At 37.2% G+C, this 227,718-nt stretch overlaps 9 protein-coding genes, 1 long non-coding RNA gene and 1 pseudogene across 20 annotated transcripts; 3 read left to right on the forward strand and 8 right to left on the reverse strand.

The window, feature by feature from the left end:
- Positions 1-5,895: 5,895 nt before the first annotated feature.
- LOC114149267 (sodium/glucose cotransporter 1-like) lies at positions 5,896-21,827 on the reverse strand. 5 transcript variants are annotated; one of them, XM_028024972.1, is made up of 16 exons: positions 21,170-21,827; positions 20,917-21,058; positions 14,066-14,137; positions 12,772-12,876; positions 12,575-12,634; positions 12,382-12,486; positions 12,188-12,293; positions 11,685-11,765; positions 11,381-11,589; positions 10,266-10,401; positions 10,064-10,171; positions 9,825-9,975; positions 9,570-9,738; positions 8,530-8,745; positions 7,164-7,278; positions 5,896-7,053 (listed from the first exon to the last, which is right to left on the reverse strand). In XM_028024972.1, exons 3-16 carry the CDS (start codon positions 14,132-14,134, stop codon positions 6,836-6,838), a joined length of 1,848 nt encoding a protein of 615 aa, XP_027880773.1. In that variant the 5' UTR covers positions 14,135-14,137; positions 20,917-21,058; positions 21,170-21,827; the 3' UTR covers positions 5,896-6,835. The 5 variants fall into 5 exon arrangements, with proteins under 5 accessions (XP_027880773.1, XP_027880772.1, XP_027880774.1 ...); XM_028024971.1 differs by lacking the exon at positions 20,917-21,058; XM_028024975.1 differs by lacking the exons at positions 20,917-21,058; positions 21,170-21,827 and adding an exon at positions 14,447-14,658 and having other exon boundaries at positions 6,836-7,053.
- Positions 21,828-27,971: 6,144 nt separating this feature from the next.
- On the reverse strand, positions 27,972-44,824 carry LOC114149268 (sodium/glucose cotransporter 1-like). 5 transcript variants are annotated; one of them, XM_028024978.1, is made up of 16 exons: positions 44,192-44,824; positions 43,939-44,080; positions 36,142-36,213; positions 34,848-34,952; positions 34,651-34,710; positions 34,458-34,562; positions 34,264-34,369; positions 33,761-33,841; positions 33,457-33,665; positions 32,342-32,477; positions 32,140-32,247; positions 31,901-32,051; positions 31,646-31,814; positions 30,606-30,821; positions 29,240-29,354; positions 27,972-29,129 (listed from the first exon to the last, which is right to left on the reverse strand). In XM_028024978.1, the coding sequence occupies exons 3-16, from the start codon at positions 36,208-36,210 to the stop codon at positions 28,912-28,914; spliced, it is 1,848 nt and encodes a 615-aa protein (XP_027880779.1). In that variant the 5' UTR covers positions 36,211-36,213; positions 43,939-44,080; positions 44,192-44,824; the 3' UTR covers positions 27,972-28,911. The 5 variants fall into 5 exon arrangements, with proteins under 5 accessions (XP_027880779.1, XP_027880777.1, XP_027880778.1 ...); XM_028024976.1 differs by lacking the exon at positions 43,939-44,080; XM_028024977.1 differs by lacking the exon at positions 44,192-44,824 and having other exon boundaries at positions 43,939-44,165.
- Positions 40,484-43,094, forward strand: LOC114149270 (uncharacterized). The gene is made up of 2 exons (XR_003596472.1): positions 40,484-42,385; positions 42,462-43,094. It is a non-coding gene; the product is annotated as an uncharacterized LOC114149270 (long non-coding RNA).
- Positions 44,825-52,024: 7,200 nt separating the features above from the next.
- On the forward strand, positions 52,025-53,244 carry LOC114150069 (uncharacterized). Its single transcript, XM_028026263.1, has one exon. It carries the CDS (start codon positions 52,142-52,144, stop codon positions 52,958-52,960), a length of 819 nt encoding a protein of 272 aa, XP_027882064.1. The 5' UTR covers positions 52,025-52,141; the 3' UTR covers positions 52,961-53,244.
- Positions 53,245-55,038: 1,794 nt separating this feature from the next.
- On the reverse strand, positions 55,039-63,923 carry LOC114150081 (sodium/glucose cotransporter 1-like). Its single transcript, XM_028026293.1, has 15 exons — positions 63,730-63,923; positions 63,349-63,420; positions 61,903-62,007; positions 61,706-61,765; positions 61,513-61,617; positions 61,319-61,424; positions 60,816-60,896; positions 60,512-60,720; positions 59,322-59,457; positions 59,120-59,227; positions 58,884-59,034; positions 58,629-58,797; positions 57,624-57,839; positions 56,301-56,415; positions 55,039-56,188 (listed from the first exon to the last, which is right to left on the reverse strand). The coding sequence occupies exons 1-15, from the start codon at positions 63,865-63,867 to the stop codon at positions 55,971-55,973; spliced, it is 1,989 nt and encodes a 662-aa protein (XP_027882094.1). The 5' UTR covers positions 63,868-63,923; the 3' UTR covers positions 55,039-55,970.
- A 6,167-nt stretch (positions 63,924-70,090) lies between these two features.
- Positions 70,091-73,908, reverse strand: LOC114149917 (sodium/glucose cotransporter 1-like; annotated as a pseudogene).
- Positions 73,909-75,116: 1,208 nt separating this feature from the next.
- On the reverse strand, positions 75,117-84,164 carry LOC114150082 (sodium/glucose cotransporter 1-like). The gene is made up of 15 exons (XM_028026294.1): positions 83,963-84,164; positions 83,490-83,561; positions 81,822-81,926; positions 81,613-81,672; positions 80,750-80,854; positions 80,556-80,661; positions 80,074-80,154; positions 79,755-79,963; positions 79,122-79,257; positions 78,896-79,003; positions 78,676-78,826; positions 78,419-78,587; positions 77,674-77,889; positions 77,098-77,200; positions 75,117-76,893 (listed from the first exon to the last, which is right to left on the reverse strand). Exons 1-15 carry the CDS (start codon positions 84,110-84,112, stop codon positions 76,679-76,681), a joined length of 1,986 nt encoding a protein of 661 aa, XP_027882095.1. The 5' UTR covers positions 84,113-84,164; the 3' UTR covers positions 75,117-76,678.
- Positions 84,165-97,575: 13,411 nt separating this feature from the next.
- Positions 97,576-142,810, reverse strand: gnaz (guanine nucleotide binding protein (G protein), alpha z polypeptide). 2 transcript variants are annotated; one of them, XM_028025399.1, is made up of 3 exons: positions 142,664-142,810; positions 113,355-114,667; positions 97,576-101,138 (listed from the first exon to the last, which is right to left on the reverse strand). In XM_028025399.1, the coding sequence occupies exons 2-3, from the start codon at positions 114,075-114,077 to the stop codon at positions 100,794-100,796; spliced, it is 1,068 nt and encodes a 355-aa protein (XP_027881200.1). In that variant the 5' UTR covers positions 114,078-114,667; positions 142,664-142,810; the 3' UTR covers positions 97,576-100,793. The 2 variants fall into 2 exon arrangements, with proteins under 2 accessions (XP_027881200.1, XP_027881199.1); XM_028025398.1 differs by lacking the exon at positions 142,664-142,810 and adding an exon at positions 139,555-139,866.
- A 9,183-nt stretch (positions 142,811-151,993) lies between these two features.
- On the forward strand, positions 151,994-180,902 carry sppl3 (signal peptide peptidase 3). Its single transcript, XM_028025522.1, has 11 exons — positions 151,994-152,509; positions 166,392-166,469; positions 168,493-168,584; positions 168,685-168,804; positions 169,019-169,097; positions 170,322-170,434; positions 171,192-171,298; positions 173,160-173,323; positions 175,183-175,373; positions 175,518-175,627; positions 177,334-180,902. The coding sequence occupies exons 1-11, from the start codon at positions 152,484-152,486 to the stop codon at positions 177,403-177,405; spliced, it is 1,152 nt and encodes a 383-aa protein (XP_027881323.1). The 5' UTR covers positions 151,994-152,483; the 3' UTR covers positions 177,406-180,902.
- A 17,706-nt stretch (positions 180,903-198,608) lies between these two features.
- Positions 198,609-207,155, reverse strand: nt5c2l1 (5'-nucleotidase, cytosolic II, like 1). Its single transcript, XM_028026216.1, has 18 exons — positions 206,913-207,155; positions 205,858-205,931; positions 205,652-205,769; positions 205,453-205,548; positions 204,738-204,829; positions 204,570-204,627; positions 203,586-203,679; positions 203,452-203,505; positions 203,289-203,372; positions 203,175-203,210; positions 202,993-203,100; positions 202,846-202,912; positions 201,420-201,590; positions 201,292-201,343; positions 200,458-200,518; positions 199,028-199,204; positions 198,843-198,930; positions 198,609-198,748 (listed from the first exon to the last, which is right to left on the reverse strand). The coding sequence occupies exons 1-17, from the start codon at positions 206,936-206,938 to the stop codon at positions 198,844-198,846; spliced, it is 1,455 nt and encodes a 484-aa protein (XP_027882017.1). The 5' UTR covers positions 206,939-207,155; the 3' UTR covers positions 198,609-198,748; position 198,843.
- Positions 207,156-209,488: 2,333 nt separating this feature from the next.
- Positions 209,489-215,931, reverse strand: slc2a11l (solute carrier family 2 member 11, like). Of its 2 annotated transcripts, none has more exons than XM_028024674.1 (12): positions 214,789-215,931; positions 214,430-214,528; positions 214,038-214,198; positions 213,827-213,951; positions 213,613-213,742; positions 212,482-212,630; positions 212,177-212,364; positions 211,278-211,388; positions 210,939-211,040; positions 210,742-210,817; positions 210,512-210,615; positions 209,489-210,435 (listed from the first exon to the last, which is right to left on the reverse strand). In XM_028024674.1, exons 1-12 carry the CDS (start codon positions 214,810-214,812, stop codon positions 210,226-210,228), a joined length of 1,479 nt encoding a protein of 492 aa, XP_027880475.1. In that variant the 5' UTR covers positions 214,813-215,931; the 3' UTR covers positions 209,489-210,225. The 2 variants fall into 2 exon arrangements, with proteins under 2 accessions (XP_027880475.1, XP_027880474.1); XM_028024673.1 differs by having other exon boundaries at positions 210,512-210,639.
- Between the last annotated feature and the right edge of the window lie 11,787 nt (positions 215,932-227,718).

A 227,718-nucleotide genomic window follows, 5' to 3' on the forward strand; every position in this document is an offset into this window, starting at 1 on the left:
AGGCACACGGAGAGCTTGTGAGGCTTAGATAGGAGACACATAAGCTTACCACCTAATGGGGTTTGTATCAGACTGGACACATTGAAAAACAGACCCAGCATCTCCATCACAGACAGCATTTATCTTTCCTAAAGCCTGAAACAAAATTTCTCAAAAACCTCAAACCAGCACCCTAAGCTCTTCTCACAGATCCAAACATGCAGGGATGTTGCATAACGAGAATTTTGTTACGTTTTGTATCCGCTCAAGAAGCTTTGACACCGACAGAACAAATAATCCCGAGATCAAAGTGCAACAAAAACAAACCAGAATTAAAACATATGAACATCCGTTGCATAATGTCATGAGTGACTGGAAAACTGAGCATCAGTTCAGAGTTTCAGCAGTCAGTACAATGAATTGGTTCTATAAGTTGCTAAGATGTTATGGGGGAAGGGACACAGCACACACTCATCATTGCTGTAGCATGCTGAAGGTTTCTCAAATGATTTTTAGTGAGAATTCTTTTAGTATCACATTTTTTCTGTTTTTAGTAATGTGGTGTCATTATTATGATTATCAGCATCACATCAGATACAGCATTTCTCCTCAGTGTGGGGCAACAGTTAACACTTTTCTTACCCACAAATCTTAATCATTAAATGTTTTGTAGGAAGAAATTTACTGTGCATTGTATTTATAGGATATACTGACCCTGCTTGGATAAATTGCTGTAGTCAGGGCTTTCTGATGGACATTCCTAAACCTTGTGCATTCAACAGACCAAATTCATCCAAGGCTTTAACTTCCTAAATTACATGAGTTGCACAAGTACTACCTGAAGTATAACATCACATTTTGTGTCATCAGGCCACAATATATGTGTCCAGTAAAAAGAACATCACTGCTGAGTGCATTTGTAAAGTGTAATCTGGCTATTTATATTAATTTTGGGAAAATCTGGACTTCCACCCCACATTTTTTTCAGGACTCTTTTAATTATCTGTAAAGACACATTCTCACCAGCTTTGTTACCACATGAAATTGGGCCAAAAACATTCTTCTGCCGGAAAGAATTAGGTCTAGAAGTATTTTATTCAACCAAGAAGTTTGTGGCAAGATGGCAGCCAAGGTTAAAGCTAATCCTGTCTAGGAGTCTAGTGTTGGGTGTAACAGCAGGAAATGTATTTTTATTAGTAATTATTCTTGCACAGCAAAATTATGTCTTCAAATCTACTCAGCTGATAATAGTTTTGTTATCTTGATGTGCCTGAACATATAATCTGTGATGGCCTCAGAAGTTTAAGAATAGCCCCTGAACTGGCACAAAATGATGCTGAATAATGCTGATCAGTGGATGGATGTTACAAAGAGGGCAATATGGATGTCCTGTAGTGAGATTTCGTTACCCGTAGGAGGTGCTAGTGTGTCAGTTCCTTTGTCATGTATTTCTGTACGTGTAATGCAGGGGTGTCCAAACTTTTTGCAAAGAGGGCCAGATTTGATCAAGTGAAGATGCCCGGGGGCCAATAGTTTGTTCGGACATTTTTTAACTACAAAAGTTTCACACACTGTTATAAAACAATTTTCATTGTCACAATTATCTTTATTTTTCAAATGACAAAAAAAAAAAAAAAACAAATATAAGCCACTCAGGCAAATGAGAACAACTCTAAAAACCCAAATTCTGCCTTTCTTTCATATCTGGAGAGTCAGATAACATTGAACAAACTGTATGAAATACCTTAAATTTACATGAATTTAAAAATATCTTTGCCTCAAGAACATTTTAAACAGGAGTTATAAGTAATGCAAAGTTGTCTGTTATTATTAAATCTTAAAACAAGTGAATTTTGCTCGTCATTTACTATATCTACAGGTTCATAACCAAATCTTACTCAAGAGTTTAATAAAAATAAGTGCCATAAATCCAGGTGCATAAATGTTATTTTGGCTTTTCACTGCTGATAGTGACAGACGTTGCCGTTCAAAACACTCAGTTTCATGTCCTCAACTCTCAGTGCCACACTGTTACTGCCAGGCAAACATTTTTCTCAAATTCTTGCTTCTTCTCAGGGCAAAATGTTCTCCACCATTTTCATAACACAGTCTTTGATAAATGTACCTTCAGTAGAAGGTTTGCCATGTTTAGCTATTAACATTAACTTCGTAGCTTGCTTTGGTAGTATTTTCTTTTGACTCACAGGCCCGCGTGAAGAATCGCTGTTGTGATGCCAGTGCAGCTTGGAGCTGCTTCAGTTTTTCAGCACGGTCACTTCCTGTTAGCTTGTTGTATGTGTTAGCATGTTTAGTCTGGTAGTGTCCTTTTACGTTGAAATCCTTAAACAAGGCAACCGTCTCACAAATTAGACAAGCACAATTGCCCTGATTTTCAGTGAAGAAGTGTTATAATTCCCATCTCTCTTGAAAGCGGCGGCCTTCACTGTAAACTTGTTTTCTTTGCAGTGGCCATGGCAGAAATGAGCGGAGAGCGGTTCGCTGCACGGAGGCAGACTGATAGTATTAAAGTGGTGCTGCCACCATTTGGTGAAAGGAGGAATTACAGTTTCAAGTTTTATGATTTATTTATTCTGTTTCACGGTGCAGGCGGGCCATAAATAATACATTATAAAACCGAAGCTGCGGGCCGTATGAAATCTGACCGCGGGCCGTGATTGGCCCCCGGGCCGGACTTTGGACATGCCTGCTGTAATGTAAACCTTTAATTGCTGTAGGCTGTTTATCGACATTTTTACTGTAGCTTCATTCAGGCGTTCAGTGTGCTGTGGCATTTTATAAACAACTGTGAACAATTTAACTAAATGTCCTTGCACATTTATGGCTGTATTTTAAATTGATAAACATTTTAAAGTCTAGCAAATGCTTCATATTCATCAAATGTGCCGAATATGAAAACAAACATAATATAGGCTGCAATACCGGCTACAAATTATGTGGATGTGACAGCATTTTTCTTACAGGAAAAAAATCTATATATATTCGTTCTTTTATGATTGAGTTCCAGAAAGCAAAGCGTTTTTGGTTAATTAATTTAATTAACCATAATAAAAACAGAGTATTACCTGTTGTCAAGAATACTTTTCAAAGCTCACCTTTCTGTTTACCATTTTGAGAGTGCAGTCTGTTCTCTCTATACAGTGATTATAAATTTTAAAAAGTGACTAAATAGTTTGGATTCCTGTTAAGCAAGCATTTCTTAACTTCCTCACAACTCACAAAAGCATTGCGGAACACAAAAAGGTTCCCGTCAAGTTTTAGATCTTCTTCCTTTGAAACTGGGCATAAATAAGTCAAATGGTTAATTGTTGAATTGATAAAAACTTTTGATTTTTTTTTAGCCTCTGGAAATGTAACTATACTAAAAAAGTGACATTAAATAAGATTCTTAGATTCATACTTACCCTGAGCTTTGAAGCGATGTCATTCAGTTAGTTTTGGTTACGGCACCATTTTTATCAACTTCATCTCTTTGCCATACCTGCTCCTGAAAAACCAGTCTGTCATTCTTTGTTTTATTATTGGCCTTTTCTCCTCTTTACACAACGCTTCTTATTTTAGTGGATGATAGTCAAATGACATTAAGTCAAGAGTTCTCTAATTTCAGTCAAAATTGAGGTTGATACTTTGGTTGTGAAATGCATTGCAGGATCTGTAATATAGATTAGTAAAAATACATTTAAAGATAATTTCTGAGTCTCTGTTACAATGTTTTGGAACATATACTGTACATGCTCAGAAATGTTGTTGTGTGCTGAGTAGAGAGAGTTTTTTTAATATTATTTTAAAGGGACAGTATTATGTATTTTCCAGGCATATTTCTATTTCATCGCACATTTCCATTTCATCGGTAACTAGGTTACCTTGAATTGTTATAAAAATGCTGTAATTATTAAACATGACTTAGAAGTAATTTGACTTCATAATATGACACCTGGAAATTGGCCCCTGTTTCTTGAAGAAGCTACTGCTCTTTCTAACGCTGCCTTCATATCATTATGCAGACTCAGCAATGTCTTTCTGTTATGCTGTTTATAACCATAAACTGAATGTTTGCTGATTCCTGCTGCCACTAGTCTGGTGGAGCTGTGTGGGGAAGGGGTGATCTGTGAGGAGGAAGCTCCAAGGTTAAATAAAATCAAAATGTAACCTTGGTCTCTTTATGGCTCATTAGTTATATTTAGAAAATCTCTTGAGCTGATAATTACCATTTGATTTATTGGTAAAAAGACAAAATGTTCTGTCTAATAAATACTAATTACTGGCCTTTGACTTGCTAATTCTTAGATAACACAATCTGATTGATAGTCTTATCAGTTATGCAGTCATGTACAGTTCCTGGATCAGGAGGTGATGACTGAGGAAATCTTATGGAAGAACGTGACCACTGTCAAGGCAATGATAATAAAGCATTTGGTAACAGCATGCTGGTTGCATTGAATAAATGTACAGAGTTAGCTAAAAAAGAACAAGATAATGCTGTAAATTATATTTTAAAGAAAAATGAAACATCATTAAGGCAATTAAAAAGGAGACAAGTAGGCATTTACATTTCTTTGGAGAATAAAAGCATTTGTGGTATGACAGTTGGGCAAAAATTAAATGTGCAAATAGGCCTGTTGCGATAAACGATAAATCAATTAATCGTACGATAAATTAAAACTATCGAAGTCATTTTAATTATCGGCATTATCGTCTCTTCTGACCTTTTTCTCTTTCTGTTGATGACACTGAATGAAAAAAGTCTCAACTCCGGTGCTCTCCATTGACCCTCCCTTCCTCATTTCCTTAGTGTAAAGCCCAGCGCACACGACACGATCTTAGAGCTGCCTGCCCATTTTCAAAACCTGACAGACCACACATTAGCCGACAGAAATCCTAGGTATAACGGTTCAATCGGTTCGGTCCTGCCGTGTGGTGTCCAACAATGGACACAAAATAATGGCTACAAGTCCAGTGAACTAATTTTAAAACCAGGCATTAGTCAATGCTTTACTACAATCTACCTGCAATGCATGTGGCTAGTGTCAGCGTAAAGTCCGACCGAATGAAAATCATTAGAACCTGTTTATAATGAAAAGTTACCGGGTTTATCAACTGCAGTAGCAATTTCGCTCCAACTGCTCCTCTTGTCATTTCTATATTCTTTGCATGTTGAATAAACATTAATGTTGTTTCCACATATCATCTCCAATGTCCTGGACTTCGGGTTGCGCCTTGTCAGCTGTTTGGGATTCCCCTCTGTAATTTCCCCTCAGAAAACGGAGGGGAATCCACCTTTCTGATTGGCTACCTGTCACATTCAACAGGCTGTGTTAAGATCCCAGTCGGGGAAAACCCCTGATTTAGATCGGAGCCGTAATGACGATCTACCGATCTACCGTAACACACCACACAATCTTAGGAAGACCAAGTTCTAAGATTGTCGTAAGGGGAAAAATAGGAGCAAAAAATCATGTAGTGTGAACTATTGCATCAGGTAGTCGATGTGCCCATCTTCTCTATTTAAATCTAATTATTACTGAAGGGCAACATAATATACAGACTTTGTAATCTGCACTCTTTTGGTTAAATGCAGTATTTATTTCCAATTTGGCTTTATATTGTTTAGTTTTTATTCAAGTACATTTTCTATTAATGGAGACTGAGAATCCATTTTGTTTTTGGTTGTTTTGTTTATTTTGTTTATCAGTTCCAGTGTTAAATATTCTTTTGAAAATAAAGTGTATCTATCTTTGGCAGGAAATTGCATGCATTATTATGTCATTTCCATTAAATCAGTGTAAAAAGGTCTTCAAACAATATTATCGTTTATCGCAATAATTTTTGAGACAATTAATCGCTCAGCAAAATTTGCTATTGTGACAAGCCCATGTGCAAAACAGGGAACAGTGAAAATCTATTTTACATTTTTCTTTTACTTACAAATCATTTTTACACCACTAGGTGGAAGCAAAGAGAGTCTGAGTGCTTTCTAATAATTCCTAACTCTCTCTCCCTGAGATGGCTTTATTCATTAACACCTAAAACAACACACACTGTTATTTGTATGGAAGTTAGAAGTGGCAGCACTTGTGGACTTTGAGCACACAATATGAGAAAACCCAACTGAAGTCGATGAATGAGGTAGCAGACATACATTCTGAGGGAATTTACAACCATCTTGTTTGTCTTTTACTTGTTAAATATTACTAACTTCTTCCAGGTACATAGTTTTTGTCATGTTGTCCCTCCTTCATAATGACTTAATGTAGCAGCTGGTGATATAAACAGCAATTATCTGTAAACTTAAGAAAATAAAAGGCGTTTATATTTTCATTCACAAAAGACAGGGAACTGCAGATAAAACAAATTATCGCCTAATGTGTGCAGTATCACAATGAATATTTGCCAAAAAATACATTTTTTAACTTCATGGGAAAATAAAAAGAAGAAAGTTTGAAGGTACTTGTATAAGCTGTTCTCAATTCCAGAGCTTCTCTCTTTGCACCACAACAAAAAGACACCGTCCAGGTCATAACGGTAATATGTACAAATATGATAAGAGGATATGGAAGTCAGAACAAATATGTGAGAATTTGGACATTGTAACAAGTAAGATGCGTTAATATGTTACAACATTATTTACTGGTTCACTCCAGGTTACAAATACCAGGAAAAAGTTAACTGAAAAGGAAGATGCTTTGAGAAAAATACACTTTGTGTCCTTTGTGAGACCAGTTGGCCAATACAGGAAGAATGATAGCACACAGGATCAGCGTTAATGGTTTTGTTATAATTTAAATCCATGCAAAATAAATTACAGTATCCAGGACCACTTAATGTTTATGGGGTTTGACTAACCAAAGTATCCGTGAAAGAACACAGCGACACACAGGAGAATGACGGCATTTGCATTGACAATGTTCCTCCAGAGAGGCTTCTCTGTTGTATCTGTTAGCTGCTTCTTCAGTTCTGCTTCCTCCTCTGGAGTAAGTTTTGGTGCCTTTTTGTTCTCCTCCAGGCCACAGAAGGACATTAGCATTTTCTTGAAGAAATTTGGCTTTTTCTTAGGTTCTGGAATAAAGGCAAAGAGATTTTTGTATCAAAATAAAGTCATGTAAAACATACAGCTATCTTTAAAGCAACTTCAATCTTATGAAGTGTAAACTATGTGTTCTCTATACCTTTTACATCAATTTTACTGTCGTCGTCGTCATCATGATGCCCAATCCAGTCATCCGGATCAATGTCCACTCTTTCCTCTGTACGGTTCCTCAGACTCCAGCACAATCGGTACAGCTGGGAAAATAACACAACATATTATGTGAGACAAACTTTAAAGAGCTCATAAAAATGTCCAACTATTGCAGCACAAATCATGTATGTTGTATAGGTTTAAAGCAGCAGGATGTAACTTTTATAAAACAGTCTGATATTTATTAAAGCAGCAGGATGTAACTTTTATAAATCAGTCTGATTTATACTCTTGCCTGTTGACTGCTAGAGTTAGGCACCATCACCCCTCTTGACCCCACAAGGATAGACATATTGGATAATATGTTTATCCATCATATGTTTAATATCAGAGATGGATGTTTTTTTTAATATTTGTTTTACTTGTTAAAACTATCACTATGTTGTGACAGTATGGTACGAGACACATGATATGTGAAAAAAGAACAAATACTCTGCTTTGTCAGAAGGAACTTAGAGCCAAGAGGAGGGTCTTGGTGCTGTCAATCACCTCGTGTACCCGCCCCTAACACACTCCCCCTTTCTCTCTGATGCACTACAGCTGGTTCACCACAACAAAGACTGCATGAATGCTCAGGCTAGTTAGCATGGCCATCGATGATGGCAGATAAATGGTTTTCATAAAACAGGAAGCTGTTGGACATTGAGCACCATGTACATGAGGATGATTGACGGTGCTTAGATCCTCCTCTTAGCTCTGATTGGTTGTTTCTGACTGGAAGAGGTGAATTTCTGCAGATGGCAAAAGGAAGTTATCTTTTTCACAGATTGCCTGTCTCATATTATACTGTCACAACATGGTGACAGTTTTAACAAATGTAAAAAACATACTTTTATAAAAGTTACATACTGCAGCCTTCAGTGAACAAAGTCAACAAAGTAAGTGAAGTGCATTTTAGCAACTGCAGATTACTGCAATTGACATAAACATGAATTCTTCTGCAAGTGCATTTTGTTTTTTGATTGGTGTAATAAAGTCAAGCTTGAAGCTCATGGAGACTATAAATTAGCAAAAAAAGTCTTAAAAGAACAGTATTCTTAGCTGCTAACGTCTTCACCATGTTGAACTTCACCTAGAAACTGCATACTAAGATTTTATTTTACTCTATTATTTTACTTTAACAAGAATTTGGATATAATGTAATCATAAGCAGAAAAAAATGTAAAAGAGTTTGTGCAGGAAGTTCATATTCCCTTTCTGCTGATTGAGGTTCACAGTGGATAGTCTTCCTGTGAACAATTACTGATTTGGAAAGTTACAGATTAAGCTACTCTTATCACAAAGCTGTCCCGTACATGCTTGTCATCGATGGGCTTGGTCATTAGGGAGATTCCAAGTATGAGGATACAAGAGACAAGGAACAGGATCATCCCAAAGTAGAGGTAGTGCACTCCACAGATGATGGTAGGACAGTCACTCGGGTTAACACAGCTCCCTGTCCCATAGATAAACTCTGTGATCATCCTGGTTAATCCTATTACTAGGCCAATTGTGAGTCCGAAAAAGGCACCCTGTAAAAAGAAGAAAGAAAGAAGGAAAGAAGACACACTATTAAAACAATAATCCACCTACTGATGTCTAGCTTAAATCAATACAACTCTGTAATGTATGCTGCATCAATAAATTTGGCTTCACAACAAAGCTAAAACAGGTAAGACATCTAATTCTGTCAAAAGATAACAAAAATCCTCCTTCACCATAACCCTACCAAATAACGTTACATCATCTTTGGTTGATGTGACAGAAACTAAAAATACCTTTTCTTTATAACAAAACAGATTTTTTGAAGATATAAATTACAGTATCAATAAATCACTTCTGGATGACTGGTGTGGGTGCACAGCCTTAAAACTGAGTAAATAACAAACCCAATAGGACCCATAGTTTGTTACCTGATGGCCACTTTGGAACGAAAACTACCATATCTTCTTATTTTTTTTTTATGAGGAGGCTAAAAAAGTGATTCATTGGTTTTCTCTCTTAAAGACTAGAACCACTATCCAGCTCTGTTACACCACAGCTACAATTCTTCTCACAGCATTAAACAGGCATTTCAACCATTGCAGGTCCATGATGTGCAGAGCCTTTCCAATAAGAAGCTTTTTAACAACCTCAGTCATGGTGACTGACTGTTCTTCTTCATGTCTCAAGAGGCTGCCTTATTTGTCAAGATGACTAAATTCAAGGGATCAATAAAGTGCTTTTTCTATCAAGTGGTAATATCCTCAGTTCAGGTCTGTCTGCCTCTGATGGCCCCTGCATTTGCTATGTATATTACTAAAGACACATTTATCTTGCAACTATAAGATCAACTGTAAACTAAAAGGAAACTCACGGTTTCATTAACTCGTTTACAGAACATGCCCAGCATGAAGACAGCGGCCACAGGTGGAGTGAGATAGCTGGTGATTGACTGCATGTAGTCATAGAGCTGACCACTCTGGGCTGACTGCACTATAGGAATCCAGGCAATGCTTATTCCAATAAGGATCACAATGAACACCCTGAAAGGTAGAATAGACAAAGAGTCATGGCTAAAGTCAAGCATACAAAAAATAATCATATTAGAATAAAGCGAAAACGGTTTTACCTGCCAGCAATCATCAGTTCCCTTTCTTTGGCACGAGGACGGACCTTAGTATAAATGTCCATGGTGAAGAGAGTACTAGCACTGTTAAATATTGAAGTGAGGGAGCTCATTAGAGAGGCCATCATCACTGACAGCATCAAACCCCTCAGACCTGAAGAGAGATACACAAAGGTTAAAGAAGACATAAAGACACAAATGTGTTGATTCAAATTTTAAGACAATGTTATTGATTCGCTCACCATTTGGCATAAGATCCACAACCAGTTTGGGATAGGCAATGTTGGTGCATCCAACTTCAGCTCCACAGTGTTCATTACACTCTTCCGGGATCACACATGCCACCACATCTGAATGTTTTAAGAAATTGTTTAGACTTTATTGTTGTTTTACAACAGATTTTTTCCTCAAGACAACAGAACTTGGAAACATCAAAACACGCACCAGGATACAAGATCCTGCTTATCATTCCAGGAAAAACCATGAGAAACATGGGCAGCAGCTTCAAGTAACCACACAAAATGCAACCTGCTTTCACATGAGAGAGATTCTTGGCTGAGAGGCAACGCTGGACAATCACCTGCACAAAAAGATGGACAAAAAATTTAACATATAGGTGTTAAATACTTAATACTTCTACTGTATCAAGAAAAATATTATAATGTCTTAGCAGAGCTGTCGTTGCTTTATGTCATTTAAATTTCCTCACTCAGAAAATCTCTGAAGTAATTTCAATAAATTGAAAATGGTTGTGGTGGATGTGCCTGAAAATTAAAAACTATTTTGTGCATGCAACTTTAAGTGAGCAGATAAAGCACAAACATATTGGTGATTTCAATTTAAGGCAAATGGGGCTTTTGAGATGAATCATTTTAACTGAGCCATATATTAATAAATGGCAATGTTGGAAAACAAAAGCTAAGTGGAAGTATGACTCATAGTAATATTAGGGTAACGACTATTACATGCAATTACATGCACTGGACATTTCTTATCTTTTGTTAAAAAAAACAACATGGCAGACGTGACTGTTGACAGTCTTTAGATTAGATCATACAGTATGTCCATTTACCTACACTTTAGACACATTTAGCATAGCTTGTCGTGCACATTACATAGCAACAGAACATAAACATCATTCACTATGACTAACATTATTTCAATAACAGCTAACCAACAGTAAAGTAAAAAAAAAGATGCCAGTATTCATTTGTGAACTGAAGAATTTGTGTCTAGGCAACTACAGGTCCAAGAAATCTCAGGACGTTAGCAAAATATTTGTAAAGTAATTGCAATTCAGCTCATAGATCACTCTTTTACTCCAAAGGGCTGTTATATGACATGGCTCTTCACTATCAGCTGGCAACCTTAGACCGCCTCAGTGATTCTGTCCAAAACAGGCGACATAAAAGAGCGTGAATGCGCATACGGTTATGTAAAAATCAACTGGATGAGTTTATGGCCTTAGATTGTTTCTGGTATTCAGTAAAACCTTTTTGCTGAGTCAGTGGAAGTAGAGCATCCACACAGTCAAATGTACTGATTGTATTTTTACTGACCTGATCAGCACACCAGTACCAGGTGGCCTGGATGGTGAGTCCAAACACCATGCCAGGCCAAGGCAGGTCTCCTGTTATTGGATCTCTAAAAAGATGGAAGGCGTCTTTCCGAGGCTCGTAGCACTCTGCACTGATGTTAGTGGTGTTTGTGGGAACTGCGGTCATGTAGAGTGTCTCGAAATTTTCATAGCCCCCCACTTTATTGAAAGCTGAGGGTAAACAGGGAGAGATGGTTAGACTATAAAACAATAAAACAAATCAATAGTGCAAGATAAAATGATAAATAAGGATTATTGCTTATTACCAAAACCCATGAGAATGAAGGATCCAATAACCATGATGATCGTCTGTAAGGCGTCTGTATATATCACTGCAGCCAGTCCACCTAAGATAAAACATGGCGTTAGCAATATGTAACATTTTTTATTCAGAAGCGTAGACAGTAACATGTGCACTAGAGAGAATAGGATTGTCTTGTTTTTATGCAAGTGTTCCTTTCCCGCTTGTTTTGTAAAAGTTATGTGAAGGTATGTGTGGATTATTGCAGAGCAGCAATTATTAGAGGGCTATTTGAGTCTTATTGTAGTCCATGGGCAATTAACCACAAACTCACCACAAATATACAAGCCAGGAAAGGAGGAGTTTTCTTTTTACATGTGTTTTTTGATCTACCCAGTGCATTCAGCCTTGAGAAGACTTTACCCTCACTTAGGGTGTCTTTTACATAGCTAAGACTTTTTGTAGGCTGGATTTATGAGGAAAATGTTGATCTCCAAACAGGAAGTGAATTTCTTCCTGAGGATGCACCTGTGACGGTGTACAGCGCAGTAATCGCCAATAGAGCGATAACAGCAACGTAGATGTTCAGTCCAAGAGCCTGCTGGATGAAAATGCCACCAGAGAACATGTCGGCCTGGGAGGAGGCAGAAAGGATCTTTTACTTTAATTTGTTAAATGCATTGTTGAAAGTTTCAAAGATTAGAAAAAGAAAAAAAACATACAGAGATCTTTGTGAAGACGTAGAGGAAGAGGGAGAGCACAGAGAGATAAATACGAATGCGCTGTCCTCCGAACCTCTTCTTCAGGTACTCAGGCATAGTGATCACCTTGACAAATTTGATGATATTTTGCGTTATCAGGGCACAATGACTGTAATGGGTGCATTTTTCAACAGAAAATACACATGCTCCTTACCCCAGCTTTGATGTAGATCGGCACAAAGAGATATCCCAGAATAACGACAACAATAATAGCCTGGAACAAACAAAACATGGCAAAACATTGAAACTGACTACTAAAATATTAAACATTAAAAGAATTTTTAATTTTAAATTTTTTTGCATCATGAGATCTTGAATTTCCTATTTGGAAAACAGACCACAAATACTGACGTTCCACTCAAATCCACCAACGGCAATTCCAGCAGCTGCAGCAGTACCAGCAATCCCTACAAAGTGGCCGCTGCCAATGTTGCTGGCAAAGAGCGATGCTCCGATCTGTAAAAAAGAAATATCTGTTTAATTTACAAAGGGGTCCCAAAACAATCAATAAATACCAGATGATTTGCTCTGCTGATAAACACATTTGGAACATTTTCTGTCTTTAAGGCCCACACAAGATGATATGACATCTCATTCAGGACAGGTTTAATGCAAGGAATGCAAAAGTTGTAGCTCATGTCCTGGATGAGACTGTGTGTGGAGGCTCTTGAGACTCTAACTCTGACCACAGCCCACATCTTATGAATCTCCGAATAAAAAAGATTGAAAGGGCTCTGCTTGTCAGTCCTGTTGTGGAAAAATCGTTTTCTATGTCACTTTTTCCTTCTAGTCAATTTTCTATTAACCTGTTTGGATACAGTCCTTTGTGAACACTCAGCTTCTTTAGCATTACCTTTTTGTGACTTCCCTGACTGATATTGTGCTAGACATCTGTCAAATCAGCAATCCTCCATAAGATTGTGTAGGCCTTAACTTTGCCAAACCATTTCTTATTGGTGTTATTTCTTTCTTATTTTGTGGGAGGCATGGGTAGTTCATTTATCAGTTCTAAAATCATCATAATGAACCCTATTCACTAACATATAGACATAGTATGCAGTAAGTTTTTTAATTTGATTATTGAATACAATTAACTTTTTGATTATGTTGCAATATTCAACTCCTCTAAACTGTGACAATAAAAAACTTCACCTCATTATGTTTTATAGATGGGAGATCATTGTCTTTCTTATGAGGTTAAAAGTTAACTCGGGAGTAGACAAGATCGACTAAACCACCTCACTTACAGCGTTGTTTAATTTGGTCATGTTTGCAGGAATGTATTCTTTTTTCTGATGTCTTTGGTCTCATCTGTTAGTTTTTACAAAAGTCTCATGGTTCCACTCTTGTTACCACTTGTGGCTTGTGAAGCTACAGATTCAGCTTCATTTCAACAATTTCTAGCCTATTTTCAACAAAACCAAAAAATTGGATTTTTGCTGCTTCTTTCCCATTCAATCCAATCTAACGTGTATGTGACCAACATGTCACCCCTGGTAAGAAGAGTGAACTTCTTTTTAATCATACCTATTTTTCATCACAACTGTAATAGTTCTCAAGGCTGAGAACTAGCAAAGTAAAAAATCAAAAAAAAAAAAATAGCAAAAGAACAAAACATGTTTCTCATTTGTTGTCAGATACCCACTGGCCACCACACCATACTCCTCCCTGCCAGGAAAAAGCCACCCACAGTGGATCGATTGGTGCGGACCATAGCCTGCAACAGGACAAGGAAATACATAAACTTTTGCAAAACAAGCTTATATATTTTAGCTCTAAGTTAGTGTTCTATACACTGAGCAGCTCAGAACACCAGGAGTAGTATACAGTTTAGCCATGACACTCCTTTATGATCCATTATTGTGCAAAAAAAATGTTTAATCTGTTTGTTTTACCTAAAGCAGCAACAAAAAAAGCATTACATTTTTGTAGCAGTTTGCTTAAGTAATTTACAACTCACAGCTACACAATTGTAAATAAATCATGTAAACAGACTTTCAACAAGTTGACAGTTTGCAACACTTACAATAATTCCCACAGCCAAGACAACCAGAAAGTAGATGACAATAACAGAGATGTCAGCTGCATTGTTGATGCGGGTGGTGGGAGATTGACTCCTTTGGTTTTCTAAGGAGCGGGAGAATCCAAAATATTCCCAGGCCATTTTGCTCAGAGTGGAAGTGTTGGATAGGAAAGCTGTAGCAATGAGTCCACTGTGACTGAAGCACACTATCAACACTTAGCTTTATATCTTCTGTTTGTGTGTGGGGCAGAAGGAGGGAGGGGAGAGGGCTGGTTAATAGTGTATGTGGAGAAAGGTGGAAGGAAAGGGGATGTATGTGAAAACAGAGCTTTACTTTCAGGCCGTTTTGTTATAAATATTAATGCAGCAAAAGGTGTAAACCTTTTGGAAATGATAAGGCTAATCACCAATCTTCAAGGGAGGAACAGCCACTGTTGTTCCTCTAACAATGATTCTTGCAGATGTCTGGCTATCAAATCTCTGTTGTTCATCTTTAACATAAAACATATATATAGTATAAGTTTAGTTATATACTATATGAATATACAGCAAATGTTAACTTTAACTTTTCTACGTAAAACAATCAAAAAGGAGCAGGAAGCAGTGATTCCACAAATCTTGTGACTTTCTACTCAGATAGATGCTGATGTAAAATTTTTCACTTTAATAAGATGTTTCTTTATGATTACCGTACATTATTTCTTACAGTGCTGAGTGTAGAGACAGTCTTTTTGGGATTTTCAGCTGATTGTGTAAGTTCTTTTAACAGCCAAAAATTCTCCAGAAAATATATGGAAGGAATCTACTGATGATCTAACTCAATATATAATGTTGCACATTAATACTATTGACATAATTCACTGATTCAATGTAACAATTTTGCATCTGTATACAAAGGTGAATGAAGAAATGTGCCAAAGACCAACTAATATGTTGAAATAAAAATATTTAATAACTCTTATTTATGGTTCAAAGAAAGATTTTGTCCATAATTTAAAAATTCTCAGTTATATAAAATATTTATTACTCCCTGACACCTCTGGGCTCTGCCAAAAAAGATTGTGGATTTTATTGTGGAAATATATAACAAACAAATAGCACCTAGTATCACCTTCAAACCATAGTATGAACATCAAATGTTCTTGATAATCATTTATTTTTATCTGTGTGTTAATAATTAGCTCGTGGAAAAGACGAGATACATAAGATACAAAAAGAAAGAGAAAACCCTTCCAGCCGATATGCATAATGAGATGCTAAATATTACATTTAAAGTATTGAGACTTTTAATACTTTTAATTAAAGTTAAATAGCAATTCAAATATTTGTTTGGTTTTGTGTAATGAGAATTAATTGAATATCACCCTTTAATTTGTTCAATCTGTAAATAATTACAATTTGAAAATTTGCAGTAAATTTGCGGATTCTCATAAACAGACATTATGGTCCTTAAATGGCCATTATGATCCTCATCTTTTTATAGACAATGCTAAAGACAATAAGACATGTAAACCAATTCTATGGGACTGTCTCAAAGCCTTGACATATAAAGTGAAGTGTTTATGCAACTCATGACAAAAGCTTTTAAATCCCTTACTTCTTGTAGGCATCCTCTCTTATAAAACTTTTTTTGCTCCCTCTTTCGCTGAAGTTGTTTTATTGTTTCATTCAAAGAAGTTTTATGATCTGAACTTTAAAAAAATCAAAGGTTATATCAGAACAATCTTATCAACTTCGTCTGTTATTCTTGATGTATTTAATCATCAACTAAAGTGCATTTCAAGCTGCTTTTCAGGTTCTTGTCTAACTTTTTAGCAGTATTTTCTAATAACAGTAAATAATTATTCCAGATTTATTAACCGACTCAAATACTTCACTGTTGACTTTGTAAGATTGTGCTGGATTTTAATTTTGCGAGAAGAACTGAATAAATATGCATGCCACATTTTTCAGATTTTTCTGATCCATGTATGTTTTTCCTTCCACTTTTAGAGATATACATAACTTTGTGTTGGTCCATCACATAAAATCTCAATAAATTACCAGAATATTTGTTGTAATATGTGGGGGACCAGTTGCTGGGGACTTTAGATCAAGGACCCCCCCTCCGACCCCTTCCATTAAAATATGATTCTATTCTCTTTCCTATTAATATTTTGTTTTGTTATTAAAAAGCACTGTGTTTCATTGTCCATGTTAAGCTGAATATTCATATATATATGTTGGTAACTATTCTGGCTGAGAGTGAAATGAGATTAGAAAGGCATCAGTTTTGAACAGGCGCTTAGGGCAGCCTTGGGTCCTAAATCTCTGTGTTGAAGAAGCTCATTAGAACATAGCAGCCATAGTGTGACGCACGTCGGATTTATGAATGTTGTTTGTGTTTTCAGGTAAGCCGAAATAGTGAAAAAGTTACCAATAGGTAACTCTCTCCCTGATTTTAAACACCTGGATCAAATGATGGTTCATTAGAAATCCTACGAAGAACATTGACATGCTGAAAAGGTTGTTGGTAGTACCAGTGAGAGAACTAAGACATGCAGGATGCCGGCCCTCGAAGACCGAGTTTGGTTACCCCTGCCTTAAAGGCCTAACTCAACTTGTCATTGTGATTGCTGGTTATTTATGCAAACTCTGGAATGTGGAACTCTCATAAATATTAGCTATAGCCTATCTCATTAACAAAACAAGACAAGTGTGAAACATAATTCGTTGCCAGATCTTAGTTTAGGCCGTAGGGCTGCTCAGTGGTGCACCTTTTGTTGTCTCTGTGCATTGAAGCAAGAAGGTCCTGGCTTTGAATCCTGACTAGGGTGTTTTTGAATTGAGCTTCCATGTTCCATCCCCGTATTCACTCCGACTTCCTTCCACTGTCCAAAATACGTACGTTAATCTTATTTCCCTTATAAATGAATGTGTGACTGCTTTGATTTAGCTCGCATCTTGCCCAAATAGTTGCAGACTATGGATAGACATTTTCTTTAACTTTAAAATTGTCTTAATAGGTCAACAGGAATCAAGCTGGAGATAAAATTTGCTAAATATACATAAAAATTAATGGTTGCCTGGTTATATCAGGATGTCTCTCCTATAATTTAGGAGATAAATACTAAATTTACTGTTGTTCAGAGGATGTTATCTAGGAAGTAAGGCTTACTTTTAACCCCCATCTCTTCTTTACCATCTTCATTAGCTTATACTTGTGTGCAGATCTCAGATTATGCAAATGTATGAGTAAAATATGCCTGTAAAGACGTTCACCATAAAAGCAAAAAAAAAAGAGAACAATTCTAAAAAAATATCTAGAAATTTGTCATGAAATTATGCAAGAGTGAAAACAAGTAGAGTGAAAACAAAACACATTTTCCTACGATGAAATGTCTACTGACCATCTTAAGCATGTGTATCAAGGCATTGCAATCTTTGTGAAAAAAATGTGATAATTTTACTATTTAATATGACTCTAGGGTAAATTATAAAGCAGTGCTTCACCTTCTGGCTGAAGGAGGTTTCTTGCACAAGACAGACAAAGTTTGTCACATATCTATTAAAGAACTGATGAATGCCTGGCTACCTCATCATACAACCCCACAAATTAACCAGAAAACAAAATCTTTTTATGCTTCAGCTACATATACACAATATTTCTCAGTTTTAGTTTTTTATGGATTTAATAAACTTTTAAATAAATTGGATTGCAGAGCTTTTCTTTCTCTTGAAAACATTTTGGTCTATTAATGTTTTGATTCTTTAGGAACCCATGATGAAAACCATTTATAATTTATTCCAGTAACTAGAGTCATTAACTAGAAATTAAAAAAAACAACATTTTTCTTTTGGGGGGGGCGTTGAGAACAAATTGATAGATTATAATATTATGGTTTAGTCATTTGAAAAATCAGCAGTGCTGTTGTTTGTCAGTACAAATTGTAGCATCCAGGGCTAGACTAAAGAAAATATTAGATATGCGTTTATAATATATGCTCCATTTCATTTGTTTGGATTGAAATACATGGAATAGCAAATGCCAATGTTGTTATTGGCATTTAATAACATTTAAACCATTTTGACATTAAAGACTGGTAAACTCCTTTATGAGGTTTGATTCAATTTGAGACAGAAACCTTTTAAAATTTTGATTAGATTCATAAGTAAGTATCCTGACTTTTAAATAGTTTTTTGCTGTATTACGTCGTATGTATTCTGATAGCTACCATCTTTGTTTTGAGTTGTCATCTTTTATTTGTTTTCATTTTGAACCACTTTGAGATTTTTGACCTTTAAAAGCTGCTGTGTAGAAAAGCAAGTTTACTTACTCACTTAGGAATATCTCCAAGTCTGAAAATAATATCTTCTCTTAATTAGCTTCTTTCATTTCTGTATCTCTTGATTTGATTTCAAAAGACCTCACAAATGCTGCAGTTAGCTATCGTTGAGTTTTCTTAAGTAACTGCGCCAACACTGAAGAGTGTTGTTGGTTATATGAAGCCATCAGTGGCTGGAAGGATATCAGATTTTTGTGTTTTGTTATTATTATTATTATTGAGGTCAGATGGGATCAAATGGTTGCATGTCTATATGTTAAGAAGATGAATACAAACAGTTTGTTAAAATAAATTGATTGTGATTATGCCTAATATTTTGTTAATAAAGTCACCAGACAGCTTGGGAACCCATTGAGTCAGAGAGACGAAGCAGCTAAAATTCCCCAATAATTTGGTTACGGTGGTATGAAAATGACTGATGATTGATGGAGGCAGCTTGCTGATGGGTCCGCTTCAGAGCTGCTTCCTCCTAGTCGATGAAGGATTATATAAAGAGCTCATCTCTGTACATCCTGTAAATGGCTCCCCAGTGTTTTACTGTGTCCACACCATGGTGGGTCATCTTCCAGCAAGAGGAATTATTACTAATGAAATCACTTCAGGCATTTGACCTCGACAAGAAGGAGGAGGAATTGACCACAGAGATGTCGGAGGAGTCACTCTCAGCTGCAGATTCCTTTTACAATTAAAGACACACAGAGTTGCATTCACACACACATGCACACATCCATCCTAGAACATTTTTACCCTCAGACAACTCCATCATGTACAGAGCACCACCCTTTTACATTCCTCCAGAGACAAACAATCTGATAGCAAACTGATGGGAGACGATAAAAAATTAGTATTTTTAAAGGCGCCCAGCATGTGATGGAGCGGAGGAAAAACACCAAGCAGCATTCTTTTTGATAAAGAAAACACCACACATGTTCCCTAGAGACTTTCACACGCATTCACTCACATTCACAGCTCTGCCCCGGTCAGCTCTATCACACAAGACGGAGTCCACCTGTGTGGATGGGAGCCTGTGTCAGGGCACCATGTTCTGAATGAGTCATTGATAGGAGTGTGCATGAGTATGTAGTCTCCCTGTCAATCAATTATCCACAGAAAACTGTTTGTTTGTTGTTGTTTTTTTTATCACAGTGTCATCCTGGATGGAGCGGAGGATATGGGCATTTATGCCCTCGATGCAAGATGACTGCATTATGCCAAGATTGTTAGCTATGAGGACATTTGAATTTGTTGTCAAACAGCTTTCTGGGGAAGACAAAAATGTCAACAAATCTCTTCTCTGACCTATGTGAGCTATAATGCTGCGTGTTGGCATTATGTAACATGTAATGACCTTAGCAGGATAAATCCCGTGATTTACTTCATGTTTTTCCATCACTGGATATAACTAAAGTCCGATGATGAACAGGACTGACTTTATGCTAAAGTTGTATAACCCTTTGCCCTCTTGCCGATTTTTCACACTTCCACTGTATAATGCCGTCCAATATTTATGTTTTTATCTTGCCGAGGTGTTGATTTGAATAACAGTCTGCTGTCATTCATGGCAGCAGACATCGGCCATTTTGCCTCTCAATTCATTAAAGCCAATTGCTCTTTGTTCTCGCCTGTGTTGTTCCCACGCCAACATGGCAGAGCTGCACATGCTGCTAAAAAAATAAAAGCATGAACAACGCATCCCTCTTCCTGACACAGACTTCATTGAAGATTTATGAGGAAAAGTGCCCAGGCTTTTCAATAACGGCCGCGGCTCGATCGATGAGGGCAAATAATTAAGGATGTCTCGTGCAATTTTAAAGTGGACGGCATTTGTGAGACTTTGCAGAGGCAAACTGCTCGGGTCTTTAGGCAACGAAGCAGCTGCTGCCGCACACGGCTTTGCACAAATGGGAGGGGTGCCGTTTGGATGAAGCAGCAGTTATGCAATAGCAGCGTGGTGCACAGGGCGCTCTCACTGCAGCGCCGATGCTTGGCCATTATGGAGATGCATCTGTGCCTGCTGACAAATACAGAAGAGACTATTGCTTCCCCCCCAACTCTGCTATCTGCCTGGGCAGTCATCTGGAAAATGTCACAGTAGCCCACAGGAAACCCTCTACACATTATCTACAACCAAACTCACACATGAGCTACCTCAAGTCATCGTTTCCGTCTGATAGGTTTTTCATCTCTGCCGATAAGAAGCTGTGGCTCGGTGGGCGTGATTGGTTTGTCTTCAGTTTTACATCAGCGTGTGAAGATAATGCCGTCGACCCAGATCGACATGATGAAACATCTGAGCAAAACATGGCAATGAGAAACCAAAACAAAACACAAGCCTCCTTCTTTCCCATGTTTGTACACATCTTCACATTGAAAGAGATGTAAAGCTTTGTCTCATTCTCACCTGTCCGCTTTACGTGGTTGTCATAGTCCAGTCGTTTGCTGCCTCAACAAGCTGTTTGTGTTGGATGACAAACTGCTTTGCCTTCTTTGTTGCTTGGGTGAGGATGCTGTCTTCCTCTCTCCTGTCCGTCTCTGTTCTCAGAGCATCAACAACATGGAGGAAATGTTAAGATGGAGGAAGCTGTTGCAAGGTGGACACGTCAGTCTGCTTTCATCAAGCTCAGCATCATCGGCTCTCTGGTTTCGTTCTCCTTCACTCTTCCGGTCTTTTTCCTTCGAGTTGGAGCTGAAATCTTTCTTCCCGTGTCCTTTTCTCCATCCCAGTTTGTCTGCTTCTATTCACACATCATTTATCTTATTCTGTGCAGAGACCCAAGCTTCTTCTATGTCTCAAATGTCGCCCCAGTATGTCCTCCTTTCTTTTCACTGCCTCCTTCTTCTCCTCTTCAGGTGAGCCTCTGTCTTCTCCTTCTCTCCCTCTCCCCTGCTGTCATCCCTCAGCTGGCGTTCATTACTGCTCTTTCTCCTGCACAGTCCGCTCAGTCACACATGCGCAGTGTTCTCACACATGCATACATGCGCACGCACATACACGCAGACACACACAGTGCTCTGTCTCCTCTGTGCTTCTGGCTCAGTCCTTATTCATGTAGTTTATTCTGCATGCCCGCCCCCTCCTGCCTGCCTCTCGCTTTTTCTCACTGCAGCACTCACTGCAGTGCCTCTGCAGGCGGGATCACGTTTGCTCGTTGCCAGAGAAAATACTTCAGCCAATCAGGATGGTACTCCCCACCCCCATCTAAACACACAAATGCATACACACACACAAACCCTTTCTGAGATGCAAAAAGAAACCAAAAGCAATGAATCATACTTTATATTCTGGCATATGGTAAAGCAGCACCAGCCAGGCACACGGAGAGCTTGTGAGGCTTAGATAGGAGACACATAAGCTTACCACCTAATGGGGTTTGTATCAGACTGGACACATTGAAAAACAGACCCAGCATCTCCATCACAGACAGCATTTATCTTTCCTAAAGCCTGAAACAAAATTTCTCAAAAACCTCAAACCAGCACCCTAAGCTCTTCTCACAGATCCAAACATGCAGGGATGTTGCATAACGAGAATTTTGTTACGTTTTGTATCCGCTCAAGAAGCTTTGACACCGACAGAACAAATAATCCCGAGATCAAAGTGCAACAAAAACAAACCAGAATTAAAACATATGAACATCCGTTGCATAATGTCATGAGTGACTGGAAAACTGAGCATCAGTTCAGAGTTTCAGCAGTCAGTACAATGAATTGGTTCTATAAGTTGCTAAGATGTTATGGGGGAAGGGACACAGCACACACTCATCATTGCTGTAGCATGCTGAAGGTTTCTCAAATGATTTTTAGTGAGAATTCTTTTAGTATCACATTTTTTCTGTTTTTAGTAATGTGGTGTCATTATTATGATTATCAGCATCACATCAGATACAGCATTTCTCCTCAGTGTGGGGCAACAGTTAACACTTTTCTTACCCACAAATCTTAATCATTAAATGTTTTGTAGGAAGAAATTTACTGTGCATTGTATTTATAGGATATACTGACCCTGCTTGGATAAATTGCTGTAGTCAGGGCTTTCTGATGGACATTCCTAAACCTTGTGCATTCAACAGACCAAATTCATCCAAGGCTTTAACTTCCTAAATTACATGAGTTGCACAAGTACTACCTGAAGTATAACATCACATTTTGTGTCATCAGGCCACAATATATGTGTCCAGTAAAAAGAACATCACTGCTGAGTGCATTTGTAAAGTGTAATCTGGCTATTTATATTAATTTTGGGAAAATCTGGACTTCCACCCCACATTTTTTTCAGGACTCTTTTAATTATCTGTAAAGACACATTCTCACCAGCTTTGTTACCACATGAAATTGGGCCAAAAACATTCTTCTGCCGGAAAGAATTAGGTCTAGAAGTATTTTATTCAACCAAGAAGTTTGTGGCAAGATGGCAGCCAAGGTTAAAGCTAATCCTGTCTAGGAGTCTAGTGTTGGGTGTAACAGCAGGAAATGTATTTTTATTAGTAATTATTCTTGCACAGCAAAATTATGTCTTCAAATCTACTCAGCTGATAATAGTTTTGTTATCTTGATGTGCCTGAACATATAATCTGTGATGGCCTCAGAAGTTTAAGAATAGCCCCTGAACTGGCACAAAATGATGCTGAATAATGCTGATCAGTGGATGGATGTTACAAAGAGGGCAATATGGATGTCCTGTAGTGAGATTTCGTTACCCGTAGGAGGTGCTAGTGTGTCAGTTCCTTTGTCATGTATTTCTGTACGTGTAATGCAGGGGTGTCCAAACTTTTTGCAAAGAGGGCCAGATTTGATCAAGTGAAGATGCCCGGGGGCCAATAGTTTGTTCGGACATTTTTTAACTACAAAAGTTTCACACACTGTTATAAAACAATTTTCATTGTCACAATTATCTTTATTTTTCAAATGACAAAAAAAAAAAAAAACAAATATAAGCCACTCAGGCAAATGAGAACAACTCTAAAAACCCAAATTCTGCCTTTCTTTCATATCTGGAGAGTCAGATAACATTGAACAAACTGTATGAAATACCTTAAATTTACATGAATTTAAAAATATCTTTGCCTCAAGAACATTTTAAACAGGAGTTATAAGTAATGCAAAGTTGTCTGTTATTATTAAATCTTAAAACAAGTGAATTTTGCTCGTCATTTACTATATCTACAGGTTCATAACCAAATCTTACTCAAGAGTTTAATAAAAATAAGTGCCATAAATCCAGGTGCATAAATGTTATTTTGGCTTTTCACTGCTGATAGTGACAGACGTTGCCGTTCAAAACACTCAGTTTCATGTCCTCAACTCTCAGTGCCACACTGTTACTGCCAGGCAAACATTTTTCTCAAATTCTTGCTTCTTCTCAGGGCAAAATGTTCTCCACCATTTTCATAACACAGTCTTTGATAAATGTACCTTCAGTAGAAGGTTTGCCATGTTTAGCTATTAACATTAACTTCGTAGCTTGCTTTGGTAGTATTTTCTTTTGACTCACAGGCCCGCGTGAAGAATCGCTGTTGTGATGCCAGTGCAGCTTGGAGCTGCTTCAGTTTTTCAGCACGGTCACTTCCTGTTAGCTTGTTGTATGTGTTAGCATGTTTAGTCTGGTAGTGTCCTTTTACGTTGAAATCCTTAAACAAGGCAACCGTCTCACAAATTAGACAAGCACAATTGCCCTGATTTTCAGTGAAGAAGTGTTATAATTCCCATCTCTCTTGAAAGCGGCGGCCTTCACTGTAAACTTGTTTTCTTTGCAGTGGCCATGGCAGAAATGAGCGGAGAGCGGTTCGCTGCACGGAGGCAGACTGATAGTATTAAAGTGGTGCTGCCACCATTTGGTGAAAGGAGGAATTACAGTTTCAAGTTTTATGATTTATTTATTCTGTTTCACGGTGCAGGCGGGCCATAAATAATACATTATAAAACCGAAGCTGCGGGCCGTATGAAATCTGACCGCGGGCCGTGATTGGCCCCCGGGCCGGACTTTGGACATGCCTGCTGTAATGTAAACCTTTAATTGCTGTAGGCTGTTTATCGACATTTTTACTGTAGCTTCATTCAGGCGTTCAGTGTGCTGTGGCATTTTATAAACAACTGTGAACAATTTAACTAAATGTCCTTGCACATTTATGGCTGTATTTTAAATTGATAAACATTTTAAAGTCTAGCAAATGCTTCATATTCATCAAATGTGCCGAATATGAAAACAAACATAATATAGGCTGCAATACCGGCTACAAATTATGTGGATGTGACAGCATTTTTCTTACAGGAAAAAAATCTATATATATTCGTTCTTTTATGATTGAGTTCCAGAAAGCAAAGCGTTTTTGGTTAATTAATTTAATTAACCATAATAAAAACAGAGTATTACCTGTTGTCAAGAATACTTTTCAAAGCTCACCTTTCTGTTTACCATTTTGAGAGTGCAGTCTGTTCTCTCTATACAGTGATTATAAATTTTAAAAAGTGACTAAATAGTTTGGATTCCTGTTAAGCAAGCATTTCTTAACTTCCTCACAACTCACAAAAGCATTGCGGAACACAAAAAGGTTCCCGTCAAGTTTTAGATCTTCTTCCTTTGAAACTGGGCATAAATAAGTCAAATGGTTAATTGTTGAATTGATAAAAACTTTTGATTTTTTTTTAGCCTCTGGAAATGTAACTATACTAAAAAAGTGACATTAAATAAGATTCTTAGATTCATACTTACCCTGAGCTTTGAAGCGATGTCATTCAGTTAGTTTTGGTTACGGCACCATTTTTATCAACTTCATCTCTTTGCCATACCTGCTCCTGAAAAACCAGTCTGTCATTCTTTGTTTTATTATTGGCCTTTTCTCCTCTTTACACAACGCTTCTTATTTTAGTGGATGATAGTCAAATGACATTAAGTCAAGAGTTCTCTAATTTCAGTCAAAATTGAGGTTGATACTTTGGTTGTGAAATGCATTGCAGGATCTGTAATACAGATTAGTAAAAATACATTTAAAGATAATTTCTGAGTCTCTGTTACAATGTTTTGGAACATATACTGTACATGCTCAGAAATGTTGTTGTGTGCTGAGTAGAGAGAGTTTTTTTAATATTATTTTAAAGGGACAGTATTATGTATTTTCCAGGCATATTTCTATTTCATCGCACATTTCCATTTCATCGGTAACTAGGTTACCTTGAATTGTTATAAAAATGCTGTAATTATTAAACATGACTTAGAAGTAATTTGACTTCATAATATGACACCTGGAAATTGGCCCCTGTTTCTTGAAGAAGCTACTGCTCTTTCTAACGCTGCCTTCATATCATTATGCAGACTCAGCAATGTCTTTCTGTTATGCTGTTTATAACCATAAACTGAATGTTTGCTGATTCCTGCTGCCACTAGTCTGGTGGAGCTGTGTGGGGAAGGGGTGATCTGTGAGGAGGAAGCTCCAAGGTTAAATAAAATCAAAATGTAACCTTGGTCTCTTTATGGCTCATTAGTTATATTTAGAAAATCTCTTGAGCTGATAATTACCATTTGATTTATTGGTAAAAAGACAAAATGTTCTGTCTAATAAATACTAATTACTGGCCTTTGACTTGCTAATTCTTAGATAACACAATCTGATTGATAGTCTTATCAGTTATGCAGTCATGTACAGTTCCTGGATCAGGAGGTGATGACTGAGGAAATCTTATGGAAGAACGTGACCACTGTCAAGGCAATGATAATAAAGCATTTGGTAACAGCATGCTGGTTGCATTGAATAAATGTACAGAGTTAGCTAAAAAAGAACAAGATAATGCTGTAAATTATATTTTAAAGAAAAATGAAACATCATTAAGGCAATTAAAAAGGAGACAAGTAGGCATTTACATTTCTTTGGAGAATAAAAGCATTTGTGGTATGACAGTTGGGCAAAAATTAAATGTGCAAATAGGCCTGTTGCGATAAACGATAAATCAATTAATCGTACGATAAATTAAAACTATCGAAGTCATTTTAATTATCGGCATTATCGTCTCTTCTGACCTTTTTCTCTTTCTGTTGATGACACTGAATGAAAAAAGTCTCAACTCCGGTGCTCTCCATTGACCCTCCCTTCCTCATTTCCTTAGTGTAAAGCCCAGCGCACACGACACGATCTTAGAGCTGCCTGCCCATTTTCAAAACCTGACAGACCACACATTAGCCGACAGAAATCCTAGGTATAACGGTTCAATCGGTTCGGTCCTGCCGTGTGGTGTCCAACAATGGACACAAAATAATGGCTACAAGTCCAGTGAACTAATTTTAAAACCAGGCATTAGTCAATGCTTTACTACAATCTACCTGCAATGCATGTGGCTAGTGTCAGCGTAAAGTCCGACCGAATGAAAATCATTAGAACCTGTTTATAATGAAAAGTTACCGGGTTTATCAACTGCAGTAGCAATTTCGCTCCAACTGCTCCTCTTGTCATTTCTATATTCTTTGCATGTTGAATAAACATTAATGTTGTTTCCACATATCATCTCCAATGTCCTGGACTTCGGGTTGCGCCTTGTCAGCTGTTTGGGATTCCCCTCTGTAATTTCCCCTCAGAAAACGGAGGGGAATCCACCTTTCTGATTGGCTACCTGTCACATTCAACAGGCTGTGTTAAGATCCCAGTCGGGGAAAACCCCTGATTTAGATCGGAGCCGTAATGACGATCTACCGATCTACCGTAACACACCACACAATCTTAGGAAGACCAAGTTCTAAGATTGTCGTAAGGGGAAAAATAGGAGCAAAAAATCATGTAGTGTGAACTATTGCATCAGGTAGTCGATGTGCCCATCTTCTCTATTTAAATCTAATTATTACTGAAGGGCAACATAATATACAGACTTTGTAATCTGCACTCTTTTGGTTAAATGCAGTATTTATTTCCAATTTGGCTTTATATTGTTTAGTTTTTATTCAAGTACATTTTCTATTAATGGAGACTGAGAATCCATTTTGTTTTTGGTTGTTTTGTTTATTTTGTTTATCAGTTCCAGTGTTAAATATTCTTTTGAAAATAAAGTGTATCTATCTTTGGCAGGAAATTGCATGCATTATTATGTCATTTCCATTAAATCAGTGTAAAAAGGTCTTCAAACAATATTATCGTTTATCGCAATAATTTTTGAGACAATTAATCGCTCAGCAAAATTTGCTATTGTGACAAGCCCATGTGCAAAACAGGGAACAGTGAAAATCTATTTTACATTTTTCTTTTACTTACAAATCATTTTTACACCACTAGGTGGAAGCAAAGAGAGTCTGAGTGCTTTCTAATAATTCCTAACTCTCTCTCCCTGAGATGGCTTTATTCATTAACACCTAAAACAACACACACTGTTATTTGTATGGAAGTTAGAAGTGGCAGCACTTGTGGACTTTGAGCACACAATATGAGAAAACCCAACTGAAGTCGATGAATGAGGTAGCAGACATACATTCTGAGGGAATTTACAACCATCTTGTTTGTCTTTTACTTGTTAAATATTACTAACTTCTTCCAGGTACATAGTTTTTGTCATGTTGTCCCTCCTTCATAATGACTTAATGTAGCAGCTGGTGATATAAACAGCAATTATCTGTAAACTTAAGAAAATAAAAGGCGTTTATATTTTCATTCACAAAAGACAGGGAACTGCAGATAAAACAAATTATCGCCTAATGTGTGCAGTATCACAATGAATATTTGCCAAAAAATACATTTTTTAACTTCATGGGAAAATAAAAAGAAGAAAGTTTGAAGGTACTTGTATAAGCTGTTCTCAATTCCAGAGCTTCTCTCTTTGCACCACAACAAAAAGACACCGTCCAGGTCATAACGGTAATATGTACAAATATGATAAGAGGATATGGAAGTCAGAACAAATATGTGAGAATTTGGACATTGTAACAAGTAAGATGCGTTAATATGTTACAACATTATTTACTGGTTCACTCCAGGTTACAAATACCAGGAAAAAGTTAACTGAAAAGGAAGATGCTTTGAGAAAAATACACTTTGTGTCCTTTGTGAGACCAGTTGGCCAATACAGGAAGAATGATAGCACACAGGATCAGCGTTAATGGTTTTGTTATAATTTAAATCCATGCAAAATAAATTACAGTATCCAGGACCACTTAATGTTTATGGGGTTTGACTAACCAAAGTATCCGTGAAAGAACACAGCGACACACAGGAGAATGACGGCATTTGCATTGACAATGTTCCTCCAGAGAGGCTTCTCTGTTGTATCTGTTAGCTGCTTCTTCAGTTCTGCTTCCTCCTCTGGAGTAAGTTTTGGTGCCTTTTTGTTCTCCTCCAGGCCACAGAAGGACATTAGCATTTTCTTGAAGAAATTTGGCTTTTTCTTAGGTTCTGGAATAAAGGCAAAGAGATTTTTGTATCAAAATAAAGTCATGTAAAACATACAGCTATCTTTAAAGCAACTTCAATCTTATGAAGTGTAAACTATGTGTTCTCTATACCTTTTACATCAATTTTACTGTCGTCGTCGTCATCATGATGCCCAATCCAGTCATCCGGATCAATGTCCACTCTTTCCTCTGTACGGTTCCTCAGACTCCAGCACAATCGGTACAGCTGGGAAAATAACACAACATATTATGTGAGACAAACTTTAAAGAGCTCATAAAAATGTCCAACTATTGCAGCACAAATCATGTATGTTGTATAGGTTTAAAGCAGCAGGATGTAACTTTTATAAAACAGTCTGATATTTATTAAAGCAGCAGGATGTAACTTTTATAAATCAGTCTGATTTATACTCTTGCCTGTTGACTGCTAGAGTTAGGCACCATCACCCCTCTTGACCCCACAAGGATAGACATATTGGATAATATGTTTATCCATCATATGTTTAATATCAGAGATGGATGTTTTTTTTAATATTTGTTTTACTTGTTAAAACTATCACTATGTTGTGACAGTATGGTACGAGACACATGATATGTGAAAAAAGAACAAATACTCTGCTTTGTCAGAAGGAACTTAGAGCCAAGAGGAGGGTCTTGGTGCTGTCAATCACCTCGTGTACCCGCCCCTAACACACTCCCCCTTTCTCTCTGATGCACTACAGCTGGTTCACCACAACAAAGACTGCATGAATGCTCAGGCTAGTTAGCATGGCCATCGATGATGGCAGATAAATGGTTTTCATAAAACAGGAAGCTGTTGGACATTGAGCACCATGTACATGAGGATGATTGACGGTGCTTAGATCCTCCTCTTAGCTCTGATTGGTTGTTTCTGACTGGAAGAGGTGAATTTCTGCAGATGGCAAAAGGAAGTTGATCTTTTCACAGATTGCCTGTCTCATATTATACTGTCACAACATGGTGACAGTTTTAACAAATGTAAAAAACATACTTTTATAAAAGCTACATACTGCAGCCTTCAGTGAACAAAGTCAACAAAGTAAGTGAAGTGCATTTTAGCAACTGCAGATTACTGCAATTGACATAAACATGAATTCTTCTGCAAGTGCATTTTGTTTTTTGATTGGTGTAATAAAGTCAAGCTTGAAGCTCATGGAGACTATAAATTAGCAAAAAAAGTCTTAAAAGAACAGTATTCTTAGCTGCTAACGTCTTCACCATGTTGAACTTCACCTAGAAACTGCATACTAAGATTTTATTTTACTCTATTATTTTACTTTAACAAGAATTTGGATATAATGTAATCATAAGCAGAAAAAAATGTAAAAGAGTTTGTGCAGGAAGTTCATATTCCCTTTCTGCTGATTGAGGTTCACAGTGGATAGTCTTCCTGTGAACAATTACTGATTTGGAAAGTTACAGATTAAGCTACTCTTATCACAAAGCTGTCCCGTACATGCTTGTCATCGATGGGCTTGGTCATTAGGGAGATTCCAAGTATGAGGATACAAGAGACAAGGAACAGGATCATCCCAAAGTAGAGGTAGTGCACTCCACAGATGATGGTAGGACAGTCACTCGGGTTAACACAGCTCCCTGTCCCATAGATAAACTCTGTGATCATCCTGGTTAATCCTATTACTAGGCCAATTGTGAGTCCGAAAAAGGCACCCTGTAAAAAGAAGAAAGAAAGAAGGAAAGAAGACACACTATTAAAACAATAATCCACCTACTGATGTCTAGCTTAAATCAATACAACTCTGTAATGTATGCTGCATCAATAAATTTGGCTTCACAACAAAGCTAAAACAGGTAAGACATCTAATTCTGTCAAAAGATAACAAAAATCCTCCTTCAACATAACCCTACCAAATAACGTTACATCATCTTTGGTTGATGTGACAGAAACTAAAAATACCTTTTCTTTATAACAAAACAGATTTTTTGAAGATATAAATTACAGTATCAATAAATCACTTCTGGATGACTGGTGTGGGTGCACAGCCTTAAAACTGAGTAAATAACAAACCCAATAGGACCCATAGTTTGTTACCTGATGGCCACTTTGGAACGAAAACTACCATATCTTCTTATTTTTTTTTTATGAGGAGGCTAAAAAAGTGATTCATTGGTTTTCTCTCTTAAAGACTAGAACCACTATCCAGCTCTGTTACACCACAGCTACAATTCTTCTCACAGCATTAAACAGGCATTTCAACCATTGCAGGTCCATGATGTGCAGAGCCTTTCCAATAAGAAGCTTTTTAACAACCTCAGTCATGGTGACTGACTGTTCTTCTTCATGTCTCAAGAGGCTGCCTTATTTGTCAAGATGACTAAATTCAAGGGATCAATAAAGTGCTTTTTCTATCAAGTGGTAATATCCTCAGTTCAGGTCTGTCTGCCTCTGATGGCCCCTGCATTTGCTATGTATATTACTAAAGACACATTTATCTTGCAACTATAAGATCAACTGTAAACTAAAAGGAAACTCACGGTTTCATTAACTCGTTTACAGAACATGCCCAGCATGAAGACAGCGGCCACAGGTGGAGTGAGATAGCTGGTGATTGACTGCATGTAGTCATAGAGCTGACCACTCTGGGCTGACTGCACTATAGGAATCCAGGCAATGCTTATTCCAATAAGGATCACAATGAACACCCTGAAAGGTAGAATAGACAAAGAGTCATGGCTAAAGTCAAGCATACAAAAAATAATCATATTAGAATAAAGCGAAAACGGTTTTACCTGCCAGCAATCATCAGTTCCCTTTCTTTGGCACGAGGACGGACCTTAGTATAAATGTCCATGGTGAAGAGAGTACTAGCACTGTTAAATATTGAAGTGAGGGAGCTCATTAGAGAGGCCATCATCACTGACAGCATCAAACCCCTCAGACCTGAAGAGAGATACACAAAGGTTAAAGAAGACATAAAGACACAAATGTGTTGATTCAAATTTTAAGACAATGTTATTGATTCGCTCACCATTTGGCATAAGATCCACAACCAGTTTGGGATAGGCAATGTTGGTGCATCCAACTTCAGCTCCACAGTGTTCATTACACTCTTCCGGGATCACACATGCCACCACATCTGAATGTTTTAAGAAATTGTTTAGACTTTATTGTTGTTTTACAACAGATTTTTTCCTCAAGACAACAGAACTTGGAAACATCAAAACACGCACCAGGATACAAGATCCTGCTTATCATTCCAGGAAAAACCATGAGAAACATGGGCAGCAGCTTCAAGTAACCACACAAAATGCAACCTGCTTTCACATGAGAGAGATTCTTGGCTGAGAGGCAACGCTGGACAATCACCTGCACAAAAAGATGGACAAAAAATTTAACATATAGGTGTTAAATACTTAATACTTCTACTGTATCAAGAAAAATATTATAATGTCTTAGCAGAGCTGTCGTTGCTTTATGTCATTTAAATTTCCTCACTCAGAAAATCTCTGAAGTAATTTCAATAAATTGAAAATGGTTGTGGTGGATGTGCCTGAAAATTAAAAACTATTTTGTGCATGCAACTTTAAGTGAGCAGATAAAGCACAAACATATTGGTGATTTCAATTTAAGGCAAATGGGGCTTTTGAGATGAATCATTTTAACTGAGCCATATATTAATAAATGGCAATGTTGGAAAACAAAAGCTAAGTGGAAGTATGACTCATAGTAATATTAGGGTAACGACTATTACATGCAATTACATGCACTGGACATTTCTTATCTTTTGTTAAAAAAAACAACATGGCAGACGTGACTGTTGACAGTCTTTAGATTAGATCATACAGTATGTCCATTTACCTACACTTTAGACACATTTAGCATAGCTTGTCGTGCACATTACATAGCAACAGAACATAAACATCATTCACTATGACTAACATTATTTCAATAACAGCTAACCAACAGTAAAGTAAAAAAAAAGATGCCAGTATTCATTTGTGAACTGAAGAATTTGTGTCTAGGCAACTACAGGTCCAAGAAATCTCAGGACGTTAGCAAAATATTTGTAAAGTAATTGCAATTCAGCTCATAGATCACTCTTTTACTCCAAAGGGCTGTTATATGACATGGCTCTTCACTATCAGCTGGCAACCTTAGACCGCCTCAGTGATTCTGTCCAAAACAGGCGACATAAAAGAGCGTGAATGCGCATACGGTTATGTAAAAATCAACTGGATGAGTTTATGGCCTTAGATTGTTTCTGGTATTCAGTAAAACCTTTTTGCTGAGTCAGTGGAAGTAGAGCATCCACACAGTCAAATGTACTGATTGTATTTTTACTGACCTGATCAGCACACCAGTACCAGGTGGCCTGGATGGTGAGTCCAAACACCATGCCAGGCCAAGGCAGGTCTCCTGTTATTGGATCTCTAAAAAGATGGAAGGCGTCTTTCCGAGGCTCGTAGCACTCTGCACTGATGTTAGTGGTGTTTGTGGGAACTGCGGTCATGTAGAGTGTCTCGAAATTTTCATAGCCCCCCACTTTATTGAAAGCTGAGGGTAAACAGGGAGAGATGGTTAGACTATAAAACAATAAAACAAATCAATAGTGCAAGATAAAATGATAAATAAGGATTATTGCTTATTACCAAAACCCATGAGAATGAAGGATCCAATAACCATGATGATCGTCTGTAAGGCGTCTGTATATATCACTGCAGCCAGTCCACCTAAGATAAAACATGGCGTTAGCAATATGTAACATTTTTTATTCAGAAGCGTAGACAGTAACATGTGCACTAGAGAGAATAGGATTGTCTTGTTTTTATGCAAGTGTTCCTTTCCCGCTTGTTTTGTAAAAGTTATGTGAAGGTATGTGTGGATTATTGCAGAGCAGCAATTATTAGAGGGCTATTTGAGTCTTATTGTAGTCCATGGGCAATTAACCACAAACTCACCACAAATATACAAGCCAGGAAAGGAGGAGTTTTCTTTTTACATGTGTTTTTTGATCTACCCAGTGCATTCAGCCTTGAGAAGACTTTACCCTCACTTAGGGTGTCTTTTACATAGCTAAGACTTTTTGTAGGCTGGATTTATGAGGAAAATGTTGATCTCCAAACAGGAAGTGAATTTCTTCCTGAGGATGCACCTGTGACGGTGTACAGCGCAGTAATCGCCAATAGAGCGATAACAGCAACGTAGATGTTCAGTCCAAGAGCCTGCTGGATGAAAATGCCACCAGAGAACATGTCGGCCTGGGAGGAGGCAGAAAGGATCTTTTACTTTAATTTGTTAAATGCATTGTTGAAAGTTTCAAAGATTAGAAAAAGAAAAAAAACATACAGAGATCTTTGTGAAGACGTAGAGGAAGAGGGAGAGCACAGAGAGATAAATACGAATGCGCTGTCCTCCGAACCTCTTCTTCAGGTACTCAGGCATAGTGATCACCTTGACAAATTTGATGATATTTTGCGTTATCAGGGCACAATGACTGTAATGGGTGCATTTTTCAACAGAAAATACACATGCTCCTTACCCCAGCTTTGATGTAGATCGGCACAAAGAGATATCCCAGAATAACGACAACAATAATAGCCTGGAACAAACAAAACATGGCAAAACATTGAAACTGACTACTAAAATATTAAACATTAAAAGAATTTTTAATTTTAAATTTTTTTGCATCATGAGATCTTGAATTTCCTATTTGGAAAACAGACCACAAATACTGACGTTCCACTCAAATCCACCAACGGCAATTCCAGCAGCTGCAGCAGTACCAGCAATCCCTACAAAGTGGCCGCTGCCAATGTTGCTGGCAAAGAGCGATGCTCCGATCTGTAAAAAAGAAATATCTGTTTAATTTACAAAGGGGTCCCAAAACAATCAATAAATACCAGATGATTTGCTCTGCTGATAAACACATTTGGAACATTTTCTGTCTTTAAGGCCCACACAAGATGATATGACATCTCATTCAGGACAGGTTTAATGCAAGGAATGCAAAAGTTGTAGCTCATGTCCTGGATGAGACTGTGTGTGGAGGCTCTTGAGACTCTAACTCTGACCACAGCCCACATCTTATGAATCTCCGAATAAAAAAGATTGAAAGGGCTCTGCTTGTCAGTCCTGTTGTGGAAAAATCGTTTTCTATGTCACTTTTTCCTTCTAGTCAATTTTCTATTAACCTGTTTGGATACAGTCCTTTGTGAACACTCAGCTTCTTTAGCATTACCTTTTTGTGACTTCCCTGACTGATATTGTGCTAGACATCTGTCAAATCAGCAATCCTCCATAAGATTGTGTAGGCCTTAACTTTGCCAAACCATTTCTTATTGGTGTTATTTCTTTCTTATTTTGTGGGAGGCATGGGTAGTTCATTTATCAGTTCTAAAATCATCATAATGAACCCTATTCACTAACATATAGACATAGTATGCAGTAAGTTTTTTAATTTGATTATTGAATACAATTAACTTTTTGATTATGTTGCAATATTCAACTCCTCTAAACTGTGACAATAAAAAACTTCACCTCATTATGTTTTATAGATGGGAGATCATTGTCTTTCTTATGAGGTTAAAAGTTAACTCGGGAGTAGACAAGATCGACTAAACCACCTCACTTACAGCGTTGTTTAATTTGGTCATGTTTGCAGGAATGTATTCTTTTTTCTGATGTCTTTGGTCTCATCTGTTAGTTTTTACAAAAGTCTCATGGTTCCACTCTTGTTACCACTTGTGGCTTGTGAAGCTACAGATTCAGCTTCATTTCAACAATTTCTAGCCTATTTTCAACAAAACCAAAAAATTGGATTTTTGCTGCTTCTTTCCCATTCAATCCAATCTAACGTGTATGTGACCAACATGTCACCCCTGGTAAGAAGAGTGAACTTCTTTTTAATCATACCTATTTTTCATCACAACTGTAATAGTTCTCAAGGCTGAGAACTAGCAAAGTAAAAAATCAAAAAAAAAAAAATAGCAAAAGAACAAAACATGTTTCTCATTTGTTGTCAGATACCCACTGGCCACCACACCATACTCCTCCCTGCCAGGAAAAAGCCACCCACAGTGGATCGATTGGTGCGGACCATAGCCTGCAACAGGACAAGGAAATACATAAACTTTTGCAAAACAAGCTTATATATTTTAGCTCTAAGTTAGTGTTCTATACACTGAGCAGCTCAGAACACCAGGAGTAGTATACAGTTTAGCCATGACACTCCTTTATGATCCATTATTGTGCAAAAAAAATGTTTAATCTGTTTGTTTTACCTAAAGCAGCAACAAAAAAAGCATTACATTTTTGTAGCAGTTTGCTTAAGTAATTTACAACTCACAGCTACACAATTGTAAATAAATCATGTAAACAGACTTTCAACAAGTTGACAGTTTGCAACACTTACAATAATTCCCACAGCCAAGACAACCAGAAAGTAGATGACAATAACAGAGATGTCAGCTGCATTGTTGATGCGGGTGGTGGGAGATTGACTCCTTTGGTTTTCTAAGGAGCGGGAGAATCCAAAATATTCCCAGGCCATTTTGCTCAGAGTGGAAGTGTTGGATAGGAAAGCTGTAGCAATGAGTCCACTGTGACTGAAGCACACTATCAACACTTAGCTTTATATCTTCTGTTTGTGTGTGGGGCAGAAGGAGGGAGGGGAGAGGGCTGGTTAATAGTGTATGTGGAGAAAGGTGGAAGGAAAGGGGATGTATGTGAAAACAGAGCTTTACTTTCAGGCCGTTTTGTTATAAATATTAATGCAGCAAAAGGTGTAAACCTTTTGGAAATGATAAGGCTAATCACCAATCTTCAAGGGAGGAACAGCCACTGTTGTTCCTCTAACAATGATTCTTGCAGATGTCTGGCTATCAAATCTCTGTTGTTCATCTTTAACATAAAACATATATATAGTATAAGTTTAGTTATATACTATATGAATATACAGCAAATGTTAACTTTAACTTTTCTACGTAAAACAATCAAAAAGGAGCAGGAAGCAGTGATTCCACAAATCTTGTGACTTTCTACTCAGATAGATGCTGATGTAAAATTTTTCACTTTAATAAGATGTTTCTTTATGATTACCGTACATTATTTCTTACAGTGCTGAGTGTAGAGACAGTCTTTTTGGGATTTTCAGCTGATTGTGTAAGTTCTTTTAACAGCCAAAAATTCTCCAGAAAATATATGGAAGGAATCTACTGATGATCTAACTCAATATATAATGTTGCACATTAATACTATTGACATAATTCACTGATTCAATGTAACAATTTTGCATCTGTATACAAAGGTGAATGAAGAAATGTGCCAAAGACCAACTAATATGTTGAAATAAAAATATTTAATAACTCTTATTTATGGTTCAAAGAAAGATTTTGTCCATAATTTAAAAATTCTCAGTTATATAAAATATTTATTACTCCCTGACACCTCTGGGCTCTGCCAAAAAAGATTGTGGATTTTATTGTGGAAATATATAACAAACAAATAGCACCTAGTATCACCTTCAAACCATAGTATGAACATCAAATGTTCTTGATAATCATTTATTTTTATCTGTGTGTTAATAATTAGCTCGTGGAAAAGACGAGATACATAAGATACAAAAAGAAAGAGAAAACCCTTCCAGCCGATATGCATAATGAGATGCTAAATATTACATTTAAAGTATTGAGACTTTTAATACTTTTAATTAAAGTTAAATAGCAATTCAAATATTTGTTTGGTTTTGTGTAATGAGAATTAATTGAATATCACCCTTTAATTTGTTCAATCTGTAAATAATTACAATTTGAAAATTTGCAGTAAATTTGCGGATTCTCATAAACAGACATTATGGTCCTTAAATGGCCATTATGATCCTCATCTTTTTATAGACAATGCTAAAGACAATAAGACATGTAAACCAATTCTATGGGACTGTCTCAAAGCCTTGACATATAAAGTGAAGTGTTTATGCAACTCATGACAAAAGCTTTTAAATCCCTTACTTCTTGTAGGCATCCTCTCTTATAAAACTTTTTTTGCTCCCTCTTTCGCTGAAGTTGTTTTATTGTTTCATTCAAAGAAGTTTTATGATCTGAACTTTAAAAAAATCAAAGGTTATATCAGAACAATCTTATCAACTTCGTCTGTTATTCTTGATGTATTTAATCATCAACTAAAGTGCATTTCAAGCTGCTTTTCAGGTTCTTGTCTAACTTTTTAGCAGTATTTTCTAATAACAGTAAATAATTATTCCAGATTTATTAACCGACTCAAATACTTCACTGTTGACTTTGTAAGATTGTGCTGGATTTTAATTTTGCGAGAAGAACTGAATAAATATGCATGCCACATTTTTCAGATTTTTCTGATCCATGTATGTTTTTCCTTCCACTTTTAGAGATATACATAACTTTGTGTTGGTCCATCACATAAAATCTCAATAAATTACCAGAATATTTGTTGTAATATGTGGGGGACCAGTTGCTGGGGACTTTAGATCAAGGACCCCCCCTCCGACCCCTTCCATTAAAATATGATTCTATTCTCTTTCCTATTAATATTTTGTTTTGTTATTAAAAAGCACTGTGTTTCATTGTCCATGTTAAGCTGAATATTCATATATATATGTTGGTAACTATTCTGGCTGAGAGTGAAATGAGATTAGAAAGGCATCAGTTTTGAACAGGCGCTTAGGGCAGCCTTGGGTCCTAAATCTCTGTGTTGAAGAAGCTCATTAGAACATAGCAGCCATAGTGTGACGCACGTCGGATTTATGAATGTTGTTTGTGTTTTCAGGTAAGCCGAAATAGTGAAAAAGTTACCAATAGGTAACTCTCTCCCTGATTTTAAACACCTGGATCAAATGATGGTTCATTAGAAAGCCTACGAAGAACATTGACATGCTGAAAAGGTTGTTGGTAGTACCAGTGAGAGAACTAAGACATGCAGGATGCCGGCCCTCGAAGACCGAGTTTGGTTACCCCTGCCTTAAAGGCCTAACTCAACTTGTCATTGTGATTGCTGGTTATTTATGCAAACTCTGGAATGTGGAACTCTCATAAATATTAGCTATAGCCTATCTCATTAACAAAACAAGACAAGTGTGAAACATAATTCGTTGCCAGATCTTAGTTTAGGCCGTAGGGCTGCTCAGTGGTGCACCTTTTGTTGTCTCTGTGCATTGAAGCAAGAAGGTCCTGGCTTTGAATCCTGACTAGGGTGTTTTTGAATTGAGCTTCCATGTTCCATCCCCGTATTCACTCCGACTTCCTTCCACTGTCCAAAATACGTACGTTAATCTTATTTCCCTTATAAATGAATGTGTGACTGCTTTGATTTAGCTCGCATCTTGCCCAAATAGTTGCAGACTATGGATAGACATTTTCTTTAACTTTAAAATTGTCTTAATAGGTCAACAGGAATCAAGCTGGAGATAAAATTTGCTAAATATACATAAAAATTAATGGTTGCCTGGTTATATCAGGATGTCTCTCCTATAATTTAGGAGATAAATACTAAATTTACTGTTGTTCAGAGGATGTTATCTAGGAAGTAAGGCTTACTTTTAACCCCCATCTCTTCTTTACCATCTTCATTAGCTTATACTTGTGTGCAGATCTCAGATTATGCAAATGTATGAGTAAAATATGCCTGTAAAGACGTTCACCATAAAAGCAAAAAAAAAAGAGAACAATTCTAAAAAAATATCTAGAAATTTGTCATGAAATTATGCAAGAGTGAAAACAAGTAGAGTGAAAACAAAACACATTTTCCTACGATGAAATGTCTACTGACCATCTTAAGCATGTGTATCAAGGCATTGCAATCTTTGTGAAAAAAATGTGATAATTTTACTATTTAATATGACTCTAGGGTAAATTATAAAGCAGTGCTTCACCTTCTGGCTGAAGGAGGTTTCTTGCACAAGACAGACAAAGTTTGTCACATATCTATTAAAGAACTGATGAATGCCTGGCTACCTCATCATACAACCCCACAAATTAACCAGAAAACAAAATCTTTTTATGCTTCAGCTACATATACACAATATTTCTCAGTTTTAGTTTTTTATGGATTTAATAAACTTTTAAATAAATTGGATTGCAGAGCTTTTCTTTCTCTTGAAAACATTTTGGTCTATTAATGTTTTGATTCTTTAGGAACCCATGATGAAAACCATTTATAATTTATTCCAGTAACTAGAGTCATTAACTAGAAATTAAAAAAAACAACATTTTTCTTTTGGGGGGGGCGTTGAGAACAAATTGATAGATTATAATATTATGGTTTAGTCATTTGAAAAATCAGCAGTGCTGTTGTTTGTCAGTACAAATTGTAGCATCCAGGGCTAGACTAAAGAAAATATTAGATATGCGTTTATAATATGTGCTCCATTTCATTTGTTTGGATTGAAATACATGGAATAGCAAATGCCAATGTTGTTATTGGCATTTAATAACATTTAAACCATTTTGACATTAAAGACTGGTAAACTCCTTTATGAGGTTTGATTCAATTTGAGACAGAAACCTTTTAAAATTTTGATTAGATTCATAAGTAAGTATCCTGACTTTTAAATAGTTTTTTGCTGTATTACGTCGTATGTATTCTGATAGCTACCATCTTTGTTTTGAGTTGTCATCTTTTATTTGTTTTCATTTTGAACCACTTTGAGATTTTTGACCTTTAAAAGCTGCTGTGTAGAAAAGCAAGTTTACTTACTCACTTAGGAATATCTCCAAGTCTGAAAATAATATCTTCTCTTAATTAGCTTCTTTCATTTCTGTATCTCTTGATTTGATTTCAAAAGACCTCACAAATGCTGCAGTTAGCTATCGTTGAGTTTTCTTAAGTAACTGCGCCAACACTGAAGAGTGTTGTTGGTTATATGAAGCCATCAGTGGCTGGAAGGATATCAGATTTTTGTGTTTTGTTATTATTATTATTATTATTGAGGTCAGATGGGATCAAATGGTTGCATGTCTATATGTTAAGAAGATGAATACAAACAGTTTGTTAAAATAAATTGATTGTGATTATGCCTAATATTTTGTTAATAAAGTCACCAGACAGCTTGGGAACCCATTGAGTCAGAGAGACGAAGCAGCTAAAATTCCCCAATAATTTGGTTACGGTGGTATGAAAATGACTGATGATTGATGGAGGCAGCTTGCTGATGGGTCCGCTTCAGAGCTGCTTCCTCCTAGTCGATGAAGGATTATATAAAGAGCTCATCTCTGTACATCCTGTAAATGGCTCCCCAGTGTTTTACTGCGTCCACACCATGGTGGGTCATCTTCCAGCAAGAGGAATTATTACTAATGAAATCACTTCAGGCATTTGACCTGGACAAGAAGGAGAAGGAATTGACCACAGAGATGTCGGAGGAGTCACTCTCAGCTGCAGATTCCTTTTACAATTAAAGACACACAGAGTTGTATTCACACACACATGCACACATCCACCCTAGAACATTCTTACCCTCAGACAACTCCATCATGTACAGAGCACCACCCTTTTACATTCCTCCAGAGACAAACAATCTGATAGCAAACTGATGGGAGACGATAAAAACTGAGTATTTTTAAAGGCGCCCAGCATGTGATGGAGCGGAGGAAAAACACCAAGCAGCATTCTTTTTGATAAAGAAAACACCACACATGTTCCCTAGAGACTTTCACACGCATTCACTCACATTCACAGCTCTGCCCCGGTCAGCTCTATCACACAAGACGGAGTCCACCTGTGTCGATGGGAGCCTGTGTCAGGGCACCATGTTCTGAATGAGTCATTGATGGGAGTGTGCATGAGTATGTAGTCTCCCTGTCAATCAATTATCCACAGAAAACTGTGTGTGTTGTTTTTTTTTATCACAGTGTCATCCTGGATGGAGCGGAGGATATAGGCATTTATGCCCCCGATGCAAGATGCCTGCATTATGCCAAGATTGTTAGCTATGAGGACATTTGAATTTGTTCTCAAACAGTTTTCTGGGGAAGACAAAAATGTCAACAAATCTCTTCTCTGACCTATGTGAGCTATAATGCTGCGTGTTGGCATTATGTAACATGTAATGACCTTAGTGTGGTGGGATGGTGTTCCACCCTCCCAACTATGTGCACCAGGTGTAGCAAGAAGCGCGCAGTTGATTGGTGGGCGGGGCAGATAGCTTTATAGCTGAGCAGGCCGCTGCAAGGTGCATGTATCTTTGTTTCCCCTACTACATGTCGGCTGCCCAAGTGGCTGGTGTGCTTGATCCGCTCATCTGAATCGTAAGTACCATTTGTACCATCTGTGGCTGGGATTGTGGTTAGGTTTTGGTGCTATACCTGCCGTGCGTTTCTGCAGCGTTGCTCGGCTGGCGTTAGCGGCTCCAGCTGGAGGTTGTTGCGGCGTGCGGCTTCCATCTAGCCCTCGCCTGCTGATCCACTCTCTCCCTGGGTCGGCTGTGCTACCACTCCTGGGTAAGCTACCTGTTTAGATTTAAATTTACTTTACCTGAATCCACAGGTTTTCTAATGAGTTTTTTGATTTAGGATTGTCTTGGAGTTGCAGCGCTTGGACGCTCTGCTGTCTTGTTTTGCCGGTATTGGTTTGGGCCGCTCTGAAGGAAACCTGTTGCTGCTCGGACAGGCTGAGCGAGCGGGGCATGACTCCTCTGGCCCCATTCGAAAGGCATTGAAATTGGACAACACAATTTGTTCCGCCGTCTGAAGTACTTGTGTTTTTTTCCTTTTACAGTTTGTTTGCTTATTACTGAAATTACTAATGAGTTTGGTTTCTTTTGTTTTGATTTACTAATTTGTTTTTGTTTGCATTGCATGTTTTGTTTGTTCATTTATTTTTTTGGAATAATTCAAATTGTCCCTTATTTCACATGATCCCTTTCTTTTCAGGGACAGAGTAGTAGGCCCGGAGCCATGTTTTTAAAAAGAAATGTTTTAATGAAATGGTTTAAATAAAATATTGTGGACTATTCCATGTTCTGGTGCATCTTGTTTAAAAAGACCCCCCCTGCTGGTCACATTAGCAGGATAAATCCCATGATTTACTTCATGTTTTTCCATCACTGGATATAATTAAATTCCGATGATGAACAGGACTGACTTTATGCTAAAGTTGTATAACCCTTTGCCCTCTTGCCGATTTTTCACACTTGCACTGTATAATGCCGTCCAATGTTTATGTTTTTATCTTGCCGAGGTGTTGATTTGAATAACAGTCTGCTGTCATTCATGGCAGCAGACATCGGCCATTTTGCCTCTCAATTCATTAAAGCCAATTGCTCTTTGTTCTCGCCTGTGTTGTTCCCACGCCAACATGGCAGAGCTGCACATGCTGCTAAAAAAAATAAAAGCATGAACAACGCATCCCTCTTCCTGACACAGACTTCATTGAAGATTTATGAGGAAAAGTGCCCAGGCTTTTCAATAACGGCCGCGGCTCGATCGATGAGGGCAAATAATTAAGGATGTCTCGTGCAATTTTAAAGTGGACGGCATTTGTGAGACTTTGCAGAGGCAAACTGCTCGGGTCTTTAGGCAACGAAGCAGCTGCTGCCACACACGGCTTTGCACAAATGGGAGGGGTGCAGTTTGGATGAAGCAGCAGTTATGCAATAGCAGCGTGGTGCACAGGGCGCTCTCATTGCAGCGCCGATGCTTGGCCATTATGGAGATGCATCTGTGCCTGCTGACAAATACAGAAGAGACTATTGCTTCCCCCCAATTCTCCTATCTGCCTGGGCAGACATCTGGAAAATGTCACAGTAGCCCACAGGAAATCCTCTACTCATTATCTACAACCAAACTCACACATGAGCTACCTCAAGTCATCGTTTCCGTCTGATAGGTTTTTCTTCTCTGCCGATAAGAAGCTGTGGCTCGGTGGGCGTGATTGGTTTGTCTTCAGTTTTACATCAGCGTGTGAAGATAATGCCTTCGACCCAGATCGACATGATGAAACATCTGAGCAAAACATGGCAATGACAAACCAAAACAAAACACAAGCCTCCTTCTTTCCCATGTTTGTACACATCTTCACATTGAAAGAGATGTAAAGCTTTGTCTCATTCTCACCTGTCCGCTTTACGTGGTTGTCATAGTCCATTCGTTTGCTGCCTCAACAAGCTGTTTGTGTTGGATGACAAACTGCTTTGCCTTCTTTGTTGCTTGGGTGAGGATGCTGTCTTCCTCTCTCCTGTCCATCTCTGTTCTCAGAGTATCAACAACATGGAGGAAATGTTAAGATGGAGGAAGCTGTTGCAAGGTGGACACATCAGCCTGCTTTCATCAAGCTCAGCATCATCGGCTCTGGTTTCGTTCTCCTTCACTCTTCCGGTCTTTTTCCTTCAAGTTGGAGCTGAAATCTCTCCTTTTCTCCATCCCAGTTTGTCTGCTTCTACTCACACATCATTTATCTTATTCTGTGCAGAGACCCAAGCTTCTTCTATGTCTCAATTGTCGCCCCAGTATGTCCTCCTTTCTTTTCACTGCCTCCTTCTTCTCCTCTTCAGGTGAGCCTCTGTCTTCTCCTTCTCTCCCTCTCCCCTGCTGTCATCCCTCAGCTGGCGTTCATTACTGCTCTTTCTCCTGCACAGTCCGCTCAACCACACATGCGCAGTGTTCTCACACATGCATACATGCGCACGCACACACACAGACACACACACAGTGCTCTGTCTCCTCTGTGCTTCTGGCTCAGTCCTTATTCATGTAGTTTATTCTGCCTGCCTGCCCCCTCCTGCCTGCCTCTCTCTTTTTCTCACGGGCCAATCAGGATGGTACTCCCCACCCCCATCTAAACACACAAATGCATACACACACACAAACCCTTTCTGAGATGCAAAAAGAAACCAAAAGCAATGAATCATACTTTATATGCTGGCATATGGTAAAGCAGCACCAGCCAGGCACACGGAGAGCTTGTGAGGCTTAGATAGGAGACACATAAGCTTACCACCTAATGGGGTTTGTATCAGACTGGATACATTGAAAAACAGACCCAGCATCTCCATCACAGACAGCATTTATCTTTCCTAAAGCCTGAAACATAATTTCTCAAAAACCTCAAACCAGCACCCTAAGCTCTTCTCGCAGATCCAAACATGCAGGGATGTTGCATGTCTCAGCCTTTCGTTCCAAAAAAGCCAAAAATTCCAATAAAGGCTGTGAGTGGTAACAAGTGGTTTTGGATTTGTACACACTTCCGAATTGATTCATTCATTGTAAATGTAGAGATAAAATAATTACCAAAAAAGGTCTTGTAACTTAGTCGAATTGAAAAATATTCTCAATTTAATGTTTGAAGGTATAAAAAGGTGTAAACAAGTGGTCAAAAAATCATTTTACAAAACCTCCCGTCCACACCAGACATTTACCAAACAATCCACCTCCACCAAGCACCAGTGTGTTCTTAATTACTCAAATTAATGGGAGGATCTAACAATCAACAACGTAATCTAAACAATTCCAAATATAAAAATTACAAATTTTGATTCTAAATTAACTTAAATATATTCTAACTACCCAAAGAACAAAACAAAATTGGTAGAAATTATAAACTACAAAACTTTAGCATAAATGGCCACAACATTGCATAACGAGAATTTTGATAGGTTTTGTATCCACTCAAGAAGCCTTGACACCGACAGAACAAATAATCCCGAGATCAAAGCGCAACAAAAACAAACCAGAATTAAAACATATGAACATCCGTTGCATAATGTCATGAGCGACTGGAAAACTGAGCATCAGTTCAGAGTTTCAGCAGTCAGTACAATGAATTGGTTCTATAAGTTGCTAAGATGTTATGGGGGAAGGGACACAGCACACACTCATCATTGCTGTAGCATGCTGAAGGTTTCTCAAATGATTTTTAGTGAGAATTTCTTTAGTATCACATTTTTTCTGTTTTTAGTAATGTGGTTGTTCTTATTATTATTATCAGCATCACATCAGATACAGCATTTCTCCTCAGTGTGGGGCAACAGTTAACACTTTTCTTACCCACAAAGAATAATCATTAAATGTTTTGTAGGAAGAAATTTACTGTGCATTGTATTTATAGGATATACTGACCCTGCTTGGATAAATTGCTGTAGTCAGGGCTTTCTGATGGACATTCCTAAACATTGTGCATTTAACAGACCAAATTCATCCAAGGCTTTAACTTCCTAAATTACATGAGTTGCACAAGTACTACCTGAAGTATAACATCACATTTTGTGTCATCAGGTCACAAAATATGTGTCCAGTAAAAAGAACATTACTGCTGAGTGCATTTGTAAAGTGTAATCTGGCTTTCTATATTATTTTTGGGATAATCTGGACTTCTACCCCACATTTCAGGACTCTTTTAAATGTCTGTAAAGACACATTCTCACCAGCTTTGTGCTGACTCCATCATTATGTTTTGTTTGGTTGGTAAATTTTAAGTTAAACTATGGACCCTTACTGACACCTAGTGGACATTGTTTACATATTTAATTCGATCAGTCAAGCAGAACTCGTCCAGCTGTACGGTTGGTGTCTTCGTCTGTCCTTCAGACACGTTTGTTCCTTGGACACTATTTGTCTGTAAGTTCATTTTATTAATCGATATTCCAGCATTGTGTAATATTTTGTAGAAAAGTTTTATGTTTCCCAACCAATATTTAAAGCTACATCGTTAGCTAATTGGAGAGAATTGGGAGTCACATGTTTGCCTAATTGTTTTCTGTACCTGTAGCTGATGTATGCTTTTGTGTTTTGTTACAGTTTTACAAAAAACTAAAATAAAATAAAGGAAAAGAAAAGAAAAACAAACCAGCAAAGAGTTGCAAAATAAAACAAGAAAACTAACAAGGACTGGATTATTTTCAACAACTCAAGTGTTAGCTAGCTGTCTAGCTTTGTAAGAGCAACACATTGTGAGGGCAGCATAGTAAAAAGACAACTACGCAGCGGGTTCAAACACGTCATGAGTCTACGTTCTGGCAAGAGATACAAGAAAGACTACGCCAAGGACACCATGGAGTCACCAAACTCGGCAGAGCAAGAAATAGATGCCAGGCTACAAGCTGAGAGAAAACCACCTCTGCAAGTAAGTGATGTTGCATCGCAGTCATCCAAAAAATCATCTCGTTCTTCACAACGGTCAAGTAGGACGTCAGTATCTACTGCTTCGTCGGCAGTTAAGGCACGGGCCAAAGCTAAAGCTGCTCAGGCTCAACTGGCATATGCGGAAAAGGAAGCTAGTGTAATTAAATAAAAGGCTGACCTTGAAGCGAGTGTGATGAAACAGAAAGCTGACCTTGAAGCCAGTCTCCACATTCTTCAAAGCCAGAGAGTTGCAGCCGCTGCTGCGGCTGAAGCTACGGCTTATGAAGAGGAAGAGACTGAAAGCGGGGAGAAGCTAAAAGAACTGCACACTCCAGAAAAACCACTCACTCCTATTGAGCGGACTAGCAACTATATCAAGCAGCATGCAGAGCTATTTCGTGACACTTCGCCACTGGAACGAGGTCCAGATTCTAGCGAAGCAGTTCTGAAACATGAGGCAGAATCCACCTCACGCCAAGGATACAGTTATCCAAAATTGGAGAAAAGTGAGTTGGAGTTGAAACGTGAAAAACCAAGCATGTGGCATCAACCTCACACATACTTAGACAGAACTCAGCAGCCTCATCAATCTGATAGAGGATTTGGACCAGAGCCACAAGGAGCACATGATCTTGCAAAATACTTGATGAGATGTGAGTTTGTCAGTTCGGGTCTTTTAAAATTTGACGACCGCCCTGAACACTATTGGTCATGGAAAGCATCTTTTCGTGGTGCAACGCAGGACTTGAACCTGTCACCCAGAGAGGAACTGGACTTGATGGTCAAATGGCTTGGGTTAGACTCATCGCAACAAGCAATGAGAATTCGTTCAGTTCATGTTCTTAACCCCGCAGCAGGCCTCAGCATGGTGTGGCAACGTTTAGAGGAATGCTATGGAATGCCAGAAGTTATAGAAAATGCACTGTTCAAGAAAATTGAAAACTTTCCAAAGCTAACAAACCGAGACAACGGCAAGCTACGAGAACTTGGTGACATTCTACTTGAGCTAGAATGTGCAAAAGTAGAAGGATACTTGCTAGGGCCTTACTTATCTGGACACAGCTCGTGGCGTAAATCCCATAGTGGAAAAGTTGCCTCACAACTTACAAGAAAAATGGATAACTCAAGCATCCAAGTACAAAGAGGACTATGAAGTGCCATTTCCTCCATTTTCTTTCTTCTCTCAGTTTGTCAGAAATCAGGCTAAGGTGAGAAATGATCCTAGTTTTGTGTTTACCACCTCAAGCAGCTACATGTTCTCAAAGTCAGATAAGAAGACCAGATATAACAGCAGTCTTTCGGTGTCAACACACAAAACAGAAATTCCTTCAAAGTCTGCAGATCGCACTACTCTTTCATCGAAGAAAATGGTCATAGATCCAGCTCGGGAATGTCCAATTCACAAAAAGCCACATCCACTCCAAAAGTGCAGAACCTTTAGGAACAAACCCATTGGAGAACGCAAAGCTTATCTTAAAGATAACTATATCTGCTACAGGTGTTGTGGATCGACTCAGCACATGGCAAAGGATTGCAAAGCAACCATTAAATGTTTTGAGTGTCAAAGTGAGGCACACATAACAGCTTTACATCCAAATCCTCCTTCAACTACAACGGAGACCTGTGGCCCTGACAAAGAGGAAAGTGGGGAGCCAGGTGAAGATACACCCATCACATCAAAGTGCACAGAGGTTTGTAATAACCTAGACGGTTCACGTTCATGTGCTAAGATTTGTTTAGTTAAAGCATACCCTGTAGGAAGAGAAGACAAAGCAGTTAAAATGTATGCTGTTCTTGATGAGCAGAGCAACAAATCTCTTGCTAAGACAGAGTTTTTTGACTTGTTTGGACTTAAGGCCAACACAGCTCCATACACATTAAAAACCTGTTCTGGAACTACAGAGACGTCCGGCAGAAGAGCTGATAACTTTGTTCTCAAGTCTATGGATGGAAAAGTACAGATACCACTTCCTACCTTAATTGAATGTGACATGGTGCCAGATGACAGACTGGAAATACCTTCACCTGAAGCAGCACAACATCACTCCCATCTAAAGTCAATCACCCATAAGATTCCAGCAGTGGACCCAGATGCTCCTATCCTGCTGCTGCTAGGAAGAGATGTCCTACGAGTGCATAAGATGAGAGAGCAAATAAATGGACCTCATGATGCTCCATATGCACAGCGACTTGACCTGGGTTGGGTTGTAGTAGGTGACGTTTGTGTGGGAAGTTTTCATGGATCTACAAAGGTCAGTGCCTTTAAGGCAAACGTGTTGCAGAGTGGGCACACATCCTTTCTCAGTCCATGTCCGAACAGTATCCGAATAAAGGAGAACTATGGCACCTCACAACATCAGATCCACCCCCTTGTTCGTGAAGACATTATTCAACCTATGTACTCAGAGAATCACGAACATGCAGTATTTGATAGAACCAAGATGATAACAAATCGGGATTGTCTGTAAACGACAAAACCTTTCTGAGCATTATGGATAAAGAAGTCTACCAAAATGAGGATCACAGCTGGGTAGCCCCTTTACCATTTTACTCTCCAAGACAACTTCTTACAAGTAACCGGGAACATGCAATGAAGCGCCTTGACTCACTCAGAAAAACTTTGGAGAAAAAGCCAGACATGAAAGAACACTTCAAGGAGTTCATCCAGAAAATGCTTGATAAAGACCAAGCTGAACTAGCACCCCCTTTAGAAGAAGGTAAAGAGCATTGGTATCTTCCAACATTTGGTGTCTACCACCCGAAAAAACCAGGACAGATCAGGGTGGTGTTTGATTCAAGTGCTGCATATGAAGGAGTGTCTTTAAATGATGTACTTCTGAAGGGGCCAGATTTGAACAACACTCTGATAGGAGTTCTTCTGAGGTTTCGAAGAGAACTGGTAGCTGTGACAGCAGATGTGCAGCAAATGTTCTACTGTTTTCTTGTCAGAGAGGATCATAGAGATTATCTCCGTTTCCTCTGGTATGAAGATAACCTTGACAAGAACATTGCAGAGTACAGAATGAAGTCCACGTGTTTGGAAACACACCATCACCTGCCGTTGCAATATACTGCATGAGACGAGCTGCTATAAAGGGTGAGAATGAACATGGTTATGATGCAAGACAGTTTGTGCAGAGACAGTTCTATGTTGACGACGGACTAATTTCAGTTACCACACCTGATGAAGCAGTGGACCTCCTGAAAAGAACAAAACAGATGCTTGCAGAATCCAATATAAGACTGCACAAGGTAGCATCAAACAGCAACCAAGTAATGGAAGCCTTACCTAAAGAAGACCGAGCAAGTGATTTGAAGGAGTTGGAGCTTGGTGCAGATCCCCTCCCTCTCCAGCGAAGCCTTGGACTTTCTTGGAATTTAGAAACCGACAGCTTCACATTCCAGGTTTCAAGTGAACCAAAACCATTCACCAAGAGAGGCATTCTATCTACAGTAAATAGTCTCTTTGACCCCTTGGGATATGTGGCCCCAATAATAATGCAAGGAAAAGCTCTTCTGCGTGAACTCTCATCACAACAAGATGAGTGGGATTCTCCACTACCTTCTGAGAAAGAAGCAGAATGGAACGCATGGAAAAACTCTCTGACAGTCCTGGAGGATCTACACATTAGGAGAAGTTATTTTCCCATGTCACCCACATCACTGCTAAAGAAAGAGTTATGCATTTTTTCAGATGCATCTACACTCGCAATAGGAGCTGTAGCCTACATGAGAGCAGCTGATGTTGATGGAACATACCACGTTGGCTTTGTTATGGGTAAGTCCAAGCTGGCTCCAAAACCTGCACACACTATTCCACGCCTGGAACTTTGTGCTGCCGTGTTGGCTGTACAGCTGTACGAAGTGATCCAAGAGGAAATAGACATCAGTGTGGATGCAGTTAAATTTTTTACAGACAGCAAGATTGTACTTGGCTACATCCATAATTCTTCAAGAAGATTTTATGTGTATGTGTCCAACAGAGTGGCAAGAATAAGGCAATCCTCTTGTCCAAACCAGTGGCGATATGTTTCCACAAATCAGAACCCTGCAGACCATGCCACCCGGTTTACTGCAGCAGAGTGCTTACAACAGACCAGCTGGTTTACTGGTCCCAGTTTTTTGACATCAGATTCTGCAGAAAAGCCCCCTGAAACCAACAACTTCAGTCTGGTGGAACCTGAAATGGATGTTGAAATTAGACCCATTGTGACAGTTCTGACTACCCACACCTCATCAGGACAGTTAGGTTCACATCGATTTGAGCGATTCTCAGACTGGACAAGACTCTGTAACACCAGACTCATGAGTGTCGCCGTCTCCTTTAAGAAGAATCATGAGGATGCAAAACGTGAAACGGGGAAACGTTTTGCCAAAATACCCAGTACAGTGGAGCTCAGAAAGGCTGAAACTCTAATCATTCATGACATCCAACAAGAGGCTTTCAAAGATGAATTTAAGTGTCTTGAGAAAGGAGCGACATTTCCTAAACAAAGCCCACTTCGGAAACTTAACCCTGTGTAAGACGGTAATGATTTGCTGAGAGTTGGAGGTCGTATTTCATCTGCAGAGATGTCAAACGAAGAGAAACATCCATTGATCATTCCCCGAACATGCCACATTGCCACATTACTTGTGAGATTTTTTCATAAGGAAGTGGCTCACCAAGGTCGCCACATAACAGAAGGAGCTATTCGAGCTGCTGGTTATTGGATTATTGGAGCTAAGCGTCTAGTGTCTTCTGTAATCCATAAATACGTCATCTGCCGCAAGCTACGTGGACATCTACAAAAACAGAAAATGGCAGATCTGCCGACAGACAGACTTACACCTGAACCTCCATTCACAAATGTAGGCCTTGATATCTTTGGACCATGGACCATTAGTACACGTCGCACGAGAGGAGGAAGTGCTAATAGTAAACGGTGGGCAGTCCTTTTCACTTGTATGTCAACCAGAGCTGTGCACATAGAGCTGGTGGAATCCATGTCAACAGATAGCTTTATCAACTCTCTGAGGAGATTTTTTGCTATCCGTGGTCCTGCTAAACTTCTCCGATCTGACAGGGGAACCAACTTTGTGGGTGCATGCAGAGAACTGAACATCATCTCCAAAGAGGCAGTGGTTGAATCCTATCTCCAAAGCAAAGGATGCACATGGATCTTTAACCCACCACATTCATCACACATGGGTGGTTCATGGGAGAGACTTATCGGTGTATCCAGACGCATTCTGGATGCTATGTTACTTCAAACAGGACACACTCATCTCACAGACGAGGTTTTGAGCACTCTCATGGCTGAAGTCATGGTGATTATGAATGCCAGACCTTTGGTGCCTGTGTCTAATGATCCTGAGATGCCAACAATCCTCACTCCAGCCATGTTGCTTACTCAAAAGACAAGCACAGTGTCAGCTCCTTCTGGTGAATTCAAGATGGGTGTTCTCCAAGGTAAACAATGGAAACATGTCCAGTGTCTTGCAGACACTTTCTGGAAGAGATGGAAACAAGAATATTTGTCCACTCTACAAGTGCGCAGGAAATGGACTCAGCAAGAGAAAAACATAAAGATCGGAGATGTTGTTTTGCTTAAAGACAGTCAAGCCCACAGGAACGATTGGCCCATTGGAATTATTGTGAAAACCTTACCAAGCAGTGACAAAATTGTACGCAAAGTAGAAGTGAAGACTACAAAAGGGGGACATGCCAAGATTTTCCACAGACCTGTCTCAGAAATTATTGTTCTGCTTTCTGAAGGCTTTTGAAGATGGACAGAGACAGTTTTCTATTCTTATGGTGTCAAAATAATATTTTGCCAAGCGGGGAGTGTGCTGACTCCATCATTATGTTTTGTTTGGTTGGTAAATTTTAAGTTAAACTATGGACCCTTACTGACACCTAGTGGACATTGTTTACATATTTAATTCGATCAGTCAAGCAGAACTCGTCCAGCTGTACGGTTGGTGTCTTCGTCTGTCCTTCAGACACGTTTGTTCCTTGGACACTATTTGTCTGTAAGTTCATTTTATTAATCGATATTCCAGCATTGTGTAATATTTTGTAGAAAAGTTTTATGTTTCCCAACCAATATTTAAAGCTACATCGTTAGCTAATTGGAGAGAATTGGGAGTCACATGTTTGCCTAATTGTTTTCTGTACCTGTAGCTGATGTATGCTTTTGTGTTTTGTTACAGTTTTACAAAAAACTAAAATAAAATAAAGGAAAAGAAAAGAAAAACAAACCAGCAAAGAGTTGCAAAATAAAACAAGAAAACTAACAAGGACTGGATTATTTTCAACAACTCAAGTGTTAGCTAGCTGTCTAGCTTTGTAAGAGCAACACATTGTGAGGGCAGCATAAGCTTTGTTACCACATGAAATTGGGCCAAAAACATCATCCTTCTGCCAGAAAGAATTAGGTCTAGAAGTATTTTTATTCAACCAAGAAGTTTGTTTCTGTAAAAAACTATCAAACTGACAGCACAGTACCAGATGTTTTGGACGGATACAAATATGTGTACACCCGTTACACCTAAATAGTTGCTTTGTGGTGCCTACAATCAAGATGGCAGCCAAGGTTAAAGCTAATCCTGTCTAGGAGTCTAGTGTTGAGTGTAACAGCAGGAAATGTATTTTTATTAGTAATTATTCTTGCACAGCAAAATTGTTGTCTTCAAATCTACTCAGCTGATAATAGTTTTGTTATCTTGATGTGCCTGAACATATACATAAACTGTACATGCTCAGAAATGTTGTTGTGTGCTGAGTAGAGAGAGTTTTTTAATATTATTTTAAAGGGACAGTATTATGTATTTTCCAGGCACATTTCCATTTCATCGCACATTTCCATTTCATTGGTAACTAGGTTACCTTGAATTGTTATAAAAATGCTATAATTATTAAACATGACTTAAAAGTAATTTGACTTCATAATATGACACCTGGAAATTGGCCCGTTTCTTGAAGAAGCTACTGCTCTTTCTAACGCTGCCTTCATATCATTATGCAGACTCAGCAATGTCTTTCTGTTATGCTGTTTATAACCATAAACTGAATGTTTGCTGATTTCTGCTGCCGCTAGTCTGGTGGAGCTGTGTGGGGAAGGGGTGATCTGTGAGGAGGAAGCTCCAAGGTTAAACAAAATCAAAATGTAACCTTGGTCTCTTTAAGTCTCATTAGTTATATTTAGAAAATCTCTTGAGCTGATAATTACCATTTGATTTATTGGTAAAAGACAAAATGTTCTGTCTAATAAATACTAATTAATGACCTTTGACTTGCTAATTCTTAGACAACACAATCTGATTGATAGTCTTATCAGTTATGCAGTCATGTACAGTTCCTGGATCAGGAGGTGATGACTGAGGAAATCTTATGGAAGAACGTGACCACTGTCAAGGCAATGGTAATAAAGCATTTGGTAACAGCATGCTGGTTGCATTGAATAAATGTACAGAGTTAGCTAAAAAAGAACAAGATAATGCTGTAAATGATATATATATTTTTTTTACCCCTCAAGGGGGCCTTTTGCAGACTCTAGTGTCCCTTATATGAAAGTAAGATGACAGGAAACAGGAGAGGGGGGAAGACATGAAATATCATCGGGTCCGGGAGTCAAACCCGCGACGGCCGTGTCGAGGACTCAAGGCCTCCACATATGGGTCGAGCTATCCCCTACGCCACCACGGCACGTCCGTAAAATATATTTTTAAGAAACATAAAACATCATATATGCAATTAAAAAATAGTCACGTAGGCATGCACATTTCTTTGGTGACTAAAAGCATTTGTGGTATGACAGTTAGGCAAAAAATTAAATATGCAAAACAGACAACAGTGAAAATCTATTTTACATTTTTCTTTTACTTACAAATCATTTTTACACCACTAGGTGGAAGCAAAGAGAGTCTGAGTGCTTTCTAATAATTCCTAACTCTCTCTCCCTGAGATGGCTTTATTCATTAACACCTAAAACAACACACACTGTTATGTGTATGGATGTTAGAAGTGGCAGCACTTGTGGACTTTGAGCACACAATATGAGAAAACCCAACTGAAGTCGATGAATGAGGTAGCAGACATACATTCTGAGGGAATTTACAACCATCTCGTTTGTCCTTTACTGGTTAAATATTACTAACTTCTTCCAGGTACATAGTTTTTGTCACGTTGTCCCTGTTTCATAATGACTTAATGTAGCAGCTGGTGATATAAACAGCAATTATCTGTAAACTTAAGAAAATAAAAGGCGTTTATATTTTCATTCACAAAAGACAGGGAACTGCAGATAAAACAAATTATCGCCTAATGTGTGCAGTATCACAATGAATATTTGCCAAAAAATACATTTTTTAACTTCATGGGAAAATAAAAAGAAAGTTTGAAGGTACTTGTATAAGCTGTTCTCAATTACAGAGCTTCTCTCTTTGCACCACAACAAAAAGACACCGTCCAGGTCATAACGGTAATATGTACAAATATGATAAGAGGATATGGAAGTCAGAATAAATATGTGAGAATTTGGACATCCTAACAAGTTTGATGTGTTAATATGTTACAACATTATTTACTGGTTCACTCCAGGTTACAAATACCAGGAAAAAGTTAACTGAAAAGGAAGATGCTTTGAGAAAAATACACTTTGTGTCCTTTGTGAGACCAGTTGGCCAATACAGGAAGAATGATAGCACACAGGATCAGCGTTAATGGTTTTGTTATAATTTAAATCCATGCAAAATACAGGATCCAGGACCACTTAATGTTTATGGGGTTTGACTAACCAAAGTATCCGTGAAAGAACACAGCGACACACAGGAGAATGACGGCATTTGCATTGACAATGTTCCTCCAGAGAGGCTTCTCTGTTGTATCTGTTAGCTGCTTCTTCAGTTCTGCTTCCTCCTCTGGAGTAAGTTTTGGTGCCTTTTTGTTCTCCTCCAGGCCACAGAAGGACATTAGCATTTTCTTGAAGAAATTTGGCTTTTTCTTAGGTTCTGGAATAAAGGCAAAGAGATTTTTGTATCAAAATAAAGTCATGTGAAAAATACAGCTATCTTTAAAGCAACTTCAATCTTATGAAGTGTAAACTGTACGTGTTCTCTATACCTTCTACATCAATTTTACTGTCGTCGTCGTCATCATGATCCCCAATCCAGTCATCCGGATCAATGTCCACTCTTTCCTCTGTACGGTTCCTCAGACTCCAGCACAATCGGTACAGCTGGGAAAATAACACAACATATTATGTGAGACAAACTTTAAAGAGCTCATAAAAATGTCCAACTATTGCAGCACAAATCATGTATGTTGTATAGGTTTAAAGCAGCAGGATGTAATTTTTATAAAACAGTCTGATTTATACTCTTGCCTGTTGACTGCTAGAGTTAGGCACCATCACCCCTCTTGACCCCACAAGGATAGACATATTGGATAATATGTTTATCCATCATATGTTTAATATCAGAGATGGATGTTTTTTTTTTTGTTTTTTTTACATATTTGTTAAAACTATCACCATGTTGTGACAGTATGGTACGAGACACATGATATGTGAAAAAAGAACAAATACTCTGCTTTGTCAGAAGGAACTTAGAGCCAAGAGGAGGGTCTTGGTGCTGTCAATCACCTTGTGTACCCACCCCTAACACACTCCCCCTTTCTCTCTGATGCACTACAGCTGGTTCACCACAACAAAGACTGCATGAATGCTCAGGCTAGTTAGCATGGCCATCGATGATGGCAGATAAATGGTTTTCATAAAACAGGATGCTGTTGCACATTGAGCACCATGTACATGAGGTGATTGACAGTGCTTAGATCCTCCTCTTAGCTCTGATTGGTTGTTTCTGACTAGAAGAGGTGAATTTCTGCAGATGACAAGAGGAAGTTATCTTTTTCACAGATTGCCTGTCTCATATTATACTGTCACAACATGGTGACAGTTTTAACAAATGTAAAAAACATACTTTTATAAAAGTTACATACTGCAGCCTTCAGTGAACAAAGTCAACAAAGTAAGTGAAGTGCATTTTAGCAACTGCAGATTGCTGCAATTGATATAAACATGAATTCTTCTGTAAATGCATTTTGTCTTTTGATTGGTGTAATAAAGAAAATCTTGAAGTTCATGGAGACTATAAATTAGCAAAAAAGTCTTCAAAGTACAGTATTCTTAGCTGCTAACTTCTTCACCATCTTGAACTTCACCTAGAAACTGCATACTAAGATTTTATTTTACTCTATTATTTTACTTTAACAAGAATTTGGATATAATGTAATCATAAGCAGAAAAAATGTAAAAGAGTTTGTGCAGGAAGTTCATATTCCCTTTCTGCTGATTGAGGTTCACAGTGGATAGTCTTCCTGTGAACAATTACTGATTTGGAAAGTTACAGATTAAGCTACTCTTATCACAAAGCTGTCCCGTACATGCTTGTCATCGATGGGCTTGGTCATTAGGGAGATTCCAAGTATGAGGATACAAGAGACAAGGAACAGGATCATCCCAAAGTAGAGGTAGTGCACTCCACAGATGATGGTAGGACAGTCACTCGGGTTAACACAGCTCCCTGTCCCATAGATAAACTCTGTGATCATCCTGGTTAATCCTATTACTAGGCCAATTGTGAGTCCGAAAAAGGCACCCTGTAAAAAGAAGAAAGAAAGAAGACACACTATTAAAACAATAATCCACCTACTGATGTCTAGCTTAAATCAATACAACTCTGTAATGTATGCTGCATCAATAAATTTGGCTTCACAACAAAGCTAAAACAGGTAAGATATCTAATTCTGTCAAAAAATAACAAAAATCCTCCTTCAACATAACCCTCCCAAATAACGTTACATCATCTTTGGTTGATGTGACAGAAACTAAAAATACCTTTTCTTTATAACAAAACAGAGATTTTTTTGTGGCTATAAATTACAGTATCAATAAAGTATATTTGTGTTGTGTTTCGTTAGGAAATAGTCACTTCTGGATGACTGGTGTGGGTCCACAGCCTTAAAACTGAGTAAATAAGAAACTCATTAGTACCCATAGTTTGTTATCTGATGGCCACTTTGGAACGAAAACTACCATATTTTCTTATTTTTTTTTTATAAGGAGGCTAAAAAAGTGATTCATTGGTTTTCTCTCTTAAAGACTAGAACCACTATCCAGCTCTGTTACACCACAGCTACAATTCTTCTCACAGCATTAAACAGGCATTTCAACCATTGCAGGTCCATGATGTGCAGAGCCTTTCCAATAAGAAGCTTTTTAACAACCTCAGTCATGGTGACTGACTGTTCTTCTTCATGTCTCAAGAGGCTGCCTTATTTGTCCAGATGACTAAATTCAAGGGATCAATAAAGTGCTTTTTCTATCAAGTGGTAATATCCTCAGTTCATGCAACTATAAGATCAACTGTAAACTAAAAGGAAACTCACAGTTTCATTAACTCGTTTACAGAACATGCCCAGCATGAAGACAGCGGCCACAGGTGGAGTGAGATAGCTGGTGATTGACTGGATGTAGTCAAAGAGCTGACCACTCTGGGCTGACTGCACTATAGGAATCCAGGCAATGCTTATTCCAATAAGGATCACAATGAACACCCTGAAAGGTAGAATAGACAAAGAGTCATGGCTAAAGTCAAGCATACAAAAAATAATCATATTAGAATCAAGCGAAAACGGTTTTACCTGCCAGCAATCATCAGTTCCCTTTCTTTGGCACGAGGACGGACCTTAGTATAAATGTCCATGGTGAAGAGAGTACTAGCACTGTTAAATATTGAAGTGAGGGAGCTCATTAGAGAGGCCATCATCACTGACAGCATCAAACCCCTCAGACCTGAAGAGAGATACACAAAGGTTAAAGAAGACATAAAGACACAAATGTGTTGATTCAAATTTTAAGACAATGTTGATTCGCTCACCATTTGGCATAAGATCCACAACCAGTTTGGGATAGGCAATGTTGCTGCATCCAACGCTAGCTCCACAGTATTTATTACATTCTTCTGGGACCACACATGCCACCACATCTGAATGTTTTAAGAAATTGTTTAGACTTTATTGTTGTTTTACAACAGATTTTTTCCTCAAGACAACAGAACTTGGAAACATCAAAACACGCACCAGGATACAAGATCCTGCTTATCATTCCAGGAAAAACCATGAGAAACATGGGCAGCAGCTTCAAGTAACCACACAAAATGCAACCTGCTTTCACATGAGAGAGATTCTTGGCTGAGAGGCAACGCTGGACAATCACCTGCACAAAAAGATGGACAAAAAATTTAACATATAGGTGTTAAATACTTAATACTTCTACTGTATCAAGAAAAATATTAGAATGTCTTAGCAGAGCTGTTGCTGCTTTATGTCATTTAAATTTCCTCACTCAGAAAATCTCTAAAGTAATTTCAATAAATTGAAAATGGTTGTGGTGGATGTGCCTGAAAATTAAAAACTATTTTGTGCATGCAACTTTAAGTGAGCAGATAAAGCACAAACATATTGGTGATTTCAATTTAAGGCAAATGGGGCTTTTGAGATGAATCATTTTAACTGAGCCATATATTAATAAATGGCAATGTTGGAAAACAAAAGCTAAGTAGAAGTATGACTCATAGTAATATTAGGGTAACGACTATTACATGCAATTACATGCACTGGGCATTTCTTATCTTTTGTTAAAAAAAAAACAACATGGCAGACGTGACTGTTGACAGTCTTTAGATTAGATCATACAGTATGTCCATTTACCTACACTTTAGACACATTTAGCATAGCTTGTCGTGCACATTACATAGCAACAGAACATAAACATCATTCACTATGACTAACATTATTTCAATAACAGCTAACCAACAGAGACACACACAAGTACTTTCTCTCATTTGAAAATCGGTCAAATTTGCTCTGTTTTACATTTACTGTTGGTGTTAAAGTAAAAAAAAAAGATGCCAGTATTCATTTGTGAACTGAAGAATTTGTGTCTAGGCAACTACAGGTCCAAGAAATCTCAGGAGGTTAGCAAAATATTTGTAAAGTAATTGCAATTCAGCTCATAGATCACTCTTTTACTCCAAAGGGCTGTTATATGACATGGCTCTTCACTATCAGCTGGCAACCTTAGACCGCCTCAGTGATTCTGTCCAAAACAGGCGAGATAAAAGAGCGTGAATGCGCATACGGTTATGTAAAAATCAACTGGATGAGTTTATGGCCTTAGATTGTTTCTGGTATGCAGTAAAACTGAGTTACTGAGTCAGTGGAAGTAAAGCATCCACACAGTCAAATGTACTGATTGTATTTTTACCAACCTGATCAGTGCACCAGTACCAGGTGGCCTGGATGGTGAGTCCAAACACCAGGCCAGGCCAAGGCAGGTCTCCTTTTACTGGATCTCTAAAAAGATGGAAGGCGTCTTTCCGAGGCTCGTAGCACTCTGCACTGATGTTAGTGGTGTTTGTGGGAACTGCAGTCATGTAGTGTGTCTCGAAATTTTCATAGCCCCCCACTTCATTGAAAGCTGAGGGTAAACAGGGAGAGATGGTTAGACTATAAAACAATAAAACAAATCAATAGTGCAAGATAAAATGATAAATAAGGATTATTGCTTATTACCAAAACCCATGAGAATGAAGGATCCAATAACCATGATGATTGTTTGTAAGGTGTCTGTATATATCACTGCAGCCAGTCCACCTGAGATAAAACATGGCGTTAGCAATATGTAACATTTTTTATTCAGAAGCGTAGACAGTAACATGTGCACTAGAGAGAATAGGATTATCTTGTTTTTATGTAAGTGTTCTTTTTCCGCTTGTGTTGTAAAAGTTATGTGAAGGTATGTGTGGATTATTGCAGAGCAGCAATTATTAGAGGGCTATTTGAGTCTTATTGTAGTCCATGGGCAATTAACCACAAACTCACCACAAATATACAAGCCAGGAAAGGAGGAGTTTTCTTTTTACATGTGTTTTTTGATCTACCCAGTGCATTCAGCCTTGAGAAGACTTTACCCTCACTCAGGGTGTCTTTTACATAGATAAGACTATTTGTAGGCTAGGTTTATGAGGAAAATGTTGATCTCCAAACAGGAAGTGAATTTCTTCCTGAGGATGCACCTGTGACGGTGTACAGCGCAGTAATCGCCAATAGAGCGATAACAGCAACGTAGATGTTCAGTCCAAGAGCCTGCTGGATGAAAATGCCACCAGAGAACATGTCGGCCTGCGAGGAGACAGAAAGGATCTTTTACTTTAATTTGTTAAATGCGTTGTTGAAAGTTTCAAAGATTAGAAAAAGAAAAAAAACATACAGAGATCTTTGTGAAGACGTAGAGGAAGAGGGAGAGCACAGAGAGATAAATACGAATGCGCTGTCCTCCGAACCTCTTCTTCAGGTACTCAGGCATAGTGACCACCTTGACAAATTTGATGATATTTTGCGTTATCAAGGCACAATGACTGTAATGGGTGCATTTTTCAACAGAAAATACACATGCTCCTTACCCCAGCTTTGATGTAGATCGGCACAAAGAGCCATCCCAGAATAACGACAACAATAAGAGCCTGGAACAAACAAAACATGGCAAAACATTGAAACTGACTACTAAAATATTAAACATTAAAAGAATTTTTAATTTTAAATTTTTTTGCATCATGAGATCTTGAATTTCCTATTTGGAAAACAGACCACAAATACTCACGTTCCACTCAAATCCACCAATGGCAATTCCAGCAGCTGCAGCAGTACCAGCAATCCCTACAAAGTGGCCGCTGCCAATGTTGCTGGCAAAGAGCGATGCTCCGATCTGTAAAAAAGAAATATCTGTTTAATTTACAAAGGGGTCCCAAAACAATCAATAAATACCAGATGATTTGCTCTGCTGATAAACACATTTGGAACATTTTCTGTCTTTAAGGCCCACACAAGATGATATGACATCTCATTCAGGACAGGTTTAATGCAAGGAATGCAAAAGTTGTAGCTCATGTCCTGGATGAGACTGTGTGTGGAGGCTCTTGAGACTCTAACTCTGACCACAGCCCACATCTTATGAATCTCCGAATAAAAAAGATTGAAAAGGCTCTGCTTGTCAGTCCTGTTGTGGAAAAATCGTTTTCTATGTCACTTTTTCCTTCTAGTCAATTTGCTATTAACCTGTTTGGATACAGTCCTTTGTGAACACTCAGCTTCTTTAGCATTACCTTTTTGTGACTTTCCTGACTGATATTGTGCTAGACATCTGTCAAATCAGCAATCCTCCATAAGATTGTGTAGGCCTTAACTTTGCCAAACCATTTCTTATTGGTGTTATTTCTTTCTTATTTTGTGGGAGGCATGGGTAGTTCGTTTATCATTTCTAAAATCATCATAATGAACCCTATTCACTAACATATATACATAGTATGCAGTAAGTTTTTTAATTTGATTATTGAATACAATTAACTTTTTGATTATGTTGCAATATTCAACTCCTCTAAACTGTGACAATAAAAAACTTCACCTCATTATGTTTTATAGATGGGAGATCATTGTCTTTCTTATGAGGTTAAAAGTTAACTCGGGAGTAGACAAGATCGACTAAACCACCTCACTTACAGCGTTGTTTAATTTGGTCATGTTTGCAGGAATGTATTCTTTTTTCTGATGTCTTTGGTCTCATCTGTTAGTTTTTACAAAAGTCTCATGGTTCCACTCTTGTTACCACTTTGCAAACCTGGTTTTTCAGTGTTCAGCATTCTCCTGTAAACCTGTCCTAACAAGCCAAGCTTCAGTAGTTGTTTTTTGTTTTTTATATTTTTCCTTTTTTATTATTTCTTCTGACTAATTCTTCTATTTAAGGCCTCAATTCATATTTACCATGCTGGGGCTTGTGAAGCTACAGATTCAGCTTCATTTCAAAAGTTTCCAGCCTATTTTGAACAAAAACAAAAAATTGGATTTTTGCTGCTTCTTTTCCATTCAATCCAATCTAACATGTATGTGACCAACATGTCACCCCTGGTAAGAAGAGTGAACTTCTTTTTAATCATACCTATTTTTCATCACAACTGTAATAGTTCTCAAGGCTGAGAACTAGCAAAATAACAAAACAAAAAAAAATAGCAAAAGAACAAAACATGTTTCTCATTTGTTGTCAGATACCCACTGGCCACCACACCATACTCCTCCCTGCGAGGAAATAGCCACCCACAGTGGATCGATTGGTGCGGACCATAGCCTGCAACAGGACAAGGAAATACATAAACTTTTGCAAAACAAGCTTATATATTTTAGCTCTAAGTTAGTGTTCTATACACTGAGCAGCACAAAACACCAGGAGTAGTATACAGTGTAGCCATGACACTCCTTTATGATCCATTATTGTGCAAAAAAAATGTTTAATCTGTTTGTTTTACCTAAAGCAGCAACAAAAAAAGCATTACATTTTTGTAGCAGTTTGCTTAAGTAATTTACAACTCACAGCTACACAATTGTAAATAAATCATGTAAACAGACTTTCAACAAGTTGACAGTTTGCAACACTTACAATAATTCCCACAGCCAAGACAACCAGAAAGTAGATGACAATAACAGAGATGTCAGCTGCATTGTTGATGCGGGTGGTGGGAGATTGACTCCTTTGGTTTTCTAAGGAGCGGGAGAATCCAAAATATTCCCAGGCCATTTTGCTCAGAGTGGAAGTGTTGGATAGGAAAGCTTTAGCAATGAGTCCACTGTGACTGAAGCACACTATCAACACTTAGCTTTATATCTTCTGTTTGTCTGTGGGGCAGAAAGAGGGAGGGGAGAGGGCTGGTTAATAGTGTACGTGGAGAAAGAGAGAAAGGTGGAAGGAAAGGGGATGTACAGCATGTGAAAACAGAGCTTTACTTTCAGGCTGTTTTGTTATAAACATTATGGTAATGCAGCAAAATGTGTAAACCTTTTGGAAAAGATAAGGTTAATCATCAATAGGCCTGTCGGGATAAACGATAAATCAATTAATCGTACGATAAATTACAACTATCGACGTCATTTTAATTATCGGCATTATTGTCTCTTCCGGTCTTTTTCTCTTTCTGTTAATGACACTAAATGATAAAAAAGGCTTAACTCCGGTGCTCTCTACTGACCCTCCCTTCCTCGTTTCCCTAGTTAAATGCCCAGCGCACACAACAGGATCTTAGAGTTGTCGATTGTCGGCCCATTTTCAAAACCTGAGAGACCACACATTAGCCGCCAGAAATCCTTGGTATAACTGTTCGATCGGTTCGTTCCTGCCATGTGGTGTCCAACAATGGGAACAAAATAATAGCTACAAGTTCAGTGAACTAATTTTAAAACAAGGCATTAGTCAATGCTTTACTACAATCTACCTGTTTTGCATGTGGCTAGTGTCAGTCCTGACTGAATAAAAATCATTATAACCTATTTGTGTCACCTTAAGGAAGAACAGCTGAAAAGTTACAGGGTTTATAGCAATTTCGCTCCAACTGCTCTCCTTGTCATTTCTATATTCTTTGCACAAAATGTTAATGTGGAAACAACATTAATGTTGTTTCCACATATCAATATCTGCTGGACTTGGGGTTGCGCCGTGTCAGCTGTTTGGGATTCCCCTCCGTAATTTCCCCTCAGAAAACACGGAGGAGAATCCGCGCTTTCTGATTGGCTCCCTGTCACATTCAATGGGCTCCCAGTCGGGAAAAACCCCTGATTTAGATCGGAGCGGCAACGACGATCTACTGCAGGGGTGCTCAAACCTTTTGAGACAAAGATCTACTTTTACTCTCACCAGCCGGCTGAGATCTACCTCATGACACGAAGACATAAAAATTGTAAATTAAACTCTATTGACTTATTTTATATGCGAATATACATCAGTTATAGCAGAAATAATAAAGTGATAGAAAACCTAATGCTGTATATTTCTTCCTCTGTGAGATTCTCCTACCGTTTTACTCTCTCTCTCTCTCTCTCTCTCTCTCTGTCGTTAAGCATACCCGTTGCCGTGGCAACCACCTGCTCCCCGCAACAGAGCAGCGACGTTAAATACGTAACATTCAGTCCATTACGATGTCAAGTTTCCAGGCTTGATATTTATTTCTCATTATTGGTTGATTAGCTAATTTAAACTCCTGCTCTGCTAGTCAGCAAGGCGTCTTTGAGTCGCCTTGTTTTTTTTTGTTAATGGAACTGAAACGCACTGAATTGCGCAACACCTTGTTGAAACAATAATTACTGAGAATATAAATTTTAACAGGTTTTGTTGATTTAAAAAAAAAAAAATTCTTTAATGAAGCTACAAACGTTTAGGATCTTAGTGAATATTTTGAGAAGCGCGTCAGTTGAGGAAGTGCTGGTCTCATCAGTTTGTCACCTACTGCCGAGATCAACTCAAAACCTTCCCGCGATCCACGTATTGAGCACCCTGATCTACCGTAACACACCAAACACTACAGGAGGATCGGTTACAAAATCGTAAGGGAAAAATAGGGGCAAAAAAACCGTGTAGTGTGAACTATTGCATCAGGTAGTCGATGTGCCCAAGGGCAATATAGTATACGGACTTCATCATCTGCACTCTTTTGGTTGAATGCAGTATTTATTTCCACTTTGGCTTTATGTTGTTTAGTTTTTTTTTCCAAGTGCATTTTTTGTTAATGGAGACTGAGAATCCATTTTATTTTTGTTTTTGGTTGTTTTGTTTATTTTGTTTATCAGCTCCAGTGCTAAGTGTTCTTTTGAAAATAAAGTGTATCTATCTTTGGCAAGAAATCACATGCATTATGACATCATTTCCATTAAATCAGTGTAAAAAGGGCTTCAAAAAATATTGTTGTTTATTGCAATAATTTTTTGAGACAATTAATCGTTCAGCAAAATTTGTTATGGTGACAGGCCTATTCCCTGATACCTCTGGGCTCTGCCAAAAAAGATTGTGGATTTTACTTTAGAAGTATATCACAAACAAATAGTGCCTAGTATCACCTTCAACCCATCGTATGAACATTAACTGTTCTTGATAATAATGTAATTTTATCTGTGTGTTAATAATTAGCTCGTGGAAAAGACGAGATAGCTAAGATACAAAAAGAAAGAGAAAAACCCTTCCAGCCAGTAATATGTAGCATAATGAGATGCTAAATATTACATTTATATTGCTGTTTTATTTTAATTAATAGTATTGAGACTTTTAATACTTTTAATTAAAGTAAAACAGCAATTAAAATATTTGTTTGATTTTGTATAATGAGAATAAATGGAATATCACCCTTTTATTTGCTCAATCTGTAAATAATTACAATTTGAAAATTTTCTGTTTAAAAAAGCGGATTCTCATAAACAGACATTATGGTCCTTAAATGGCCATTATGATCCTCATCTTTTTATAGACAATGCTAAAGACAATAAGACATGTAAACCAATTCTATGGGACTGTCTCAAAGCCTTGACATATAAAGTGAAGTGTTTATGCAACTCATGACAAAAGCTTTTAAATCCCTTACTTCTTGTAGGCATCCTCTCTTATAAAACTTTTTTGCTCCCTCTTTCTCTGAAGCTATTTTATTGTTTCATTAAATTAATTTTTAAAAATCAAAGGTTATATCAGAACAATCTTATCAACTTCGTCTGTTATTCTTGATGTATTTAATCATCAACTAAAGTGCATTTCAAGCTGCTTTTCAGGTTCTTGTCTAACTTTTTAGCAGTATTTTCTAATAACAGTAAATAATTACTCCAGATTTATTAACCGACTCAAATACTTCACTGTTGACTTTGTAAGATTGTGCTGGATTTTAATTTTGCGAGAAGAACTGAATAAATATGCATGCCACATTTTTCAGATTTTTCTGATCCATGAATGTTTTTCCTTCCACTTTTAGAGATATACATAACTTTGTGTTGGTCCATCACATACAATCTCAATAAATTACCAGAATATTTGTTGTAATATGTGGGGGACCAGTTGCTGGGGACTTTAGATCAAGGACCCCCCCTCCGACCCCTTCCATTAAAATATGATTCTATTCTCTTTCCTATTAATATTTTGTTTTGTTATTAAAAAGCACTGTGTTTCATTGTCCATGTTAAGCTGAATATTCATATATATATGTTGGTAACTATTCTGGCTGAGAGTGAAATGAGATTAGAAAGGCATCAGTTTTGAACAGGCGCTTAGGACAGCCTTGGGTCCTAAATCTCTGTGTTGAAGAAGCTCATTAGAACATAGCAGCCATAGTGTGACGCATGTCGGATTTATGAATGTTGTTTGTGTTTTCAGGTAAGCCGAAATAGTGAAAAAGTTACCAAAAGGTAACTCCCTGATTTTAAACACCTGGATCAAATGATGGTTCATTAGAAAGCCTACGAAGAACATTGACATGCTGAAAAGGTTGTTGGTAGTACCAGTGAGAGAACTAAGACATGCAGGTAGCTGGCCCTCGAAGACCGAGTTTGGTTACCCCTGCCTTAAAGGCCTAACTCAACTTGTCATTGTGATTGCTGGTTATTTATGCAAACTCTGGAATGTGGAACTCTCATAAATATTAGCTATAGCCTATCTCATTAACAAAACAAGACAAGTGTGAAACATAATTCGTTGCCAGATCTTAGTTTAGGCCGTAGGGCTGCTCAGTGGTGCACCTTTTGTTGTCTCTGTGCATTGAAGCAAGAAGGTCCTGGCTTTGAATCCTGACTAGGGTGTTTTTGAATTGAGCTTCCATGTTCCATGCCAGTGTTCACGCCGACTTCCTTCCACTGTCCAAAATACGTACGTTAATCTTATTTCCCTTATAAATGAATGTGTGACTGCTTTGATTTAGCTCGCAACTTGCCCAAATAGTTGCAGACTATGGATAGATATTTTCTTTAACTTTAAAATTGTCTTAGTAGGTCAACAGGAATCAAGCTGGAGATAAAATATGCTAAATATACATAAAGATTAAAGGTTGCCTGGTTATATCAGGATGTCTCTCCTATAATATAGGAGATAAATACTAAATTTACTGTTGTTCAGAGGATGTTATCTAGGAAGTAAGGCTTACTTTTAACCCCCCGTCTCTTCTTTACCATCTTCATTAGCTTATACTTGTGTGCAGATCTCAGATTATGCAAATGTATTAGTAAAATATGCCCTTAAAGCACAGCCGTTCATCATAAAAGTGAAAAAAATATATGTAGAAATTTGTCATGAAATTAAGTTCAATATTGCTTTAAACATTATTTTTATTGTAGTCAGTGTCTTGTTTGTGATATTAGACCTAAAATAATGTCTTTTTATATAATAAAAGGCCAATATTTGCGTGCAGAAATAAATTTCTTATTCAAAGTACTCTTGAGTTATTTTTAGACAAATTAGTGGATATTTGGTGGTCAGATGAGGACTTTAAAAAAACAGCTTTTGAAAAGATGCGATAAAGTGTCAACTATTGACATCTGGTGGTCAAGCTCAAGATGATATCCATTGGTTTGCAAAGTATGAATACATTGGTTAAACATAATCTTGTAGAAAATCATAAATTATAGACTTGAGCAATATCTTTGAAGAATAAAGATAAATACAAAAATATTAATCCCTTGTACGTTGCAAATTTCTACTCAGCCTCCAGTACATTCTGCAGCAAACATGGTCAGCACATCCAGTCCATGTTTATCTATTTTCCTATTCTAGTTTCATCTTAATCACAAAAAAGTGTCAAAGTTAAAAATGTACCAGATTATATATACAATTATTACAGGAATGTTGGGCAAATATACTATCATAATTCCTAATGGTATGAGAATAAAAAAGAAACACTTTGTGCGTCATAACTAGTAAAATTATATTGGCCAGTGGGTAATTTGTACTGCTGTGGAGGGGTTTTGTGTCTCTCTTGTTGGTAAAATTCCTTTGATTCAGCCAAATTGGAGGATTTTTTAATATGCCACTGTATTCCAGTGGGTTATAAACTTGGAGTTTGATTAGGCCACTCCAAAACTGTCTTTTCAGCTTTCATCATTGTTTTTTAATTAACGCTTTAATGTGATTACTTTCAACCAGAAATCCCAAGTATACAATGCAGAAAAACATGTTTATTTGACATTTTCTTTACAAATTAATAAACACCAACATGGAGAACAGTCTAAAGAAAATTAGCCCCCCTTCTCTCCTTTCACCCCCCTCCCCCCAAACAAAACAACAAAAAAACAACCACACCAAACACGTGCATTAAAATGCAAGTATAAGAAGAAATTGTATTCCTGGCCTTTGAACACATCACTGAGAAATCACTGATAAAGAAGAAAGAGGCACATCATAAATAGATTTCCAGTAAATTTATAACCTTTTAAGTTGCTGATAAGCCAAGTTAATCAGTGCAGCTCAACATAATTGCATGTGAAATTATCAAAATTATATTGTACCTTCAGTTGAAAAAATAAATAAATTTGTTTCCTTTAAATTGCAATAAAAAAGAGCCAACTTAGCGTTATATTTGTGAGATGTTTTACTCCGCAGTGCTACTTTCCTTTAAAAAAGACATCAACAAAAGACACAAAGAGAAAATTTCCCATTTCACTTATAACCTTCTACGCACATATAATGTAAGAGGATTCATGCATTGTTTTGACTAGTTAATTTGGTTTTACATTAAAGCTTACGGTACTGATTTATTCCTGGATACAAGCTTTTACGAAACATTTTTTATTTAGCTTGTTTTTATTTTGTTTCTTTTGTGCTTTGTCCTTCTTGGTATGAAGAACCAAATATATAATCATATTTTATAAAAAGAAATACTGAGCACCCTGTTATGAAGAGGCCTTTAGTTGTAAGTTTACTAGCATTTTGAAGATCAGTCATGTACATGTTCCACCTTGTGACTTATTCATAAATTAAGTTATCCAGAAATAATTGATTCTCCATTTGTCTAACCAAAGTATCCGTGTAAGAACACAGCAACGCAAAGGAGAATGACGGCGTTTGTGTTGACAACCTTCTTCCAAAAAGGATCCTCTGTTGTATTAGCGAGCTTCTTCTTCAGCTCTGCTTCCTGCTCTGGAGTAAGTTTCACAGCTTTCTTCTGCTCCAATCCGCAAAAACACGAGTGCTTTCTTACAGAAGTCAGATTCCTCCTTAGGTTCTACAAATCATGGAAGATTTTATTTTAAAACTTTTAATAAAACTTTAAAAACCCTCCTAATTTAAGTACTGTAAATATGTCACTACGAAGTTGCCTTATATATAAATATATATATATATATATATTTCAGTAATGGCAACTTCGTAGTGACATATTTACAGTACTTAAATTAGGAGGGTTTTTGAAGTTTTATTAAAAACTTCAAATATATATGCTTATTACCTTCTACTTCCATTTAATTCTCCTGATTATTAATCCAGTCATCTGTTTCAATTTCCACTCTCTCCTCTGTACTGTTTCTCAAGCTCCAACACAATCTATGCAGCTAGTAAAGAAACACAACATGCTAAAAATGATTGACAATTTAGAAATAAATGTGTGATAATCATAGAACGAAGCCTAAATTTCTATTTTTGAGAACTAAAACAGATCTCTTCATAGCTGTCACTTACATGCATGTCTTTTTACACTTGTGCTCTGTTTTCCTGCTGTGCCTGTATACAACTACATCTCACTTATCCGACAATCAGGTCTTGCACTTTTATCTTATGGGAGTTATGACTCTAACAGCTTGATAGGATGGATCAGAGGTCTATTAGCAATGGGTCAGCTTCAATCACTGAAAACTTTAAGCTGACTGCAAGGCTTACAGCACATTTGTGAGTGATAGATTTAAAGTCTGACCTGAAAGTGGAATTTTATTGAATGTTTCTTTTGGGTAAATATGACTAAATTAAAATTTTAAAATTCCTTTTTGGAATACTACATTGATTATGTACTCTGTTAATTAATGCAGCATGGTCAATGTGGCTATTTCAAGTCTTTTGTGTTACACAACATGCACACTTCGCAGCATGCTTACCATGTGCGTTCAATAACCATAAGTAATAAGTAACCTAGCCTCAATGTGACCTTTTGCTGAGGTTACTATATTTTTGTACCAAAATGATAAAACCAGATTTTTCACCTGTTTTTGTGAGTTTTTTTGTGTTTGTCAGATTGAATTTTGCATAAACAAATATACCAAGCATGAGCTCAAACTGCAGTTTCCCATTTTCCCAGGAACAAAACCATCAAAGTAAAAGAAAAAAAAAAATTAAGTGAAGAATTTGCATGCAAACAACTTTACTATTATTAAATTGGAGATTATTTCCAAGGGAGTTGCATTTCAGATCGATGATTATGATCCTTTAGGGTTCTTATGAAAGTAGTTTAAAAACTGGCAGGCTTAAAGCACAGTTATGTAAAATCAACTAAATGAGTTTATGACTTTTCATTGTTTCTGTTATGTTGTAAAACCTGTTACTGAGTTAGTGGAGGAAGGTCTCCATGCTCAAAGCAGATGATCATGTTTCTTGCCAACCTGATCAGTGCACCAGAATCAGGTGGCCTGGATGGTGAGTCCAAACACCATGCCAGGCCAAGGCAGGTCTCCTGTTACTGGATCTCTGAAAAGATGGAAGGCGTCTGACCGAGGCTGATAGCACTCTGCGCTGATGTTTCCAGTGACTGAGGGGATTGCAGTCCAGTAGAGGTCCTGGAACATCTCATAGCCCCCCACTTCAGCGAAAGCTGAAGGTGTGTTGAAATTTTAACTAGTTTGCACTTTTACTTTTTATCAGAAATGTAGTATTGAAGCCAAGAGCTGCAAGTGAAATGATGAACAAAGAAAACATTATATTACCAAAACATTATATTACCAAAAACCCATGAGAATAAAGGATCCAGTGAGCATTATGACAGTCTATAAAGTGTCACTGCAGCCAGTCCACCTGAGGTACAAAGTGGAAACGAAATCTGATTCAAATTCAAATATTCCCAATAAAGATAACAAGCTGGTGTATTTTTATGTAACTGTTCTTTTATCACTTATCTTGCAAAACGTATATTCAGCTGTGAATTCATGATTGCTGAACATGTTGTGGCTTGTGTACAGCCTTGAAAGGAATACAAACTCTGTTACGGTGTTGTTTACATAGATAAGAACTATTAGATTCTTATTTTATGAGAGAAACATTTATATCAGAGACAGTGTACAGTGCAGTTATCGCCAGTAGACCAATAACAACAACATAGATATTTAGCCAAGAGCCTGCTGGATGAAAATGGCACCAGAGAAAATATCGGCCTGAAATAAACAGAAACAAAATGGTAGGTGAAGAAGTTTTTCCTTTTCTTCAAACTGAAGGTTTTTTGAGGCAGTCACATAATCTTACAGAGATCTGAGTGAAGGCATACAAGAGGGAGAGCACAGAATGATAGATGTGAATGCGCTTTCCTCCAAACCTTTTCTTCAGGTATTCAGGCATGGTAATCACCTAGACAAATATAAAAATGATACTTTGCCTTTTCAAGGCTCAATAATTGATAATTAGTGAGATCTGGTCTCCGTCTTCTTCTTTACCCCGGCCTTGATGTAGATTGGTACAAAGACCCATCCCAGAATTACAACAAGAATAAGTGCCTGAAACACACAAAACAAGTTTCCAGCTTTAATTTTAGCTTCTGCAAACCACATCTACTATTAACTCACAGTTTATTTTTTATGCTAACACACTTAAACAATTACTCACATTCCATTCAAATCCAGCAATAGCTATCCCAAAAGCTGCTGCGGTTCCAGCAAGGCCTACAAAGTGGACGCTGCCGATGTTGCTGGCAAAGAGGGGAGGTTCCAATCTATAGACAGTTTAGAAAAATTTAATATTTTACAATAACTGAAAATTTCATTTAACACCATAGATTGTTATTTAAGGAAACACTGCTGATGAGCAGTACAGTGGAGTAACTTGAGTCACCTTGCTTTTTACAATCTCTTCTCAAAGGAAGTCGAAGGGTTAACTTTTCTTTGCCATCTTGAGTCCTGAGTTTTGCCAATATAAAACATGTTTATTGGTTGTGTTTTACTCTGAACATTGTCTAAAAAGATTGTGTTACAATAGTGTAAAATAGGCAAATAGCTTTTAACCTTTCCTTCACCCTATTATAATGGGATTTAACGCTCTAGATAAACAACTATTTTTAGCTGTCTGTTAATAATTAGTTTCTGGGATGATCGGGGACAGAGAGCAATAAAAGAAATGCAAGTCCTTTTATAGCTTCTAATCCACGTATCTTATGCAGACAGGAGATGCTGGAAAATTTCCACATGTGAGACTAAATCATACGACCAGCAATGCAGATTATAGATTGTTTACAGACATGGACGACTGAGATGAAAAGAAAGGAGCCCATGATACATCGTTTTGTTGTCATAATTGGTAATTGTTGAAAGCCCAAATGCAGGATGGAGGTAGACTGAGGTTTACATGAAACTAATATTGTTTGCACGTTTTTGTAGCATTTCATGGTGCGTCGGCGTAAGAGTAAAATATTTCTAAATAGTAAATGGTAAAGCATATATTTTCATTTAGTAGAATGTACTTTTATATAGTAAAAGTCGTATATAGTATAGATGTACAAATACAGTTGTAAATTGTAAATATAGTTGTAAATTGGTAAATTCCTGTGTAATGTAGTAATGGTTTAGTCCTCAACAGCAGAGATTATTTAAGGCTCCCATTGCACGTTTGTGTGTTCTTGATGCTGTTAGACTTCTCAGGCATTGTCCTAAACTGTGCTAACAGCAAACAAATAACGCTTTCTTGCTTCCACTATACTCTTCCACACCCTTGTCACACTGGTGCAACAACAAACCTCAGTGAAGTACTGAAGTTATGATTCTGGAGAAATTTAGTACATATTGAGGAGGTGATCCAGCCATGTGATTCAGGGACACATCTGAAAGTTGGAGAACACCAACCCTTGAGTGGAGTTGCAGATCCATGGCATATAAAATAAAAATCAAGTTAAGGTGAGTTTATTTGTGTAGCATATTTAAAAAAATAAGACAATTAGGAGTGTTTTACCTGATAGAAACATAAAACAGGAGTATGTAGTAGGTGCATAATAAAATAAAAGAAAGTAAAGATAAGTTGGACTAAACAGACTGTAATCAATGACGTTTCAGATAACGTTATTAATAGAAGAGTCAAAGGCAACTAAATAAATATAAACTTGACTATAAAAAATGAATTTTTTTTCACGTTTGTACACCTCACGTTTATTTCTCTTTTGAATTTATTAGCTTTTTCCAAATGTTTTCTGCAAATCTCGAGATAACTGGAAATGACATATTTTTTCTTAATCTCTAACATGTTCATAATTTGTCATAACACAGATCAGCACAGCAGATAACCATCATATGATCAGTTAAAATAATTTGTAGCTACTAGAGGATTAGGTGTAGATAAATACCTGGAAAAAGTACACATTGGGGCAGTTGTGGATTGTCTATGTTTCAACTGTATATGACCAAATATTGACATTAATTATTTTTTTAAATAATAATTGTTGTAACAGTTCCTTTTTACATTATATAATGTTTTTAAAAAAATTCTCCATTTATAATAAAACATTCATTAATAGTACAGATACTGGTGTCATTCAGTTAATCAGAGATTAAGTTATAGAACCAAGATCACTATGTGAATATGAAAATGAGAAAAAATACAAAGTGTTGAATTTATACTTTAAGTTTAATTTTTCTAATGTCAGTGGAAATATATCTTGCCCTTTTATGATTAGATTTAAACCATTTAAAGTTCCCCACGGACAGCAATTTACTTTTCAGAACACTAGGTGGAAGCAAAGTAAGCGTTTTATTGCTTTGAGTATTTCCTAACCCTTTCTAACTGAATTATTTTTATTTCATAAACATATGCATAGTGCATACAAAAGAAGCGATTGCATTCATGGACTTTGAACAAATAAATCGACAAAACAGCTGGGATTTATTGAGGCAGCACAGCTGTACTTCCTGAGCACATTTCGTTCGTCCTTCACTGGTTAAATATTACAGTTTTTTTCCTGATTTTTTTTTTTGTGTTATGCTGTTTGTATTTTATTAAACCTTCATGCAGCGTCCAGTGTTACATAATCCGATCATATATAACCTTCAGCGTTCTCGACAATAAAAAAGCATTTATATATTCATTGATAAACATCTTGAGCACTTTTTAAAAATAATCACAATTAAGAGTACATGTGCATTTTTTAAACACAATTTTAATCTCAGTGCAATGTTGAACAAAAACGGTGTAAATGTGCTCTCTTTTTAAGAAAATAAACAGGAGCCAACTTGGAGCTCATTATAATTTATGAGCTTTTCTCAAGTACAGTCCAACTCTTTTGAACAAAACCAACAACAAAAACAAACATTAAGATGTGCAGTCATCTGGGAATATCTACAAATTTACAATAATTTTATATAATATGTAAATAGAGAAGGCAATTGAGAAAGACTTTATGCTGGCCTCTATGTGCCTTATGGAGATCAGGACCACACACACACACCGCCAGACTGGGTTGGTCCTATTTTTGTTAAGAAAAAAGTTCCAAGCAATGAGGGGTAACACTTGTCAGTCTTCTGTGAAAGTTTACTGTATGATGTTGGAAAGGACAACATCAGACAACGTCTTCTTTCCAAGGTCCCAACATCCTTTTTGCAGATGATGTGGGACTGTTGGTGTCTTCAAGCCATGGCCTTCATTGTGGACTGGAGTGGTTGTCAGTCGAGTGTTAGGCAGCCTCTTTTCTTAATCTAAGACTGTTGTTTTACACTGGACAGGGTGAACTGAATTTTTAAGGTGAAGAAACCTCAAACACACAATTTCAAACCGTTTGCGGTCGATGATCTAAAGATATGTAGCTTGCTTGAGGTGCTCTCCTGGTTCATACTCAAATGTTCCTCTGGTCTGTCATGCCAAAGAAAGGGCTGAGCCTAAAAAGTTCTTGATTTACCAGTCAGCCTACATTTGAGCCCTCATCTATGACCAACATGTACAAATTATGACAGAAAGAACAACAGAATTTGGGTACCTTAGATTGTCAAAGTCACTCTCTGAAATAAAAAACAAGCTCTGTCTCCAGAGATAATTACTTGTCAAAAGTAGACAACTGAAATTGTTCAACCATCTGATCAAGAGTCTTCCTTGCAGGTCTTTCAAGCACATCAAACAGGAACGGGAAGGATGTTATAACAAATGTTTGAGTATTACAGCTATATTCTTTTAACAAGTTTTATGGGTATGATATAACTTGATTCACTGGTTTACTAAAGATGACAAATACAGTAAAAACGCTATTTTGTCTTGTGTGGCATCAGTACTGACCTTACAATGCAGGCTAAAATATACAGAGTTCAGAGATTTGAAAGTACCCTAGGTTGTATCAGAGAGTTACAGGCAAATTGATATTTTGGTCATATTTTATACCATGCTTACTGCTGTTACTAAAATATATATTATATTTAGGAGTATTTGATGCTGAGTTTGTCTAACCAAAGTATCCATGAAAGAACACAGCCACAGCCAGAAGAATGATGGCGTTTGCATTAACAACGTTCCTCCAGAGAGGTTCTTCTGTTGTATCTGTGAGCTTCCTCTTCATCTCTGCCTTCTCCTCTTCAGTCATTTTTGGTGCTTTTGTCTTCTCCAATCCACAGAAGCACATTACTGCTTTCTTGCAGAATCCTGGTTCCTCCTCAGGTTCTGGAATAAAGGTTGAAACGTTTTTTTTTGTTTTGTTTGTTTGTTTTTTTAAATCAGAAAAGAAAAAAAAAATAAAGGAATAGACTATTTACATTTTTCAAACATGTCTAAACAAAATTCAGGAAAGACATTATTTCCAGAGCTTAAAAACCCTGCGATTTAAAAACCAACAATATTTTAAACATAAATTTAACTTATCATCACCTTCCATTTTCTTTTCATCCTCCTCATCGTTAACCCAGTCATCCTGTTCGAGGTCGACTCTCTCCTCAGTGCTGTCCCTCAGACTCCAACACAGTCTATGCAACTGAAAAAATTAAAAATACATTATATGCAGAAATTTTATAACTGCATACAGTACAGACCAAACGTTTGGACACACCTTCTCATTGAATTCAATGAGAAGGTGTGTCCAAACGTTTGGTCTGTACTGTATACTCCATTTGTTTCCTGTTTTTGATCAGATTGAATAATAACAATGATAGATATGTTATCTGTGTGACATAAGCCAAAATATCAGTATCAACCACAAAACAAAAGCAAAAGACATTGTGAAGATGCTGCTCGAAATTGATGACAAGTCCTATGACAAGACATTACTCCAAAAACAATATAAATATTCAAGGAAATATAATTCCTTGAATTATAATTAGACAGTATATGTCTAAAATTATAATAAATTGTAAATTTTTCATTAAATAATATGGCTATGGGAGTTATTTTTCAAGTCAGCAATCACCGATAGATCAAAACCGGCTTTATCTTGCTTCGGTCACTTACATGCTTATCGTCGATGGGTTTGGTTATGAGAGAAACTCCAACTATAACGATGCAGGTGATAGTAAACAGGATGAGCCCAAAGTACAGGTAGTGCACTCCACATATGATAGCAGGACAATCACTAGGGCTAACACAGTTCCCTGTCCCATAGGCAAACTCAGTGATCATCCTGGTCAGACCTACAATCAGACCAACGATGAGTCCATAAAAGGCACCCTTCCAAGGAAAATAGAGAAAAAATAAAGTTAGGAGGATCACATTTGGAAAATACGACAAGAAATAGTACAAGCTTCTGTTTGAGGTTTGACATGAAAAAATAAATATTGCTGTTGTTTGGGAATGATAAATTGTAGTTGCTCAGTGAATTTCCATAAAATTAAGTTGATTTTATTTGCGTCGAATATTGTTTCATTCAATATTCTGCTAAAAGGTATTGTGAATATCAAACACACTTGGATTAAATAAACTGCTTGTTACCAGCCTATTGCAGAGCTGAATGAAAGTGAGGGAATTCAGACATTTTGGAGCAGAGATGCATCTAAAAGTTGCCGGATGGTAGCCTTTGATGACTGGATTTGGGGACCCCTGGTTTAGATTATTCCATATCTATTTATCATAATGGCATAGAATAGCATTTGTGCTCTGATTTAGCAAAATATTGTAAGCTGGTTCCAAATAAGTCTCAAAATTCCCAAGACAAAGTTTATTATCAACAATAACTTTTCTAAATCAGAAGTAAACTCACAGCTTCATTGACTCTCTTGCAAAAGATGGCGAGAAGGAAGACAGCAGAAATAGGTGGAGCTAGATAGCTGATGATTGATTGGATGTAGTCAAAGAGCTGACCACTCTGGGCTGACTGCACCACTGGGATCCAAGCTATGCTCACACCAATGAGGAACACAATAAACACCCTGCACAGTTGAGAACAAACACACAGTTATCATAGATGTCACAAATACAAACAGTATTCAAATTAAACACAAACTAAAACAGTTTTACCTGCCAGCAATCATCAGTTCCCTCTCTTTGGCACGAGAACGGACCTTAGTGTAAATGTCCATGGTGAAGAGAGTACTAGCACTGTTAAATATTGAAGTGAGGGAGCTCATCAAAGAGGCCAACATCACAGCCAGCATCAAACCCCTCAGACCTGCAACAGAGTCAGTAGGTCATGCAAAAATAAAATTAATAGAGAAAGTAAAAATTTAAATCTGCTCACCGTTTGGCATAAGATCCATGACCAATTTGGGATAAGCAATGTTTGTGCATGCCACACTAGAGCCACAGTATTTCTGACATTCTTCTGGGTCCACACATGCCACCACATCTGGATTAAGTTAAAATTAAAGAGACGTTAGTTAGGTATGTGTACCCTGTAGAGGGCATTTCTGACAGCAGGTTTGCATTATTCCAAACAAGTTAAGAGACTTCAAAACCTCACAGACCTGGATAGAGGATCCTGCTTATCATCCCAGGAAAGACCATGAGAAACATGGGCAACAGCTTCAGGTAACCACACAAAATGCAACCTGCTTTAACATGAGAGAGATTCTTGGCTGAGAGGCAACGCTGGACAATCACCTAGAGAAAAAGATCCAGCTTTTGTCGTAAGTGCAAAAGATTACAAGCATCAAATGCATTTACAATAAATGTCCTTAGTGCTGCAACTAAAGCATCATATCTTATTTCAAATATCTTTGAAATAGGATATCAAAACCCATTTTAAGTAATATATTGTGGCTCTGCGAGGGGACCAACCAACATATTGGTGGTTATAAATCACAATCCCTCACTTTAACTTTTACAATAGTTCAAAGTAAAAATAGGATGCAAAGTTAAGCCAACTTTACATTATCAAATCAAGTTTGCAAAATATGTGTGGAGGATTTTCTTGACTATCAGCTGGCAACCTCTGACCAGCTCAGTAATTCTGTCTTAAAAAGGTAAGATAAAAAGAGTGTGAACAAATGAACTTTCAGATTTTATGGCCTTTTATAGTTTGTGGTATGCAGTAAAACCAGTTACTGAGTCAGAGGAAGTAAAACGTTCATACAGTCAAAGTGGTGATCATTACCAACCTGATCAGTGCACCAGTACCAGATTGTCTGAACGGTGAGTCCAAATATCAGGGCAGGCCAGGGCAGGTCTCCATTTATTGGATCCCTGAAAAGGTGGAAGGCGTCTTCCCGAGGCTGGTAGCACTCTGCGCTGATGTTACCGGTGATTAAGGGAACTGAAGTCATGTACCTGTCCATCATATTTTCATAGCCTCCCACTTCGTTGAAAGCTGAGGATGTGTGAAAGTTAGACTGAGGTTTATACTTCAGGTTCTCAATAATATGACAATAAAATAAATGTGGGGACAAAGTAAAATTTTAAATGATTAGTATTTATTACCAAAACCCATGAGAATGAAGGATCCAATAAGCATGATGATGGTCTGTAAGGTGTCTGTGTACATCACTGCAGCCAGTCCACCTGAGATAAAACATGACGTTAGAAACCTGTAATGTTTTTCAGAGTACTATTTGAGAGATTTTATTTTTATGGAGATGTTCTTTAACCGCTTGTCTTTTAAAAGATAGATTCAGTTGCATTACGTAGTGCAAATCAGCAACTGAGAACCAATTTAGTACTTACTGTAGTCTATTAATGTCTCACAAACACATTTAGAGAGATAAGCATAAACTAGACAGGTAAGACAAGGGAGTTAGGTTAATGTGATTGTTTTTAGATCTCTGCAGTTCATGTAGCCCTGGGAAGACTTTCCCCTCCTTCATGTGCAATTTTGCTTCGATAAGACTTCTTTGTTGGCTACGTTTATGAGAAAGATCATGATGATCCATAAAAAGAAAGTGAATTTCTTCCTTAGGATGCACCTGTGACGGTGTATAGCGCAGTAATTGCCAGTAGAGCGATAACAGCAACGTAGATGTTCAGTCCAAGAGCCAGCTGGATGAAAATGGCACCAGAGAACATGTCGGCCTGGGAGGAGACAGACACAACATTTGACTTTGATTGTATTTCATTGTTGAAAACAGGAAGGTTTTAGTCAACAGCTACACAAACTTACAGAGATCTTAGTGAAAGCGTACAGCAAGAGGGAGAGCACGGAGAGATAAATACGAATACGCTGTCCTCCGAACCTCTTCTTCAAATACTCGGGCATGGTGACCACCTAGATACACAGATAGTGATGATACTTTGCTTCTTAAAGGCTCAAAGTTTGGTAATCATGGCACCTTTAATGTAAATAGAAAATACACTCACATGCCAATGTATTAGGTATGCATCTATGCAACAGTAACTCAAAAAACAACTTGTAGATACAACAGATATATGTAGAGATTCTAGATATAACAATGTATCCAGAATACATTCTTTGAACACACAAAATGTCAGTCCTTGAAGCACATGGGCTACAACAACATTGGAACACCCTGAGCACCACTGCTGACTGCTAATTACTAGAAATTGAGGCTACATTTTACACACAGACACCAAAATATGAAAATAATACTTTGGAAAAATGCTGCCTTGTCGGACTAATCTTGATATTCAACATGAACATTCAGATAGTATGGGTCCCTTATGACTTCTATTGGACTAGCTGTGGAGGATATTTTCTTGGTATACTATTGGTCCCCTTAAATGCCACAGTTTATCTGAGCATTGTGGCCTTTATGACTACAATATAACCGTCTTCTGAAGGCTACTTCCAGCAGGATAGTGCAAAATGTTACACAGCTCAAATGAAGTTAAGCTGGTTTCAGATTCACATAAACTGCATGATGGAACTATATCACTTTAGACCAACATCAAGGAGGAATACTTCAGACAACCTTTTTGATCTATGCCAAAACAAAAATCATGAAGGCAAATGTTGCTCTAACCCATAATTATCAAGGCTTACCAAACAAAGTGTTCATAGCTTACCCCTGCTTTGATGTAGATTGGTACAAACAGCCATCCTAGAATGACCATAAGAACAAGAGCCTGCAACACACAGAAATATAAGAAACATTGAATAAATTAGAATAAGATTTTTTTTACTTTACTTTTACAAATAGAAACCTGTAAACCTTAAGGTCCCCTCTGAGGGTGAACTTCTGTGCTTGTGTTAGTGACAAAGAAGGATTACTCACGTTCCATTCAAATCCACAAATGGCAATGCCAGCGGCAGCAGCAGTACCAGCAATCCCTACAAAGTGGACGCTGCCAATGTTGCTAGCAAAGAGTGAGGCCCCGATCTGTGGAGAACATCAAAGAAAAAATACATTGAAAAACAATGTACTGAAGAGAAAGTGTGAGATAAATTGGAGAGAACAATGTATTATACATCTATAAAAGGAACTCACAATAAATAAATAGACAAACATTTATTTTTAATGCACACAACACAAAAATAAATTACATTTTTAGAATTAGATATTGCATCATGCTGCATCTTATTGTTATCAATGTGCACAGTAGTAGAACTCAAATAGTTTTCTGTACTGACTTTATGAATCATAACAAAGATCTAATTCTTACAGATAGGTGAGAATAGAAGCAGAAGAACAGATTTTAAAAGCACTTTTCTCATTGTAACAGTTAAAAGTAGGTTTGATGATGATATAGTAAGTTTTCAGGATAATCATCCTTCTTACCACTGAGTAAAGAGAGTAAAAACCTTTCTTTGGGAACGGTGGAAACATTAAATCCATTTTAAAATCTGTGTTGGAAATCCGACAAGTGTATGCAGTAGTGGTTTCTGCATGAATGACTCTTGGGTAAGAGACTCATTCTGCTGGTTCACTAACAACTAAAATGCAAGATTTTGGAGCATGATACAAAGTCCCACTGGAAAGAACATAATGAAAGAACATAATTTACTGTTTTAACAGCTTTTAAAGGTATGTTGTCAGGCAACCAGGCTGCATGGGCACAGCCTGGTTGCCTGACAACCAGGCTGTGTTGCCTGACAACAGCCTGGTTGCCTGACAACCAGGCTGTGTATTATATACTGTATATAATATACTATACTATATACTATATATACTAATATATACCAATATATACTAATATATGCCAATATACCATATACTATATATTATATACCAGCCAATATACCAGCCCAATATTCTGAACCAACACAAAGAGGTGGCATTTATCAATTAACTGCATGACAAAATTTTTAGGCAAAACTGATTGATAGGTTATACTTTATTGTCTTGTGCTTGAAGGCCTCTCTTTCTCCTACCTCCCTGTGCAACACAGCCTGGTTGCCTGACAACATACCTTTAAAAGCTGTTAAAACAGTAAATAAACTGATTTACGAGAATGTTGCAATCTGATTGACAAAGAAAATTATTATTCTTCAGTAAAGTTCATGCTGTTTGCACAGAAAAAGTAGGGTTCATCATTTCCCTTTACTCAGTTTGGAAAAAAATATATATCAACATTTACATTCATATTTACCTGTTAAAAAGCTAATTTTGCATCATATCTGTTTTTACCAAACAGTGAAACCACAGACTGAATATTGCCAACGAGAAGATATTCCTATTTTGTATCAGCCTTAACTTTACAAGAACATGGATTCCTTTAGTTTCCTGACTATGTATAAATAATCTGACTGGGATTTTATCCAGTAAGAGTAAACAGAGTGGTTTAGGGAGTTGTTATGTTCATCTCAGGCTGCAGATTACTAAATAAACAACCCAGTAAGGATCAGATACTTACTAACTATACCATTGGCAGGCATAATTTAAAAAAAAGCACTTTGTCTGTACAGATCTAATTTTAATCTTATCATGTGTTAAGATACCCACCGGCCACCACACCATACTCCTCCCTGCAAGGAAGAAGCCACCCACAGTGGATCGATTGGTGCGGACCATAGCCTGCAGCAAGAAAGCAGAATATCTTAGGCAATCCATAAATCTGAGCAAGAGATGCCTAAGCTCCAGTTAAAATCAAATTGCTTCAGAAAACTTTACGTATCTCAAGTTCCTTGCCTCCAGATGAAAGCTTGTAAAAATTCTCTGATCTGACAAACACTTTTACTGTATCAGGATGCTAAGTTAGATTCTGAGTTTACAAAACGTCTGTCCACAGCTTAGAGAGATTTGTTATACTAATCTCTCTAAGATAGATAAAGTAAGTCTGATATGTAACACTCATTAATGTAGTTAAGGTGTAGACAAGAATAACTCTAAAGGTTTCTTTGAACTTAAATAAAATTGTAGAAAAGCCACATAAAATTATAACAAAAACCCAGGCATGAATACTTTACAAAACTCACCCACACTCCCACAGCCAGGACAACCACAAAGTAAGCAACAATAACGGAGATGTCTGCTGCATTATTGAGAGCCGATGCAGGTGATTGATTTTCCGTGTTTCTTATGATGCGGGAAAATCCAAAATAATCCCAAGACATTTTGCTCAGCATGGGTGTGCAATAAAGGAGAGCTACTGGAGTCTGTCCTCAGTGACTGCAACACGTGCACAACACTTACCTTTATATCTTTTGTGTTTGTGTGTGTGACAGAAAGAGGGAGGGATAATTGATAATGGGTTTATGTGTGTATTCTGTTCTGCACAAAGAATGAATGTCATCTAAAAGTGAAGCTCCAGTTTTTCATCTTTTTGCTGTTGAGTCTTTCATAAGTTTGTTTGGTGCAGTTTTAATATAAATATAAGGAAAATACATAAAACATGACATATTCTATGTATTTACTTGGGCTTTTAGATTAAATTCATAACAAGTTAATAACTTTTTATGTTTTTTTATTGTTATTTATCAAACAGATTAATCGATTAAACAGATTTGCATAATGCTCCACTTTCTGGTCTTTCTATGAAAATCAATTGCCCCACTATAGATCCTACAAAATTCAGCTGCAAGAATGTTGACAGGGGCAAGTAAGAAATTTCATATCACTCTGACTATGAAGTTGCTTCACTGACTACTTGTACTCTTTAAATAGATTTTTTTTTTTGTGCTAGTTTTAATACAAACTATTGATCTGATTACTTTACAATCTGTCTGGACTTCTAAGGTCTCCGGAGAAAAGTAATCTATTTGTACATGTGGTGAAAACTAAAACAGATGCTGAGGCATCATTAATTAATTACGACTCTCTCCTTTGTAGTAGTCTGTCTGAGCACCTGAGGGCAGCTTAGAGCGTTGCTGCTTCTGAAAGCAAACTAGAAACCAAAGCTTTGAAGCATGTTTTCTTCTTTTTTATTGATTGAGTTTTTGCAGCTCAGGAATTCAAGTTTTTGTTTTAGTCTAACTCTCTATAAAATTTTAACTCTGTTTTTCTGTACTTGAATAATTATATTGTCATATTGTTTCGGGTCCTTAAATATTATATAACTTTTTTTTAAAGAGTTGGTAGCATTTGTAGACTTTATTTACAAGTAGCTTGACAGGAAGCAGTGCAGAGAAACGATAGCCTCTGTATGAGGTGATCCACCACTGAGACATTTTTTAAATTTATTTTTTTATTTTTATGTGCCTCGTGGTTAACAATTTTCTATTGTATGTAATTTCAGATTTATTCTGTTACTGTTTTGTCATTCACAACTCAGATTCGATTTGCTCAGATTTTCTATGACCTTTTATTCTAGTTGACTTATGGTTATTATTCTATTTCTGTTTTGTTATTGATTCCTGTTTGCATGCTTGTTCTTTTGTGTTACACTTGTAAAGCTCTCTGTGTTGTTGAATGTATAAAATTTTATCTATGAATTTAATTAATCTGTTGATTGATAAGTATATTTTTTTCTGTTAGAAACTAGCTTGGCTGCAGCTATAATGCCCAATCAAAAGCAGTTAAATTACCCGACCTTGATTAAATGTAAATTTTCTTTATATAAAATTATAAGGAGGTATAGTAAATAATTACTTTGATCTTGACAAACCGAGATGGAGAATAAATCTAACAATTTATTGAACTGAGACTTTTACTGTCCATCTCCTAAAACCTTAGAGATAATGTACTGGAAAATGCTTAAAATGTTTTAAACATTTTTGCAGCTTAATTAACACAAAGTTGCATGGTTTCTGTCATTACTCATGTTTCATTATTTTACTTGTTCCAGGATTGTATTTCATTTGTAATGAGATTCTCACAATTTCTCAATCAAAAATAGCCACGTCAAGATTTTTTCTTGATGTCTGTCATGTTTGTGAAATTTGACTTGTTGAATTGCATAACATAACTGAATGACATTCATATTTTAGTTAAAACTGTTTTTAATCTACATGTTTGCCAAAAGAAAACTTAAATTTATCTCAAACTGTTAGACAAACAAAAATCACTTAAATTAATTTTCACTCCGCTACACAAACTGTTTTTGTTCCTAACAATAATGTGTTTCTTATCAGCTTGTTAATAATTACCCTTAGGGAGAATGAGGTAGGGCCAAAAATTGGAATAGCAACCCTCGTCAGCAATAATTCATGTGAATTATGAGACAGTTGGAGACCCTGGAGTATTTCAAGGCAGTTGTTTATTTAACCTTAAAAATCAATTGAAATACATATACGGAATAACATAAAAACAACATTAAATTAAGCAACAAAACAGACTCGTATTTTCTGTTCATGTTAATAAAGCTTACAGCTGTGAGCAGAACTTATAAAACTGTATTTTGTCATGTAAATTTATTTTGTAGATGTTGCATAAAACAGCCACTAGATGTCTCTGCAGTACCACAAACACACTCTGACTCTAAACCAGGCGTGCCCATGTCCAGTCTTTGGGAGGTACTTATCCCTTCTCCATCAAACCTAAAGCAAATCCTCAACCTTTCCTTAATATGTTCTGATACAGCACTTTATGAACAACCAGCTTCCTCAATAATTGGTGGATTACCTTTCCTATGGAGTGACTGCAGTCAGGGTAGCAGTCTTTGTCGGCTGTAAGATGATTTCTGAATTAAAAATATTTTTTTATTGGTTTAAGTGATATGCATTTTTTTTCTTAGACTTATTTGCTTAAAGTCATGATCATCAAAATGACCAAAAATAAACAACTGAAGTATATTAATATAATTTATATAATATCACTTCAGAAATCCTTAACTTCACTGAGATCTACTAAAATTCAAGCAGAAATCGGGTGAAACTAAAGCTATTTCTAAATCAAATTTTAATTGAGAAAAATCTTGCTATATGGTGTAATTTTAAACAAACAACAAATGCTTCAAGTCAAGTAGAGCCAAAGGTTGCTTTTTTATATTTCCAAGGTCTGCAACACCGAAGAAAAACAAAATAAATGCCACAATACATCAGCCAGAGCTATGTGGACAGGAAGACTCAGACTGGGGAGCTATCTGACTGTTCTTGTTACAAATGTTCGCTTAAAATCTCTAAATGGGGACAATCAATATGCAGCTGAATGAGAATCAATCACTGGAATGAGGCCATACTCTTTGAGGATTAGTGCTTGGATGAATTTGTTGGATTTAATCCTGATTTCCAACCAAACAAAATCTTCCAGCGAGTGCTAATGGTAAAATATGCTGCCAATGGTTTGCTTTTGTTTTGTTTTTTGTTTTTTTTTATTTTACTTTGTTAAAGTTTCAAATCCAAGCAAAAGAGGCACAAAAAGCACATCACAGAGCTGATCATTTTCCAGTAGTGGGACACCAAAGATAGCACAAACAAGTCTATTGTTTGGTCCGTTTGGTATTGAAGGAAAAATTTTGGGTATCTTGTGAGCATCTTTCTGTGTCTCATATTTGTAAGATAAAATAAATTGTGCAGAAGACGTGGTACAATGAAAGGAAACAATAGTGGAGTCTTCTAAGACAGACTGACAGGAGGGAGCCATTTTGTGACTATTCAGGTTTATATTGCTTTATCTATACACTTGAGTTGAATGAAAGAAAAACAATTTCCTAATAATATCTAACATAACGTAAAGTCCTACAGATGTCACAAATGCCGAACTTTGGTTTTGTCATTAATTTAAATATAATTTTTTTCAATTAGCATTTTATTTTTAACCTGTTTGATTATATCTAGTATGCTTCCTTAAAGTGTTCACACAGTCCTGCCACTCTCCCTCAATGCCTCATTTAATACCCCCATCAGCTGTTCCATTTTCATGTAATCAGATTCACAATTGTTCTAGTAATCACTCCTCTCTGCATTTATCCTCCTTGTTCTTGATCACTCCTTGTTAAATTTTTCTATTGTTTTCCTTGTAGTGTCCTCCCCTTTGGTCCCCTGCTATATTCATAACAATGAGGGCTGAACAAATCGCTTTGGTCTTGCATATGAGATTACTGCAGAGGTGTACAAAGTTTATTTTTAGAGCTGGAAGCATCTCTGTAAAGAAGAGACTCTCTGCTTTCAAATGATATCTTGCCTGAGGGGTTTGTTCAAAGTGGTGACGTTAGCAGAAGTAGAAAAGTGAACATGCGCTGCTTAAAATGTTTTACTACATATCCATGTGATTACTTTGGTTTTGAGTTGTGTTTAGTTTGGAAGCAAAGGTGTTGTGGAGGCTTTTAGCTCAGTCTTTTGCTGCCATTTTGATATGCTGCATGTTTGGTTTGGTGATTCTTAATATTCACATAGGTCATCTGTACTGCTTGCATATCATGTAGCCCACTGAAGGAAGACAATTGCACTGAAGAGGTCTGGGCAAGTTTGTTTTGTTACTTTTTAGGTTTTTCTGATACTGGTGGACAGTAAACAGGCAGGAAGAAAATATGGGAAGACCTGCAGCAAATGTCTGATCCATGTTATTAACTTTGCTAATAACATTCTAGCATTCTAGCATTGTATTTGTGTCTTTGCAGCAGATGTGCTAAAATGCGATATGTAAGCTAAAATAGCAAGGCTATATCAGATTTATAATAAATTACCAAATGAAAAGAACAGACGTAGACTTTTTGTTGATATTTTGATATTACAATATGATTACCAGTCATCACACCATTTCGGCGAATGTGATATTTACTTCAGTGCGTTGTTGTGAGTTGTTTTCAGAAACAAAGGTCATGACCTTTTGTTTCAGTCACGGCAAACTTAGATATAAAGAAAACACCTAAGTTGATTAATTCAGCGTAACATCCTGCAGGTAGTTTTTTTTAGTTCAGAAAAACAATAACACCTGCTGCTAAAAGCTCAGAAAGAACTTAAAGATGTTTTAAGTTTTTGCGATGTTTTTCTAACATTGTGAGTAAAATATTCCATATTTTGTTCTTCATTATTAAAACTTACTATGCTGTTTCTGAACTCCTGTCTGTGATTTGATTATGCTCAAACCTCACATACACAAACCAAATACTCTAGTAATCTTACAGACAGTGGTTTGATTACTTTTGTTATGGTGGTTGAAAGGAATGCACTTTTAAATTCAAACTACCAGTGACCTCAGTACATCCCCAGATGTTTATATTTCTGTGATTTTTTTTAATGAGAGGTCAGAGACTAATACATTGCAATGCGCAGCTAAAAATGTATCACAGGGGCTCAAACTGCATGATAAAAGAACTTCATAATTATTTAATCTTTCAGTAGCTCTTATATAAATAAATCAAATAGTATCTTCATGTTTACACGGCCTAAGGCTGGACATGAACATTTTCTGAACATAGAAGTCAAGTTTTCATAAATTAAATATATGACTCATACTGGAGTCGGGCTGGGCAAAGAAGAATAGTCTAGCTTTGCAAGACTTTTAATTCTTAAACCTTCTCACTTTATGTCAGATTAAAGTGTGATGGTCTGTCTTTATGTGACAGACCAGCACAAAATTGTACAAATATGTGAAATGTAAAAAAAGGATGTTTTTTTTAACATTCTTAAAATATGCAAAATGTAGGGTGCATGTCAGCCCCATCTTTGTTGACAGGATGATATTAAGAAGAATAACTCTGGAGACTTTTCAATTGAAAACCCCAAGGTGAGAGCTGAGCATCGTGTACCATAGTTGTTATTGTCTGTTTGTTGAAGCACTTTGAGATTTTTATCTTGAAAAGTGTGATATAAATAAAGTTTTACTTACATATTTGAAAGGATTGTTTACATTAGGTCAGTGGTAAAATATTAAAGATGTTTTCTGTCAGGATAACGAATTGTGACAAGATTGCAGAGGGCCAAGAGTTTAAAAGCCTGTGGACTGGAGTTGAATTTTCTTTCTGGATCCATATATTTCTTATGTAATTGAAGAAATTGTGTCAAATGGATATTAAGGAGGAAGGAATCATGTTTTAACTGAAATTAGGGAAGGTTCATAAAGATAAATCTGAGATTATCATCCTGACAAGCCATTGTCAGCAAAGTAACTCTCTATATATGTAGAAATTAAGATAGCTAAATAAGGACTCATACTCTCTTGTAATGATTTGATAACTCATATCTTCAGATTTTAAGTTAGAACTGCAAACTTCAATGTACTTTTCTCTGATTTGATTGATCAACACAGTCATCCAACATTGAGAAGTAGAGAACAAGTAATAAATTATCTTCACATGTTTTTACAAATAAACATTTTAAGTGTTGCTTGCAGCTCTATGCAGCTCATTTTAAGTTTATTTCTCAGTCACTTTTAACTTAACATCATAAATGTCGGTACTACATCAGAATAACAAGATCAGACCTGTGATTTGATTCCTTACAGACGCATACTCATGCCCATTAGTCATGAATATGAATTAGTAGAAAACCATTTATAATCATTTGCTTTGGGTTCTAACTTTGGAAATATTCTGGAAAATGTGCACTGCTCGTTTTTGTCTGTCAGTTATTCTCAGTATATTTTTCAACTGAAGCAGCACGAAAAAGTGGCAGGACACAAATGCAAGTATGCTTACTCAGCCTAATATTCCCAGCAGGCCGTTCTGTCAACCTCTAAGCACCTAAAATGTGTTATGGGATACAGTAATTGCTACAGTCTAGACACAAATTACTTCTCTTATAGACGGCCAAATTAAGAAAAAGGAAACAGACTGCATGTTCCCAAACAGCACTTAGGGTAAGTATTGCAATTCAGTACAGAGTATGTCTTAGGAAACCACGGTGACATGGGACCTTGTAAGTGTTTACCTAAAAAAAACTATGTGGTGGAACAAGTGTGGACATTGCATTTTTTTAAAGTGTGTTTGCAAGTTATAGTAAAATACAACGTTAGAACTTCTCTTCTGATGACACACATTCAAAATCAATTTTCCATATTTGACTTAGGTGGTTATGAATGTTAGTCTTAAGTATTTAATGATATGTGAAATATTTATCTTCAAGAAATGATCATGCAATAGACAACGGCAATGATTGTAAAAAAATAGTTGCTAGGGTTTGAATTTATTGTGGATTAAATGTGTCATCGTCTAGACTTGTGGTTAAAAGAAATGCGCCTCTGTGTTACGTTGTATTTGTGAAGGAAGGCAAGGAGTGGCTGTTAGAAATTACTAACAGGCACTTTTAGAAGGAATCTTTTTGGATTCCTTCAGACTCTAAAAAGTAAGAAAAAAATGTAAAAAGCATGCCTTAGTTCTATTTATGATGAAAATCTGACAGTAGTGAGCGCAGTGTGACATTTAGCATCTTCTCATCTTCTTCCAGGAGACTATCGCTCCAAATCACTCGCCCTTTTGGCTGAGGTCTTCGTTGGCGTGTTATGCTTGACAGCAGAATGCTTTTCCAACAGCAGGGCTAAGATGAAGATTTGTTTTTAAAGTGGTTTCATATCCCACAATGCTCCTGAAGCCCAAGAGCAAAAACTGTCCAGACTCTGCAGGGTTGCTTTAATTTCAGCGACTTAGAATGTAATCACATACTCAGGTAGAATATTAACAACACTTCATGGTGGATCATGGACTTCTTAAAAAAATCTTGAACACAAGAAGTGTCTTTGTGGCACCTTCTGGTTTTCAAAAGATCAACATTCCTCAAGAGGTTGAGTGCTAGCTGAAAGCATACTTCTTGCTTTCTTTTTCCAGAGAAGATTGCTTGAGCAGCATTTGCACTTTGCTGTCTATTACTGCCAAAAACAGCAAAAGCTCTACATATGACTTTTAAATCTACTTACAATATCAAAGGGTGGAAATGCATTTAGATGCAACCTGTGAGACTAGCACTGAGGATATAAAGACAATGAGAAATGCAGCCTGCATTTGTTCCAACCGCTCATATAGAAGTCATAAGCCTGTAAGTTCCTGTAAATTTCAATATTTCAAGAAATTAACAAAATATCTCTCTCACTATTTTGAACATTTAAGAAACATATATAATTTAACTATCCTACCTGACCTATAACAGAAAGAACCTTAGACTGAATTAAAGGTACAATATTATGTAAAATGTTTTTATTCCTCTATCAAAAACATACCTGGATTGTTGCCTTGATTTTTTTCATGCGAATCGGAGCTGCAGTTTCCCAGCTTCCACCTCACAGAGCAGCACCTGCCCCACTCAGCTCCTTCAGACTAGCCAGCAGCAATTAGCAAACACCTGGTGGAACTGTGCACCTGCCGAGTTTGTTATACAAGCTACTTCTTAGTGCAATGACAGAAAAAAAATGTTGTTGAGAGATTAATAGGGGATGACTTCCTGAGTGTCTGAAAAAGCAGGAGTTTTAAGTAGACAGAGGCCCAATTTTAAGGCGTTAATTTACTAAGTCAAATTTCTTATAAGTCATATTTGACATGTAGAAACATAATTTGTATAACAGCTGATTTTAACATAGTTACTTGATTATGCTGTAAAATGGCACTATGTGCCTGGAAAATACAAACTACTGTCTCTTTAATGTGAGAGTAAGGGAAAAATGGTTGTGTCTTTTATAGTGAATGTTTTAACTGTATATCTCTGTATTAAGACTTTTATGCCCTCAGCTTTAAATTTTAAATGCAGGACAGATCCATAATAGTGTGATTGGGTGACTTTTGGCCAGTTCCGTCAATTTGTGAATTTGACTAAAGGATATTTTCATGTTTATTATATTTTCTTTTAACTCAAACCATACTGCTTTCTGAACTTTAGCAATGACCGTTTTCAATTCAAAAAATAACCCTAAAACAAGGCAACAACATTAACATTTCAAAAAATGTTGCCTTTAAAATGTATTTTAACATAACAGCTTAAGTATATGTTTTACCAAAAAAGGATAGAAACTGTATTATGTGTATCTATTCATTTTCTTGAACAACTGCTTGCATGCTACTGTCTTTTTAGACTTTTTTATTTTGAAGTAAGTTAGAGACCTTATTGCTTTATTGCCTAATTGAAACTAATCAAAGTATTAGAATTAGAAAATGTATCTAATGTGAATTCTGTAAAAGTTACTTGTCTTAACTGTGTATGGTACTGCCAGGGGAAGTTTTCTGAACTGGACAAAAAATGGTTTTGAGAGGGAACAGAGACTCTTTCAGATTGAACAGATGGTGTAGAGTCAGATGTCACTGATCTGGAAAAGTATCAAATCGACTGCATTGGTCCCAGACATGGAGTTGGTTCAAGAGGGCAGATCTTAAGTCTTTTCATTTTATTTTCAAAGACGTAATTTAAAAATAGTTCAGGAGCAGATAGTAAGCTCACACTGCAGGGGTCAGTGGAGGGAAAAGCAAGTCAAGTTCAGGCTGAAAGGCCTGGAGGATGAGCCTCGGCCGTCATCACTCTTTCTGTGACGAGAACAGAGGAGGGCAGAGTGGTAAGATCAGTCTCTGTGAGTCAGAAGCAGAAGACTGGATTCATGGGAGATTTGCCAGCAGATAGGAGTAGAGATAGAAAGAGATGAGATACTAAACTGCTTATAAGAAAGCTAGATGTGGAATTTTTATCCAGCAGCCTGAAGGGCCGTCTGTTCGATTCACGTGAAAGTTTTAAATCCAGAGAGCAGGTGGGGGCAAATAGGGGAGAAAATTTGCAGGAGGGAGGGATAAAGAGCACAGAAAGGGATGTGAATGAACAGGATAGAGTTGAGCTGAGGACAGAAGCAAGCGGGGGGAATATGAAGCAGTGGGACAGCTGTCCAGAAAAGGTCTGAAAAAGACTTTTGAGGACTGCTGAGGAAAATGGAAAGAAGCAGGTGACGCTGCAGCAGTAAGGCGTTTAAAAAAAACCCACATTTCTCTGTTTTCTAAAACGAAAAATGTCTGGAACATCCAGGAGGCCTGCACAGGGCTTCCAGGGATTCCAGGTATGCACTGTTTCAAAGCCAAGAACTTCTCTTGGTGCCAGTAGGTTGGACGCTACGATTTCAGAAATACATTCCATTCTTCTCCTGTTTGGATGTCTCAATGTTAATCATACATCCATCTATCCATGAGAGTGACACTCTAACCTTCATCAACAAACCTTTAATTTGTATTTTTAATATCTAACAAGTCCAAAGTTTATGTATTTTAAATTAGATTTTTTAGCTAAAAGTAGCAGAGGAATCTTCTTTCACTTTTCCTCTGTTTTATCTTTTCAGTCACACTTAGATATTTCAGATCCTTAAACAAATTTTAGGATAAGAAAAAATAGAAAAAGTATTTTTTATATCATTATTTTACTAATTATGGAAATAAGTTATCTAAACCAGACTGGCCCAATGCACAAATATAATTGGTGGCAGCAGAACAACAGTCTAATCCTGAGTTGCTGCTTCAGGATCTAAACAACTTACCATAATAGATGGAGCCATAAATTTTGCCCCATACTTAATAAAATCTTGAAGGAGAAAATCCAGCTATCTGCCCTTGACTTGAGCTCAAGGAGACTTGGCTCATGTGCCATGACAGTGATCTAAAACACACTGGCAGGTTCACCTCTGAGTGTGTCGAAAAACAGAGACAAGGCTTTGGGGTGGCCTAGTAAAAGTCTGGATTCAAATCCAATTAAAATCCTATTTAATGTCCTCAAATAGGCCACCTATGCTCAAAAACTCTCCAGTGTGATTTAGTTATTTAATTAAAAATAGTTCTGCAAAGACAGGGAGAAAACTCCCACAGTTTAAAGACTCATTACTGTCAGTTATTAGATTTAGGGAGCAGATACTTTTTCACATAGGGCCAAGTTGATTCTGAGCATTTCCCTTGAATAAATAAAGTCATCCTTTAGAAAATCCACTTTGGTCCCACGGATGTTAAAAATTGATAATCTAGAAAAATAGAAGTGTGACAAAACACAGTTCAAGTTTTTTTTTCACAGGTTTGTATGCTAATTTTTATTCTTTCCAATATTATCTGAGAATTGGTTCAACAATGTGCTGAATGTGCTACAGCTATCCACAAATCAAGAGCTGTGACTATTAGAAGACATTTATTAAGTATTTAATGTAAAACTGTATTCATAAAAACAATATTATAAGCCTTTTCCATCTTAAATATAGCTTGCTGCTCCCACGGGTTGAGCATGGCATATAATAGTGTGATAGAGTGATAAAGCATTATGAGAGGGCAACATTATTAAATTCTTCAGACCACCACAGCTGCCCGGATCGCACACACAGTCTAATAATTCTTCTGATTTACAGCGTTGTAAGAAAAATGTCCCGCCGCCATCAGGAGCAACAAACCTGTACTGGGAAAACATACTGGTCCCAAACGGCTATAAATTCAAATATAAGTAATAAAATCTATTTTTGTGGTACTTTATTTATTTTTTGGCAGATAAAAGGATAAATTTCAGCATACAATTCTTTGTGTTTTTTTCTTCAGAATTGGTCAGGCAGTTGATTATTTTATTATTTGAACAAGGCTTACATTAACCCTGCTGGCGTATCATATAAACACCATGCTGTCTACACAGCAACCTCTTGTGACAGAAAACTGTTGACTATACGCCATTGTTTTGTGGAGTTTACTCCTAATTTCTTTGAACTTATAAATTAAAAACATTATCCTTTGAGCTTCTTTTTTTGCATTCATTTTGTAGCTTTGTGGCTTTTATAGCCGCCCCCGGCCCTGACCACATGATGGTCACAAGGCACAATTTCTGCAGAAAAAAACCCCAAAAACATTCTCGTACTCTTATTTTCTCATCAGCAAGCTATATTTATGCTCACCCCTCAGAAAAATTCCCACTCTCTTGAAAGAACACTTGGGATCGATAGTTGCTCTTGACATACAAAAGTTGAGCAACTTGCCAACAGATAACATCCAAATTAAAGGGATAAGAGAATTTTGTGACGGCTTTCATGATCTGTGCTGTCATCTGTGTGCGTGTCTGCAGTAAACCATGTTTAAGCATGAAAATTGTCACATGGACATTAATGAAGAGCACCAGATTAGTCACGAATGTGAACCATGCTTTGATCAAAGTAGACTATTTACACACACTCTACAATTATTGGACCCCACGGTTAAAAAGGAAAACGGCAAAACGTCTTTAAATAAATGAGTCTTCTTTCATTTTCTCAACATCCTTCATAGAATAAACTTGAAACCTCGCGCTGCATAGCTTGTACCAATTCCAGTTGTTTTAAACTTTATAATTCTTCTTTTGGGGCTGGAAGATAGGGAAGCTGATGGCACCATTACCTTGCATGAAGAAGGAGCTGGGTTAAAATCCTGCTCTCTCTGCATGCGGTGGGTTTCTCATTGGGTATTCCAGTCCAAAAATATGACTAGTAGGTTAGTTAGCCTCTCTTAATTGAAATTAGGTATGCATGTGTGCACTGTAAAACATTTGAACCGCATTTAGTTGTGCCTACTATCTTCTATTCTTTAAGTCAAATAGATTTAACAAGTTTTAGATTTTGAACCTAAATGCATGAGTTTGTGAAAGATAATTGTGTTAACTGTTTGTTAATTTTATCAAACATCCAAGCACTGAATAAACCAGAGTTTTTAGGTCAGCTCTTAAAAACACTGAAAAAAGAAAAAGACCGGTGTGGGAACTATTTCCCAGTGTGCTTAGCAGCATGTTTTTGTATCCTGTGTTGCAACGTGAGTGAGATGGAAATGTGTTACACTGATTTGACTCTTGTGCGTTACTAAGGCAACTGTATATTTTAATGCAACTTGAGATTAAGGTCTTGTTGACACTAAATGTTTTTGAGCAGAATTCATTGCAATGTTTAATACAATCAATCATCAGATCAGAAATCTAAAGATTCTAAAATAAAATAAGTAGTTATTTTAATTTAATAATGTGAGTGAAAATAATACAGAAATGTGTGCTTTTAACAAGGTCAGGGCAGTTTTCTTTTCTTGCACATAATTATTTGGTTTAAATTGCAGCATTAAGTTAAAACTCACAATTCAAGATTAATTAATTTAAAAAACAATGTTTAGACAACTTGTCTTTTGTAGTTAAATCAACTTCACAAACTTTAATTTCTGACTTAAAACCAATACAGTTTTATTGTTGACTTTGATTGCATTTTTAAGGCAGCAGGTGGATTTTCATCTTCAAGTTAAACCACCTTCAAATGTTTTACCGTGTGTGTGTACATGCTTGGTTGTTTGTCCTGTATGTTGACCTGTCCAGGCTGCACCCCGTCGCTTGCCGAAGTACTGCTATAGACAATGTTTCTTGAACCTATTTACTGGTTTCTAAAGATCTTACTTGAATGAGATTTTCTCTTGTCTTTCCCATGTCAAAGAGTGGCTAAGAGAAATGTGTCTCTGTCACACACACAACGTCCATCTTCCAGGGAAGAAGGATGCAATACATAAAATCAATGATTCCTCAATATTATTTTCCTCCACTGAATGAATGTACGCAGATTGAAAGTCGGATTTTTTTAAATTTATTTCCAGTGTAAGATTAACTTACTACCAATTTGCACATTTAGTTCTTCGTTTAATGCAGAGGTTTGTAGATGTTCTAAATAAACTCTAATTTATGTCTTGTGAGGTTTAGAAAAAGAGTGGTCTGTGAACAGGCAGACCTGTTGGGTCAGCGAGAGTTTATACACTAATTAGAGCGGAATCCTGTCATCCCACCACACAGAGGCCAAGTTCATTCAGGAGTAATTTAATTGCATACTTCATACCCAAAGTTTTCTTGCTCCAATGGCTACATTGTACGCAGAGGACCCCCTCGCCACCACCTTTTATACGACGGCCTTGGAGGTTGCAAATTGTTTTTATGCATAATTACAGTGAAACAAGAATACTTAGACAGAAATCACCCAAGAAACACATTCACTACACCATGGAAATTTGCATAAGTTGTTTTATTCATAGTTATTGTCCTTTTATATTTTGTATCTCATTGTTTTTGTTTGTTTTTTTTTTGTTAATTTTTTTTTTTTTTTAGATTTTTATTGAAGTGGACATCCTGTAAAGCCAAGCTCGAAGCCCTTGGCTGAGTTGTTCTCTGAGCTGAAAAGACAGAGGGAAGAGTGGAGAGGGATCTTCCTCTTCTGTCTCTCGCTCTCTCTTTATGTCACTGACAGTATCCCAACTCAACCTTTATTTTCACTTGTTTGAACAAAGAGTGTACCTTACAGTATATTTACATCATAGCCACTGACAATTTCCACTTAGATAACGTAAGGAAGGTTGAACTTTCAAGATTTCTTTTATGATGTTTTAAATTCTTGTTCTTCTTTGATCCACTTTCTCCTCACATAATGACCTTAAAGAGAGTGTTTTCTTGTCATTACATCATTGTAATCTTCTTGGTCATCAACAAAACATTTTTCTTAGCATTTTTATATTCATATATCTCTTTTTCAATAGATTCCTCTCTGAGAACTGTACAATCGTACACAGTGTTTGACTTTTATATATATTTTTTGGGAATATATTATTTAAACCCGAGGAAAAAAAGAAACATAATCCCAAAGAAAATATATATTAGTATCCCAAAGTAACAAAATCATGCATGTTTTAATGTATTTCCCATAAAAACAAAATGAAATAAAAAAAAAGAAAAGTATGGGATCTTGTTTTATTTACAAACTGATCTTGGCACGGTTTTTATTGTCTCTTGCTGGACTCTTGGAATGGTTATAAACACAATTTTTACTTTTCTGAGTGTAACATACCTCAGGTATTTTAAGTCAGTGACCTGCTATAAAAAGCAAGTATGAAAGACATTTTTTTATTTTTAAAGCACATAAATATTGGAGAAAGATGAGGGAGGAAAAAGAAGGACATAAGAGGGTCAATCAGAGGAAAGAACAGAAATAAGGTGCCTTGCAAAATGTGTTTTTACCTCCTGCGTTTCACATTTTTTTCACTTACAGCCACAGTTGTTTGTTTTATTAGGATTTTGTTTGACAAAACAAGACAAAGTAGTGCCTCATAATGTTGGTGGTTCTCAAATTTTACAAACCGACTTCTGAAAAGTGTGATTTGAATTTATATCCACCCCATTTACTCTGACACGACTAAGTAAAATTGGGTGCAAACAATTGCAAAAGTAATTTAACTTCCTAGGCCATTACTTTTAGAACCAGTTTCAGCTGTTGTATTTTAAATCTAAAGTCACTTTCTGATCTTCCCATAATCTTTTTTTTTTTGCCAATTCTTTGCAAAATAACTTAAGCTTCATTTGACAGGATGAAAAGTGTCTCTCAGTTGTCAAGCTGTGGTAGAGAATCTTAATTGGATTTTGGTCTGGACTTTGGGAATTTATGAAAGACAATTATGCTTTGATGTAAGCTGTTGTATTGGAGCTCTATCTCTCGATATTGTTACCAGATTCTTTGCATCCTCTGACAAATGTTCTTTCAGTATTCAGTTTTATTAATTTTCTCCATCAGGTCTGAATAGCATTTTTTGAGACCACCATGTGCCAACCATGCGGAAAGTCTTTTGTTAGGTTTGCCAAACTCTTTGTATGCTAAGAAGACAGACTGAACTCCATAAGATGTTAAAAACCTGAGATATTGTTCTTTCAACTTTGTGCCTAATCTGTCTAATTTGTTCTTTGGTCTTTGTGGTGTCGTTTGTTCACCAATGTTCTTTAATACTAGGTCACACTGTTTCCTATTTTTCTATGCTTGCTTTGTCTTCAAAATTATGGGGGTTACAGTGTAACATCAAATCATGTCACATCTAAAGTATGTGTTGCTTTTGCTGCAGTTGAGTTGTGAATAGTGCATCTATACTGGGATCAATGACGTGTAATTCACAGTGTTCTGCTGGCGTGTTCTATTTTAACTTACGTATAAAATGTTTAATATTTTAGGATCAGCTGATTATGTGAGAATGAAATGTCAGTGGCTGTCTGATCATTATTAGCTGAACTGATTAGTAGAATAAGAAATGTCTGACCAATGGGATTAAATTAAACAACTGTGTAGTGCATTCATTACTTGTATGACTTCTTATCTGACTTTATTTAACTTGGAGGTATCCCAGATAATGGGGTCGAACACATCAAGTTGAAAGCCAAGCATAATTTTTCTTTCAAGTCTCAATTATGCACTGCTTTGTGCTGATCCATCAATCAAAAACATAATAACATACATTTGAATTTGTGGTTACAATGTGACAAAAAAGTTGAAAAGTTCAAGAGGCAGCTGAACTTTTGCAAGGCACTGCTGTGTGCTGAAAACAAGTTTCACCTATTTTTTTTTTTCTTTTAGGTCGTGGCAGTTTCCTTTTTGACAGCAACCCCGTGACATCATATGAACTGACCTTTTCTCCCCTTCAGAAACAGAGATCGAAGGGGAACAGCTCATCAGGTACACTCACTGTATCCTATATGTGAAGACTCCCCTCTCTCCCTCTCAAAAAAACAGCATTGATTTGTCAAGATTATATATCATAACGCAGCATTAATTGACTCAGGCAAATAATAGAAAGGGGGAAAAACTGCCAGTACACACTTGGATCTCATTCTTAGGTTTGACAAGAGTAGTCTTGAATTTTCCAGTGTCACTCTGTCAAAGGAGAGTTGACCCAAATACCTTGTGTGTGAGCAAACCATAAAGATGTATGTGTGTGTTTATGTGTGGTGTCTCTGCATACTTAAATTCAGTGCAAACACATAGGGTAAAAATTCCCACCTCAACCACGGCCCGGCAGCTCTGTTGACTCAACAGCATTGTCCAACCCGACCGACGTAACACAGATTTTTATCTCCAGTTCTTTCCTGCAAATCCTCGAAAGCAGACAGACTAACACATTGCCCACTGGTGGGGGCCAACTGCCTCTGAGCTGCCTGCATTTCCCCCGCTGCAAAAACCCACCTGAACCCACCTCCCATCCAGTGTCAGGTCCTAGCATAGCCCAATATACTTAAGATTGTTCTGGATGATTACGTCCGTGACAGCATCGAACACAAACTGGATGTTGCTGGTGTCGGTGGCACAGGTGAAGTGCGAATAGATCTCCTTGGTCTCCTTGTTGCGGTTGAGGTCCTCGAACTGCCGCTGCACGTAGACGGCAGCCTCTTCGTAGGTGTTCTGGCCTTTGTAGTCTGGGAAGCACACTGTCAAGGGAATGCGTTTAATCTTCTCAGCCAGCAAGTCCTTCTTGTTGAGGAAGAGAATGAGCGACGTGTTGGTGAACCAGTTGTTGTTGCAGATGGAGTCGAACAGACGCAAGCTCTCAGCCATGCGGCTCTGTGTGGGCACAGAAACACAAAACTTAAGAACAAGGAAAAGGCAAGTTTCATAGCTAATGCAAGTTTCTGATCTAATCAACACAGTTTGTAATCTTCAGTGGGTTTTGACCTTCACGTATGAAAATCAGACACAAAAGGTTTCAACAACCTGTCAGGATGAAAACAAAAAGAAAACAGTATTGTACGTCAGAGACATCTGCTTGACCAACCGAATGTACAAATCGTCTGTTGTGTCAACAGAGATTTAAGACTAAGATAAATGAAGACCTCAGTTTGAACTCTCATTCTCTCCTGTTAAACGGTCAATTACATCTTTAACCACTTTCTACATGTCCGGTATTGTGAAATGATCAGCTAAAGAGGACGTGTCATTTACTACTTTTACAACTGATGCTGTGAAGCAGATAACCTGAATGGATTGTGTGAACAAAAGATAAAAAGAGAAACACACATTTATAGCCTATGTGCAGTTTTATTTTTTGCAAAAAATAAGTTTGAATGTACAGTACATGTTCACGACACCTGCTAAAATTACTTAGGAGCTTTAAAATTAACAACAGTGTTTGTTTTTTTTTTATCTAAGGAACTTTAGGTGACCACAGCTCATCTCTGCATTATTAAACAACTTTGTTTTAGGACAAACTAAAAATTACATTGAACGTTTTTGAATTAACTTTTGTTTTCAGTCTAAACTCTATAAGAATGTGGTTGAGCATATAAGTTAAAAAGTAAAACATGCTTTTATTCTGGGTTTACATAAGGACTAAGTTCAGTCATTCTCAAATGGTAGTAAAAAATACCTGATATCACTTCAGATTTTTTGCCATTCTTTGATTTTTTTTTATACCATTATGAGAATTACTGATATAACACTAGTTATAACCAATAGCGGCTTTCTATTTGGGTTTTTACAACCAAGCAGTTCCAGGCATTAACGATGTGCAGCTATAAACTATTATATATATAAAATTAGTAGTTTGTTTTCTTACAGCCAAAGAGACAGCTAAGTATCTCATTATCGTGTTTTACAAGCATCTCACTCTGTAAATATTTGATTCTCCATCTGTTATTCTACATATTTGTGGAGGATCACGATGCAGAGAGCGAAGCATCGCCAAAAGCAAAATACTGTAGTTAAGATGGGCTGTGTGATTGGGTGATTTCCTGCATATAAGGTTGTAATTGGTTCTTTCCCAGTCAACCCCAGCCAAATTCCTCTCCATTTTCAGATCCTCTGCAGCTCTTCCCCATTTGTGATTTGATTGGTAGTAGACTGCATTCGTTGATTAGCCAGTGGATCTTCGTCACTGGATGAGTGAGGACGGTCATTACAAACTCCTCAAACAACAACATCTTAACCACCAAATTGATAATTCCACCGTCAAATCTTGAGATCAAAACCTTTTTATGAATTGTGGCAGAAGAGCGCATACAGCATCAGCTGGATGGAACAACTCACAAAGGTCAAAAATATCAAGAGATTTCTGAGAAACTGGCTGAACAACATGTGCAAAGTGACATCACTGGTGCGTCAACCACCTCCTGAGCACACACATTCCCACATATAGAGAGGAACACACTGCCAATGGAGACACACCCAACTTGACTGGAACACACTAAGTTTTCTGTATCTGTATGCTCTGTGTTTGCTATGTGAGCTATTAGCTCTAAACAACCTTGACGCATTTTCATGTCTCTCTCATTTGATTCAATAACCAACCAAATAGTTTGCAGAGACAGATAGATTCCCACATCTAACGTGGAGTATTTTAACCCTATGATCTGTTGGTTGTGTGGGAGCATGCATATATGCATGCCTTGGGGAGAATCTGTGCACCCTGCACTCATGTGATGTTGAATGTATAAGAGAAAACAGAAGAATAGAAAGTTGATCTGGTCAAGGCAGCTGCTGGCATGTGGCGACTAGCCAGCAGCTTGTGACTGGGAAGATGTCAGATGGAGGACTGCTGTTTTGAAAGGTTACAGAAACAACATGCTCTAAGCAAATCACAAGATCTCCACTGCTTGGAAAAAAAAGTGGAAAAAAAGAGAGATGCTGATTATTCAATGGCGTAAGGGCAATATTTTTGGACTGAAGGAAAATGTTACAGTTTTGAGAAAACAGGTGAGCGAAACATTTACATACATATCAGAAAACTAAATTACAGAAGATGCTGAAGGCTGAGAAGACAAATGTAATGAAAACACAACTTTATAATGGCCTCTCAGAGGATTGGGTTTATCTCACCTGCTACAGGAGTAATTTAATAACTCCTGTAGCATAAATCCAGATTTTTAGCTTTAGAGACTAACAGCTAATGTGATACTGTATATCCCTGTAAAGTGGATATATATGACTTTAAATCAAATCTAGTCTCAAGATGTAGTTGTGGTTTATGCAAATGATTTTCTGAAACCTTAAAGCATTTAAAATAGATACAAGGATGAATCTAGATTGCATACTTTTGCTCATACTGATCACTCAAAATGCTTCCAAGCTAAAGACGTATTCACTAAGCTGCACATACTATAGGTGTCACCTGAAAACTCTAAATATTTGCTTGCCTGTGTAACCCATCTCAGTCTCTTTGTTTCTAACATTGAATCTGTTTCATGTCTACTGAGCAACATGCTGATAGATTGTTGCCAGGAAAGAAAGTGGACGTTTATTACACTGGGAGGATCTTCAACCTAAATATCCAATGATCAGTTGCTTCTTGTGCTTATTAACATCTCAGATGTTTATATTGACATTCTTGCAGTCCACAATGAATATTTTAAAGGCCAGGACAAAAAACTTCATATTCTTCATCTTTGTGTGATACATTTGCTTTTGCACCTATTCAGAAATATATTTTTCCCATGTAAGGAAAATTTTTAATAGCTTGAATTTTTCTAGGATATTTTAGATAATCTTAGTTCAAATGGAAATCAGAGGACAACTAATACTAGACAGCTTGTTGTTAAAGTTGAGACAGGCTGGTCTTCTTTCAAAACTGTGGAAACTGCAGACTGGGCCCTAAACATTGTATTCAGCACACAATGCTGTTGGGCTGTTTGACCTCGCTCTTCCTCTTTCCTGGGTGTCAAAACATGACTGCGACTGCTTTGAGAGTACAGCAGGAGACAGCCAGCTGAGACGAGGCTCTCGTCTCTTCTGCTGGCCACTTCACACTTGTGCTGAAAGATTTCTTAATGGGGAGCGCAAGGAAAAGGTTAGCTGGGGGGAGATAGGAACTCTAATGCATGCAGCTCCTCCTTTCTTTGCTTCAAACACCAACAACTGATGCAGATTGGCTCATGTACAAAAGCATAGACAAAAGCAGTGGCTTAAATTAAGTCTAGGTATTAATTAGAAGGTCCACCACAGTGTCCCTGCTTTGTTTACATAAATAAAAATTCTTTTTTAAATGTGTAGCCACACCTGCAATATTCATCAAGGTTCATTTTCATGCAGCCTTATGAGGCCAGGCCTCTTTGCATTAAGCAGCAAACTCATTGTACCTGAGAGCTGCATTATTTAGGATTTTCCATCGTTGTTCTGCCCCTTTTTTTAAATTAGTAATGTCTCAACATGCGGTAGCCACACTGCAGAACCCAGAGCTGAAATTCCATGCATTTTTAAATCAGAATTATTTTGAAAGTATTTTTATAAAATCTAATCATTTTGTCTGACATTTGCATGTTTATGGTTCCGCTGAGACTTACAGACAATAATCCTCTGAGCCATGCATGTGCCTTACCTTGATTTGGGATTGGATAAGAGGAAGGTCATGCCATCTCCTCTAAAGGACAAACTAATAAAAGATTATGGAGGATGACAGACAAAATGTACTGAGATAGCTTTGTAGGTGAAAGCAATGACATGAAACCTGTAATGCTGTTTTAGCTTCTGTATAACAAATAAACGTCCAGGTGCATTTTATCAATATTTAAGATTCTGAATGAAACCAACTTTTTTGAAGGATTGGCATGAAAAGTTCAAGGCTAGATTCTGGATTGTATTTATTATATTTATTCTTAGTATTTTTTTCTAAATTCAATAGAAGATATTATTACTGATCACTTCTCAGACACGCCTCTAAAGCGCACATGGTGGTGATTTCCTTTTTCTTCAATGAGGATTGAACAAAAAAATCCATTATTTTAACCTGTCATAATGAAAACATCTTAAAAGATCTCATTGTCTAATGTGAAGGAAGAATTGTTAAAATAAGCAAAATATTAGCGATAGAGAATTGATCCTGCAGCCAGGGGTGTCATATTAGCCAAACAGAAAATCACAACCTTCGTTCTTTTATTTTTATTTCACAGACACTAAATTCACAGCAGGTTTGCAGAATCAGCTGTTGCATATAAACCTGCGCTACACATTCATGATACCACACCCATGAAGCCCTTTCATAGATTCATGCTCATACATGCAGTCTTCATCCATGTTTTTTCCCTTTTTCATCCTCCCCTACCTCATCGCAGCTCACTGTCAACAGCGCTAGGATTAGGAGCATTTGACTGGCCTGTTTCTTAGCAACAGTAACCATGGCACCCGATTCATTATGAAGACAGGGATGGGACAGGGAAAATGCATCAGGGAATGAGCTGATGGGTAAATGTACTATAATTATTATGGAGCGTTTTCTTTCTTGTGTGATTTTGTGTGTTTCAACTGAACTGGTGTCGTTTACAGATGAAGGGACGCTATTTTCCGTGTCTCTCCACGCGTCTCCATGTCTCCAGCTTTGAAGGATGTGGCCATTACAATGACTGCTGGCCAAAGCAAGGCATTGATGTTAAATGACAAAAGGTGTTTTTTTTGTTTGTTTTTTTAATCAAAACTGCTCCAGTTCTAGACCAGGGTTGGTTAATAGTAATGGTATGGAAAAAAGCAAAAACAATTGAGAACCAGTTTGATTTTCCAGAGTCAGAGAACCTAGTGGTGATTGGTCTGCAGGGCACAAGTACGTCTCAAGTCTCTCCATCCTAGTCTCAAGTCAAGTGAAGACATGAATGTTCCAAGTGAAGTCCAAAATTAAGGGACACAGTCCAGAGTCAAGTCAAATTAGGAAACTTTGAATTTCAAGTTTTAAGTAAGTCATTTGTCCAAATATGTAATTTAATTACAAAGAAGTAGTGAGCAAAATAAAAAGAAACAAACCTGCTTCTGCAATATTGTATCAAATCTTCAGAATAACAAACTCTGGATATTCAAAAATATCCAGAGTTTGTAAACTAAGTTGTATTTTTTCTTAGTTGTGTTAGATTTGGAGATTATCACAATTATTACAATATTACATATATAAATAATTTTTATGTTTTTTTTGCCTCACCCCAAATTGTTTTTTAGCATATTAGTGTGAATAAACTTCAACTGTAACATTGATAGAACCTCTTGATTTATAAAATTGTAAGAAAACATCTTTCTGTTGGTAACCCACATTTGACATGATGCAAATGTGATAATTTTTAAACTTAATTTAATTACTTAATTTTAACAGAGTGCACTTTATGTTAGAGCGCTGTGCGGTGGGTCCAACAAACACAAGGCCTGCAGATTTTCTGCGGCTCGGGCTTCATGTTCAAATGACCATACAACAGCTACAAGCAACTCACATTACTGTCTACATGCTTGCAATTAAGAATCCGTTCCAATGCACCTGCTACTGTCTGGAATTAAAATGTCAATGAATCTGCCTCTGCATCTCTGTGCAGTTAACTGAGTGATGCAGCTTCTACTCCTCTCTGCCTCCCTTTATTTTCATCCAACTTTGTGTACACCTGTTTGATAGGTCTGGCAGAGCAACTTTCTTCCAGCTAAAATAATTAGAATATTGTGTCAATATTAGAACCTGGGCTTCCATTGTGCCTCAGCAGTGCCATGGGATGTTCATTTCCATCTTACGCCATATTAATGCAGTATTTCATGCGAAATTAAGAGCATAGAAATGAACATGCTTTTCAGTAACTTGACATTTCTTGACATTTAAAGCATCCCTTTTTATCAATTTTATGTAATATTTCCATATTCTTTGACTGGATTTGTGTGTTTCATTATTTTTAAGAGATGATCACCAAAACTACAGCAAATACAGGATGGAAACATTTCACTCTATTATGAATCTATGAGTTTCCCCTTTTTAAGAGTGACAACATGAATTTAACTTATTCACAATATTCACTTTTTTGAGTATGCCTAAGAAAAGCATTCAAGCAACATGCCAGAGATTCATCGTGTATGTTGCAGCAACAGATGGATAAATATTTGCAACTTGCCAGGAGCGTGCAGCGGGATGGTTTATACATTCGGTACAGCTACATTGTAACAGACTTTCTGTTTGGTGTAAGTGTTTTCAAATTAAATGGTCCAAGTCCAAGTGAAGTCATTGGTGTGAATGTTCAAGTCAAGTCCCAAGTCCTTTGTGATTTTACCCAGTTGAATCTAAAGTCTTTAAATCTGACTCAGTTCAAGTGAAATGACTCAATTCACACCTCTTTGAGAACCAGAGTTTTGCCATTTCATCCTGTGACCTAAAATGTCTCTTCCAGTAAATCTTTGATTCTCCCTTTCTTATCACAACCAACATTCTGTAGAGAATCAAAGTGCAAGAAAAAGCTGCACAAATATGATTATTTTTGTGCTATGCCAACAAACAGATGTGTTAATATCACTTATCAGAATTACAAAAACACTTTTAAGCATCAGTAAGTGTTTGTGATCACTTTAACAAAGTAAAAACAGGGATTTCTGATTGCTGACTACTCAAGATGGGCATTAATACTATGATTGGAGCAACAAATCCAGGTTAAAACATGATGCAAAAGACCTATTTGTTCATAGTAGTTCTTAAAATTGGCTTTTGTTAGTGTGGCTTCATTTAGTACAAAAAAATGTGCAAACACAAGAAATAGTCACGTTTGAGGCATTACGGTGGTAAGCCAATAAAGATGATATCTATTATGTTTAATAAGCAACAGTTAAAGGGTGGAATTAATGTGGTTATTTTTTCTATTAGACTCAGCATATCTTCTGTTTTGTTCATAGATATTAACTTCAAAGCATGTTGGGTTCAAAGGCTGATTTAACTTGAAATTTGAAAGAAAGAAGGAAACTAGTCAGCATCATTTCCAGCAAAAGCCGATGAGTCACATCTGATCTGGAATGAGACCTGTGACTTTGATACACATTTGATTTTGTCTTGGTTTTTATGAAAGTTGACTTCACATGAATAAAGGGGGATTTTTCACGAATTGGTGCGAGTTCTTCTTTACATTTTGGGGTGTTATCAAATGCCTGTTTTTTCATAACTATGACTAATGTGTTAAAAATGTGCAAATGTGATCAGATTAAGCCAAGTTGTGTACTTTGAAGTAAATCTTTGTTTTTAGGGAATACTTCAAGTAAGTTTTAACCAAAGTAGAGCAATCTGTGTTTCTTTGGAATATGTGTCAGTATTGACCAGTATTTAATATGCAATGTTTGATCACACCACTACTGCAAATGTACTTCTACTTTTAATTTTGTGTCCATACTTTTAGTGTTGAAAGCCCCTGAAAATGTTATGTTCCCGTTTTTTGTTGCAAAGTAAAGATATTTGATTATGGCTTAAATTTACCATTTTGCATGGTATGGAATAAAAAAAATTACATTTGTTGAAAAGTGTAGAAAATATAATACATCTCTGCTCCACTTTAATAGGTGAGAAGAAGGCAGAGAACCTCAGGCCCCAACATGATGAAACATCCCTCCAAACTTTAGAAAAGACAAATGACTGAAGAAATAATGTTGCATTAATGCATTAGTTGCATTAGTGCCACTAGCCTTGTACATCTGTCTGTCACTGTTTGTGTTAGGTTCAGGTTAATAGCATGTGCAGATTGATTCTTACAAACTTCTAGCACACGCTAATAGCCTTGTATATCTACCCCTAACTGTTTGTACCAGTAATTTGAAAAAAATAAAAATCACAGTATTGTCCTTTCTACATAACTTAAGGATAATCGTTAACCATCTGGTGTCTGCAATTTGATTGTTTTAAACATTAAATATCAAAGAATGAAAAATTGGAGAAAGTTACAGAATTTTGATTTTTTTTCCTAACAGTTATTTTTATTATGCACAAGTTTTGTTTTACTGAAACACCAATTCTTTTTCACTGCATTAAAATATTCAAAAACATTTGAATTTATTAAAATGGTACACTTTTGTGTTATGTAGTTGCTGTTGTGTTTTATTTAAACTCATCTTGCAAACGATTAGAGAAACGGTTGCGGGTGCATCTATGGTCCTTATCAACAAATCTGCTGGGTGTTCATATCTGTCTGTCTCATTCTTAAATGAGCTGAAGGAAAATATGGGTCATCTTTTTCAAAATACGTTTCTGAGGAAAGCATTTTACTTGTCAGCCAACAACAATAACCCTACTTAGTCCCCACTGTATCCATGAAAGTTAACTATCTTTGAAACATAATTAACCAATAAGTAGATTCTCTCTGATAGATCCATTTTTTTCATCAGTAATTGTGTTAATTGACACATTCACCTAACAACAATTGAGCTAGGTGACATACTTAAGCTGATAAACCTGCATAATTTACAAGATGAAGCTTAGCTCTCTCACCAAAATACATCTGATTACTGAGGTGTTGCTTAATGCAGCTGATTCGCCTAAGTGGGTTCTGTAAGAAGTTGTGCTCAACCTGAAAGCAAATGGTAGCATGAATATCAACAAGGCCTCTGCAAACAAATAAGAGACTCTTGGGTTTTAGCTAACAGGCAGTGTAAGAATTGTCCTTGTACTTAGAAGCTCCGTCTTTTTGTCATTCGCCTTTGTGTAAAAGTTGTTTTTTCTCGTCTCGCGCTAGTTAACTCCCGTTGCTACACGCCGCCTGTACAATCTGCTAATTCTCACAGGTACAACCTGACACTTTGTTCTGTGAACTCAATTAACACCATCCTGCATTTTCTCCTCAGACTTTATTTTTAACCTATAAAACTAATTGATTTCATGTTCCAGCCTGGCGCAGCCAGTGCACATTTTACTTTATCTCAGTAACCCGTAAATTATCAGGCCAGTTTGGTATTCAGCAAGGACCACGTTTCAGCTGCACTTCTAGCTATTTCCAGAGTCAACTCGATGGCATCAGGGTAAAACCTAGATATTACAGTTGCTTATAAGGACTGAACTGTAATTGTGACACTGGAAAATGAAAAAGTGGTGTTAGTCTTCAAATTTTACTGGGATGCAATATCTGTCCAACTATTCTTAAACACCCGGATAAGAAGAGTAGAATGGTTATGAATGGGAAATTATTTAGATTCCACAAATGTTTTAAAATAGCATCCACTGCTAAGATAACAAGAAAGTAAAAGCATTTAATAATTTATATGCATTTTACAATCATGGAAAACAGCCCCGATACATTCCTACTAAAAAAAACTTTTGATAAGGACAATAGAGTTGGAAAAAGGTATCTAGGTTGTTTATTGAACTACACCAGGGTGCCTGAATGGAATGTACAGGAGTGTATTTTTAAGGAAAAGAATGAGATGGTTTTGTATATTCTGCAGGTCTGTTTTTGGAAAATGTAAAAACTGCTGTGTGTCTACTGAACTGAAATTAATGTCAAACAGAGTGATGCATTTCATAAATTTGTAAAACCAATTTTTTTGAAAAATCTGCAGTACAAAACTTGCTTTAGTGCCTGAGGCAAGAACATTGTAGTACCAATTAAAAGTTCCTCAATAAGAAAAATAAATCAACCAATCAAATGGTGAGCAACTGAATGCATTTAAGGGTCTAGACATGGTAACGATGATTTGTAGTTCAAAGCTTCAGAATCAGCAGTTTGTGGTACCAAACAAATTAGTCTGAGTATTTCAGAAATTGCCAACTTTCTCAGAGTTTTACACAAAAGCATTCTTGTAGGTAGGTTTACGAAGACAAAGAGGAAATGCCCAGTGAGTGGTAAATGTTTGGATGGAAATGACTTGCTAATGTCTGAGGAGAATGGGCAAATAATCAATTAGCTTAAATATCCAATAATCATTTTTTGGTAACACTTTATTTGACAGGTTGTGAATAAGACTGTCATGACACCATCATAAACATGACATAACATCTGTCATGAACATGAGTAAGTCTTCATGAATATTTATGACTGTTGTCATAAAGTGTCAATTGGTAAATTATGACACTTTTAATACAAAGTTGACATTATGCAAAATGTCTTTGTTATGACAACTTGACATTAACCAAGAAATCATGATCTGACATACATTTGTTATAAAAGTATTACTGATTAAACTTTAAAAATAATGTAGCTTTATGTTATTAAAACTTGGTAAGATTGGTTTGCATTTAACATTAAATTAAATCAATTAAAAAGTGGGTCAAACACTGCATATGATATTTTTTCATAAGATTGAGACATACAGTATGTCACCATATGTACTGCATGGTTCCTTTGACTCATATTGGCAAAATGTTGAATAATTTTAAAGTTAAGTCACAAGTGGATAAATTGTACTTTTTATACCAAACTTCTCTATTAAAAGTTTTTTTGGCTTATTTGTTTACTTCTGTTTCTGTGAGGATTTTTTTGTCAAAAGAACCTTAGAAATAGTTGTTTTTATGGGTTTATTTCTACCATGCCATACCTTTACTGAACTTGTTTAGCATTACTTGTCAAATTCCTCATAAAGATCGGTTGTCTCATCCTAATCCTGTAGCCACAGCTAACATTATTTAGTCTATTTTTGGGTGCCCTGTTTCACAGGGCAGGGAATTTTCTTCTGGGAAATGTGTTGCTGCCTATTGACACTGAGGCACAATGCTCCAAGTGTTTCTCTTCACATGACTGCAGTATATAAAAGAGCTTGACTGTCATGCTTTTATTGTTGCTTTAACTTACATATCCATAATTTACTGAGTTGGATGTACATTTTTAAGTGAATCATTATCATAATACAGAAAACAAACATCTTTGAACACAGAAACTTAGAGATCCATTATGTTTAATGCGATGATTGTTTGCTGTAGCAGTTTAAGCACAAGTAACAAATTGTTAAGGCTTAGCAAATTAATATACTCATTTAGTTGTAAAGAAATTTATGAACTGATTTTTATGTGAAGTTATTACACCTAAAAATTAAACTTAAAGCAAAGATAATCAAATTTTGAACACAATTATCTAAGAGTCAATGAAAAATCTGAAAGTCATTTTGAAAATAAAGCAAATTAGCTTTAAATATGCAATATAACTACTTTAAAAATCCTACAAGAAGCAGAAAATAGCACTGAACAAATAAACAAAGTCTGTGTGTCCCTGTGTATCAACGTGACCACAGCAGGGCTGCTTGTATTGTGAAAGGGGATCTACAGAGAGGAAGTGACAAAGCCAAATGTGTGTGTGCTCTGCTTTCTTCTCAGAAATATGAAATAATTTGTTCCACATATTACTGTAGTTGTTTGCCACTGAGAACTTTTAGTTCTTTTCAAAGTGTAAAATAACAATTTTCTAGTGAGTTTCAGTGATTTAAGGACATTAGAAAAAGTGGAAATTAAATCAAGAGATATAAATTATTTAGTTTTATAATGTGTCACTAGACAAATCCCTTCTAGAGAAAAGAGTCAAGATGGACCTTTTTATTTTAGGAACATTTTATTAAGTCTTGGGCATTTGTAACATCTTGGTTTGAGCTTCTTTTACAACTGGAGATAAAGAGGCATTAGTCAAAGAATATAAAGTTTATAAACTCAACTGCTAGGTGGTTGAAACTTGGAGAGAGAAAAATGTTCCAATAGGAAAAACACATTAAAATTGCTTTTTGAATCTAAAAACCAGGCTAAGATCAAGCTTCTTTGCAAAAACTATAGATTTCTGGACAATGTTCAAATGTCTTGTCTGTGCCAGAGCAACCTGTTTAGATTGATTCTACCAATGTTGCCACAAATGGTGGGCAAAAATCTAACTAATAGGCCCAGAGGCTTATTGATGACTACAAAAACATATAGCTACAGTGTAATGTGCTAAGACACATGTAGCCAAATATTAGTTGGAGTTCATGTATTATGGTTTGAACCTCTATATGTAATTTTGAGCATGTGTGGATTAGAGAAAATCGACAGCAACTTTCAACATGTGAGGCGTGAATGACAAACATCTGACTACGATCTAGTAATTGTAAAAATGGGTCCCAAACAGAAATCTTCCTTACCGTCTGGTTGTCCTCGTAGAGTTTTAGATCATAGCCACTCAGCTCAACACAGAATATGATTGCAGTCACGCCCTCAAAACAGTGAATCCACTTCTTTCTCTCCGAACGCTGTCCACCCACATCCACCATCTTAAAAGTGAGCTCCTTGAAGGTGAACTTGTTCTCTACAATGCCTGTGGTCATGTCACGGGAGCGCAAGATGTCCTCTACAGTGGGGATGTACTCAGGTGCAGAGATGCGGTCCAGGTCGTTTAGGTAGTAGGCGGTGTTGTCCTCTAAGTGGTATTCGTTGGAGCGCTGAAAGCACTCCTGGACCCCTGCGTCTGCCCACAGACGTTTCATCACCCCCAGCAGCTCTGGAGTAATCTCCCCTTTGCTCTCAGCTGGCCCTGTGAGGGCAAAGAGTTGAACGGCGTCATAGGCGCGATCAGGATTGTGAAAGTCAATCTTAAGGGTGGTGAGGGCTCGGATTATGCGGGTGAGAGAGTCGATGGCGTTATAGAGGATGAGAGGCTTGTACTCCTTGCAGGCTTCCAGGTTAAAGCCACCACTGTGAATGATTTTCATCTGCTTAACAATGGTGCTCTTTCCGGAGTTGCTGGTGCCCAGCAGGAGAAGCTTGATCTCACGCCGTTGCCGCTGACTCTCTGAGCGCAGGTGGCGGTCGATCCGCCTCGAGCGCCGAGCTGCTTCCTTCTCCTCCGAGCTCTGACGGCATCCCATGGTCCTCCACCACGTCGTTAGCACAAAGGAACTCGTGCTGCCTCTGGATGGGAAAGCAAATTATGATGAAGAAGTGGATCAATAGGAGGTGGTGGTGGTGGAGGAGCTGCAGACTATTTCTGTAGAGCGCAAGGATTCAGGGAAGGATCCAGACAAGAAATCAGCGATAACACGAGACAGCAAAAAGGACCACACACAGGAGTGACTCAGGAGTATTTCATTCTTTTTCTTCAGGGGCAGTCTGTGAGTTCTGTGTAGGCAGAACCCAGACTTGTGGGATGCCCACACAGTCCCTGGCACTGAGGTTGGACTGCCTGCTGAAGCCAACAGAGCTGGGGTTCATAGCAGGGGCTCCCCCAGAGGACAAGCACTGGTGAAAGGCTGGGGAAAGGTTACTGTGTGTCAGCAGAGAAAAGACTTGGACTTGATGCTTGTGAATATAAAATCCCAGTCACTCTCCTCCCACATGGCTCTTGTGCTGTGTTCTAACCATGCACCTCCGTTCAATATTTAGCCAGTTTTGTTTGATCCAGATGATAAAAACTTTTCCTCCTCTTCTTCTGTTAGATTTCTCCCAGAGGATGGTAAGCCTGTCAACACAGAACATGGAGAAAAAGATTTTATACTTTCAGTTTCAAGCACTTTTCTAATTAGTAAATTAGGCATATAGTCAAACACTTCAGGAAATCTGAGTTTCATCCTAAAACCTGACTAACCATGTGTATCGTACTTTAAAATGCCCTGATTTCAAATTTACATTTGTGAAACTAATACTAAAACATAGAAAGTTTTGACAATCTGCCAAAACAGAAATGTCACAGAATCACATGCAAGGTATTTTCTATTTGCAATTTTATGCTTGTGTTCAGGCATATCTGTTTCATTTTCCTACTTTTTCTTTAGGTTTTAAAAATAAGACACAAAACTGGATGGACTCAATGTGATGTCATTTCCTTCTCTTACAAAAAGACACTTCTGTTGGGGGAAGAGCAGATAATGCAGCTGAATAGGAGCCAATGCAAATAATTGAGTTTTTAGAACAATAAAAGTTTTAAAGTATCAAACAGTTGAGTTTTATAAGTTGTGTTTGAATATGACATAGCTTCAAGTCATTAATTTGCTAAGTAAAACTTTAAATGAATGTGGCTTGTCATAGACGTAGGACATAGTGACTTTACTTCAATGTTTTTAATAGAAAAATCAATAAACAGAAGCAAAATCATAAAAATTTGCAACTTGTCTGTCATGGCATCCAAGTACCTAAAAAAGCCAAAAATTTATTTGTGTCATGTTTTATACTTTTATTGCTCCAAACTCTGTCTGTTTAAACTCTCTGTAGAACACTCTGTCGTAAGGATAAAATTGTTTCTACATTACATACAGTATTAAGCACATATTCAACTTAAGATCACCATTAAAACCATATGCAGTGACGGTGCTATTAGAAAATTCCAAATTGTTATCTCTGTCCCTCCAACACACAAAAAAAATAAGACAGCAGTTGTGAAAGGTTGTATAGCAACAATTCTTCAACCCCCAAAGATCACAAAGCATTAAAAGTAGCTGCTTTTTGGATGTTTTACCTGCACAAGGGAAGCTCTTAAAAATGGTTTTGCCCTCGCTTCATGTAGGAGAAAACACAGAAGAACTCCCTCTCTTCCAACGTCAAATACTAAGTAAAAATTCAGTCAGATGTTTGCACTCTTGGTCTGGTTTGTTTACCTTGTTACTAGCTTGCCAAATTCTTTTAACTCTGAGCATTGTATCTGGTCATGTACTTAAAGCCAACATATAAAATTGTGCTTTTTGTCTGGAACTATTGGAGGAGAGTTTATTTTATACCTTCACAGTAAGAGCCTTATATATATATGTTGTAGCCTGTATTGGCAAGGCCAGGCTATAATACGAAAGGTGATCCATTACTGGATTATTTCTATTCTGATTTACTCTGAAAAAGAGCTGCCTGTAACTTCAGAGAGATTGTGAAGAAAAGGAAAATGTTTGGAATATTAACTAAACGTACCAATTGAAAATAGAATAAACAGAATGAAAAAACCTCCCCGCTTATCTAAAAAACCCACTAGTACTAAACAAACCACAGATTAGTTGTGTCTGGTTGGGATAAGCTGGAGGAAGAATGAAGGCCAATCCTAAAAAAACACAAGATGAAAACCAGGTTGCTAAAGCAAATTATGCCTACTGACGCTAATAGATTTAATCCTTCTGCAACAGCAACAATTACCAGTTGCCTAATTTATTACAAAGTAAAAATGTGGAAACCATGAAACAAATCCTATGGTGTTGTGATTATATTCATTTTATATCGGACCATTAATGCTCTTGAACTCTGTAACATTACCCATTTAAAATCCTTTCCTCTCCCCACTTCTATAGACCCAGAAAATGAATATTTATGCTTAATTTATTCAGTCCATTAAGTTAGATTATTTTGTTGTCATGTTCCAAGATTTAACATTAACAGAAAATCTGAGGAGTTTAAATTGAGGGATAGTAACTAGTAGGAGAGTTACTGATCAGAAAACTTGCCATTCAGTTTGTGGTTTATTCAAAAAACTCCATGACATGAGTACATTTGGCCTCGCTTCCTGTATTGGAAAAACTATGCCAGTACCATGCAAAGTTCCTCCAGTGGAAACACATCTGTGGCTAGAGTTTGTGCTTCACACTACTGACTGGTGATTTTGTCCTCTTACAATAAAAACATTCCGCATGAAACTATAATCCCACTTTCATTTAGTTATCTTTCTTTATTGAAGTCACACATTGTTGCTGGTTTTGCACAGGAGTCAACATGCAACATGTTTCTTAAGCTCTCTTTTCACAATAGATCATTAACATTAATGGCCTCAATTTTTTCAGAGTATTTTATCATGAAAACAGAGAACCTCTACATTGATGTTTCTCATAAAATAATGAATCCAAATTATACTTACACTTAAGAGTCACTGTGCATGAGTATGGTCAGTTAAGACATTATTTTATTTATAGCATGGACAACACAATCAGTTTGTATAATAAAACATTCTGCAAATGTACACAATATGGGTTAATTAATCTGGAACTACTTTTCAGCATATTTAACTATATTGAATAAAAATGTCTTCTTACTACAGGATTTAAGTTAACTGGATATTAAGTTTAATATTACTTTTTGTTGTCCATCCTGTATTGTTGTCTACACTGCTGTGAACTTTGTGCCTTAAATATTAATCAACAACTTGACCTACATATTGAGACATTTTTTTCTCAAAAATGGTTCCTTTTAGAAATGAGTGAGTTGCAATCTGATGTCTGAAACTTATTCTGTGGCCAGATGCTCTGTTTACTGGTGGGTGAAAACTCACCACAGAGGAACATTGGTTGCAAAGCTGGAAATGCATGCCAACCTTTAGGGGTTGTTGCATGCAGCTACTTAGAAACAGTTTTGCAGCCATCAAGTATTAAATACTAACAAGTGCTAGAGGGGTTTAAAAATTTGAATGCCAAGTCTTGCTTTCCTTTTATTTAACTTATAGTTTTACTTTTAAAAGGTTTTTTTTATCAATAACTAACATAATATTTATTTAAATAGCTCAATAATAACAGAATTGTTATAGCAAAGTCTTAAATTAGCAATAATATTGTTGTCAGTCAGATTTATCATGTAAGAGTAAGCATTAGGCCTATACACTTGCACAAAATAAACAAGTGTAGTTATTTTTTCTTGTTAGTTCATTTTGCAAAGGTTATATTAATTTTAGTAAGACTTATCTACTCGGTCTTCAGAAAAAATAGGAAAAACAAACATGCAACCACAACCCAGAAAGCTAACCTTTTCTAAGTAGTAAATGAAACCATTTTGTTGACCAAGTGTGTGTTTATTTTTGTTGTAGTTCTAAAATTATGAAATAATTTCAAGGATGATTTAATTAAATCCAAATAAGCACCATAAAATAAAAAGCTCTTCCTCTAATTGAATGTTAGTGATCAGATTATAAAAGAGGTGCTTACTAGTCAGGTGCTTACTGACTTGTGCTCATTCCCCTAATGCTATTATCTCTTCTGAATTCTTCATCTGATTTACCTGGTCCCTTCAGCTGCAATTCTGCTTTCACATATCTAAACCAGAGAAGAGATTAGCTAACCATGTCGACTCATTCAGTATCAACATACAATCTTATGAAGTCTTGCATGTTTAATCAAGATCAAACATACAAGGCAGGTGGCATGTAAGTGATGCAGTTTGGATAAAGGAAGCATATTTCCTTGCAGCATTCTATAAGTTGGTGTCTCACTCTTTTTTTTTCGTAGACAGCAAAACTGGAATACATTCTCACTATCACCATGGAAAATAACAAGCCAAAGTTGGCAGGTATCGTTTCTGCTTTCATACAGCTTTAAGCCTCTCTCTGCTTGCCCGGACATCTGTTTGTTATCCTACCCTGTAATGCCAAGATGAATAAAAATATTTGTATGAATTTAATTTCAATAAAACGGAATTCTCCCTGCTGCAGATTCCAAGTTATTCAGTAATAAACACACTGATATGATATTATTCAGCAGCCTAAATGAGTTTTTTGTTGTTGTTTTTGTTTTACCAGCAGTGAAGCTCAATTTCCTAATTTCCTGGAAAAAAAAGTGATAGGGGTCTGCTGATAAAAAAAACAAAAAACCTGAGAGGTCAAGTGGAGCAGAACCAAACTATAACCAAGCATCACTACACCAACAAAGCAGGGACATTATTTTGTAGCTTCGGACACTCGACCACCCTTTCAAAATGCCATATCCACCCAAACCAGTTAATGCTCAATATTGATTCAGAGAGCTTTGGAAACACATTGAAGCTCCAAGTATATATAATTTCATGTTTCTAAATTCTGAAGCACTTGTGGTTCTGCTCTGTTTTGACTCTTTACCCTAACCTCAGTAATAGCATTGGAGGTATTTTGCAAGCAGCACTCTGTCAAGATTTTTTAGCATCACAATGAATTTAGATGAATATCTGCATGCTCTGTGTGTGACACAGCAAGCAGGAAAATAACATGATGAAAGATTAGGGGGAAAAAAAGACTGGTCCTTTAATATTTGTAACAAATAATTGAAAGCATGCACTCTTTGGCCACTTAATTTGGTACACTCATTCAGTTTCTTAGACAGATTGTGAATCCATTAATCTGAAGGTAAAATCTCAATGGATTTAGGTCTTTAGACGAGATGAAGGAGTGTTAGTTCACACTGAGCATCACAATGGGAAGGACAGAGCATTTACGTGAAGTTTACAAAAACTGCTAATCTGCTGGCAGTTTCAAGGAGAACCGTCTCCTTGGTTTAAGGTGAATGTTCAGAGAAAGAGAAAATATAACATATTATATATATTAAATATAATAAAACAAGATTTGTTGCTTCAGAGGTCATGGAACGACTGGTAGACTAGTCTGACATGACAGAAGAAATAATCTTACTCTTCACAACCAAGGTATTCAGAATACCATTTCTAAAGACACAGCATGTTCATCCCTATAACAAATGGCCTTCAGCACCAGAAGCCCAAATAAGTACTGTCCATTAGGAACCAGTTTTAGGAAGTCACAGCCTCCCTAAAATCGGAGTTTTCACATTGGATAAACATTTCTTGGTCTAACAATTCTTGATTTCAGCTGCAACATTTGTGAGGTAGGATCAGAATTTTTGCATAGAGACAAAAAAGTCTGGAGCCTTCCTGTTGGTCAGCAAAATAAAACTCCTACTTCTCTTACTTCCTGCAACCAAACTTGTACATAAGCATAAATAATGATGCCCTCCTCTGTTCAAGCTCTATTGTTTGCATTAATCTCTGCATTCATTTGATGATTTGTTGGTTTGTATATGAAATTACTGTTGGGCAACATTTAACATCAGTATTAACTTTCCATTATGCAGCCCACTGTTATTTTAATAGCAAGACAACTATTGAGTAATCCGCAGCTACTTTAGTTAATTAGGGTGGGGTATTATTCCCAGATCTGGGTTCTGACTTCAGATCTAATTAAAACAAAACACATAAATGGAAAACAATAACCTAGTATATTGCCTTGCTTGATGCTTTCACCACTAAACAGTGAAGTTCTAACATAGCAAGTGACAATTTTGAGATTAAATCAAATGGCTTCTCAGTGGTTGTCTAATCTTGACTTGCATTCAGTCACGCCAAATAAAAACTGCATTAATGCTTGATATGTTCATGTGAGGCCAAAGAACATTTTTTTATGAAACAGAGTACATTAAATGCACCATCAACAGATTAATTTTAAAAATATGATGGTGGTTATGAAACATCAGCATTACATTGGTAATGCTTTTTAATTCAGCGGGAGCGGTTACCCAGGATAATTAATCTGGCTACAGAGCCAAATTGTTTAATTAATAGCCAAGGGTTCAGTCATTTAACCTAATACCTCTAGTTTTACACACATCTACATACTGGTAATTACATTAAACCAATGTAATTATCTAATTAACAAAGAGCATTTAATCTAAATTTTGCATGCGAAGACAGTCTTCCCAGAACTACCGAGAATAATCGCGATTTGTCACCAAACTGAGTAAAATATTATTCAATCTTAGTTGGCACAATCTACAGATGCAGATATAAATTTTTATAAAGCATTTGCAAAAAGTATTTGTTTGTTGTTATTACTTAATACCGCAATGGAGAAGTATGTTAGGTTGTTAAGTACCGTTGCAGGATGGTATAAAAGCCTATACAGCACAAAGTTTATATTGAACTGACATCAACATAATGTATTTGAAGAACATTTTGACAGATAACTGGTTTGCAATACGTAATACTTAAAATGGTAATCTGTTTTGGAGTTTGTCTGCTGTCGCATTGATTTTTATCTTGCCATGTTAGCTGGCATATGTCAAAACATATTTTTTGGGGCGTGCTGTGGTGGCGCAGGGGGTTAGCACGCCCCACGTTTGGAGGCCTTAGTCCTCGTCGTGGGTTCCGGTCCCGGCGACCTTTGCTGCATGTCTTCCCCCTCTTTCCTGTCTGTCTACTGTCACAAAAAATACGAGCCACTAGTGCCGAAAAAAATTGAAAAGAAAAAACATATTTTATGTGTCTAAACTTAAAGAAATGGAACATCAAGTCCTGTAACGTCTTAGTTGTTCAAATGTCATTTATGATACATTTCTGTTTTTGGCTAGTACATTTGCATTGAAATGAAAGGAATAAAATTATATGTTCCAGTGCTTAAAGTAAAAATTGTTTATGTCAGGATGTCAAATGATGAATTTTTTAACTTTTCAGTTGTTTCTGATGATCTTGGGCTGAAAATAAAACCCCTTATACACGATCCATATATGTGTAAAAGTCAAGTAATTATGAGCTAAATTAATCAGAACAGAGAATAAGTCAATCTGCCCTCCCAGATAAACTAAGTGTTTGATATGTTGGTGTGAGAGATTATTCATCAGTACGGACAGAGTGTATCGATACCGTAACATAAAAATAAATTCTGTTAATTTAGTGTCATTGTTAAGCATTCCTGTACCACTTATATACATTTCGTGATGGAAGTGCCAGTATAAGATAGTGTTTCTCTAAGATATGACCCTTCTCTCACTGATTGTTTATATTGAATTTTAAAGAGAAATATTTGACAGTTTGAGTTAATGAATATCAAATTATGCACTCAACAGTTTCCCAATGTGTTAACAAATTGATAAAACAGCCATCCTTTTTTTGTTCCCGTATGCCCTGCTAGCTGAATAGAAAAGACAGTCATTGTGTAAGATGGTGCATGCCAGGAAGGAGACAGAGTGACGAGTGAAGACAGAGGAATGGACGACATCAAGCAAGGAGGCATCTCAATCCATTATCGGAGTAGTGGAAATGTGAGAGGCACATGAGGTGGAGGCTGGTAACTTTTATCTTCACACCTCTAGCTCCACACATCCTATCAGCTTTTCTCTCCATCTCTCTCTCGTTCTCTCTCTGGTGCTTACTCGCTGTTATTAATTTACGTGCTGCATATAATTACAATCACACCCTCCTTTAGAACTTAGTAGAAGCAGCGTGCCTGAGTTGTGTAACATCCTCTTCTTTCATGCTGCGGTTGTTTGGTTGCCAGAAGATTTATTAATAATGGGGTCAATCACTTTAGATTGAATGGTAATTTTAATCCATTAGAGGTGAAATGTTATGGCTAAAACACAACACTGTATTGTGAACTGGTAAAATGCACTAGACATTGTCTGCAGAGACCATGCAGCAACTGAAATGATCAGATTTTTATATTTCATAATAATGCAATACATCTATTGTATTTTTTTTGTTTTATTAGTAGCATAATTCTGTTTTTTATTTAGCAGCACTCTTCCACCAAGCTTGAGAAATCTGTTTTATACCTATGAACCTATGATGTATCGCTAAGTACCAAGTACGATTGCCTGTCTTTCCACGAATTCGATGCAATAGATTGCATAATTTGATCTCGAACAAAGACAAGTTTGGAAAATTCTGTCGCACTCTTGCAACAGAGATGCTATATAAGATATAATCGCTGTTTAAGTTATACAAGTGCTATGCAAATGTCTCAACGATAAGCCACAAATTGCCTTTCTTTCTCATGCCGACGCTCTGTCAGCACTGATGAAAATTCAGTTACTAATCTGTTAATCAGAACAGAGAATAAAGTAAGAATTGTTTATGTCAGGATGTCCCATGATGACTTTTTTGCCTTTTTAGGCAAAAACGCCCAAGATTTCTGATGATCTTGGGCTGAAAATAAAACCCCTTATACACGATCCATATATGTGTAAATGTCAGGTAATTATGAGCTAAATTAATCAGAACAGAGAATAAGTCAATCTACCCACCCAGATAAACTAAGAGTTTGATATGTTGGTGTGAGAGATTATTCATCAGTACGGACAGAGTGTATCGATACCGTAACATAAAAATAAATCCTGTTAATTTAGTGTCATTGTTAAGCATTCCTGTACCACTTATATACATTTCGTGATGGAAGTGCCAGTATAAGATAGTGTTTCTCTAAGATATGACCCTTCTCTCACTGATTGTTTTTATTGTATTTTAAAGAGAAATACTTGACAGTTTGAGTTAATGAATATCAAATTATGCACCCAACAGTTTCCCAATGTGTTAACAAATTGATAAAACAGCCATCCTTTTTTTGTTCCCGTATGTCCTGCTAGCTGAATAGAAAAGACAGTCATTGTGTAAGATGGTGCATGCCAGGAAGGAGACAGAGTGACGAGTGACGAGTGAGGAATGGACGACATCAAAACCAAATGGTTTTAGTGGCTGAGATTAGATTCTTTATTAATTAATTCAACTATCTAACCATGTAGGAGTATTTATAGAATGTGTACATAAACATTGAATATTCATGTTTAGTACTTGCTTAAAGGATGACAAAATGAACCTTTATAAAAACACCTAGTGTAAGTTATTAAATATGACTGTGTGTAAAAGACTTCCTAGATGTAACAGAATTTGATATGTCACAAAAACCCTTCATTCATCGTATCTCGGCAGCACAAGGACAATACATTTACAATACAATGCACAATCACCTACTTTGTTCTTATTTATTTTTAGATTACATTTCTGCTGTTATTGCACATCTGTTTTTCTGCACAGTTATACTTTATTGTAAATAATCCATCTTCTTTAATGTTCAATACACATGCACATACATTTTGAAAAATGGGTTTTGACTCAGTTGCACATTTCTTGAATTGAAAGTCTGATTTTTTTCTAATAACTGCACAGTATTTTCTGTTACAATCTTGTACAGTATGTTGTTGTTATTATTATCACTATTATGATTGTTATGTGAAACATTGTTTTTTTAATTTGCTTTGAATACTAAGAACTTCATTTGAGTGTGAACCTTTACACAATACTGCTTTTACACCTGAATTTCCACTTTGATTCTATTTTTACACGAGTGGCAAAAGGAAAAACTGTGAGAAAGCAGCTTTACAATACTCCCCACTGTGTGTGGAGTCATGAGAAATTTGCTCTTCATTCAGCCTTTTGTGTCACAGCTCGAGTAGTTTAAAAGTTGTTAATGATCGCTATAACTGTAGATTGTTCAGAGTTTTTGTGAAAACAGAAAATATTTATTTCATCTTCACAGACAAAAGCCAACCATTCTAAATTTTGGGGGGAAAAAAGCGAGAATTAGTCAATTGTAGTGGAGGTGCAGGTATGTGTGTGAATGTTTTTCCCCATTTTAACCAACCAGTTCGCATTTCAGCAGGATTCAGATGAGGAGCAGAAGGAAAAATAATGGGCTCTGCTGCATCTGCCTGTCAACAACAACTGCTGTCTCATGTGATTGACCAGAATGTAATCACATCTCCCACTTATGAAACACTTAACCAGTATCCATTTACACTGATCGACCATAGCTCTTAGACAGGAAAAGTGACTAATTCTACTTTCCTTTTTTTTTCTGCTGGAGGAACTTTCTGGCAGCTCCCACTAGTCCAAAGATTTTCCAACCAATCTCACACCCTGCATGACAATAGCACTAAATGGTCATTATTTTATGTCTGATGTTCTCTATATTACAAAAACCAAAGGGGGGGGGGGGGGGGGAATGCCTGTTCATTGCAGATAAGCAGACAGGATGTTAAAGTAAGCAGCATGGAGGCTGGCACCTGTGTGGGGGACAAAAAGGACCACCATCATGTTCACTGTTCACATAAAAATTACACTCAAAGGCACCTGTGTGGAAATGTAATCTCTTCAGAACAGCTTGGTGATGAGGAAATGTGAGTCTTTGATAAAAGCAGAGAAGTGAGCCCCTAAGGGTTTTAGCCAGTTTGCCACCATCACTTATTGTTCCTGCTTAGTTGGCCTTGGAGTGTCAAAAACATAATAAATGATGGAAGAGACTGTTTCAGGTCTGTCGTATTGATAGATTTTGCCATTATTTAAGGGAGCATTCAAGCATGTCGAGTCCTTCTAGAAAATTAGGTATACAATATCCGCATACACAAGAAAAAGCTGACCTGCCTTATGATCAACAAACAACTAAAAACAGGATCTTGAAATGCATGGGTACTTCATCTTATCTGGCACAATGATATCAGAAACCCCAGGAGTGAAACAGTAGCTAATCACCAGATCTGCTGTTTGTGAAAAGAGGAAACTGTGATAGAGTGAAACTGTAATCGAGCTTTTTGCCAGTATCATATTTTATATTTCTGGTTGTCATTTATAGTGTTGCATAAATAAATCTGAAAGTGTTTGGAAATCAGCACAAGAGAAGAAGACAGGCTTCTTATAAAAGCTACTATTTCAGAGCTCTAACTTTGAAGAGTTTCAAAGACAATCCTAAAAAATGTTGACTGCTCAACTCACTGCCAAATTTACCAGTTTTACTTATATAATAATTGTATTGGTGGTCAGAATTACTGTAAATTACTTGCATGTCAGATGAAAATAAAATAGTTTTGGTGAACACATTTTCTAACTGTTTAAATGTATTTTAAATACCTAAAAAGAGGCTATATGTACACTACTCAAAAATATTAAAAAATTCTACATTTTTCTCATTTTATTTATTTTTCTTGCATGTTTTTGTTATAAAGGACATGCTTAAATTTATTGCTGAAGTAATTATCATTTTCATCTAAGCCAAGTCCAAGTAACCATAAATTGTGGAATGACTGTAGGCTACTGAAACTGACCTTATGAAATAAAAATTCTTTCTTTCAGGCAAAACCAGGAAAGAATTTGTTTGACGTGACTCAGGCAGTTATATAAACCTTAACTTTACTTTTTTGTTTGTTATTCAGTCAGTTTGTTTGCTGGCATTCATTCCAGCTACATTCCACTAATGTCTAAAGCCCAAGAGCGATGCTGAAGGGAATTTTTAAATCCATTTTCTACCAGAGAGAGTAGTGGCGATTCAACTAGTTTTGTTTTTTAAGACCTTCTGTTAATCCTAATGGAATAATATTGCCATTTGGCAACAAATCACTTGAAGCCCTTCCACACATACAGTGCCTCCAATTTTACTATGTAGTGCATTGAAAGAGAAATGAGACCCTGAGAAAAGCAGTAGCAGTGTTTAAATTTGTCACATATTTTCTGGAGGGAAGTTTGACAGCCTTTTCTACAGACCTCTTCACAGGGAGGGAGTTCACCATTTGACTCCTCAGAAATCATGAAAAAAAGTTTTTTTATGACAATTTTTGACCGGGAAAAAAAATACAATAAATAAATAAGGTAAGTTCACTATTCTGTCATTCATTGTGCTGTATTTGATAATTTAATAATGATAAACTGTTAAAATGTTGATGTTGCCATAAGGCAACACTGTACTGTTAAGGTTGCCATTGTATTGCTAGCCCGGCATATTTATCTTCTAGAGTCTGCTATAATTATGCATTTTGTGAGTCCTTTCCATATTGCATATGACTACATTTGATACTCCCTTCCATTTACATCATTAATGCAACAATGTTTTATAGTTTCTTAGGAAGAAAACCAAACTAGCAGTTCCTTTTTATGGTAATGAAGATGCATTAGGATTTAGTGTTGAAGAAAATGAGCAGCTTGCAACTTTGCAATGAGACACTTAGGATGATGAAGACTATGAGCCAACAATGAGGGTGAACGTGCAATTATTTATTGTGCGTTGTATTAAACTGGCATGTTCATAACGTACTAGGGATATTTATTTGTTTTCTAGGTCCACCTCTTCCACTGGAAGCTGAGAGGAAGTGCTTCATCAGCTTCTGCAGGCAGTAAGGCAAAGACGGCAGGATCAAGACACTCAAATCAAATCAAAACCATTATATCAATGAAATATGCCAATAAATTAAATTGGTTTTAGCTTTCAAATGAGTTTCATTGTTGACTATTATTGCTACTGGAGACTATTTAGATTTAAATGAAGGTTTTTACAATAATAAGCTAAACTCTCTTGTTTTCATTAATTTCCACTATGGTACATTGTTGCCAAATGGCAAAGTCAACAAAAAATAAATGAAAAAATAATATTTTTTTAGAATTTGTCTTAATTATGTTTACTTGGTTTATTTTATGTAAAAAAACAAACAAACATCCCAACAAATTTTTTTCCATTACCCTTATGATTACCATAGAGGGTTGGAAATTCTTAGCAAACAAAAATCTTGACATGTCACACACCTTTTGAAGGCATAAACAAGAATATTTGCACCAAGCCTTATAATCTGCTTCATACTCTTCAATATTAGTTTGCCTCAAAAAGTCACAAGCAAACACAGAGAGTCTAGAATTGACAACTGACCCCTTCCTGTGATAAGCAGAGCCATGTGAATCAAAGTACACGCATGGTAGAAATGGACAAGATAACACAAATCATGAGCATGGATAGGTTCACTGACTTTTGCAATGAAAGAGAAGGAAGTTGTAAATTATAAGGTAGGCAGTCAGCAGGGCGTGATGCAATTTGTAGACCAGATCTTCTAAAGCTGAAACGCTCTGGAATGTGAGGCAAATTGCAGACTGTCAATTTCATGCTGTGAGCATCAGACCAATAGATCAATCTCACCTCAGCGCCAATTAACAGAGGTCTTACACACAGAGCTGCATCATGTGAAACTGCCTGTAAACTTAAACGGATCACATTGATGCTGAAAAATCCCCCTAACCAACCCACTGCTGTTCATATTTGAGTTTAGGAGAGCAAGCTGTCCAAGCCAGAAGGCCGGAGTCTGAGTGATGAGTCAGAGCTTTGTATTCTCTCTACTTTACGTCACAATTTTATGAGATATAGGTCGCAGCAAGAGCGATATTCAGCTCCATTCAGCGGCTTATATTTGGCATTTGATCCAATGAAATATGACTCTGGACCTTCTCTGTTTGCAGTCAAAATAAGTATCAAGTCAGCCCAAATAAAGAATCAATGTAGCCATATGATAAAATCAAGATATCGGCCAGCATTATTACTTGTAAACTTCTAATGGAAATATATGAGGCAGTTTAATTCTAAAAAATAAATATTACAAATAAGTTAGATAAAACGAGATATTTAACTTTAACTGTCCACACCTCTGCAAGTCTTAAAGATCCACTGTGATGGTTTCAGTTAGGCTTTCCATTTTTATCCTGATATTTTAAGGACTGCTCATCCACATAGCCAAAACCACTAACTAAGAGGATCAATAAAAAAGTCCCAACTTATCCAGTTATTTATACCAAGTAGGAAAAGTACGCTAAAACAGAGTAACAAGTCAGACACAAACATCTTGTAAGCGCTGTAAAAATACCTCTAGTAGCTAAATGTTAGTCTCCAATCAAACCTCAAATTGATAATTTTACACAGTGCAGCAATTTTTAAAAAACTGTTAGAGATTTAAGAAACTTTTCTGCATTTGACAAACCCAGTTTTTGACATTTCCGATGCAGAAATCTTTTCAGGAAGTTTTTATTGTCTTCCTTGTATTTTCACAACAGGAACCATTCTTCCCCAAATTTGAAAAATGTGAGCAAAAACATACCACAAATTGGCCCCAGGAGGAAGGGAGGTCTTATTGGATGAATAAGACCAATATTCTTATTGTGGGAGGATGTTAAATTTTTTTTTACCATTTTATTATTTGAAGCACTTTAATTCAATCATTTTTCAGTTTGTACTCATATAAACTGTGAGATGACTCATATTTTCTGTTAACTCTAAGTCAAGAGAGGCAACAGTTCTGCATTTATGTTTGCAAACACAACATGTAAACTCAGCCACCCATGACAATTGTCACAATGTTTTATTATCACATTGATTAAATCTGCCAACCTTAGTGGAAATCTTTAAGTAAAGAAAGTGCAGACATTCTTCCAGGACACCCATGGAGAAGAAAGAAGATAGTAACAGTCTCATCAATACCTTTTTAAGATATTTTAATTGGGAAAATTGAAATATTTTACAGTATTTTTGCTCTGAGACATATTTTATTGGACACATAAAATGCTGATCATTCACAGATTTTGAGCTTGAATGGCACAGACATGGTTACTGATCCTACAAGACATCACTTGCATGTTTTAATTAAAAAAGATCTGTGATTTATTACAAACTTCCTCTGACCTAAAACTGGTCTAAAGTCAGTTTCAGAGCTTATCCATGATAAAACTGTCTTAAATTATCTATTTAGATAAATAATTATAATCTCAAATAGAACTCTTCTTTCCTTTCTGTCATAGTAGAGTCAGGATTGGTACGTATAATAATCATCAAACAGTCAAAGTTTGATCTGTGTTGAGCTGATTCATCTATTTTTTAATGCTTTTGCTGGTGATCTGTGTTCCCAGATTGCAGTAACACTCCTTCAGGAGGAGAAGCTAAACAGAGACAGTGGATATAAACTCAGTATTTCATCATTTGCCATTTGTACATAAAACCTACAGTCCAGGCCCATTAAAATTGTTGTCCAGAGTATATAAATATCTAAAATATATAGAAGCTCTTGACAAGAGGAGGAATATGAACACAAATTTAAGAACAAATACTCAGCAACTGCAACAGGGTGGTTATATTGAAAATATTGCACAGTTAAGAGTATTGCATATTTCCTGAAAGGTGTATCCAGAAATAAAAGCGGCACAGGTAGGTAAAGCAACACTGAGAACTTAATTTCTAATATTCAGGAGTCCACAGTTTAAACACATTAGACGAGCATAAAAACTGTCACTGGCCACTTTATAGTACAAGTAACAGTTTTGGTAGTGTGATGATGTGAGTGAGATTTTCTTGGGGCCCTTTAGAAACAATCAAGAGTCATTTAAACATCACTTTCTACCTGAGCTTTTTTGTTGATCCATCCCTTTACGACCACAGTGTCCCCATCTTCTAATGGCTACTTTCAGCCCAATAATGCACCCTCTCACAAAGGTCAAATCCTTTCAAATTGGTTTCTTGTACTCCAGATGTTGCCAGATAGCAATCTAATAGAGAAAATTGGAATGTGATGGAACAGATTATGGACATGAAATCGGAGCTATACTCCAATCAATTTATTTATCCCAACAATATTGCTAAAATGTTCTATCATCCCGTTCTTCTTAACCCAATATTATGTGTTGTGTTCTACTCATATTGTTGGACAGATAGTTTATTGAATATTTTCTGAGTGTTTTTCTTACATGGTGCCCTGTGTGGGGCCTTTAGAGCAAGATTGCTCTAAAGATTGACTGTACACATGCAAGAACACCACTCTTTCCCTATATGCCAGACAATGACAGGCTGTGTTTTATTCCTTCTACTCCCCCCTAAAAACACTGAGCTGTTTACAGGGTGGGGTCTGGTTGGGGGGTGGAGGGGTTCTCTGTATGCTAGATGCTTTTCATGATAATGCTCCATTTAACGCTCCTGATCTCAATGGCTGTGTACCCTTTTCTACAATCCAGTGGGTCACACTGAGTCACAAGGCCGACCAGTGATGACAATGGCATGCTTGTGTGCAGACTGAGCTACGGGCAGCCCGTCTAATGTGAAGACATGAGATTGTTCATGGTAGACAAGTGAATAAACGTATCTGTTTTCCCACTGCAAACTGCATCATGTAGAACAGAACAGCTCACATTACATGTACCTATTCTTTAGTCAAACTCTCTTCAGTGAGTTATTAATTTGTGTCTTGACAGATAAGATAAATGCTTCCTGCAGCAGAAAGAAACTGTGGTTCCCAGACACTTGCTGATTTCTCCGAACTACAAACTTAGATGTTTTCATGATTTTGATAAATAGAACAGAGAAAAGGACAAACTTCAAACGTTGAGACAGATCCAGTAATATAACTGTCATTAACCCATTCAGTGTAGTAGTCCGATATGTTGAGCTACCTTGAGAATATTTGGCTATCAGTTAAAGGCCTTAAGTTCAGCCATTCTTGGAAAATGCAACAATGCAATGATCCAAGGCACAGTTTGTCAAACTGAAATAGCTAGAAAAAATGACTGTAGAGTGGCCTACTTAAAGTTTAGGTTTCAATCTGATAAGATGTTGCAGCATGATCTGTAAAGAGGCCTTTCATACTCAAAATCTCTCCTTCTACAGCAAACACTTACTTCCATTAAGTACTTGTTTAAAATAGGGCCAAGTTGTTATTTTTTCATAAATGAAATCTTTTGTAAATATTTTTATTAGGTCTAGTTATCCTGATATTAAAATTAGTTTGAGGATTTGAAACATTTGACTGTGAGAGAAAAGTAAAAACTCTAGAATCTAGATTTTTCACAACGCTGAGCATACAGTATATCTCTGTGTTTGTGCAAAGACAGTTTGAGTTGTTAAACATCAAGCTTTTCGGGATTGATATTAACATGATAATGAAGAGAAATAAGAAAATGTTAAAGGGCAGTACTTAAAATTACTTTGTGGTAACAATGATAACGTTGCTAAAACGTACATGGTACAAGTAAATAATACCATATGTACATACCAACTGTAGCCCAACTGAGAGTGTATCTAAAAACACTTGATTCTAAACATTCGTGCATGTATGTGCATGTTGGTTGTGAGCGTGTTTGTCTATATTTGGTTTCTCTATAACAATGTTCAATACCAGGTGTGGGGAACCACAGACCTGCCCTCCAGGACCTGAAGCAGACATGAGAGAGACCAAAGCCACAGACATCCAGAGGGCCCCTGAGCATGAAGCCGTGGGAGCATCATCACAGAGATAACCGCATCCCACCTTCCAGAGCGGAGCAGAGGAGAGCCCTGGAGGAACCCCCCAGCAGCCAAAATGCAGATGCCTCAGGGGCCACAGTGACAAGCCCCCAGGCTCCACTGGCAACCAACTATGCTAGAGAAGATCCATCCATGGGCACAGAGACCCACCACACCCCAGTAGACCGAGAACTCACATACCCAAGCACCAAACCTTGAACACTGAGACTCATGAACACAAGGAGAGGCAACAGCCCCTGCATGGGGGGCAGTGAACCCCATATGTAAAGGGGTGTTTAATATTTAAACACCCAAGATGATCCAGGAAAGGGGGCAGTGTAAGACCCAAACTAATAGATAAACAACCACACTCAAATGCAACAACACATTCCCACCCTCATGTGTACACATTCCCACCCCACGCCCACTCACCCAAAGTAACCCCACACAAATGTGGACCACTTTGATTTTTGTTTAACACCAACCCTTGCCAGTGCACCCCCACAGCTCAGCCTCATCTTCCCCCTCCCTCTCTACCTCCTTGTTGTCATATGACCGCTGTTATGTGTGTGCAATGGAACACAAAGTTTCTCTGTTAGTCCCCTCTGCTCTGTCCTCTCATCACTCAGATTTGAGAGCTGGAAGTAAGGCCGTCTCGCTCCGCAGCTATGGGAAAACAGACAGGCCCCTGTGTGCAAGTACCAGCAATGATTAGAAAGGAGGGCAAAGAGACAGGGAGGGATGAATTGAGCCCATGTTGTTTTTATGTAACACCAAAAGATAACCTAATCCTTGTTTGTTCACACAGATCCCACCCACTGCCAGTCCTAAGATTTAGTTCAATTCAATAGGTGGCCATCCATGTGGATCTTTAGCTGTTGAACTGCCTTGTAAAAGTGTTTATTACTCTTGAACTTTTTAAGAGTTTGTCCAGCATGGGTTTCTATATTCTTAACCAATAAAAGTCTAAATTTTGCTCTCCATTTGTATTCCCTGAGTCAGTGCCTTGTAGAACCTTCTTCCAATGCAATTGCAGTCTTTTGGGGGATGTCTACTAACCTTCAACCTAGGAATATAAATGAAATGATCATACTTCATTGCAAAATAGCCCAAATAAGTCAGTTCAAAATATCATTGGATAGAGCAGAGTTCTTCAAATCCAGTCCTCAGAGACCAATCCTGCAGGTTTTAGATTTGTCCCTTCTTCAACACACCTGAGTTAAATAATTGGGTCATTAGCACAACTTTGGAGAACTTGACTGCTTGCTAAGGATGTAGTTCAGCCATTTAATTCAGGAATGTTGGACCAGGGACACATCTAAAGGTTGAAGGCCTGGATTTGAGGACCACTGACATAGAGACTTCATCTCTAGAATTAACATCAGTTCTCAAGCCAAAATTCTCAAAACAGGATTTTGGCCTAGACTTTGACTGGTTTATTCTAACACATCAATAAGCTTTAATCCAAACTGTTCCATTGTAGTTCTGACAATATGTTTAGGGTTGTTGTTGTCATGCAGAAAGTTTAACATCTGGTTCAGACTGAAATCTTTTGCTGAGTCTATAACTGGTTTTCTTGTTAGCTTTAACCAGCTTTTCTGTCCCTGCATAAGAATCCTATCACCAACTTGCTTTTGCCAATTCCTCATAAGGACGGTGCGTTCAGGATGGCTCTCAGTTTTCAACCAAACATTGCATTTTCCATATAAGTTCCACTTGACCTAAGATCCTTCTTCCACATGTTAGCCCAACATGTAATAGTTTTGTTAACAGATTATCCCACCAGAGCTGAGGATTTCTGGAGATCCTCCAGAGACCAAAGGGCCTCTTGGGTCCTTCTTTAACTAATTTTCTCCATGGCAGTTGAGGTGAACTGCCATGTTTTGGTAGATTTGCTTCTGTGAAAACTTCTTTCCATTTTCAGCTGATGAGTTGAATGGTTCAAATTAAAAATGTTTAAAGGTTGTGTTATTGTTTGTTTGTTTTATTACCTGACCCTGAATTAAGATGGTTAGCAAAATTATCACTTCTTCAACTAGTTGTTTTTTTTGCCGCTGTTCTTCAATAACCTGTCAACCTTCCCAGATTACACCCAGGTGGGCCCTATTTGATACTTAGATGACTTCTGAAGCTGATTGCTTGGATGCACTGGATCTCATTTGAGGTTGTCAGAGTTTTGTGCTGTTTTTTGCTGGTCTAACACACAAAATAACAGTGGAGTATATAAAAGTTTGTAACTTGATTTCATGTTGTTGTAACTTGATAAAATGTGTGATACTGCAAGGGCATGAATACCTTTGTAAGATAAATAAGGTTCAGGTAAGTAGTTTAAAGTCCTATCTCTGTGCTGATGTCCATCTAAAAGAAAAGGCTGCCAAAACAAGTCTTTATGGCGATGACACTTTGTCCCAATACCTGACTGGGATTGAAGACCCAAAACAAACAGAGATGCTGTGCCAGCTAAATCAGAGCAAGGGGCTGTCATTCCACTTTGAATAATAACAAGTTTCTCTGTGGTTTGACACATTTTATATGGTTATAAAAATAAACTTTAACATAGCTCTATTCCTCCAAAATGTCAAAGATTTCTTAGATAATTCTGCTGTTCCCTCTTGAGGAAATGAATGACATCTCAGATTAATCATTTTATTAAGTAGGTAGCAGAGGGAACTAAGCCTGGGCCCCTTGGTACTTTACTGTAATAGAGCTAAGTTTAATTGTCCAAGCTGCTGGTGTGCTCACCTACGAGGTGAAAAAAACCCGGCCTAAAGTGCACTGGTCTGTGACATTAAACTCCTCTGTGCAAGAATTGCTTCCTCAACAAGCCACTGCCTCTTTTAAAAACCCAAGTCTGTCTCTTGCTATTATGTCACACAGTTTAATGGAGGTTGCAAGTAACAAAAGAGGTGAAAGGAGGTCAAGTCAGCATATGGTTTGTCACACCAGAAACTCCTTAAATTGCAGCATGCAGTCTAGCACCAGTTCAGCAAAAAGAACAATAATTTGACTGATTTAGTTGGAGGAATGGTTCATTTATGTGCTGTGCAGGGTTTTCTTGTCTTGGTGGTTAGGCCGGTTGAATCTATGTCAGAGTACTTCTGCTCGCAAAAGTTTTAGATAGAAGCTACCAGGGTGTGGTGACAGGTTTCATGACCCTTGAGAAGCGTAGGCTAGACATGTTGTTGAATGTTGTGATCACTTTAAATCTAGTGTTACTCGGGACTTCTGTGTTATGCTTATTAAAGCAAATAAGGTCATTTTTGTTTGATTGTGTTTTATCATTCCTTTGTTGCAACAATTCTTCTTCTTAGTAAATCATTTACTACTCTGGAGTCTGTTGATTTAGCTTTGAATGGTGCCATATTTTTTAACAAAAATGCAATCTAGTATGAGGACTGCACTAATGAAAAGCTTGCCAAACCCTCTATTTCAACGCCTTACTTTCTCTTGAAAGGTGTTGTTTTGTTTTTTTTTGTTGATAGATTATTCAAATTTGAAAAACAAGACAGGCTGACAATTACAAGCACAAGCCTTAGAAGCATTTGGAAGAACCACGCGGGCCAGACACCTCCTCATCATGCTGGTCACCAGCCAGGTCAAACATTGCTAAAGAGTGGCCTCCCATTTTTCAGCTAGTATTTGTCACAAATTAGGCAACCTGGTTGTGCTGGTCTTTTTAAAAACTGAAAGTTCACATCTTTTCACATGAGGCTCCTTGAAGTTGATATTGTTTATCGTTCACTGGCCTGTAGTAGAAAGATCTGATATGACTGAGTTTGTAGAGGAGTCCAAGGCTGATGATCTTTTACAAAAGATAATTGTCATGTTTGTTGCTGGCGGGGGTTTTGTCCTTCAATGTGCACAAAATTGTGCTGCATTAGACTCTTGACAGCATCATGGGCCTGAATTTACAAATACTTATGAGGACTGTAAATGCACAAGAATGTGTCATATTTGATGCTGTTACACAAGTTACACTATAACATAATTCAGAAGGTTACTTCATTCTTAGTTAAGGAGTAATGGTTAGGTGGGGTAGAGTATGGCAGGGTAGGGTTGGAAATGCCTTAAACTCAAGTGTGATGTAATTTCCAAATCCGATCTCAAACTTCTGTGACAAAGTAAATTCACCATTAAAGCAGACTGACAATTAAGCTGGTCTGTAGTAACACACATATTGTTCTATAAAAAAATAACACAAAGTTGAAGGAATATGCTAACAGTGGAAGGCTAACAACTGTGAGTTTATTTGACTACAAACTCACACAAATATGAAATGTTTATACAGGTAAGGAAACTGTCACTGATAATAAATTAACAGAGACTCACTTCAAATTATCTAAACTATCACTTTAAGATATGTTCTTCTTTGTTCTTCCGTTGAATGTTTACCAACCCATCTCTGAAACAGCATTTGAGCTACATGGAAGCTGAAATACAAAGCAAGATATTCACCAGATAAAAACACCAAGAACACAAAAGGTTGTTTGCATGTTAAACAGCTAATGTTGTGCTACCACTTTGTCTTCCAGCTGCTGCGTTTCAGCCCACAGATTTTGTATGTATTCCAGTAACTGATGTTGCCACAACATATTCACATGATGGCACTCGGAAGGATCTGCTAAATTAATTACACAAATACTTCCAAGAAAGTGCTAACATTATTGCAGTTCATCTCAGTTGTGTATTTTTGGGGGGGGAAATCAATTTATATAACTGTATCCAATATTATATAGTTAAAGAAAAAGCTCTCTTATTGTATTATCTCCTTGTAGCTTAAGCAAACAGAATTGGGCCTTGTCAGGGCACATTTCCTCTATAAAGAGGTAAAAGTAAACAGTTTCTAACAGGCATTAGCTGGTATAACATTCTCATGGTATAATAACTTTGAGTAGAAGCACCATAGGTATCAATACCACAAAGGTTTCAGGCATAGTACAATGCATAGTGGTTCAGTTGTTTGCACTGTTGACTTGGAAGATGAAGGTCACGGGTTCAAATCGCGGTCAGGTCATTTCTGCATGTTCTGCATGCAAAGGTTCTTTATAGAAGTGTTTCCTAACACTGGTCCTCCAGGCACACTGCCCCGCATGTTTTAGGTGTTTGTCTGCCTAAGCACACCTTATTTCAATCTAGAGCTGATTAACAGGCTTTTATTGAACTACAATCATCTGAAACAAGTGTGCAAAAGCAAGGGAACATCTAAAACTTGCACAGCAGTGTGCATGGAGGTCAGAGCCGGGAATCACTGCTCAATAGGAACCTTAACTTCCCATAGTCTCAAATGTTTATGTTCAGTTACATGGTCTTTCTAAATTGCAAATGGGCATGAGGGCATGTGTGTGTGTGTGTGTGTGTGGTTGTTTGCCCTACATGCCTGTGTGTTGCCGTTTCATGCACCAACAAACTGTCCAAGGTGCACCTGCATCCTGTCCAATGACTGCAGGAGATCGGTGTCAACCCTTCCACAAATGGCCTGTACTTGCATAGGCCACTGCACTTCACACTACATTCAGTCATTCACCCATTCACATGCTAATAGTGGAAAGGTACTGGATAGTAGCCACAGTTGCCATGCTCCAGCACCACCAGGCTGTCGGAACACCACCAGCAGACAAGGCGGGTGGAGGACGCAACAACTGAGACATGCAGAGCGGGGACTCAAACTGGCAACCTATTGATTATGGATCGAACTCTTACCACCGCTGACAAAGAATAAGCATTTATGGACAATAAGTGGATAGTCACTCCAAGTGCTTTTATCAAACACAATAAAATCTGTGGGTTACCAAATGAAGTGTTACCTTGGCAAGAATGAAAGGTGTGGCTCTTTTAGTGCTCAATTCTTGATTATCTGTGTTTTAGTGGCTAGAAATATTTCAAAAAAATATTTTTTCTCTGTGAGTAGATAATACTATACTAGGGCCATATGCGATATCAGGAAAACATTTAATTAAGATACTGTTCCTGCATATTGTGACAACATAGATTATAATTAACCCACTTTTTTTTAGAACTTTACTTCTCTTTTCCTTCATCATAAAGATATTCCTCAAGTGTTGGCATCAAGGGCAGTAAAACTACACCCAGCAGGCCCAAAACATTATTTACATGCAGAATGTAGTAGCATGGCATTTATAATATAATATCTACCAGTTGTTGCATTCAAAAAATCATTTTCAGTTGCAATATTGCACACAATGTTATGATGACTTTTGAAATTTGATATATTGTCCGACAGCAGTTAAGAGGCAGGCAGCACTACATTAAAAACTCTAGTCTCTTTGCCACTTTCGTTTGCATCTCATCAATAAAACTGTTGGAACATTGACAGATAATGTTTGCACTTGTGAAACCTTTCATTTATTGCACCTTGAAATACCTTGTCAGTGTCAGTAACTATCCCAAGCCTAGTTTCTAATTAGAGCTACATTACAAATTTAGCCTAGAAGATTAATGTTCCTGTCAAGTCCCAATGTTCCCTAATCACCAATATCCCAGAGGTTCGGTAAAGGTATCCAGTATGTCAGATTTGATGGACTCATTGAAGGAGGTTGTGTTTTCCACTATCTTTGTCTTGATTCATCGATGTCTCAGGGTCTCGGTTGGATGGATCTCTCGCCAACTCATCTAGCGTTCTGTGTCACATGCTCAGCAACGCGCTGCCTTCCCTCCACCGTGAAAGTATCACCACCACCCTCTGCCCCCTCCACCTTTATCCCCCTCTCCACACCCTCCGACCCCGCCTGCTCATCCATCCAATCTGTAGCAAATCTTCCATTCCTTCTTTTCTCCCTCTTGCTCTCTGCTGCATCAACCTCCGCCCCTCTGCCCCATCTGCCTCCCTACTGTTAACCCCCCTCCCTCCAGCCCCTCAACCGCTCCCTTGCACAAGCTTTCTCTTTTTTTCACCCTCTCTCTCTTTCTCTTGAGTGTGTAAGGCAAACACACACACACAGAGTGTACACAAACACACATGTTCTTCTGGTGCCACACAATAAATCCCAACCCCCACTGAAAATAAAATACAGTAAAGCTCTTGTAAATAGGAAAGACTGTGGAGATACAAAATGTCACAACCGTCCTGCTTTTTCTCTCCCACTGGGGTAACGAACATTCGTCGCTCTTCCCTTCTGCCCCCTCCCGTCCTCTTCCCAACATCAAGATTTACAGTAGATCTATGAACAGCTGGACACAAGTAAACCAAATGGATTATGGTTCTAGAAGGAGATTGTTATTAATCGATGTAATTTGGCTCCCTGCAACGGAAAACGGGAAGCTTCACTCGCAAAATCTCACGGTGATTCCAGGGCCTCGATTTTGCCGTCTTATCCAAAACTCCTTGGGATCTGTGCACATTGGCTGTCTGGTAAAGCCCAGTTGTGCTCAGCACCTGATTGTGTGATGGCGGGTTTTTTGCTCCTGTTCCCCTCCCTGTTTGTACAGCTTATGGCCTGGACTGATCACATCCACACACGCGCACACACATGCACACATCTTTGCTGCATCCTCCACTTGTCCTACATATAATATTACATAAACTAAGCGCTGTATTCACATAAAAGCATTCTATAAGAATCAAAGATGCTCTAGGGAGATGATGAGTCAAATTGCAAATGTAAGATAGCAGCGTCCATTGGCACTGAGCTAAGAGGGTGGAGGAGGGGATTGGACAGCCTGACTGGCTGCCTTAGTGCCATCTCTGAACATCTCTTTCCCCATTTTATCACTCTGCTTCAACAGAATGGCCACCATTGTGCAGATAAGAGAAAAAAGGCACAGTAAGAGTGGCTTACCGTGATCTCAAGCCAGCATCCGTTTACAAAAGGATACTGCAGACAAGCCCTTGCAGGGAAAGAGAAGGCTCAGAGCAATCCACCTTCAGTGCCTCTGCTTCATCTTCATGCTGTCCCCATTTTCACTGCACACACAAAGTACGCCTCTCACTCTTTCTCTCTCTCTGTTTGTGTGTGTCTCTTTCAGCGGCCCTCTTCTTCTGTCTTCTAACCGTCTGTGTTCTGTATCCTCTCTTGCTTGCTCCAAGGCAGTTGAGACACTGCAGCGATGGGGGTGGAGGGTGTGTGTTTGAGTGTGTCGGAGACGGAGAGGCAGAGAGAGGGAGTGCAGGACAGAAACAGAGGGAGGAGTCAGTGGAGATAAAGAGAGAGAGAGAGAGAGAGGGAGAAGAGGTAAGGATTAAATCATGAGAGTGACAGAGAAAAGAGGGAAAACACACGTTGATGGTTTCAGCATCTTTGTTTCGATTCTTGTTCTGGCTGTGGGGGGAGGCTGCGCACCCTGACGGCTTTGTTGAAAGCAAATTATCATCTGTTCTTTGAGGGTGTAATATTCTTCATGACAGGGCCAGCAGTAGGTTTGGTTGTGATTTCATTGATGAGTGAAAAAACATGCAGGACAGGGAGAGGAGGGAGGAGGAGGGTACAGGGAGGGAGGACAAACATGACGACAAAGGAATGGGAGGGGGATTGGATGATGGTGTAATGTGCTGTTTCCGTGCCAACTGTTTCTGTGACAGTGAGACCACTTCCTTTATTGCTATTGGCTATACCCAGGAAATGATAGAGGCTCAGGCAAATAGGGCAGCGTGCCACAGGGTGGTTCCCTGTTCAGTGTGCTTTACTGGTGTAGATCTTCTCAAATTAAATAAATCTACCTAAATGACGAAACTGCTGGAACATAGCAAGCAGTTCCTCTTTCCCTTTACATGTGTAAAGAGTCTCCTCCCTTATTTATTTTACACACATGCTCAAACAGACTGTCCAGCAGGAACAAATTCCCAGATTGCTCGGAGTGTGTGGTGTAATGCAATTGCCTGAACACCGACCCTGGTGTCATAAACTATGAGATAATTAATCGGCTAAAGGCCAGAGCAAGTACACATCTAGTGGGGGGTGAACAACTTGCCTCACACTGACCTTTCATCTGGGTCTCTTTTGGATATTTGGCAAGCAGGTGTTGAATTATTTGCTCACTGCTGCATGGTTGCTTTGGGTCTTATTCCTTTTTGTTATTTTCAGTGGGTTAAAATCATCTCACTTCTGCTTTAATAACCATTTAGTACTGCAGAACAACATTTGGTTTCAATGTGAATGAAGCAGGAACATCTGAGAAGACAGTGAGTAACTGAAACTGCAGTGTTTCATGTAGCAAATACAAACCGAACACATCCTCAACTTTAAGAGTGTGAGAACAGTTACTTTAATTATGCTCAGTTCAAAGCGTCCATTCAAACATTATTTGAACATTATTTTATCCAAATAAGATAACATTTGAGTAGCCTTGACCCTGTAAAACTTAGTTTTGTCAACTTAGGGTCTTTAGTTGTTCATATCTCCTTTTGAAATGTCAAACTTTTGATAAGGTGCTTCAAAGACAGGGAAAGAAATCATTAAGTTGGAATTTGCATTAGGGTACAACATGTTGCCTTTCTGTACAATTTCTAACTTGTGACTATGGCATATGTAGTATAACACTGATATGTTTTGCTTTATGTCACTACATGAATGGAGGTATGATCTGCCATTTTATTTAACTAGTTATTAATTCAGTTACCTGTTGAGCTATAAGTAAATAAAAGGAAAAAAGATGTACTTAACAAGCACACGTTAGGCCATGTTTATTTTCTAAAAGGCAGATATCATTGTATTTAAAAAAAAAAGTATCACGAGGATAAATCTCAACCAGAATTTCTATTCTTTTTCAAAGCACATAAGTGATTTTGAAACACACTTTTCTCACACTAAAGGAACAGTTGGAGCCACACTTCTGTAAAACAAAAACTCACTACTCAAAACTCACACTTTGGATTTGGTCTGAAACACCAGAGGAGGCTGCCTATTGCTATAAATAGAAAAATGACAAGGCATATCTATTACTAAATGTAATGGTTGTGTGGCTGTTTAGTGGCAACACAGAAAAGGATGCACCTTGAAGAAGTAAATAATGAGAATGCATTGACAACCAGCTACAGTCTGTATGTTGGAAATGTTTTGCCCCCGGAATATGAAATATATGGTGAGGTGTGAAATACCTCAGCTCTGAGGTAAAGAACAACATGAGGTTGAGGGATGAGAACACAATTTATGCTACAGCTATGACAGACTGTTCAGTCAACTGCTAACCATCAATCTATCAATTTCTCCATCCATCCATTCATTCAGCAATTTTATATATATATTTATATAAATAAACATATATATAATTTCTATATTGTTCTTTTAACAATGTATATATTTTTATGCCATTTTACATATCTTTTGATTTTATACATGGAAATGAGTACAACTATTAGAAGCTACAAGCCGAATACAACCGAAAAGGAAAAGCTGTGAAAATGATGATGTGTGCCCTTTAAGAAACCAGTTTTCCTCTTAAAAAACTGGAAACACCAAACTTTCTCTGGTGTTTGGTAAACAATCTCTGACTTTTATTTTTGACCTCCTTATGTTAAAGGTCACTTATCCACCCTTCACTGAACAACGCCCAAGACTACCAAAAGAGTGTGAGAACCACTCAAACCTTCTGATATACGTGAAATCATTGGAAACAATGGAGTCAAAATACCTTCTTGTTTGGCTCGTCCTTTCCACTGAAAACTGAATCAGCTTGTAAATGAAGAACAAAAATAATCTTATTAAGCTGCTAAACACAGAGTACCTGTGAGTTGTGGAACTTATTTCATTATTAAAGCACAGCAGGGGGTTTCCTCTAGGTATGCGTCAGACTTTAGCAGCAGCGCAGCCTTGTCTGCCGAGTAACCTAAGGATATAATAAGGCACCATTCATTTTGGCCTGAACGTCTGTCTCAAAATGGCCTCTGTGTGTCTCTTTTGACCCCTATGTCCTCCTCAACATCTCCTTATCCCTTCCTAACTCATTCCTTACCTTCACCATCCTCTTTTGTCTCTTCAGGGTTGCTTCTGTGTCTCTCCCAGCATCCCAGCTCCCTAATCCATAATCCTTTAGAAATCGGTCGGGCAGAACGAGCCAGCTTTGATCAGACTCTCAGATCACGCGTGCTAATATTGTCAGCGCACCCGGATCTCACAGACAGAGCCCGGAGCCCAGGGGGAGAGGTTCAAACAGTCGTTTCCTCCCCTGTACTCTGCTTGGGAGCCAGAGGCTAAACAGTTTTTGCCACAACTGATGGCTACAGGCTCTGTCTGGTTGTTTTTCATTCAACAAAGGAAACTATTGTAACCCAACTCTTTTTTTTCCACTGTTAACACCTGTCTTGGTGAACTAAGAAGCCAGAAGTGGGAAATTAGATCAGAAACCTGCAGCTGAGAATAGAGATGTGAAATTACATTTTTGTTTTTTTCCCATAAGATCAACTTCTGGGTCAGTAATTCCTGTTAATCTGAAATCTCATTAAAATTACCTCTTCCCTCTTTTAGGCTTGCCCTTTCAAAGAGTGCCAAAGTCAATAGACATTATTTTAAAGAGCATGTTTTAAAACTACAACACATTAACTTGAAGCAACATGCAGGTTTTACATACATGAAGTTGTTCCTTCTCTCCAGAGCTTGCAAAAACAGTCAAGCCCCTTCACCTTTTTACATTTTGTCATGTTACAACTACAAAATTCAATGTATTTTATTGGGGTCTTATGTGATAGACAAAAATAAAGTTGATTATTATTAGGATGTGGAAGGGAAACATTACATGAGTTTAATTTATTTTACAAATAACAATTCAAAGAGCAGCATGCATTTATTTTTGTTTGGGTAGAACTAGCTTTCATTCCACTTAAAGCTGGAAGTCTTTTGAGGTTTGCCTGTACTGACTCTGCACATGTGATGATCAAAATTTACACCCATTCATATTTTCAGAACAGTCCAAAACCATTTAAATTGAATAAAGACCAACTGCGAACATATTTTTTTGAAATTCTACCACAGACTGGGGTAGATTTAGGTCAGAACTTTGACTGGATCGTTCAAATCCTGTGATCCTGTCATCCCTACTGGAGAAAAAAACGTTCCCAGAGCATGATACTGTCATCACCTTACTTCAGTGGGATTCTAGTATAATGGGAGGTTTTCAGGTACATATAGTGTTAATTTTATGCCAAACAGTGTGGGCCAACCAGTCCTGTACTGGTTTTATCTCTCCTGTATTGCTTGTGGCAGACTTTAAAAAGTGCTTCTTCAGGCTTTCTTTCTATGTTCTTGCTATCTTTTGCCATACTTTGTTTTCCGAGGACAAAACTAGGAAATATTCTGTCAACTGATTCTCCCACTTAAGTTGTGGATATGCATCTCCTCCTGAATTGTGGCTGTTTGATTTCTTAATGCTGTCCTTCTTCTGCCTATCAGTTTTATGATGAGCATGTTTGATGTTAAGCCATTCTGGTCACACTCGGTTTATTAATTCGGTCACTTCTGGAGGTATTTGTTTCCACTTTATTTCATGTTGGTGCCTCAGAGTGGGGTATTCAAAATGCACTCCAGCGTTTTTAGATTTGTATTTACAAAAAGCTGAAAATTGTGTGTTATTTTTTTTCTCCATGGGATATATTGTCTGCTTTGAGTTGATGCACCATGTAAGATAATGTGACATGACAGAATATGAAAATGTTAAAATGGTGTGAATAGTTTTGCAGGGCATGATGTACTTAATTCACAAAACATTTCTGTAGAAGTGTAAGCTGAACTCTTCTCAAAACTACATGGCTAGCAGGTTGAAGCTCTCAGCAGACCCACAACAGTGCTGACAATGTACTCTCACTTCCTGTCTGATCAGTTCAGAAGTGTAAACAGGTGCTTTTTATCAGCCCGTCAAAGGAAGGAAGCAGCCCATATGACCCATCTGCGAGCAGGATGTAGCGTCGCATCTCACTACTGAAACTTGGGCCACCTGTTTCAAAAACTTGCCAGATTGGTTTCTTTTTGTTTTTTGTAAGTCATAATTTTACGGTAATTTATTATGATGGAGCAAGGCACGCAGAAGGGAATGCAAAAGTTATGATAGGATAGAGGAACAAAGTGAACTATTTTCAACGAATATAAATATCTGCAGGCACAGCCCTCTTTGTTCTTTTTGAGTGCAGACTCTAATTAAATCACAGACAATGGTGACCCCTAGTGGCCAAACTGATATAACACACGATGTATTTGCTTCTTGATTAAACAGTATGTTAGTTTTGCACAAGAAAAAAAAAAATCTATATTGCGGGGTAAAATTGTTTAGTAAGAGCTTCTGTTATCATGCAACATTAATTCATTAAGCGTAACATTTAAAAGGGGGAAAAGAGAGACTTGGTTTGGATTTTCTTTATGAAAGTAAACAGAATTATTCACATGAAACACTGGCTAGGTAAGCAGCTTTTTACAACCTGCTGTTAAGTTTTATTGAATCAGTGTTCCCTGTGAGCCATATTAAATACAAGGAAAAACGTGAGGCAATGTTTTAGTGCTACAAAGTCCGTTCAGGGAGGTAGACAGAGGGGATTATTGGGATGAGTTAACAGCGTTGCTATTGGTTCCCATGATCACATTTCTTATCATGACAACGATATAACTCTGAATTTATTGCTATCATATCCCAGTTTTATCCCTGTATAAATTACCTACCTCTTTTCAGGGACTTGCTTTCAAGGATCTGAGAAATTGTAGCCTTTGTTCTTCATTTCAACCAACTCGTTTTGCTTTTCAGGGTAAGATTAGTGTGTCTTCATGCAAACTGAGACATTAAAATTTCTCACTAAGTCCTGGGTTTGCCCTAAGGCCTCTTTCCGGGTGAGATGTGCCCTAAACAAATCCTGGGGGAGATTCCAGGAAGGAATCCAAACCAGATGGTTTAGTCTTCTGCATTTCATCCCAGATAAATGGAAAAAAAAGAAACCTTCAGGGGAAGGTCATCCAAGCAGCAGTTTTATTCTTTCATTTAATGCCCACAGAAGGTGATAATGGATATTAATTGAATCAACATGCTGGATTTGTCTCAACACTGAATCAGCATAACTGTCCTTCTCCTGTAATCTACCTCTTCTCTATATGGGGCACCAATTTACCTAAAACCAAACATTCTTTATGGCTGAAGGTTGGGACTTCAGACAACCTGACAGGATGACTTGATAGTTTTGTCTATGGACTATGGGAGGAGAACCTGGAAAGAATCCCTGCATGCTTGGTGAAAGCATGAAAACTCCACTGGTGCCACTGTGTCAGTGTGCAGCCCTTCTCCTTCCCACAAATAGGAATACAATATTAAGCAAGTAAAAAAGAGACGCCTGGATGGGGGAAAAACAACTATTGAATGAACAGATCATAACAAAGCAGAAGTATTTTCCAAGATCCAAAATAATCTCAAAATGAAGCAAATAACTTTATTTCTTATTTTATTAGTTATCTAATGTTTGGTTTGTTGTGAAGCACTTTGGTCAGCTGAAGCTGTTGTAAATGTGCTGCATAAATAAACTTTGACTTAACTTATTTGAAGAAGAAACTATAATCATCAGAAATAAACAGCTTGACAACATAACTGGGTGTAATCTATAAAATGGGCTTTGTTTAGTGAATTAACTTAAATCAACTTTTGAATATTATTCACATTTATCTTTTCTCATGGATGCTGAAAATTGGATCCTATTAAAAGAGTCAAAATGTGGACATACCATGTCCATTTTAAAAATGGACGTCCAAGGATTTGACTGCTACATCAGACATATTTTTACATAGAATAACATTCTATCTTATGTGGTTGTGATACATGGTGATGACCCAAACCATATTTTTTTTAACTATTGGATTATTGCTGACATTTGCTTGTTGATGGTTTTAAAAATTGCAATCTATTACAGAGCTAAGCAACATAAAGTTGTTCATACATATGTAGAGTTCAAGTCTGAGCAGAGGAAGAACTTTGCGCAAGCTTAAAGAAAGAACGTAAACCCAGGGCTTTCTGGTTTTGCTACTAACATACAGGGCCCTGCAAAACTTTTGAAGTTGCATTTTATTGGGACTTTAATGACACTTTGGAATGTATTGTGTCTTAAATGTAGGTTGACAAAAGGCTGAATAATCTTTCAACATTTGTAACAAACAAAAGTCTGAGTGTCATTGTTTTGGAATGTGTTAGGTGTGTTTGTGTCTCCAGAACTGCATGTCTTCCTCATGGAGGTGTGGCTGCGTCAGAAAGCTGCAGTCAGACCTGAATGCCATCTGCTCGTTTTCCTTGATGTATTTAAGGAACCATCTGGCTAGTGAGATAAGCCTAATCAAATGTTCTTGTGAGTTATTATCTCTTTGCACTTTCCCACAACGGTTCAGTATGAAAACTTACCTGACCAAACCATCTCGAGGGACTGCCTTATGGGCTGCTTCTTCCTCCTTCAAATCAAACTCACACTATACATGGGATCCGCTGGAATCCTCATCGCCCTCCACTGTTGTCACATCCACCTCCAAGCACTCTGCCTCCCATCTCTTACTGGCAAGAAGGTTCTGTGTTTGAATCCGACCCTGGAATCGTCTTTCATAGAGTGTGCATGTTTTCCTATTGTAGCATTCGTTCTTTCTGATACTCCAGTTTCCTTCCAGAAATATAACAAAATGACTGCTAGGTTATTTCAGCTCTTCAAGCTGGCCTTTGGAGCAAGTGGCTGCATGATGGATGCTGTATGGATGATATTTTGGAAATTTGTGGCAAGATTTCTGAACTAATGTTCATAGACATCTTCCATTAAATCTGACTGTTTTAGAGCAATTTTACCATTAAGAGAGGACACAAATATTTGTCTGCATGTGCAAGATCAGTAGAGACATACCCCAAAAGATTTGCAGCTTAAATTGTTTTGAAACTATTTACAGGCCAAAAAAAATCAAAAATAAATTAATAAACACAATTGCGCAATTTTTCCAGCTTAGGTTTTTACATCTGATTTTTTTCTTTTATATTCTCTACTTAAAATTGGTCTTTTGGTTAAATCTGTAATAAGTAGGTACTTGTTCCTAACATCTTACATTTTTTGTTTTACTAAATTAAGACTTCAAAGATTTTAACTTTTAATCTTAAAGACCATCATTTTTCTTAAAGGTTCTACCTCATTTACACATGAACAACAACAGAGTAAGCATAGTAATCATGTGCACCAAATTGCATATGGTCATTTAGGCACTTCTGTCACATCTAAAGTGATTGTGGCAATTATGGGACTCGTGATTACAAAGAACCTCTTGAATATCGCATAACATAAGATCATCTGCTCTGAGTGTTTACAAGCTAGTTGGCATTTCAGTTTAAATTTCTTTTTATGAATTGCTTTCCATCTTTTGATTGGTAAAAAGTACCTTTGGAGTTGATGTTTTTCAAGATGTGTTGACATGTGTATTTTTCTTCAAACTGGCAACCCAAACAATAAATGTTGGTCATTATGTCCAAAAGCAGAAGGTTTAACTCTCCCCAATGTTCAGCAAAACTGTTTTTTTTCCATACTGAAGCTGAGTAAAGGCGAGGCGAAGCTGCAAAAATGATCCAATTTGTCATTGAATTAAATAGGTTCTAAGTTGCTGCAGTGTTAGAGTGCTGAGATGATGGGTCTTCTTTACGGGGAACAGATTGTACATAATCTGCTAGAAAATCAGCTCTTTGCACACTTTGCTAATCCCTACACTCTTTGGCCTGAGGGAATCCCACTGACCTCTTAGTAAACGCTATTGGTCTCTTTGTCTACTATGAAGGCAGCGGTTTAGCAGGCCTCAGCAGAACCTTAAAAGAAACATTCATTTTTGTGAACATCCTTATTCTCCCTGTAGCACATTTTTGAGTCTTTACAGGCTGCTGAAATGTTGGACATTAAAGATATGACTAACTTGGGCCCTTTTTTGTCTTTAAAAAATATACACTGACAATAAAAACCCTGTTGGGTAATAAAGTATAGGCTTTCACTGCAAAGTTTCACAAAATCGTTTCCAAAGCTACAGTTTTTGTTTGTTTTGTTTTTCAGGTGGTTTTGGTGAATTTCTGACCATTAGCATTTTCACAACACTTTGTATATTTCTGTAAACTAGTCATACACACTGCAAAACCTGGTGGTTAACCTGCAAAGTTATAAACTTTAAAAAGATGGGGAACAGTTCTTTCCTCAAAAGCATGTCAATGAAGTGTCAGTGTCAACAAAATAAAAAGTCCTGACACTGTTGTTTATGACAAAAATAGTGAAATAGCTCTGTCATGTTTTCATTATGACATTTCACTCTGCATAGCAGAAATCTACACTTTAGTGAAGAAGAGGAATACCAGACAGTGAATGTTTGTTATACTTTTTTTAATATATATGCTATTTGCACTTTTAATTCTTCAAAGCGTTGTGCAAATGTGAAGTACAACTTGGGAAAAGCTGTGCAAAAATGTAAACGACGTTGCAGTACACATTGGAACTGTTGCAACGAATGCTTCACACACTCCTCAGCAGTGAAAGCTTAGGTTCACCTGAGATAAACTATTTACGGTGTGAGACATTTTCCGGAAACTATGATGAAGAAAGGCGTAAAATTGACATTTTGACAACTAGTTGAACAGATTTGTTCTTCGTGACTCCAGCAATGAAATGGGGACAATTAGTTTTATAGGGACTGACTGTTCAGCATTTAGTTAAGTTTGATTAACATGACATAAGCAAATGACAATGTTATAAAACAGCAGAGCTTTGTGTGGAATCAATTGATGCATATCCACAAACATTTGCAAATGGGTGGAAGAAATGAGAAACTGCTATTTTGATGTGTACAAAGAAGTAAATGTTGTGGAAGATGAACTAAAAGTGTTGAGAATTTTAATGCTGATCAGAGAAATTAGACAAAGTAACTGGGGTGAACTGTAAAAAATGAATTCTGTTTGCTACTTTTTTTTTTTACTAGTTGTAGAGACTTCACTGGGCTCATATGTCTCTCCAGCTGGTGAAAGATTTAGGTGGAAAAAACTGGGAATGCAGCTGTTCACAAGAAAACATCATTGGGACTTGAAAACAGAATTCATCGACAAAACCATTTCTTTTATTTATTTATTTTATTTTTTATAAAATGGCAGAAGATTATGGCAGTTCTAGTCTAGTCTCGTCATGAATTGCTAGAAATTACATGTCCATAAAAACAATTTTTCCCATAAACAGCTCAGAGGTTCTGCTGTAGCCATAGCAGAATATAAGCACACACTGGAAGGATAAAGTTAATTAAAAACATGTAAACAAAAAAAATAAAAAGATATGGTTGGTTGAAGTATGCTTTGTGTGTACAACAAAATGGCAATGTACTTAATTTACTTAATTTCATGTACTTAATTTAATAAATATACTACTTTAATTAACTTTGGTGGAGTTTACAGATAACTGGTTCATACCTTCAAAGTGCCAGGGATGGGAGCTCATTTGAAAATAGTATATTATTGTTTAACAAGATCAAGGAAGCTTCAACATTTTTGTTTTAAAGTTGCAACATTAAGCTACACAATTGGTTGATCATGAAAGTAAGTTACAAATGTTTCCATTCATCATTGAGAATGGCCTCTGTGCAATTCTCAATTGATGATGTACAATGTATAAACCCTTCAAACATTATAGTGCGCAGATCTCTACCTGAATCTCTACTTTGTCATTTTTACATTGTAACATTTTTAACACGAAACGTTTGTGTAGATCAAAACAGGAAACTCCATCAGACGGTTAAAGGATCTGTATCCTCCCTTTGCCTGGTCTAATTACTGATTTAAATTAGCTTAATGTGTTGCATGAATAATTTTTTCTAATGCAAAGGGGGAACATATTCTTATAAAATCAATAGCTTTGATTTTCTTTCTCAATTGCGTTCACCACAAAGCAATAAATTAAGTAATCGGACTATTTAAATTTTTTTCTTCCACACTGAAATGTTGATAAATATGCCCTAGTAATTATTTTTTTTATTGACCACATACCCAATATTCAAAGTGTCTTTTTAGTTATCTTCTGGCATATTTTAATTTTAAACAATTAGCTCAATTTATCACACAATGAAATGAAAAAATAATGATAAGGTTGCCATCAATAGCTATTGAAAATAAAATAAAAATCCCATTAACCTTTTTTCAACACCTTCTCCATGATATCTTAATCTGCTAATTTGGATATTTGATGCAGCACTGACCCTTTTTTTTATCCAAAACCAATAAACTTCATTTTGTTTTATTAAAAAAAGTGGTTAGAATTCCTAAGTAAAGACATAATTTATGTTCATTGATCTATAAAGATAAAATACTTATTGTAAGGGGGAGGAGGAATGTAAAACAAATGGAAAGACATCTCTTATAAGTATCGGAGCTACACACTTTAATTTTCTGGCTGATGAGTTAAAATGTTGCATCAATATTTTCACATAATGTTCTGTTATCATCTTTTGTACCTGCAGCAAAGCACTCCCATATGTTGTGTTTGCCTGATGCTGTTGAGTGTGTGTATAATTGTTTCAGCAGATGATCAGATCATCTTCAAACATCTGGAAACTGTGCCCACGCGAAGAACCAGACTATAAAATCATTCCCAATTTCTATTCTATGTCATAAAAGAACATAAGAACCATGCACAACCAGGACATCATCATCTGGACGTCCCCAAATAGTTTAAGATGTAGTAATCTTAGTGAATCTAAAGTGCTGACTTTAAGGAAAGTAAAACAAATTACAAAACATGTCCTAAAAATAAATCTGTCATTGTTGTGGCATAGGATTCGGGGATAATCTTGGTAATCCTAACTAACCTAAAAAGCATAATTGTATCCTGATTTAATGTCACAAAATTGAGAAATATTAACTATGCTTTGTAGTCTTGTGTTTTTTCATGTTTGTTTTGACCAGGGAAATCCCTGCCTCACTGAACAGAGTGATGAACCCTAATCAACAGGCTATAAAAATAACACTAGTGGTCTGTCTCTCTTCACTGTTGTCACAAAATGGACCAAGTGGATTTAACATTTTAACTTTTAGATGTACATTTTAAAAACATAACCAATTTTTAATAGCCAAATTATGTTTGGTATTTTTGTATACGTCACAATATTTTAGAAAGGAATGATTAATTATTAAATTCATTCATGCATTAATTCATTTTTACTATTGAGGCAATGTTCAGGATTCAGTGGGAGGTGTGCATGACAGGCTGCAATGCTGTCAGATGAAAGGAAATAATTGCAATCGTTACGTTTTCAGTGCATGAGAGCGTTTCAGTGCTCGTCCCACTGGTAAACCTCTACAGCAAGCTGGGCGACAGTGCGCGTTCCCGCGGACTCGCTATAGAAAACAAAGCTGAGCGTCTTCCATATCAGCTCGGGCTGCAGACTCAAGGAATATCCGAATGTATTCTGGATACATCGCGCAGAATATGGATCTACAGTGGGTGTAACATCGTTGCAGACCGAGCCATCTCGGCTGAGGTGACGGCAGGACCCTAGCGAGACCGACGAAAATAACATCTGTGTGTTTTTTTTCCTCGGGGTGCTTTGTCTTGTTCACCTAACGATAGCAAACCATCATTTTCATCTCAATTGCATGAAATTCAGCTAGTAATTACTAGCTGCCGCCGGGATGTATCATCATGTTGTCACCTAAAAGTAACTACTAAGACGTCGGATTGTGAAGGAAAAGCAGAGACCCCTCGCTCCCCGGTCCCAGCGGGCTGACACCGGGACCTGAATCTGTGTTAGCCACAGCCACGGAACCCACTGTTTTCGGCGATATGGCGGAGCAAGGCTACTCATCCTGGTGAGTGCGCACAGGCGCTGCGCTACCGATTAGTAGCGGCTGCCTAACATTAGCTGCTGCTACTGCCAACTCTGACAACACTGTGTCAAAAAGCAAACGAACCAAACACCTGCCATTCTGCATAAATACTTGTTTTGCCACTCCAGCTGTTTTAGTAGCCTTTGTGAAAGCGTAGAAACCAAATTCATACATATATAGACACATTTATCTACATCTGGTTAGCTAGTGGTGGCTAATGCTATGCTAACTCTATTCAGCTGCGGTCAAATCGAGTGATGCTATTGAAAGCGAATGAAGAGCTAGCTATGTTGTATAATGTTAGGGTTTGGTAGTTTTATGTGTGGCTTTTTGTTTCATTACAGAACAAATCGCTGCACGAAAATCGCATTTCCGTTCAATAAATGGAGGCTCTCCAGCGACACAGTTTAGGCTAGCCGTGCCAACATACTAGCATATTAGCTGGGTAGCATTTTGTCGTCGAGCCACAGCTCACAATAACAAAGGTTATGCTAAACTAGCATCGCAGTCGTAACAGAAAAATACCAGTTTCTCTATTATTTCCCACCCCTGCTCATAATAAATAGTCTATTATTCAGCTTTTTAACAAAATACGTCCTCAGTCAGTTGTTTGTTGTAATGACTTCCAATGTTATGGGAAGTGTAGATTTGGTGACTTGAGCAAAAGAGAGCGTTGGTCTCCGTGAATGAAAATGACTGCTTTGTAAAGGCGTAGTCGATTGTCGATTTAATTGTTACAAGGGTTAAGTCTTAGTATCATTCCTTCCAGTAAACAAGGGAGAAAGAGACATGTCTTTACCAGACAGGACTTGTTTTGCTATAGCCTCTCACGGAATGTTGGTATACTTTTCTTGGTGTGACCATCAAATACCGTTAAAAATAGACCAAATTAACAACAATAACTTCCTTACTTTAAAAATACTTGCACACAGACTAGGTGGACTGCATCAGTTGACCCTATGTTTCAGGCCATTCGAAGTAGCAAATAAACCAGGGTTTTAAAAACGTGCTGTTTCTAAATGCACAATGTTCGTCCCCCCTACTGTATTTATGTATGGGTTAACAGTATTTTAAAAACATGCCAGAGAAAGTGTATCTGGCTAGCATAGAGGAATGCTGTAGGAATCCTACCCACTCCTATCTGTAGCTGGAAACTGCCAGTCAGATGGCTGAAAGGGTGCAACACATTTCCTTCACTCACAAAAAATACACATTTAACCAACTTAAAATATTTCTGGCTGCAAAAACCACAGGTGTTGTGGTAACAGGAGTATTACCTATCAGTCATACTTTGGCAATATTGTTTTATAAATACATTTGACATGTATGTTGAGCATCCTGTTACTGATTAGTTGCCCAGTCAGACAGCCTTAATGATCAACTTGTTAGACTCAGTTCCTGGGATTTATTTGCCAATAAATATTGCAAACAGTCCTTTGTGATATCAGTAAAGCACTTACCAAATTTGGGATGATGATATATTTTGAATTATTGTGTAACTCTACAGTTACCTAAGGGAAACGGGATCATATTTTGTACATTAAGCGCTTTAAAAAGTCCCAATTTACAGTGTTTTTTTTGTTTGTTTGTTTTTATTATTTGTCCAAGTATGTGTATCAAAATGGAAATGAATAATAATCAGTATTTTAGGAGCTGTCGGAATAATTGTTGCATTTTGTTGTGAAAGCAGTTAGACTGTGTTATTTGTATTGAACATGTGTATAAATACAGTAAAAAGTTCAAACTTCTAAGTTTGAATGCATGGAATGAACAGAGCCCACACCACTCAGAAAATCCAACTTGCTATTCAGTGTTTGTTCTGCTGATCATCAGTCAAATCTGATTGAGGGATAATTTGTTAATTTGAAGCTAGCTTGATTGAATAACAAATACAACTTCCACTGTTAGCACAGTCCACTGACCTCTCATTTAGTTTGTCTAAAATGCATATTTCCATCAGTACATTGGTCTTCTCATTCAACAAGTTTGTTGAAACTATTTTATTTTATTTTAATGCTTGATCTTCTAGAATGTGTCCTGTTTAAAAAGGAAAGGAACTAAAAAACGTCAATATGATAACAACAAGTTATCTTTTCATGAATGTCTTAACACCTATGCATATCAACATCCTTCTCTTTGGCTTTACATTTTCAAACAGAGGTCTCTAATACAATATTAGCTGTCATCTTCTAATTAGCATCACAGTAACTAGGGCCTGAGATGTGACATAGATGCCAAAACACACGTTTTGATGTGTATTTTGTCGTGCTTTAGATCAGGGTCTGCAACTTTGGGATGCCTCCTGACTCCAACAAACCTAATTTAAAACGCAGAATTATCCCCTTCTCATGTCAGCAAATTTTGCAAAGGCCTTGTCATTAATGATTCATTTGATTCAGGTGTGTTAGAGCAAAGATGCATCCAAAAGTTGCAGGGCAGTGACAGTTGAGGATGAATTTCAGACTGCTGGTTTAGCTATTATGAATAATTTATAGTAGGTCAGCAATATTATGCCATTGTGGTCTTATTTGGAAAGAATTGTTAATTCTAATATACACATTTGCTGCAAGAATACCTATTCACTTCTATTGTTTTGATTCATTGGCCTGGTAAAAAAAAAACAAAAAATGTAAGAAAATCTTAAGCAAAAGCAAATATTCTAATCTAATTCAAATACTTGACAATGATTTTTCTAATAGTATTGACCAAAATCTCCATTTGAGCTGCTGGACTTATTTAACATTGTGAGTTAAGCTTTGAACATAGAAAGAAGTATCTTCTACATCACACAGAAATCTACTGCTAACTCATATGAGTGGGATTGATCTCCATTGCGATACATTCTGCTCTTATCCTCATTGCAGTTGGGCTGTATTCTGAAAATATACATAGTGTCAGATTGATTGTGGCTCCAGGTCAGGATGTGTGTTTTGCTCTACTTTCAGTATTAACTTCTACGTCCCGAGCGCCCCTGGTACTTGTGGGCAGCAGCGTTTCCACCAACAAAACCAATGCAAACACATGTTATACATCGACCAATATTTTCATATTGCATATCCTTGTTATGGGAAGAGGCTCATCTAAATGACAGAAACAACATTTTCAACCTCAACAAGACCTACTTCCAATACTAAGTAGCTAAATGAAAGAAATGCTAATGGGAGCTGCAGACTCATACCCAGAAGAACACACAGACTACTTCTTAAATTAAAGCTCAAACTCTGCTCTTTCTAACGGAATAGGCATCACCACCCTACATAAAAAAAACTCAGTGAATCAGCAGATGAAGAACAGAAAGAAATAGGCTTATTTCACAAAGACAAAAACAAACTCAATCTTTCCTTTGCTATTTTATGATCCTGATCCATGTTGGATAACCGTGTAGAAAACTCTGACTCATTCCGTTGCTTTCCGGAAAATGCGTAACGCCTTGTTGTTATTGTGGAGTTGTCTAGGCTAGGTAATTTTTGGATTCTATTTGCTATGATGGTGGATGGACGTGTCACTCATCCGATTTGACCAGTGGGCTCTGGGAAAAGTTAGATTTCTACTTTTAAAGGATTATTCACATCATAAATTGCCTTTTTTTATAGGTGGAAATGTTTTATACCCCCATTTTTAATTTTGTGACATTTTGATGTGTTGTCATTCATTAACAAAAGTGTCACTTTTTAGACCTCTAGAGTATTCTCTGGAGTTATACATTTTTATTTTATACTAGAACTATTTGAATAAACCTGGAAGCTTCCGAGATTTATTAAATTCATTTTGTAGATGTCATTTTCGAGAAGGTTTCACAAAAAGATGCACAGGGGTCAGAACTGACATACAAATTTGCTAAAACATTATCTGGTTTCAGATAAATAAAACAAAAACTGCACTCAATTCAAATAGCTATTTTTCACCCCTCATTTTCAAAAAATAAATTCTAAATGTTGTTTTATTCTGCAGTGGCTTATGTGCTGTCAGAGGATCATAAACTAATCCATCTGTTGCTTAAATTATAAAAAGAGATTTCCAACAACAAGTTGGAGTGGGTGTAACTATCAGTCTGACAGGATGCTACTTTTATTGCAGTGTCATAAAATCCTTTGTGCATTGTTGTTAAACATCCATCAGCAATTTTATAATAATTCTACAATATAGACAGAATAAAACATTAACCAGTCTCAATCCCTTTGTAGAAAAACAACTCAAAACAATTGTGAATGAATCTGTCAAACCTCTAGTTCCATTTAGTTTTTTAAAAAATTAGCACACCTTTCTTGTTACACATTTTAAAAGTAGTAATAAGTTAACTCAAATAATTTCCAGTATCAGGCCGCTAAGCATTTACTGATATTTCAGCATCACTGATTCAGTTGCTGAACTAAACACCATAAATTTGCTCCAAGCATTTTTATTTTTAAGCCACATGAAAAAATGATTGAGTGTCCAATTGCTTGAAGGAGGTAATTTGTCAGATTAATAGCTGAATAGTCTCAGTTAAATACAATAATGCTTCAAATCCCAATCTGATATTGAGGAAAATAACTTGTATGCAAAATAATCCTTTATAAATGTTCATGTTGGTGACGGATCTATTAGTTGGTCAGTAGGTGGTGTTTTGATTATACATAAATCATCAACTGAATACTTTCCCCCCAATTAAACGGTCTGATGCATTTTTTATTTCAACTCCTGCATTTTCTCTCTTCTCACTTCCTAAAAATGGAGCGGCTAATGTCTGCCTGTGCCAGATATTTGGCTAATAATTGTAACCTTGTGCTTCTGATGTCTTAAAAAAATACTTGTAGATACTTTATGCTGTGGCATGCTTCTTCTTACAGACTGAAGAAAATGTTAATGTTGCGTATTAAATTCTTTAAATTGAGCAGAATGATGGGATGCCATTATTGGTTTGAAAGAACAGAAAGGGATGAATTGCAAAAATTTTTTTACAACTGTGAAATATTTTTATGTTGGAGTTCATTTAGGCTTCCTGGGAATATAGCTGCTATATATGTGAGAAACAGTCAATTTTATTCCCATGTTAAAGAGCTGTACTTAACATTTAAAGCTGTTTCATTCAAAACAAGGTCAGGTACAGTGAATAACTTTCAGCAGCTTTTTATAGCAAAAAGTATAAGACTCCCAAGCCTTTTGCATTACAGCTTTTTGCATTAAACCTCATCTAGTTTCTCTTCCTCTCCTTTGTCTTTGCAGCTGTCAAAACTGCATACTCGGAGAGCTTAGACTTCTTACCCGTCACATTTTAGGTAACATTTAGAGAGTGGCACTTCCTCATGTTATAGATGGTAGACACAAGAGCATGTGAAGGAAAAGCAGATATCTGCACACTTTGTATTTTGCACTTGGTCTGAAAACTCTGTCCAAACTGTTTCTCATATTTTTTAATAGAGTCATTTTCCTGAATCAAGCTCACATTGTATCAATGTGCAAAGAGCACTTTCAGTGATAGAGGAGGTTGTAATATTTTTCCTTGATCAGTTTTGATGCATCTGTGTGAACATGACAAAGAGCAATTTCCATAGAGTTAATTCTGCAACATGCTTCGACGTTAGTATTTATTTACACACTTCAAATTTACTATAAACTATTATAGCTCTGTTTGTGTCTGGTTCTAACAGTTTCTTTGGTTATTTTTTATTTCATATTTTTTAAAGTGCGCTGACATGAACCAACTCACCAGTGAAGATGTAAATATACTTTTGTTCTGGCAAAACTAGTACGAACATTAGTTTATTATTTTTTATCCTTAGCAACTGTACTGTGTTATGTTCAGAAAAATGGCACAAAGCAAATTTCAACAAGTGCAATAAAGTTGGGCCTGGCAATTGTCACCTACTCTGCTCCACTTAATTGGACAATTTTAGCTAAGAAATGGTTTATGACGGCTTTTTTTCTTGACAGTGTATTTAGTTTTTTGATAACCATTAATGTTTTAATTTAAAGCTGCCTCTCATTGTTTGCCAGTTCATAGGGATTGGCTATATGAACTTAAAATCTGATGATATTTTTATTTATATATTTACAGTACTTATTGTGAGAATGATAAAAGTAATGATAAATGGGTATTTACAGCATCTTTTATAGTCTTGGATGGCAATTCACCACAAACACAAATACTGGTCTCAAAACACTTTAAAGTAGGCTTCTTCATAACACTAGTTACATAAAGAAGTGTGATTTCTTTTTTTTATCACTAAACTGCACAAAGCAACTGGATTTAATCACATATTTGAACAAATAATATCTCATGCAGTCAACAGTGGAGAAAACTAAATAGCAATCCTTACAATATTGTCAGTTTATGGGGGTTTTAGACATAAGTTGGAATTTATTGCCATAATAAACAACAATTCACCAGCAGTGCAAGAGACAGTGTCCTCCTTCAGTTTCTTTGTGCTACTTTACTAACTTCTTGGTATCCTACCACCCATTCTAGTAACTGTAACAACGAGAATCAGGTGCCAGGAAATTAATAATGGATGCAAGAGATCCTGAAGAGCAAAGCTCCCCTAGACAGTCCTACTACTGCCGCCATTTTTTATTGTTATTGTGACCTTTTTCTGGAGTAAAAATAACTGGACAAACGCCTTTTTACAAAAGCTTGATTTCTGTTTTTCCAGTCACCAAGATATCTTCCCAAAGGTTTTTTTGGGCTCGTCATAATTTACACAATTGAGTTCTTTGGATGCTGATTACTCCTGAAAAGGTTTAAAATGGTTTAATGTTTTTTCTACTTCAACTTGATAGTTATTTAGATTTTTTTTTAAGACCCTTCCCTAAGTTGGTAGATGCTTCTGACTTTGTGTCACATGTTGTCACCAGTCAGGCTCTTTTTAGGTGATTTCTGGATTTTATAGGATAAAACCTAAATCAATAAAGTTAGTTGAAAATTTTTGATTTAAAAATTGCATTTTGTTTTCACTCAAGTAATGTATCTAATCTTAAGATGAGTTGTGTTTGAAATATTAATATGGACACTATTTTAGTCTTGTATGAATTGTGTTTAGTACTTCTACCAAGGTCTTTCCTGGCCCTTAGCCATTTGCTTAAAAGGGTTTTGACTGATGATGAAGGTGGTGCTCAATGAAATGAAATAAAAAGTTTATGACTTCAGTTTGTTCTGAAAGTATTGCGAAAAAGAATGTGCTCTATTATCTTGTTCTAATAGCACAAAAGGCTGCATTAAAATGTTACAAGAAGTTTGAAAGGTACTCATTTTTTTTAAAGATGACACTGGTTATCTAAAAACGATTAGATAGCTACAGTTTATGCTGTAATAATATATCTTGTATGCAGCAGATCCATGTTTTTTTAAAAACACAATTTATGTTAGTAGAGTGTTACTTTATCCCTCAACATTTTAGCAACAAATTGGCAGAAAAATTGAGACACACAGTGGCACCAAAGACAAGCAGATGAAATAAAATAATTTCACAACTAAATCAGAAGTACATATTTAAAGGTAATTAACTCTTAAAGTTAGTCATGTTTGCTGTTTTGCCAAGCATGGAAGTGACAATTTTAAATGAATTCCCCCTGACTTATTGGCTTTGCCCTAAATAAGGAATTTAAAAATTGTGTCATATTGTTATTAATCATACATTTTACTCTTAACTGAAAACAACATTGCACCTTTAAAAAATGTTGCTCCAGTATAAAAAATTGTGTTGAGTATGGAGTGTTTTTTGATATTTGAATTTTTAGTGTTTTAACAACCCTACTTGTTACTACAACCCGTAGTAACAAGGGTGAAATGGTACTGAATATGTTTTCTATTAATATAGACTATATGTTGGAGCTGAAATAAAAGTTCTAAATATGGTTAAAAAGGGACAGATTTTTAGGTCCTTCTGCAATGAGGAGCTATTTCTGTTTTGTTTTTTTTTTGTGTGTGGGTTCACATGAACAAGGGCAATTTTAAAGAGGAAGCTAGGGTTGCGTCACTAAATATGTCCACTTATCTAGGGTCACCAAGCAAAATTGTTTGATCAGTAGACACTATTGACACTCATCGTTCCAGTACAGGCTACTTCAGAGGTTTGCTTTTGCTAAATTGGCAATAAATTAACATAATTGCAGAAGTTTCCCCAAGAGGACATTTTGAAAGATTCCAGTGTTGCTCAACAGTTTTGGTTTAAAAATGCTTGGAGATGCTGTTTTTGTTTTACTTAAAAAGAAGATTATTCAGTTTCAAATCTTACTTACAAAGCTTACTTACAAGATGGAGTTTTATTTTTCTTCTTCAAAATGTTCCTAATACATTTATAGATTTTGGGGGTGGATGTGTTTCTACTCTACAAGGATTTCATTGCACATATCTTTCATGAGTCTTACAAAAGAGATGCATTCATGTTAGCTCACTAATGTTAATAAGGACATGGTCAATTTTATGGAGGAGCTTTAATTCTTGAGAATGTTTCTGCCCTTCTGCAATAGAGAACACATTGTTTTACCACAAATAATCTAGTTAAATAAACTATAATAAAAAACACAAGTTACACAAGGAGCAACAACAGCCACAGTTGATAATTTTGACATATTTAACTTATTACAAGTTATACATGGATCAGAAAATAAACATATGTCAGTCGTTAAAGGTATGTTTCCACTTCAAGAACCTTTGCTGGGGGTGTTTTTCTACGCCTGTTGTTTCCATTGCAGGGAGCAGAGCCAAAATATGTTACTAAGGTAGAAATCTACCCTAAATAACAACTATGTTTTTTAAGTTTTAAGTAACCAAATAACATTTAAATGTGTTATTTAAATGTAGTTGTTATTTAAACTAGTGAAGTGAAAAGCAGACCTCCATTTTTATCCATTTTTGGACGAATAAACACTCATGTCGAGCCGCTTTTAAGAATTTAAACCATGTTCCAAGACTCAAAAAAAAACAATTATTATCCACTGATAGTTGTGTATCTTTAACTAGTTTTAAAATTGAATGCTGCTGCATTAGTGGAGGATTACCTGGGATGCTCCAAGTAATGGAACCAAAAATAATTGTATTTTTATTAGTTGTTTCAATTGATAGCCAACTTTTGCCAATATTAGTGACTGACCAATGATAGGCCAGGTCATTTAAAATGTTTCTGCTGTTCCCAATCTTGAACGTTAGTATAGTTTATGTCATGTGATTTAAAAAGCAACAGCTGGCACCCGTCACTCTTAACACACAAAATTTGCAATTGCTATTACATTGGCGGATGAGATGCGTTTAAAAAAACACTACAAAAACAGGGGAAGAAGCAAAAGTTGTTATGCATGATGAGAAGAATGAGGTCTAAATATTATGACACTATGTTTAGTTCAAAGCTGCAAGCTTTATTTTAACACCCTGCCATTTATTTTTAGTTTGATCATACTTTCGCTCAGTGGCTGTCTACTGATATGAAGATAGATTTGATTAGTAAATGTATGTCCATGCTTTAAAGTTCAAGATTTCAAAACTAAACCGAAATCTGTTGAATAAAATTCAACTTTTGTTTGTAAGGCTGATCATTTTTCATCCAGAATTTTCTAACTGGATCAGAACAGATCCGAGAATGCCACTTAATCATCTTTGTGGCATGTTGACCTGTGCCTCAGTGCTAAAGAGTAATGCATGCAACTGGTTTGATGAAGGACGGTTTTGGAATTGTTATTGAAAACCTAGTCTGTCAGCGAACAAGGCCGTCTTATGGCACTTTAGGCCGTCGGCCAGCTCTCAACAGTCCCGGATTGTATTTTGTTTTTAAATGTTCCATTCATCTATCTCACTCATGTTCTCCAGGCTTCTGTGCACAGAATTCAGACAAACCAGTTCGGTACCAGAATATGAATGAGGCTTGTGGTGGATTAAACTAGCTGTCTAGCAGCCCGCTGTGTTGACGGGGAGTCTGTGACATAATTAATGTCGGCATGCAGGAGAGCAAGGTCACTTTCTTAATCACTGTTTTAATGCTTGGAAGACATGGAATAGTTTTAGGTAAGAAGACACAAATGATTATGCACATTGGTATGAAAGGATTTTATATATTGTCAGATATTTACCTAAATCTAGTATAAACTGTATTGGACAAATGGATTTGTGATGCTACATTGTTCTGGTGGCTTGTGAACAATTTTATTTTCATATAACCGGTTTTTCAAGCTAGAACTGGTCTGGCTCACCGTCTGACAAGAGAAATACTCCTCGATGAACCAAAACATACATTTGGTGAAAGAATTTATTTAAATCAGATTTATTCTTTTAGCTTTTAGTGCCAATGTCAACTTTGGGAGAAAGTTAGTACTTTTTAAATTAAGACCTACTCTTTTTTTAGCTACTACAAATTACATGGGCAGGAATCTGGCCTAATGAAGTCAAGTTTGCGCCTTGTAGCTAAATGCAAACATGTCAAGGTACCATAGTAAATTTGCCCTAGAAAATGGTACGCATTTTGAGGTTGAGTCAAAGCTTTGATGCAACTAGGGCTGGACAATACAGCTGAAAAACATGTCGCAATAGAAGTGTTTCATATTGGTTGATATTGATAATTATGATTAGTTTTTTTTGTTTCAAATATCTGAAAAACTGCAAGAAAAGTGACATGATCTTTCCTCTCCACACCATTGTTTATTTTTAAGTAGTCATAAATCATGATTGCAAAACCGGAAACTGCCGTTGCGCAAGTTACTCAGCAGGTTGTTGCTAGGTAACCACAGAGCGAGTGAGTTGGTTGATGCCACCAACTTTGCTTAGCTGGTTGTCAGAGGTAGAGCGGCTAAAGTTTTTCCTATGCCTACATTCCCTTGAATGCTGTGCGGTTCTGAATCGGAGTTCCTTGATATTATTAGAAATTATAGTCAGATGCATTATCTATTGAAATTGATCACTTGTCTATCGTGATATATATTTTATTGTCTAGCCTTTGATGCAGCACCAGATAATATATATTGTAGGCTGTATTATGTGCAATATGCAAATTGTGACCTTATGAGGTTGTTTATTTTCCTGAGATGATGTCAGCCTGTATATTTTTTCAATGAAGCAGCATGTTACGGAAGTTATGTTGACACAAGGTAGTGCACAATTGTGAATTATGAGAAAAATGATTAATGGCTTTCAATATTCTTTAGAAATTAAAATCTGGAAAGTCTGGCATTTTGTTGCCCGGTGTTCTTAGCGAAGTAGCTCAAGCTCACTCAGAGCTTGAGCTACTGGAGCGATTCTAACTCCAGTAACAGCAACAATATTGTTGCTATGATCTAAATTATTTGTCAATATTTTTGTGGTACAAACACCTCTTCGATCTTTTGCAGCCTCCAACAGGTTTTATTTCAGAATTGCCCCGTATCTACCACAGTGTTTTGTTTAGCTGATTTGCCTCATATGAGCATAAAACCACTTTTCCTCATGTTTGCTGGGCTCCCTTCATGGTTATAAAATTGCAAAGGGGGCTTCTTGCTTCCTTGTTGCCACACTTCCACATCTGCAATTAGGTTGTTGTATCAACATATCCTGCCATTTGTGCTGTGGATCTCTGTAGCTCCTCCAGTGATACCATAGCCCTCCTGGCTTCTTCTCTGAATAAGCCAGGACATCTGTCCACTCAGTTTGTGTGGACAGATGTCTCATGGCAGGTTTGCTGCTGTATTATACTTCCATTTTCAGATGTCTTGAACAGACCTCCTGTTCAATACATCCAAAGCGTGACGTTTTTTAAGAGTTTTGATAGTTTTATAACTTATTCCTACCTTAAACTTATCCACAGCTTTATCCCTGACCTGTTGCATGTTTGCCTTGGTCTCCATGAGTAGAGGGAACAGATGGTCTGTTTCCCAAGTCTGAGCCACCTAACGCTATTTGCTTGTCCTGGGTTTTCTTTTTCTGTATCGTAAAGGAAAATTGTTAAAATCACTACCTTCCCTTTTCTAATAATGTATTTTTGCCTGATCTATCATAAAATTTCAACTAAAGTTTGTAGTTGTCCGAAGGGGCATGAACACTTTAAGCTCGGGCTTTTTCAAGATTGGTAATCGACGATCGGCCAAAAAACTGCAATCGGTGCAACCTTAATATGTACAATGTCTTAATTTTGTCAGATATATTTGCAAATCACTGAAATACTGTAATTGTCCATTTTAAAACCATTTATTACTAAACCAATTGCGTAAACGAGTGGGCTAACCGCATCATCAAAGGATTTGCAGGCAGACATTTTTAAGTTAATAAATGAATCGTTTAAACCTGATGGAACAAATTCTAATGAACTTCGTGAAATAAATTTTTACAAACTCATCCAGATCTCTTTCTAAGTAGCCTCAGCTTGCCATGATGAAAGTATTTCTCCACTTGTTTCCCAACTGTTGAGTCATTTGCTCCGAGTTGCACTAATGTACAAAATACACATTAAAGCTTGTTGAAGGAAATTTGCAGCCTTTAAAAGCCAAGATGAGTGTCCTCAGATTGTTTTATTGTGTCACATTATATTTCTAAACCTGTTGGATCACATTCTTTTAAGAAAATGCAGACAGGTTTGCGTTTCTATTTTTATCACGTTGTTTTTCACTTGTATCCTGTTGACTCAGTTCTGTATGTTGGATGCAATGATTACTGGAAACCGAAATGTGTTCAGTTTTTGAAATAAACATTTTGAGGAGATTCAAAACTATGCTTTGGTATAAAAACAAATATCTAGCATTTATTTTTGAGTAATAACCCAACCTACTTCCGTAATAAGTCTGTGGTTGCTGACCTGGTTCCATTAAAATGAACAACACAACTGCTGTCTGAAATACTATGCAGCTAGGTTAGTTTACACTTACAGTACTGCATACTGCTAATTCCTGGAAGGACAATCGCCCGCTTACTGTTTTCTGAGAATTTGTTGTTGTTGTTTTTTCCTGGAATTGCCTGAAGGAAAACTGTAATGAAATGAAAATGCAGATTTAATCAAGGAAAACTAATGAATGAAATATGTTTAGAGATGCATTTGTTAAACAACTCAACTCGGCATAAATAATAACCAAGGGTAACTGGGTAAATCACAACTAGGAAGGTTCATTGTTTGGGCGTGCTAGTTGCATTTCAGCTATGAGAACATTTATTGACAGATTTCAGTGCAGCTCAAATGACCCACAAATGAAGTCTGAGCAATAACAAAAGTCAGCAACAAGCTATGCTTGCTGTCTCTGCAGCATGCATGTTGGCACCTATAATTCCCCTATGTGCTCTAACTACACCCATGGTTTTGGGAATAATCTCCTTTATGTAAAAATATTATTTTAGGTTTGTCACGTTTAAGTTGTCTGTTATGTTTCACCACAATACGAGTTCATCTGTTAAACTTTATTTCCGGTTCTTAAATGAATTATTCTTTACTGAGGGGTTTCAGTTGAAGGGTTTAGCAGATAAATTGATTATTTATTTGCTCTTTCCTACAAATTTGTATTCATAGGAATATATAGTTTAAAAACACTGCAGTTTGAGTAAATTTTATTTATAGACTACAACAGACAATTTGAGCCTCATGTCCACTGATGGAGGAAGTAGTTTTGAGTCGAAAAAGTGAGAGGATTACAATATGTCTGTACAAATCTAATAAAGTGCTGTTTGTTGACCCATTTGTTTTTAACATTTATCTGTATTTATAAGGGTAAAAAACAAGCTGTGAGATTGTTAAATATTATCACTTATTAAAACACAGTAATGTCTGTGCTATAATATTGAATTATTGATAATTAAATGCAATATTTTGCGTAAATTGCGTGTATAAAAACTATTCTCAAAAGGTCTTCCAAGCTTTTTTCTTTCCTCTTTTTTACCTTTTTTATACCTACTTGTTTTGCTTAGAATTATAACCCTGTTTTTACGTCTCTCTCTTGTTTTTAGGGCATACTCCCTAGTTGACTCCAGTCAGGTGTCCACCTTTCTGATCTCCATCCTTCTTATCGTTTATGGCAGCTTCAGGTGAGTAAATGATAACTTTAACCACCAGTTGAGCATGAATCTATTCTCAATTTGAAACTTATTTAGACCGATGTTGTCGTTTACCTACAACTTTCGGAGGCAGTTTTCTGTTATCTTGTTACAAGGAGACCGCTGTAGACCGGGTATAAAAAAAAAAAAAAGAGAAGCGTGTACATGTCTGAAAATAAATGTTAATGCATATGCTCCTGATGTACTGAACTAAAACTGTTCTTGAGAGGAAGCATATTACACACTTCCTCTGGCCCACACTTAACTAGTCATAACAAGATAACCAAATGATACTAATACATCTGGCATTGCCTCTGATATCTGAGGTCTTAGAAAGCTGCAACTAAAGGAAAGAGGCAAGATTAATAAAAAACGAAGTGTTAAAAATGCTTAAACTTTGGTCATTTACACAATTCTGGCTGAAATTAGGCTGCTATGACTAGAGTGCCTATCTGTCGAACGCTGCTGTTGAGACGGCTGACAAGATTCCTAAAAGAATATTTTCTGTTGCATCTTCCTTGGACTTTATCTTTGAGGAAACATTTAGAATAGGGTTGCACAGTTGTAGAAAAATGTATCATTGTAACAATATCTAATATATTAATAATGAATTACCATTAACCCCCATTTTCCTCTTTACAGTCTTCCTTTTCATCACCACGATTTCCCCACCATTCTCCCCTAACCTTCTGATCTTGGTTATTAATATTTATATTGTTTGTGGTGCTAAAGAACAGTAAAATATTATCTTGGTGGGCAAATATATTATTGAAAGCAGAGTTTCATTCCATTGCAGAAGTTTGTTGCAGTTGTGATATTGCACACATTGATGTATTCTAGCTTAAAATATGTTCTGCAAACTTCACAATCAAAATTTTTTGCTTCAATCCCAGCTAAATAAAACACTTAGAAATACGGATGCTGCATAACATTTTGAAAAAATTACATATTTTCAATGCAATTTTGATATTTGTGGAAAATGTTTTTTTTTTTTTAAAAAAAAGCACAGTCTTCAAACTAATAAAAAAGACGTCTAAAAAATATTACTTGTCTTTATAACTTCAGTTATATAACTGAAGTTATACAACTTCAGTATTATTATGCTTAAGTTTGAAAAAGAAAAATACAAATCCAAAATCATTAAGAGCCGTCGTGGGAGGTCCAAAGAGTCACTTGCAGCTCTGGAGCCGCAGGTTGCAGATCTGTGGACAGGAATCTGGACGCTCATCTGATTTTATTATCGCCATGTCTGCTCACTGATCTGCAGACTTTATCTGGTCCTCTGTGTCTGTTGCCTCTGGCTGTTTTTAGCACATTCATTTGAGCTAATGAAGATAATATTTTAGGAAACATTTTAAACCAGATTACTCATAAATAAAACATACCTAAAATACTACTAAAGTATTTTTAAACTTTCATTCATACTTTTAAAGGGTTTAAGAGAAATTGATACATTTTCGCCTTTGGAGATGCACTTGTGACTGAAAATAACCCCAATAATATAAGCTTAAAGTTCAAATAAATAGAACAAGAACTCTATTTTACTTCATTTTTTGTGGAATGTTATCTTTTTTTGTGCTTTATTCTTTCTTCATTAAATTGTGTTTGTGATTTGCAATAACCTGTAAACATGTTTGGTTAAACATATTAAACATTTTTAAAAATGTTTGGAGTAAAAGTAATTAAGAGTACTCAGTTTAATTAATTGCTGACTAAATTGGGGCAGAAAAAACAGTTTCTAGTGTGATAAAGCAAGTGTAATAATCTAGGAGTCAACATTTCTGACTTAATTTGCTAGTGTTATAACTGCAAAACTTTAATTGGGATTGTTAAACTACAGAAGATTGCATCGATTTGATATCTTTTTACTTGAATTTTTGGTGTTGTATACACATAATACACTTCATGCTGCCTGAATGAAGTCCTACTCTGACGGCAAGTCTTCAAAGGGAGATGGCTTTTTCATTTTTAGAAAAAATGGAAAAAATCACACGGTTCTCTGCTGCTTTTGCAGGTCATTAAACATGGATTGTGAGAACCAGGAGAAGGATAAAGACGGTAACCCCACAGCAACAGGGTCTTTTAATAACAGCAACACAAACAACAGTAAGTGTCAAAAAGCCAAGGCCTTTACAAGTCCTGCAGTTGTGTGATTGTCTGCTTTGATGTTCGGAAGCTCATGTGTTTCTGATCTGTTGTTTTCCAGGCATTCAGACTATAGACTCGACGCAGGCCCTGTTTCTGCCAATAGGAGCGTCTGTGTCTCTGCTAGTCATGTTCTTCTTTTTCGATTCGGTTCAAGTGGTCTTCACTATCTGCACTGCAGGTAACTATGTGACTCTGGAGGGCAACATAAAAGCACCACACATGTAGAATCATTACAAGGCTTTCCCATCGCTGTTCAGTAGTTACACCCGGGAGAATGTCATGAAACTGAAGACCATTAGCTGCCCCATTTAACACACAGAAATGACTGCTACAAGCTGTCAAGGTGTATTAGGCTGAAGCTCTAACTGCTGTGCTTTTCTTCCTCTCCTCAGTTCTTGCTACAATTGCATTTGCATTCCTGTTGTTACCTATGTGCCAGTATCTGACTAGACCCTGCTCCCCGCAGAACAAGTAAGGAAATCTTGTGGCTTTTTGTGTCTTGAAATCTCCTCCTTGCTGTTTTGCGCCGCTCACAAACTTTCAGAGCGCTCCGTGAATCTGCGTATTACCATATCTTTGTCAAGGCAGATTTGTAGCATCGGCATTTAAATCTTTTCTCCAATTGTAAAACTGGAAGAGGGTCTAAAACCTAATGTAACTGAGGGTATAAAAGAAATTTTGATTTTGTAATTAAACCGATCCTTTCTTTATACTTTGACTGCCTCTTATAGATTTCTTCAATTTTCTGTTGCACTTAAATGCTTCGGATCATCAAACATTTTTTATATTAGATAAAAAAGAACCTGAGAAAAACAAAAGGCAGTGCATAATATATACATAAAGCAAACTGAACAAAAAGCAGCATATTAACATCTGAAACATCATAGGCATTAATTACATTTGTCAAAGATGCAGTTGGTGACTTTTGTAAAAATGCACAGCGTGTACAAGCTCTGCAAATAGAGGAGAAACAACCTAGCGTTACTGGAAAATCGTTTATCCGCTGTCATCTGCAGCCATGTTTACCAGCATGGAGGGCGTGAGCAGCACATACACAAGGCAGCCTGAAGGCAGAATGTCAGCCCATCAATTTTGATCTTTTGTTTATGCAGCAGCCAGTTTTTAAAAAACAAAAGGTTTTGGAGTGGCCTAGTCAAAGTCTGTACTTTGATCCAATTAAGCTGCTGTGGAATAACATCAAACAGGTTATTCATGCTTAAAATCTCTCCAGTGTGGTTGGGTAAAACTATTCTGCAAAGAATGAACCAAAATTGTTTCTTTATGCCAAATGTGTCATAACCAGTTAAGAGATTTGAAGGACAATTTCTTTTCACCCGCTGCTTTTAAAGGATTTGTTCAGTTTGAATAGAGGTCTTCCTCCTGATTCATGAAATCATCATATTGAATCTACACAAGTTAAAATTAGTTTGAGCTCAAACATCAAAGTGTGATTTTTAAAAAAGGACAAAATAAATCTAAGGGAAAAAATAATTTTTAATTTGTTGCGATTTAAAAATTAATTTTGTGTTCGGTTCATTTTTCTCACAGTTTAATCTACAAATATTCTAACAAAAAGGAAATTAAATATTATGTGGCATGCGAAATATTTTCTTCTCCTCTCCCTCAGTTTCCACTTCTACATTTCTTAATCCTAAGAACACCTGCTCTAAGGATTTTCTTCTTTCTTGTTTGCAGGATTTCATTTGGTTGCTGTGGACGCTTCACCCTGGCTGAACTCTTGTCATTCTCGCTCTCCGTGATGTTGGTCCTCATCTGGGTGTTGACCGGACACTGGCTCCTCATGGACGGTGCGTCACTCAGAGCTTTCCTCATGTGGGAACATCAACATGTTAGAAATATTTAGGCTTGTAGCTTCAACATGAGAACCAGCACATAAGACCAACGCACATTAATAATGTGCGTTATACGTGAATAAAATCATATCCTGTAGCAATTAAAGAATTTGAGTCTCAGCATAGACTGACCTTAGAATATTCAAAATATATTTCCAGGAATTCCTTACCGTGTTAGATGTAACTTTATTCTTATTAAATAGTTTAATAGAATCTAATTTTCTATCATCACATGAAGAAGAACCTTGGCCTGGCTCTCACTAAGGAGGTTTATTTAGTTATCATATTTATTCTAAAAGGAATAAATATGATAACTAAAATGACTAACAACATTTAGCGTTGTTAGTCAGGTAAATGCTCTTCAGGCAACTCATTGTCTTCCTGAAATGTATAAAAAGCTACATGTAGTTCTGTATTTAAAAACAGAATTTAATACAGATTGCTGGGCATTTTGTTTTCAATTATATGAATGCAATCTTGGAAAAGTTAAGAGTTATATATTGGCAAAGGTTAAACCTAAACACATAAAGTTTATATAGGAATTGAATTCAAAATATAATTTTCTGCTAAATATGTGTTGTTTCAAGAAACATAAAATATAATTATGATAAATAAAATATAGTGAATCTGCTTTGACCTCAATATGTCTGCTCATTTTTACTAAAATGTGGAAATATGTTTTTAAATGCCACTTTCTTTTCCCTCGCTGCAGCTTTAGCCATGGGCTTGTGCGTCGCCATGATCGCTTTTGTTCGGCTTCCCAGTCTGAAGGTCTCCTGCCTGCTGCTGTCAGGACTGCTCATTTATGATGTGTTCTGGGTAAGAAGTCATCCCACCATGAGCTCTACCTGCATCACTAAAAGGAAGCACAGCCATAAAAGATGTCGACTCCAGGGGGTTTTCAGAAAATGAGAGCGATTCGGGTTTATGAAAGCCTTTGCTTGTCTTTGTGGCGGCACTTGCTACTGCTCAGAAGGGGATGTAATCTGTGAATGCAGTCATCCTCAGTTTAAAGAATGGCTAGTCAGTACTCAAGGAACAATTGCTAACTATGGAAGTTATAAGCACAGCTGGAGGTAAGCCTCAACTTTAATAATGCAGAGAAAAAGCATCAATGACACAGTAGTGGTCTAACTACTAAGGAAAACTGTTAACGACACATTTAAAAATCATTTGCTGATTTGTTTCTGTTTTTTCCTGATTCAATCTGGTCAAATTAGCATTTATTTTTCTTCCAAGATGCTGATCTGAATCACTTCAGGTTGCTAATACGTAATCAGGTACTACAGTAACGTTACCAAAATTAGTGTCATGTAAATGGTTGAAATTGAAGTGGCAGCACATCACATATCAGCCATGTTTCATACTTTACATTGGTGTGATGATTGTCTGTCAATTCACTCACTCCTCAGTAATGACAGCATTCAGGGTTCAGAAGGAATTTCTGCCTGACCTCCTTGGAATGCTGCTCCACCACAAACAACAAAAACTACTGCACAGTGAACCTCCACCCAATTTCTCTTCATTATTTATAGATTCACCTGTTCACTGAGATTTACCAGAGACAAATTCACCTATTTCCTGATTTATTTTTTGTTTTGTTTTTAAATCTTTAAAAAAAAATGCATCTTGGGAAGCTGAAATACTTAGACGCAGTGCTACTTGACATGATATTGCCTGGTGTTTGAAAAGCAGCCAATCCAAGAGCACCATTGGTTTTTCTTGGCACTGATTGGCTGTCGAGCAGAGACGAGGAAGATGACTCTAAATTGTTGCTGGTTACATTGTTTCATCGCTAACTACATTATGTTCAAAACAAAATTGTGTGCTACAATTTTGTGCTGTGCTGTGGTGGCGCAGCGGGTTAGAACGCCCCACGTTTGGAGGCCTTAGACCTGCGGACGTCGCGGGTTCGACTCCCGGTCCCGACGACCTTTGCCGCATGTCCTCCTTCAAAAAAAATGGTGCCGGCTCAGCTGGCTGCCTGCAGACACAGCTCCTGTCGTGTGCTGTAACTGCGAAATAATTTCCCTGCTGGGAATAAAGTAAAAATTATTATTAATTATTATTATTATTATTACAAGTTATGCAGAGGATCATGCATTGTATTTTATTGATAAGAAAATGCTACAGATTTGAATCATTTTTGTTTTTTCTAACACTGAGAGTGGGATTGCATAATATCTTTAAAAAAACTTCCATATTTTCAGCTTTTGCTTACTTTTTTTTTTTTTTGGTTGACTTAATTGATCTGAACTATTTATTCTAGCGGATGATACATGTGCCATACTCAAACTGACTTTATTTTTCATTTAAAGCTGTTCAATTAAAGCATCAAAGACCTTGTGTGTCTAAACCACGAGAACTGTTATTACTCAGTTCCCCGCCCCACAGAAGGGATTAAAATATAATCTCAGTCTTTAGGAGTAAATGTGTGTCTAGAAACTCATTTCTCTCAAGGAGTAATTGTTGTTTTGCACTAATTTCCCCATAGATCTGAGCCAGTCGAGTTTTTCCAACACAGCATCTTTTACATTTACCGTTTACCCAACTGCTCTAAGCTAACTAGCTTCTCAAAGCTTCCACAGAAAAAAAAATATTTTTTTGCTCGTCATGCAATGAAAAGGCTGATTGAAAGTCATTTTTGATGGTTTTTCTCTCTCCTTCTCTCTTCCTAAAGGTGTTCTTCTCAGCGTACATCTTCAACAGTAATGTGATGGTCAAAGTTGCCACTCAGCCTGCTGAAAATCCCATAGATGTTCTCTCCAGGAAGCTACACCTAGGGCCCGGAATGGGCCGCGACGTTCCCAGACTTTCCTTACCTGGCAAACTGGTCTTCCCAAGGTAACACTCACATCTGAGTGGTGCTGGAAAGTTTGGGAATTTTTACCAGAATTTTATATATTTCAGACAAAAACATCACCAGGTTTTCACGGAAGTCTTAAAAGTAGATGAAGGCAAACCAAATTAACAAATGAAATAAGAGATTATTTAAATGATACAAGAGCTAATTGGGACTTTGCCTCCATCTACATTTTGGAGTTTAATGCAACTCTGCTGATGTTTGTAGCTGTTTGACATATATCAACAATTCTGATATAAGGGTTGACAAACTTTCCAGCACCACTGTAATCACAGGGGTAGTAAGGGAGGGATTTGTTGAATTTCACTCATGATATGTCATAAAGTTGAACCTTTGCTGGTGATTTGTAGCTAAATACTCTCAGAACAAATGCCTTCATGCAGTTCTTCCCAGAGCAACTTCTGCTAGAATGCACTTCCTGGTACAGAGGAACCATCTAAGGGTATTTATAGACTGGAGAGATTTTCGAGGCAGTATTGTCTGGAAATGATCAGGTCACGTTTGCGTGCAGGAACTTCAGCACCTTGTCTAAGTGTCGGTAGTGAGGTAGCTGCTCTCATGACAGAGTTCTCCAGCGCTCAAGCCGTCCCTCATCAAAGCCTTACAATGCAGAATGCTCTGAATCCTCTCCCAAGACGGAGATGGCGATTAGATGTGGCGGTGGTCAACATCTTAACATGCAGAGCTGAAAACAACTGTTTGAGCCACCCAGCACTTCTTCAGATTTTTACTTCATTTGTTTCAATTTCAAATAAACTTTTCAGACCATCTTTGGTTTTCACTAAAGAAAAGAGCGAAAAGTAAATTAATGTATGGATACCAATCACAACATCATAGTTTGTTTCTGCTTTTCACTTAAAAATTAAAGAGACAATAATATTCAATTCAATTGAGAAATACTTTATCATCCAGGACTGCCAGGAGATGCTAACAGCTCCATATCTGGGCAGTAGAGGCAATATTTCACAGTAAGATGTCCTGGATGAGATCATTGGTTGTTAGCAAGCACTGCTAATCCACCTCATTTGTTTTTGCTGCTCCTCTTTAAATCTACTCTTAGTCTACTCTGTGTGGTTAGAAAGCCGGGCAGAGAGACTTTGGAGTCAGGGAAATGATCCTTTCCCTTTATGATCGATGGAAGAGACGATTTGAACTTCATTCTCCTCTCTCTGCTCTTTGGTCCTGCTCTGTCTCAAAGCATAAAATAGATTTGTGGTTAAATTTGTCCTTGATAAACTAGAGCTAAGAAAATATCTACACTAGACAAATGGGTATTTTAAAACTGTTTTAAAAAATCTAGACTAAAATACCTTTTATTCAAAATTTCTTTAGTTTTGAAAATGTCAAAAGTTTGAGAAAGTCTGACAACTTTGAAAGATCTTATTTAAGACTGTTGCACACTATTGATAAAATATTGTAGTGTTAGATTTTTGTTATTCTAACATAGTAAATGTAATAATGTAGTGCATAACATGCCAACAAGTTTATGAAGTTTGTAATGATTTGTAATAACAGTGCCCTGAAAAAAGCTATTTTAGTTATTAAACAATTATTTCTGGAACGCTATAAGATTTTAATTTGTACATCTTCAGGTACTGCAAATATTTGACCTTTTGAAATTTCTAAGATGTTTATAGCCTAAATTATTAGCTGATGAAATCATGTCTCCTGGCTTAAACCTTTCTTAAAGCAAGTCTGTATAGAAACATCTCGGTTTCAGAAAGAGAAGATGAAGCAGTGACGTGTAGATTAGTGTAATCTCCACTGCCAAGTCGCAGTTATTCTCCGATTTGTCCGTTCTAGAGTTTCACCTTCATTGCCGCTCTTTGCCTCCATGCAGCTCCACAGGAAGCCACTTCTCCATGTTGGGAATCGGAGACATCGTGATGCCGGGGCTGCTTCTGTGCTTCGTCCTGCGCTACGATAACTACAAGAAGCAAGCAACAGGGGAGGTCCCGGGGCCCGGTAACATGTCCGGACGCATGCAGCGCGTCTCGTATTTCCACTGCACTCTCATCGGATACTTTGTGGGTAAGCAGCCGATCAATGCACAGATGGATGGAAGAGGTCAAGTTTTTATAAGATCTTTTTATAAGTTCGGCATTCTCCTCGCAGGACTGGTTTGCTCTATTTTGTTTATTTCCTTTCGGGATTTTGAGCATGTTTTCTCCTCAGGCCTGCTGACTGCCACTGTGGCCTCGAGGATCCATCGTGCTGCTCAGCCCGCTCTGCTCTACTTGGTTCCCTTCACCCTGCTGCCTCTGCTCACTATGGCTTACCTGAAGGTACTTTTACAGCCCCATTTGTTCCCTACAGAAAGGTGTCAGCTACATTCATCTAGATTTTGTTCAAAAAAAAAAATCTTTTTGCATAATGTCAAAACTAAATCTACATAAAACATGTAGTTTTAAATGGCTTAATTATAGTACCTTGCAAATATTTTGGTACCTCATAAATCACGTTACAGCGATAAATTTAAATACATTTTATTGTTGTTTTTATGTGACAAACCGAAACACAATATCTACATAATAAATAATTGTAGTAAAAGAAAAACGATACAAGGGTTTTCAAATCAATCATTTTCACAAATAAAAATAATAGTGATAATAAGAGCAATAATCACTGAAGCAATCAGAAGACCCAAGATAACTCTGGAGGAACTAAAGAGATCTACAGGTGAAACGATTAATTGAATTAATTGTGATTAATCTATCATTGAAATAATCATCAACTTTTTTAGTAATCAATCGTTAGCTGGACTACATAGTCTCTAAAAGAGGCCATTTGCTTTAGTAACAACACAATCAAAGCGGCAATTACGGCAAAACTGTATAAAATATGTATACATTTTTCATTGAAGTTTAAAAACTTTTTTTTAAAAAGTCCTATTAGACATGTTTTGCTGTCTAATTATAATCTGTTAATTGAAAAATCAATCAAGATTTTAGTAGACAGTATTTTTTAGTTGCAGATGCGTCCTTTGCTACAAATGATGAAGAGTACTCTAAAAGAAGGCTATGTTACATTTTAGGTAATAATATATGAGTTTTTTTCTTATTTGAATTATTTGCATCGTTTAATGAGTATCTAATGTTGTGAAAAAAGGTGCAAGTTATCTAAAAAAAAAACTGCAGAATGTAAAAAAAAATTTATCCAATTAATCAGTCAGTCATCAGAATAATCAGTCTCTTTTTCAGTAGCTACATGGAAGGTTCTCATAGGTGATTGAGATCAATAAAATCAAACTACGAGGAAAATACATCAGAAGCTGCAAAACAACTTGAGGTGGGCTCATCTAACATCAGGAAAACAACCTTAAACAGCAGAGTGCTGGTTTAGCTCCTCAGAGTCCATTTGATGACCTACACCTCTGCCCCAACACACCTGGTTCAGACGATTGCTTTACCTCAGAAGGAGGCCAAGCTGTGTTTGTTCTCTCCTAAAGCTGAAGTTTGGTCTCGAATTTTGTGCAACTTAACACAAGTTCTGCAGAAGTCGCCCATTCATGCAGCTGGAAAACACCTGGAACTTGCCAGACACTAGGAATGAGAACCAGTAGTTACACTTTCAAACATCAATTACCCTCAGACCAAGATTTAAGAATTATTTTTCACATTTGCTCTCTATCCCACCTGACTGAGCTTGGACTCTTTTGCAAAAACAAATGAGCAACTAATTCAGTCTCTACATGCAAAGCCCAAAGAATGATGCTCCAACAGTCTGGCGACTATAATTGCAGTGAAAACTGCATAAGGGGCTGACTATAAAAACACACCGCATGTTTCAGATTTTATGTGTATTCATAAAAAGGAAACGTTTATCCTTTTCATTTTCATTCCATTTTCATTTCACTACTTTGTGTTGGTCTGTCACATAAAATCCCTAGAACTTACACCGATTCTGAAAAGTCATAGTAGTTTTTAACTCCAGACTGCTGTGTGTGTGTGTGTGTGTGTGCGTGCGTGCGTGTGTGTGTGTGTCTTTCCAGGGGGATTTGCGGCGAATGTGGTCCGAGCCTTTCCACGCCAAGGCCAGCAGCTCTCGCTTCCTGGAGGTATGATGCAACCCGGGGAACGAACAACCAGCGCGGGGACGACTGCTGATCTTTTCTTCTTAATCAGAGGAAAGAAAAGAGGGCACACTCACCATGAGGCCATGTTGTCATCACTTCATGCTTTCCACCGATCTGTGAAGAGAAAAAAAAATCCCTCAGAAAGGACACCAGAGTGTGGATCACAACGCCCAGACACAACTCATCTTTGCTCCGTACATCCTTCCCTGTTTCATCTCCGCTTCCTCTTAGCCGTTTCTTTCCTGTCCATTACGGCACATCCTGCCTCTGCTGTTTTTGTGCTGCCCTCGTCTTTGTCTCCTTTCCTTTATTCCCCTCCTCCGCCCAACCCTCCACTCAGCCTCCCTCTACATGGCCATTCTCAAATTTTCCACCTCCTCTCTCTTCTGTCTTTTTTTTAATTTTTATTCTGGATTCCTTTCTCTGTGATGAACTAAATGGACCAGGCCTCTCCCCCCTCCCACCCCCTTTTTTCGTGGACTTACAGTTGTGAGACATGGCTGGGGTTTATATGTATTTTTTTAGCATTGTTGTGATCATTATAATTAATGTTAATATTATCAAAGAACTTTAACAAGCGGAGAAGAGTTGGGGAGTGTTGCACAGGAGCAGCAACACAGCCCAGAGTCAACCCTCTTCTTCAGTCTCCCTGTTTCATCACCCCTTCCCCCCAATGGCTCCCCCTGGTGCTCCTGCCCTCTTGCTACACTCCCTGTGTGCCCTGCCCCCCCTTTCCTCACCTTTACCCTTCCGTCTTCTGTTCATCTGCTGTCCTTACCCAACAGATAACTATGTATTTTATTTAGAAAAGTTTTATTCTTTGCATATACAGAAATGATGCATTAAAATTGTTGAGCTGCCTCCCCTCTCCACCAGTGTCGGGAGTCGGACGGGGTTGCTTTTATTTGTATATATGTGTACACATGTATTTGCGGTATCATGAGTTTGTGTTTGAGAGCATGTTGAAGAGGGCGGTAAACTGATGTCGAGCAGCAAGCCTGACTTCACTCAGATTGGCGACGCGTGGATCCAACTTTGTGCAATAGAGAAACCCCGGAGAACTTCTGAGCATCTCTCACTGGACGACAGTTTCCCGCTCTGATCTTAAAAGTGCGTGTGTGTGTGTGCGTGAGTGCAGAAACACATGAGCAAGCGGTTCTTTTACTCTGTTTTAATTTGAAATCATGTTTAAAATGACGACAATAGTCAGGTTTGCATTGAGCTGTGTGTTTTGAATCAAAGGGTGTCAAGCACATGAAACATGTAAACGGTTTATCTTGTAAAAACAGGGAAAAAAACATATGAGAAAAAAATGTAGAAACTCCAGAGGTCATTTTTCTTTTCAGTTTTCTGCAGACAGCAGAAATGTAAACAGTGTTTTTGTTTTGTTTTGTTTATTTTTTTCTTCCAAATAAATGAATGTTAAATAAGTTTTCCAGTCTTCTATACCGCCTCACGCATCGCTCTGGGTGTTAGGACTGTCGGCACTGCAGCTTTAACTTCTCTATAATTGCTGGGGTTTTGCAGGTGCAGATCGGAAAACTCATCTGAATTTTGTAAATGTCAGTGTTTAACCTCAGCCGATGAAGACCCGACTATTGTCAGAGTTTAAACTAAGCTTTTTTTCATGAAGATAAACGGGTTTGGAAGATATGCATTGAGCAGATGGATGTTTTGGTCCAAATAATGCTATCTGGGGAATTGTTGAAGGGTGTGTTTGTGTTCGCTTGATTTAATCATAAAGTTTGTCTGGACCTGTGGAAGACAGTTATGAATCAGCCATGCCCCTCAGAGATCAAACATAATTAACCCCGGATATTTTCCTGCTTTTATTTGGTATCTTATTGTTTATAAACCACCTTCAGTCTTGCTTTTGATTAAATATCTTTGCACTGGAAACCGAATAAAAGGCAGAAGTCTGCTGTGCTGGCTGCAATCTTTGCAGTCTCTGGTAAAGATGTTTTACAAAGTTTAAGGTAAATCTTTCTATTGCTGTAATATTTAACATTTACTGCAGATAAACCTCTAATTTGGCTAATTTAATATCGAGGGGTAGATGATACCCAATCACCTCTTGCACAATTATTGGCATTGTCTCTGCTAATACTATTTTATGCAAACAGTATTCCAGTTTTCTCTCACCGTTCAGAAGCATAGTTTCTCTACATCACCCAGATCTTGGAAATATTGGCGATAATAAAAGAAAAGGGTACATTCAATTTATGAACCATAACTTTGTTGATTTGATCATGTTTCTCAGCCAGAGACCCATCTGATTCTTTATGAGGAGTTATAATGTGCGCTCTAACAAGGATCCCCAGGATTTTTGCTACAGAAGTGGACCCACAGCGTCACAGATCCACTAACATGCCTATAAGTGAGCATGAAGTGATCTTCCAACTATCACTTATTTCACCCCAAACCCATTTCATCAAACCATAAGTCAACAATTATTTTTGTGATGTTCTGGAATCACTCCCAAACGGCTAGCTTGTGTAATAACTTGTTGCTATGGAGACCCCAAGAAGGGACCCTCAGCTACATTTCTCTCGCATAAAGCTTTTGAGGTTTTATTTTACTTACCTGAAAGAAATAAGCCTCTGTGCCGCATCATATTTATTCTAAAGGGAAACAAAGTTCCTAGAGACGCTGATTACAGTTAAAAAATTAATGGTTTTTTTTTTTCTTTCTAATTTGTTAAATTGATCCAGTTACATTTTTAATGACTTAATGTGACATCAGCACTGGATTACATCCCTACTGAACTGGTGCACTCAAAATGTATACTTTTTTTTAAAGGTTTACCTAGAGGTTTTCCATAAATCTTTACCAGTGTTCCCAATAAATGTGGTTGGGCCTGAATAGATAAACCTGTCTTCATTTTTATGTTATTTTTAGAAGCTAGCTCTCTGTGCATGTTACGTGTCCAGCTGTACAGTGTATTATTTCCCCAGATGAGGGCTACTGCAGATGTGAGCCCTGGTACTGAACCGGTGGGCGTTCATCAGCGGAGGAACAGACGCTGCAGGTGGGAGAAACTTTTTACCAGTCAGCTGTGACCTCCACTGATCCTGAAGATGAAGGCGTCGCGCTTTGGACACTGTGCAAAGCTCTGCCTCACCACTTATGGACATGGTGAGAAAATACATAGATTTATATGATTTATATGCATATATACATATGTTTGTGTATTTGCGTGTGTGTATACATATATAAATTCTAGATGATGATCATGTTGATAATGTTTTTTATAGAGGTTTTGTTTAGCCCCTTGTTTGTATTTGTTTCCCTTTAAAACTTGAGTTGAGTTTCTTTCCGCCCTGCAGCCGAGGACTTGATCTCTATTTTCACCTGAATTATAAGGAGTGGATTCTGTGTAGAAGAAAGGCGAATAAACTAAATGAAGAACTGTATAGTGTACCATGAGTCCATGTCCTCCTCATTCAGGATTCTGCTGTAAATAAACCCGACACTTAACTGTAAAAGCAGTGTGTCTCTTTCTTTGAGTTTATGAAAGAGATTTAAATCTCCAGTGGTTGACTCTAATATCCCTGTGGAGACGATGCAAATCCTTGAGAAATGTGTTGTTTTCGATTCAATATAATTTGGTAAAATGGCTTTTGCAGTACAGTTATTAATCATTAATTTAAAAACATTAAGATATGAACATTCATATTTTAGAATTTCACCTTATTTTATGTGTAAATTGTACTTTTAGTTTACACATATATGTGTCAGCTCTGCTATTATATTTTTTAAAACAAAATGTGTAAAATGTATTTTCTTCTCTAGTTTTTACTTTCTTCAGTTTTTTTTTTTTTTTTTTTTGCTTAAATTTCCTCTAATTAATGTTAAGCACTTTGAAATGCCTTGTTGCTGAAAATGTGCTATCTAAATGAAATTACCTTACCTTACCTTAAAATTGCCTTTCATCTCTTAATATGACTGCAGAGTTTTCTCTAACTGTAGCGGAGGGAGGATGCAATACCAGCTTCTATCACCAGATGGCAGCAAAACATAAACGTATAAGAATCATTAAACCGTGGACTCTATCCAGGATTTCGCGGGGATCGATGTTACTTTAGATTTTCAGACAAGACTTTACAGTTCATTTTCCTTCCTGACTATCTTGGGGACATTTCGTTGCTTTCAAAACTAACATGTACCTAAAAGCTAAAGAAGTGGACTGCTTATCGTTAGCCCCCTTGTAAGATAAGCAAAACTGCAGAATCAGGGGGAATTAGAGAAAGGAAATCAGCCCTTCCTGGAGCAGTTTAGCTGAAATGAAAGGCGTGCGTTCATCACAGTCAGGTAATTGGTTCCTGCAGGGCATCGAGTTGATATTTCATGAGCCTTGATTGGAAAATGTGCGCCTCAATAGCAGAACCAGGACGCTGAGTCAGGAGTTTAGACGTGTTTGCAGTGAATGAAGAAATGTGTCTTTTTTTTTTTTTTTTTGTGCGCAAGATTCTCGCTGCATCAACCAATCAGTTTCATGAAAACATGCCTCAGTTTTACAGGAACTCTGCCGGTCCCGGTTCCGATTTCACCATTCAATGGGTCCCGATTGATTAGAGACAATCATCAAACTGTCAGACAAATGGGCAGCTTGACCTGGTGAGTGACCAGCACACAGATGGCGGGATGAAGAAGCTGATGTGGGGGATGAAGAGAAGGAGGAGGAGGAGGATAGGGTGGGTGAGGGGAAAGTTGGGGAAGGTCGGTGAGGTCAAGGCGGGCAGAGTCCACCCCTCTGCACCTATTGGCCGGAAAGCTTGATGATTCCCGTTCAGCTTTGAAGCCTTGAAGTGGACAGAATTCCACCACGGCCATGGGGATTGTAGCAGGTCATTTGTGAGACATTTTTGCCGAGGTGGTCCTAAATCTGAGCTTGGCTGCTGTTTTTTCTTCTAGGAATGACTGAGGCTGATTGATCCCTAAATTTAGGGAAAGGTCATCCACAGTTAGCCAGTAGCTGTGGATTATAAATTATGTAAGAGGAAGTTTAGACTTTTTTTTTTTTAAGGGAATGAGCATTTTGAAAAGATTTAATTTCTCACATGTCCTGATTCCTGAGCCTCTCCTATAGGCTCTCTTCTCTTGATTTCACAGATTTTCTGCAGGAGTCTGGAGACTGAGATGGAGGTTCAAATATCTGTGTGGTGAAGCAATTCCATATTTTGTTAATCATCGTCCTTGAATGAAACCCAATGGCCAGAAGAGTCTTTCTGATTTAAATGTCTTATTGTTTCAGAAAGGTCCCGCAGCATCACAGATCCTCTGCCATACTTAACATAGAGCATGCTGTGCTTATCCAAGTCATCGGATATCTTTTCAATCTTCTGTCATGACATTTGTTGATTTCACTTTATGTTTTGGGTCACAATCTTCTTAAGAGTCAGTGCAAATCCATTTTCAGTCTTTGATCTTATTTTTAAAAGTCTATGTATTGAAAAGCTCATATTATAGCAGAATTCCCATGGAGAAGGAAGAATCCCACAGCATCAAAAATCCTCCTCTGGATTAAACAAGGTGCATGAGTATCTTTTCCACATATTCATCACATCTTCCTAACTTTTAAATATGAACTTTTTATTGCTGAAGTGCTTAAAGCAAAAATGTTTTAGTTAAAGTTGTAATGTTCAGCATTTTTTTTTATTCTGGCATTTCTCCCAAACAAATGTTTGGCTTGCTTTTTGGCAGCGAAACCAGCCCACATCATCACACATCCTCTACTGTATTTAACACTGGGCACGTGGTTCTTTTCAGCAAATTTATATAATTTCCTAACTTTTGAATGTGTGTAGAAAAGTGTTTCAAAATAGAGAAAAAGTTTCGTTTTTTTATTGAATTCTTGGAGAGAGACCTGCTTCAACAAACCAGTCCAGCTTGTTCCGACTGTAAAAGGTTGATTTATGTCAGCGGTATAAAAACAGCACGTAAGAAGTGTACATTTAAAAGGCTGACTGCACTTCCACAACACGCACGATGATACGTTCAAGCACGTTACAGCAGCTGGCATTTATTCCTGCTCCAAATAGTGAACATATAGATCGAAAAAGAGCCAGTAATAAATTTCAGCAGCACATGAAGTCAGTCAATGCAGGTAATTTAAAATGTGTTGGTATTTACTGGAGGTGGCTCCTTCACATTTTTAATGGCACAGAGGTTCCACCCCCATCCCCTTTTCTTCTTCTTCTTCTTCTTCTTCTCACACCCAGCCAGGCATTCCTGGCTTGTTTAAATAAGGCCTGCCTGCCTGGGCGCGGGTGGATTCCCCTCTGGCCCTTTGCCCTTTGACCCAATGTGCATTCCGTATGTAAAGTGAGGAATTCCTCTGAAGTTCAGTTAATGGGGTTGAGTTGTTTTTTCATCTTTGGGATCTGCCCGGTGGAAGGGAAAGAGCTAGCTTGACGTACAGCCTTATAGGAATGAGTTATGGATGAGGTTTGTTACCGCTTACTGGTGGTTAGAAATTGATGAGACTCCATCAGAAAAAAAAAACAAAAAAAGGTTTTCCAGCGCGAATGATGAGAGTTGGGTTTAATGGAGAGGGTCGTGGAGTGGAAGTGTGCAGGTTTGAGATCAGAGAGGTTGTTTGGTTATTCTTGGCCTCAGAAAAACCTTCATAGGGTGGCAATAACAAACCCATTTGGAGCCAAATGTGAGCTCCATTTTGCTCACGTTTGGATCAAACTGATCATTAAACAAACTTACCAGTGTGAAAACAAATGTTTTCATTGGCAAGAGGAGGTTAAATGATGAAATTAAGCTCTCTAAAATTAACTTATCAAAAATGCAAGTGAGAGTACTGCTGTTGTAGGTTTAGAAATAATAATATCCTGAAATTTGGATGATTTTAGGATATCATTATTGTATTTAGTAGCTTCAAAAATACAATGATTTTGGTTTTAGGATAACAATATAAACTTTCAAAATGGAAAAAGTAATATTACTCCACAAAGACAAAAAATAAATTACCCTAATTGGATAAAATATGTCAAAAGAAAGCTGTAGTAAAATAAAGAAAATTTGTCTGTTTTTACAATTTAAAGGTATCTGTTTGAGTGAAATAAACTTTTTTTTTGCTATTTCAAAAACTACTTGCAACATTTCTACAAAAAAAAACTGCATAAAGAAAATCTTGTTATATCAAGCAATTATTTTCAGGAAAGGAGAAATGTTTAAAACAGCAAAGACGCAGCGCTTTCTGATCTCAAAGGTAGCACAAAAACGCACACATTCAGATTAATTTTCAAACAGCCTTGTGTTGATGTTTTAACTGAATTGGCAGAATAAACCTGGTTTCCAGTCCAAGCTTTCACGCTCCTTGGCGTCTCGTTCTTGCTGCTGTTTGGGTTCAGTCAATCACCTGAGCAGCACCTCTTTAAACAGCAGGAAGTGTGAGACTCCAGAAGACACTGGGTTGCGATGGTTGTTATAGAGGATGATTTTAGAGATGTTTAGCAGTGGTCTTCTCCTTTTTTCCAGAGTTGTATAGATTAACAAAGGGAAAGGTTACAAGTCATAAAATCTACATTTAAAGCAACTTTAAAACATTCAATTGGGAATGTAAAACTTTTCTTAAATGTGGCTTTGAAGAGATTTTTGTCCGCTTTTTGTTGTAGTTGTGAATTTATTGTTTGTTTAGCTAAATTATGAAGCACCTTGCTTAACTTGATTTTTTTTTGATATTCACACTAACATTGACATTGTCTGTTTTGTGGTTCTTTCTTCTTATTTTATTCCATATTTCTTGTTCTGCGATTATTTTGTGTTTTTCTTGTTTTTTGTTTAGTTGCATTTTGAAGCACATTGGTTCACTTTTACTGTTTTTAAATGTGCTATCAGAAAAATTTCAGTTTAATATTCCTGTTTAAAGTTTCATATGATAATATGTTGCTTCAAATGAGGAACTTTAGACATATTTGTAGCATTTTAACCATGCCTATAAATCACAAAATGCACACATAAATTGTAAGATTTATATAAAATTTTAAAAAAATGTGCTTGCTTCTTCTTAGCCATTGCTTTGCAAATCAGAATGGAGAATAATGTTAAGATTTTACAGGCTGTAAATGAACACGGTTTTGTTTGCTGAATGTCTAATATAAGTGTTATTTTATAGTATAAGTGTAAAGTGTGGTAAAAACAATATTCTGAACTTTTTGAGTACAGTTGCTGAATACAATTGAAGCTGATGTGTGTCTGTTTTAGGGAAAATACAAACTATTTCATGGTTTTAGAAGTTATTTTGGAGGCATCAAAGATCATTAAATGGGTAAAATAAGAACAGAATGAATTTTTTTTTTACATTTTAAATGTTAGCTTAAAACTTCTGAACTTCAAGTGAAAGATAAAATTTGTCTTCTTTTTTAAATGAGTTAGAGAATCTAAAAATCGCCCTATGTTACTCGACTGAAACGCCTGATGGTTGGAAATGTCTCGCAACTCCAATCATTAAATTTGGAAGTAAAAAAAACAAAGAAACGTGCTGCTTAGTGACTTATTGCTTTACACAACGTGCCCTTTGAACCTCCAGGTTGTCAGGTAAAGAGCCAGCAGAGCGCCTTATCTCCGTTCCCAGGTGAGGCCAAGCCCTGCGTAGAGACTGGAAGGATGGAGGCAGGGCTCCTCGTGCTGTTGTGCTTCTGGATCACTGTACTCTAGTGGAGAAGCCATAAAAACGCGGTGCCACCCACACAGCTGGAATGTCATGCATGCAGTCCATAGAGTCTATTTCAAGAGGAAGGTGGAAGGAGGGGGAAGGTGAGGTAAGGAACCCACTTTGGAGGAGACCGTGGGTCCATGAGGTGGGGTCTGCTGCAGCTACTACTGTTACTACTGCTGCTGCTTGCTCTGTGGAAGCAAAAAAAAAAAAACGATGGAGAAGGAAAAACCTCTTCTCACCCGCCAAAAGGTTCTCAATTAACATTTTTTTCCCCTCTTTTCCTTGGTGGGAAATTATCAATGAGGATCCATCAAGGCTGTTTGGTCTTCGGGCCGCCGAGAGGAAACGCGGAGGGGAGATGTGAGACGGAGGGATGGGGGTTGGGAGAGGTTAAAGGGCAGAGGAAGAAAGGAGGTACATTTTCGGAGGATGGGTGGTTGGAAGGGGGAGAGAGAAAAAAAAAGGAGAGGGAACAATGACTCCCATGTTTAAAAGGCTTTTCTCAGCCCCATGACACCTCACACAGGCAGCAGTTTGGAGTCAGGCCTTTCAGGAGGGAGTGGTGCCGAGTTTGTGGCTGTTTCCCCCCCTCAGGCACACAACCAGCAGAAATATTCAGCAAAGCATGAAGCTCTTTTTTTACTCTATTTTCTTCATGAACGTGTAGGTATATTTAAGGAAATAAGTTGGGCTTTGATTTTACCCTGCATCAAATGAGGATGTGTTATTGTAAGCCAGATAATTCATTAATCACAGTCTATTGTTGTGATTTGGGGCCAAAAAAAAAAAAAATGGGTGAGAAAATATGCACAACAGAAGACAGAACAAATACGAACAACAAATGTGAAACACAACAACAAAAACAAGAAAAATATGAGACTTATACTTTATAAAAGAAAAATTTGAAAAGAAGAATAAAGGCAAAAACTAACACCTGAGTATAACAATTTAAACGCTAATCTTTGGCGTTCTAGATCAGTTTATTCTTTAAACATGTCAAAAGAAATTATAAGTAAAACACAGAAATGCTTCTTGGTATGATTCTCGTTTACTGTGATGAGAAAAAGGCGCACGGGCTGCACAGTGGCGCAGTTGGTAGCACTGTTGCCTTGCAGCAAGAAGGTCCTGGGTTCGATTCCCGGCCGGGGTCTTTCTGCATGGAGTTTGCATGTTCTCCCTGTGCATGCGTGGGTTCTCTCCGGGTACTCCGGCTTCCTCCCACAGTCCAAAAACATGACTGTCAGGTCAATTGGTTTCTCTAAATTCTCCCTAGGTGTGAGTGTGTGTGTGCATGGTTGTTTGTCCTGTATGTCTTTGTGTTGCCCTGCGACAGACTGGCGACCTGTCCAGGGTGTACCCCGCCTCTCGCCCGGAACGTAGCTGGAGATAGGCACCAGCAACCCTCCCGACCCCATTAGGGACAAGGGTGAACAGAAAATGGATGGATGGAGAAAAAGGCGCTTCGTAGTTGGAAGATTAGCACATTTTACATAAACTGTTATTCAGATTATGAGGGTTTTTTTTCTTAAAATTGCTGTGCCCACATTTTCACACATTTACATAAGTAAATTAATTTTGGTCTAAAACTTGTCGATGAGCATAAATGTTTGTTCAAATCAAGTAAAGTTGACATTAAAGTAAGAGATTTTAGGATCTTTTGTTTGTGTTTTTTATTGCAGTTTTTAGAGAATTAAATAATTCATTAGAACACCATTTAATCTCTTTTTCCCAAGCATTATTAGTTTTTATCCTTTTATTGTCAATGTTTGAAATGATTCTTAATAGAAATAATTTATTGAAAAGGAGCAGCAATAAGCCTGGCTGAATAAAAGAAGAGGTATCATTTGAAAAGCAAATATCTGGTTTTGCTGATTAAACTTACTGATCTCTTCTTCTACATAACTTCTTTTAAATTAACAGGGAAAAAATAACAACGTTTGTAAATGCATTCAGCTTTAAAGACACTAAAATAAATTACCAGCAATTTGTTTAAACAGGTTGAAATTCACAGCTAAGTTGTGCATCAAGTGAAGGTAAGGAGAAATTGTTTTGGATCTATAAAAATGTATTTTACATTTTTCAATCTTTTGGGGAAAATATTTAAGTGGATTTTTATTTCTGTAAATGCAACTATTTATGCTCTACTAAACCAAATTTCTACATTTTAATCAACCCTTTAACTTGCTCCAATTCTTTCTAAAATTGTTTTGCTGAATTGGAAACCGATTTAAAAGACTTGCGTGAAACAAGAAGCTCCCGCAAATTTAGCAGATGGTGCGTTTAAAACTTCATCGAGTCGTTTTAATTTGCCAAGCAACCTTTTTAAAAACACACTTTCCTTTGCTTTTTGATTTAGGGACGATTGTTTGTTTTTGTGTCAGTAGGGAACCCGAAGATCTAATTAGATCCCCCCCTTTGTGGTAAAAAAAACCATTTCCAGGTTACAGTGCAGTTTGTGGAAACGGCCTCTCTGGTGAGAGGGGGGCCAAACCGACACCGGATCCATCCTGCCCCGCCTTACATCAAACATTTTTTTATATCCGACTGGCTGCACAATCAGATCCCTTCTGAGTGGGCCGGAGTCGGGTGTGTGTGTGTGTGTGTGTGTGTGGGGAGTAAAGAGTGGGCCCTCTCCCACTAGATAATGCCATTATTTCAGCTCCTCTGGCCAGGAATGCCAAATTTCACAGCCCGCTACTCTTCTCTCTGCGTCAATCAAGACTGCGCTAAAAAAAAAAAAAAAAAAGAAAGAAAGAAAGAAAAAAGAGGGGGGTTGGACAGAGGGTCCGCCTCCTGCAGCACCGTGTGGTCCGATGCAACCATCGATTGATCCCCCACCACGACATGCTCCTCCTGCGTGGACGAAAAAAAAGCAAAAATGGCACAAAAAAAAATTGTTATGTCTCTTTAAATCACTTTACAATTTCTAATTCAACGCAGGAAGGTTGTATTTAAAAACCAGAGGACTCTATAAATACAGTGGCGCCACCCAGGGAGGCCAGGGGGAGGACACCCCCAGCAAAGCTCTTTTCATGCATATTATATAGGTATATTTTTGGAAATATGCATTTAGGAGAAGAGAAAGTAAGTTGTCAACTAATTGCAGCAATTTTAAATAATCTGCAATACAGTTTTTTTTAAAGTGCTCTGTTTTTGAATTCCCATCCCTGCATAACAATAAATAAAGCTCCTAAATCCGTATTATGCCTTGCAGACATTTTCTTTATTTTTTTTTATTTAACATCCCAGTTACTGCAGCTTTTTTTCACAGAAAAACCACTTTGTTCTCGTCTAGCTTCTGTCTGTACTTTATTTTATCTGACTGTATTTTTTACTGTCCATTCTGGAAAAATTATTAGCTACTGTAATTAATAATTACATCACATTTAACCAACTGGGGAAAATGTCAGCCAGTACTATATCTTGAAATGAAATTATCTATTTTAGTCATTCTTCGAGTTTTATATGAGAAAAAAATCATATTTCTCTAATAAATACACCGGTGATCATTGATAGCCGTTTATGTTGACATGGTGATGTGAGTTGTTTGTTTATTTGTTAGTTTATCATTTATTTGCTGTAAAACTATAATTGGAGTCGGTGATGACTAACAACTGGCATTTCCAGAGATCCCCAGATCCTCAGAGTTTATTTTAAGAAATGTTTTTCAGAAATTTGATACAACAATCATTAAATTTGAGAAATCTGATTAATTTATTCATTAATTGATTGACTTATTTACGCCTGTCTTATTTTATGTCCTTGATACTCCACTTTTAAAAGCCCTTCCCTTTGTGATGGGGTGACACTAATCCTAAAATGCTTCTAAAGGATTTGATGTAACTCCCCAAGACAATCCACCACCTTTGTCAAGGAAGCACTTTTAAAAACTTTTTGGATGCTTGTTAAATTAATTGTATTTATTTTTGTTTTATTTAGTTGCTTATTTAATTTTTCGGGGTGGTAGAGAGGAGGCATATGCTGTTTTTTTTTGTTTTTTTTTCTGATCTAACAGCACAATTTTCAGAAGCTCACTTTCAACCTTTTAATTAAAGTTTTTCCAAAAAACAAACTCAGTAAACGTTAGGATGTTTATTTATTTATTTTTGGTATATCTCCTTTAACTTTCCCCTTTTTATAAACACTTTTCTTTCCATTTTATCACGTCACTTTTGAATGCTACACGTTAAGGCAATTCAGACTTTTCTGCAATCTTTCTTAGTTTCACTCCAAGATTATCAGCGGGTCCCAGTCAGGGCAGCCCTTCAGAAACCTTCTAGATTCGCCCCTGTAGAATTAGCTACTGTATTTTAATTATTTTTTAAATTATTCGGTTTACAAGCCATTTCTTCAAACTGACACAATTTTCATTTTAATTGGCGCCTTTAAAGACGCCAGTTTTTGGCGCTAGTTATCCTCCGCCTTAGTGAGAGCGCAAAAGATGTTTGCGCCGCAGAGGATTTCAGATAGTTATCCAGACACACAGTTGCGATTCCATGATGGGAAATTTGTGAATGGGACACGTTAAGCAAGGTATTCGTCGTCCTGTGTGACGCGTTCCTCCTGCAGCCAATCACGCGGTCCGCTGGAAGTGTCGAACACGCCGAAAGCGAGCCAATGGCGCGCCGTGGAGCAAAGACTAGCGCAAGGAACGGCCAATCAGCGGAAGGCATGCAAACGAAGAATTTGCTCCGGCAGGCTCTGAATGTCAAGTAGTCAAAGATGGAGTCCGGATCTGGGAGGCCGTGTGCTTGTGCAGGGAGGATTTTTCCTCCCGTCTCTTTCTCTCTTTCCCACCTCCGCAGATCCCCGTCCGCTCGCAGCTTTTCCCCAGGATGACAGCCTCAATCCTCAAAGGAGCGCACCGCGCAGTGTGGCTTTCGCAGAAGGGTTGCTTTTCTTTTCCTCTTTTTTATGGACAACTTTTTTTTCCTCCTCCTGCTCTCTTCTGCCCATAACGGATCGTCCCTCCCTTTGACCAGATACTATTCATGATTTTGGAGGCGGAGGAGGAGGGGAGAGGACAGGAGGGAGAGGGTGTCCACTGTGAGTTGTAGCCGTTTTTGCGTAAAAATGTCAGGAGCTCGGCGCAGAAACTTGGAAGTTGTTGTTTTTTCTAATATGCGACCTTTAAGAGGGAGGGGGATCAGAAACAGCGACGAGAGTTGAGTCGATCCACGTTGCGCTGCGCATCTGGAAGCTCGTGTCTTAAAAAAAAAAAAAAAAAATATATATATATATATATATATATATATATATATATATATATATATATATATATATATATATCACAGAAAAAAAACTTGATCGGGATTCGTGGACAGAGCTTGTTCGGCTCTTATCGCATTGTAATGGCTCTCCGGAGAAAGAGGGGTACGCGTGTGCGGCCATATATGCTGTTGTGCAATCTAACAAGTCGCCTGTAATGTGTTGTAAGCTCAGGTCCTGCGCTGGAGGGAAGGAGAGGCGGATAGGCCGCTCACACAAATGGATAGCGGATTTTTTTAAAAAGCCTCCTCACGCAGGTAAAATACAAAACAACAACACCTGGAGGGGCTTTCTGCAACGTGTGGAAGAGCCACGGTGTTCTGGAGATTTCCAGTGTCCCCTCTAGTGTGCCATGCTATCCACTCTGTGGGTTGTGTAACTCTGTTTCCAGCGATCAAAGTTGTCTGCTTTTATTTCAGAGATTGTTACACGACTTTTTTCTTTTTGTTAAGTTTTATTTATTCTTCTTGTCTTGGAGCTCAGGTGATTTATTTTCCTATTTTTCTTGTTTGTTTGTTTTTTGTTGGGTTTTTTTTTTAGCACCACAGAAGGAAAAGCCAGAGTGTGTGATGGTTTTGTGGATGAAACATATCTGTTAGCTCGCTGAAAGCTGTTAAAAGTGTGTGTACTCCCCCCCACCCCTTCTCTCCTTTTTTGCGTTCATTCCGTTCTCCAGCCTCTCTCCCCTCCATCCCCCCATTTCGCCACCAAAATTAGAATGCATGTCATTCACTGCAGAGAATCGTATGGGCCCACATGCTGGGAAATTCCCATTCTCCCAGTGTTGGTGAGGAGGGGAGGTGTATGTGGAGGGAGAGGGGGGTGGGGTGGGAGGAGGGTGCTGTTTAATTTGGGGAAGTTCATTTAACTCCACCAGTGAAAAGTGATATTGTTAATCTGTCACATACTAACTTTTTGCCTCCCACAGATCCACTTTGTTTTACATCTTGAGGTCGAAACTTACAGGAAGAAAAGCTATAAATAAGACGTTTGATCAAAACCTGCAGATTTGTTCAGATTTCCAAGTAATGTCACTACTTGCTTGGCTTGTGGATGCATTGTTACCGTGTTTTTTTTTCTAAGGCATACATCCTTCAAAAGTGGGATAGACATATGTCATCAGCACATGCGTTAAACAGCATAAGATGTAATCACAAGGTTGTTGTAGTGAAGAGGAGGCTGGTGGGATCCATGTTGTTGTCCACTGCCCTTTTTCTGTTGCACTACTGGACACTGACATGAGCAGTGCAATATTAAAAGGGCATTGGATGATTGAAAAGAAAAGAGACCCACTCTTCATCTTTGCACACTTTGAAACAACACAAGGAGCTTATAAAGTTGTCCTAACCTTAATGCCTGCCTTATCATTTATGATTCAAGTTTTTATGAGACATCTGCCTCTTGAAAAAAAAAAAGCCCCACACGTCTTCTTTTCTGCTAAACCTGCACATGGAGTTTCTGAAGGTGTCTTAATGCTATAATACCAATTTTCTTGTGCTTTAACAGAGTTAGTACTTTTCTCGCTCTCTTTCGAATTGTGTTTTATGCGTTTGTGTCATGAAAGAGAAATCCTTTTTTGATTAGCACATGACCGCAAAAGCCCAAAGTGTCAACATGATGCAAGTGGAAACCAAGTGATGCTTCAGAATTATTTTTCAGGTTTTTATTGTATTTTTTCTTAAAAGCTTTCAGTAAACAAAGTCAGAATTTTCTACAAATTGTTTGGTCTTTGAAGAGTTAATGTGAGGAAATATCTTGTTTGGTTTGTTATGCACAACAAGAAAATTGAAGCAGCTGGTTTTCAATTTCTGCAAAATTCAAACAACTCTTTGCTTTATCCACTATTTAACTTATATATATATATATATATATATATATATATATATATAAACGCAATTTTGAGTTTGTCAGTGAGGAACGGCCACGTGCTGACACATGCTGAGGTCAGCTGCTTTGACAATGTTGCACTACTGTACCATCCATTCTAGCAGTGCAATAGTATTGTCATAGCATTTGGCCTCAGTGCTGAAAATAAGGGGCCCATTAAAAAAAAAAATCAGTGTGTGAGAAAGTGGAGCTGATGGCTGATGGCAGGTGGTGGTGCAGAGAGCAGGAGCCTCCTAAAACTGTTTACCCAGTGTATTGTGTTTACAGACGAGGGTTTACTCCCGCCTGATTGGCTGACACAAGTCCTCAAGGTTTGAACAAAATCAATGTTTTACATTGAAAACCCCGGTTTTAGTCACGCTGAGTTCAATTAATGACTGAAAATGTCCTAAAAAGAGACTAAAATCATCTGAAACAAACAATCAGGATTCTATTTTTCTGATCAGCCAACCCCCTCCTCCATCCCTTTCCTGCTCTTCTTTATGTGACTGTTGTTCTGTTGTGACATCAAATACTGCCACAGTGTGTATTGATAAGTGGATGGAACAGGAAAAAGAAGCAGAAAGGGGGGGTTGGAGGTCGATGTGTGGCTCTGAGCATCCTCGATGGCAGCAGGTCGGCGGGGGGAGGGGCCCTTCGGCAGGAATGCAGGGCCTTCTCGCCCCCCACCCCTCTTTCTCTTTTTTTTTTTTGCATTTTGCCTTCTCTTTTCTTTCTCTCTCTCTCTTTATCCCCCCGTCGAGATTAGGTGTCAGTGCTCCTGTGTGCCTCGTGTTTGAACCCTCTGGTTAAAGAGCAAAGAAGTTTGTTTGTTTTGATGACTGTGCCCACGTTAAAGTAGGTGGACGTATTTAACCGCAGTCCAGTTGCTGTTAAAAGCCGCCTTGAGAAGGACACTCAAGTCATTATTAAAAACAGACATGTTCTGTGGGGCCCTCCGATGGCTGTGCTGCAGTAAAAGGTTAAATTTCCCTTGTTGTTGGGGGGGTCGGGGGGATTTATCTCCCCCAAAACAGGTTACAGATTCTCAGAATCAAATACAAAAAACATTTTATTTGGTATTCTGCTTAGGTGGGTTTGCGCTGAAAGGAGAAAGCAAAAGGGAAAATCTCCGCCACTTGACTTGTGTGAAATTCTCTCTGAGTAAAGAACGTGACTTGTTTAGGCTTGCCTTGCAATGCTTGCTGGGAAATCCTGGAATGTGTGGAATGGGGGCCGGTGGTGCTTCTGCAGTTATCTGACTGCACGGAGCAGCAGTGGAGCCCAACATGTCAGCAAGTGTGTTTTCATATGTGCAGCCTTTGAATTAGCTCACAACTAAGAGATCAGAACGAATCATAACGTTCACAACGTTTGCTCTGGGTTGGGTTGTTGGGATTTAGGTGTAGATGTGTGGTTTTTCTGGCTGCTTTCAAACACTTCATTTTGAAAAATTAATTCACTGTTAAGAGTTTTTTCATCCATCTAAATTAAAAGTGCACAGTGGCGCAGCTGGTAGCACTGTTGCCTTGCAGCAAGAAGGTCCTGGGTTCGATTCCCGGCCGGGGTCTTTCTGCATGGAGTTTGCATGTTCTCCCTGTGCATGCGTGGGTTCTCTCCGGGTTCTCCGGCTTCCTCCCACAGTCCAAACACATGACTGTCAGGTCAATTGGTTTCTCTAAATTCTCCCTAGGTGTGAGTGTGTGTGTGAATGGTTGTTTGTCCTGTATGTCTCTGTGTTGCCCTGCGACAGACTGGCGACCTGTCCAGGGTGAACCCCGCCTCTCGCCCGGAACGTAGCTGGAGATGGGCACCAGCAACCCTCCCGACCCCATTAGGGACAAGGGTGACCAGAAAATGGATGGATGGATGGATAAATTAAAATCCTTACATTTCACAAGGCTGAAAATGATCTGTTTTACGCGTGAATGTTTATTTATTTTTAATGATTATATTTGTTTTGTTACTGTTTTGATTAAATGGGTTTTTTTCTATCTTCTTGAATGAAGACAAATAAAGGTGATGATCTAATTAAGCATTTGTGGAGGCTTTCTTGAGAAAAAAAACTTGTAAGTGAGTAGGACATGCTACGCTAACAACAACCTCAGAATAAAATTCTGGAAAAAAAAGATTAGTTTGTACGAAAGTTGATCTAAAAAGTTGAAATCTAAAAAACAAATATAAGTTTTAGAGTTGCATAATTTATTCAAAGGCCTAAAATGCATCCTATGTTTTAAAAGGATAGAATTAGCAGTTTTGTTCGAATTTTTAGCAGCAGCAAACAATTTTGTAAGTCTTGCTTAATATCATTAAATGTTTTGATTCATTATTGCTATTTAGTTTAAATGAAAAGGAATTAAAACTTGACAGAAACAGTGAAATTGTGTAGTTAATGGCGTCTGGATTTCTTTGAAATAAAAGTCAAAGGTGTAAGTAATTTGTTTTGTGTGAAAAGTCAAGCTTATAAGTACAAAAATGAAGATAATTTTGTGCAAGAAAATCACCCAAATTTACAAAGTGTACTTTAAGAGGATTCTAATAAAGAAAAAAACAATTAAAATAAATACATAAGGATAACATGCAAGTGTCACATCAATGCTGCTTTTCTTGTCTGGATTTATATTTTGCTTAAAGTCGACTTCTCCCTCTCTAAAAACAAGAGATTCTTTGTGTTTATTCATCATCTGCAAAACATAAAAATAATTAAAACATGCATTGTGTCATCTTGAACCCTGCTGCTCATTTTCTGCATAACTGTGAATTTGTGACGTATCTTTGTAACTTAGTTTCTGCTGAGTGCTGCTCAGCTCTCAGAGGAGCACACATGATGTCTGTGGCTTTGGCAGAGAGCAAACTATTATTTATATCATCACCTCGCTTCCCTTTCAGAAAGTTTTCAGGATTTTTTTTTAAGCACTTGGATCTGAAAGAGTGAAATGTGATGCGTTGTGACATTTCTAACACCTAAGCGCTCTTGAGGCTTTAGTTAGTTGGAAAGGAGATATGTGTAGATTAGAAACATGCTAAGTGCCCCCATGATTCATGAAGCACATTAAACAGCTAAGACTTTTGTCAATGTTATCCAAAGTATATCAGCTCTGCTTACATTTTTTTTTATGGTTAAACTTTTCTTTTTCACCTTTTCATAACCTTGAATCTCTAAACTAATAAAACTACATCAAACGTTAAACTGCTTTTGTTTAATAAAACACATCCTGAGACACAGCAACGAAGTGATTAAAGCAGTCAAAACAGGAGAGATGAAAGATTGGGATTTCTGCATGCAGGAAAATAAAACAGGACAAAATTAACTAAACGATCTAGTGACAATAAATACAGGTGACAAGCAGACAATGGTGACGGGAAATCCAAACAAAACCAGAAATAGCCCCAGATACAACAAATGAAATCATCTAGGAAATGCATGTGTGTGTGTGTGTGTGGCCGTGTGTTTATGAAGAAAGAAGCTCTGAGAAAAGGAGAGGAGTTATCACCTCAATGGTATAATTAAATTTAAAAACTGTAAAAGAAGAAGCCGTGCTTATGAATAGATACGTTGTGTTTTGATCCTAACATGTCGCTTCAGACTGAAACAGAAAACAAAATCCATCCATAATCTTTAAAAAAAAAACAAAAAAAAAACATGCAGTGGCTGGTGTTCGGGAGCAAAACAGGAAAACTGTGACACTCCACACACTTCAGTCCTGCAAGATGACTGGATCATTTCCTGTGCGGAGATGGGGGAGAAAAAAACTCTTATATATAATCACACATGAGCTCTGACATCATGCAGGGAGAAGAAGAAGGAGGAGGGAGAGTGTGAATCAGAGTGTGTACCACAGGACCACACAGGTCTACATGTGTGTGTGTGTGTGTGTGTGTGTGTGTGTGTGTGTGTGTGTGTCGGTTCATGTACTACACAAGTATCACATTTGATTAGCTCAGTTTTTGCTTCATGACTGTCTCCCATGATTAGTTTATTGGATGAATTTAAAGGATTGACTGATGCAAAACAAAATTCAAAACGCCTTTGTACATTTAATGCTCAAAACTAAAAGCAATGTTAGTGCTAGTTTTGGGGATTAAATATGTAGATGTTCAATAATTATGAAGAAAATCTGTGTTGAAATGATCCGTATGGTGGAGAAGGGATTAAGTGCCATCTAGTGGATGATCAGATGAACCTAACCCTTGCGGGGTCTCAGTGGTTTGTTCTGATGCGAATCAGAGAGGCGACTTACGTCCTATCAGCTCTTCAGTCCATCACAGGACAAGACATTAAAAAGTTCACCCTTGTTCCATCTTTAGATTCCTATCATCAATGTATCAGTTCATTTCCTCAACCACACACCATGAGAATTATACCTACAAAGTTCTCTGCTGGTAAGAGGTTTTAGGGTTTATATTGAGTATCATTCCTCTATTAAACATGCCCTTAGATCCAAAGGCTTGAATTTTGGTCAGACCCGACTAAATTCTACTGGTCATGTTTGGTCAGTATTTCTCTGGCTTATCCAAATATTTTAAAGCAAACTTTGAATGAGCTTCAATATGCTTTTCCTTCAAGAGTTGAGTCTTGATTGTTTATTGTATTACTTTTTTGTTTTTATGGGTAAAACACACCAAGCACTAACTTCACATAGGTCTTTGTACAACTCTTCTGACTTGTTGATTTGACTCTTCTGTCAGATTTATTGAGATACACCTATGTGTGTGCTCCTTGGATTGCTACTGACCTCTGGTGAAAATGCAGTGCAATGGGCCATTAGAAACATTTTTACAGAGATAAATTGTTTCTTTGTTTTACTCTGCAACAGTCAATGTAAGTGGTTCTACAAAATAAAGCTATTGTGAACAACAGATTTGTATTAAAAATCTTAAATGTTTTGAGCATCAGCATGTATCATTTCCACAAATATGTGGAGTTAATGTAAATTAATGAATAGTCAACAGGATTAACATCAGTGATTTATTGACTTAATTCGGCAGAAGTTGCAGAAACAATAAAAAAATAAATTAAAAAAATTATTTTTGAAAACCATTACACAAATCCTATATTTAAAGCACATTCTGCACCGTTCACATGTTAAAGACTCACATTTACAATAACTACCCTTAACATTCATTCATTCATTATCTATTCCCGCTTTTCCTTGAAGAATGCATATCTCCAGCAGTCACTGGGTGAATGGGGGGTAAACCCTGGGCGTGTCGCCAGTTCAGCACAGCAATCCCTAACATCCATCCATCCATCCATTTTCTGTGCACCCTAGTCCCTAATGGGGTCGGGAGGGTTGCTGGTGCCTATCTCCAGCTACGTTCCAGGCGGGAGGCGGGGTACACCCTGGACAGGTCGCCAGTCTGTTGCAGGGCGCAATCCCTAACATTTCAGTGTAAACTTTTTTAATCACAAAGCATTATTTATCCAGCAGATGGCGCACTAGGTGGCCGATGTGACAAACCGCCCATCAGTGTGTAAATGCAGACAGGAACCTCCACTATGTTCTGCTTCGTGAAGAAACGCATCTGTGGGGCAACAACAAGAAAAAGACTCATTCAATTGTGACAGAAAACAAAGCAAATATTTATATTTGATTTCAAATCCTTAAAAAATGCAAACCTTAGTTCATTGTGTCTTTGTGGTTGTTCACATTCTGCTGTGTTGAAGGAACATCTGCAGATCTTTGGGAAACTGCCTCATGGGGCATCTGAAAAAGAATCAGCCCCAATGAAGAGCTTTTAGCAGGCAACTAAAATGCTCACACAAGCTTGTTCTTATTTCAAAAAGGAGGAAAGAACACAGACCAAGACAGGAGGAGCCATGAAGAGGTAATTGAAGGGGTAGTGCAGCAGGTTAATGCAGGTGGAGGAGTACAGATCTGCATAGCGAATCAGCTGACTGGCAAACAGTGTCTGTGTGTAGCCGCTGCGCAGGAGGCTGCCCATCTGGCCGTAGGACATGTCCATTCTGTGGGTCAGAACCTGGGAGCACACAATGAGCAACAATAAAAGCTCAAGAGAACATACGTGATGCTTTGCAAAAGCATTAATCTGCTATGAGCTTTTTCACTGGGATTTTATGTAGTGGCTCAACTCATGATAGCACATATTTCTAAAGTAGTTGAAAAATTACATTTGATTTTCAAATGTTTTTACAAATAAATTTATGAGAGGTGTAGAAGAGTGTTTCTGTACAGTAATCTACACATTTTTAATTGGATTTGGGTCAGAACCATTCCAACACATGCAGGTGATTTGATGTAAATCCTTCAACTGTACAGCTGGATAAATGCACAGGATTGATGCTCACCCTTCAATAGTTTTTCTTTCAAGAGTTAATCAAATTAACTCCTTTCAAGTCTGATCAACACATCCTCCACAGCATGTTACTGCCACCACCATGCTTCATACAATGTTAGCTTTCCTGCACACAGGTCAGTTTTGGCCTTATTTGACCACAGCATCTTCTTTCACATACTTTCTGGATGTTTTTAGGGGAAACATGACTAATATTTGACTTGTCAACAGATTCTCCCACCTGAGCTATAGACCTGCTTATTTTGTACAGAGCTACTGTAGCTTTCTTTGCTGCCTCTCTAATAACACCCTACATGCTTAACCCACCATTTTGGATTAACAGAATGCCTTAGCAGGTTTACTGTTGTCCCATAATCTGTTCAAACATGAATGGTGGATTTAAATGTGCTCTCTGAGATATTCAAAGCTTGGTATTGTCTCTTTTTCTGAGTAAACTAGATTGCCAACAGATGCAGTTTTGCAATGTTCCGCCAGAAAAAAATATTATAACAATCTTTGAATTTCTGCGCTTATTCCCTGTTTGTAAAATATTATAGGATGTTTAATATTGTTATTGGTATAAAAGGGAGGAGTTTTTTATTTTTGCCTTACTTTGTAAAGTACTGAATCTCCTTGTTAAGCAGTTGTAGTGATCTTATTGTGCTCATGCAAAAAGGCAATACATATCATTTTAAAAATATTGGGACTAAGTGATCCTACAGAAAGACTCAGATTGTTTTATAATGTTTTCTTCTGGCTCACATTAATTTTCTCCGTCAGCCCTTTCACGTGAAAGTAGGACGGATTAACAAACAGACTGTTTTGGGTGGTTAAGTGGTGCTTAATGAATGTATGAAGGGGCTGAATTCACTTAGCAGCAGCAACAACAAAAAAGGCATAAAAACCAATTCAGCTAAAACCCCATTTGATGACCTTACCTTTATTCTTGTCTGAATGTTGCTGATGTCAGGACACTCTATGCTGCCGCTGTCTAAGTGCCTTTAATCAGAGCAAAAGACGCAATTTTATACCCAAGCAACAAGATCAAAGCAAACAAGCCAATTTAATTGAATTCATATGGTTGTAATCATAAAGTGAAAACGGAAAATTTGACGTTTGTTCTCCATCACCAAGCTGCACCGACAATGTTAGCTGTGCCTCAGCTTCCCCTGGTGGCCAAAGTTAAACACCGTCCACCAGGCCGATAATGCGAGTTTTTTGTCTTATGTGAACGATAAAAACCGCTCACAACAGTAATAATGTAGAAAAAAGCTAGTCTCCACGTTTACCACTGCATTTAGGAGCTTTTGTGAGGAAAATATGTTAGAATGTACAATAAACTTGATATTATTTTAATAAAACAAGAGTCTTCTATGTAAAACAACAATATTCTCACCCTATCCTGTCACCTTGAGTAGGTGGAGAAAAAAGCTAAGCCAACCTTTTTATGAAGGCCTTTAAAAACTGCAAGTGTTGAACATAAAAGCGTAAAAAGAATTAGAAATTTTCAAGTAAAACCAAATTTAATGTTAATAAAGATGCAAAAAATCTCCAGAAAATGTGAATCCATAAGCTTTCTTTCTGCTGAATTTCAGTAAATATGCTCGCACAAGTTCAGGTTAACAAGCTGCAAGCGATATAAAACAAGAAAAACCCTGTTCAATAATCGTCCAGTAAATGTTAATAGTTTGTCATATAGCAGCTATTCACTTTTGATAATTAACTTTTGATCTAGTACTGGTTATTTTGGTCAAATACAGACACACACTTACCTGTACAGTTCAGCCAAGTAGAAGTCAAGATGTTTCAGCTCCTCAAAAAGATCTGAAAATCAAAGAAAAAAAAAATGAAATCAACAAAAATGTGACAACACAATAGTAAATAAAGATGAGTTGCTCACTTCTTCTTTCCTCCCACACTTGCAGCTCCTTGGCTAACTCTGGCACAACAAGAAACGTCTTCCAGCCTTGACGTTTCTTTGATTTGAGGATGTCTCCGAAAATGTGATCTCCAATATAGAGGATGTCCTTGCCACTGACATCCAGCAGATCGGAGATGATGTCTGACGATCCTGCACAGAGAGAAGAAAATATGAAATAAACTTGCAAGAGAGGCAATGTTCAAAACTTTATGAGTTCCTGGCATCTTTAGTACCAGTGACATATTTGTTTGTGTTTTTAATTGTGACTCTGTCTCTTTTTTCTCTCTCTCTTTTGTGTTAAATGTGACATGTTTGTGCACCACTCAGTCTACTAGCTTTTTAGCTGCCGATACTTCAATAAACATATTTCATTGGACTATCACAGCTCATATAATTGGTGATTATTCTCAATTTGAATACACAAAATGCTTAAAAAAAAGGAAGAAGAAGAAAATAAACCAAAACCATATGAATTAACACTTCTAATTAAGAAATCGTGTTAAACAAATTCGGTGGATTTTCCATGAATAGCTATATTCTGCCCCCTACTGGCTATTGACCGTCTGAGCAGTTTAGCAAGTTTGTAACTGAAAGGCGCTGAGATGTGTCAACGCAAACAAAAATGTTAACACAGAACATAACGACATAGTCTATAAATACAGAAATAAATACATTGTTACATGCACAACATGTTTATTTAAACGCCAACATGTCACTGAGATATTTTACTTTAAAAATAAACTCATATCTGAAGTCTGAATTTAATTATTTATTCTCATTTATATCTAGTAACACAATCAAACACAAATAAAGCGGATAACCTTTTTACTGTGATAACTTGGAGTCTTTTATAAGATAAACAAAAGTTTTCCACATGAGAAGTGAACTAATAATATAATCAACTAACAATTTTTCAAACATGATCAAATCTAAGGTATTAATGTCGTCACCTTGATCTGTAAGGCTTGCAACAACAGGTTTTATCTACCATTAGATACAGAATGAGATAATAGACAAAATCCTGACTGATTCACATTAGAAAAGTAAAATGAGGCACTGACTGAATGAATAACGTGATTATTTAAGCAAAACGGGAAGCAACAACTTGCAATAATGTAAAAATAGAGAATAGTTTTAGAGAAAATTATCATGTCTGGAAGTTTTTTGATGAAGGCTTTAAAGATTCATTCAACCAACAAGTGTGTTAAACCAAAGGTTGACAAAGGGTCAGTAAAACTGATTTCTAATAATTAAAAATGTAATTAATTTAAAATGAATATAAACCCTTTCATTGAGTGTCGAATAAAGTTCTTCTAACCAAACAACCTCAAGAGAACACACCTATTGGTACTCTTTCATAATCTTTAAAGTCCATACTCTCGCTCACTAATGATTTGGTCCTCACCTCCAGAGTAAACTGTACCATGCTGCAGGTCTCCAGTGTAAGTCCCAATGCGCAGCTTTCCTGTGTTCTGCGTGTCCAACATAAAATAACACACTGTTACTAATGCAATTAGTTCTTCAAATTCCTGCCAAGAGACAGTTTTCATACCGTGTCCACTTGTCTCAGCACAGTGCCATCTGCAAAGAACAGAGGCTTCCTGGTATCGACGACAACAAGGTCAAAGAAAGCACGCCACGGCTTTTTGGGGCTTCCAGACTGCAAAAAAACTGAATAAATATTCTATTCTTTTCACGAAAATTAACACATCAAAACAGGTATTTTAGCCTTACCTTTGGGTTGCTTTCCAGCAGATACTTCATGATAGCCTAAAGCAAGAAGGAACATTCAACAATCATGTTAAACTTGGATTTACTCTCAAAGCCGTACAGCCCTCATGAGCTCACCTCCGTGTAGTTGTAGTCACTATTGGTAGCCAAGAAAATCTTCGCCACCTCTTTAATTCGAGTCAGGAGCACAGGGATGTTTGGCTGTGGTGGAAACATTTGTCTTTTTAGCATTTCAACCATTCAGAACTAAAACGCACTCAGACGAGATCAGTGTACTCACATCTTTGATGACGTACTTCTCCAAATTCTTGATCGTCTGTTCTTTCAGGGTTCCCTATAGAGCAGCAAGTGTTGGCTTTATTATTTAGCATAAAGTACAAGAATAAAAAGAAAATGCATTTTTTGATGGTTTACTGTGTCATGAATAAAATCCATTGCATCTCGAACATCCTGGAACATGCTTCTGTAGGACATGAACAAGTCTCCATGCTGGAAACCTTTCTGGAGGCTAGGAGAATGAAAGGTACCAACAAAAAACGCTCTTTTTAAGCTTGAAATAGAAAGAGTTGTACAGACATTTTCAGAGTTTGCTGCTTCGGATGTTGTTAAGCCATGGAATGGCCGTTATTAGTGGTTATCAGCCCCATTGATTAACTTCAGGCGGTCCCTCCTGTGCCTCCTGGGAGGCTCAGTAGATTGTTATCTACCATTCGTATCGCTGACCACAGCAGCTTATCGCTAACAGAACTTTTTCTTTTCTTTTAGCTTTTTTTAAAAAAAACATTATTTACTATTTACATACTAGTTTGAGTAGGATATCAAGAATTTACTACAGATAAATGCCAGATGTATCAGTCATAAGACTTTAATTCGGTATTTAAAAATAATTCAGTAAAGTGTGAAACCGGAGGGTTTTTTGTTGTAGTTAGCGCAATTTAAAAGCTTTATTTATAATTTACCTACTATTTTTGAGTATGATATCAATGATTTACTCCAAATAAATGCCAAATGTAACAACAAAAAAAACCCTCCGGTTTTAGACGTTACTGTCATTTTTAAATACCAAATTAAAGTCTTATGACTGATACATCTGGCATTTATTTGTAGTAAATTCTTGATATCCTACTCAAACTAACAAGTATATTGTAAATAAACGTTTTTTAAAAAAAGCTAAAAATAAAAAACGTTCTATCAGCGATAAGCTGCTGTGATCTGCGACACAAAATGGTAGATAACCTACTGAGCCTCCCAGGAGGCACAGGATGGACCGCCTGAAGCCATTCAACGGGGCTGATAACCACTAATAACGGCCATTCCATGGGTTGATAACATTCTAGGCGGGTGGTTTGCAGCATAAATGAAAGGTGCATTAAGAAACTGATAAGCATGTTCACTCACTTTGAGTATCTGGTGCATCGAGTAAAGAAATCCACCAGACATGCATAAAGATAAGTCTCTGAAAAAAATAAAATGAAAGAAAATTAGTTATTTCATGATGTCACACATCTATATATGTAATTGTATGTTTCATTTAGATTTCAGAAATTATGAAATTTCATTTCATACCTGACAGATTGAAGAGGGTGTTAAGAATGTGGAACCTGTCAGTGTCATCTCTTTGGATGAACTTGTTTCGATAGTAGTACTCAATGTCTTCCCTGTGAACCAAACCAGAAAACATGAATCGTTACTGTATCTATCTAGATCGAAAAACTAAGTACACTGTCCACAAATTAGCAATTTAATTTAATTTACAGTTGCCTTGTCGTTTGGTTATTATGAACTGAATTTTCTAAAGACTTTGGGTTTCATTCAGTGTGAATAAAAAGTGCTATTGTTCATTTTTTGCTTGTGATTAGCTAATTAGCTTGTGATTAAATTGTTAAATTCTTTGTTTAGGTAGCTGAACAGTTGGTTGGCTGCTAAATGGTTAAATAGGGAGATAAGTAGTTTGCTGGCCTGTATTTTGATTGAGTAGCTGATTACCCTGTGAGTTGGTATGTTGGTTAATTTGTTGACTGATTTGGTAATCCACTGACCAAATGATTGATTAACTGGCTAAATGGATGGTTAATTAAATAACTACTTGGTTGGTTTGCTAGTTTATTAATGGGAAAACAGTTAATTCATTGATATATAAAATTAAATTAGTTTTTATCCAATATTTTTCTGTTCCCTTCTCGTAAAGCATTTATGACTGAAGTGTCCTGAATGAATGAGAATCTACAGCAAGAAGCAATACAGCAGTCAACACTGTTATTCAACTTGACTTTGACCTTACTCTCTAAGGAAGCGGAAACCATGACTGCAAACTAAGATGTTGCCGTTTGAATCCACCTTCAGCAGGTTCCCTAATGTTTTATCAAGGACTATCCCGCTGTCAGGAGACAAGAAGAAAGGGCAAAGAAAGTGAGTTAGACAAACAAATAATTGACTTTTGCTTTGACTGAATAGATGAAGCTTTAGAAACAGAGACTCACCGGGTGGGGAAGCTTGGGTCGTACGTATATCGAAGAATCTCATGAGGGTATCCAATCGACACCATTCTGTCTCTCAATAGCTCAAAGCCCATGCTCTCGTAGTCAGGAGATTTATACACTGCAAACAGAGAAGCCGATAGATGACTGGCATTCTGTCAGTGAGTCTGTAATTCTATGATTTTTTTTAGCCGTATTCCTTCACTTACTTGCCAGTGTATAGTCCATGTCAAAGCCATAGCACTTAATGTTTTCCAGAGTCAGGCTCCTGTTAACAAACACCCTGCAAGTGAACACAATAAATATGGTGAAAAAAAAAAGCAAAGAAACGTGTAACATTATATACCTACCTCTCCCTTGGGTATACTATTTTTCATTAAGCAGCCAGATTTCTACATCTTAAAAGTCCAAACTTTCTTTGCAGTTTTTGACCCAAACACCTGCATTATAGTTCTGGTGTTTTGGTTTGGGCCGTTCTGCTGCTGGACGGTGAATCTGCACCTCAGTCTCAAATCTGTTGCAGTCTCATAACAAGATTAGTTTCAGGATTATCCTGTATTTAGCTAGTTTCGTTTTCTTAACCCCTGCTAAAAAAAACAACCAAAAAAAAAAACTGCATCCTTACAAATGATGCTGCCACTACTATGTTTCAGAGTGGTGTTATGTTCAGGATGATGAGCACTGTTAGCATTGTGTAAACAAGCCAACTGTTTAAATTTACACTCTTCAGTGACTTGCAGCAAAAGTATAATTTGTGCAACTTGATTTTTATGATTTTGCATCATTGTCTTTTTTTCCATTGCATTTTTCTAGTTTCAGCTCTTGCATTTAGTTTGGTGTTTGAAATGGTGAAACAACATATGCAAGTGCATCAGTGTTTTCAGGATCATCTCTTTTTTTTCCAAAAATAATGAATGTTAAGACATTTTTCCACTAATGTGACTACAAAATGGCATCATGTCATCTTCCTCTCTGACTTTCCTCCCAATTCAAACGTGATCTGCACGGCTGCTGTAAATTGTTTACCTACAGCGGCTTGCTTTCTGGGTTCCTTATCTGAACAGGCTGAGAGGACTTTGTTTTTGTTGCGGGAGTTCTCACAGTGTAAGTTTCACGCAAACAAGCCAAAGATTAATCAAAATGCTTTTCAAAAAATCGATAGTTACAAAACCTCTTTTTGAGCGAAACAAAAAACAAAAACTTCTTATAAGTTCGTAGTGGAGGTATGGTTGTGTTGTTTCAATGAATCAGAAGCAGAACTCACTTTTTTTCAAAGTCGCTGTTGGCCATTTGCTCCACAAGAGGCCCGCAGGGAAGCTTATCTATCGCGTCCCTCGGAGGAAGCCTGCGGTCAGCTGCGGTCAACGCTTCCAGCCCTCAGTCACCTCGGAGGGCTTTAAATGGTCAGAGTTGCCCAAAAGATTGGGTGGGCGTCTCCTTCTCGGTGTTTTTTGTTGACGTGCGCTGTTGACTTTGCGCTTCTGTTTTCCAAACCCATCCAGCATCTCGCCCCTGGCCACATGCGTCGTCCTGTAGCACTTTCAGCTCTGAAGGTTTAGATTGCGTTATCAGTGGCTTGCACATGTACCGGGGCAGCGCGTGCATGCGTAAGTTGGTGGGAGTTCCCCCGATGATTGTCGAAAGACCCCTGACCCGAAGTTCAGCTTGTACCAACAAAGCAAAAATGCTTAAGACATTTTGATTTTTGGTCTGTTTGGTTTTTTACATACAAGAGCTATAAAATCACAAACTTCAATGTATTTCCCTTCGTTTTTGTGGGGTAGACCGATATACAGTACAGACCAAAAGTTTGGACACTGTATGTAGCAGATGCTTGTGAAGTGGAATCACCAAAAAACTTTTTTCAACCATCTTAAAAGTGTGGTGTGCACTTATTTTCAGCCCCCTTTCATTTAATACACTCCAAATTCCCTGGCCTTAAAACTTTTAACATCTGATGTGGAAAAATGGCTGGAGCGCCCTACGAAACTTTCCACCGGGAAAGTAGGGGCAACTTTGAGTAATCTTACAACTTGTCCGACTTCGCTGTGGTAGTAAGTTGTGGTGGAAACATGTTTACTATACAGGTCATGCTTGTAAAAGTGCATCTAAAATTAAAAGTTGACCTGGAGTTAATTGCTTTGAAAAGGCTTGGTTGAACGACATGTTAATTCGTATTTTTTATGTTCGAAAAGTACTTTTTTCTACACGTCATATTTTCCCTGCTTTATAGAGAGGTGAGGCATAAAAATGCCACTTTCTATATTACCTAATTCATTAAAGAAATAGCATTACAAAACCATTGCTTCATTCTTCAGAGGATTGTTTGTGGAAACTTATTTCTAGAACTTTAAGGAAGGAACAAAGGTCTTTATTTGCCACTAATCGCCTGAAAATGTTGGGACTTGTCACTTTCAGATTGTTGTGAGATCTAAGGGACAGAGGGACCTTAATTTGCCTGAAGAATAATATATGAATAACATGAACAAATTAATAAATGTAGAGCTCACTGATGAGATCGATATGGCTCCATTGACTGCCTGACATAATACTAACTGAAAGATATAGATTATTTATTGCCATAATGAAAGAGGAAGCAAAATAATAAATTTGCAGTCATGGCTAAATGTAATAACACCCTTGCTGTGTTACTTGAAATTATGAGGAAATGAGGGTCATTAAAAATCAGCACAAGTGACCATCTCCACTGAAGGAGTCAGATGTCATGAATGATCTTAGAGAAGCAATAATTGCTGCACATCAACACAAGAAGGGTTGGAAGGCCTTTTTCATAGAATTTGATGTCCATCATTCTTCACTAGTAGAAAGTTTCAGACAGCTGCCAAACATCACAGGAGTGGCCATCCCTGCCTGCGGTCAGACAATAAAACAAACCTCAGTAGCTACAGCTCAGGCTTTACAGGCCTAAGGTAACATGTTGAATAATGACAATCATGCTATGTGAGCTATAACAAGTACAATGTGACATTTTGGAATGGTTGTCAGAAGAAATGCTCTTTTTAATAAACATTAGATGGCATCTAATCTTACTCTGTTTGCTAGAAGAATTTACTCAAATGAAGTTAAGTTATTCTAAATCTATTGTGTTTTAAAATAATAGGAACCCTGTTACAGCTACCGGATAAGAAGTGTGTTTAAACACATTTATGATCATTCTTTCCACAGGGCATTTGTGAGGTCAGACACTGATGTTGGACAATAAGCCCCGGCTCGCAGTCTTTACTCAAATTTACCCCAACAGTGCTCCACAAAGTCAAACTCATGACTCTTTAAAAATATTTGAGTTTCTTCCACACCAACCTTGTCACCTCTTGGTGCAAAGTCAAGTTACAATAAGTAGGGGGCATCACCAAACTGGACCCACAGAGTTTGGAGCATGAAATTGTCCAAAATTTCTTGTTTGATTACTGTTTGCCACTAGTAATCAATCAGCTGACTAGCCTTAAATGTTTTAGATCGAGTGTGAAAAAAGTGACTCTAGCAGAGACAAACACAGAAACTTGTTCAGCTTATTCTGCTGTACAGGTGTTCACAGCTGATCCCCACACAACTTGAGAGAGCTGCAACAAGGAAGAATGAAGAAAACCTGAAGTTTACAGATGCACAAACCTGATAGAAACCAACGATGCATCTACTAAATACTGAAGGCAGTGAATATTCATGCAATCACTTAGTTTATATTGCATATTTTTATTTATCTATTGTCATTTTATAGGAATCAATTTTCACTTTAACATTAAACAGCTAAATTTGAGCTGTTTCATGATATTCGTGTAAATGAATATTTAGCAAAAGCAATTAAAAAGTAAAACATCCAAGGAGGTGAAGGCTTTTTTATAATCTTAAAAATAAACTGGAAAAACTAAATCCAAAGGAATGAGCATATATAGCAAGTAAAACCTTAACAACAATAATTAACACAACAAAATGATCTTATCATGGCATAAACAAGACATAAATGTAAAACATAAACGACACACAAAAAAAGATCACTTACAAACAAAATCAAAAACCAAATTTCCAAGGAATGTAACATTTTCCTTAATCTCTAACTTTGTCTTTATTCAGCATCACATCATCATGATCTGCAGCTGCATTTCCTACAAGTCCACCCGACTGAAATGCAGCGATGGGATCTTATGGGAACTTGACATTTAAATGACTGGATTTAAAAGGGATGAAATGTTTCTCCCATGTTTGTATGAACACATTATCTATGAATTCAACAAACAGAAAAGATGTCACAATCCGATCAATTTTATGAACAAGAACAGAATTTGTATTTTATTCATAATGACAAGTATTGTTTAATACATTTAAACGATGTAATTTTTTTAATTCTGAAATTCACATATTCATGTATGTTTTGAGTAAAAACACTGTACAAGAGCAGAACTATTACAATGAAAATTGTTGGTGAAATGATTTTTTTTCACCAATATTTCCCTCAAATATCAATTTCTTTTACTTACACATTTTAGTAAAAAAACTGATCACTGAACTAAACTCAAAATATAGCACTTGTATAGTAGCTGCACGCTTTGCCCAACACTGCATCATAATTTGGTCTCCTGTGCTTTGATTTCACAGATTTTAGATGAGTTTTTCTTCTGTGAGGTTTTATCTTTGGCATGCATCCTGTCAAACTCAGCAGATACTTCCAGCGCTGTTCGAGCTTTGGTCTCCGGCACATTAAACCTCACGTGAAATCCACAGATGAGGCAAACAGCCAGAAATATGAGGAAGCAAAAATTACCAAGGTTCTCCTGGAAACATTTGAAATGGTAAATTAATTTACAAGTGTGGCTGAGGATACAGACATTTTAATGCTGAGGCACTCACCACCAAGATGGGGAAAAGTGACCCCAGCACAAACAGGGAGATCCAGTTCACTGTGCATCCGACTGTGTAGCCAGCTGATTTAAACGACTGAGTTAAAATATCCCCTGGAAGAGGAACCGTCGTTGCAGCTTAGCATAAAAAAAACAACAACAGAGTAGTAGAAGGTGTTATGGAAAGCTTTTAATTTAGAAATGAGTAAAATATAATGGAGCATTGCAAAACAGACACACCTGGTCCACTGGAAAAGAAGAAAATGAAGAAGAAAACGAGAACCATGCTGCAGTACGGCAGCCACCAGACAGTTTTCTGCAGAGAACAAGAGAATATTTTATCCCTTTTCCTGGTGTCATATCACACAGAGGAACAAATTGTGAAGAAATATACACTAGATAAATCTATTTTGGGTTTTTTTTATATATAAACTCACCTGAAAGTAAACAGTGACAGAGAGGAGGCCCAGAGATGCAGCCATTCCTATGTAACCTCTGAACATCAGGTCCTTTCTGCCCATGCTCTCAATTATCATGAACTGCAAATTTAATATAGATTTAACAGCTTAATGCAATGTTCAGCTCTCACTGACCACATGGAGTCACTATCAACACACACAAACACATTCAGAGTAGCTTAGATTGAAACACAAGATTTAGATGTGATAAAAGGAAGATAAACGTACGATATTAAGCTGTCAGGATGTTTTACCTAAAGTTACTTAACAGAACAATGTTAATAAATAATAAGTGAAAATCAGTGAAGGAGGACTTACACAGCCTATAGAGGTAGTTAATTCACAGAGGCCTGTCCCCAAGGCAGCGTATGCTAACCTGTGTTCTTGGATTCCTGCAGCTCGAAATACATCAAAAGAGTAAAAATACACCTGAAGAGAAACATTTGAACATGTGAGATTTAATTTAGAACATCACATTTGCAGAAATGCACTGAGAGAAATTAGGTGGGACTGGAATTGTTGGATTTTAAGCTTGACCAGCTGATCAGTGATGGTTTAACTAAAATGTTGATATAATGGTGAAAATCCCTCTTAAGCACATAAAGTGATGCTACCTTTGGATAGTTTTGGACACAAAGGCGTTTCAACATTCCTTATATTTAGAATAAAAGAATAAACAATTTAACAACCTGAAACCTGTAACTATTTTGAAAGGATTTTATTTAAAAAATATTTTGTGAGATGATGTGTCATTTTTAGGAGTGGGAAAAGAAGATTAAAAAAGTTAAAAGTGAGCCATAATCTATCATGTATGAAAGTAAATGAGAACTGATACATTTCATTTGAAGTAGTTTTTATCTATAGATACCTCTGCTCTATAACATTACTGTAGATTTTCACTGATGAATAGACAGATAACCGTTAAGTCAGTTAAAATCCTATGTAAATTTATAGTTTTATTTAACAAAAAAACTAAAATGAGCTAAAATCCTCAGGTCAAAATTTCAAAAACTGGTGACAGGAGATCAGAAATCATAAAATCTAATTGGTGCATCTCCTCTTGGGCCCTATTCATTTGGTTGGTTAAAGTCAGTGCAGTGAGTAATTTCATGCTTTGGAAATTCATACAAACACAGATCATCAATTCTGCTCACAATAAAAAGGCTCTCTGTATGCAAAGTAAATCAAGGCTATTTGCTTTTGTGAGTGTAACTCACAGCATTGATGCCACTGAACTGCAGCGCGAAGAAGACGATAACAATGGTGAGGACCTGCCAGCGAACAGTTCGGTTCTGAATTAGCTCCAAAACCGAGCAGCTTCGGATGCTCTGCAGAGCTGCTTTCTCCTCCAGCATCTCTACGACTTCCTTACTGTAATCTTTTTTGCCCCATAGTTTCCTAAAAGCTAAGCAAGAATGAAAAAACGGTGCATTCAGGTGCCGCTGCTTGCAAATAGTGACAAAATGAAGGAAAATGTATTGTGCAACAGATCATTTTAGGGCAGGAAAACGACATATCAAACCATTCTCAGAGGCCTGGAGGTCTCCTCTTTCCAGCAGCAGGAACCTGGGAGACTCTGGCAGGAGAGGCAGAGTGCAGAACTGGAACAATGCAATGAAGCCATTGAAACCAAGCAGCCAAGGCCAGCTCTTTTCTGTGCCAAGCAACTCTCTGTATAAGGGAAAAAGTCACTTTGAGATGAAGCAACAGTCAGGTCATCAAACACACAAAGTCAAGAATCATTAACAAGTCCAGTTAAATAAGAAAACATTCTGTCAGGAGAATAAGGGCTGAATTGGGCCAGAAGTTGACCAACTTAACTTTAGTTATATGTACTGATGTCAATTAAACATGTTAGATGTAAACACTGATCCATTATTTGCCTGAGAGAAAAATCTGATTAATTGAAGCGTCATATTTTGTCAAGATTATGTGATAAAAATATTTCTTCAGCCACAAGAAAGAAATGGATTTTATTTAAGGCTGCTTATTCATTCATTTTCCATCCAGTTCTTGTACCTGAACATATCAGCATATGTATCATGTTGGATCGAAGTGCAGACAGGAACTCAGGAGGATCACGATTATAGAAACAATGAAAGGAATTACATAATAACAAGACCGACAACTGAATTCAGCAGACAACGAACAAGACACAAGAAAGAATTTAACTCAACACAAAGGAAAGAGCTAAGATGGAGAGGCCCTAATGAGAAAACACTAAAATGATCTAAATACAAACACAAACAACAAGCATATTGTGCAGATTCTGCCCAGGTAGTAGAGGACAGATGAGATAAAGAGCAGCGAGCGATACAGGGAACAAATCTAAATAATTTTCTAACTATTATGTAATGTTTTCTATGAAAATAAAATTAAGAAAACATAATCACAATGACAATTATTTTATAAGGGAAAATGTCATTTCACAAGCAAAAGTAAATTTGGTAAAATGTAAAAAAAGTATTTAGTACCAATATTGCAGTATAAAGTTGGCAGAAAGACTTTTAAAAAAAAGACAGAACCAGATAGCTCCTGGAAATACAGGACTTTTCACACTATTGTATTTCAATGAGGCCCTGTGTCATTAAAATAGACTAAGACATGACCATAGATCCATACTGGATTGTTCATGTGACCCAGTTGAGCTCACCTGATCCCCAGCAGCTGACCACAGAACTTCCCGATGGCTAAAGCAGTAGCAATGGTGACGCCCACCATCGCTCTCAGATTCTTAGGAGAAGATTCAGTGAGATACATCGTTTGCGCTGAGAGACCAACTCCTGAACACGAACCAGTTGCAACACTCAAACTGTTTGTGAAATAGAATAAATGGGAATACAAAGTGGAAGGGTTTGGGGGATTACCTGAATTGATGCCGTAGAGAAATCTTCCCACCATTATCATCTCAAAGGAATTGGCTGTTCGGGTTGAGATCATCAATATGGCTCCTAATATAGCCCAAAAATTATTTACTAGAAGACAGCGCTTTCTGGGGAGGAGACAAACACAGGGTGTCTAGTCACAATCAGCAGCATTGAATCAAAACGCTGACTGAAGCTGTAATTGTGTCCCAACCTGCCAAATCTTGAACTGATAGAACTTGCGACCAGCGATCCCAGCAACCCCCCGAAGCAGAAAATAGACACTGTGAAGGACCAGATGAGAGACACCTCCCAGTCCATTAGGATTCGATCGTATCTTTCCACACAGCTTTTATTCACCAGATCTTTTATGAACTGCAATAGGAAAACACACAGGTATTCATAAATTGCACACATCAAAAATAATTTGGTGTCCCAAATCCAACATATCTGGTTAAAAAGACCGAATTCCCTCATCAGCTAATGACCTAATCATTCGATTCAGACGTGGTGACAGAGTGACACGTCTAAAAGTTGCAGGACTCCGATGGTCAAGGAGTTTGACACCTTTCAAATCCTAACTTTTTTGGAAATCATTCTACTTACTTGAGAGGGGGAAGTCATCACAGAAACACTGAATCCATACTGAAATGTCCCCCCAATGCTGCAGATGAAAATGGCCGCAATGAGGACAGGATAGTTCAGCTGCAGATACACACACCAAACAAAAATTGTATTGTTAGGTTAAGATCATTAAATTAGTTATTTTAACAGATAAGACACAATAATTATTGGTACTAATAGAAGAAACTACTGTGAAATAACTGAAGACAGTTGTAACAAAAAAGGGAGAGGCAAATATAAAAATTGTAAAGTAAGGCAGTTCATTTGTTCAGCACATTGTCTTCAACAGCGCATTTTGAAGAAATTCAGAAAAAGACTAAATGTTTTTAAAAATCACTTACGATTTCAGTCAGGTGTTGTGGCATGGTTGCAGTCTGTCGCTATGTGGTTTCTCAATTCATTTGTATTCACTAAGCCCATTTTGTAACCGAGTTCTGAAATGATTTACTTTGTTTTGAGGCCAAAGCAGAATTGTGAAGTAGAGTGACGAAGCAGAAATGCTTTGCTTTTCTACTTGGTTGGAAATTTATTAACCCCACTAACAAATTCTTTCTTCTTTTCTATTTGTCACACCTAAATGTTTCAGATGATCAAGTAAGTTTTGATATCTACCTTAATAACTTATGTAAATGCAAAAAAATTGACCACATTCAAGCTACTTCAAGAGCGCCTTCAGTTCTCATCCAGGAGGTCACAAAACATTTCACCAACTGCAGTCCTCACTTGGCTCAGTTTAGATAGCTGTTCATGATTTAACATCAAGAAAGGGCATCATGGGAAAGATCCACTGCTCACTGCAAATAAAATAAAAAATAAAATAAATTACAAAGGCCTGCTTCACATTTCCTCGCAACAAAATAATTGATGGAACCAATTACATGGAGTAAAACCAATTTATTCTGCTCCATGAATTCTGCTGCGGCCAGATATCCTGAAGGTCATGGGTTCATGAGATTTAGCTCAAGCACACTTGGGTTATGCAGCAGGAAAATTGTCTGTAGCGCACCATGGAGTCCACTGCGTAACGGCCCTTTAAGTTCAGACTTAAAGGAACAGTATTTTGTAAAATTGACTTTTTGAGGTGTAAGTCATGTTATAAGGTTATTATTCCCTCATAAAAACATACCTGGAGCATTCCCTTAATTCTGTCATGCATAGTCTCCCTTGTCAAACATTCAGCTGTGCAAAACGCTTGGCGGTACCGAGCGCCGCCTTAGAGGATGAAACTCCTCCTCGAAGCTGCAGTTTCCAAGTTACCGAGCTTCCGCCTCACGTAGTAGCCCACCCCAACCCAGCTCCTTCAGACTAGCCAGCAGCAATTAGCAAACACCTGGTGGAACTGCACACCTGACAAGCCAGTCATACCAGCTACTTCTCAGTGCAACACTGGGAAAACTTTGTTAAAGGGTTAACAGAGGAGCGATGTTGAGATGACTTCCTAAAAGAGGAGTTTCAGAAAGAGCAGGAGTTTTTCAAAAGCCATTAAATTACAAAGTCAGTTTTTTAAAGTCATATTTGATATATACAGCATTGTTGTAACAACTGAAGGCAACAGTTACTTGATTGTGCTATAAGATGGCACTATGTGCCTGGAAAGAATATAATACTGCCTCTTTAAATCTAATTCAGATGCTGAGACATAACCTTAAACTGACTGTTTAAGGTTATGTCCCCCAAAAACCTTCAGTGTGGCTTAACTAAACACATTCTCGAAAGAACAATAGGCACAAATGCATCCATTGATGCAAAAGCCTCACTGCAAGTTATCATAATTGTGGCCACCAAGGGTGGTGAGAAGATTAATACATTTTTCCACATATATGACCAAGATGGTTTAGATCACTTTTTACACTTAAAGTTGTACTTAGAAGTGTCACTTCATGCTCATGGTTTTAACAAATATCTAAAAAAGAAATGTATTTTAGAAAAAGTACATATTTGCAGCTTTAATAACTTAAATCATCATTTGAAAACTGTATTTTGTCTTTTCTTTTTATTTCTCTAATGTTACAATTTTATTCCTCTGGACCAGTGGTTCTCAAATGGGGGTACGCGTACCCCTGGGGGTACGTGGAGGTACTGCAGGGGGTACGTGAAGCTTTTCAAAATATCTTTAAAAAATCAGTAGGCTCCTCATAATAAGTCTTGGGAAAAATTATTTTGTAAAAAGTTCGATAAAATATAAATGTGTGTTCATGCACTGAAATTTATATTCAGTACTTAGTTTCAATATCCTTTAAAATAAAACAGTTTGACTGGTTTTATACCTTCCTGGTGGTCACCGTCTTCTGTTTTTCTTTTTTGTTTAACCATGCAATGTTTGCAATATGGATGTATTTGTCAGGTTCACTGATATAAGTTGTTTGGCTTTAATAAATCAGACAGTGATTTTACAGCACTGTACCTCTTTCTTATTCCAAAAATGTTTTGCCCGTGTCAGGGGGTACTTGACTAAAAATATATTCTTAAGGGGGTACATCACTGAAAAAAGTTTGAGAACCACTGCTTTGGACCATTTAATTGTGACAGAAATGGCTTCTTCTGTTTTTTTACAGCGCTGTGTGTGTTCTTGTAACCAAAGTTTATGCAGTTACCCAGTAGAGATGGATGGTTAATTATTACTGCAAGACTTTTAAAAAGGTATACGGTTATTTATTGTCTGGGAGTAAATCTAAGGGAGACTGCAACATTTTCCTCACTTTCTTTTGGATTTAGCAAAACATATTCATTAACTAAAGCATCTATTTTGAAATATTTAAGATCTTTTAAAGCTGATGAAACATTTTAAATGTCTGCTCTATGGTTATTTCAAAACAAAAACGGAGAAAGTTCACTTATATCACACCTGTTTAATCTCAACTATATTTCAGGGTCTGATTTAGCATAATCCAGTTAACAAACTTAATTAAAAATGTCATGCTGTGGAATATTTTGTGATGAGCTGTTTCTTGACTGAGCACTGGGAGATCCTGAGGTGTTGCTTTGAGGATACCATGTTCAGGCCAGAAATAGGCAGAGGGGGGAAAAAAACGACTTTATACTTTACTGTTAAGAGATCCAGCATGTTAAGCAGCTCTGCTGGGAGTGGTAAATTGGAGCTGCTCATATTTTACCCTGTGGCAGGAACAGAAAGTGTATTTTTCAGAGCTTGAAGATTAAGAATAGCAGCCCGGAGCTCTTTGCGGATTTATCCAAACTGCTGCTTTCCACATTTTAACGCCCAAATCTGATTCTGATGACAGTCACATGGGGTGAAAAAGAAAACTCCTCTGTGTCGGCTCGAATATTCAGCCACATGTCACACTTCTGAAGCTTCAGATGATAAGAAGACCCATTTCAAAAACATGTGAAGCTACTTGTGAGGCAATTTCTGGGCAGCAGACAATATCTGGCTTGTCGTAGCCACCAAAGTTTCCACCACACAATGCGGTGATGTTTGATGATGAACAGATGCTTTGCTCATTCAATGTGTTCATATTCAGGCAGAAAAAGATATGATACATTGTTTCTCTACTCAAGTTTCTCTAGGACTGATTGCAACATCTGGTGAGATAGAGGCAGCTGCTAAATAATCATATGTTGTGAGTTTTTTCTTGTTTGTTTTGTTGCAGTTCAGTTACATTAGCAAGCACAGAAATTTGTTTGAAATTAGTTCACACCCTATTTTGAGTTATTAAGAAAGATTAATTTGATCCAAATGAACTCGCACCAGTGAAACTGCAAAAACCAGCCAGTTTCCATCAATCCACTCCTTCTGCTCCTGGCGTTTGATTATACACAGAGAAGAAAATGTGGGTGAGCAAACTGAATATTTTAGTCAGAGAAGGAATTAAAGGACTGAAATCAGCAGATTAATTAACAAGATGCATTTCACTTTGTTTCAGGGGAATTGGGGAAACAGATACTGATTATAAATGTGAAACGGAAACATGATGTTGCACAGACTCATTTTGAACATTTTGGAAAGCAGTGAACAAACTAAGCAAAAGAAAAGACATGACTGTAAGGAAATAGTGTGAAATATCAAATTAATCAGCAAAAAAAACCCAACCTATTTTCAATAATCTTTTTGTCTTTTCTGTTGAATTCTAAGCTAACGCTTTAGTTTAGTTATAGATTTGGTTTCATGCTGAGGATTTGTGATCAAATTTAATTGGTATTTACAAGCAAAGCTGAAAATAAAAAGTTTAAATTAGATGAAAAAAGGGACTCAAAACCAAGTTTATTTCTCCACCTGGCACAGGGAGGAGAGGGGGAATCAACCTAAAAATCCCTAAATTTTATTGATTGATAACAGCAGCAAATAGTGACTTCTTGAGGTCGCTGAGTCTCCATAATGATCATTAAGCATTTCTGAGCCCACCTGGATGATTGGGAGGAATGCCAGAAAAGAAAATCTATCCATAATCACAAACGTAAATGCCACTGGGACTTTAATTGGCACAGTGTTGTTACTTATCTTGCTATGCATGCTGTAAGTTACTTGGGTTTTATGTGAGGAAATAAAGTGGTTTTTGTGGAGTCTTATTTTGGTCTTCTGCTGAGCCATTGAAACAATAGAGTCACGTATGGTGGAGAATTTGTGATGCTGTGGGCCTCTTTCTTTTTTAAAGGTTTTCTGAGAGCGCGCACCACCGTGAACTTTTCAATATATCTTCTATCCTCACTAAATATGCTCTGACCTTTAGGGATGTCAAAGGAGAGTCCCACTGATAAAAGCTGCTGGTCGTGTTAAAAAAAGGTAGTAAATTGTTTTTAATTGTTTTTTTGTTTGTTTGTTGTTTTTTATACTTTAAGTTTGCTTGGATATAAAAATACAGAATTTATATTCATTTCAAATGCAAAAAAACTACAAGTAAAAACATAAATCTTTTTAAAAGAGAAACAAACAATACACTTAATAATATTACAAATAGTCCTATTCCTTTAATCAGGAATAGTTAGGGCAAAAGAGAGATTTTTTTTTCTTGTTCTTTTTCTGCTTTGCAATATGAAAACAAAATATGGGTTTAAAGTTGTAAAAAGTAAAAATAGAATGTAACCACTATAATTTAATATGGCCGGATTATCTAAGTACAAACTTTGACTTGCTCCTTCTTAAGCATGCAAAAAAGAGGAATGCTAATATTATAAATGGTTTAGATAAATAATAAAGCAGTCTTTGGGGGGCTGTCTGTACTTGTAAGATTTTAGAGCCAAAGAACCAAATGATTTATACATTAACAACCAGACGTTTTTATTTGTCCTTGACTGTTGCACTGAACTCAATTCTCTGCATATTATTTCTGGCTCCAGAAGACTGGAGACAAATCTCCAAATCAATAGTGCAAAGCACTGAGTGATGTCACATTTCTTCTCTTTATCTTTAAAAGACAGCTTGTCTTGTCAATCCCTCAGCTTAATTAAAGTAGAAGGTAAATCACAAGACCACAAGCTGTTTGAAACTCTACAAATGCTACTCTAGGAGCTTTTATTTGTTCCTCATTACACAAGACACAGAAAGGCTGCAGAATATTTTTTCTGCTTGCAAATAATTTGATGCTAAACATGTACATGTGCAACCAACTGATTAATCCAGAATAAAACCCCTGCTTATATTTTCTTAATTACCATTCGATGTTTCACTTTGTGTTCATGCAAAGAATGCATGAAAAACATTTGCATGATGTAACAGCCCGCTACATTTCGCTGTGACTGGTTATTAAAGTCTTAGTCAAGCACACCAAATATACCATGCATATTTTACTTTTTCTATCCGTTGCACTGAGTTTAATCAGAAACAGATAAGCAGCTGCATAGGATTCTGTGCACAAATACCTGAGCATGGACTGTTTCATGTGGGCTGACGTTGGGGTCTTTAGAGAAAGGCTTGGCAGCAGAAGCAGACACTCAAGGAGTCAAGCCAAATTTGTAAGGTCCTTCCAAGCAGACAGAGAGTCACACAATGCTTGATCACGATGAATAATGAATGACTCATGGGTTCACTTTACAAGGACCTGTTCATGTCCACACAAACATGCTGTGTCTTCTCCTTGGTCTAAAGTGAAGGGGACCTGTGGGGCGTATAACTTCTTGTTATTATTATTGGTATTTCCTCACATTAAAATCAAACACAAACATTGTCTCATGACCACAACAAACACCTCAGCTCTCAGACTGCAAGACGTATGGATTTGAACATGTTATTTTGTCTCAAGCCTACCAGTAAAACAGAACCACATGAACTTTATAAACCCACCAACACAACAAAGTATTTCAAAAAACAGGAAAAAAAAAAAAAACATTGTCCTGAAAATGCCAGTTACTGTAGATCAGTCCTTATTGCAAGTGACAGCAGACTGACTGGCACAGCAGGAAAACAAAACAAACTTATGTAAAGAATTTTCCAGGAATTGATGCTGCCTATGTTCAGATATTTCTAAAATCCTCTTGTGAGGTAGTCAATAAATCTTCTCTTTTTTTGTGTTGTCAAAATTCAAAACACAATCAGAAAGCCCGCTTCTCGTTTTGCATTCGCAAGGAGCATCATTCAGCCATAAAACACTCTTGTTAGTGAAGTAAAAAACCAACAGATCAATTTGGCTGCAAGTGCATGCAAACTAGTATCTCATTCTCAAACAGAAAATAAATTTAAAAAAATAAAAACTTTCAACCAGATCAGCTCAGCATTAATTTATCATCCCACTTTCTGGAAAAAACTGGAAAACAGAGGGTCAAATCTTGCTTGGCGTGCCATCATGTCCTTGAGTGTGGCACTTAGAGTTAGATTGCCTCTAAATCTTTTGCTCAACGTAAATAGCTCTTCTGCTCAATGTGGCATGCCTGAAAGCTCTGTTGACTCAGGTATCAGGGACACTAGAGGAGGAACAGCAAAAACAGGTGCAGACTGCTGCAGAAGGGTGAGCTTTTCACACAGGTCAGGTATCCTGTCTCCATATGACCTGCAGCTGAATAAGTCATGTTCGAGTAACTCTAGGAACAACTGGGGCAAAGACATGCACAGGAAAACAGTCCAAATGGTGTAATTAATTGAAAGTTTTCATGTTTGAACAGTTGGGTTTTTTTTACTTTTATAAACCTTTTTGCTTGTTGCTACTCTAATCGCGTTATTGTCTCCTTCTCAACAGAGTTCTTAATTATTTAATTCTTAATCTGTTCCTGTAATTCAAATCTTAGCATGTGCTAATAGTTTGCTAAGTTCACATTTAGCAAACTATTGCTAGGTATATAATTGTACATTTTTAGGTTGCATGTATAATACAAGTTATTGCTTTGCATATTTTTATGCAACTTTATGAAAAGAACAGGAGCAAAAGCTTTGTTTGTAAAACTTTCAAACCGTCAAACAACATTCTGACAAATTTCAAATAAACATAATTCACACATTTCAAACACGACCTAATGTGAAAGAAAGCAAAATGGATTTTTTTATTTTCTACATAAACTTTAGGAGGAATAAATAATTTATACACAAACAACAAAGATTTTTTTGCACAATCCAAAATATTTAATATTGTTAAATCTTATTGCTGTTTTCTTTCCAGAATTTGCTCAAATAAATCTCTGAATTAGATGCTTTGCAGCACTTAATCTGAGTCATGCTGGCCGTGTCATACTCAGTGCACAGATACATGAACCGAATTTTGACCTCAAGGCACAGCTGCCGCTTGCAGAATAAATAACATTTACTGCGACACTCTATACAAGCATTGAGTATTACTTCCAGTTACTGAGTATTCTTAGGTTTGCAGTTCACTGTATTTTGTTAGTGAGACTTTTCTGTGATTTATTCAGCATCAAGAGTCTGAAACGGCTGGCAGTGCAGTCAAGTTCTGTAGAGTCTTGCTGATTACCTGCTTATACGACTCAAGTGTGTTGAATTAGAGACGCATTTAAAAAATTGAAGGAAAGCCAACCCTTGTGGATTGAAGTTTCAGAAATCTGCCTTAGTGTCTCAGCTGCTCTATAAGTCATAACACATAACTGTTAGCTCCCTAATCTGTGGTGCATTCTTCTGCGACATATTTGATAGCACCTTCAAATAACATTGATGCACATGCATATTATAGGTTTGAATCAGCTTCTTAATCTGTCAAAAATCTTCTTAAAATATCTTTTCTACATCTGCCCCATAATTCTGTTACTAATTTAAAGATGTGTGAGGATTTATTTGATCCATCAATAATAATTATACTGAATCAATAACTATAATAAACAAAATAACAAACTGGGAAAAGTGTGCAGTCAGGAATAAAAACCGAACATAAATCAATGATTGTGCATCTAAATTGGAGTACAGGGCATTTTCACAAATTCTGCTTTTTATATTTTTATATAAAATGTCCTGTACAAGAATACAGTGATCTGAACAATTACTGCAAATTCCACTACAGGTTACATTTTATATTTATTAATGACATTCATGAAAGTCAGTGACTAATCTTGCCCCGCTTTATGGAGTCAGTCCATTGTCGAAGAGAGAACCACAGTCAGGACTGAAAATGTTTCGTCACTGAATCAGAACAACTCTGCATAAATTTGCAGTTACCTTTTCCTCATAGTGCGCCTTAGACAAATGAGGCAAGTGAGCTGTTCTCCTTAGCATAACAGAGCGAATGAAAGCCCAAGCACTGCAACTTTCCTCCTAATTTCTCCTAATTCCTCCTCTTGTCTGTCTGTTACCCAAGGACCAATAAAAAATGTGATGATGATTATCTATAATTTCACAGCTGAATAAATATTTCATTCAGTGGGATATGACCATTTAGACTTTGTGCCATTAATCCCACCAGAGGCCTGTAGATGATGAAGACGAAGCTCTAAGGGTTGTGAATACAGCCCAAAAAATCATTGGCTGCCCTCTTCTCTCACTGGAGGACCTGCACAGCGACCGCTGTCTAAGAAAAGCACAACACATCACAAAGGACACTTCTCACCCCGGACATTCTCTGTTGCCTTCAGGCAGAAGATACAGAGCAACCAGAACAAGAACCAACCGTCTCAGAGACAGTTTCTACCCGACAGCAATAACAAAACTAAATGCAATCAAAAACAACCATTAATCATCATAAATGATGTATGTGAGAATGTGGCTGTTCTTATTTTTCTTTTTTTTTGCCAGTTGTTTGTTGATTCTTGCGTTGTGTGTGAATTGTGAGACAGTTATTTTTTGTTTTTGGGCATGCACACCGACTGATGGCACCCTTTGAATTTCGTTGTCCTTGTGACAATGACAATAAAGATTTATCTTATCTTATCTTATCTGAAGTGATTTAAAGCCTCTGTGCATTAAAATAAAACAGGCATCAGGGGTCAGGGATCTTTTAGCAAGCATCTTCCAGGTGTGGGAGTGCCTCAAATGTGCTGCAGTAGATGGATTAAAACACCCGGATATCTATTGAGGTCAAGAGTCTTGATGTTCTTGTTCCAAATGGACTTGCACCGTCACCCAAAGGAAATCACTTCTGAATTACTCTTTCTGTTGACTAAGCAGTCTGCTCCTTTTTGCTGCTTCATCAACACCTTTAGCCTGTGTGTCAATATGATCAAAATAGAGTTTGTGGTTTGGATCATACAAGATAATAGCTGCATTTGGAAAGAATCAAAAATGTTGCCGACTTTTTAATGTATTTGCATTCGCAGAAATAATTAATGTGGTTAGAGAGAGCTGCACCAGTCAAACCTAACATAATTTTTCTGGATATGCCAACCATTTCTGAGGAATAAAAGATAATCTACTCTAGATTTAAATGATGAAATGGAAAAGGTCATGAAAAGATGACAAGTTGATCATTTTTCCAATTTCGGGTCACTTATGTAGTATAAAGAAAACATCAAAACTGACTTTACACAGACATTTAACTGCTTTTACCACGGCTCTTCAAACTTAGCTAGAGCGTACACTTTCCTGCAAAATCTTCAAAAAACATTTACATTTTTATGACCTCAAATCCATGTGTTTAATACATAAAAATGTTTCAAATAATGACTGTTTAGCTTTAAATATTTGTTGATGGGTTAAACCTTCACTGACAAAAATAAACTCTGTATTCAATGAGTACTGTTAAAACTTATCTCTCTCATCTCTTTAGAAAAAAAACCCCTATAAAATCAATTTTTCCAATTTTCCAAAGTCAATTCCTGATTGGCTGATTCAGCCCTTGAGACAGAACCTGAGTTAGCTGATATCGGACTCTGTCAGGAGACACAGAAGAGGACCTGAACCAGCAAGAATTATTGCCTGACAAACTCAATAAGAGGACGGATCACAGTGTCAGTCTCTATTATGATAAATGCTTTTGTTTGCATCATGCACCTTCCTGCACTCATCTAATTTTTGTCTGACGTTCCCGTGAGATTTTTGATTCGATTTTCCTCCACACCTGGAATGTGTTCAGCATCCCTCAGTGACTTTCTTTAAGCAGATTGCCTGGTTGCAAATTTAATATCAGGAGCAAACAAACACTTAAAAGAACCAGGAGAGACCAGCACTGCTTGCCATTTCAGACGGAGCAGAAAACTCAACTCTCAAGCCTCAAGCTTCTTTCTTTAAGCTCCCGAGAGACAAGTGAGCGTTAATTTTGAATTTTTAATAAATTTAGATTACAGTTTGAATCTACGTTTTCTTTTATACAGAAAGAAACATTTTCCCCTGTAGCGGTATTATTTGTGTATTTTCTTTTTACTTCTGATAAGTCAATATTGGAGTTTTAGTTTTTTAACACAAAATACTTGAAGCAAATGGAATTATTTAAAATTGATGACAAACTAAGTTCAGAAGTGAAATTATTCATTTTACAAATTTTTGGAACAGATTTGACATTGATTTATTTATTATGCACATTAGCAACATAGTTTTACCCATTTTATCAATAATCAAATATATTTTCTGCTTACTTAAAGATTAATTAACAAAGAAACAGAATAATGTATCATTCAAAATATCTTTCAAACGCCAGTGATCCATTACCTGAATAAATACCATATTCATATTTTCAGTTTTGATTGATTGCTGTGGTGCATTTCTCATTAAAGAAATGTAATTCTCAAAACCGCTTAACACTTTTTCAATATTTTACTTTCGCATATCAACGCATACAAGCAAAGTATTTATTGTCCGTCATGCATGTCAAGATTATCAAAACACCTTGAACTTCTTGTGCGAATCACTGCGACCAAAAGTGTCATGCTGATTAACCAAAAACATTGAAATACATTTTTCTCTGATTTTAGTTGATGTACTGAAGTGATTTTTCACCACCTTGCATTGCACTCAGGTTAAATGTTGAGAGGAAATGTTTGAGCTGTTTAGAAGATCAAACAGTCTTTTTAAACTGTTAAAGCCTCTACTGACAGGAATTTAAAACATGGCTCAAATCAGTGTAGAAAAACAGCAAGGAAAGAAAAAAACTTAACCAAAAGAAAAGAATAGGGGGGTTTATCATTAGAGGGGAAATATTTGTAGTTTTAGTTTTCATTTTCTATTTGTATATCCTTTTCTTTGTGTTACACACAAAGTATTATTATGCTGGAATTCATTGTTCATTGAAAATTCACCAGTACAAGCAATAAATTATGGCTCTTGAACAAATCTCCCACAGTCAGTGGTGTGATTTTAATTGTTAGAAAGTACAAATGTTACATCGATTAAACATCTAAACCCTTAGAATATTTTTTTGTACAGCGTTTTGTGGAATGATTTATTCGTTTTTCTGTCATTTCCACCACTAGAGGGAGAAATAACGACCCTCACAGAACTGATAGAAGGAAAACTGCACTAAAAGATAGATAGATAGATAGATAGATAGATAGATAGATAGATAGATAGATAGATAGATAGATAGATAGATAGATAGATAGATAGATAGATAGATAGATAGATAGATAGATAGATAGATAGATAGATAGATAGATAGATAGATAGATAGATAGATAGATAGATAGATAGATAATGAAGTCTGTTGTCTGTTTCATTCATTTTCACTCCACATAGAAAAAAGAGGCGAGCTTCAGCTTAAGGAAGGTGGGGGGTGTCACGTGGTGTTCGTCTCCAGCCAATCAGGATTAAGTGCGCATTGCGATCCTGTGCAGAGAGGTTGTTTTATTGAGAGGCTGCTTGCGATCAATGAGCGAGTGGAGCTGTCCGCCGTGCTGAAAGTTACTTCTGTGATTGGCTGTTTCTTGGCTCCGCTGACAGCTCCCACTTTCCTCTTTCCGAATGTAACAAATGACGGCGTGCTTGTATTTTCACACTCTTTTTTTTCTGCAGGTGTATAGTCATTATTTTTGTTTCCACAAATGACTGTTAGTGAATGATTGGACTACATCTGAAACAATAAAAACCCTGTTAAAGAAAAAAAAAAAAACTGAAGCCCCTTGAAATGCAGAAAACATTTCTCCAGCATAGAGGCTCTGATACCTAATTTGTTGCTGCTGTAAATTCAAGAGGCGTGGATGATTTGAGTTCGGGCTCCTTTTTTTTATGCCTCACCAGCTCCTCAATCGCGGGTAGTTGGCTGTAATTCCTTGGGGGGATATAACTCTCCTGCTCCATAATAACACAGCCACCAGTGGTCCCATCAGTCCCTGGCTGCACACACAAACCCTGGTCATATCCGTACGGGCCGACGCTGTCACAGCGCCTAGTGAGCAGAATGAAATCATAGCTTTAAGGTACAAGAGATACGTGCAATGAAACGATTTCTAGTATTTCATATTTTTCACGTTTTTTCCACCATCTTCAGTGTGTTTTATTGAGACTCTATGTAATAGATAAACACTTTGGTGTGCATAATTGTGGTGTTTTAGCAAAAGGAGCCACTGTCGTCTGCAAATGCAAATATTTTATTCCATCTGTGTGGATGGAATAAATGTCTGTCTGTCTCTCTTTGCAAAATAGCTCAAATTCAGCTGGATTGGATGGAGAATCTATGTGAACATGAACTCCTCTCCACGTATGATCAACTGTATTTAAATCTCGATTTCATCTGGGCCATTCCAGCCCACTTTGATGCAAAACACTCCTTGTCTTCAAGGACTGCTCCGTATTTGGTTCTCAGCAGCTCCTCTGACCCTGCTGAGGAAGAGGATTCCCACAGCATGATGCTGACACCACCAAATGTGCACCCTTCATGAAACATTACTCTTTAAAACCACATTTTACTGCAGATGCGGCAGCAAATCATTTGAGTTTTGTTCCTACAGCCTTTACATGCAGAAACTTTCATTATTTTCTTTGTTTATTTTTGTTTTTTGCTTCTTTTTTTTTACAG

This window comes from Xiphophorus couchianus, chromosome 8 (genome assembly GCF_001444195.1).
Source record: "Xiphophorus couchianus chromosome 8, X_couchianus-1.0, whole genome shotgun sequence".
In the NCBI taxonomy this organism is placed as follows: domain Eukaryota; kingdom Metazoa; phylum Chordata; class Actinopteri; order Cyprinodontiformes; family Poeciliidae; genus Xiphophorus; species Xiphophorus couchianus.

Coding starts and splice junctions, on each gene's coding strand:
- LOC114150082 (XM_028026294.1), bottom strand. CDS start 84,112: ATGCTGAGCAAAATGTCTTGGGATTATTTTGGATTTTCCCGCATCATA. Junction 81,673..81,821: donor TTTGTGGATTTGAATGGAAC/GTGAGTAATCCT, acceptor TGTGTGTTGCAG/GCTCTTGTTCTTATGGTCAT. Junction 80,855..81,612: donor CAATCTACATCAAAGCAGGG/GTAAGCTATGAA, acceptor CTGTGTATCTAG/GTGGTCACCATGCCCGAGTA.
- sppl3 (XM_028025522.1), top strand. CDS start 152,484: ATGGCGGAGCAAGGCTACTCATCCTG. Junction 171,299..173,159: donor TCATTTATGATGTGTTCTGG/GTAAGAAGTCAT, acceptor CTCTTCCTAAAG/GTGTTCTTCTCAGCGTACAT. Junction 175,628..177,333: donor TCACTATGGCTTACCTGAAG/GTACTTTTACAG, acceptor GTGTCTTTCCAG/GGGGATTTGCGGCGAATGTG.
- LOC114149267 (XM_028024975.1), bottom strand. CDS start 14,584: ATGGCCTGGGAATATTTTGGATTCTCCCGCTCCTTAGAAAACCAAAGG. Junction 11,766..12,187: donor TGCGCTGTACACCGTCACAG/GTGCATCCTCAG, acceptor GTTTTATCTTAG/GTGGACTGGCTGCAGTGATA. Junction 11,590..11,684: donor CTTCATTCTCATGGGTTTTG/GTAATAAGCAAT, acceptor GTTTACCCTCAG/CTTTCAATAAAGTGGGGGGC.
- LOC114149268 (XM_028024981.1), bottom strand. CDS start 36,660: ATGGCCTGGGAATATTTTGGATTCTCCCGCTCCTTAGAAAACCAAAGG. Junction 34,370..34,457: donor ACGTCTTCACAAAGATCTCT/GTATGTTTTTTT, acceptor GCCTCCTCCCAG/GCCGACATGTTCTCTGGTGG. Junction 31,815..31,900: donor GAACTGATGATTGCTGGCAG/GTAAAACCGTTT, acceptor TCTACCTTTCAG/GGTGTTCATTGTGATCCTTA.
- LOC114150081 (XM_028026293.1), bottom strand. CDS start 63,867: ATGGCCTGGGAATATTTTGGATTCTCCCGCTCCTTAGAAAACCAAAGG. Junction 59,035..59,119: donor TGTGGATCTTATGCCAAATG/GTGAGCGAATCA, acceptor ATCTCTCTTCAG/GTCTGAGGGGTTTGATGCTG. Junction 56,189..56,300: donor CAGTAAAATTGATGTAGAAG/GTATAGAGAACA, acceptor CCTTTATTCCAG/AACCTAAGAAAAAGCCAAAT.
- slc2a11l (XM_028024673.1), bottom strand. CDS start 214,812: ATGCCACAACACCTGACTGAAATC. Junction 212,631..213,612: donor GGTCAGCTGCTGGGGATCAG/GTGAGCTCAACT, acceptor TCCCTTATACAG/AGAGTTGCTTGGCACAGAAA. Junction 210,818..210,938: donor CTGTCACTGTTTACTTTCAG/GTGAGTTTATAT, acceptor TGTTCTCTGCAG/AAAACTGTCTGGTGGCTGCC.
- LOC114150069 (XM_028026263.1), top strand. CDS start 52,142: ATGTCAACCAGAGCTGTGCACATAGAGCTGGTGGAATCCATGTCAACA.
- nt5c2l1 (XM_028026216.1), bottom strand. CDS start 206,938: ATGGCCAACAGCGACTTTGAAAAAAA. Junction 203,680..204,569: donor CGATGCACCAGATACTCAAA/GTGAGTGAACAT, acceptor TCATTCTCCTAG/CCTCCAGAAAGGTTTCCAGC. Junction 199,205..200,457: donor ACATTCAGACAAGAATAAAG/GTAAGGTCATCA, acceptor GTGTGCTCCCAG/GTTCTGACCCACAGAATGGA.
- gnaz (XM_028025399.1), bottom strand. CDS start 114,077: ATGGGATGCCGTCAGAGCTCGGAGGAGAAGGAAGCAGCTCGGCGCTCG. Junction 101,139..113,354: donor TCTACGAGGACAACCAGACG/GTAAGGAAGATT, acceptor GTGCCCACACAG/AGCCGCATGGCTGAGAGCTT.